Raw genomic sequence first — 288,358 nt, forward strand, 5'->3', positions numbered from 1 at the left:
TTATCTCTGTAGGACTAAAACACTTAGATCTATCATTCACATTACAAATGTATGTTGCATTATTAATCCTAGTATAGATGTTGTTTCTCGAAAACAATGTTTTCAGTTTCTTCATGTTTTACCACTATATCACTATTATAGTAAAATTGTGTATTTATTGAACAGACATTATAATTTATTTAAAATTTGAAATTAAAATACTTTTGAATTTGATCATATGCTACAGATTACATAAAATTATAATATAAATTGGTAGTTCTCTGTTGTTTGTAATTCTAGAACAAAAGCTCCAATTTTCAATATAATTATGGAAAAGACACTTCAGGGTAATGATAATACATCATTTGTTTACCTTGGGAAATAACATATAATGCATTCTGGAATTTGTTAACATAACAAAAATATAAGGAAAAATTCAAAATAGTCTTCTAGGGAATAAAAGAGGTATCTTGTAACAGGTTTTTAGTTTATAACTTTACTAAATAGCTTAAGAATTAAAGAATTGCAATATCTTTCTCTTCTTTGTAGCAAAGCCTTTTAAATTAACTACCAGGTTCCATACTAGCCATTTTTTCTGTGAGTTATTTCATAGTGTGAAAGATTAATTGAACAAATGAAAGAGTAAATCTATAATTTCCTTAAAGATTAGCAGTATAACAAAATAAAAAATAAGAGGCGTGTGATTTTTTTTATTGGTAGAGAACTTTGTTCACACATAGATATATCTGTTTTCCTTCAAGAATTTACTTCTTGAAATTAAACTTATACAGTCATTAAATAGTTCATTAATTTGGGAGTCCATCTTTAGAATTGGTAGCTACAAAGATGAGAAGGCAATCATAGTATTTAACAGTGAAAATTAAATGAAACAACTGAATTTTTAAAAGATTTGTCTTTGATATTCATAATATCAGTTGAAAACTCCTATAAATATTGCTGGCCACTATGGATTGCCAGTTTTAAAAAAAAATGCCAATTTTAAAAGAAAAGCAAAAAAATAAACAATCTATTGGATTAAAATTCTTTTGGAGGCAGTATCAGCACACATTTACTACCACCTATCTCTGATAACCCTATTAAAATGTTCACATTTCAAACATCACAGTAAGTATTATAATGGTTTTATATACAGATTTATTATCTATTAGTAATAGGCTACATTCATAATTTGTCAGTAGATACAAGTTTACCCCAATGAACTAATTGGCTAATTTTTTTAACTGTTAGTTTTTTGTTGTTGAAACATAAAAATTAATTAAAAGAAACTACAGATAGTGATTAAGAGTCTCACTTTAAGTCCCTAAAGATACTAGAAAAAAACTAATTCAAAAAGTATGCAATTTTGTTCAGCAAACAATAAGAACTTATTTACAAAATGAAAGCATCAGTAACATCTCAATTTCTTAGGATATTTTAATAGCTTCAACTGGTATTATATCTTATTTTGCTTTTTTTCTTTGCTTTTTCTTCTTTAAGAAGCCTTATGGACAAATTACTTTTTATTTATTCAACACATTTCATTCAGTTACAGTCATTATTATTTAAATTTCTCTGCTCTAAATTTGGCCAATGAGAGCCTATTTATATAGGCTTCTATGTTCTGTGACATGACTCTATCAGTTCCTATTAGTCATATACATCTATACTTTCACATGTATACTTATTTTTGATTTTCCAAATATTAATGTCATTTGGAAAAAAAAAAAAGGAGAATAGATTGTTTTTCTCATTGCTCTGCCTGGATTTCAGGAGGATAATGGGAAGATATACTTCTAATCACTCATTAGCTCCTGATAGAACCCTGAAATTTATAGTAAAAAGAGATGTCAGACCAGGAAACCATTAAGAAACAAAAAGCCTTGAATGTATAGGGACCATATAGGTCAAAATAATATAATATTTTGAAGTCTACTGAAAGCTTGAAGTACTCACCTATCAAAGAGAAAAGCAAGACAGATAGCTAAGGATAGTGTAGAGAGTAGTAAGAAGGAACTAGGGAGGACCCAAACAAATCAGATACGCAGCCGTGAGGCACCAGTACGAAGATCTGGAATCTGAAGTTACTGCATATAATTAATCTTGGTAAAAATTACACATGAACTTGAGAGTAATGTGGCTTTTGTCATTATTGGATTCGGTTTCTAAATATGTCAATTAGGTCAATTCATAAGTTGTGTTGTTTAGATTTTGCCATTTTGTTCTATCCCCTACTGATAAAGACATGAAATTCTCCCAGTCTGATGTCGGTTTTGTCTATTCCTGGTTTTAATTCTGTCCGTTTTTGCTTTATATATCTAGAACTGTGTTACTAGGTAATATAGATTTAGAATCGTTTTATCTACCTGATGGATTGACTGTTGAATAAAAAAAGAACTCCTTGAATTCATAGTGATGCATAATTTGCTTTGTCTGTCTGACAGCAATATATCTACATGAGTCTACATGAGCCTTCTTGTGGTTAAGGTTTGAACAGCATTTATCCTTTTACTTTCAGCTTTTCTGAATCTTTTTTTCTGGGTATGGGTTTGGTCTGAATTATCTTTTAACATTTTACAAGTGTCCTTTCACTATCATATGGCTTCTATCTTTAGTGTTGAGAAATACTGTTGTTCCTTTGAAAGTCGTTTCCCCCTTTGGCTAATTTTAAAATTCTTTTCTTTGTCTTTAGTTTCCAGCAGGATTATTATGTTGTGCTTTAGCCTCACTGAGCTTCTTGAAACTGTTGGTTATCTTCCTTAAGTTTTATGTAAGTTACTGTTTTCTTTCCTACCCTCTGGGACTCCAGTAATATATACATTAGGGATTCCGAAACACATATAGTTGACTCTGACCCACATCTGTCTTATAATCTCTTTTCTTCCACTCCTTTTATTTTTGCATTTCTACACCAACAAGTATATTTTCTATGGACTTCCCTTGAATTTGCTGATGTATTTTCTGCTGTTTCTAGGCTGCTGTTAATCCCATTTCATGAAATCATAATTTTAGACATTATAATTTTCTTTTTTTTTTTTTAAGATTTTATTTATTTATTTGACAGAGAGAGAGAGATCACAAGCAGGCAGAGAGGCAGGCAGAGAGAGGGGAGGAAGCAGGCTCCCCACAGAGCAGAGAGCCCGATGCGGGGCTCGATCCCAGGACCCTGAGATATGACCTGAGCCGAAGGCAGTGGCTTAACCACTGAGCCACCCAGGTGCCCCTAGACATTATAATTTTCAAGTTTAAGAATGTCTGTTTAGTTTTTTTACAGGTTTCATTTTATTGATGAAATTCTGTGATCTTTCAATTCATTTTGTCCACCTTTTTTCTCTATTGTAACATAGTTGTAAAAAATATTTTAAAGTTCCTGTTCTTTCTACCATCTTAGTCATATGCATCTGTTTGTATTATCTATTTTTTTTTCTATTGGCATGCCTAGTAATTTTGATTGAACGCTAGGAACAGTAATACAAACATTAGTAATTCCATACGATGTTATCTTTGATCGGAATGGGTTCACATTTACTTCTACTTGGCAAATAAATGATGGGTTGTTTGCATTTTAATCTAGAAACAGTTGAGTTTAGGCTACGACTTTGCTAAAACTAGGAGTATTCTAAATTTCCCCTGATCTTAGATGATGTCCTTCATGCTTTCAACTAGTGTTTTCAATAGGTTTCTGGATCCTAGTACATCTTTGTCTCTTGAGCACCATTAGAGTGTAAGTAATGCCACTCTGCTTTTCAGAAGTCTTCAGTTTATCTGATTACCCTACCACCTTGCAGAACTTCAGAATTAGGCAAATGTCTGCCAAGGGAAACCAGCTGTTCATTGATTCTACTTAAAACTCCCTATTTTGTCACTCTAATTCCTTAGAAATGCCAAAAGCTCTGCTGGTTTCTCTGTTCCAGCAGCGTATCTGCCCAAGCCCCAATTCTAATTCTCAGAATTGGCAAATATCCCCAAGGAAAAAGAGTTACAAGTTACAAACTAGTCTTTAAATACAACTCTCAGATATATTTAATCAGATGGGGTTTTTGTGTATTATTAAGCCTTAGTTTCCTCAGTGGAAACTACAAACAGCCTCAACCTACCCAAAAACTACTTACTGATATCAAAAAAGTCACTGAAACTTCACTTCAACAAACATTTTTCAATGGGATGAGATGTTGAAAGGTGTTGTTTTCATTATCATATGCCTACCAATTATCTCCCAAATTCCTACTGTCTTGGCTCAATTTGTATCTTCCGTTGTTTAGCTGTCGATGATCCTGAATGCTGTTTTCTCTGATTGACTTTTGCCCCCAAATATTAAGAAAATTACAAACACAAAAAATAATTTTTTACTACCAAATTTCACCAACAAATGCTATGTAGTGTAGCAGATAATTTACTGATGTTTGGGGTGTAACAAAGTGAAATTATAGCACTTAATTTCTTCCTCATATATATATATATATAATATATACATATAACATGAATATATAATCATTGTATTATATATATGTATATTTAATATTATATCCCATGCTTACTTCAGCTCATTCACCTTCTTTCCATATAATCCTCTTCTATGTTGTCTTTATGACATATTGCTAGGATACTGTTCCCTCTCTAAAGAAAATCATTTTTTTTCATCTTTTTTATCTCTAAATTCATCTCTCTAATCCAATCCCCCAAACCCAACTAATAAAATCCTTCTAAACCATTAGGAAAAAACAAGAATTCCTGTTACTTTTTTATTTAAAATAATACATCAGTCTAATCTGGACCCTATCTTACTTAGTCAAAAAGCTCAACAATATCCTAAAGAAAAGAACAGGCTTTTCTTCTGTTGTTTACATTGAAAAACTGATTCATTGGAAGCCAATATTTAAAATAGGATTTCTTGCAATCCATATATTAGTGCAGAGAGGAGTAATTAATATATAATTGTGAAGCCTCTGCCTGAGATATGGTCAATGTTTGGTGATATTTATAAGGCATAAATCTTTTTTTTTTTTAAATAATAGTTTTTAGTCACCAAATGCAAACAATGGTATTGCTTTCCTTTCAATAGTCAATGTTCTTTGGTTTGGTTTGGTTTTTTGTTTTTTGTTTTTTGGGGTTTTTTTTAGATTTTATTTATTTATTTGACAGACAGAGATCCCAGGTAGGCAGAGAGGCAGGCAGAGAGAGAGGAAGGGAAGCAGGCTCCCTGCTGAGCAGGGAGCCTGGGCTGGATCCCAGGACCCTGGGATCATGACCGGAGCTGAAGGCAGAGGCTTTAACCCACTGAGCCACCCAGGTGCCCCAATAGTCAATGTTCTTTGAATGGCAAAATCTGAGTAATGAGAAATTTATACATATCTATTTTTCTTGGATGCATGTTTGAAGGAATTATTTGGGTGGTAGCATTACATAGAATCAGAAGGTTTGTGTTGAATTCTGATTCTACCACTCATTGGCTATATCCCCTTAGGTAACAAAAAGAGAGTTTTCACTAGTGCTTTTTGAATCTGTTTCCTTAAATTTAAAATAAGAACGAAACTACCTACCCTACAGGGTTGTTATGGGGTAGAAATGCAAAACCATTAAATCATTAATCTTTCATTATTGCCTACTGTGAGCACTATGTTAAATGTTGTGCAAAAAGATGTAAAAGAGGGGCGCCTGGGTGGCTCAGTGGGTTAAGCCGCTGCCTTCGGCTCAGGTCATGATCTCAGGGTCCTGGGATCGAGTCCCACATCGGGCTCTCTGCTCAGCGAGAAGCCTGCTTCCCTCTCTCTCTCTCTCTGCCTGCCTCTCCGTCTACTTGTGATCTCTCTCTCTGTCAAATAAATAAATAAAATCGTTAAAAAAAAAAAGATGTAAAAGATACATTTTCAAGTCTGAAAGCGTTCATTGTCTAGTAAAGAAAAGAGATACAGACACATGATTATAATTCAATGTGATAAATGCCATGGCAGGCTCAAACTTAGCACCTCAGAGAAATCTAGAAAAGGGCTAGATTCATTCTGAAGGAAATAGGAAAGAAGCAAGTTGAGATGTAAAACTAAAAACAAAAGTTGGGAAAAGATATTCAAGGCGGAGGGAGCTATCTGTGTAAGGGACCACTGTGAGGGAGTGTGTGGTATTCTGGAAGTTAGTAGCAAATCAATTAACTAGACTATTTGTACCTAACAACTAGGAAATTTGTTTCTGGAGAAGACGGTTGGGTCCAAACGCTAAAACTTTTGTCTGCCATGCTGAAGAATTTATACTTTTGTCATGGAGTTAATGGGGAGCCATTAAAGAATTTTCAGAAGGATCGGACTTACACTTTGGAAAGGCTGCATTCTTATCAAATGCTCAGTCAGGATTATATAAATAATAGTCTCTTTGCTGAACCTGAATTCAAGGAGTTGCAGAAGATTAAGGCTAATCAGAGAATGGACCCATGGCAGAGCTGCATAAGCCTAAAAATTTACCACATTTCTGTCATGTCTGACTAACTAATAAGGGCCTGGATATTAAGGTCTATGAACCATAAGAAAAAAAATAAAAATTTTTTCATGCCATCCTTCTGGCAAGCTTCAGGATCTACACCAAATTTCAGCAAATTTTACCTTCTTTAAACACTTCCAAAATATCAAGCCGTGAGTTTCCCCACAAAAATCTTTATCAAGACACTACCATAGGTTGGAGAAAGACATAGATGTTGAATGGAACAAAGTGTATAGATAAAAAGTAAGTCATGTGGTGAATCCACAGATTTATTTTTATGCAGTGAGCCTAAACTAGACTGTTTCTAAATTGATCATTTTGTCATCCAAGACCAAATCAAAATCTCTGCTAACACAAAGTTTTGGTTTTTGTTTTTTAACTTCCTTTACCAGGTCCACTATCTTAAGATTTTATTAGTTTTATCAGATTTGTGCTTCACACAATGATGTTGATTATTATTTGGTAACTGGGATCATCAAGGTCTTATGAAAGTTGATTAATGGTCTGTTCAAGTATTCTTTCAGATATCAAATTAAAAATGACAGTTCTGTAACTTCAAAAAATTTTTTCAAAAAAGTTTTTAAAGTTTTTTGGCGAAAAGAAAAAGAAAGTCATACATCACTGATTTCCTTGTTTGAGGGTGGGACTCTATTGTAGTAATATTCAATTAATACTCAAAGTTAAGACCTACAGATTTTAAGGATCTTAAAATGCATGAGATTAAGGTTTCTATAAATGAGAAGATTCAAATTATGTTATTAGACAATTATTTTTCTGTGATTAGACACATCTAATCAAAGACTGGCTCAGACATGGTTCTCTGATTTCAGCTGAACTTTATTTTCTAAAATTACCATTTGTATTAATAGCCCTAGTTTCTGAGTACCTTCTGACATCAACAACCACCATCCCACACCTCAAATTATCTTATTCTTGACTTATTAAAGGACATATTTTTAAAATTTTCACAAAATTATTATTTGCTCTTCTTGTTTCTTTGTGCATTTTTTTTTTGGTTAAAAATCTTGGTTGCAAAAAGTTCCTTATTTAAAAAAAAAATGTCCAGGTATAATAAAATGATATAAGCCTTGGGTTATACTATATAAAACCCAACATAGAAAATAATTTCAAACCAAATGTCAAGGTTATTAGTAAGTGCTTTAATAATGCTAGATAACATTTTTTAAATGCATTTTACTACAAAGCAGAATTTGACTAAAGTACAAAAACTGCCTTTTTTTTCCTTCCACTGTATTTATTTGTCATGAAACTAATGCATTAAATATTGTTCATAGTGACCAAACTTATATTCCCCTTTCCAAGCTCAAACTCATTTAAAAGATCATAAACGCTAAGCACTGAACACAATTTCCAAGTATCACCAAGGTGCCAAGTAGAGTCCATAAAAGGAAAAAGATTCTTTTAACTTCTCTACAGAAATATTTGTCTAACTATTAACAGGATGTATGTTTGCCCTCGTCTGGGGGCCCCAAAAATAAATTTGCAGTACTGAATATGAAAGTCTGTTTGACTTAACTTCAAAAGCTGAGGGCAGCACTTTTTACAAAAAGTAATAAGTAGAAAAAACTACAAATAAAAACTGCAAAATTCCTATAACACTGTCTAACTAACTGACAGGGAAAGAAATGACTTTTTTTTTTTTTTTTGTATATTAGAATGGTCAATATACTCCCTTGAGAAAACATTTTTATTTTTTTTTTTTATTTTTTTTTTTTTTTTTTTTTTTAATTTGACAGACAGATCATGAGTAGGCAGAGAGGCAGGCAGAGAGAGAGAGGAGGAGGAGGCAGGCTTCCTGCTGTGAGCAGAGAGCCCGATGTGGGGCTCGATCCCAGGACCCTGAGATCATGACCTGAGCTGAAGGCAGAGGCCTCAACCACTGAGCCACCCAGGTGCCCCGAGAAAACATTTTTAGATGCTAGTATATACTGGTGTATAAGTAAGCATATACTAACTGATGAGCATTCTTTCATTTGAACATAGCATTCCTGTATATTGACACACCATCATCTAGAAATATATATATATATATATATATATATATATATATATATATCCATATGCAACAAAAAGATGTACTATTTTATCCATTTTTTTGTGTAAAATTCTGTGGCATTAATACATTCACAATACTATTCAACCATCAGCTTGATCCTTTTCTAGAACTTTTTCATCATGCCAAGCACCAACTCTGTACCCATGACACAATCACCCCCACTCCTCTTTCCCCCAGCCTCAGTAACCTCTATTATTATTTCTGTCTCTTGCCTATCTTAACGGACTTCATATATGATATTTGTCCTTTTGTGTCTGGCTTATTTCACTTTAGTATAATGTCTTCAAGTTTCATAGATGTTGTAGCATTTATTAAAATTTCCTTCTTTTTGGGGTACCTGGGTGGCTCAGTGTGTTAAGCCTCTGCCTTCAGCTCAGGTCATGATCTCAGGGTCCTGGGATCGAGCCCCGCATCAAGCTCTCTGCTCAGCAAGGAGCCTGCTTCCTCTCTGCCTGCTGCTCTGCCTACTTGTGATCTCTGTCAAATAAATAAACAAAATCTTTAAAAAAAATTCCTTCTTTTTGAAGACTGAATAATATTTGATTATATGTATGTACCACATTAGATTTATCCATTCATCTGTTGATAGACTTTTGGGTTGTTTTCATCTTTTGACTATCATAAATAATGCTCCTATGAACATTTGTGGATAAGTGTCTGTTTAAGCCCTTGATTTCAATTCTTTGGGGTACATAGCTAGAAGTGGAATTGCTGGGTCACTATGGTAATTCTATGTTTAATTTTCTGAGGAACTGTCCTAGTGTTTTCCACCGTGGAAGCATCGTTTCATATTCCTGTCAGTAATGTACCGGGCTTCCAAATTCTCCACATCCTCACAACATTTGTAATGTTCTTTTTTTCCCCCTTTCTTTATAAGAGCCATCCTAATGTGTGGGAAGTGGTATTCCATACTGGTTGATTTTCATGTCCCGAGTGATTAGTGATGTTGAGCATCTTTTCATGTGTTTATTGACCATTTGGAACCAATCTTTTTAGAGAAACATCTAGATTTCAGGCAGTTTGCCCATTTTTAAATTGTGTTGGTTTTTGTTATTCTTGTTCTTAAATTATAGAAGTTCTTTATATATTCTGGATCTTAATCTCTTACCAGACATGGGATTTGCCAATATTTTCTCCCATTCTGTGGTTCAAATTTTCACTCTCTTGATTACTGTACTTTGAAGGAATTTTAAATCTTGATGAAGTCCAGTTTATCTATATTTTGATGTTGTTCCCTGCGTTTCTAGTGTCATTCCCTGAATAGTTTTCTTGAAGAAAAGCACATAGTAGCCTTGTAAAACCACATACTGTCAGAGGAACAGAGTAAGTTTAGCTTATTGGAATTCCTGTACACTTTAATAAGCCTCCTGAAGTTATTGATTGTTCAATCACTCCTGGGTCCTGGTGTCTTGAGATTCCATGTCCAGTTCATAAAGTAAATAGCTAGAAGTACCCTCTAGGAGTTTTTAGGCCCTGCCTCTCACAGGGCATATCTGGGAGTATTTCAGGATCTAATTTTAAAAGATTAAAAAGTCATTTGTAAATGACAAATTCATTAGTGTTTAGATTAAGCTTAATAAAGCTCAAAAGCAAATTTCCAATTATCTTGTAAAAGAATCATAGGAAAGATTTCTAGTCAACTTTCCAGGTTATCTTTGCTTTTCATTGTTTTGACTACACTACTGTACAACCCTGGAGAGATAGAAATTAATTTGTAGAAAAATTGATAGCTATGCAAATCATTTTTGTCTACAGAAATGCAAAAATCTCTCTGGGGGGAAGTCCAATTGATTACATTTCCCCACTATAGAAAAAGTCAGTTTGCACCTGTTAAGCAAATTCATGTCAGGATTTCTAATGGCCTGTACATGTGTTTTAATCTGTGGATTCTCCTTCAAACCATTTTTCTGGTGCCCTTATTAGTTAATAAGTTAAATAAAATTTTTGACATATTTTTATTTTACATTTCTATGAGAGGCATGATTTTTGCACACTTACAAAAATATCATTTTATAGCCTGCACCCCATTAAAATAGTTATTTTGTCATTTAGGATTGCACTTTGGAGGGCCATGATACATTTTAATATGTAATTTTTTTCTTGCTCCCAAAGCCAACTTTTACCTCCTTGGGACAGTATCACCTCCGTTATGAATACACACTATATATGTTTTTCAGGGTTGCTGTAAGTTCCCATTTCAGAAAGAGGCTTTAACTTTTTTAAGAAGTGGGGTTATATGTGGACAATAAACCTTCATTATATGGTTTAATGACACATAATGTTAACAAAGCTCTTTCTTCTTTATCTTATCAAGATCCTCACTCCAACCTGAGTTGAAAGTGGTAGAGAAAAAGATAAAAAGGGAAAAAAATGTTCTTTAACATTATTATTTTTATTTTCTCAGTATATGTTTTAAACATATATTTAAATATTTCTAAATTATTTATGACTTTTCATTATTAAAGAATATATACAGTCCAAACAAGCCCTGTCTTTGCATAGCTCTATGTGCACAGATTTCAATTACCACAGGTTCATTAAATAACACCAGTCCAACAACATGGTTAAAATTTCATTTACCATGTTGTAATACCTCTAAGTAATTATATAAAATTGATTCGATCCTACTCTTTAGTCCACAAATCACCATGTACATAGGAGATGAACATCATGATTAGTGATCAATCACATCACTTTTTTCAAAGTCTATCAATGGCTGATCACCGTTCATCTACAATTCCCTTCTCAGCAAAAAGTATAGTTGTGTTGCTTCCTTTTTTCCAAGTGATAAACTTACATTTTATAAAATGAATAATCAAAAAAGGGAATTGGCCAGGAACGATGAAAGTACAGCAAATAAATGAAAAGTGATGATGGTAGAAATAATATTCAAATCCCAAGTAAATGAAGGGACATATGAAACATCTGACTGTGGCAATGTTGACACCATCATGGCTCAAAAGCAACCAAGGGAATTAGTAAAAGCGAACCCAGGGACATTAAGGAAGAAAAGTGTTCAGTGCCCTTTGGTGGCTCAGTGGTTAAATGACTAACACTTGATTTTGGCTCTGGTATTGATCTCAGGGTTGTGGGATCAAGCCCCACGTTGGGCTTCATGCTGGGCACAGAGCCTCCTTAAGATTTTCTCTCCATCTCCCTCTTCCCCTCCCTCTCTCCCTCCTTCTTTGATTTTTTTTTAAAGGAAGAAAGTGATTGTGATGAAGAGGGGGAGACTTTCAGATGAAGAAACAATATCAGAAAACTTCACATTAAAGCAACTCTGAGGGATATTTTAGGACATTGAATTTGCAAATAGCCACAGAAATTTTGGAAGCCTTTTCAAACTTAGAGTAAGACAGTCCTCCAAAGTGTCAAAAGATCCCCACTCTGTACTATGTTATACCAGGGGAAAAAGCAGTACTCTCAATAATATTTTTATACCACAAAACAAACTGAGGGAGGTGGGGAGGAGGGGGGGGAGGGAGAGGGGGGTGGGGTTATGGACATTGGGGAGGATAAGTGCTATGGTGAGTGCTGTGAATTGTGTAAACCTAGCAATTCACAGACCTGCTGTACCCCTGGGGCTAATAATACATTATACGTTTATTAAAAAATTTAAAAAAAATTTTAAAAAGGAAAAAAATAATATTTTTATGGACACGAGACCCTTTAATTACCATTTGTTTTAAATTACAGTATACTAAGTATATATTAGTTTTACTATATTTTTATTTCCCTATACATTTACAGTCAATAGGAAGAAAGTTTTAATGTTTGGCAAAAAAAAAAAACTTAGAAGCCACGGGAAATTAGTATATTTCCCCATTGATTATGGGGATTTTTTTTTTTTGCACAGATCTAGTCTGTGTGTCATTTTTACTCTTATACACTACCCAGCAAAGAAAGAACTGCCTATTCTCTGACTCTGCACCATTCATCCCTCAAGCTCCAATTTCTGGTCCCATATACTTATTTATAGGATTTAATTTAAATAAGTTCCATTGATTGAAAATGTTAGTGGACTCCAGATGTTCTTTAAACCGTGGGTTAGGTACCACTATGCTGATGCCTGAAAGACCTGGGGCAGTAACTAGAGGTGTTTCCTAAATTTTTGATCCCATTGCTTCCTTGTTTATGAATGGACACTAAAATGCACACATAGCCACCTATCGCAGTGGAGAAATTTTTCTCCTTCGCTCGACTTTCTACTGATTGATGCTTGTTATGACTTCCCCTCTCAAGACATTTCAGTCCTCTTCTTGTACTAAGGCTAATCTGGGGGACAGAATTTTTTAAAAGAAAAAAATAGCTGCAAGAAAAAAGAGAGTCAAGTACTAGAAATATGTAACAAGAATTGAATTTCAAAGTATCTCCTCTTCCATTAGCTCTTTTCTAAGTAGAGCTTCCAAACTCTCCTCATCCCAGCACTTGTGATAAAATATTTGACATAATCTGTGATTTTGTTTCTAAAATATAAATGAAGGGGACTTTCATATAAGAACTGTAATATAAATGTAAAATGTAAAAAGACAACAGGCTAAAATGTATGTTTAATTTTTTCTTTCCCTGTAGGATCAAAGAGAAAAAAAAATCTACTAGTAGGAGTAGGGTGTATTTTTACTCAGTCTATGTGTCCTCATGGGTAATTTATAGTAATGTGATTTAAAAGATTTCAAAAGAACTCTATGTGTATGTACATGTACACATATGGTTGTAAAAACAAACTAGAATTGGAGCACCTGGGTGGTTCAGTCAGTTAAGCATCCAACTCTTGGTTTTACCTCAGGGTTGTGGGATCAAGCACTGTGCTGGGCTTCATGCTAGGCATGAAGCTTGCTTAAGATTCTCTCTCTCCATCTCTCTTGCCGCCCCCCCCAAAATAAATAAATAAATCCTAAAAAAAAAAAAAAAAATTAAGATTACCTAAAATTGCCAGAACTCAATTTCATGATTGCACCACACTATTTGGTATACTTAATAATAATTATTTCCCCAGGGCACCCAGGGTGGCATAGTTGGTTAAGCGACAGCCTTCGGCTCAGGTCATGATCCTGGAGTCCCGGAATCAAGTCCTGCATAGGGCTCCCTACTCAGCAGGGAGTCTACTTCTCCCTCTGACCCTCCCCATTCTCATTCTCACTCTCTCTCAAATAAAAAAATAATAATAATTATCCCCCAAATATTAATAATGTGAATCTGAATTATAACAGGAACTTCATTAAATATATTGGAATCTTTAGTCAGAATTCACTTAAATGTTTCTCAGTTACTAGTATATACCTTCAACGTGTGGAAAGTTTGTTAAAAACTACAGATTCCAAGTTGGAAGGACTTGGGTGAAACTGGAAAACCTGTTCTTTTAAAAAAATGTCTTAGATAATTGTGATGTTGATTCATTAAGGACTAAACTTTAAGGAATATTGAAAAATGAGACGTGTCACGGTTCTAGTGCAATGTGAATAGTATAAGGCACTCTAATGAAGATAGAAACATAGTTTATGGAATTAGATTGCTTGACTTCAACATTGACTCCTTCGCTTACTAAATGTGTGATCATGGTTAAGGCAAAAATTTTTTCTGTGCCTCAGATCCCTCATATGTAAAATGGAAACTAAAACAGAGCCTCTTTCAATGCGTTTTATGAAGATGATGTAAAATAATCCTTGTAAAGGTTTAGCACAATGCCTGGCATGTAGGAAATGCTTAAAAGCCATTGATTCATAATGTTTCTTTTTTCTTTCTTTCTTTTCTCCACAGGTTCTACAGATCACTTTCATTGTGTTCTCTGAAGTTCTAATTGTATGTGAGAATGCATGTTAGATGTCCCCGTGTCATGATCATTGAGTTAATTTCAAATAATTTTTTATCTCTTCTATATTTATTCTCTTTGATATTTTAAGAGGCAGAGATCTTCAGTACTGCTTTCTTCTAACAACCCCTTCGAAATAGACATCCCTGGTTAACTATTCAACAGGAAAGTTGCCTTTATCTAATTGCCTATCTGTGCATCTCCCTATGGCTCTCACTGTTCCCTCTGTTCTGCCAAAGGTATGGCTTTGGGGTGGGAAGATTACCTTCTCAGTGGAGTCAGGGCTAAAAGTGTTTTCTTCATTAAGCTAAGTCATGTAACACTATTAAACTGTTTGGTTACTGCAAAACCCTATAATTCTATTGGCACACAGTATAGGTAAATGCACAGACTCTATATTGCATCTCAGTTGATCTTTTTGGTGCATAAGTCTTTAAAGCCTCTGAATTTTTAACCAAATAAATAAATAAAAATACAATTTATAATGTGTATATATATATATATATGTGTATATATATGAGACATACATATAATACAAATAATATATATATGATATATATCAGATATCAAAGACAGATATCAAAAACAAAAAGACAAAGACAGAAAAGGGTTTAAATAATTATGACCACTGGCATCTCCCAAATTCAGTTATCAGGTATTTCCTTCTTCCTTCCATAATGGTAAGTGAATAAGGGGAGGCAGAAAGGACAGAAATGTTTCTCTAGTAAAGTCTATCTTCATGGAAATGCAAGGAGATGGGAACGAGCAGGACTAATCAATATTCATCTAAGTAATGTGCCACAAGTACCCTGGTAAGGTCCATCAGTTGTTGAAATATTGACATAAAATGCAAATGTGCATATAGTCAGACTGGCTCTTTGCACATGCTCCCTGCAGTAGGTTTCTATCTGCTATTTTCTAAACTCCAAAATGATGCAAACTTGCATCTTTGCAACTCAAATTTTAGAGTCCTGCTTGTTACAATGTGGCTGGGTTTTACTACACTTCCTTGCCAATTAATCAATAGCTGCCCCACTAGGAATATATAGTGTATAAAGACATTAATAATGGTGTATATAAAGCAATTAGTATTTAATCATATAAATATTACATACACAAAACCATAAGTAATAATAGCTCAACATTATGACAAAAATACCTGGATTTCCCTACAGGCCACTCCACAGATGTTTACCGTCACCTGGACCTCTGCCTTTCTGACCAATTCCCTAAGATATCTGCAGACATCAGTAACTCAATGTTCCACCGGTCTGCACCATACCTTTGCTACATATTTTGAATATTCCTTCTGGAAATCAGTTTTTTCCCCCTAATTAATGCCATTGAAAGGAAACACGTAACTAAGATGCAATAACACATTATAATGCCACATGCCAAATTCCAGAAGCTCAAAAAAAAAAAAAAAAGAAAGTAATGCTGAACAAAATAATTAATTAAAAATTCATATCAACAGAAGGTATTGCTGTCATACTTTCTGGCCCCTTGGCCTACTAGACCTTTTTCTCCTTCTTACCTTTCTAACTAGTTTTTTGCCTGAAGGAATTATTGGTCCTGGACAAAAAAGCCACTTCCTGATACTTAAAACTCAGGGCTGAGATGTAAAAAGAAAGCACCTTCCCTCACACAGCAGCCTGAAAATAGGTCTTTAGAGTACCAAAAAGAATTTAGAACGCACTTTCCCTAAGGTATTTATTTATTTGCATATGGTGGTTTATAATGTTATTAACATAGTACTGCCCTTCAGCAACCTTGGATGACCTGAGATTCTAACACATAAAAAATTAGTTCTAAATGGAAAAATGGTATGTGTGATGTTTGGAAATTCTAATTACCTGAAAGTTATAGGATTGCTATATAGTCCTCCCAGTGGTACTTACAAGATTTCATAAGATTATTGTTTAAGAAGATCATACCCTACGGCTCTTGACGTTGCCCTTATTTAATGCATGCAAATTTAATTCTGCTTTCTCCAAACATTTATTTTGAAAATGTTAAAAAATATACAGAGAAGTTCACACCCAATATTATATGTTGATGGATTTTAGTTGTTTATGGTTTGTAAATACGTGTAATATGCATAAAAGAAATCAAATATTACTAATCATGTTGAAACCATTATTTCCCTCTATTTCCAGGGGCACCTGCAATCAAGACTACAGTTTGTTACTTTCCAAACCACCTTATTAAATCTTTCTTATTTATTAGTGTCTACAGATGATAGTAACATTTTTGCATGTTTGATTTATATAAATTGCATCATCTTGACATATATTTTCAACTTTATTTTTATCCTCTTATTATTTTGATGTATTTAAACCAAGTTAATTTGTTTTAGAAATGGATTTACAATATTTTATTTTTTCTTTTACTACTGAGAAATATTTAGGCAGTTTCTCTAATTTCCCTATTACTATCAATTATGCAAAAGGCATCTAAATGGTCCTTATGCCCATGTGTGATACATTCTCTAAAGTATATACAGAGTATTACAAGTTCTATTTCACAGGCTATGCACATGTTTAACTTTATATTACCTAATTATTTTCCCAGTAATTCTCTAGATTGCATTCTACTAGCAGTATATGAGCACTACATTTTTCCCCCCATCCAAGCTAACACTTAAAATTTTCAGATTATTACTTTTTTTCTAAATTTAGGAATGTGAAATTTTATCTCATTTTTTAATTTCATTTTGGTTACTAGTGAAGTTGAACTTCTTTTCATCTATTTTTATTTTTTAATTACAGAGTATATAATCAAATGAAATGTTTCTGCTGCTCTAGTTAATTTTTTAAAAGAATTCTAACCGGTATTAAGTACTGCAGGAAGAGATTTTATTTTAAATAATGTAAACAAAATTATAATAAGGTGAGATATTTTTGACTGTATAATTTGACTGTTATAAGTGATGGACTATAGAATTTCTCTCTGCATATATGCAACCATATGTTGTTTATTTCCCATACTGAAAGATTACATTTTGAATTAATTGTAATGTAGGTTTTTCTGATCCTATGTTCCTTCATTAACTCAAAGTCAACCTGATTAACAAGCCAACAAATATTTTCCCCACTTTTCCCAAAATTAATATAACAGATGCACTTTATGATTTTTTTTAAATTACTGATAAATCACTTTATGCACAACATTGAGATTTCAATTAACTTACAATTATCCACTTATCAATTAGGCACACAATTTTTTCAGATAATCCTTAAAGTAAGTACTGAAGAAATAGATACTTAAATTCAGAATGAGAACCAAAAAGACCTTTGTCAGGGTTCTATGGTTACTAGTAATCCCAAGCCATCTTAATACACTTGTTAGGGATGGAGATGATTAGAAGACTGTTCTATTTTTGGCTTCACCCTTGCTTGGCGGGGTGGGGGTGGTGTTGAGTACTTCAGTATCTCACTCAAGCTAAAGACAAAAGCTGGGATGGGGGTTTAGGAAGGCATTAGAGGGTACTACCTTAAAGGTAGAATCTGGAATTTCAATTTGTGTTCCCCTAGCCCTGTGAGGGTGGTCACCAGAGCTCTGCTAATTTTCTTAGTCTCAAGGCAGCCTCTTCTGAAGGTGGCAGGTGCTCTTAATGGAAAATTAGCCATAAATGCCAGGTTTGTTTTCTGTTTTTTACTCTCCCAGTTCTTGGTCTCATACTTCATGATTGCCATTTTAGTGTTTCAAGGCCCTCAAATTGTTGCATTAGTATTTTCCTGGCTCTTCTAGTCATTCTCAGTGGTGAGAGCTGGTCATAATTACCTAGATTCCCATCACTAGAAGTCAAAGTCCTTTGTAATACTGGTGTTTATTGATAAGTAGGAGGATCTTCCTTACTTTCTTATCCTCCTTACAAAATTCCTTACGGGATTTTTTTTCTTTATCCCTGTTAAATTGTATCAAAATCAAAATTCATCTTCAAAATCCTAGCTCAAACTTATTAGTGATTAACAAGGACACAATGGAGTTCGTTTTTGTTTTTTTTTAAAGATGTTATTTATTTATTTGACAGAGAGGGAGAGATGGCAAGTAGGCAGAGAGGCAGATGGGGGTGGGGGGTGGAGCAGGCTCTCTGCTGAGCAGAGAGCCCAATGTGGGGCTCGATCCCAGGACCCTGAGATCACGACCTGGGCCAAAGGCAGAGGCTGAAGGAAGAGCCACCCAAGCGCCCCATGGACACAATGGAGATTTTAAATTAAGTGTATAAAATAATTCTTTTTGTTATATATTTTCAAATATGGATACCATCAACTTCTTCCCTCCCTGTTAGCACGTACTACGTCTTACACTGAGAGATGGGGCCTAATTATCTTCCCTTTAAATCTAGGCTGGCTTTAGTTACTTGCTCAAACAAACAAAAATGCAGCAAATATGACTCTTGGGACTTTTAAGTCTATGTCATAAGAATCCTTGAAGTTTCTGCCTAGGTCTTTAAAAATACTAGTTCTTGAAAAGGTCTTTATAATCAAGTGTTTAGAAAAACCTTGAGAAAGAGTACTCGGGGCCCAAGAAATAATTTCTAGATGAGATGACATTTAGAATGAAACTTAAAAGCAGCAAAAAAAAAAAATCGTTCAAGGGAAAGAAAAGCTATTAATGGCAGAGGAGAACACTATTAAGGGAACTACAAGCATCACAATTTTACTGGATTCAAATTATTGGGAGACAATGGTTAGAATAGAGACTGAAGAGAAAAACAAATGGCCATATCATGCAGGGTCATGAATAAACCATTTTAAAGAGTCTGCACTTGGTCATGTAGAAGACAGAGAGACATTGAAGGCCTTTAATCTGAGAAGTAACTTGGCCAAATTAGTCTTTAAATCAACCATCTCAGGTCCTATGTGGACAATAAATTGCAGGTTGAAATACTGGTGATAAGGCAGGGGAAAGAAACCATTGGAATAATTCACATGATAGAAAATGAGGTCCTGACCTAGGTATGCATGGAGAAGTGGGAAGGATGTAGAGATAATATGGAGAAAAAAAATGGAGAAAAAATTAACAGAATTTTGATGGATTGAATGCAAATGAGGGAGGAATCAAGTGTGATTTCCATGCTTATTGCTTTGCAATATAGAGAAAATTGTTTTACAAACTAATATGATTGAGGAAAAATATTGATTTGAAATATTGAGTTTGAGGTGCCTGCAAAAATTAAGTTAGTGACATTTAGCAAACCTTGAGTATATAAATATCATGCATGATGGAATTAGGGTCAGAAAATCACTCATTCATTCATTCATTAAATCATTATTGATTAAGTGACTACCAGGTGCCAAGCACTACTCTATGTGATTGGATTGGAGCAGAATATCAAACAAAGACACTTTATTAAATATATCGTAATAAAAGAGTAAATAATCTACCTAAAAACAAAAATAACATAAATAGAGAATGATTGTGGTGTTATTTTAGATTGGGTAGTTAGGGGAGGTAGGGGTTCTAGATGGAAATGGCTTGAAAGCAAGCAAGGTAGAAAAGTCACCTCAAGAGGGAATAGAAGAGAACAAGGCAAAAAATTGAAGTGTGGCATAGATGTACTTTCATAGACCAAGTATATTAGAAAGTGAATCAGAGATTATTTCATTTATCTAATAAAAGGTGAGAATTTTCTCAAGGGTTTATATAATCTGTTGGATAATTCTTTTTATTATCCTTTGATAACTAAGTCCGTCAATGTTAAATGATAGGTGAAATTCAATATAGGTAAGAAAATTTTTTAACACAATGTAGCATCTCTGTAACGCTGAAGCAATATAACACATTCAGAAGTAATATATCTTACAAAAGAAGACTAATATAAAAAAAAGTCATCTAATAATCTATTATATAACTAAGAATCTACTTTTGTAATATTGGGTATAGATATTTAAAAAGTTACACTTTTGGGGTGCCTGGGTGGCTCAGTTGATTAAGCCTGGGAATTCATGGTTTCAGGTCAGGTCGTGATCTCAGGATCTTGAGATGGAGCCCTGCGTTAGGCTTCACACTCATCGGGAAGTCTGCTGGAGATTTTCTCCTTCTTCCTCCCCCTCCCCCTTTACTACCCCCCCCAACTCTCTCTCTAAAATAAATGAATAAATAAATAAATAAAATAATTTTTTAAAAGTTACATTTTTGCCCTAGATATTACATATGCACACAATTTCATTTAAGCTTATTTTCATGCATGCCTCTGCAGATAGTATTGGTTAAAATGTGTGTAGTGCTTTATAAATCTCAGAAAAATTTTATACCTATTATTGACACGAGGGCTAACTTTAATTAGATATATAAATATCAAATATTTTCTCATTCATGTATTGAAAAATGTAAAATTTCTAAATCTATGCTATGCATCATATTTTATCATTTTGTTCTAAATTTCAGTTACCAATTTAAGTTACAGTAAGCAATATGAAGTGATTATGAAGACAAAAGTAGATACACCATTTCCTTTCCATCACAGAACTCTTTTGGATAGCTAATGGAAGAGCTTCTTGGACTTTCTTGCAAGGAGAAATGATGTATAAATTGCTATGCACAGATAAGATACGATATGGCCTATAATGTCATCAAATTAAATTGATATTTTTCATAAAAATGATTTTATGAAAATGTACTATAAGGGAGCTTGAGTATAAAACAAATGACTAAAAACATTATTCAGAATTCCTTTTAGAAAAACTAATTTCAGTTTGTTCTGTTTTATTTTAAAGAGAGAGTGAAGTAGTAGGGTATTGGTGCATTTTGCTGCTTAGATACAGCTTTCTTTTTCACTGGTATGTTTAATAAAGGTTTTGGTTACTAAACTTGGTTGTTCTCTACAAAAGACTAGCTTTTCTTATGGCAATGTGTTCAAAGTATACTAAGGTCATCTGTTTTCATTTGTAACATAATTACCATACAGTGCATTCTTTAAGTGTTACCATCTTCCATCACATATTTTCTCTCAAAGTGCCACAGATTTTGTATTCTTATTAACTCCTTGTTACAAATGATGATACAGTGCCACAAAATATAGGGAAATAGAGAATTTTTTCAAAAGATTGGGCACATAAGATAGAGAGACACAGAGAGAGAGAGAGAGAGGGCAGAAGCAGGGGAAGAGGGAGAAGCAGACTCTCCACTAAGAAGGGGGTCCAACTCCCAGGACCCTGGGATCATGGTCTGAGCCAAAGACAGACACTTAACTGACTGACCCACTCAGGCAGCCCGGGAAATGGATATTTAAAGGGGAAAAAATGTGCCCATATAGGAGTTTTGGTCCAATAGTTATTAATATTGTGAACTATGGATGAGATCAGAATATTTTTTAATCCCTAGGAAAAAAACAGTATCATTAAAAGAACAGCTATTGATCTTATATTTATGATGATTATGATCTCATATTACTTTCTTGAATGTCTGTTAAGCACAGTTCCTCATCTTCCAATCAGCATGCTGCACTGTGTGATGAGAGGTGGAGGTGGAACGAGATGGTAGAAGGTATTCTGAGAAGAGAAAAGAGCATGCATAAAAATAAACAATTATTTTATATTTAGTATAGATAATACAAATGCACTATTATAACCACCCAGCTACTGCACCTTGTAATTCATTTCCCAATTGTGCAATGATTTGAAATGCTTAGAAATTCCATTTAGAAATGGAATACAATTTTCAACAATTTTTATGTATGAATCATCAAAAAACATAATCTATGCTGATTTATCCTAGATGGATGGATAAAAATAGAGATTAGGTTAAGAAACAAATGTAAAAAGGGGGGGGACACCCCATATAGGCTCTAGAAAGCTATTCCAAAGGGTGTCAGACATAACTCTGTAATTTTATCCATTACCTCAAAAGAAAATTTCTCTTATCTCTTTCTGCATGGAAATAATGGGAATTTCCAACTGTTGTTATGATTGCTAGCGTTACCATTAAACTAACAGACTTCAGATAATTCTACTTTCTTTCTCTTATTCTTTAAACTCTTTTCTATACATGATCTATTTATTTCTTCAAAAGGAACTTTCATATTTACTTTTCTCCTTGTTATTTATGTTTCATAAGGAAAAAAGAACTCAGGTAATGACATACACATGTATACATATTCATAATATCAGGATAAAAATAGATGCAACATGATGCAAATCCTTGGGGATTATAACTTCTAAGACATTTGATTCCTAATTGAGATATATTGAAAAATATGAACACTTTTCAATAAAAGATTGGTGAGATTTTGTACACGGTGTGTGTCTAATATCTCAAACAATTTGTCTTCTCTTTTACAGTAGAAGCAATGGCCATATCATCAGTTCATACATTTTAATCCTTGGGAAATAACATTTCTAGAAACCTCAACAGAAGACATGACTCAAGGAGCATTAAAGGTATAATCATATGAAAAGGAGGTTTCAAGGTGGTTGCAAACTCCTCTCCATGTTTTTATCTTATGGCAAACACTTACTTTTCCCAGCTTCAAAGAAAAGAAGTCGCTTGAGTATAATTAAACAACGTAAGGTGTATGAGAGTGTTAGTTTTTTATTTACCCTTTCTTGCTCCTGTAAAGCAGCTGTTCTGCCTCTTCTCTTGAGTTTGGGAAAACAGAAATATTTGGAAGCTTAGAAATATTCATTTTTCCCATCCCACTTTCCATCCATCACTGAATTCTTCCTCAGGCATAAACATAAGTCAGATAGACAAAGAAATTATATTTCTGGCTATGGCTGTGGCTGTGTGTGAGGAAGAAGGATTTCAGCTGCGTGTGGGGTGGGGGAGGTCACTAATAGAATATCCCATTTATGATAAAAAAGAAAGCTTCTCATTTATTTATGCATAGTAAAGTCCTAGACAGAAAAATATACATTAATACATAACCAAACAAATTATTTCAATACTATTTATAAATGACAGTGCATATATGCATATATAATAGCTACAAATTGGGTGCCTTGAACGGAAAACTCACATTGATAGTCTGCACTGCAAACTTTGTTTAAAGCACTAAATACGATATCAAGTCCTCTGTCAATGACAGCAGAAGGTTCCAGGCACTATTTGTTTCATAATCCTGGATCTAGCTGACTCTTTACTTCTCCTTTGCAGATCAAATTGCCACCAAATGCTGAACTGGTGCGTGAGAGTCAATCCTTGTTTGGTTAACAAATTCCCAGCAACACAGACCCCCAAGCCCCCAGGAGTTGTAGTGATGTCATATCCGTTGCCCAGGTCTCCACACCTCTCTCGGCAGTTACTCCCTGTATCTTCTGCTTGGGTCAAAACTTTTGAGGTGGGCTGGCTAGATAGCAGCGGGAGAGAGGGTAAACTAGGGCTCGGGTTGGAGGAGCTTCAGCACCTCGGTCAGCGCCCACTGCAGCCTAACCCACCCCCTTGAGCTCACGCGGACTCCCTGCTCTGAGTGAGAATGCCTGCGGAATGATCGCCCCCCAGGGCGGCCGCCGCTGCTGCCGCTACTGCTACCGCCGCTACTGCTCCCGCTGCTGCTGCTCTTGCTCCTGCTCCAGCCACCGCCTCTGTCTCTACTCTGCTCTGACTGGCAGGCAGAGAGTGCAACGGACGAGGGAAAGGTCTCTGCAGTGAGAGTGGAGTGGCTACAGAAAAGAGAGTAAAGAGAGGGCAAAAACCCAGATCAGAATGCAGGCGACGTCCAACCTACTCAATCTCCTGCTGCTGTCTTTGCTTGCTGGATTAGACCCTTCCAAGGTATGGGAAATATTTAACTCTTGTTTGAAATAAATGTGCAATATGTAACAAACCGACCAAAAATGCAAATAAATATTGGGGGGGGGGGGAGGCACGAAAGACAGCTCTCCCAGCTATCTTGAGGTGCCTGGCTTATCCCTACTGCTAAGATAACAAGGTGAACTATCGAAGGAATAGCTCCTCAAGGTAGAGTCCAGGCGAGGAGGGGTTGGGGGAGGGACCAAGAGAGAATATAATGTGTATGGGCAGAGGACTATGCGGCTCTCGGGGGAATTTAGCTTATTCCGTAACCAAGTGCTTAATGCTCTCTTTTGAAGTCGGAAGGGTAATGCAAAGGAGTTAGCAGTTCAAACAATGCAGTTTGTAAACACGTATTAGGAGATGGTGCACTGTTTCTTTGTTGAAAGCAGAGAAGCGTTTTCCAGCTGCTTCGGGTCAATAATACTCCCATCGCAGACGTGCTGCGGTTTGTGTCCAAAACATTTAGGATGCTGCTGGTAACACACACGGCCGAGCAGCAGAGCTATACTCTGCCATGGCTGAGAGGCGTTCGTGAAAGGAGCTTGTGTTTATTTGCTTCTTTCTTTTTATTAAGAAAATTAGGAAGCACTGGGGAAGTTCTGATTGCCAGTGTTAAGAAACAGGAAGTGAGAACCCTGTCAAACTATGGAGGGAAAGAGGAAGGATGAGTTGTCTCATAGCTGTTGAACTCCGAAAATTATCCAGTACTGGTAATTAAAGTGAACGCTAAGCTCTTTTGATAAAAAGGTAGAAAAAATATGGAGAAATATTTTCAGTTTTGTGCGAGAAACGTCTTGACAATAAAGTGAGATAATATGAGAGCTTCAGCATTCTAAGAAAATCACAATGACCTGGAAAATAAGAGATAAAGGCATCTGGTAAGAAGAATAAGAGATACAATTTTTGAAATAATTTTGCTTATTTAGCTTATCAAGAGCACTTGGACAAAACAGAAAAAAAATGATACCATGTTACAAAACCATATAAAGCTGCATTTGAAAATATTGTAAAGTTATTTTTAAAGCTTAACATTATCTGTGTGGTGTAGAGAAATGAAGTTTCTTTTCCTAATTGTATAGAACTAATATGTAACCAAGAATAATCTAGTATTATGGTTGACTGAATATTTCTAGGCCAAATATAGTATACATTAAAAACTTAGAGTCATATCATATATATTTGTAGTTATTTCTTTGCAGTTTTCATATTTAGAGAGACCTGATGAGAATAATTTTATTTTAAAGGTATGGTTATGCTGATATTGTCCCTGTGAAATCTCCACACAGTGTGTGAATTCCACCTTAATGATCTTAGTAGAGCATTTTACACACTAAGGGATAGCTTTATATCCAGGTAAAAAGTGTTGACTTTGTTTTTATATTTTTAAATTTTTTTTTCTTTTTGTCTCTGGATTTATAGTGCACATCCTACTGCTACTCTCATTATACTCTATTGGTTACCACTTTTGAACATATTCAATTATATATCTTTTTTGGAATATTCTTGATAAAATAGTTTTTTAAAGCAAAGCCAATTACTGAGTTACTGTAGGAAAAAATTCACTTAAAGTGAGATTCATTCTTTAAAATGAATTCAGAAATGTAGAGCTTTACCAGGAACTGCATGTGTGATGTGATTTGTCTGGTATGTTTAGTGTCTGAACACCTTTTTGAATTCTTGAACCCCACTCCTTCCCAAATTAGATATATATAAACAAAAAAGAGCTATTAAATAAAAGAGCTGTTAAATTCTCCAATGACCCATTTTAGTTAATATGAATCTTTTCTAGTATTAAGAAGTTTAAGTCTGTGTATTCAACTATATATAACTTTTCTTTTGACATAGTGGGGCTGTTTAGTACAAGTAAGCTGAGAAATCCAGGGAAGGAAAACACATACATGAACTTTTCAAATTGTCCTTTTCAGATTCTAGATACTGCAATACAGTGTGTAAACAAGAGATGATATTTTGTTCTACACCATATATGACATTATAGAAAATATTAAAAGGTTCAGAGCAAATGATTTTAATGTCTAAAAACTTTTGGGGCTAGTAGACAAAATATTGCTCTAAAAAAGTTAATAAAAGCTACTGTTTTAGCAAGCTGTTATTGATCACCAAACTATAAGTATCCCTCCTAACCAAATCATAAATGATACCAATGAATTCTCAAAATAATTGTCAATTAGGTTATGAACTAGAAATTTTCACAAATTTTATTTGTTATTGCATGAACTACTTAAGGATTTAGGTAATAAAATTAGCATTCATAATGCAAATTATGTGTGATGAAATTGAAATAAAAATCCAATGATACAGAAATGTTTAAGACCACAGTTCTTGGACAATAAGTAATAATTAACTGATGACAGTTAAATATACAGAAATTTTAAACAGTTGATTTTTTTTTAATATACTAATATGCTAGAACTGATATATTTCATAATCCATGTTTAAATAAATGCATTCAAATATTCTTCTATATTGTTACACTTTCTTTATAGTAAATATATATGTATAATCACACATGGAGACCCACAAATTGGCAAAATAGGAAAGCTCTTAAGAATAGGTTTTCTTCGGGGCGCCTGGGTGGCTCAGTGGGTTAAGCCGCTGCCTTTGGCTCAGGTCATGATCCCAGGGTCCTGGGATCGAGTCCTGCGTCGGGCTCGCTGCTCAGCAGGAAGCCTGCTTCCCTTCCTCTCTCTCTGCCTGCCTCTCTGCCTACTTGTGATCTCTCTCTGTCAAATAAATAAATAAAATCTTTAAAAAAAATAGGTTTTCTTTTTTTTTTTTTCAGGTATAGGATTGCCACATGGATCAAATATTGGAAATTTAAACCCTAGTGATCATTGCATATTAATTAATCTAAAAACAATAAGTGCCAATTCCATTTCATGAAAGACTAGATCATGTTTATGTTCATGATCATTTTTCCTAAGATTGAAACTTCCAGATCTTATAGGACAATTTATAAAGTACTTAAGTATCGCCATCTTATGGTAAGATAAGTTACTTGAAAGAGAATTTTATTTTTAAATTAAAAAAAAATCCCTAAACTTTTATATTTATAGAATGGACTTGCTTTCAGCATGTACTCACTTTCTTTTCTCTCATTTGATGTATCAGAAAATTGGCAAAATTAGTATTTTCTTTCAGCAAAGAAAGGCAATTCACCATTAATTAATTATTTGTAATTTTTTATAGACAGGTTATCAATTTTCCTCTCATAAAATTATGAGAACTATGTTTTCTTAATTAAAATCTTATTAACAAGTTTCTAGTTTCATTTAGAAAAACTTATAGGTATATTACTTTACCTATTTTAAGAGAAATTAATTTTATTTGTAATGGAGTGCCTGAAATACAGGCAATGTGCCAAACCATCAATAATTTAATAAGTAAATTTTTAAAAACCTGAAAGCTTGTAGGAATTCAATTATTGCTTACTTTTATGGAGAAAGGAATATTCCAGTGCTAGAAATTCCTGAGAATGGCTGCTAGATGGCATCTCTGTGCTTTTAAACTAAACACACTGAGTTCAGTAACGACCTTGATTTTAGGAGAGCGAACCTCTTTTTCTTTTACAAGAAGATTTTCAGCAGACCATTATTCGAACATTATAACAAAATAGTAATTCCTGTGAATCAGAACCATGAATTTCTTTGCTCTGGGGTGCTGAAACAGGAAGAAAGGAAGAAATAAATGTGGCTGTGCAGGTTTTAAACAGAACATTTATACCAGAGTCAGATACTTGGGGAATAGTTAAAAAGCGGTGACATAGGCATAGACACACATTGGGGTGACTGTTGAACTTTAAGGTAGTTGTACCTCTGGGATAAATAGATTGAAAAATGCCCTAGCACACTTAGATGAAGAAAACATTCATTATCTCCTTACCTAGAAATATATTAAATAACTTATCACCATACTACTTGCTCACACCACAAACATAATAAAACGTAACAGTGATTCAGCAATTATGTCCAACACCAAACTGTTCTTTCTGTCCAAAATGGCTCAGCTAATTAGAATTCTTGCATTAAATAAGACAGTTGCTTTAAAGCCACATAAAGATTATGGAAAACAAGAGAATTTCAATCATTATATTTTTAGTGCTTCATAATGTAATTCACCAGGTATACATGCCTTTGCATTTTGGTATTGCTAAAGAAAATTATCAAGGACCTAAATTGGCTATGGTGGCTTTTGTACATAAACCTGAAGTTCTTGTTCTTTCAACTTTTAAATGAAATTAATAAAAAGCAAAAGCAGCAAGGCAAAAAAGCTGAGGTAAATTTGTTGTAAAATTCACTTTAAAAATCTATCTTCTCCTGTATCTCCTATATGCCAGACACACCGTCTATACAACAGGACCAACTCAAATTAGCACAGAAAATATGGATCGATGGCATTTGACAAAACCTGTAATCACACACCCATAAACCCTGATATGGTAAAAAGTGAAAAGTTCAACCCAACCCATCCATGTTTTGAAGAAACAAATTACTTTCTTACTCTGATTTTATCCCATTCTCCTTAAACCAATTGAATTCTTATTTTAGAGAAAGTAAATATTCCTTCTCACTCTCTTGGCAATTTGAAAAGGTTAAATTTGTACTATTTTCATTTATTTTTCTTTTAAAATTCTATCCCATGTAATTTTGCAATTACTCTCTTTAAAAATGACTATTGGGATGATTGATAGGTTCCCTGTTGGGACGGAAAGTGGCACAAAAGTGAGAAGCATAGTAGGATGCAGGGTCCTTTATTCTCCACCCCCCTTTTGCCACTATACATATGTGTGTGTGTGTGTATGTGTGTGTATATATATATATATATATATGTGTGTATATATATATATATGTATATATGTATATATGCATTGTGTATGTATGTATAGATGTATGTGTGTGTGTGTGTATGTATGTGTGTATGTGTGTATGAGGACGACACTGAGGAAGCTGTGATCTCACCTATAAAATATGAGGCCTACATGTTCTTAAAAGTTCTTTGTTAAACTCTAGGAGACCCCAAGCTATGCTTTGCATGTTTGTGGGTCCCCAGCCCTCCCAACCCCATTCATATATTGAAACCTAATGCCCAAAGTAAGGGTACTAAGCCCTGAGGCTTTGGGGAGGTAATTAGATCCTGAAGATGGAGCCTTCACAAATGAGATTTGTACCCTGATATGAGGCCACAGAGAAAAAGCTCATTCTTTCCATCATGTGAGGATACAAACAGAAGTCTACAACCTGGAAGAGGATCCCTGCCTGAACATGCTGGCACCCAGAGCTTAAACTTCCAGCCTCCAGAATTGTGAGAAAGAAATATCTGTTTATAAGCCACTCAGTGGAGAACTTCGTTACAGCAGCCCACAGACTATGATATTTTATTTAATCATATTTGATCATTCATAAAAAATTAGCAAATCGTTTTATAGGGTATAGCTTCTAAGATCATGAGATCTAAGATCTAAGATCATGTGACATCAGGGGATCAGCCTACCTAGATAATATCATGAAGTCTTCCTCTTCTGTGTTCGGCATTCAATAAAGCCTTAGGTTTTCTACTTCCTCACGAACCATCCTCTCCTTCCCTCTTATCTCCCCATACATGATTCATGTACCCAGGTTTATTCATTTACCCATCAAACGTTACTCACCCAACAAAGTGTGGAGTGGATCTGAAAACCAACATGTTTCTTGCTTCATCTCTAAGTCTTTTATTAAATAAAAAATTCTCTAGTGAAAAGCAAGAACTTATTTCTCACATGAAGGGAATTGCTAGTGTGATGAGATGTCGGAGGTATTTGGGAGGGCTAATTGTAAAAGGTCCTGCTTATCTTTGCTGACTCTTCCCAAGCAGAAACATCCTTAAGGATTTTGGACTTGCAATCATTACAAAACTTCAATTTTTGTACTAACAAAATATATAAAGAAAAAAAATGAGACTGGATAAAGCTAAGACTTGGCATTTGATTTACTGAAGTGTTAAGCAATCACATTTTACTTTAAATAAATTGGCATCAGTGAAATTAATAGAGGAGATGCAAAACCAGACAGCTGTCTTTGTAGGTTGGATGAGATGACTGTGGGTCTTTGGATCATCTGAGCATTTAGGTAAATATGTATATGTGTATGTATATGAACAGATGATTTCATAGTGGCATTAATATATTAAAGTAACATAAAAAATTATCTAAACATTTACTACCTAGATCCCAGGTTTAAATCTAAAAGATGATCTTGAAATTAGTCATCCATTTACTCAGTCTATGCCACCTACCAATTAAAAACCTTGAAGGAGATTTTCTATGAAACTAGTATTATCATGGTAATTCTCTGATATAATTTTTCAATTGTATACCAAATTAATTCAACATAAAAAGGCAAACTGGACATGAAATCATGGCTTTAAGGCCTAACATGATTTTAAGGCCTAACTGTGCAACATTTCCGTAAGACAGTTATCTCTCTAAAGCTCACTTTTCTTAGCTATGGACTAGATGGAATAGCAATAGTTCATATCATTATTAATTATATATATAATTGTATATATGTCACTTATACCTATAAATCATTTATATATAAATCCATAAGTTTTTATATAAATATTTCATAACATCAGTCAATCTATAACCAGATCTAAAGTCTGTTTTGTACCATATGCTGAGATCGTAGTAGAAAAGAGCCTTTCATTACCTTTTTTTCTTTGCTATTCCTTCTTCTCAGCTTTCAGAAAAGTGAATGTCATATTTCTATGTGATCAGCAGAATTTCTCAGAATCAGCCCATAGTTTTGGTCAAAGCTCCAATTTCAAAATATCACCTTGAAAATTTACATCATACTTATAGCCCAAAAGGCCCCGCTTACAAATTTGTTAGAAAAGAAAAATACAAGACATGCAGAGTGGTTCCATAATATCAAAGCCAAACTACAACTAGAAAAGAGCTTTTAAACTAATCATGGAGAGTGTATCACAGAGAGGATGGATATATTTAAACAAAGATCTATCAACAGATAAAATTGTTTTGACCAGATGAAAAGTGTAGGCTTCTTGTGTCTTTGCAAAGTATACCAATGATAAAGCAGTTTATTTTTTTTAAGATTTTATTTATTTATTTATTTATTTATTTATTTATTGGGACAGAAAGAGAAAGCACAAGCAGGCTGAGCCGTAGGAAGAGGGAGAGGGAGAAGCCGATTCCTTACTGAGTAAGGAGCCCAATGAGGGGCTCGATCCCAGGACCCTGGGATCATGACCTGAGCTAAAGGCAGATGCTTAACCACTTGAGCCACACAGTCACCCCTATTAAGTAGTTAAATCCTCTCTATGATTTTAAAATATTAAAGAAAGAAGATTTAGAAAGGGAGTTTCTCAAGTTATTCCATCTAAATATGTTCAGGGCAGAAGGTCATTGTCTTGGTCCATTCAGGCTGCAATAACAAAATACCACAGACTGGGTTAACAACAGAAATTTATTGCTCACAATTCTGAAGTTTGGGAAGTCCAGGATCAAGGCACCAGCATGATCAAGTTTTGGAAATGGTCCTTTTCCTGGTTCATAGCTTGTTCCCTCTCATTGTGCTCTCACATGTAATAGGGGCTAGGGAGCTCTGAGGAGTCGTTCTAGAAGGGCACTAATCTCATTCAGTGAAGGCTCCCCTTGATGACCTAATCACTTCCCAAAGTCCCCACCTCCTAAAACCATCACATTGGGTATTGGGATATCAACAATTTAGGCAGGTAGGAAGGACATAAATGTCAAGAACATAGCAGTCATGAAGAACTGACAACTTTATGAACATAATTTCTCTGCTCTTATCTCCCGGATTGCTTTCCTAGTCCCTTTGTTAATACTGGGTTTCTTGCTCTTTTTAACAGAGACTTTTACAAAGTGCTTAAAAAGACCTAACCCTTAATTAGCCACTTAATAATACTTCTTCTAATGTTATTCATCCAAAAGCAAGTCCACCTGAGTAACTCATGAATTCATTCTTTCCTTTCTCAGTTCAACTGATGTAAATAATATAAAGGGTAAAAATAGATAACTATATAATTTTTAGGATAGACTCTAATCAAGAAAAATTAATATTTAAGAAATGTATTATTTCAGAAATATTTGCACACCATCATTTAGTGAGATTTAACTTATTTCTGTTACTTGCTATAAGAGGTGGCAAAGCCTTTTGGGAAGGGAGGGGTCCAAAAATATAGGAACAGTATAAGAACATCTCTATCAAGAGTGCCATTAATTTGAATGTTACTAATAAAAATATTCAAAAATATTCTTGGAACTAAAAAGTAGAGTTTTCTAAGAACATTTATTTTTTTATGTTTTAAAAAACAAGTGTTCTAAAGTATATATCATAAGGCTATACCTTCCGTCATTCTTATAACAAGCCTTCAGGAGAATAAAAATAAGTTCAGAAAGAGGATCACATATGCTGTTGTGTTCCTCCTTTCGCCTCTCTTTGGAAAGCTCTTTCCCTCATCTCCATATGTCAAAATTTTACCTATATTTTAAGATGCAACTCAAATGTCACTTCTTCCATACATCCTGCCCTAACACTCCTCATACCCCAGAAGAAGAGGTAATCCTGAAAAACTAAGAACTCCTAAAAGAAAAGAATCATGTTTTATTCATCTTTGCATTTATAGCCACTACACTGTCTCTGAAATAGAATAGGTGTTCAGTGAACACAGACTGAGTTGGATTTTTTCCCCCAAAATTTGCTCTCCTCTATTGCACTCTATTTCTAATCACTTTTAGTACACTTTCCACTTTTTTTTCCCCCAGTTGGTTATTTATTGTATTATGTCTCCCTGAATAAATTGTAAGGTAACTGAGGTCAGACCCTGTCTTAGTCATTATCTTATCTTTTCCCATCTAGTGACTAGTATAGTATCTATTCAGGTAAAATACTTAACAAGTATTTGTTGAATGAACAAATTTACAGACAAAGGAAAAAATAAGTCAAGGAACACTTAAAAAACTCAAAGTCCTGGGTTAAATATAATATGTGTTTAGAGTCCACGCTCCCACTAGAAAAGATATTAGGGGCAGGAAAGTAAATTTTAAGAATCTTTTCAAGGGCTTAGACCACTTATATCTGGTTATTTATCTTAAAGGATTCAGCAAGATTATGTCTTTTTAAATTTTTAATTTCCTGTCCTACCTTACCATCTTTAGTGCTATTTTTGACTTTTCATAGCTCTCTGGGATACAACAACCTTAATACTCTTAAGAATTACCTACTGTGTGGGCGCCTGGGTGGCTCAGTGGGTTAAGCCGCTGCCTTCGGCTCAGGTCATGATCTCAGGGTCCTGGGATCGAGTCCCGCATCTGGCTCTCTGCTTGACAGGGAGCCTGCTTCCCTCTCTCTCTCTCTCTCTCTCTCCGCCTGCCTGCCTCTCTGTCTACTTGTGATCTCTCTCTGTCAAATAAATAATAAATAAAATCTTTAAAAAAAAATAAAAAAAATTAAAAAAAGAATTACCTACTGTGCTTCCTGATACTTGGTAGTAATGTTAGCACGTCCTCTTATTTCTTTGTGTGTGTATAAGCATCCATTTTATTTGCATAGGTTTATAAGTCTGAAGAGTTTATCAATGTGTACCCACGTCTTGACTACTTTATTTTATGTAATGTCTTAGCCTTACCTGATAAATATTTCTCCATCCCTTTGTAGGGACTCCATTATTTTTTTAAGAATATAAAATATTCTCTTAAAATTATTTTCTTACTACACGTTCTTATAATAGTACCATATAAAGAAAAGTAATATTGCCTCTATATTTGTACTACATTATTAAATGAGCACAACGCCATGATACAGAACAATATTAAATGATTAAGAGCAAATATAGGTAGAGTGGAGTTAAAAAAATCATCTGAGGGGCGCCTGGGTGTCTTAGTTGTTAAGCGTCTGTCTTCAGCTCAGGTCATGGTCCCAGGGTCCTGGGGTTGAGCCCCATGTTAGGCTCCCAGATCAGAGGGGAACCTGCTTCTCCCCCTCCCCGCTGCTTGTATGCTCTCTCTCTTGCTATCTCTCTCTCTCTCAAGTAAATAAATAAAATCTTTAAAAATAGAAAAAAAAATCATCTGAATTTTAACTTCTAAATATCATCAGAAAATTCAATATTTTCATGATTAACTTTGTAGGCTCAAATGCTCTGGAAAGAAATGTCAGTAATAAATTGTCCTAACAGCACAAACAAACAGCTACCTAGATAACCCCAAAGGGAGTGCATAAATTGAATAGATGATCTTTTTTATTTTTCCAACTAAGTTGAAGGTGATTAAGAAGCATTATCCCATGACGATTTAAATAGCATTACTAGAGGGACCAATTCCAGATGGCAGGATTTCTTCAAATAGAGAATCAGTATTGGAAATGATGATTCACTGCACCAAAATGTCATGGGTGAAATATTAACTTAAAAAAGACAATAACACTTCTGGGAATGATCTATGGCTATGGATGCTTAGGGAATTGTTTATCTGGAATTAGTACCAATGGTAAGTATATTTACACCTACATACGTTTTGTGGCATGATAACTATATCTTAGTGCGTATCACTGTAGTACTAAATAAACAGAAATATTATCTGGCTCAAGACCCACTGAAGACTTTTGATTATACTTACCATTTATTATTTATATTGTGCTACAGATATATTCTACTCTTTACAGAAAGCTGAATGCTAGACAAAGTCAGAGAATAAAATAATTCTAGTTTGATTGCATATACCTTAAAGCCCTCTAGGGATAAGCAGGAGGAAATGTAAAGAGACTTATGAAGCTCATGCCAAAAAAGTAGCTATTGTAATATAACTCAAAACTGGGCATAAGATATGTGAGAGTAAGGAATCAAGTGGACGGGATCAATCAATAATTTACACATGGTGCCCTTATTTGTTCCAAAGCACCATGACTTTCCTGTCAGTTATAGCAATTAAAAACTCCAACTCTAAATATTTGTAATGGAGTAAGACTGTAAGAAGTGATAAAATTATAAATGAGCTTATATGTGACAAAGAGGTGGATACACTCATAAAGCTGAAAGAAAAGAAGGGTTGAGAGGGGATGAGTATTTGTTTACACACTAGCATAGACTGAGGCTTTTACAGATGGTGTGTTCATCTGCCAACATGCATTCAAATTATTTCAAGTGGTTTACTGCATCCCCGCACAGAATGATTGCATTCATTAATATGAGAACTGGTTACCATTTTCTTACTGTTGGTATTCACTTTTAGAACAAAGTCTCTAATTGAGTTCAATTTATCTTTAATATCTCTTAGTAAAAAAAAAATGGGAGGAAAAGGCAATGAAAACATCCTTATTTCCTTTTTCTTTCTTGCAGCTTACCTTTGCAAAGAGAGAGGCAATAGAAAGGTGATCGTATTTTGTCCATTTGTAATCATTTCTTTTGGAAAAGATATCCCTCAAGGGACTCAACCTAATTAATATTAATTTAACATATAAAATGAAAATAAAGGAAGAGAAGAACCATACCAAATCAAAGCAAGTTACATAATAATTAGGAAATTGGAAATTTCACAGTGTTATAGACAGTGTACCAAATTAGGAATTTAAAAAGCTGGGGCCTAATACCAGTTTTGCAACTGTCTAGTTGTATAGCTTTGGACAACTCATTAAATTTTTTTGGTTTCCATTTCCTCATGTACAAAATGAAGATGCTGAGCAAAATGCTCTTTTTTTATGGGTGGGTCCTCCTAAAATGGGACACAGTCATATCTTATAAATGTAGCTCATCATTCTTTCATCCTTCCTTCTGCTCATAGACTCTCAAATTTTTAAAATTAAGGGTAAAACCTAGGTCTCTTTTACTTTACTTCTGAAAATCAAAGTTAATATCATCTGTCATCAAGAAAATCATGCTAATTTAGTCATATACACAGTGACACCAAAATAAATGTAACATATATAAGCTCATTTCACATCTCAAGCATTACAGAATATTTAATCTTTATTTTGTATCCTTCCTTGTTATTAGCTTTTGAAGATTCAGTGAAAAACAAATGAGTGAAGGACATTGTGTTTCTTTATCTGACAGTAGTTAAAAGAGACTCTAAGGGTTACAAGAAATAGAGAGACCACCTATTTTATTTTTGCATAAAGGAATAACCTCCATGACATAACTGAAGAATGGTTAGCAAGCTTCTATCCATATGTTTTTATTATTGGGGAGTGGGACAGTATTCAGGGACAATAGTCAAGGGACTGGATTATTTTTAATAAAAAAATAATTACAAAGTTTCTTTTTAAATTAAGTTATGAATTCCAGTGATATTTTCTGCTACTGAATTATGATTCATTATTTGGCTAAAAACAGTACAAAAAATGCATATGGATAGTGATAGACAGAATAATGTCCTCCCCAATGATGTTCACATCCTAATCCCCAGAAACTGTGAATATGTTTGTTACCTTACTCAGCCAAATGTGACTAAATTAAAAATTCTGAGATGGGAACATTGTCCTAGATTTTCTGATGGACCCAATGTAATAAAAAGGACCTTATAAGAGGATGGCTGGATGCTTAGAATCAGAAAAAGGAGAGAAGATGACAGAACAGAGACTGGAGGGAGTCACTTTAAAGATGGAAGAAGGGGCCAAAAGCCAAGGAATGTGGGCTGCCTCTAGAAGCTGGACAGCCAAGAAAATGGATCCCTCTCTACAGACTCCAGCAAGGAATACAGCCTTGTTAACACTTCAGTTTTAACCTCAGAGAACTTCATATCTCCTCCCTCTAGAACTGTAGGACACCAAACTTGTGTTGTTTTAAACCACTAAGTTTAGGGTAATGCCTTATAGCAGCGATAGGAAACTAATACATGATTCTAGATGACAGTAATTACTATGTAAGCATGAAACGTAAGTCAGCCAAATAACGCTACAGTCTGTGCTTGTAAATATTAACACTAGAGAAACAATAGATGTAAAATTACAGGGAGTTCTAAAAAGTAAAGTTAGATAATATAGAAATGAAAAATTGGGGGCGCCTGGGTGGCTCAGTGGGTTAAGGCCTCTGCCTTTGGCTCAGGTCATGATCCCAGCAGGGTCGTGGGATCGAGCCCCGAGTCGGGCTCTCTGCCCTGCAGGGAGCCTGCTTCCTCCCCTTCTCTCTCTGCCTGCCTCTCTGCCTACTTGTGATTTCTCTCTCTCTGTGTCAAATAAATAAAATCTTAAAAAAAAATGAAAAATTGTTTAAAAAGAAGACTAATTAGATTATACATAACCTTAATTTAATTACATGATAGATAACCATTTTCCCTAGCTTGACATTTATAAGATACAAGTGAGTCTTTCAGTTGTTGTTAGGTAAAATCTGCCTATAGAATCTCACTCTCAATCTAAGAATTAAGTGGTTGTCATTTCATTTCTTTGCCAACCCAGGATCTTAAAAGCATTTGATGCCACATTCTTTATACTGGATTTGTCATCTACAGTGAAAATGCAAATAAATTGTCTACAAATGATTTAGTAAAATGATGAAGACAACTACTTCTTTTCATCAGTCAAATTCGATCTAACAAAGGCACTTGTATGTCTTCAGATGAAAACAATTTTGTTTAGAGAACCAATGCATGTTACACAATAAAGGCATGGTCAAACATGATGATTGTTTAATGATATTCCACAACGTATAAGCAAGTGTGCAGTTGAAGAAGAAAATTGTGTTGTTGAATTTGCTTATTTAATTTTAAATAATTGGGATTTGGGTTTAGCTTTAGGAAAATATACAAAGTGAAGAAAACAGTCCAGAAATTAATTACGCTCAATGATCTTAATTAATACATGTTATATTTATATTACATTCATATTAGGATAAATTTTTCAACAAATACTCATGCCTGGCAATATTGTAGGAATTGGAGATAAAATACTTTTTAAGAGGTATATAGTTACTACTATCAAAAAGCCCTTAATGTTTTCTACCAGAGAACTCAATCAGATATATTAATAATTATAGTACTACATATGTCCTATAACAGATACTTGCATCTGACACAAGTCAAGGATAGAGAATGAACATCTACAGCAAGCTAGGCATAAGAAAAAATTTCCTGGGGGGAGTGATGCTTAAAGGAAGATCAGCAAGACAATGAAGGAAGAAAGGGGCTTCCATTAAAAGGCAACTCATGGGGCGCCTGAGTGGCTCAGTGGGTTAAGCCGCTGCCTTCGGCTCAGGTCATGATCTCAGGGTCCTGGGATCGAGTCCCGCATCGGGCTCTCTGCTCGGCAGGGAGCCTGCTTCCCTCTCTCTCTCTCTCTGCCTGCCTCTCTGTCTACTTGTGATCTCTCTCTGTCAAATAAATAAATAAAATCTTTAAAAAATAAAAAAAAAAAAAGGCAACTCATATGAAGTCACAGAGATATAAAAAAGCATGTGAAACACTTTAGAGCTTTCAACATGACTTGAGTTCTTTTACTACTAATTTTATGAGAAGTAGGTGAAGTTGATGAAAAAGAGAGCTATTGGTAGCATTAAAATGGTAGAAAAATGATTACCTAAAGTGTCCAAGATTTGACCTATACCAGATTTAAACATATTTCTAGCCTTTAATTACCTTAACCCAAAACAAAGAAATAAAACACAATGTAGTTGTATTATTGTAGTTAGAGTTATACAGAGAAACAAAATCAACAGGATGTGTAGGGGGGTGTGTATGTCTGTGTTGCACTCATGTGTGTGTGTGTGTGTATATATATATATGTATATATATATACACATATGAATATATATCATACATAATATATAAAAATATTGATGATGAAGAATTGGCTCATGCAATGGATATTTCCCCAGACCTGCAGTCAGCCAGCTGAAGACCCAGAAAAGCCCATGGTGTCAATCCAATCCAAAAGCCTATAAGCTCAAGACCTAGAAAGAGCTAGTGTTTCTGTTGGAGTTCAAAGATAGGGGAAAAAAAATCAATGTCCCAACTCAAAGGCAGTTAGGCAGAAATTTTCTTTTACTAAGTCCTTTATTTCTATTCAGGATGCCAACTGTTTGGGTGAGGCCCACCTACATTAAGGAGAGGAATCTGCTTTACTTAGTATACCGATTTTCAACTGTCATCCAGAAACACTGTCACAGAGATATTCAAGGTAATGCTTGACCAAATATCTGGGCATACCATGGTTTAGTCAACTTGACACATAAAATTACCTAACATAATCACATTAAAAATGTATATATATATGGTTATATGTCTAGGTGTCTCTATTTTATCTCTTTATATCCAATCTCATCTCTATCTACTATTTTAATTCTCAAAATGGTAAGTTACTGAGAAGAACCCCAACACATCTTACCCCAAGATCTCTATGACTTCATGGTGATTGTCTGTCCCTGCCTCATCCAATTCATGCTGATTAAGCTCCCCTATGAACTGTGAATGGAGATTCCTTGCACATTGTGGACTACATCACCACCATCATACATGAAAATTATTATTACAAAATAATTAAAACTATTATAAATCTTCTTAGAACAAGTCTGTTGTCAAGATAGTTCCACACACAAATGATCTTCTACTATTTTCTGATCTAGTTATAAGAGGATTCTGGCTTGGTCAAATTGGTTTGCAATTTGACATCGCCTAAAACTGTTAGTCAGGTTGCGTACTGAATTCAAATTCTATTGACCGTGTTTTTTCACCATGCAAAGGTTTTTCATCTTGGAATTTCTTTCATCTTTATTTTTCCTTTTCCTTCCTTCCTTCTTATTTTATTCCTTTTTTTTTTTTTTTGTATTCATGCAAAAAACACAAAACCCCATCATAATGTTAGAAGTTGGAGAAGAAAAGTTCAAAAAATGTAAAACTGGTTGCCACGTTGCAACAAAATACCCAATGACTAGGGTAAGCCTGCTCTTGAAGTTTGGAGCCAGACACCAATGACATGACATTTGCATCATGTTGGAGGCCACGATAAGGCTGGAGACGAAGACCAAACCAGGCCCTGACTTCTGTCTCCCTTTAAGTCCAAATGCTTAATAAAGGATTACGGACAGAAAAGGTTGAGTAGCACTGAGAAAGGGTCTGTGCTATGTGTCGTGCGCTTGCCTACGTGACTTCCCACACGTATTCCCTACAGAAGGGAACAATGTGGTCAGGGTCATAAATTCTTAGTTGGTCCTTGCTGTTCCTGTACTTCCCATAATCCACTCCTTGGTTGATTGTAACTTCTTGTATCAATAGTAGCTAATGGCATTAGCCGTGACTACCTGGCATCACGAGATTTGTTTGTAGTTAATGTAAAACTTGTTATAGGAACTTGTGGTTACTCCTTCTCTTGTGGTCTGCCTTATAAATGCTTGTAAGATGTGGAGTAAAATCGGCACTGTTGGACATCCTCCTTAGTGCTCCTCCTGCCCCCATCTCTTTGTCTCTTAATTTCTTTTGACCATCCTCTTACCCTCACGTTCCTGGTCGATTTGTCGCGCCGGCCGCGACAGCATCACCAGGGACTTATGGTGCAAGATTTTCAATGCATTTTTAGAGTGTCTGCCACATACCTAGCATTAATTGGAATCTAAGGATATAGGAGTGACCAATGAAATAAAAGTCTCTGCCCATATAATGCTTAAAATCTAACTAAAATAACAAACAAGCAAATTGTATGTCACGTGATAATACACTATGTGGAAGGAAAATAAAACAAAGAAGAGTAAGTAAGAGGCAGTGACATGTTGTAAGGTCCCACAATAGTGGGGCAAAATAGGTCCCACAATAAACCTGATACTCGAGCTGACACATGAAGGTGAAGGAGTAAGCCATGTAGATATCTGGCAGAAAAGAGTTCCAAGAACAAAAAAAAATTAAGTACAAATTCAGAAAAGCAAAAGCACACAAGTGGCAGGTTTGAGAAAAGGCAAGGAGGCTAGTGAACAAGGGAAATGAACAAAAAGGAAACTAACAGGAAATGAAATCAGCAGTTTAGCAGGGGAAAGATCATGTGGATTCCTCTAAGTGGTTTGAAGGAGTCTGTGGGAAGGGAAGATACTTGTGTGTTTTGAGCACAGATGTGACATATTATTTTACTTCTGGTGATAAGGGAAGAAGAGAGACCAGGTGGTATAAAAAATTAAATTAGTGGTGGTAGCTAACAGAATTTATTCAATGAGTTGAAAATTGGCAATGGAAGTTTTTTGGCTTGAGCACTTGGAAAGAAATGTCTCTCAAGATAAAAAACCCACTGGGAGAAGAGATCAGAAGTTATATTTTAGAGTTGCTAAGTTTGAAATGCATATTAGATTCTCAGAGTCTATAAACTGAGGGCTTTGGAGGGGAGGGGGGTACGGGGTTGGGTAAGCCTGGTGGTGGGTATTATGGAGGGCATGTATTGCATGGAGCACTGGGAGTGGTGCATAAACAATGAATTTGGAACACTGAAAAAAATAAAATGAAAAAAATGTCAATTAGACATCCAAGTGTTGTTTTTGAGTAGGCAGTTGGTGTTTAGAGCTCAGTGGAGAGGTCTGAACTACATATATCATTTTGAGAATCATTAATACATAGATAGTACTCAAGCCCATAAAACTGGAGGGGATCGGTGAGAGAAGTGGCCTGAACACTAATGCCTCAAATATTGAAAGGCAAAAAGCTGAGGGAAAACTAATAATAGAGACTGAGAATTTATGAAACAGGAGGAAAAGTTGGAGAAGATACTGTCCTGAAAACAATGTGAATGAAATGTCTCAAGGAGAAAAAATGATTAAATTAAATTTTCATATGCTTCAACTGGACCAAGTAATATGAAATTCAAAAATGAATCGTCTTTAGAAATGGAATCACTGGTGAGATTGATAAATGGATTCAGTACACTGATGGTGACAAGTCCTCATCTTAATGGGTTCAATAAAGCATAAAGGAAGAATTATAGATAACAAACAGATATAAATAAGACTTCTGAGGAGTTCTGCCATGAAGAGAAGAAAAATGGGGTAAACCTAGAGGAGGACATGGTATCAGACATGCTTGGTTTTGTTGAGTCTAAAATGGAAGAAATAACACCATGTTGTAATGATAATAATCACAAATAATCATGAATGGTTTTAAATAGGATCACAGAGAATTCTTCTATGGGAACAGGTGGGAAGACAAAGTATGTGTACTAATGCTCTTTGTGGTTTAGATAGGGGAGTGCAGACACATGGAAGCTCTCTTGTAATTGCTTTCATCTTCTCAGTGAAATAGAAAGCATGGTCATCAGCTGAAAGTGATGATGGGTTATTGGTAGAAAGAAGAAAAGAATAATGCCCTGAAAACTGCAATTAGGAGCAAAAAGGACAGCTTTTCCACTGTCAGGCTGTGATAGAGGAGTGTGGCAAAGGGCTTGGGAGTGCCTTAGAGGCAGCTGTCTACTCAGGGGAGAACGAGATTTCAATAAAAGTAAAAAGGTGAAGAAATTTTCAGAGAAGAGAGTAGACATGAGGGAATGTCACTAATGATTGATTGTGAGTTTCTCACATGTTGCTGTCTGCATTAAATCGATAATGAATCTTTCATGTACATTGAAAGACAAGTCTGAGTTTTCCCCAGGAACTAGTTATTTTTTCACTGAGTCTATGAAGAAGTTTAGCTAGCTCAGATCTCTCTTGATGTGGAAAACGTACAAAGCCATAAACTAGTTGAAGGGCATTCAACACAGTTTATTATAGAAAGTGAAAAGATGTATCACTTCTTTTCCCCACACTTTGGGCCAGATTTATCTTAGATGTCATAGCATACCCAAGGGAAGACTCAACCACTGAGTCTTCCAAGTTGATATGGTATAACCAGGAAAGACGGGCACAGCTGACAGCCAGGGGGATTGTATAATTTAACCCTATTGGGCCAAACCTCTGCCCTGAAAATTTCCTTGGAACATTTTTAAAGCAACACAAGAAAGTTGTATTGCTGACTGATATGGAGGCTGTCATCCAATTAGCAATTTTCCCACATCCATGAGAACATATTGTAATAGTCCCACCAAACACATACAAGAAAACTGGGTTCACTTTTGTTTCTTCCACAAATCCTGAAACCAAAATAAAATCTTATTTCAATGTACTACATTAATGCAAAGAAATTTGTAGTTTGTTATATTTAGCAATTTATTTCTGCTCTACCATATGTCTAAAGGAGACATGGCTCACATATGTCTTTTAATCTATTATACAATGTCTTTCTAATTATCCAACAAACATAACAGAAGAAAAATGTTAAGTTTAATTTTATGTGACTAAAGCAAGCAAAAGAAAATAAAAGATCTATGTGACATTCTTCTCGTTTTCTTGCTATGAGGTAATATTGTAATAGAATAAAAGGAATTGTAAGGTAATATAATGATGTTGAAAAATAAATCGGGAAATAGAAAAATTAAAACGTGCTGATGTATTTGTGCATATGTGTACTTGTGTGTAAAGAAGGGGAAGTTTCATCTGCCAACTACTAAAGTAAAACTTCAACCATCAAAACTTATTACATAAATTATATAAATCAACAGCATGAATTATAAAATATTTTTAAATGCAGCTTGATTATTTCCAATTCACATAATCATCTAAGTTAGTCCCACAAATTTTACTTGAACTGTTGCCTAATAGAAAGCTTTAGAACTCATTGAAAAAATAGTTGAGATCACTTTCAAATTATCCTGTCAATTAAATGAGCATGGGTGATTTAAATTCCCCATCAAAATTCTGTTTATAATAAAAAAGCTTATTTCCTTCCTTCCTTGCTTTTCTGCCTTTTCTTTTATGCAAAGAAAACACTATTTTTAACCTCTATCATAGTTACTCTATGATCCGAATGATGGGAAATTGCAGTAAATAACATTTCTTGATTGAAATTATAAGAAATTATGTGCCTTCCTTGAAGCATGTTACTTCTGTGTAAATCATGTATTTCTTGGTATTATAATGGGAAAATAATACCTCCCTCATGGGACTACATGAAGGTTAAATAGCATTTTGAAGCACCCAGTCCACTGCTTAGCATTTAATAAGTGCTAAATGAATGGCAGCTTATTTTTTCAGTAATTAGTGTTCAAAAACATTGTTTGTGCTATATGTCCTACTTCTTAACTAATGCAATCATCTGTAACCTGACATTATTCATTCAGTTCACCTTATCCAATTTTACATGATTTCCAATATATCTTTTGAAAAAATAAAAGATATCTATTCTTTTCAGAAACTCTACCTACTTCTGGCACCATTCTCATAAAGTTTTTGTTTGTTTGTTTGTTTGTTTGTTTGTTTAGATTATCTTTTGGAAGAGTGGTGTGAACATGTTAATATTTAGAACAAAAGAAAAAAAAGAAAGTATTTTACAAAGACCCTTCACAATAGAAAAGGCTATGTCTGTGGGAATAAATCGACTGTAATTATTTTTTAAAAAAGATAATAACCAATGATTTCCCATAGTATTAACAAATGAGGATTGGAAGAAGGCAATTTTATAGGTTCTACCCTTACTCATTTACAGATCATCTCTCATCTCTTGAACAAAGCTTGTTGTATTGAAATGCTTTTGCAGAAAGTAAGACAGAATTGAACAAATGCCTCCTAAGGCCTTTTCCAGGGCTGGGATATATGGTGTCTCATTTCAACAAATCTTTGAGAAGCACATGTTCATTCAGGCCCCCCACATGCTGTGATTTTAGCTTGTTCCAATTTTCTATGCTCTTTTTTGTAAGCATGTCCATTTGGTGTTTGTCTAGAATCATAGTCCGTGTTCATGAAAAAGAGAAATACACACAGATCTAAATTTCAGTTAACTGTGGCCCAGCTCTTTAGCAAAATAAAATATCTCAACTCAGAGATTCATTGAAGATGTGAGAATAGAATAAAATCAGTCATTGGATCATCTGAGAACTTTTCCCAACTGTTAAAGTGAGAATGTTGAGAATGAGGAAAAGGTTGATTAAAACTCCCAAATGAATATTATTTAGTCACCAATCATTTTGGACTCTTCCATTTTAATAAAGGACGTTAATTCTACCACTAACACAGTTGTTAAAACATAGTTTGTACACCTACCATTGAAATTTTTAGAGAGTAAAATTTCTTGTTTACTATTACCCAAATTTTATTGAAAGCATTGTTAAGAGCAAATAATTCAGGGAAGGTTGTTTTAATATACCAATATGTAAGGCCAGACTGTCCATGAAATAGAGATATATACTGCAATAGCTCCCTCTTCTTCATTATATAGTTCTTATCAAAGTGTATTTTACATTAGGCAAAGTAGTATATTTATAAATCTATAAAAGATTTTAAGAACCTCAATAAATAGGGGAAGGATGGAAAAGTTATCCTTCTTGGAGTCCAACATATAATAAAACCTTCAATTTTTTTTTTTTTTTTTTTTAGTTTAAGGAATATAGAATGGTAGCTAAAAATTCATGAGATAGAATTGAATTTGATCAAGAGTTTCTCCTTATTAGTTATGGAACCTTGAGAAATTAACCTCTACAAACTTCATTTTACTGATATATAAATCCAGGGTAAAGTGAAACATATCTCATAAGATTATTGTAGGGAAGTACATGAGATATTTCCTGGAAGTATCTGAAACACAGTAAGATAAGGACAATAAAGATGTTATTACCAATTATAGCCTGATGGCTAATTATATTATTAGTATTAGTACTTTTATGTGTGTAACTCATAAAATATGTGTATATGTGTAACCTCTTTTTAGGTTACCCATTATGTAAGCCCTCTCCATCTGAGCATTTCACAGAGTAGAAAAGGAGTGGGTGCAGCTAACAATCAGCAGTAGTCTGTCCACTCCTGGGCATCCATCCAATGACCAGATGGTCACTACAATCCACCTGGACACATTTAATTCTCCTGCACATAATACCAGGTCAGAGTTCCATAAGTGGGATTTAACCATAAAACAAAGTAATTGGAAATTACCTAATTATATATTAGGTAAATTTATTTTAAAAGACTAAGGAAAAATCTAAACAAACACATATCACTAATTACAAATCGCATTGTGTCCTAGTGTCTGGGGAAGTTCTATCTCTTAATCATAAGTCCTTTCCTGTCTGTCTTATTACTTTTTCAAAGAGTTTAAAATGCCCCATTGAAATAATGTTCAGGGACGCCTGGGTGGCTCAGTTGGTTAAGCAGCTGCCTTCGGCTCAGGTCATGATCCCAGCGTCCTGGGATCGAGTCCCACATCGGGCTCCTTGCTCATCGGGGAGCCTGCTTCTCCCTCTGCCTCTGCCTGCCATTCTGTCTGCCTGTGCTTGCTCTCTCTCCCTCTCTCTCTCTGACAAATAAATAAATAAAATCTTAAAAAAAAAAGAAATAATGTTCACTAAAGTGCAGTTATTCTTTTGTTAACTTATAGCAAATTCTTAAATCTTGCTCCTCATTCCTCCTGTACTTTCCTTCCTACATGGCTTTCTTTTATGCTCTTTCTGTCATTGTTATATATAGTGTTACCCTCCTTTGACAACTCTCTATATGCATATTCCATTGTTTCTTATGTTCTCCTAAATATTTTTTTCCTTAAGAGTGTATCTTCTAGGCAATGAGTCACATTCTGCTGCCTTTCTCTTACTTTTATTATCTCTTTTTGATAATTTCCATCTGTCTGAAAACAGCAATCTATAATGAAATCATTGTGTTATTTGTGTTATAAGCATTAATAATAAGTGGTTTCCATTTTTCTGTGACAATGGGACAATGGTCACTTACAGTTCCAAATGCCATTTTGTTGACTGAAATGGGGCTATTTTTATCCTCAAGAAACATTGATAGTTTTTTGTGGGGAAAAAAGATCGGCTATATATAAATCAGAAAGCCACCCCCTAAAAAACGGTTCTTTTAGGGGGCATCTGGGTGGCTCAGTGGGTTAAGCCTCTGCCTTCGGCTCAGGTCATGATCTCAGGGTCCTGGGATCGAGCCCCGCATCAGGCTCTCTGCTCAGCTGGGAGCCTGCTTCCCCCTCTCTCTCTGCCTGCCTCTCTGCCTACTTGTATATAAAATCTTTTAAAAAAAAGTTTCCTTTAGGGACGCCTGGGTGGCTCAGTTGGTTGGACGACTGCCTTCGGCTCAGGTCATGATCCCGGAATCCCGGGATCGAGTCCCACATCAGGCTCCCAGCTCCATGGGGAGTCTGCTTCTCCCTCTGACCTTCTCCTAGCTCATGCTCTCTCTCACTGTCTCTCTCTCAAATAAATAAATAAAATCTTTAAAAAAAAAAAAAAGAATGCTTTTTTAAAAAAAAAGTTTCCTTTAGGAAACAAAGCAAATTATTTCAGTTATTTTGTGAACTTCTCTACCTATAGGAAAATGACATAATTCAAAAACAAAACAAAATAAAACTTTTAAAAAAGTGTTTCCTTTTGGACATTCTTTAATGTCCAAAGAATGTTTCTTATGGTTCCATACAGAAAAAACCTCAGTGCACAAATAATAAGCTAAAATTCATTTTAAAAATTTAAAGCATACATGTGATTTAGCCTAACAACTACTTTCTGGCCATGGGACTATGTAACTACGTTGCAATGCCAATTTAAATGTTAATCCAAATACTATGGGACAATATCTACATTTGCACCCATAATTGTCTCCAAATAGTAACTGCCTAGAAGAAACACGGATATGGAGTTAATTTAGATCACTGAAATAATCTGCTTCTGTGGAACAGGGAGAATCACATGCTTTTGTCTGTAAAGTACTTTGATCTGTAAAGTACATCCCGATGTGGAACATCTATTGATAACTTCATACTGGCTCCCCATTAGTTAGAGTCGATTCATAATCAATTCAGTAGACAAGTTCCACAGTAGGGGTGACAGAGCAAGAGCTTTTCTGACATCAACAGGGGTATCAGCCACATGAACAACAACAAAGACATGAAGCTCTTTTACTGAATTTCCTCTTCTTGAAAGGACAAATGAGGGACCATGTAGAAAAAATAGAGTTGTTTCTCATTTCTTATTCACCCTCCATCTTGTTTCAGAGAACATGCTTCAAGAGGATGTTAAGAGAGTCCCTGATTCATGGAGCTTAAGGTCTAGTTGTGGAACAGACTGAATTAAGAATAGATAAATAAAGAGCAAAATGACATATATTTGCAAATTGTCCGTCAGAAGACTGAGTCAAAGTACAGGCATAAGGAAGTGTTAGAGTTATGTAGCATGAGTTGACCCTGTCAAGGTTAGATTAAAGCAGGACCTCTGCATCAAAAAATGCACCAGAAGCACAATAATAAAGTCACAGGACATTATAGGTCCTTACCACGTGGGTAAGAGGAAGTTTATAACTTCTCCACAGTGGCATAAAGATAAAATTATGGAGGGAGCAACATTGATGCAATGTCCAAAACTAAAGAAAATAAGGGTACCACTGGGGCAACTGAGGTGTCAGAATCTTTAAGGCATTATCTCTATAACTCCAAAATCATGAGATCTGGGGGATGACACCAAAATATTTCCAGTATCATTACAGCTCTTAAAATTAGTTAACTATGAATAGACTGATTTTAAGCAGTATATTTCATACAGAAATACCCAAAACCCTAGAAGACATTAAATCATGCATTCGTGCACTAATTTATTTCACAACCATGAGTAAAATACTAGTCATCGACAAGGAAGCATAAAACCTAGACACAGCAAGTGAAAATATCTAAGCAATAATTGCTAATTTTGTCAAATAGTTTTTGAGCACCTGTCATGTTTCAGGCACTAAATCCTTTACTAGTGGTATAGAATCTGTGTGAGCTAACAGAAATGAAAAGCACTATCAGAGAGTCAAGAAAATACTGTATACTGTGACATGAACTGGGTCTTGAAGCTGAGCAGAAAGGAATTTGGCAAGTGAACAAAAAACCTTAGAATGAAGGGGCGCCTGGGTGGCTCAGTAGGTTAAAGCCTCTGCCTTCGGCTCAGGTCATGATCCCAGGGTTCTGGGATCGAGTCCTGCATTGGGCTTTCTGCTCAGCGGGGAGCCTGCTTCTCTCTCTGCCTGCCTCTCTGCCTGCTTGTGATCTCTGTCAAATAAATAAATAAAATCTTTAAAAAAAAAACCAAAAAACAAACAAACAAACAAAAAACCTTAGAATGTAGTGATCTTTTGTAAGAGTAGAAAGTTTAGGCTGTGTGATTTCAAAAGCCCTGGGAAAACATTAAGTCAGAGCAAGTTTATTTTCCATCTGTTCCTCTTACCAAAACCTTCAAGAATCCTAAATTTTCTTCAGAAAGAAATGTGGCATTCCACGTAAAATCCTCCACAATGTCCCCTCATCTCTCTTTCTAGTCCCTTGACACTTTCTGCCATAGCTCTACCAAAAATTGTACTATTCGAAACTATCTATGCTTTTAGAGTCTCCATTTCTTTGCTCTGTTATATATATATATATATATATATATATATATATATATATATATATATATACATATATATTTTTTTTTGCTTTGAAGATGAATTATTTCTACTCTTTAACTTTTAAAACCTATTGACCCTTCAGTTTCACTTTGCCTGGAAAGAATTTGCTTTTTCTTCCATGGAACCAACAGAACTTTGTTTTTATTTTTGCTGTAACATTTAAAGGGCCTAATTTTTCAAGTCACTTGTGTATGTGTGAGACTCCCTCATGAACATCATGAGATGAAATCTGACCGTCTTAATTTTTGCAGTCACCCCAGAGGAGGAACAAAGTAGCTTCTCAGTAAGTGGTTGTTGCATGAACTAAGACTGATACATCTAGAAACTCACTTTTTGTGATACAAACAGTCCAAATTCAGAAAAGCAACGCTTGTTCTCTCCAAGTGAGAGGGATCTCAACTTTTCAGCATAGAGATGATTTTAGAAAATAATTAATCTTATAAAACAAAATGTAGACCTTCCTCTTTCTAAGAGTTGCGGATCCTTCATATCAAGGACCAACACAGCAAAAAGTACTGGACAGCAGCCGAGAGCACTGAAGTTCTAGTCCTGGGTCACCAGTGTTGACTCAACAATATACCCTCAATGAGCTCTCTGGAATTCAACGACTTCATAAGAAAGTAAAGAGGTTGGATTCAGTCATGTCTAAAATGTTCCCCAGAATAACATCCAGACCAACATTAGGCTTTAGTCTATCTCAAGAATTACCCAATGAAAGATAATAAACATTTCAACTGGATAAGATAATCCACTGGAAAAAATATTCATTAAATGGAAAAAGAAATACATTTTGTATATCAAGATCATTGCACTAGTTTTCTCTTTCTGCCACTGAAATGCATGAAGAATAGCGAACTTACAACATTATCATAAAGATGTCTGATATTTAAAAAGGCACAATTTCCAATATAAACAAAGGTTTTAAATATCCTCCTGGAAATATTACAAGATGGTCTTCTGTGGGACAGTTAACATCCAGCCTCCCCAAGGAACAATAGGTGTCATATCACCATTACTTTTTCAAAGGACTATGAAAGCAGTAAAATTAAATGTCAGGGACTTGAAACAAACTGAACAATAAACTTAAAAAATATCAGTTATGCCACATTGTTATAGATCTGCAGAGATAAAAATACAATTTAAAAAATATTTCCTGAGGGGTAACTTGGGTGACTGTCAGTTAAGCGACTGGCTCTTGGTTTTGGCTCAGATCATGATCTCAGGGTCATGGGATCTAGTCCTGCATCAGGCTCTGTGCTCAACCCCATACAGAGTCTGCTTGGGGCGCTTTTCCCTCTTTCTCTCCACTCCTCTGCCCACCCCCTCACTTACATGCACCTGTGCATGAGTTTTCTCGTGCTCTCTCTCAAATAAAATATTTTAATAATATTTACTGAACTATGAACTCAGCAGTTGACTTTTTAAAATTTATCTTAAAGTCAAGTTTAGAAACACACACACATCCACAGTGTATGCACACAAAAACACACACCTAAAATACTTAAAGCAAAACTAAATTAGATTTCATCCTACTGGCATATAAATTACATAAAAGAAAGCTATTCCTCTATTTCCATTTGGAATATTTCTCATTCTCCTAACAACTTATCTTAAAATAAATTAAAAAAAAATGATCTGACCAAATTAAGATGTTTCTGTTAGCTCTATTCTTTTTTTTTTTTTAAAGGAAACACAATGGCCTTTTTTTAAAATTATTTATTTGAGAGACAGAGAGAGAGCATGAGAGGGGAGGTCAGAGGGAGAAGCAGACTCCCCATGGAGCTGGGAGCCCGATGTGGGACTCGATCCCAGGACTCCGGGATCATGACCTGAGCCAAAGGCAGTTGCTTAACCAACTGAGCCACCCAGGCGCCCCTGTTAGCTCTATTCTTGAACTATAGCATCATCCTGGACATCTCTTGCTCATGCTAAATAAAATGTTGAAAATAATACTGTATACTTCAATTAAATCATTTATTCAACAAACATCTAAAATGAATATAGAAGTTGTTTTGCTTTACTTCAAGTTTTCAGAACTTTGAAATTTTTTCTTTTTGTAAATTATTAAGAATGCAGTCTGGAGGGGCACCTGGGTAGCTCAGTTGGTTAAGCAACTGCCTTCAGCTCAGGTCATTATACCATGGTCCTGGGATTGAGCCCAGATCAGGCTTCCCGCTCAGTGGGAAGCCTACTTCTCCCTCTCCCTCTCCCCTTGTATTCTCTCTCTTGCTGTCTCTCTCTCTCTCTGTGTGTCAAGATTCAAATAAAATCTTAAAAAAAAAAAAATGCAGTCTGGTCGTCAGAGGTGTGTCAATGAGTGTGGCTATTTTCTAATTAGTAACAAGGAAATGATTTTACCAAAACAGAGTGTGTGGGGGGGTGCTGACTTGAAAATGAGGTTCTGGCATTCTGAAGTCTTCACAACTATTTCAGGATAAATTGCCATTCCACGTTTCACATTTGGCTGAATACAGTTGAAAAGAAAAGCCTAGGGCCCTCCTAAATCCTAATGCATGAATTATCTCAAATCCCCTTCTCCCTAATCTCACATTCAAGTGATCACCAATCCCTTTCATATCTGCACTATTAATCTGACTTAAATCTGCCCTTCCACTCCAATTCTTCTGTGGCTGCCCTAGCTCAGGACCTCATTTCCTCTCACCTGGACCAGAACAATTGATGCCTACTTGTCTCCAACACTATTTTCTCAGTACATCCTCAGCACTGCTCTCAGCATAATCTTTCTGACAATGGCTGAAAATGTTGATTATTTCAGAATCTTAATCAAAAGCCTTGAAAACATTTTCATTATCTCAGAACAAAATCTAAACTACTTCTCTTGCATGCAACTTTTATCATCTGGTTATACATTGTTCATCTCCCATCACTCAGCTACCCCACATATTATGCCTAACAGTAATGTACTTAAAAATTCAAAACAAGATTTTATGCAATGCCACCTTCTACTTAAATGCATAAGTAATTCCTTCTTATGGGAATATCCTCCTCCCCAAGTTATTCTACCTTGCAAATTCCTATCTGTGCTTCAACTTAAACTATTCCTCTGTGTGAATTACTCTAGCAGAAAATTGGGGGAATTCCTTTTCTTCCTTTGTATTTTGGAAAATCATTACAAAAGCTATTTTTATTATAATCTTCCTATGTTTGTGCTTGCTTCCCCATTACAAAGTAGGAATCTTAAAGATGTGAATCAGTGTCCTGTGCTCATTATTTACATCCCCAGAGCCTGGCAAAATGCCTGACAGGAAGCAGGTACACCAGTAAATGTTTGTTAAGAAAGGAAAGAAGAGAGAGAGGAGAGAGGAAAGCAGGAACGACAGATGGAAGAGAGAAAGGAAAGAAGTAATTCTTTAGTAGGGAATAGTGTTTAGATAAAACATTATCTTCTCCCCCTTCTCCCCATCCCCTACCCCAAATATTTGTTATAGTAATACCATAAGAAAATAAATACCAAGAAAAATGTTAAAATGAAAGAAAATATGAAGAGTCTGTTGTGACAAAACAGCAACCTCTAGCCTGAAAGGTACATGAGGGAACCCTGAGAGAACTCAGGTGTCCACGAAAACCCCAGACCTCCCTTGCTAATTTAGGAAGAGGGATAAGAAGCTCCCATTTTTAAAAAGATTTATTTATTTAAGAGAGAGTATGTGTGTGGATGGAGGAGAGGGGAGAGGCAGAGGAAAGTATCCCAAGCAGACTTCCCAAGGAGTGCAGAGCCTGAATGGGGCTCAATCTCAGGACCCTGAGATCATGATCTGAGCTAAAACCAAGACTCTGAAGTTTAATAGACTGAGCTACCCAGGCATCCCAAGAAGCTACCATTTTTATTTAATTCTCCATCTAGAAATACCACTTCCTTTATTCTACCCCCAGTATTTTTTCATGGCTCTGACTCACTTATTTTCACCATGATTCTGAAACTGACACCCTTCTCACAGACTTTCATGCAGCATATTCTATGTAGAAGGAAAAAAAAAAACAGCCCAAAGGGGAATAAAATCAATAAGAAGGCAAATCCAAAAAAGATTTATGCTCATGGATGACATTACTGATTGCTGGACCTAGAAATAGAAAATCCCATCTAAGACGTTAGAATTGGCTGCATATTATTGAAGTCTGAATAAGTCAGAAAGGAAATAGATCCTTTAAATGAAGAAAAAAATCTTAAGTACTTTGACTAAACTATTCCATAACCTTTAATTGGGTACCTCTTTGAATAGGTCAAGGTGCTTGGCCCTTTATGAGAATAATGAGAAATGTAAGACCTGGCTTCTCTAGTTGACAAGCCAGATAGATGAAAGAATAAAAATAGTCCTACCACATGAAGACTGCTCACTCTTGTTCACTAATGCCATTGCCAAAAGAGCAACTGAAAAACTCAGAGAACTGGTAAACCTTGAAGGAGAGACAGGAGAAGCAATAAAAATGCAGGGAAAGTCCCAGTGGAGCTGCCCCCAGGCAGGAGTGTTGCCAGTTTAAATTTCTAGTATCTCTGCTTCCTGATTTCACTTGAGTTCCATGTTATCCTTACTATAATCCTACTAGTCAAGAAATTCATGATGAAGTCATCATCCTTTGAAAACTACAATTATCTCCAAGAATGCTACAAAGCTAGCTATTGCTTTCTGTTAACACATAAGTGGAGTTTATTCCATCATATAGCATTGTCCCTTTCAGACTGAAGTTATTCAGAGATTGGGCCAATTTGAATAGGAGGAGTGGCTAACGTGAAGGCAATGGGAGGACCCAGTAGCGCAGGAGGAGTTAGTTTTATTTCTGTCTTTTCCAAAGAGTAGCCTTATGACTGCAAGGATACACATGCCAATGGGGAAGGAGTTCTAAAGCCATTTTCTTTCCTTAACAGTCAGAGAGAAAGTCTTCTTCCCTCTCATTAAGCTCCTTTTACTCAATGGCCCCCGACCCAGAACTGAAATTAGTGCTATATATTAGCTATGTTGTAGATTTAATAGGATACTGTGTGTTAGTCAGAAACCTAAGCTTCTTTCAGATTATCATTTCTATGAAAGCTATGTTCTCTGCATTCCAATTAAATGACTTGGAAATCTCTTGAAACATAATTATTTATGATGTGCTATTTTCCTATCTATGAGTAAGGTAACTGTGAATAAAAATCATAAGATCACTGAAGCTGCTGCCAAACATATTGTGTAGACAGAGAAGGTAGAAACTCATAGAATTAAGACACTCTTAAAATACAAGGAATCACATAAGGTTATATGTCATCCTTTCCGGTGTGTAAGCTCGTAACACCTGGACAGGATGACAACCTCTGGTTTTGTTGCCTTTTCCCACCTTGTTTCAGTCAGGGCATCATGAAACTACTATTAAATGAACAAAATAAACCAGCTGGCTAGCTGACTTCCTGAAACTTGAAACACACAGGTTAGGGGCCTCCAAACATGCTTCATCTAAGAGTAACAGGCAACTAACTTTAATGAAAAGGTGAAAAGAATAAAAGAAGATCCTGGGAGCTGAAGGAAGGGGACTGTGAACAATGACTGACACACAGCAACCACCCAAACACCTGTAAAGGAAAAAGAGTTAGGCTTACTTAGATCAGCACTATTATTCAGAAGTATTGGGATGGAAAAATATAGTTTGGCATGGGAATGGAATCTGAACTCCCATTAGTGTAACTTTTATAACAGGGTTCCCAAGGAACCTTCTTTTTCTGCTAATAAGTTATGTCACTCCCAGGCCATGTCCTTAAAATGGATGGTATGTACTTCTCTAGTCCTCTTGCCATTTTCCCTTTCCTACGGACTACGGTATAAATGATAAGGCAGGACCTTTAGCAACTACCTCAGATCCAAAGAGGAAAGCTGTGTGTAAGTGATTAGCAGAAACTTCTACCACTACAGCCCTGGACAACTAACATTTGACTGCTGCATAAGGGAGAAGTAAACTTCTACCTTGCTTAAGCTATTTCTTGTCTTTTTGATATACCAGCTTAAACTACACTCTATCAAAGGAAAGTAGAAGGCAAACCAAATACAACCAGAGAGGTCATGGTATTTGGGTGTTAGTTAAAATTAAATGAGAAACTGTTACAGACTTTAAAGAATAAGGAAGACATTAAAATAAAAAACAAAAACAAAAACGGGGCACCTGGATGGCTCAGTTGGTTAAGTGTCTATCTTCGGCTCAGGTCATGATCCCAGAGTCCTGGAATCAAGCCCTGCACCAGGCTCTTTGCTCAGTGGGGAGCCTACTTCTCCCTCTCCTTCTGCCCCTCCCCCACCACTCATGCTTTCTCTCTTGCTTGCTCTCACTCTTAAATAAATGAATAAATAAATAAATTACATATATATACATGGAAGACATTTATAAATAGGTATCAGTAGACAGTTGGATTAGAGCTCAGAGATATAAGCAAAATGCAAATTAGTGAGTAGTTTGAATATAGGTAGTTACTGAAATCCTGAATGTGTATTAGATCCCAAAAGAATTAGTATAGCAGATAAAAAAGGGACAGGTCAATGTAAGCTAGAGGAACTCCAATATGAATAGAAACTGGTAGAAGTTAATTAACAAACAGGACAGAGAAGTAATAGCCAGAGAGGTACAGAAATAAAACATTAATGAGATAACAGTATTTGCCTTAATCTCCACAGCAAACATTCAGAACATTTTCTTTGGGAACTTATATTCATTTTTATATGTGAATTTCATCTAATTGCCATATATAAGAAACATATTCAACTAAAATGAGACTAACAATAAAAAAGGAACAGTAGGGCGCCTGGGTGGCTCAGTGGGTTAAGCCGCTGCCTTCGGCTCAGGTCATGATCTCAGGGTCCTGGGATCGAGCCCCACGTCGGGCTCTCTGCTCAGCGGGGAGCCTGCTTCCTCCTCTCTCTCTGCCTGTCTCTCTGCTTGTGATCTCTGTCTGTCAAATAAATAAATAAAATCTTAAAAAAAAAAAAGGAACAGTATTTGAAATATACATATATCCCTCAAATTTCAGAAGCTCATATATAATTAAGCCCTCATATGAGTGTGTTAAAATGAGTGTATGAAAATAAGAAAATGCCAAGCCAAAATATCATTATTATTATTATTTTTAAAGATTTTATTTATTTATTTGGCAGACAGAGATCACAAGTAGACAGCGAGGCAAACAGAGAGAGAGAGGAGGAAGCAGGCTCCCCACTGAGCAGAGAGCCTGATGCGGGGCTTGATCCCAGGACCCTGGGATCATGACCTGAGCTGAAGGCAGAGGCCTCAACCCACTGAGCCACCCAGGCACCCCACCAAGCCAAAATATCCGTAAAGAACTCCAAACACTTCGTTAAGTATAAAACAGAGTGCCAAAACTTAACTCTCTGTTCTCTTGCTTGGACTAATTGGTCTCTCATCTTTTATGTTTTCCCCACACAGATCAGTGTACCACATGAAAATATTTCCACAGAAACTAAGCCTTTTATCTTTTAGTAAATGGATACCTATCAATCAGAATCCTGGAAAGAAACAGGTGGCAGATTCAAATGAGGAACTTTAATTAAAGATTCATATACCAAAGGATTTGAAAATTAAGGGAACCAACAAGAGATGGTTTAGTGCCTTGGGGCTAACAGCAAAAGTGAGCAAGGACTATTCCAAGCCTAAGAGGGACAGGGAATTAGCAGTTACCTTAACTGGAGAGAAACACACCCATGAGAAAGGTTCACCCAAAATAAACTAGGACTTAGGGAAAAGGCAGAAAGGAATGAATACATCAGCTTCACTTTCCTTCTGCCTTCTGATGTCCTACCAGTATCTCCCATTGGCCAAATCCATCCAGGAGCGAATTATCAGCAGCCTTGCTCCAAAACATGCTGCAGGAGAAGGTTAGAGAGTGGATCTGGAGGTGCAAATTGAAAATAGGTACCTCTTGGGCACCTGGGTGGCTCAGTTGGTTGAGCGACTGCCTTTGGCTCAGGTCATGATCCCGGACTTCTAGGATCGAGTCCTGCATCGGGCTCCCAGCTCCTTGGGAAGTCTGCTTCTCCCACTGCCCTTTTCCTCTCTCATGCTCTCTCTCACTCATTCTCTCTCAAATAAATAAATAAAATCTTAAAAAAAAATTCTTAAAGAAAATAGGTACCTCTCCAGTATATGAAGATTTTGGTTATAGTACAGTGGTTACTATAAATAACATGCCATATTATTCGAACTAATGATAGAATAAATTGAAGCAGTGAAAAAAAAATCTTAGCTTTTCCCCAGAATGAGCTATCTGTGAGTTTTGGTATGATACCTAGTGACTCTAAACTCTGCATAAAGACTTAGGACATCTGGGCTTGTACGCGCCTGCCAGATGGTGTGGGATGCTCCAAGATCTGGGTAGCTAATTTTACACAATAACCGCTTTTAATAGGAATTTTATATTGAAACCTCTGACATGCTTTTACCAGCAATTGTACTGCCAAGTCTGGCTATAATAAACGTGCATGATTTAATAGCTAATTCCCCAGAAATATCACTTTTTTTGTTGTTTTTTTGCCTTCCCTCAACATCTTTGCCCTGTATAGCAGCTCACACTTTAATTCTATAACCTTCATCCTTCTTTTGATCTTTTTCTGTCCCAGAGTGGCAGTTCTTATTAGCCTGGGCATATACACACACTATAGTGCACTCACTCAGGAGATTTGGAGAACTTTTGCTACAAATAACAAAGTTCTGATTCCTGAGCACTAAGGAAATTCCAATTACTACTTCTGTATTTTTTTAACAGCCTTTAATGGCCTTAAGTGTTGCTCTCCCCCTAAAAGAGTTGCTATCTGTGTAATTTTCTTGGCTTTTAAATGGCATCACAATTTAAACAAGTTTTGAATGATCTTCCTTTTTTGGGCCAGACACAGATTTGAGTTGCTTGTACTGTCTCATTTGCTGTTTCAGAAATGACCCTTTATATTTTACTATACTTATACTTTATAGGATACAACCCTCGTATACATGACAGAGGGATATGGATAAACACCAGTCTCCTTGTAGGCTTGCCTTTCATCTTATCTAGTTTTTATTTTCCTCCCTTGGCTTCTACCAACTTGTTTAAAATAAAGATGCATTTCTCCTGAATACTGGCATGTTGATTTCCCTGTATTGAATTTTATTTTCTTTTACTCAGAATTATATCAGTTCTTATGGAAATGATCAGCTTTCAAGGAATGAAGAGCAAAATCCCCAAAGTCCTTCCCTTCATGATTAAGGGGTGAAAATAGCCAATATATTTTTTTCTAAAACTGGAGGTCAAAAAGTTACAATAGCTTGATAATAGAGGAAGTCCATTCAAAGTTTTACATATTTTGCCAACAAAAACACAAGGCTCTAATGATGAATGTTCCAAGACATACTGTACTCTCAATTAATAAATTCTCTACATTGTCTTTCACCTCCAAATTGATGAAAACATATTCTACTCTTAATTAACATGTTTTCCACTTCCAATTCTTCAAAAGCTCCTCATTATCCTAAAGATTAAAATTCAAAGCTCAATTTCACATAGAAAACCCCCATACTGTTGCCTGATCTCACCCCTTGCCTTTCTTATCCTGCCACCCACTCCATCAATATCCAAGGGTCCCAACATGCTCCTCTTCACACCTCCATGTTTTGGCACTTGCTGTTCGGTGGGCCTGAAATATACACCATGCTCCTCCCAAACCTGCTTTCACACACATTTACCATCACCACCACCATCTACAATCTGCTACAAGACCAATTTAGGAATCCCTCCATGAACTAGCTCAATATAGCTAGCTCAATACTAGCTGAACTGAAGGAACAATCAATGATCAAGTTTATGTCATTGAAAGTGAAAGCCATGCAACATGGCCATTAATTTTGTTTTTATGATTGTTTTTGAATATCTATCCATTGCAGGCACTGTACTAGTTCCTGGAAATAGAAACATGAGTAAGAAGAGCCCATTGTGGAATAAGCTCACCTCTAAATCAATATTTATAACACATTTGATAACTGCTGTAGTGACAGTATAAAATGATACTAGAAAAAAAATCTCTTCTTTTCCACAGTGTCCACTGAGAAACCATTCAGATGAGTGATAGACCTCCAACCCCATATGAGGAATTTACAGAAGAACTTAATTAAAATCTCTTCCCATCTCTTAGACCCCTCCCTAAGCTCAAGGACATAGAGTTTCTGAGAGGGAAAATTAAAAAACAACAACAAAACTCCAAACTGGTGGAGAGATTTCTTCTGTGAGTGAAAATGGAATGTGCCTGCACTCCTAGAGTTTGTCAGGAAAAAGGATACATGAAACTTTCCCACACACTGAGTGCAATGGGGAGACATGCTTTAGGAAGCTTTTGAATACTGGCCCAGAAGCCTGAGGAGACTTCAATATAAGGGGTCTGCAGTTATACTACTAGCTGTCTAGGACAGAGAAAAGAACTACACATGGTCTACACATGGCACATCTACTAATTTAGTTGAATTATAAGAGAACCCACCAAGTCACACAATGAGACAGTCAGCTTTCACCAACTGTATCCCCACACAGGGATTTCAAATTTAGCTGGCAGCCCAAGGAGCACCAAAACAGCTAGCTAAGTAAGAATGGTTTTATCTCCTACTGCTGTTCCCTCTCTATGCACTACCCCCAAACTTCAATTTTGGCAGGGAATAAACTATCCCAGAAGGATGGAAACAAACAGGTTGAAAGGATGAGGAACTACTAACCATGCTATAGGCTTTCAGTTTAAAACTAGGTAAAGATGGGCAAGAGAACATTTAACACAGAGAAGCTTCCTTTCTTCAGTCATTGCAGAGAACACGCTAATTTCTGAATTAGGACTGTTACTTGAAGTAATGTTAGAGTTCTCTGTTACTTTGTCAAAATGTAAAGAACCTGGAACCTGCTAGAACATATATTCTGGGACAGAGAAGTTCACCCCATTGGACAAAGTATTGAGGACCAGTTAAAATCAGAAGAAAGTTACATTTTGATCATAATTCATGTATCCTTTACGTTCAGCAAACTAGTTACAGAACAAAGCAAAATTCATTCTACAAAAGTCATTATCAGGGATCAATTTTTTTTTAATTTGGTGTTTCTATATTTGAAAAAAAGGGAAAAAAACCAACATACCTGACTTTACTAATCATGACTTACATTAACTAATCGTTTGTCAAATTCTCCATTAGAAGGAAGTGCTTTGCTAGGTAGTACAGATCAAAAATAGAGGTGGGGGAGGGGAAGTTGTATATCTAGTCGAAATTCCATACGTTTTTATGGGACTGAATTGTGAATCTCTACAAACATTGCATTTCCTGTATTTCTAACCACCACCTCTTCCTCTTCTAATACCAATTCTTAAAAAAAAAAAAAAAAAGCATATGCTCATGACTAATAAGAAGTGACTGAAATAGTAAACTTTTCAACTTCAGAAAAACCTTCTACACCTATTACTTAGAAGGCAGAAATGGTGCTAAAAAATTTTTAAAAAAAGGTGGGTAATTCGAGGATCTTAGAGAATAAATGAAAAAACTTGAGAGGAGTGTGAATAGATGAAATTGATGCTATTAGGAGTGTTAGAAAAGAAGCCAAGAAGATGTGAAAGGAAGCTAAATAGTTCAACCCTGAAGTCATCACAGAACTTCCACTCTTCTGAACATATACATTGTTATGTGGTTGCTTACTTTCTAGTTTGTTTTTTTAAAAATACTAGCTCTAAAGCTGAACTCTCCTGTGTTGTTTCACGTACAGCTTCCTGGATCATTTTATAAATTATATCTTTCAGTCATGAAAATATATTGGTTATTGACCTTCTGTTACTGGTGGAAGAGTCTGCATTGTGGGAATGGAGGTCTGAGTTCTTGGATTCCCCACAAAAGATTTTTGTGAGGATCTGTGCTAGAATAAAGACAGCCAGAAGGAAAGTAGCAAGCACAAAACAGTTTATTAAGGACAGTATACTCACAAGAAGGGAGCGTGGGAGGGCCCAGAGGTGCCAACTGCCCCAAGGGGTTATAAGGGTCTTTTCCTTTTATATGAGTGGTGTTCTGGGTCATGGACAATGTGGTCTCTAGTGCAGGCTGCTCCTAATCATTTGGGAAACTCCTCTCACATTTGGGAAACCAAACTAATCATTTGGTTGGGAAGAGGAGGTTTTAACCCTAAAAGGTTTGTACCAGCACTGTCAATGCACCCTTCCCCAAAAAGCACAAGCTAAAACTGCAATACAAATTCATCATAATGAGTCTAAGTGTTACCCTGAGTCAGAGGTGGAAAGGGAGAGCGTATGTTCTACACCATGGTCCATTAGCCCCGGTGTCTTGGAAGCCACAAAGTCAGGATGTTGTGACCTCAGGCTTCTAATGTGTAACCTATTTCTAACTGTTCTTGCCTCCAGCTCCTGTCTAACTAACTGCTTACTCTATCACTTCCAGTCTATTATGGGAATTTGCTTTTTACTAATGCATGGTCTCCCCTTACTATCTGCAGTAAATCTTTATCTTCTCTTTTGTGAAACACTGCAAGATTACAAATTATAACAGTATTAATGACTTCCTTTTATATAGTCCTTTAGTCTTTCAGTTACCAATGTCTTTAGGGAAAGTATTTCCATACTTGTTTTCTTCTATCTCTAACTTCATTGTATTTACTACAATCAAATATTTTTAAAGGATTTCTTTTTCAGCAAAGACACCTAATGTTAAAAATGATTACTTACAGTTCTGCTCTTTTTGTCTAACTAGGCTTGACACATGGTATATAAGAGGTTTAAGAATCAAGTACTGAAGGCAAAATTTAATAGATTAGTGAATACAGTATCATCTTAAATATGTTATAGTAATTTACAAAAGACTTGGGTCATTTGGTTTAGCCAACTAAAATTTCTTCTATTTACACATTAGATGTAAAACTACATCTAATAAAATTAGCTTCTCTTTTAGATTCTTCATTTAAAAATACCATTAACTGCTTGGGGATTTTATAAGTCATTAACCTTATAAAATACACTTCAGGGACATTTTTGTTATCCTCGTCATCCTCTTTTGCCAGTTCTCTAGATGAGCCTTCCTGTGACAAACTGTCATATCCAGAAAGATGTCTCCTGAAGTCCCTGAGCATTTTATATATATTACCTACATAAATCTCATCAGGGGATCTGAATTATTAGAATCAGATTTTCTTTCTATTCAATTTGTTCTTAAACCAAAGATCCCTTTGAAACATATTATGTCTTCTCCAAACACTCAAAAGTTTAAAAATATCATGAACATATGTGTTTTTTATGAGTAGATAAAAAACTAGAGCTCAGAGTTTGTGAACTCCCCATTTCTGTAAGAGTTCAAGCAAAGACTGGTTAACATGGGCTATGGAAGCTGTGATAGGATTTCCTCAGTTGAAATGGCAGAGGTCTATGGTTCTAGGTAACTCTAATCTTCTTTCATCTGTAGAGGTTGACAATGACATGCTTTGACAGAGCTTAAGAATGTGTCAATCAATATGGAGAACTGACCAATCATAAATATGAAAAAAGAATCACTGAGGCAATTTGACAATGCATCCCCCCACTCTGAGAACTATCAAGGGGGACGGGTTCAAGCACAAGCAGACCATTCTGTTACAACACATTTTCTTTAAGACCAAGTAGCTTTTATATGATTGGCAAATATAGGAGTAATGTTAATATAACACAAAGCTGTTGCTTTATAAATGATGTTTTTTTTTCTAGGCATGTAGAACTGTAATCATGAGAGTGGAATGATAATGAGCCCCTGTATACAGGTCACCTTCCCAGTAAGGTGTACTCCCAGCCTTGTTCTGGGTCGTGGAAAGTTGCATTTACCACGATGCCCAGGTAAAAAGCAGCGACAATGACCCTGAGTTATGCTTCCACATGCATTGCTCCAGGCTCACAAGTCAGCATTTACCCTGAGTGTCTTTGGGCATTTATAGTGTCATGGTACAAGTTCCAACTATTTTAAGCTCTTACCCCTAGTTATCCAAGCAAATTCTCAAGGTACCAATTATTATTTTTTGTTAGTATTCTGGATATACAGTTACACAGGTTTTGGGTGGTTTGGCCCAACTGCATTTTCTCCATAAGCCCTGTGATTTTTGGTACACAGTTTTACAGAATACGGAGTCTTTCAAGAATCCAAGTATCATATTACAACAGAAACACCTGTCAATGATACCATCTGCAGAGAAACTAAAGTGTATCAGACATTGGTGTTATTTGGATTATAGAACTAAGCCTTTTTACCTTGATTTCCTTCGCTTGAAACAACTTCTGATAATTACAGGTCAGTCCAATGCCTACATCCAATCCACCTGTCATATTTCTCATGGGAAATTACAAGTGTACATTTTTATCACATATGTCAATCTTTTGTGAATTTGGTTAACATATATCAACAAACAACAATTTAGTCAACTTTTACACACAAATGAGATTAAGGTTCTAAAGACTCGATTCTGAACTCAGAAAAACTAAAGAGAGGTTAATACCATCCTGTTATATCTTGACCTAACACTCATCTAGTCTCATTCAGGATTGATCCACCTTTCTAACTTGCTGTGCAACCTTTTTAAATGTCTAATTTCTGTACTGAAACACAAGAGAGACTAATCTTGATTCAAATTCCCAATTTGAGATAAATCACTTAACCTACCTAAGCCTAATATTCTGAATTAGATGATATTTACATACCCATTACATAGAGTTACTGTGAATGTTTCATAAGTCTAGCATGGTGCTTGGAATATAGAAGTGCTTGATAAAGTATATGCATTATTATTATAACTCATGGTAAGCAATACATCCCATTTGGGCCAGTCCTTTCCCATTATTATGCCTCTAAATTCAACTTTCACTTTAAAAAATAAAGGGGAAAAGTGGGGGGAGAAGGAAGCAAGAATGCACTGGGATTCAGAAGTGTGGTGAGGTCTGGGACATATTTAGTTCAGATTTATGTTTCCAATTCCTAGCATATTTAACACCAAAAAAAAATTATTTCTATAGTATTGCTTAATAGGAAAGCAGTATATATGTCTACATATATAGTAGCTTCATACAGATGCAGTTCTTAGGGGTTCCAAATCACCTCTTGGGGCCATCCTTTTTGGTAGAAAGCTTTACAACTACCTCACCAAAAATTGCATTTTCAAGTCAGTTAGAGGTCATACATGCTCTATTTCAAGGCGGGGGGGAATCCCTTTTCCTCAAGAATCTACTCTCATGCTCATACATTTTAGCTAGGAAACTCTTCCTATGTCTTCTCCATATCTAATCTTCATTGTCTACTCAGAGAGAACAAATATGACCACATTCTAAAATTATGATAAAAAGCTTACTCATGTTCTGAAGAAAACTTAAGATGCATCTTAAACTTTATGCTCTTCTGACCCACAAATCTACAATGTAGTATTTCAAAAGGACTCTGAATTAGTGGAATAATCTTGACTTTAATGCTAATAAAAAGTCTGAGTTGGAAAAACCATTAGACCTCTCTGAGCCTATTTTTTCTGAGTGAAATGGAACCAGTAATATCAGTCATGCCTACTACTTCATGGTGTAGAAAAGAATCACTAAGAATAATTTAACCAATTATGACGGGTTACATAAATGAAAGAGTGTATCACTTACAAAATTGCAATGATTTTTAAATGTGAAATTCAATAAAAAAAATTCCAAGCTGATAAAAACAGTAGATACAATTAACATGTAATTCAAATTGTCAGTATTAAATGAAGCATAAAGTCTGTTTTCCCATCATACTTCTAAAAGTTTCAATGTCTCGAGAAAATTGGGTTGTCTACTGTGGGCTCAAAATTAGAGGCAGAACAGGTCATCTAAACCATTTACTCACCAATGCCACTTCCTGAATGCAACTGCACCCCTAAAGTTCATTCATTTAGCCATATCAATCATTGCTTAATCCATAGTTGCTGTATCCCTTTTTGCTGTGCACTCATATTTTACTCTGGTTGTCAGCTAAATGCAAGCACTGTATTACCATCTTTCTCTCTACTGGGATATTTCCTCAATTGAACACACTTAAGGAGTAAGTATTGCCTAAAATTTCTCTAATTTTCATTCTCACTTCCTTACTACTCCTGATACATGATGCTCGGAAGTGGTGATTTGTCAGTGTTAATACTTTGCGTCCTTTGAAGAACCTACAGCTTTAGGAATTACCCTTTCACTTCCTACCTTTTCAGTTTCTTCACAGAAAGGCTTCATTTCCATAACATCTACTCTTTATACATATTTTTTTAATCTTGAAAGAGGAAAGAGAAAGTACATGCAAATTAAATACTATTATTTAATTTCTGTAGCTATTCTTTGGTGTAATAGCTAGTCATACATATTATTATTTCAGTCCTATTTGGTGACAAAATAGTAACAATTAGATTGTTAAACTATGCTTTAACAGAAAATTAGATTGGATTTTAAAATTTTTTATTTATTTTATTTTTTTAAAGACTTATTTATTTATTTGACAGACAGATCACAAGTAGGCAGAGGAGGCAGGCAGAGAGAGAGAGGAGGAAGCAGGCTCCCTGCTGAGCAGAGAGCCTGATGTGGGCTTGATCCCAGGACCCTGGGATCATATCCTGAGCCAAAGGCAGAGGCTTAACCCACTGAGCCACCCAGGTGCCCGGATTTTTAAATTTAGTCTCTGAATTCCTCTATGTGGTTTAGTGTGAAGGTAAAGATAATTTTCATTTGTATTCAGAGTTTGCTGCTATGTAGCTTTCATACTGTCCCTTTGGTGCTTCCTAACCTATTTACCTTCTGATCTTCATTCTCTCTGGTACTGTGATAGAGTACATTATATGAGCATTCAGTCTAAGTGTTCTTCAAGCATCTTTCACTGCAGCAATCAAAACATCAACTGAAAGGCTTTACTTAACTACACTTGGAGTAGAAACTCCATCTGTAAAATTATCTTGTACTTATCAGACAGTAATTAGTTCTGGAATTGTCTTATGAATGCATACCTATATGTTTTATATTATCAGGCATACATGGATTCCCTACTGGAAATCATGCACTATGATAATAAGCCTTTCAAAGCACTACATGGGCATTTTGTATCAGATACAATCGGAATGCCTAAAACCACAGAATATTTACAAAGACATAAGTGCATGTACGAAAGGAGATAATTGAGTCCAGAAGTTTATCAACCTAATTTTGTTATGATAAGAAAATTGGTTGAATTGCAAAATGTAAGCTTATCGGAAAGAGAAAAATTGATGAGTGGTGCTTTCAAGGGTTCCTCTTCCCAGCAATTAGAGATGCAGGAAAAGCATCCCTCACCTGACTATATCCTTCCCAAAAGGAACATTTGCTGGTCCTCAAGTATATCATGAGTTTAATGCTTCTGAGAGTGTATTTAATCTGTTCACTCAGTTAAGAATGACAGGGCTCAGTATTCTATCAAGATCCAGTTAAATTTACCTAATTTCTGTTACATTTTCTCATCCTTATACCACAGACTCATCCACTTAACAGAATTATTTGCTTCCATAGGGCCTCATGACACTTGGTTTATTTTACACATGATATGGCTAAATAACTACTTATATATTTTGTATATATATGCCTGTCTTTCTGGATAGAGTATCAACCCTTAGAAAGATGAAATTAGGGATTCCTGGGTGGCTCAGTCGGTTAAGCAGCTGCCCTCGGTTATAGGTCATGATCCCAGCATTCTGGGATCGACTCCCATATGGGGCTCCTTTCTCAGCAGGGAGGTTGCTTCTCCCTCTGCCTCTGCCTGCCACTCTGCCTGCCTGTGCACTCTCTCTGTCTGATAAATAAATAAATAAATCTTTAAAAAAAAAAAGAAAGATGAAATTATTTCAACCATTATGGAATCCCCAATACTGGTAGGGTCTCATAAATTATCAGTTTCATCCATTTATCAGTAAGTAACTAGTAAACTATCAATAGTAACTAGTAAGCTAGTTAATTTAGTTAGCTAGCTAGCTAGCTAGTTAATTAGTTATGTTTACTGACCCAACTCTGAGGTCTAAGCCAACATTTACAACAGCTTCTTGGCATCTCCTTGCAGATGTCTCAGAAGTACCTCAAATTTAATATGTACAAAAACAAATTAATTGACTTCCAGAACCTAACATGGACTTATATTTTCTGCCCCAGTGAATGCTACCGTCCACCCACTTGTGCAAGCCAGAAACACAAGAGTCACTCCTGACACCTCCTCCTTTATTCTCTTTCTCCATTCCATTTTCATTCGTCTTGATTTTGCCTGCTACATCCAGTTTTTGCCATTTTAACCATTCCACTCTAATTCAAAACACCAGCACCAAAAGTGGGCTGAAGAGAGGCAAGCTAGCTAAAGGCAATAATTCAAAAGTAAAATATGACAAGGTTTGTAGGGTATGAGTTTGATGGGTTTGATGAAAAACGTTAAAAATTAAAAAGATAAAATGTCAATCACAAGAGTCTCCGCCTATTAGAATTAATCTATAAAGATGAGAGACCGGCTTCCAAAAGTGTATCCCTTATGATAGCCCCTCCCAAAGAATGTCTTTAGAAGGACATTCATGCAATTGAGTTTATTTGACCTATCAATGAATACTGAACACTAACCATGTACTAGACTGTTGTTTAGAGGGAAAGAGGGATTCTTCCAAGTATCATGACAAAAGAGATTTTGTGGAATCAAAAAAAAACCAAAAAACAAAAAACAAAAAACTGAGCCCAGCGTTCCTGAGTTTTTCTTCTAAGTTTTCTTTGATATTATTAGGATGGGTAATCTCTGTCTTGTAGGAGCTCAGTACCCTATAGGGAAGAGAGAGATACAAAGCATTTGCTAAAACACAGTATGATAGTCTTATGTATGGACAATCGCCTAAAATAGATTAAAACAAAAAGATGAAAAAAATCTTCCCTCTTTCCTCCATTTCCTATAAAGTATATGCAAAACAGACATTTGAAGAATTGCAAAGGTCCATTCAAAATATCAGGGCTTTCCCTTGATATTAGCTAGGCTAGGTAAAATAAATAAGCTATCATCTGCACACTCAAAATTTCCAAAGCCAGATTTTTATTTAATATTGAATGTGTTCACTGGCCCAAAGAAGGTAGAGCTCTGGCAGGAGTTCCATGGAAAAAAACAGAATGTTTGACTATTAGAAGGCAAACAGATAATTCCTAAGGAAAGAAGGCAAGGGTAGAGTATAAACAGCAAGAGAACAATATGGAAAAAGGCATGGGGTTTTAAAACAATTCATGTTTGAGGACCCAGTGGAAGGTGTGGTGTCGCTGGAGCTAAAAGCAAATGGTTTTATGGATTGAAGTGAGTGATGAGAGATGAGATTGGACTAGCTCAGTAGGCCGGGAACAGATTGTAAAGCTTTACACAGTATATAAGAGAATCTTAATTTCATCTTGTAATCAAAGCACTAAAGGAAGACTTTAAGAAGATTTTGTTTTAGTAAGATTACCATGGTAGCACTGCAGAATTCATACTGGAAGGAAAAGGACTAGTAACAGAAAATTCCAAGAAAATTCCTGAAAAGGTGTTTTATAAAACTGAATGCTGTTGGACTGGGTGATGGTAGATGTAAGAAAGAACTGTGAAGTGAAACTGACAGAAGTTGGTGACTAATATGAGAAATAGAAAACCTTAGTAACTCTGTGATTTGTAGCTTAATGGTGGATGGTGATGTCCTTAGCTGGGATAGAGAATACAAGAACAGGAATAGACCTCAGAGGTGGCGGTAATGGAAAATCATGATGCTTCAACTTGGTACCTGTAGTGTTTGAAGAAACTGAAGTATATTCAAGAAGCAATTAGATGGAAAGCATATAAAGAGCTCAAGACTGAAAACACAAATTTGAGAGGCATCAACACATTGAAGGTAGTTGAAAGCACTCAATAAATGAGATGAACTTAACATATATTCACAGTCAGAAATGAAACATAAAAGATCAAAAGCTATAGAACTCCAACAGGTAAGGAGCAGGCTCCCCCTGGGGGAACACAGCAAAAATGGTTAGAGGTCTAAGGACAAAGTTCTAAAGGAGAATTGTCTTAGAAACCAAGAGTGGAAAAAAAAAAAAAAATAGAGGATGGGCAAGTAAAAACTGTACATACAAGTCGAATAGTGCTGAAGTCAAGTTTTCCCAGTTGGTGATCATGAGTTTGTTAGAAACCTTAGTGTTTCCATAAAGCAGCAGAGGCAGGTTAAACAAAAAATGAACGTCAAGTTGGTTTGACAAAGAATGAGATATAGAGTGTCCTAACTTGAATAAGGAATAGCTTGAATAACACAATAGTGTTTTAGATCAGAGAATTTTTTTAATAAACTGGGTTCATCTCTATTTCTCAATTCCAAAATAGCTGAAGTACCATCATGATGATGTTCAACAAATCCAGAAATACGTGAATCCTGCCTTGATACAATCACTTATTTTTCCCTTTGAATCCCCAAAGGAGATTTAGGTACCACAGCAGCAAAACAACTTAACATTTTTCTTATAAGCTAAGATTTCAATCTTAAAATTTTAGAATTTTAGCATACCAAAGGAACCCTATAGTGAACTTACTCTGTATAATATCTGGTCTGCAGAAACAGCCTCATAATGAAGCAAGCCATATGGTCAGCTCAGTCTTCCATTCCTCTCCTCTACTTCCAGCATTCAAACTGAGATTGATACACTGAATAATCACACATCACCACAACACAGTGTATTCTGATTCAAAACATGATGGGAAAGAACAACATCCATTAAAGGAACAACCTAGAAATAGTCATACTTAGCTATAGAGATCATATGAAAATGTGACTTATTAGCAAAGTTATCCAATAACATCCTTTAAGATGGAATTAAAAAAAAAAAAAAAAGTGGGCTTGCTCCCTGAGAAGGAGTCAATTATGACCTATTGACTAAACTTCAGAAACACTGTTTTTTACTTTTCACTTAGTTTATCTCCATGTTAGGTGATCACATCTAGTTTGAAATGTTTAGAATTGCTGCTTCAAAGCAAAAGTCATTACTGGCCCTGCAGAACTCAACTTAGGAAAGCTATAAAATTATTCAGGGATGTTTTAAACTTAAATTAAAACATTTTCTGGTACGTGTTCTTTACAAGCAAGAAAGAGTATTTCATGCCTCTAGAAATTGAATGAAATTCACTTTGATTTCGCGATAGTAATATATACCCATCTATATTAATCAAATTTTGCACATTTACTCATGTTATCTCTAAAATAAAAATTATAAGTAGAAGTTACACATCCCTACATCTAAATTTGAAGTAAACCTTTTTACAGTGAAAGTGGACAAGTTTATTTAATTTTGTAACAAGAGATAGAACAGTAATTTGCATTTGGCTACAACTCTATTCAAATGGGCAGGCACTTTGGTCAGTCCTTAATTATAAAAGAAATGGTGGTAGCATTAAAATAATTTTTAAATGTGTAATCTAGAGGTCATTTTAAATTTATGTTAGAATAAATATTTATACTCAAATATGAATGTATCTTAGGAATAAACCCCATTTTAAATATAATATTAACATTATAATTCATAAACATCAAAGTAGAAGCCAGAAAGCTGAACAATTTCCCCTACTTTCTTATTGTTCAACAATCCTTTTTCTCTTCTCAGAGCCTCCACTTAAAGACTCTCTCCAGGACTAGAATATGAGCTGTTTTTTTTCCGACCATATGGATCTATATATGTCACTCTCTTACGTTTATGATCCACAAGTCAGTAGTTTGTCAGTCCCTGTTCTAGTGTACTGCTGTCCAGAACAAAGGTGATGTAAGCCACACATGCAATGTGACATTTTCTAATAGCCACATTAAAAAGTTAAAATGAAGAAGTGAAATTAGATTTATTAACCTATTTTGTTTAACTTAATATGTCCAAAATGCTAGCATCTCAATGTCATTACTAAAAAAATTTTGAAAAATTTTACATTCTTTTTCAATACTATATCTTAGAAACCCAGTATGCATATTACACTTAAAGGATCTCCCAGTTTAGACTTTTCAACTAGGATGAGAGAAACTTTCAATTTAGACTAGATAGGTTTCAAGGGCTTAAATTGCCACCACTGACTAGTGGCCATCACACTGAGCTATGTGGATCTAGACCATGAAAGAGATTGTGAGAATCTCCAGTCTCCTGTGATGCCCAGAGTCCTTATGATTTTCAATTGCAGCATTTTTCTAAGGACAGCCTGAGAATATCTTCTTATTGGCAACCTAAAGAGCCCAACCTAAAGTGTGAATAAATATATGAATGAATGAACAATGGAACAAATGCTAACTTGCTAAGTGCCTAAATCATCCCCTCCTATACATTTTATTCACGTTGGTATTCTTATTACTAGATTGCAAATTTTTTGAAAAAGGGGATTTACCCTGAATATGTTTGTGATTCAGTAGCTCTCCTACATGCTTTTTCTTCTTTCATTCCACAGGTTATGTTTTATAACTTTTTTTGAGTAAACATTAAATGTGATTGTAATTATATTTAACATTTCCTCACAAAAATGTGCTGCTTTAAAATAAATTATGGAGGCTTCTTAGTGGTTCAGTGGGTTAAGCATCTGCACTTGGCTCAGGTCATGATTCCAGGTCCTGGGCTGAACCATAAGGTAGGCTCCCTGCTCAACAGAGAGTCTATTTCTCCCTCTCACTCTGCCCTTCCCTTCTGCTCCTCCTCTCTCTCTCTCTTTCTCTCTCTCTCAATAAACAAAATCTTTAAAAATAAATTAAATTTAAATTAATTAATTAATTAAAATTTAAAAAATAAATAAAATAAAATAGCCCTAACACAGAACTGTATTAAGTACTAGTAACTAAACAATAGAGGTGAAGTAAATCAGGGATTCTGTAAATTAGCCAAAAAGTACTGATATGTAAAGAAGTTATTCCAGTAAAGGAGGATGGAAAGAATCAGAAAGACAGTTTTCTTGAGCTAAGTCCTGAAAGCTGGAGCATGTGATTCCTAAGCAGCTCAGCTGCAAATAGTATGGCCAACTTACTATTTAAATAATAATTTATATAGTCAAGATGACCAGTGAGAAAGTTGTGTTTTTTTTTTTTTAAGATAGCTATATGTTGGTGCCTGGGTGGCTCAGTCAGTTAAGTGCCTGCCTTTGGCTGAGGTCAGGATCTGGAGTCCTAAGATCGTGTCCCCCGTTGGGCTCCCTTCTCAGCAGGGAGCCTGATTTTCCCTCTTCCACTCCCCCTGTCTATGCACTCTCTCTCACTCTCTCTCTCAAATAAATAAATAAAGTGTTTAAAAAAATTAAAACTAAAATTAAAAAAATAAAATACTTTAAAAAAAAAGATAGCCATATATTGAATATTTAAAATCTTTTTAGGTCATTTAAAGAAATTTAAGCATCTGTATATTTTAGTTTTATTTCAAAAAACAATTATCCCAATCAAAACCTTTCAATTTACAACATGACTTTACCATAGGGATAGAAAAATAGAAAATCATTGTCCCTATAAAACTTGGGAATCTATTGCAGCAAAGACAATCCTTTTACTACTAGACAAAGAAAGCTGAGTTTGAATGGTTTTGCTGACTCAAGCTCAAAACATGATCTAAGTTTAAAGATTGGAAGATCTTATAATTTATAATTCTGAATGAACCCTTTATAAATGCCGAGTATTTCAAAATCTATCAAGAACAGAGAATGTTTGTTAAAGAAATGGCACCTTTGAAGTCTTGAATCTGGCTGACCTTTCCTTCTTTTGGCTTGTTCAAGATAAATGGCTACAGAGAATGACTAGTGTTGGGGGAAAAAAGAAGCGAAGAACCTTCAGAATGCTGGAGCACTCACAAAAGTAGACCATTTCCTTTCATTCCAAGAACCCCTGCCAACGTGTGATCATTCTGATGATTAGTTCAAACTAATCATGAATGATTCATTAGCTCAGTCTCTAGTTTATTATAAGGTCTAAGCTGCATACACCTGGAATATTAATATAGGAAAGAAACCATTGTGCTTCATTTAAAATAATTATTTTGCAAAAAAAAGAAATGAATACCTCTGTCTTTGTGTATTCTTACCGTATAAACTGGGTATTATGGAGGGCATGTATTGCATGGAGCACTAGGTGTGGTGCATAAGCAATGAATTTTGGATCACTGAAAAAAATAAAATTAAATTTAAAAAATAAAAAAATAATAATTCAACAAGAAAAAAATAAGTTATAAATTCTCATAGAGCACTAACAATTACTAACTCAAAATTTATTTACTTGTCTCATTTGATCTTCCAAAATATATGTTGTGGTGGTCGTTATGGATTTTTATCAGGTAAAACTGATAAAACTTAGAATAGGAATATTAAGGTGCTAAAAAGCTATGTTAATCCAAATAGTTGTTGGCCTATCCTGGACTATTAGAGTAATATAAGCCATGAATTAAGATTTACTATATGCTAAAGTATCTTCATAGCGTGTACTGTCATTTAACCTAAAATAGAACCTACAAGTTAGATTGTCTATCCTCTTGTTGGGCAAATAAAGAAACTGGATTTTTTCCAGTCTCTCTGGAATTATTATCCTTTGTGGCCTGGTGTCCAATGTTGCTGAAAATCATTGCTGTACATATTTTATCAAATTTTAAAATTTATCAGAAGGGAGATTAAGTCTGTTCTGTGTGATTCCAATTTTATCAGAATCAGTAGTCCCCTATATGCTCACATGGTCAAATTATGTATCTGTTAGATCCTATAGTACAATCAGAATATCATAATTGTATGTATTCGTGTCTTTTCATTATGAACAATAAATTCAGATAAATGTATAATAACAGGTAATAACAGGTAATCTATTTATGTAATCTTAGTCAAGTAACTTTACTTCTATGAATCACTACTTTATAATTATAAAATTAAGATAATCACATTTAGGATTATATATGGTATATAAAAATATTATGATGACAACAGTTTTATGGTCAGCTTTAAATTTAATAATACATATGTGTTTTGCATAGTGACTAGAACATAGTTAACAATCGTATCATGTATTCTAGTGCACGATGATCAATAGCATCTGCCCCAGGTACTTATTGGAATGTCAGGGTGTGTCAGAATAAGGAATAGAGAAGATGGGCAAATGTACATATGGAATCAAAATAAGGAGAGTTATATTCTTCTACCTCTAGGTTAGAAACAGTTTTCTCAATGGACCTCCTTCTTTAAGCAATGCTTGAGCAGGTACTAAGTTTGTCTCTGACTCTTTTCTTTATCTCTTCTGCCCACTTCCAGCACCTGCTCCTCCTAATTTCTGCATCTTTCTTTAAATCATTAATACAATAAAGTGATGGGCAATTCTTACAGAATTAAGAACCTTTATGTGTAAACTTCTATGCATATGCTTTGATCCATGATAAATTGATACACTGTTTCATTCTTAGAGCTTATTTTTCTACATATTGGCCATAATTAAATATCATTCATCTTATGGGACCCCTGTCTGGCTCAGTCAGTAGAGCTCATGACTCATACTCAGGGCTGTGAGTTCAAGCCCCACACTGGGTGTAGAGATTACTTAAAAATAAAATCTTAAAAGAAATAATTAATATACATATAATCTATGTTCAATAATGAAATATAAAATAGACATAAGGTCGGGGCGCCTGGGTGGCTCAGTGGGTTAAGCCGCTGCCTTCGGCTCAGGTCATGATCTCAGGGTCCTGGGATCGAGTCCCGCGTTGGGCTCTCTGCTCAGCAGGGAGCCTGCTTCCCTCTCTCTCTCTCTCTCTGCCTGCCTTTCTGTCTACTTGTGATCTCTCTCTGTCAAATAAATAAATAAAATCTTTAAAAAAAAATAGACATAAGGACAGATTGCTTTAAGACACTGACATATCAAAAATCTAGCCACTGCTTTATTAATAAAATTAGTAGGGTCATAACTTTCAATGAAATATTGTGTCAGGATTACTTTACCATAAATTAGTAGGCAACACTGTAAACAGCAAAACTTTTATCTTAATCAGAAGATTAGGGTAGTAATATGATACAAATAAATTTTACTTCTAGAGTTTTATAACTTTAACTAGAATGATGTCATTAAAAATATACCAGGATGCAATAGCAATGATTCTTCTTTGGCTATTCCTATGCCAATACATTTTGAGGGATATTAGATATATAGCAAGAGATATACAATAGATGATATATAAATACTGACATAGATATGTACATCTATTTTTTTTGCTTAAGAAAATATTACAACTAAGACTGAAAATATATTTGCAAATTGAGAATAAGAGAAAGCAGTGTATCTACAATAGCAGCTTTCTGATACAAACCTGTTCAGTGCTTTGAAAACTACAAGGAAATCATTTTTCTCTATCTCAGGGTCATTCCTTATGCTGAGTTTATGTATTTCCTGAGGGCTAAGTAGATACCTGAAGTTATTGTTCTATCTCAGCTGGTATTTGTATATATGTTCCAGCGTCAGTCAATGTTTAACCAGAGAAGCAGAACCAATAGGAGGTATATAAGAGAATTATTACAAGTAATTCTCTTATACACAATCATTGCTGGATAGGCAAGTCCAAAATCTGTAGGACCGGTTTTCAGAAAGGGCAGGTTGAAACTCACAGGATGGACTGAAGCTGCTAATCACAGGTGGGATTTCTTCTCTAAGGGAAGCCTCGGCTCAATTTTCAGGTTTTTCAACTGATTGATTCAGGCCCACTAGATTATCTGGAAAAGCATCCCTTTTTATTTATAGTCAATATTAAGAACTATAATCACATCTACAAAATATTTTAACAGAACACCTAGATTCCTGTCTTATTGAAAACGGGACTACAAGGGTGTCTGGGTGGCTCAGTTGGTTGAGCGACTGCCTTCGGCTCAGGTCATGATCCCGGAGTCCTGGGATCGAGTCCCACATCTGGCTCCCAGATCCATGGGGAGACTGCTTCTCCCTCTCACCTCCCCTGTCATGTTCTCTCACTCTGTCTGACTCTCTCACTCTCAAATACATAAATAAAATCTTTAAAAAAAGAAAGAAAGAAAAAGAAAACGAGACTACAGCCTAGCTGAGTTGACCCGTGAAAAGATCATCATAATGGCCCAGTGTCCTGTTAAGGGACATGGGACGAGAAAGCTGAGGGTTTTGTCAGTCCTGTATGTTTCTGAGCTCAGACAGCCATAGATTATTTCCATCTAAGATGATCTAAGATGTCTCTAAGGTGCTCTAAGAGCCAGAGTTGTAAATGGTTGCTTGCAGCAGTCACTGTTATTAGCAGAGGAAATTGTGGTCTAATTGCTGAAAGACTAAAGGCCATTCTTAATTATTTTTCTTCTTTTTTCCAAGAACAAAGCGAGAGTGGAAGAGTACATTCTTTTAGTGCAAGGGTATTATCAAAGATCTTTCTCCAGGAATTTATTCATTGACTGTTGGAAGAAAATAATTTAACAGTTCTCGTATTGTACCACATGCATCAAAGACCGGTTTACCCTATGGCTAGAAATTATGACAGGCAATTGTCTAGGACTAATTGGAAAAATCATAGCAGGTCCATAAAATAACGGACCAGCAAATGACTGCTCCATGTAGTGATCATGTCGATTACTACACCGGGATCAGAGAAAGATGAAAGATGTGACATGAGGATACATAGAAGGGAAACAAGAACTACACAGGAAACTCCTTGCCCCAGTATCATTTAAATTCCAATAGGAGGAAACACTTCGTAAAATCGCCCTAGAACTTAAGATGTGAGGTGTCCATTGTAAAATTAAATCGTTTGACTTTCAACGATTATGGGGTTAGGGGAGGGAGGGAAGAGGTTTTATATCTTTTTGGTTTTTTTGCTTTGCTTTTTCACATAACCTTTCCACTTATTGAAACTAAGTGTTACAGCACTACAATAAACCACTGACTCAGCCTGGGTTTCTTATCCTGGGGTGTTTAGATCTGTAGGGTATTCGTAAATCCATTTCAGAATTGTTTCTGAAAGAATACTCCAATTTTGTATATGTGCATGCCTGTGTAATTTCCTGAGAAGAGGATTTATCGCTTTCTTCAGTTTCCCAAATATTCTATGACCCCAAAATGATTAAGACACACTCTGGGCATAAGCCCATACTCATAACTAGGCAGTTATAATCAGAATCCAAATACTTAAATTAAAAATTCTTGTGACCTTGGGTGATTTCATTTTTTCTTAACTTTGATTTCCTTATCTAGAAAATTGGGGTGAAAATATTTTCTTGAAAAGCCTATTGTGAATTATAAATGAGATGATAAATATGAATGTGGAAAATATGAATGTGCTTTACATACATAAGTTATTTTTATTGGTATCTTTTTAAGGGTAAGAGAGTATTCTTCTGGTCTTCTACTCTGAGAGCTCTAACAGCTTGAAAATGTTACCCAGCTGCTTTGAAGAAGCAGCTTATATAAACGTCCTACTTTGAACCAAAGTTATACTTCAGTTTCAGCAAGTGTTAGTTATGTTCTAACATTGGTATTTCTTTATCACATAATAGATTATAACTTCTGAAATGCCATACAAAGTTTTTTTAATGTCTATGGCAGGGGGCCCCTTGTTGGCTCAGTTTGTTAGGCATCTGCCTTTGACTCAGGTCATGATCCCAGGGTCCTAAGATCAAGCCCCACGTGGGGCTCCCCCTCTCCCTCTGCCCCTCGTCCCCCACCCCCGCTTGTGCTCTCACTCTCAAGCTCTCTCTCTCAAATAAATAAAATCTTTAGAAGTGGATGAATAAATAAATAAACAAATAAAAATAAATGTCTGTTGGATTTTAACTTTTTCATTGTTGCTGTTTTTTCCTTCTTTTTATAACCTTATAGAGGAGAAAAAAATATCCTTTACCTCTACTTTTCTAAGTTCTAGACCGGGACCCCTGTAACAAAGGACAGATTAACAAGAGAAAAGCCTACGCATTTATTTAATACATGCTTTATGTTACATGGAAAGGAAATGAAGAGATTGAAGACTTCAAGAAACAGTAAACCTGAGTGTTTTTCTGGTAGTTTCAATGAATAGTACAGAACTGTGAAAAAAAATGTGAGAGAACAAGAAGTATGAGCTAAGTGTAATAAATGGGGAGAAACTTAGCAAGGCCTGTCCCTCTATCTTCAGGGATAAGGATGTTCCTTTCTTCTGGGCATAGGGAGGGCACCTCTCACATGAGGGTTTAACCACTTGCTTTAGGTGAAGGCCAGAAAGTCCTTCCTGCACTTGCCATGTCTCAAATTTCTTCAGCTGAAAAGATTCAATATCCCGAGATGCCATATTGTGGAGCAGCATGCTCTGAAGGCCATCAATGTCATCATTAGGTCATAGCATAAATAAGTGGGGTAGCAGAGGTAACTTAAGGTCACACTGGCCTCACCAGCTCCATTCGTGGACACGAATAAGGTCACATTCGTGAACTTGTTATTGCCAAACAATTAACTACAGTCTTTCAGCTCTACCTATAAAATTCTCTCCCCACTGGCATATTTCTGGGGGACTTGTTCAGGACTGATCAAGGAGGAGACTCAAATGAGATTCTCAGTCTGTGATTCAGTCTGTGATTCCATCTGGATAACCATCTGCCCCACGACTCCCTGCTAAGCCACACAGCCACACCACCATTTGCTGCAACCGTGTTGCTGCTTCTCACTCTCCTTACTATGACGCAATGGGTGGAGCTCTGCCTCAAACATCCTTAGTCACCATTCCGACAAAACTCTGCCCTTGCTCTGGCTGATCTCCACTGCAAAGGCAGGCTCCTGTCAAACCCATGGGATCTGGGCTTCCGACCTGCTGGGGCTTTCATCTTGCCTTCACAGTTTTCTTTAACATGACATGGGAAAAGACACACTTCCTACTATTAAGAGGGTCTCACAGCAGTGCTGCTTGGGCCCCACAGTGTTGTAGGATTTAGCGAGTCAACTCTTTGCATTTGACCTACAGCCTATTGTTTTCCAGGGTACAAACGTGCCCATGACATAGATTCAGAACAAACACCACACTGTATTATAACCATCATTTTTCTAAAGATTCATTTATTTATTTGGAATGGGGGAGGAGCAGAGGGAGAGGGAGAGAACCCCAAGCAGACTCCCTGGTGAGCACAGAGCCCCCGACATGGGGCTTGATCCCACAGCCCTGAGAGCATGATCTGAGCCTAAACCAAGAGTGGGACACTCAAACGACTGAGACACCCACATGCCCCTGTAACCTCCATTTTGATGGTCAGTTTCCAAAGCTTGGTTAGTCACATAGATGCATTTAGATAGATAAAAAGTAGATGAGATCTAGGTATGGATATGGCTATAGCTATACAGATACAGACATACATATACATAGCTAGTGTTTAATGGTATTGGGGAATGTCAAGGGCTGTGTGCCACCAAAAAATCTGCATTTGCCTCCATCATTACTGAGACTCACTACTGAACAAAAGTAACACATATATGGGTGAAAAAAATTTTAAATCAAGACTCAGATTTTTTCAAAGCTCAAGAGAGGAAATGTGAAAGGGATTTTAACACAGAGCTAAAAAATAATGTTCTTTGAAAGACGTATCAACATGCTTTGGTTCCTGAGGTTAACACAGCTCTATCATAGTTCTGAAAAAATGAGTAAAGGCTAAGAACAAAAGTAAACCCCAAAGTCCCATGTTTTGTTGTTGGTCTTTTATCGGCCCAGGTCTTGCTATTTTATACTGTTGTTTGGAAATGTCTTTGTACATCTTGTTTCTGAACATTAGGGAAAAGACATATACTCACCTATCACAAATACATTCAAAGCACTTCTATACTCCTTTCAACCCATAAAAACTCCCATACCCATGTGTATATGATTATGAGGTTTAAATCAAATTAAGATGAAAATAAAAAGCAGACTGTATACTTTTCATGGATTCAGTCACCTATTTTAATTTTATCATAATTTTTATAGATTAGGGATTAGCATTCTTTTTATGACTGATTTAAGGATTAGGTAAAAACTATATAACATAAAAGATAATCACCACAGGGATAGAGGCTATGATAACACCTGGTTATTATAAAGTCCCATCACCCAAAACGTCCTAAAAGTAATTTAAGTGTAGCCCCTCACCAATAACAAAACCAAACCAAACACAAGAGCAACAACAAAAGACTTCTATTACAACCTTGCCTGAAAACTTTCACCACAGGGAGCTTTCTTCTACTATTTTGGGGTGGCGGGGGAGCTTTCTTCTTAAGGAAGCCCATCTTTTCTTTTTTTCTTTTGCTAAAGACTTTTTTTTAAGATTTTATTTATTTACTTGAGAGAGAGAGACAGAGAGAATGACAGAGATAGCAAGAGTGTTCATGAATAGGAAGGAGAGGGAGAAGCAGGCCTTCTGCTGAGCAGGGAGCCTGATGTGGGGCTCTGTCCCAGGACCCTGGATCATGACCTGGGCCAAAACAGGAGTTGGACCCTTAACCAACGGAGTCACCCAGGTGCCCTGAAGACTTCATTTTTTAAGAAGTTTAGGTTTACAGTAAAGTTGAAAGGAAAGTACAGAGATTTCTTATACTCCCCTGTTCCAAATACATGCATAGCCTCCTCCATTATCAAAATCACTACAATGGTACACTTTCCACCAAGGATGACCCTACATTAACACATCATAATCATTCAAAATCCATAGTTTACCTTAGAGTTCACTCTTGGTGTTGTATATTCTGTGGGACTGAACAAATGTGCAAGGACGGATATCCTCGTCAGTTTAATACTACCAAGTATTTTCACTGCCTTAAAAAAGCCTCTATGTCCTGCCTGTTTATCTCTTTATCTCTCTCCCAGCCCAACACCTGACAACCACTGATTTTTTTTTAAGACTCCATACTTTTCCCCTCTTTTCTTAATAGTCTAGTTAATGTAAATATCTTTGCAATGGTCCAGGTCTGTTTCTCTTTGTCTTCTGAAGCAACACACACAGAGTCCACTCGTTTATCATAACGGCCTTTCAAACACCTAGAGACAGATATCCTACACCTCATGAACTTTATTTTTTCCCTCAGCTGTTCCAAAGAGCCTTACCAGTATCATTGCCTTCATGAAGATACACTCAAATTTGCAGATTAGATTCTTAAAGAGCGTGATTTAGATTTATATCTACAGCTATGAGTCCTGGAGGGCATGGGCTGTGTATGATCCTCTCTGCAGGTCCAAAATGTCTTACTACTAAGGAGCAATGAACATTTTTGTTGGATGAACAAATGAATAAAAGAAGCTACTTTCAAAAAATGCTTCTAATAGAAATTACCTCTAACTATTTACTTCCCTATATGATTTCTTCATCCAATTTTAGCTTTTTGAAAAATGTCTGTAAACTAACAAACAAACCAGCAAGTGAGTTAGTTTCTTGGGAATAAAAATTCTAGGAGACTTAGTAGCTGACCTGCCATCTTTCTTTTTACCTGGCTATAATACCAGATGGTGTTTGTATCAGTTGTGCACTGGCTTATTTTTAAAGACAGTTTTGGGGGACGCCTGGGTGGCTCAGTTGGTTGGGCAGCTGCCTTCGGCTCAGGTCATGATCCCAGTGTCCTGGGATCGAGTCCCACATCGGGCTCCTTGCTCATCAGGGAGCCTGCTTCTCCCTCTGCCTCTGCCTGCCATTCTGTCTGCCTGTGCTTGCTCTCTCTCCCTCTCTCTCTCTGACAAATAAATAAATAAAATCTTTAAAAAAAAAAAAAAAGACAGTTTTGGGGTTTTGTTTTTATAAGCCACTGCAGAGAATTTACAAAATGAAGCCTACCTTGGCACTGTAATGTATAAAAAAATACTAAAATTAGGACTATATAACAAAACAAGGACAAAAAGAACCTGCTCTCTCTAGTATTAGTCTTTCCACAAAGACTCCAGGTGCGTAAGAAATTTACCCTAGATAGAGAGAGAAAAAGCATCTTGGATTTGTCCCAGCAAAGACACTGATTCTTAGAATGGGAGGATGATTTGGATGAATACTTGACAAAGACACTCAGATTCTCTCCAGCCTCAGGGAAATGTGTTACAAATACCTTGAGAGACGCAGCTGTAAGGAACTGAGAGAGTGAGTCTAATAAGAGTTTCCTCTAATATGTTCTAGGGAGCAATATAAGAAACTGAGTGAATGGGAAAACTCAGCAGGGACCCCAATAACCTTTAACACAAGGGGGCCAAAGCCTCTCTTCCTCTTTAGCAAAAGCAGCATGTTCTGTGATGTGTATAACATTAAGGAATGTTTGTGCTGATGGTCTTGTTGGGACTAACAACAGCCAAGTTTCCACTCAGTGGCCAGGTAAAGGCTGAGCCTCAAAGCTGGCCATCAGGAAATAGAACAACGCGGTAACCAAAATGAAAAGAGGTATGTGAAAATGAGTATATGAAACTGAAGATATGAAGTCCAGAATCATGAAGGACTTACTAGCTGAGTAACAACTGGATAACATTTAACCTCTCTGCTCTTCACTTTCTTTATGTGTAAATTGGGATAATAATAGCACCTATACCGTAGTTTTGTTACAAGTACCAAGTAAATTCATTTAAAGTATCCTGACTATAGTGAGCACTCAATAAATGTTACTTATTATTAATATTATTATCATAATGTAAAAACAACCCAAATCTTCTCTTAAAAGGGCAAGACTGAGTAAAAAATGGTAAAGCAATCCATTCTAAAATAAGCAGTCATTATATTATACATATAATAGAAAATGAGGAAATGTCCATTTGTCTATCTGTGAACCCATGTTTTATATTGAATAGCTGATGACATAAATATTTAATGATATAAATCATCAAATAGTGCTTAAAAATTTCTGTCATAATGTTCCTTGAATTAAAGAAACTTGGATTTTTCATTCCAACTCACCCAACTTATTAGACCAGTATGGAATGAAAATAAAACAAAGAGGAAAACCAATTTTCTCTGTATAGAATGGTAGCATATATTTAAGAGCTGTCACCTGAACCCAAGTAGCATGAGAGACAGAGGTTTGAGAAACTATGAGAGGTGATGGTTCTAGAGAGCAAGGTCCAAGAAGATAATAGTAATCTGAAACCAAAGAGCATGTAAAACAAATTCTTTCAGGAGAGGACATGGTTGATGGGAGTTTAGATGGTAATAGCAAATTATTTAATATTCAGTTTTATTTTTGTTCTGTGTTCTGCAGAATGCACACTCCACAAACTTCATTCTTGCCTCTGATCAGCACAGCTTTGTGTTAGTGTTGTTTGGAGTAATTGAAGGAGATGGAACTCTGTTCCATGCCTGGACCAATATGGCACAGAAAGGAGAATGCAATGATGGAGACAAAATATAAAGATATCCAGATCTGAGCATTAACAGAAAACTGTAATGAACATTACATGCTATATAATTTGCAGAACCTCTGAGAAGCCATTGGAATTTCTACTCTGAGTAGTGCAGTCAAGCCATTTTTATTAGATAGGGTTTTCCCACACAGCTGGAAGAATAGAGAAAAAGGGCCAGTTACAAGCCTCCACCAAAGTGAGATTGATGGACATTTTTGTAAGTTCTCATGTGAAGGTGAGGACACAGAGGAAATATTCTTAACTTTGGAGAAGGTAGGGTGAGTCTCGGGTAACATGTCCTCAGACACAATGACATTTGAAATAATTTGGGAGATAGGTGGGAATTACTTTGGGGAAAAATAAGGTATTTATACCATGCAAATAACATGAACAAAGACTCAGAAGTATAAAGGACTGTGAAGGTTATGCTTCATATAAACAGCTTATCCTAACAAATGATTCTAATTTATTTTATAAGACAATTAGAATATAGGTACACTGTTATTATAAATTTATAAATATAGATTACATATAGAAAAATATTTAAAAAACAATGTGCCTGGGAGCATTGGATTGTGTTATTTCTAAATTATTCCCATGCCTATTAAAAGGAAGTTTCTGAGGTGCCTGGGTGGCTCAGTCAGTTGAGCATCTGACTCATGGTTTGGGCTCAGTTATGATCTGAGTCATGGGATGGAGCCCCACACTGGGCTGCATGCTCAGCACAGAGCCTACTTATCCCTCTCCCTCCCCTTCTGTTCCCCGCTCCCTTGTTCTCCCCCTCCCGCCTTGTGCTCTCTCTCAAATAAATGCATAAATCTCAAAAAAAAAGGAAGTTTATCTTATACTATGAGTAAAAGAGCCCTCAGATGATACCATTCCACCTAGATCTTTGTGTCTTCTAGATGAGATCCCAAATATTATGAAACAAAAACAGTCCATTCCCCCAGTAACCTGTCTCAGTGCCTGACCTACAGCAACCATGAAAGATGTATGTGATTGTTGTAAGCCATTAATTTCTAGGGTAAGTTGTTATGTAATCAGAATAACCAGGACAATGTAATTAATTATTTACAATCAGAACTAATCAAGAAATCCAGATACATGTGATCACCAAATCTACAAGCTATCATATGATAATATTTATGTAGCACTTACCTAAGTCACATCTATTTTTTTCATTTAAAGGAATATAATACAGTTCCTACAAGCTCCAAATCAGGATTCTGACTACCTAGGTTTAGAATCTTGCTTGCCATACATTAGTTGTATGACTTTAGAAGAATTAATTAACCACTGTATGTTTATTTTTCATCCATATAATTGGGATTAAAAATATTGCCAACCTCAAAGGTTGGGATGAAAATAGGCACATGTAAAGCCCTTACAACTTGACTGGCATACAGTATGCACTTAACTCATTGAATGTTAGCTGCTCTTATTGTATTCTTTGATTTTCTCAACAATACTGTGAAATTAAGTGTGAATGTATTTTGACTTTATAGGTAAGATATTGAAGCTCAAGAAAAATGAATGTTTTGTCCAGATATGTAGCTAAGAGGTAACAGAGCTGGAAGTCAAATCTCAGTCTTGTGACTCCAGATCCTATTTTAAAACGCATACTCTTGGGCCCTACAATAGTCTTACTGAATCAGAATGCAGGATTGGTCCACTAATCTAATTTTTAAAAAATTTAAATTATTCTAGAATGTTCTTGAGCACTGGAAAGTCTGAACCACCCCCTCCCCTGTATTTAGTCAATATAGAAAATGAAGATTTCCACAAAAAAAAATTAAAAAATCAATTTTTGTTTTTGAAAGCTTTACAGCAAGAAAAAAGTCACTTCCTGCACTTTTCATTAAGTAAAATAATCCATGCCATGAAGATTTTGCCATGAGAGCCCCCAAGAACTTTAATACAACCATACCCTATAAAAAAAAAAAACAACAGTTCACTTACTTGACTATGTGAGAAAAAGATGATAGCTTATCCCCAAGTGATAGGTTGTCCTGCTGGTTTTTGGCAAGGATAAATTGTCATAAGTTTTTAAAATTTTTTTCGATGTGAGTATAGTTGACACCAATGTTACAATAGTTTCACATGTACAACATAGTAACTCAACTTCTCTCTACTATGCTATGCTTACAAGTGCCGTAAGTATTCTGAATCTGTGTATCTAGCTGCCCAACAGAGCTGCAGAAATTTCTCCTGCCTACTTTCCTGAAACAGGCCAAACTCAGGTACCCTCAGTAGACTGACAGTTATTATTATGAGAGGATATTGATGAGCTCCCCACAATCTACACTAGGGGCACAAGTCAAGACACCTGTGGATTTTGGTGAGTGTGAGGAGCTTTCGATCTTTTTCCACTTCTTAAGAACTAGGCATCTGCTCAATATGGCTATGGGCACCTTGATCTCTTTTTCTCTGTGAACTCTAATGTAGACTCTATTGTGTATTCTATTTGTGATTGCTAGCACATTGCACTGACAATGGAAACAAGGGAAGGGATGCAAGGACAGAAGAACTCACCAAGGGATACTTTTCAAAACTGTGTGAGAGCAAAGGGAAAGGGCAGAGAGAGAGGAGGAGCAGGGGAGTAGATTTCTCCCCATTGGAAGGGTTGATTTATATGAAGGTCGTCTTAAACAATAAGGAGGAAAAGAAACCCTCTTTTTTGGCCTTATCCTTCTTTATTGGAGTCCAGTGCTTTAATGTCAGACAGAAATATGTATTGGGTGGAGGTCATGAAGAGCTTATTAAGGAAATACAGAAGACAGTTTATTTCATTTTTGCTGATCTAGTTAGTAGACAAAATTTCCTTGAAAGAAACCTAAAACAAGAAGATCCCTGAAATATTTCCATATATTACTTAAAAGCCTACTTTGCATGACAGTTATTTTAGTTGGTAAGACTTAACATCAATTATAGGAAATTATTACAAAACAAATATCAATGTCTTTGAAATCCTCTGAGATACTGCAAACACACATTCCTATTGACATAAATGATTCCTTTAGGTTCCATTGTTTTGGTAATCCCTTTCAAAGCTAACAAAGAATTGATTGCTTTGTGTAAGAATGCAGAAAACCTGGCTCCTGGCTCAGCCATTTACTAACTATACACTCCTGGGATAATTATTTAAATGTCCTAAGATTTCATTTTCTCATCTATAATGTAAGGATTTTAGTAACAGGCTCCTCTATGAGGAGATTCTGGATCTTACTTTTGTGGAATTGATCACACTTTTCTTTAAAGCCTTGCTGTAACCTAAATGTCCTTTTCATCTGTAGCACCTGTCATACTTTTTTGCTTCTACGCACACTATACACTGTACAGCTGTGCAACCAGGCAAACAGTGGACACCCAGTAAATACTTGTGTGTGAATGAATGAATGAATGAATGGGGAACATCTTGTGCAAAACACTTACGAAGTATATTCCTATTACCACCATTTTACAGAAAATGAACCTAAAGCTCCAAATATTAAATCATCTGCCTAGAATCAGAACTAAAAGGGAGAAAAGCCAGGACTTGAAGCTCAATCTTCTCAGTCTACCTTGCAGAGTTCAGCATGATATAGTTTCCCTACACAAAGTTCACAGACATTTTATGCTTTGCCTGTGGTCACTATCATTTTCTTCCTTGCCCTGTAACGTGACAGTACTTGCCTCATGAATTAACTAAATTCAAGATTCCTTCAGGATAAAACCACACATTACTGATCTTTGTGTTTGAATTCATAATGCCTAGTTTAACAAATATTTGTGAAATTGAGGAATTTAGCATTCAAAAGAAAGTCCAGCAATAATCTCCCTGGGTTGTTTCAACTGTGGCTCTATCTGTAGGAAACAAAACAAACAAACAAAAAATAATTAAATGATTTTCAGCAGTAAGATCATTATGCCTCTTTTATAGCAAACTCAAGGTCCTTTCAATTCTCTTAAATCCATCATAGAATTTTATGTGCTTTCTGCACAAATATGACTTTTTTCTCCTCCAAAGTCCATATATTCTATTTTGCAGAATTATTAGAAACTGTAAAATAATTTCTTATAAGTTTATCCTCCATTGAAAGTCTTTTTTACATGTACCTTGTAATTTGTAAGCCATCTTGAAATAAGATCTTAGAACATTTAGAACAAACCAAGCAAGAAAGCGTTATTGGGATTATTTATTTTACATAAGACATGGGGAAAATCTATTCTCTCCAACTTTCTGATAATTTTTTGATATTTTAGATGAATTTCAAATAAACTTTATTTATTTTTGTATGGCTGAAAGTTCAAACTGTACTATTATGACCTCTGCATGTAGTATTTTAAATTTGATTTTATAGAGCCCTAAATGGTTTCCAAAGTTATTTTTAATTCATGTGAATTACCTAAATTGGAGGTCCATTAACTTTCATTAGGTGGTCTCAGGAGCTGACTGCTGGCAAGGTGCCAAGCTCCCAGAGCTTGAGGAATAGAGATAGATGAAGGACTGCCAGAGTGGAGAGACCAGACATAAAGGTAAACCTCCACTAAAAGCCCAGCCCACTTATTCATCTGCATTCCAAAGAACAAGACTGCAACTCAACTAGTACTTATGGCATTAAAAAATCAGGTCCATCCATAGTTTGGCTATTGTAGACATTGCTGCTATAAACATTCGGGTGCATGTGCCCCTTCGGATTACTATGTTTGTATCTTTAGGGTAAATACCCAGCAGTGCAATTGCAGGGTCATAGGGTAGTTCTATTTTCAACATTTTGAGGAACCTCCATGCTGTTTTCCAGAGTGGTTGCACCAGCTTGCATTCCCACCAACAGTGTAGGAGGGTTCCCCTTTCTCCGCATCCTCGCCAGCATCTGTCATTTCCTGACTTGTTAATTTTAGCCATTCTGACTGGTGTGAGGTGATATCTCATGGTGGTTTTGATTTGTATTTCCCTGATGCCGAGTGATATGGAGCACTTTTTCATGTGTCTGTTGGCCATCTAGATGTCCATCAACAGACGAATGGATAAAGAAGATGTGGTATATATACACAATGGAATACTATGCAGCCATCAAAAGAAATGAAATCTTGCCATTTGCGACGACGTGGATGGAACTAGAGGGTATCATGCTTAGCGAAATAAGTCAATCGGAGAAAGACAACTATCATATGATCTCCCTGATATGAGGGAGAGGAGATGCAACATGGGGGGTTGAGGGGGTAGGAGAAGAGTAAATGAAACAAGATGGGATTGGGAGGGAGACAAACCATAAGTGACTCTTAATCTCACAAAACAAACTGAGGGTTGATGGGGGGAGGGGGTTGGGAGAGGGGGTGGGGTTATGGATATTGGGGAGGGTATGTGCTATGGTGAGTGTTGTGAAGTGTGTAAACCTGGCGATTCGCAGACCTGTACCCCTGGGGATAAAAATATATGTTTATAAAGCTGTAAAAAAAAAAAAAAAAAAAAAAAAAAAAAAGAAGAAAGAAAGGATGAATACCCAAGTTTTGTAGCAACATGGACGGGACTGGAAGAGATTATGCTGAGTGAAATAAGTCAAGCAGAAAGAGTCAATTATCATATGGTTTCACTTATTTGAGGGAAATTGGAAGGGGAGGTGAACCATGAGAGACTATGGACTCTGAAAAACGATCTGAGAATTTTGTTAAGGGGTGGGGGGTGGGAGGTTGGGGGCACCAGGTGGTGGGTATTGTAGAGGGCACGGATTGCATGGAGCACTGGGTGTGGTGCAAAAATAATGAATACTGTTATGCTGAAAAAATAAAAAATTTAAAAAAAAAAAAAAAAACCTAAAAAAAAAAAAAAATCAGGTCCAAGGAAACTTAGTGGAACACCAACAGGTGGGTTTCCCCAGATGCCTCTATGTTTGGGCTATACTTTTGGTAGGGTGTGGTATTCCTCCAATGCTTCCTGATTTTGTTCATCCAAATGTAGCAAAGAAACAAAAAGATGATTACACTGGGAGCACTTATGACATTTTACAATGCCAGGATGATGGAATATCTGCTTAGTTAAGAAGTTTTACCTGCTCAGCGCTGCCACTAGGAATCCATCACTAATGAGTTCAGGCCCATACATCATAGCTAGAAAGCATGTGACAGTTTGAGTACAATCCAAGTCCTGGCATTTCAGGATTGTATACTAATTTCCATCAGAATTTCTCAGGATGTGCATGATCTTTATAGAGAAGGGGCAGCTGGCAAGTGAAGACATAAGAACAATGGATTGTAATTAAAATGCAAAACAAAACAACAACAAACGCACTCAAGCTTACATCCAGAGCTATTAGAATTTTAATCTCAGGTCAGTCATTTCCATGCAGGTATTGTGTGAGTAAATTTAATATCTCTAAGCCTCAATCTTACCATCTAAAAATGGATACAATAATACCCACCTTTAGGGGTTTTTTTTCTTTTTTAGAAAAACTAAATTAGAAAATGACTATAGTGACAAGCATACAATAGGCCTTCAGAACATGGTATTTTGCTGCTGCCTCTGTAATTGCAGATATATCTAAACAAAAAGTTACTCTTTATTCTGCCCTTAGAATCCCTGCGCCGGAAGAAAACATCAGGAATGACTACGAAAATCTCAAACTCAGTGGATTTTCTCCAGTTTTCTGTGTTAAAGAGTGGAAAACTGCTTATTCTAGTCTAACAATGCAAATGTTTCATATGAGCTAAGAGTTTATGTGATCTCTAAAGACAGCCTCAAAATTAGTTGTGGCAGCTTCCTTTAATATTTTCATTCATTCACTCATCATTCATTCATTCCAAAATATTTACTAAATATTTTTTTTTAAAGATTTTATTTATTTATTTGACAGAGAGAAATCACAAGTAGGAAGAGAGGCAGGCAGAGAGAGAGGAGGAAGCAGGCTCCCTGCTGAGCAGAAAGCCCGATGTGGGGCTCGAACCCAGGACCTGGGATCATGACCTGAGCCGAAGGCAGCGGCTTAACCCACTGAACCACCCAGGCGCCCCATATTTACTAAATATTAAGTGCCTTCTGTGAGTCAGGGGCTGCGAAATACAAGAGTGAATAAGGCAGAAACAGCCTACATTTAAGCAGTTTATACTTTCTTACTCTCTTCTTATGTTGGCCTACTATTAATTTTTCAATGATATCTCTAATTACTGAAGATATTCTCATATAAAATTCATATAACATTCATAAAATTCATATATAAATTCATACATAAAATTAATTCATAAACATAAAATTCATATAACACTCATATAAAATTCAAAAGATATGGAAAATGAAAACTTTATCATCTCATTCCCTGCAAAACTGACACTGTCAACAGTGTGGCTTATATTTTTTCAATTTTTCTAATATCTATATATATTTACGTACCACTACTTTTTCAAAAACCTCATTATATTATCAATCTTTAATATTTAGCACATATTTCTTTTATAGTATAAAAAGTATATTTCTTTTTAATAAAGTTTGCAGGCTCTGAATTAACTTGAATTTAAAACAAAGGGGGTTGGGAATAAATCTCTAGGTTTTTAAAACCTAAAAAACAAATAGTCCTTTTAGAATCATGAAAGGAAATTTTCCACAAAGCTGCCAGCTTTAACCTGATTATACTCTTACCAGATGGTCATTATTCCCCAAATCTTCAAAGATGGACTGAATTTATCAGACAGGGCCTCTTAAAGAAAATTTCTAGTGATGTGATAAATCTTCCTCGATTTTCCCAAGAAATGTTTGAATGGATTATTTTTCAAGAAAGGATTTTTTTAAAATGCATTCTTCCTTTCTGTTTCATTCAAAAAAATTTGAATAACAAGTCAAAATCCTTTTAGGAAAAAAATGCTACTTTATATCAGACCATTTCAGGAAGTTTTTGCCTCTTTTCTCATAATTCCTCTCTACGCCTTTAAAGCATAGGGTTATAAAGGGCTGCCATTTTCAGTCCTTCTATCTAGTTTTTAAAAGGCAAAAGTGGTTATATGTAAAAAAAAAAAAAGAAAGCCATCCTTCCTTTGAAATAAGCTAAATAATTTTTATAAGAATTCAAGCTAAGTGTGACTCTCAAAAGCTTTTCAATTCCAGGGAATGCCCTGGTCTTCACTTATCAATAGGCAATGCTAGAATTAAAAGAATTTTTTTAAAAATGCAATAAAAACAGTAAATTTTTTAAATCTAAAATTGGAAAACTTCATTCGGTTCCTATTTTTTATGTTCTACCATTTTTAAGAGACAATTGTCTACCATAGATGAAATTTAAATAGCTTTTGCCCACCTTTACAGATTTATAGGCTCATAAAGACACCAGAAATGGTTGCAACTAATCCACCTATTTGAGTCAGTAAAGAACTCAGGGAGTGGACCAGAGGAAAAAACCAGTACCTCCAATGTGCCAGTTACTCTACTAAGTGCTTTATCTATTTCACCTCATTTAAATCTGATCACCAACTTGAAATGAGTCATTAGGCCCAATTCAAGCCATGATGACTTGTCCAAAGTCACAAGGTGATTTAAATGCAGAACTGAAAGTTTTCCTGAAGACCTCTATTTTTTTTTTTTTTTAATTAGTGGGGAGGTGTGCAGAGGGAAAGGGAGAGAGAGAATCTCAAGCAGAGTCTCCACTGAGCAAGGAGCCAGACATGGGGCTTGATCTCACATCCCTGAGATCGTGATCTGAGCCAAAATCAAGAGTCCGATGTTTAACTGACTGAGCCACCCAGGTGCCCATTGGAGACTTCTATCTTAGTACAGAGCTCTTCATGTTATACTAGGCTGCCTTGTACCATTGATTGATCAAGGCTGACATGAATATCGTGACAGAATGAACGAGAACAGTTTGGAGAACTGAACCATGGCTATCAAAGATAAGAGATTTAAGACTAAATACTGTAGGGGGGCGTCTGGGTGGCTCAGTGGGTTAAGCCTCTGCCTTTGGCTCAGGTCATGATCTCAGGGTCCTGGGATCGAGCCCCGCATCGGGCTCTCTTCTCGGCAGGGAGCCTGCTTCCTCCTCTCTCTCTGCCGCCTCTCTGCCTACTTGTGATCTCATTCTCTCTCTCTCTCTCTCTCTGTCAAATAAATAAAATCTTAAAAAAAAAGACTAAATACTGCAAACATGATTTTGTCTGTGATATAGACTATCCTATTAGATAGAGATTAGATAACATCCCTATTTTAGTACCGTCTCTATTGCCAAAGAGAGGTTTATGACCAAATAGTTCAATGTGCTTGAGTATACAGCTTAATTGGCTTAAGCCTATAGCTAGAAATTTCTAATATTTTTATGATCTAGTTCAATTAAACTAACCTAAGGGTTTAAATATTGAGCTATTTATTAGGAGCAAGAGTACAGCATATTCACTGCTCTCCACTTTAAAATAATGGCTCAGGTCCAGATCCAGACTTGGCCACTTCTTTGACTATCTTGCCTTACTTCTCTTCATCCTTGACACTTGGGTCAGAGTTATTCTCTTAAGAAATGTGATTAAATATATTCATCAAATAATTACTAAGAATCCACCCTGGGCTAAGCCAAGTGCTGGGTACTGGAGGTATAACAGACTAAGATTTGTCAGAGTGCTCTTGGAGCTTGCAGTTTAATACAGACGTATTCAAACAATTATAAATCTCTGTAAGAAGAGGAGGGAGAGAGAAACAGTTGGAGCACAGGGGATTGTGAAAACAGTGAAAATATTCTGTATAATACTGTAATAGTGGATGCATGTCATTACACACTTGTCCAAACCCATAAAATATACGCTAATGTAAACTATGGACTTTGGATGATAATGTCTCAATATAGGCTCATCAATTATAACAAACATACTGTACTGGTGGGGGATGTTGATAATGGGGGAGGCTGTCTATGTGTGCGGAGAGGGCTATATGGGAAGTCCTTGTACCTTACTCTCAATTTTGCTGTGAATCTGAAACTGCTCTAAAATAATAAAGTCTTAAAAAAATAATAATAAACTAAAAGGCAAAAAAAAAAAAAAACCCTTCTGTGATAGGTACTACTATGGTAGAACTAAGTACAACATACTATGGAATATGGAAAAACATGAGAAGCTAGCTAATATAGAGGTGGAGAGTATAGTAGGGCTTCTTACAGAAAGTGACATTTAGTTTTAAACACTCCTACTTAATATAGATTAACACCCACCTGTTTCCTACAAGGTAAATACAAATGTTTAAGAAAAAAATAAAAAAAAATATTCAGGCCCTTCACTACCTTCCATCCTTGTAACATTATCCGCCATCATTTCTTCTCCTGCATCCTTGCACCATATGCCACTATTCACTCTTCCTCCCAAGCAGACCATGTTCTTCAAAAACCCATAACCTGGTCTTACTTCTTATTACCTCCTCCTTATTCAGCAGAAATGCCTCCATTCATCCACCAAAGCAAAAGCTGAATGTTTCACACTTTATTTCACATCTCTTCACTTCTTTCAGTCCTAAGATGTTTGTCCATTCTGCTGTGATCTCCCCATATGCTGTAGTCATCTATACTGCAGTGCATTGCACATGGCAGTACACAAATTCACTTCATGCTTCTTGAGTATCTTACACATCTATGAGTTATCAGCTCCTGAATGCATTACTTGACCTATACCAGGAACTAAATAAATACTCACTGAATTTGGAATAATTAATTCCAATTATTAAAGGGCATTGATCTGATCAGAGATATAACATTCACAGATATGTAGGGGTAGATTAAATAAATACAAGAGTTTTTAAAAACTTCCATAAAAATTAAATTTAATAGCCCAAGTAGTAGCCTTTTGAATGTGACCTGGAGGGTACAAGTAGAACTACTTCACTTGATTTACTGCAAATGACAGTGTTACACAGAATTGTCAGTATGTCAAATAAGGGTTAACCAAAAAAAACAAATATACTTTGCAAAGATATACTGCACCATACAAATGGAATCTGATACAATGCAGTTCATTTTCCAGATCTCAAGCTGCAGTCGTGACGTAGTGAAAATGCCTAACACAGCTGAGATTCCTATTAAGCTCCATGTCACTGTTACTTCATTACTTTGTTACTACAAACTGGACATAGAAACCAAAGTAATATACACTTGATTTCTTATTTGTAGAAAGAGAATCTATTAGAGTTGTGAATTCCTCTTTGGTTTTGAGAGTAGGCGTTTGTTTGCTTCCCTTTGTGTCTACTGAAAAATCCAAGTTGATTTATAGTCACTATTGTGCAAAGATTTTACTATAAACATTTTGATAATCAATGCAAATTTGATTTATTCATGTCCTTTTCTATTTAACAAAGCTGGTTGACTTCCTAAGTTAAATATGTACAATAAAAACATTCTCATTAAAGGTTGTATTTTGCCTCTGGTTTTCTTTCTTAGGTAATGAAAATAATTTTCAGTTCCAAACACTAGCTTACTGCACTTGAGACCATGCTCAGACCTCATAGGTGGTGTAAACATTAAAGACATCAAGTGGAACATTTTGATTCCCAATATTAAACTCAACAATTATTTTTTTTAAATTCCTATTATGACATTTTTATTTTTAAAGAAAAGTAAAAACAAACTAGTAGGTTTTTAAAATAGGCACAAAAAATATCACAGGGTACAACCACCAGAAAACACATCCCCAGTATCGCATTGAAGGAGAACCACTGTAATCATAGCTGATTAAGTGCTGTATTTATGTACATAAACTGAATTAGAAAATCTAATTCAGAAAACTGAATGAGAAAAAGAAATTATCAAGAGAATTATGAGTAGAGAAGATCCAAATAAGGAAAGAACTTTTAAAGTATAGGTCTTTCTGATTATTGACTCAATTTCTCTTTTTATTTTTGTGCATAACTAAAAATATATACATTTCATTTGTTAGACTTAAAGAGAACTTTTCCCCCAAGCTTTGCTAATTACATAAACTTTAAACAGATTTTACCCATGCTTTAATTACTCCACTCTTAGATGAAGCTAAGAATATATTTCAGACATCCTTATTTCCAGGTTGTTCAGAATTCAGAATCGCTGAAGTGTTTTGAAATTCCTCTATAGAATTTAATGCAAAAATAAAGTTAAAAATAAGTAATTTGATTGAGATTACATATACACAGATTTAAAAGGACACAGCCACATGAGAATTATAAAATATTTATAAATTCTGCCAAACTCCTAATGCCATATTCAGGAGCAAATATTGAAAAAGCAAAGGAAAAGTCACATAGGAAGGACCATATCCTTGTGTAAATTTTAAAATTAGCATTCACTGGGTCAATCAGGTTAAAGTCAGTGATTCTAGAGAAACATGCCTAAGAAATAAAGGGCATTGGAGGCCACACAAGACTACCTGACATCCAGAAAATATGTGGACAGATGCTTCTGAGTTTCATGGTTAAACCATGGGGCCCTATAGGCAGACTGCCTGGATAATATTCGGGTTTTAGAACTTTACTAGTTTGGGCCAGTTACTTTTTACTTAATCATGTGTACATTGGGAGAAATGACAGCAAATAATCTGTAGGGTTTCCATGAGGACTAACTGAGTTATTGAATGCCAGTTGCTTGGAAAAGTAACTCTCAATTCATAAACTCTATATATGTTAGCTCTTTTTTTTTTAATTTCATCTCACAAATTCCTCTTCACATTTTCGCAGGTCCTGATTCAAATGAACAGCTTACAAATCCATAGGCACTTTTGCTGTCTCTGAGAGGAAAAATGTCCCAGGAAACAATCCATTTTTAGAGACAGGTGGGGCTTTCCCTGTAAGAATTTTTTAATACTTCTTACTCTACAGAAGACAAATACAAGAGATGCCTGACAGATATTCACAGGGAAAATTGGTTCTAAATGGCTCCAGGACTACCCATAGAAAGGATGAAGAAATGGGGAGATGAAGTCAAGCAGAAATATATCCTTATAAAAGAAAAGCCTAACTAGTCAGCTTGGACCTCAAACAGCCCTACTTAGCCAGAATCAGGGAGCTGCTGTTCTTGAAAGTCAACTCATGGGGTGCCTGGGTGGCTCAGTGGGTTAAGTCTCTGTCTTTGGCTCAGGTCATGATCTCAGGGTCCTGGGATCAAGCCCTGCATCGGGCTCTCTGCTCAGTGGGGAGCTTGCTTCCCCCTCTCTCTCTGCCTGCCTCTCTGCCTACTTGTAATCTCTCTCTGTCAAATAAATAAATAAAATCTTTTAAAAAAGAAATAAGAAAGTCAACTCATCCCATTCCTCTTCAATCCTTAAAATAAGAAGGTAATCTTGGAACCATACATGTGTTATTCAAAGTATGGGTTAGACTACCTATTAAAACTGAAGCACTTTACATATATTAACTCATTTAATCTTAATAAGAACTATGTAAGACAGATATAATAATTAGCATTAAAATAATGAAGCATGGAAGCAATAAGTAACTTTCCCCAGGAACAACCTGCTAGGAAGTAGAGCCTGAATTCACACCCACAGAGCTTGACTGTGTAGATCACACCCTCTTGTACAGTACAAGTTCAAGCAAGTTATTTAAACTCTCAGAGTATCAATTTCTTTCATCAGCTCATACACACTTGTTGCAAAGATAAAATTAGATAAAGTCTTCACTGCATTTGTCATGCTCAGCAAATTTTATTATTATTCCTTATGAAGGAGAACTCTAAGGCTTATGGAGTCATTGGTCCCAGATGGAAATGAGCCCAACTGCCCTGTGCTCCAAGATTCTCTGAGGTTCTAACATCTCTCTACCCCACAAAGGGCCAACTGTGAGCCTCTTTGCAATGACATCAGTTGTAACCACACTTCCCTACTGTGGTTCCTCTCTCTCCCTCCCAATGAAGCTCTACACTGGAAGGAGACAAAGACCCCTGCAGTGCCTCTGTTCTTCCAAATGTTTCTTTTGCACCTGAGGTTTAGAGTCTGTATCTCAGAGTCAAGCATCTGATCCCTGTAGCCTCATTGTCCTATAGGAAAATTGCTCTAAAGGAGATCACCAGGCCCACCAGGCTTAACAGAAGCTTATTAGTTTCAAAAGCTTGTTTCAAGATTTTATCCTACTAAAAATATATTATCAATTACTTGATAGTTTAATTATCATATCTCCAATTTGAGTTTATCAAACATTTTATTATTATGCTTTATTACCAACATTTATCTTGTATTTTTCACTCAACACTAAACATCTCCAAATGCTAAGTGTCATATTGAGAACAAGAAAAGCAGTAAAGGCATTCCTATCTGGGCATGTGAAGAATTCTCAATGAGGGCAAAGGAAAGTGAATATCCTGAACAAATTGATTAATAGAATATTTTACAGATAATAAAAGTAGTGAAAACACAAAGAAGGAACAATTTTTTCAGAAAAACAAAGAAATTGTAATAGTTTGGGATGTTTAAATATACATATAAAACATACAGACAAAAATCAGAATCCACCTGGTGGCTGTCAGCAACGGCCAGATGATAGTGAGGAAGAAAGTGGTTATGGGTCTCTCTTACATACATGACAGCACCACAGGTAACGTTAAGGTTGGCTGATTAAGGAGCCCTGATGGGAGCACACATGAACTTACCCCCATACCTACATCACCTGGCAAGTGGACCCTGACTGGAAAAATACAAGCAAATCCCTAACGACTTCCCAACGCCCAGACTGTATATTCCTTTGGAATCAGATCCTACCTAACACAGCAGGGGGAAAAAAAAAAATCTGTGTGCTTGTTTTTATTAGATTTTCTAAGTGAGAGAGTAAGAAGTAAACATATTTTACTTCACATTAGGCTTTGGACTACATATATTAATTCACTTAACAAACATTCACTGAATGCCTTCACCGTGACCATCTAGTCTTGATACTGGAAACATAAAACAGATGGGGCACCTGGGGGGGCTCAGTTGGCTGAGTCATAGGAGTTGAGCTCAAGGAGGTAAGAGAGTCAGAGCAATGCAGGGGCTTACAGGTCATTGTAATGACTTTGGCTTTTACTCAGAATGAGTTGGGAAAATTTTGTAAGGTTGTGTGCAGGTTACATTTTAAAGGATTGCTCTGTTGGTTGAAAATATACTGTTGGGGGGCACTTGGGTGGCTCAGTGGGTTAAGCCTCTGCCTTTGGCTCAGGTCATGATCTCAGGGTCCTGGGATCGAGTCCCGCATCAGACTCTCTGCTCAGCAGGGGGCCTGCTTCCCCCTCTCTCTCTGCCTGCCACTCTGCCTACTTGTGATCTCTCTCTGTGTCAAGTAAAGAAATAAAATCTAAAAAAAAGAAAGAAAGAAGAAAGAAAGAAAGAAAGAAAGAAAGAAAGAAAGAAAGAAAGAAAGAAAGAAAGGAAATATATTGTTGGGAAGTAAGTGTACAAACAGGGAGACCAGTTAGGAAACCATGGAAATAATCTCAAGTGAGATTAAAAAGCAGATGTAGTGAGTAGTGTTCATATTCTGGAGCCATGGTTAAGGTAAAGTCATCAGGACTGGTCAACCAGTTGCATGCATGGTGTAACTCAAGGCTGACTACAAGGCTTCTGGCTCAAGTATTTATAAGCCTAGAGTTGCAAGGTCACCTGGCTGGCTTAGAAGCTAAAGCATGGGACTCTTGATCTCAGCGTTGTAAATTAGAGCCCCACGTTGGGTGTAGAGATTACTTAAAAATAAAATCTTAAAGAAAAAAAAAAAGAATAGAGCTGCCATTTACTGAGATGGGAAGGACTACTTGAGCAGTTTTGTTCTCTTTTTGTGAGAGGATGGGACAGAAATAAGAAATGCAATTTAGAATATATTGATTATATGATTGATGTCTATGGAGAACCAATAGAATATATTAAATAGAGAGTTTAGGTTAATGAATTTGGAGCTCAGGAGAGAGATCCAGTCTGGAAGTAAGATTTTAAGGGCAGGATTCAGACAGTATTTAACAGTATCTGCCTACTAGATAATATCACTAACAAATGAGCGGACAAGCTACAAAGAGAGTAAAAATCCAAAGACTGATTTTTTGGAGAGTCGACCATCCAAGTTCAGGGGACTGAAGAGGAGAAACAAAGGAAGCTGAGAAGGACAGGATAGTGAGAGGACAGGAGAAGGAAGGAAGAATTCTAGTTGTCAAATGAAGAAACTATTTCAAGGAAAGAAGGATGAACATCTGTGTCAAATATCCCTGAGAGAGCAAAGAAAATGAGAACTGAGATGAACCCTGCTTTAGCAGCACAGTGCTCACTGGTACCAGACCTCGAAAGTTTCCGTGGAATCGAGGGAAGAGAACATGGCTGGAACAGGTTAAAAGTAGAATGGGAAGGAAAGAATAGAAATAGTTCAGAAAACTCTTTCCAGGCATTTTACCTCTAAAAGGAACAGAGAGACAATCTGGTAGGGTTATATGTGGAAATAAAGATATTTAAAGATTTATGATTAGATAATTTCACATATTAAAATTTCTTTCAAATCTAGTATTTCATTGTTTTACAATACATCACAAGGAATCAAAGACCAGATTAAGTTCCGTTATCTGGTTCTGTTTGTTTTCTGAAAATAAGACTTTGTAAATAAAATAAAGGTCAGTTCAATAGCTAGCATGTGACAGTGAATTGAAAATACATATTTAAGTCCATTAACTAAATCTATACATTATCAATAAATTTCCTTACTCCCTTTGCCTATTTAATTGAATAAGTTAAACTATGGGTCTTCTAATCTTCTCTATTAATATTTAAATATTTTCTGTATGAATAGATTAAGACAACCTTAACACTGAATTTGTGTGTGTGTCCATGTCTACATCGAAATTTTAAGATATAGGTATTAATCTATTTAGCATATCACCATTTCTAGTAGGCAGATGTGATTAGATTCTAATCCCCAGAACCTGTGATTATGTTCCCTAACATAGAAAAAAGGCTTTTGCTGATGTGATTAAGTTAAAAATTTTGAGATGCAAAGATTTTCCTGAATTATCCAGGTGGGCTGAAGTTTAGTCCAAAGGTCTCTATAAAGGAAAGGAACAAAGAAGAAGTCAGGAAACTCAGAGAAAATATAATGATGGAAGTAGAGACTGGAATCATGTGATCTGAAGATGAAAGGGAGCCACCATGAGTGTGGGAATGCAGGGAGACTTCAGAAGGTAGAAAAGGCAGGGAAGCAGTTTCTTTTCTGGAGCCTTGAGGAGGAACACAGCCCTGTTAACACCTTCATTTTACCTCTAGGAAATTCATCTCAGACCACTGACCCAGATAACTGTAGGATAATAAATTTTTGTTCTCGTAAGTCACTGAGTTTGTAGTGATTTATTATAGTAGCAACAGATAACTGAAGTACCATTAGGGATCTGTATTTGTCTATAGACCTTAGGAAACTGTGAACTCCTTGAAGACATGTTCTGGTCTCGATTATCTCTTTATTTCTTATAGATCTCCATAATACCTTGCCTATAGCAGGTGCTCAATAAATGCTGAATTTCCTTGGAAAATTAATATTTCAGTATTGTATCAAAACTAGATCAGTTATTATAAAAATCTCTGTGAAGAAGGAGTTCCCAAAGGAGAAGATAATAAAATGTGGTATTTATCTTTAATGTTCTTTCAAGAAAAAATGAATTTTTCAACATAAATAAAAGACACCTTGAATGAATATAAATTATGTGACCCTTTCCTACTCAGGAGGATACTACTGTGATTTCTAAACATTAGAAGAAATACACTGTTTCATTTCCACAAATTTTTAGTATAATTGCCTACTAGGATTTGTATGTTTTTTGTATATTTTTAATCACAGAAGTAATAATTCAATGTTTCTTTAAAATGTCAGCAATATTATTGTGATGTGTAAACTATGTTGATTGCTTTTATTTTTATTTTTTGCATTGTGTCCAAAAAATACATGCAATAATAATTTATCTTTTTTAAAAGAAGTATTTTCTGAAAACTTTCCTATTATACAAAACAGTCTGTGACTATCTTTATAAGAAATTGCTGTATTCCATTTTAACCCTCCATTGCAATACTGTCACTACCACAGATGATACTGTGGTAATTTAGGATTAGCATAAAAATCACTGAGATCTTAACTTTTTTTTTTATTTGTTTGAAATAAATAAATTGTTTGTTTGTTTATTTATTTGTTTGACAGAGAGAGATTACAAGTAGGCAGAGAGGCAGGCAGAGAGAGAGGGGGAAGCAAGCTCCCCACTGAGCAGAGAGCCCGATGCAGGGCTTGATCCCAGGACCCTGAGATCATGACCTGAGCCAAAGGCAGAGGCTTTAACCCACTGAGCCACCCAGGCACCCCTGAGATCTTAACTTTTGATTTAACTCTGAAATATACTAACCTCTCAACACATATAACAGAATATTGTACTATCAAACCATACATAAATAAAATTGAAAATAAAATTTAAAAATAAAAATAAATTATCTGAAAATAAAATTGGACAATTATATTATATTTAACAAGTAATGTAAGTCTATTCAACTGCTTTCCTGCTCGTGATTCCTTTAGACATATTACTCAATATTATATTGTTCTAAGCTTAGTGGAGCATTTTCTTCATACTAAACTTAAAATATATTAAAGATTGCATTTGATCGTTTTCAGAACTCAGTAATGTCCCTGGCACTGTAAAATCTAGTTTATGTGTTTAGTTTGTTCATGTGTCTCCTTTGTGACAGATGCAGTCAGTACACACTCAGTATACAGGTATACTTAGTACATGCTCAGTAAATAGGGATAGCTATACTCCATATATAGCTTAAAATCTGGCTCATAGTAGGTGAGCTAATAAACAAATTACCCAGATCTCTCAGTGATAAAAACCCCTCAACATTAATGATTTTTTTTTAGATTTTATTTATTTATTTGACAGACAGAGGTCACAAGTAGGCAGAGGCAGACAGAGAGAGAGCGGGGGAAGCAGGCTCTCCGCGGAGCAGAGAGCCCGATGTGGGGCTCAATCCCAGGACTCTGGGATCATGACCTGAGCCGAAGGCAGAGGCTTTAACCCACTGAGCCACCCAGGTGTCCCTAATGATTTATTTTTAAAAACATTCAGTCATATATATCAGTACAGATTAGAACCAACTTGTTACCTTCGATGACTATACAAACATAATGCAAAATATAAATAAAAATAATTGTCCATAGGAATTAAAAGGTAACCATCAGCAACAAAAACTTTAATTACTCTTACTATGTTTAGGAAGGCAGGGATTTTAACTATATATTTCAAAAGTATTGTTAACAATCCTGAAAACTGAAAATTCAGCCAGCCGGAATGTCAATTCCCTACACACACACATACACACACACACACACACACACACAAATATATACATATGCATACACATATCCACATAATATTTATATATATACATATATATTTATATATATATATATATATTTCCTATATTAACTCTCTTGAACGTGCCTCCAGAATTATAAAAAGAGAGGACCACTATAACTTATCTCAGAAGGACAGAGTGAGAATTAAATGAAGTAATATCTCAGGATGAAGTGCTTGAATTTGGAAGTTAAACAGACCTAAATTTAAAACCTAGTATGTCACCTTTCTCTGCATTCTTACATGGGAAAAGAGGATAGCAATATGTGTCTTTGAAAGTTAGTTCTCACTCTTAAAGATAAGATCTATCAAAGTATTAGACACAAAGTAAACATATAATACACAATAACTATTTTAGGAAGTCAGAGTGACTGCCCAGAATGAATGTTTAATAAATATTTCTACTACTTTTAAAATTAGAAATATTCTTTTTTTTACGATTTTATTTATGTATTTATTTATTTATTTGACAGACAGAGATCACAAGTAGGCAGAAAGGCAGGCAGAGGGGCGAGGGGGAAGCAGGCTCCCTGATGAGCAGAGAGCCCGATGTAGGCTGGATCCCAGGACCCTGAGATCATGACCTGAGCCGAAGGCAGAGGCTTAACCCACTGAGCCACCCAGGCCCCCGTAAAATGAGAAATATTCTTAATCAATGAATCACAGTTCTACTTGTGTGACCACCTACGTCAATTCAATCTTTATGACTCAGTTTCCCACATATACAATGAGGATAATAATAACCAGTACTTTGTACCTCTCAGAGTTGCTAAAGAATCAAATGAGGCAATACAAATGAAAAGCTCTTTGAAAACCACAAAGTGGTGTTATTAATAGCTGTGCTAATACTCATAATAATTTTAATAGCACAGATAAATCTGGCATTAATTCACAACAATGGGTTGTCTTACTGAGAACATTACAATGATCTATTTTCAGGATAGAAAGTTCCCAATGAATTGGCAAGTGTATAGAATATACTTTTGAAAGGATGCCAAAGCTGGAATATCCTCAACTCTGTGCAGTCTCCAGCAATAGGAAATGAAACCATTCTACCTTGCAAAGATGATTATTACTTTATTTTAACATTCATCAATTTTTCCATGTTTTGAATATTTGCCAACTTATTTTCTAGGAGGGGTTTGGAGCCATTTCTAAGGCAGGAGAGTTCTTACAGTTTTAACTCTATCCAATGATTGTGATCATTATCTTTAAGTTCTTTAAGAGTAGAGACATAAGCAGGAATTTTAAGATAAAGTGCTTCACTGTTTCAATGGCATACTTTCATCATTTACCCAAAATAACAGAACTCCCCTTATCAGTCCCTTTTACTTATTTTAAAGATGCTTTCGTGGTTTTTTTGTTTTGAACAGTTCAAATCCTAAAGAATCACAATATAAAATTCATTCAAAGCAAATTCTCAAAAAACTAAACTAGACATTATTTAAAAGATAATAATTCCAGCTGGTTAAATAAGGACACCAAATAAAGTTTTAAAGTATTTTCTGTACCTTGATAGTATATTGGCCCAACTATACATATAATATTGACATTCACTTATATTTCTTGCCACCTAAAAATCAAATTGATTTTCTTTCATGCAACTTTGTACTTGGTATTCTAATACATTCTATTAATTCATCAATAACATGTATCAAATACATAAAATACACACAATATGGAGCTCTTAAAATTATTAATGTTTGCTGATTTTACTTGAAATATGTATATATACTTTAGTAGACCAAGTGCATAATAAAACCATGACAGAAAACAAGTGTCCACATTGAGTACATAGTGATGAATAATGCAAACATTACTCAAACTGTCAAACATTTAAATTACTATTCCACAAGGAAATTTCCCAATCTCTTCTTTCTGTCAAATATGTTTTCACATCTGAATTCCATGAGTATATGTGTTTATAACTTCCGTGCTTCTGTTCAGAGCATGTGGAAACGCTCTTTTATTGTTTTGACCACTACCGTATATAAAAACCTGGAAGGAGCCCCAGGCAGGCTTTCACTACTCCAGCTACATCTACAAAAACATCAGTAGATGTAGCTGTGTTAAATGTGTTAAACGTAACAGTGTTAAATCCTGTTGTTCGAGCCCTGCTTTAGCATATTCTCACCCCTGAGTGATTTCTGGCATCACAGCATTATTAAAAGGGATATCTGTGGTGGTACAGGTCACTGGAACTTTACTGCAAAATAATGAGATTACCCAATCCCATTGAAACAGTATTCTAAAAACTAGGATGTCAGGGATGAAGAATTGGATGGGTAAGATCCCAAATTTGTGACCCAGTCCATTTTAACAATTATTGTTGGATACCAGACATTGTCATCCACCAAGCAGTACTGAGGTAACAGTGTATTACCAAGTTTATGGTCACTAACCTCAATTATGCACCTAGCATACTGGAGGAGACTGACATTTAAATTCAAAAATAATGTGGTATACGCAGCATGCTATGAAAGAACAGATGCAAAACCCAATTCAGACAAAAGCATCAGGAATGGCTTCATGCTGATACATTAGTGAGGCAGACTTGCAGGACAAGAAAGAGCTATTAGATGTCAATTCACCATAATGTTTAATAAGCAATTGATTTAATTATTTATGTATGTCTCAATTTTTTAATGAAAGGGAGAGGATATAGGTAATGTACAGCCTACTTGGAAAATACTGACTAAAAAGTTAACTGAAATTCTTTATAAGGGTCTCAGTGTACATATTTGGTTCTCTATATTTAATTTTCAATTTTGTGCCTCAAGTATACTGTTAATTAACTCAATATACAGGGAATATATTTGGAGTTTCACAATGAGACCTAGGAGCAATGTCCAGATTTCGTAATGCTTTGATCTTTCCTAGTCCCTTTTATATTTATTCATTCAATTCATCTTTTTTCCTGAAGCATTTTAATCATTTTACTATGGTGCTAAATTTTCAGATCATCTCCACTCCTAATGGTGATGGAAGTTATTGCTTTCTATTGCTACTTCCTGGTCTTGGGTATCAGTATTTTTGGCTGGTGACTAGTGGGTATTGACTTTTTTTTCCTGTAGGATTTTTTTTTTTTAAAGATTTTATTTATTTATTTGACAGAGAGAGATCACAAGTAGACAGAGAGGCAGGCAGAGAGAGAGAGAGAGAGGGAAGCAGACTCCCTGCTGAGCAGAGAGCCCGACGCGGGACTCGATCCCAGGACTCTGAGATCACGACCTGAGCCGAAGGCAGCGGCCTAACCCACTGAGCCACCCAGGCGCCCCTCCTGTAGGATTTTTAAGATTAAGCATTGAACCTGGATGCCAATAGCTACTACATGATCGTTCCGACATCATCTTCTTCACCCGAGTGCACTAAACGTCAATGTCACTGAAACACAATGTCAGCTGTAAAGTGGCAGTAGGGTCTTTTGCGGTCCATATCACGATCAGTAAAAAGCCAAATAATGCCAGAATATTCTATTTGGAAGCTCAGATTACATAGAGTTCATGTCTTTTATTTCAGTCCAGGCTTTAAATATCTTCCATTGATTGGTAATACTAATACTCCTTTCCCAAGAAGTGAAATTGTTCTTATAAATTTCTTGGCCTCTGGTCTGTTAAGGGAGTTTAAGTCCCAAATTATTTAATGCAGAATTAGTAACCTCAAACTTTGCTGATCCAGCTTCCTCTTAACCTTTCAATTAAAGTGTCTGATGTGGAAAATCAATAGCTGCAGTTACATAATCTGTAGCCTTTCATAAGAGGGAAGATGGTACAATTATAACTAAGCCAGATATATAATTATTTCTTTATATCCTAACTAAAGTTAGAAAGCTAAACTTGGAGCCCTGCTTTAGAAATTTCTTTGCTCCTTAAACACTTTCAGGACTGTTCAAATCAGAAGGCCTTCCTACTAATGAATCTTCAGGTTGGCATTAAACTGTGTTAGGAGGGAGAAAGTAGTGCTTTTAAAGTAATCTCTGCTTTGAAATCTCATACTCCTTATAGTTACTTGTAGAACCAACCTTAAAGAAAATAAATGAAAGTGAAATCTTACCTTGTGGCTCCTTTACCTCTTTTAGCGTCAGTAACCTCCCTGTGTTTTTGGTATCCTGGTAATGGACTCCACTCCCTCAAAGCTATTACTCTAAGCTGACTGACAACTAGCCTCTCAGAGCTGGATTTATAACTTTCCAAAAAGCACTTGCATTTTAACAGATCTTGAAGATCTGAAAAATATTTAATGGAGAAAATCTGGATTGTCAAGGAAGGTAGCAGATGTAAAATGATGGGTAGAATCGAGCATGTAGGTTTTATTCAAATCATACCATATGGAAGATACAAGATTTGGGGAGCCTGGGAGGCTCAGTCAGTTAAGCATCCAGCCCTTGGTTTCAGCTCATGTCATGACCTCGGGGTCATGAGATCAAGTCCCACGTGGGGCTCTGAGCTCTGGGTGGAGTCTGCTGAAGATTCTCTCCCTCTCCCTCCCGCTCTGTCCTTCCCCTTTTACCTGCACTCTCTCCACTTCTCCATGCCCCTCCAAATAAATAAATAAAATCTTAAAAAACAGATACAAGGTTTGATGTACCTTAATTGAATGTTTTTCTCTCACACACTGTAGGCATCCCAAGACTTTCCCAACCTCTGCCCTAAGTCCCTATAGCCAACAGATGCAGCCTTAGTGCATTGCTTCAGTGAATGAGTGTAGTCTGTGAAATCACATAGATATAGGTTCAAAACCCCAGGACCTCCATTAAGAAACTCTGACTTTGAGCATTTTGGCTTACATCTCTAAACTTTGGTTTCCTCATTTTTAAAGTCAGGATAATACTAAAACTTCTTTCATAAGGTTGTTGTAAAGATTAAATGGATGGCAGCCAAGGCTCAAACTTGCTGAAGACCCTCTGCGAAACCATGCTGAATGCACCTGAAACTGCTTACACAAAGGGCTGAGGAAAAAGTCTTTATCCTTTGGCTGACTGAGGTCTCCTATTGGTGAAGGTTTGCAGTGTTAAACTCAATGCACTTTCAAATTTGCAAATATATGAGTTCAAATGTCTGAGTAGGTTCCCACAGACATTCCAAAGAATAGCAGTAGAGAAGCTCCAAAGCAGAGAAATCTGGAAAAACTCATTGATGTAGCCAAGAAATAGATGCTTTCAGTTCACTGCCAGACCAATAACTAGAATAAATATGCGGATCAAGATAATGTTAGGCAGAACAAAGAGATGTTTGATAAACCCTCTTTCCCTCCTGGCTGAGCATCTGGCATGGCTCATCGCCAAAATTTCACTACTTGTGATTTTTTAATATTAATAATGTTTATACTCAATATGAAATTAACAATATAACTTGAATTTTTAAATAAAATCTTTTGAAATTATCCAGTTAAGGTTAGATATTCACAATACAGGAGAGAGTTCAAAGAAGTCATTTGAAATCTTACAATTTTGAGTGTAAGATTCAAATAAATCTTTAAACACAAGTTAAAATCCTCCCGCACTAATTCACAGAGGGTGGTTTTGGGCTGGCTCTTTAATCTGACTTAGACAGGATTTCCTCTTCCCTAAGAATTGGGCAGTTACTTTTTTTTTTTTTTTTGCATTAATTCCATAAACCATTGTGTGTCTGTATAGCTCATTACTTTCTCTTTACAGTAAGCGCTCCATTAGTAATTTGGTGCCCACTTGACAACCTCGGAGGGCTGTTGTTAAGGTTCAAACTGGGCAACAAGCACAAAAATAAAAACGTATAACCTATCAATTTTGCTTCTTTTCCTTCCACTGTATTAGTTAAGTAGGCAGACATGTCATCAGAGTTCTTAAAGAAAATCTTTTTTTTTCTCTCTCTCTCTGCCCAGAGTAAGCAAGACATCCACACAATTCTAGATATTTATCTGTTTTATCCTAGAAGACTCTGAATTCACCATGAGGCCTCAACTCACAGTTCTGGACTTGAATGTTGGTCTTCTACCCTGTTTTCAATATAGATTTTCTTTGGTTAAATTAAAAAGTCCCATTCTAATGCACTACCACCCTTTCCCCCTTACCTTCTTCGCCACTCACCAAATATCACATGATTTAAGTTGCAGATTTTGCTTTTGCCCTTGGCAGATATTTGCTTCTATTTTGTTCAAAGGACACCCAGTGAGTCCCTAGTAAATCATTAACTGTGTTTATAATTCCTTTATTACAGGACAGCTATGCATGAAATCATAACGAGATTCATAAAATATTACCATTAGGACTTGCTAGGCCGTTGTGCTGTTTTCCTTTCAAGTATTTTGACATTACAATGCCAATAACTCTAGAGAGTGAACAACTTTTCTGGAATGTGACTGAAAAAAAACTGCTCTCTAGAACTCCAAGTTCCCCAAAGGCATCACTGAATCTTAGTTTTTTACTAATTACTCCATTTCAGAAGCTTTAAATATAGCAGTTATATAATTTGGAAATAGTGGTGATTTCTATCAGGGATTTAGGCATAATTTCATTCCTTCATCAAAAAGAATTTTAAAGTACTAATTCTGCATTGTGCTATTTCAGGGTTCCTACAAAGAGAATTATTTAAATATGGTCCAAACCCCCAGGACTTCACAATCTAAGAAAATACTGACACACACACACACACACACACACACAAATTAAAAGGACACACAAATAGTAACCAGAGAACAAAGCTAGGAAAATGACACAGTTAACCATGATTTTAAGTCTAGTTCATGTGTATATGTTTTTCAGTTCACGCTGTTGACAAATTTTTCAGGACAGAAGTCTGAATTTATACTTTTTATAGTCCATTCAGAATGTATTTTTACTTGGTAGGCACACTTGGTAAACATCTAGTGATGATGAAAAGGATTATTTAACTGTTGAGAGGAAGCTTCTTTAGAATAACAGATAAGGAAAAAAATCCTTAATGTTATACATGAAAATCACAAGACATGGTTTGGTCTTCCTCAAAAAGTATTATGTTCTATGTTGCACAGAACATTACTGGATGACTCTATGTTTTACTTGGAATTAAATCTGCCTTTAAAGACATCTCTCTAGGGGTGCCTGCGTGGCTCAGCGGGTTGAAGCCTCTGCCTTCGGCTCAGGTCAAGATCTCAGGGTCCCGGGATTGAGCCCTGCATTGGGATCTCTGCTCAGCGGGGAGCCTGCTTCTCCTCTCTCTGCCTGCCTCTCTGCCTACTTGTGATCTCTGTCTGTCAAATAAATAAATAAAACCTTATAAAAAATATTTAAAGACATCTATCTCACTCAGGGGACATTAACATCTCCTCAACCAATACAAACACTTCAATCAGAAATATTTTTAATGCCCTGAAACAATTATTTGAAGAAAAAGAACCTACACAGAAGACAACATAAACTACTGGCTCTCAAATTTAAAAACTTAACATAATGACCTAATTACAATACAATGGAGATATATGGCAAGTAATAATAATGGAACACTATGCCTTTGAGTGTTCAAAGACATAATTAGGTAAACAAATGCTTACACCTGTATGTATAGGAAGTGTGAGGGTCACAAATGAAGACTGATCAAATGTGTGGTATAGACAACTCACATACTGTTTCCAATGAAACACATCTATTAGTTAGCAGGAAATTTAAAAAGTGGTAAAATGGTCTTGGTAAAATTCTGGACTAAACAAAATACATTCTTCCTTCAATTTACATGGCAACTATATTCCTGGAAAACTCAGCTTATATTAAAAGCATGTCAAAATATTTTCCATTTATACAAAAAAAATTGTATTATCTCCAGGATCAAATAATTACAAACAGGATTTTTGCCTATGTTAGTGTCTATTCAAATATTAAAATGCCTGGAAGGGTCCAGGATTTTTTTTTTTTTTTTTAATTTGGGACTGTCTTTCAATCTGCAAGACATGTGGCCTATCTGCTGGTTAGCCACTTAAAGCTGTCAGAGTTATGATGGGGTTTGCACAGACGTCCCACAAATGGCAACAGAGAAGCCCAAGGACAAAGAGTTAGAGATAGATTGTGTGCTGAATGGAAGCAGCAAATCTACAGGAAGTGCTGAGAAAAGAAGGTACAGGCAAAGTGGAAATGGGACACAAAAAAATGTCTAACATACTTCTATATTAGTTTTCAGGGGATGCTGTGACAAATTACCATAAACTTGGCACCTTAAAATAACAGAAATGCATTCCCTAATAGTTCTGGAAGCCAACAGTCTGAAATCAAGGTATCAGCGGGGCCATAGGACCTTTCAAGCCTCTCGGGGAGACTCCATTCCTGAACTCTTCCAGCTTCTGGTACCATCACTCCAGTTTCTGCTTCTGTGGTCACATTACCTCCTCCTCTTCTCTGTGTGTCTGTGTCCCTCTGTGTGTCTCTTATAAGGACACTTGTCATTGGACTTTGGGTTCACCTGGATAATCTGAGATGACCTCAACTAAGATCCTTACCTCAATTACACCTGCAAAGATCCTTTTTCCAAATAAGGTAGCACTGACATATTCTAGGGTTTAGAGCATGGACACACCTTTCTGGGAGCCACCACTCAACTCACCAAAACCTCCTTCCATTCCAGGCTGCAGTTCTGTCATGCCTCAGTGTGTCAACCAAAACCGCCTCTAAGGATATCCAAAAGAGATTCATGTGAGCAGTACCGCTTCCCTGAGAAACAGCTGGGCTAACTAGTTTATCTGTCTATATCTTCTTCTTCTTCCAACAAAAGGTATAAAGCTATTCAAGAACTCTGAGCACATATCACTTACCCTCTCCCACTATTAGCTGTTTAGTCTGGACTGTTAATCACAATATCTCCCTCCACTGATTTAGTTCCAGATGTTTTTCCTGGTGCCAACAGATAGCACAGTCAAGAACAACAATGTCACTGAGAAAAGCTTTAGTTCTGCCCGGTGAGGTGTTTTATCACTTTTCTTAATCAAATCACTTAAACTAAGACTCATTTTTTGCACCTATAATTTGAGGTTAAAATATTTTCCCTCAAAGGCATGATTAAATGAAGTTATATAGATAAATCAAATTTTAATATCTAGAAAACAAATGGAAAAATAAATGGTATTTGAGTGTTAAATTTTGAATATCTCCATATTTAATGAGGAAAATAAGTTCTAAGTAGATTAATTTTTCAAATAATAAATATCTCCATCTAACATATCTTCACAGTTAATATATGTGGGTGCTGCGTATAGGTAATGTAACAATATGTGAGTGGAGGTTGATGGGCATGTAGAATATTTCATTTGACATTGATCAAAATTTAAGTAACTTAGTATTACTTTCAAGGGTCTCTCTGAAGAGAAATGAAACTTCCTAATGATCCCAATGACCAACTGCCTTTTGTAAAAAGAACCTTGTGAGCTTAAAATAGAGAACCAGAGATGTCCCAGATTGATGAGAGACTTTTGCCCCTCATCTTAGCCTTAGAGCAAAAAAAGCTTTGACATTGCATTAATGCCAATAACACAGGTTTAAAAAAAAAACAAACCTGAAACAAACAAACAAAAAAAACTTTAAAATAAACATTTATAAACATGTTATTTGGAACCCACCTGGAGACCTCCCTTTGCTAGTCTTGCTGCTGGGTGGGCTGGCTCCCTTCTGCAATTCCGCTAATTAAAACCACAGAAACAAGTATCAAATGCAGGGTAAACTGGATTATTTTCCTTTATAGTCTGCACAGATAAGATCAAGTAAAGTCAAGCAGTCAGCAGGAGTAAGGCAAATTTTGAAACCAGCATTCCATTGTCTGCATTTAATTCCACCTGGGCAGAGAATGGTATTTCACTATGATGATTCTGCTTTTAACATATATAGAAATAGTTCTAATAATTGAATCTAATAATTGACATGTGATGGTGTGTGTACATAGGCAGGTGTACTTTAACATTCCTTGCAGAGACGAAAAACTTAAAATTCCATTGACATTTCCCCTTTTACCATGTTTAGGTGATTGTTTAAATATTTCAATCAGCTTATGATTTTATCTGGATCCCATGGCAAAATTTTTGGAAAGCACAAAAAACTCCAATTGCTATTATAGTGGGAACCTAGTTCAAGCTTACATGTCAAATCATCATTTATCTTTTAGCTTAATTGCAATCTTTTTTTTTTTTTTGTCACAGAGGATGGTTGGAAAACTGAATGTCTTTATTTCCAAAATGAAGAGCTTAAAGCATGAAAAAAATTAAATGTGAATAAGAAAAATAATCAATGAGCACCCAAAAGACCTCTCTACTGGTTTACTTTAAGAACATACAGACATATATGTATGCATGTAAATTTGCATATGTGTCTGCATATTTGCATTCATACATATCATATTCTAAATGCATGCGTATATTTGGTCATATATATATATATGAGTATATATATGTATATCATATACAAATCTGGTCACTGATAATAGTGAAGATGACTGAAAGTCAGGCGAGTGAATCTAGCAGTCAGATTTCCAAATGATTAAAGTCTATTTCCATTTCTTCTGTCAAAAGTTTAGCTTTTGCCAAGAACTCTGTATAATCTGCATCTACAAGCTGCCATTGTTAAGGATAAGAGATTCATTCTTGTTCTAGTTTTGTAGGACATGGAAAGTATGAGGTTTTTCCATGGTTTTATCATCTTGCTTTAAAATATGGCAGTCACATAATTATGGAAAGAGTAGGCCAGAATCCAAGGATCCTACATCTTGGACCCAGATTCCCACTTACTATCTCATTACAGAAAACTATTTAACTTCACTGGACCCCAGTTTTCTCACATGTATAATGAGAGCATTAAAATAAATTTTCTCTATGATGATCTCCCTGGTAATATAAAACACATGAGATTAAATATGAGAATATTTCTCGGCAACGCACAGTTGGAAATACTGAAACCTATGACTTGTATTCAGATATTTAAATTATTCCACTATTTCTAGGCTTTGGATTAAACTTAGGCCCATGTCATTTATAAATATATGTATGTTTTAATTCAATAATTTAGCAATGGTATAAGAAATCAGGTGCATTTTATCAGTGTATTTAACACCAAATCATTAAGAGGACCTATTGCTATACGTCATTACTTCAAGACAGTCTAGACCCTAGTTTCTCTGGAATTGATTTACCAGTCAAAAAAACATCTCTAGTTTTACAGGGGACAGGGGGAAGGGATAGCTATTCCTCCCCTTGGCTCCCTAAGGAGCAGGCATTCTGAATTCAGCTCTATTCCCACTCATTTTAGAAAATGGAAGAGATGTGGAGGGATGAGTTTTTCCCTGATCCTCACTGGTTACTACTGATTTAACCAGATAGGAAAGGGGGCAGGGGAAAGCCCTTATAAAGCTAATATGAAAACATCATTTCCTGGGTACCCTGCTGAGAACTGTTGTCCTCTGCACCACATCAGAGGCAGATTATTTCTGGTTCTGAATTATTCATTAGACCTTAAAGGCAATTTTTAGTCAGTTGTTGAGTGTTCTCATAGATCTAGCTGCTGCTGGTAACTCTGTCTTAAAAATACTGACTGCAGCTGTGATTTTAGGCATTAAAGGCCAATCTCAATTCTGAAACCTGGTCATCACAATTTTTAGAGCCCCACCTCCTTGTGATGCTGTCAATCGTAAGATTCAGGGCCTTTATTTACTCCCTGGAAACCAACTGTTAGCTTGATGATCACACCCCACTGAGAAATTTACTTTACAACTTTCTTAAATCAGCAGGGGAACCCTTCCAGAGCAAACTGTAGGCTTCCCTCAAGAAGTAAACAGATCAAAAGTAAAATAACTCTTTTAGCCACCTAATACCTGTGTGAGCTAACAGTTTCCCATATCCAGCCTGGGTACTGAGTATTAAATTACAATTGGCCTGAGTCCCATCAATTGAGTGTATCCTAAGTGATATTCTTATTCAATGACTGGTTTTAATGAGATTTTGATGTTCCAGGAAGTTCAGTTGGAGTCCGTTGCAATCCAATGAATATTTGGTTGTCTTGAGATTACTTTCACTGTTTTAAAAACTGGGGGAGGCGTTTTCCTCTGTGGTTGCACTGAAATATTGCAATAAGGAAAGAGGAGGCAGGGAGAGTGGAAGAATGTATGCTAGGATTAAGAGTAGCTGATTGAAGGCTTATTAGTGAAAAATAAAAACCCTGAAATTTGCAAAATATTTGTGACACCTGCGCACCCATCAAAACCCTTTTGCCATAACATCCCTACCAAAACCTTGTCTCGGAAATTTTTGGAAAGGTTCCTTTTATCTAAACCATAATGAAAGAATTTTTAACCAATACTTCCTCAGGCCTCCTCATTTTTTTTTAAACATTCTTCTGTGTCCAAAGACCACAAGTTTTGTCTGTGTTCACCACGTGCTGACAGTAAGCTATTTAAAATATTAACTGGGTGCTGGTGGTGGTTCTTATTGGGGAGTTTTGGGGAGTAAAGGTAAATAGATGGGAAGAAAATTGATGTAGCAGTTTCACTTTTTCTGGGTGCTGATTTCCATAATCCTAAATTATTTTCAATGATAGAAAGTTATTTGCCTTGGTTTGTTTACTATCCATTTTCACCTTCCAAGAAGAAAATCTCTTTGGAAAAGAGTCATTTATCATTAGTGAATTGTATTGTTGGTCACCAGCTTTTGGCAATTCTGTTCGTACACAGTTTTCATACATGTATCAGTCATTTATTGAAGGGTTAAAACAGATTTAGCTTTCATCCACATATTAAAGAATAAACAACATATCCCAAGTTACTTAAAAATTAGAAATTGACAAATTCATTCTCGTTCACTCTTTTTATAGAACTGGAGACCATGTTTCAGTCTAGGACTTGCAGTCAGCAGCTGCATCTTCAGAAATGAAGAATGGAACATCCCTTCATTTCCCCATCCTGCTAAATGTTACAAATAACTTCTGACTGGCTCCTAAAATAAAGTCAAGATTTTTTTCCCTCCTACTTGGCATGATTAGTTTTAAAGCTCTGTTCCAACTACCCTGACCATATCCTTTGCCATCTTCAATCACTCAAGAATATTACTTCTTAAACTTCTTCCATTTATTTTTTGATGATACTGAATAGTTTCTCCAAGGAAACTATGATGGTGGACCATATAATATAAAGAACTATAACCTGGCAAACTATAACAATAACTGAATCAAAAGAAAAAATATTCCACAATTGTCCATATTATTTAGTAAATAATAGTTGCTATAGTTGTTTTATATAACTATATATATATATGCATATATACACATATATAATATATAGTGATATAGTAATATATAGTTATAGTGAATAACAATAAGGTTCACAAAAGCTTGGTTTTGTGGAAATTGAAAGGATACCTTATTTTTGTATACAAGGCTGTCTGAACAACAACATAGGACTTTAAATCCAGAAAAGGAGAATGGAGTGTAGATATTTCCAGCAGCATATTAATAAATAAAACACAATCATGTTACTTTGCTACAATCAGAGAAACGTTTCAAAATAAACTAGAAATAATTTGTGATACTTAATGATTATTATGGTAAGAAAACTTTTTATCTTTTTAAAAATAAAAATACAAGAATTTGTTTTTAAAAGAACAAAATCAATTTGTTTCAAAGAGATTTTCATATTTCAAATTCCCTTAAGAAGGGCATATATCCAAATACATAAAACTGTTTTCACTGTATCATTTCAAGAATTGTTTTTCTTCGATAGGAAACGAGAGAATACATAGATTTTAATAGTTCTTAAGCATCATTAATCATAAAGTATAAAATAACAAAATTTAGAAACTATATTGTGTCTAACTTATCTAAAGCCAGTATCACCAATCTCACCAACTCAGTAATTAACATCAGACCTTGACTACAATCTTTGCCTATCCTTGGTCTCACGTTCCTTAACTCTATAACTGTAACAACCCCAGTTCCACCCTACTTCAGACACATTAAACCTTTTTCCTCTTGGAGAAAACTATGTCTAATTAACTTTCATATACACAGGACTTATCACAATGGCAGTTATTTGGCATGAAATATTTTGAAAGAATGAAACTTCTCTCAATACACTTTTTCATTCTCTCTTACCTATTCATTCTATCCTTGTCCATCTTGTTGAAGCTCAGAACCCTGTTATTCCCAGTGCTTCCAACTACCTATTCTCTTTTGGCCTCTCTTCTTTTCCTCCTCAGATTGGATTCTAATGCCAATCATTTCAAGTAAGTGTCAACTCTCACGTCAGACTTTTCTTCTCCTTTGTCCTTTTGCAAAATTTATCCTGCAATTCCTGAAATTCTCTACTATCTTCTCTGTCCTAGGGCTGCCAGATTCTGCTGGAAGAAACCATAAAACCAGACTAAATACATTTTGAGCCATGCTGTCTGAGTTAAATCACCACAGCTTCTGAGAAATCCCTTGTATCCTCAAGTTCTCAATCTACCCGCTGAGCATGACGATCAAGGGTAAAGGATTTGGAGCCAGAGAGTCTTCAGTTCAATCCAGTCTGATCTCTCACTAGAGCTTAAAACAAATTACATTCACTCAAGATTCAGTTTCCTACATTTATTTTTTTTTAAGATTTTATTTATTTATTTGACAGAGAGAGGGAGATCAGAAGTAGTCAGAGAGGCAGGCAGAGAGAAAGGGGGAAGCAGGCTTCCCGCCGAGCAGAGAACCCAATGTGGGGCTTAATCCCAAGACCCTGAGATCGCGACCTGATCCGAAGGCAGAGGCTTAACCCACTGAGCCCCCCAGGCGCCCCTCAGTTTCCTACATTTAAATGAGAGTATTTACAGCATATACTGCACAGAACCTTTAGAAATACCAAATGAGTTAGTGCGTGTAAACTACCGAATAAACATACTGAGTATGGCTCCTGGCAAACAGTAACCCTTAAACAAATAGTAAATATTATTTTTTTACAGATTACTATAATTAGGACCAAACAACTGGCATTTCCTTAACATAAGTTATTTCTGGCATTTCCACTTCACTTTTTGTATAATCCGATGACGGTGATTTTCCTTCTTGCACAAACTTCTCTTTTAATCTGGTCTCCTCAATTCCGTCTTTTCTAAACTTCTTAATTCCTTTTAGTTGCACTTCCATCTTCAATCTTTTCCTCTTCATAGTTCTTTCCTCTTTGGGTGACAAACATGATCAATTTTTCCATTTCCTCTTTGTGATGCAACTATTTCAAGTTTCCACACCATCTGTCCCCTTATTTTGCTGCCAAAACTATGGAAAAAGAGCACATCTTGAAGCCTCCACTTACTCAAAATTCATTTACTCCTCTAATTTATCCCTTGTAATCAGGATTTGATGTGAACCTGTTCTATTGAATGGGTATACTGACCATTATATTGAAATTATTCTCTCTAAACCACTACTGACCTTCTAATCACCAATCATGCCCTCCTTCTTAAAATCTCTCCTCATTTGTCTTCCAGGTTATGTAGTACCATCATCATTCACCTCTTCTTTCCAAACATTCCTTGGTTGTCTTAGGTACTCTCTCTTATCAGTAATCTCTCTTATCAAATATGTGTTCTGTTTTTAGCCCTTTCTGGTCTCTACCAATTGACTTCATTCATTCTGAAGTTTTTTGACTCTTCTCTCTGTTGAGATAGTTCATGAATCTGAGACTCAATTCCCAGTTGTGCACTGTGCTTTCCCACTTTGATTTACCTGTAACATTTTAAATTAAATCAGATAAAATCAAACTCATTCTATTACTTTTCTATTGGTTTTCCTATTTCTGTTAAAGTACCACCATTATCTCCATCCAAATCAAGGCATTATCTTTAATGTCCTACTCTCCAATTGCCCTCACAACTCAATATTTATCAGGTCTATAGATCACCAAATATTTCTCATTTATATACCTTCCTCCACTCATAATTCCATAATGCTAGTTCAGGATTTTATTTTTCCTTTGTGGTTACAATAATCCTTTTGTTGGTTTTCCTGCTTCTAATCTGCTTCCTTACCCATTTTACATTTTGCTGATCATACCACTAGCCATCTTGAAAATCTTCAGACACTCCATTAAGTCTAAATTCATTCCTGTAGCTTCAAAGCTCTATCTTACCTTTCCAGTTCTATGTCTCTATACTCCATATACAAAGGCATCACATCACCATACAGACTACTCACTTTTTTCCACATGCCTGCCATACTTGATTATCTTCACTGCCTTCTCTCAGGTATGTGTCTCCTTCTGAAATTCTACTTCATCCTACATGATTGATGAAATTCTATGCATTCTTCAAACACTGCTCAAATATTATTTTCCTAAAGTCTTCCTTGATTCTCCCAAATGGTATGACACCTGTTTATTTTGCATGTCCAAAATAATGTAAACCTTTTACAATATTGTTTGCCTGTCTTAACTAGTATTACTCTTAACCAGTTTATTAAAAGTAGAGATATCATTGTACTTATTATCTTCGTATCTCTCATACCATATAAAAGGCTCTGAAGATGTGGTCCATATACACTATGAAGTATTATGCCTCTATCAGAAAGGATGAACACCCAACTTTTGTAGCAACATGGACAGGACTGGAAGAGATTATGCTGAGTGAAATAAGTCAAGCAGAGAGAGTCAATTATCATATGGTTTCACTTATTTGTGGAGCATAACAAATAGCATGGAAGACAAGGGGAGTTAGAGAGGAGAAGGGAGTTGAGGGAAATTGGAAGGGGAGGTGAATCATGAGTGACTATGGACTCTGAAAAACAACCTGAGGGTCTTGAAGGGGCGGGGGGTGGGAGGTTGGGGGAACAAGGTGGTGGGTATTAGGGAGGGCACGTATTGCATGGAGCACTCACTGGGTGTGGTGCAAAAACAATGAATACTGTTACGCTGAAAAGAAATTAAAAAAAAAAAGGCTCTGAAGAATAGTAATAAACTGACCTGTTGACAGGGACTTATGTATAGCAATATGGTTAAATATAAATAGAAGTAAAAGGACATAGAGAATCCAAAAGTGTCATGAATACCCATTGCATTTCACCTTATTTAGAAAATATATGTAGCACATCCACTTCTGAAAGAAACTTCTAAATTTTCATTAAATCTATAAAGTGAATATTTTAGAACAAACTCAAAATAGATCCCATTAACTTTCGAATCCAACCTACTGTAGCTATTCACATCCATGACCCATTCTGCCTTTTTCACCACAAATATGCTTCATGTTTCAACCAGAACCTCCAAAATGCAACTCTCTTACCTGTTTTTTGACCTCACTAAACTTCTCAATCCACTGACTCTACAATTTCCTTCTACATGATGAGCCCCTTCTTGGCTTTGCTGCCTTCACTAACTAACTTTGACGGCATGATTTCCCCACTCCAAATACTTTCTTGCCTTAACAACCAATTTGCTTGCTTTCCCCTCTTGATTTCCCGCAGCCAAACTGCAACCCCCGGAATGCCTTCTTCATGTCACCCAGATCATGAACTTCTAGGCAAGTTCAAATGCATGTACCGACTGGCATGACTATGGGTTCAGGACCTTCCCTTCCTTTAACTCCAGTTTGTTTTAGCTCAACTGTCATTTCCTATGGGAAAAGTTTCCTTTTCAAACATGACATGGACTTGCAAGCTGATGAAGTATTTTCTCTTATGTTCCAATCTGTGCCTGCATTTCATTTGTTTCTTGAGTAAGTATTGAAGTCTATGTCCATGGACTTATCTAGATGTTTTGTACACGGGAATGAACAAAACAGGCAAACTTCCTGCCATCCTGAAACTTACATTCTAGTAAGGGAAATATTAAACACAGAAGTAAGTTCGTGGGTAATATAGTATCAGACTATGATAAGCAAAAGGAAAAAAATAAAGTGTAGTAAGGTAATGTCCTATTAGAAATAAGGATTTTAAATTTCTTGTGACAATTCAACTTCTATGATCCAACCTAAGATACTAGGGCCCTAATATGTAGAGAAGTTCTTTCTCAGGAGCTAACATGAGAACAAAAACAGGAAGTTTAATAAATAAAACTGTACATATTAAATGTTAAATAAAACATATATAAATTTCTACATTTAAATTATTTATTTACATATTGAACACATACACATGTACTGTTTAATCCGTTTTGTATTTATTCAATCTATTTTTATTGAAAATTCCTTTTCTGCAATTAAAAATTATTCTTGGATGAGAATCATTTCCTTTGGGGAGACTCCTATAGATTAAACTCATGAGATGAAAGGTATGCTAATTTGTCAAACTCTTAATTCAATTGCCAAACATTAACCAGCCACTAACAAATATTGTTTGCTTTGGTAGGAAGTTTCTATATTTTCCCCAAAGATCCCTGCTTGTTATTCATGCCCTTATGTAACCCTATGGGCCCCATCTAGTGACTCCCTCCTAATGAACAGAATATGCAAAAGTGATAAAATTACAATTTCATTATGAGGTTACAAAGAGACTTTGCTTGCAGTCTTGCTGCCCAGCCTCTCGTTTCACCTGTTCTTGTTTGATCAGTTCGTGAGCTGCCATAAAGCTAGGTCTGCATAGCAAGGAACTAAGGGCAGTCTCAGGCTAATCGCCATGAGGAAATGCACCATCTGTTCAACAACCTGTGAGACTGTCCTGCCAACAACAAGTAACTCATAAGCAGATCTTCCCCCATTTGAACCTGCAGATATGATCACAACTCCAGCCTTAATTAGGGCCTTGGGAGAGACCTTGACACAGAGCAACCAGCTGAACTATACCCAGATTCCTGACATAGAGAAACTGTGAGATAATAAATGTTTGTTGTTCAAAGCAACTAGGTTTTGCGGTGCTTTGTTACACAGCAATAGATACCTAATATAACTGCCTTTTTCCTTTGTACACTCTAGGGTATCCATATGAATGTTTGTGGAATGAATTAAATAAATGTTCAGGATTTTCTACTCTTACCATCCAATTCTGTTTTTTTTTTTAATTAGAAATTCATACTTGTGGATATAAAATAATTTCCCAAATCACTCAGTATTAAATATAATCACTTAAACTTCAAAAAGTCAGATCGAAACATCATCTAGAATTACATTTACTCTCCTACTACAATTTCAAAACTTCTCATCACTTCACAAGTAGAAGCGCTGTTATAGTACATGTTTGAAATCAGCCAAAAACCAAGCCCTAGATCTGCTACCTACAAGTTATATGACCTATGGTAAGTAGTTTAAACTTATTTAGCTCTTTCAGTTTCCTAATCTGTCAAAAAAGATTATATTACCCACCTTAGAAAGTTTTTTATAAAGGCTAAATTCAGTAACATGTTTGATTGATACTAAGCAAAAATGTAGCTGTCATAATTAGGACCCAAACAAAACATCCTGGAAAAAAAAAATCCTTTTTGCAAAACTCTGAAACCTAGACTGAATGTTACAAGTGACGGTACACTCTGAAGTGTATGTGAGCCAGGTCATATGAATCTGTTAATCCATTATATGACCTAGGAATCTCTAACTTAGGTTAGAATGTAGAGCTGGAATTGTAATGAAATATTTTAAAGTCATTTGTTTGTTTATGGTCTTTGAAGCTTTGCAAAATGGAAAAAAAAAAAACAGATTTCTTTTTGTCTAGCATGCATAAATACCAAAAGACAGAGAATTGCCATTAATTTTCCCAACTGGAATTGTCCTTCCGTCAAGTTCTTTAAGTTCTTTCCTGAAAGATCATTTTGAAATTGTGATGCAATTTGAAAATACCAAGCAACTATACGTAACATTTCTGTTATTTTTCTCTATGCCCTGGCACCGTCGAAAAACATATTACATAGTTAAAAAATATTTTCCCCTTGGAATAGGGTTATTTATTTTGAAATGATAAACCTAAGGGGAAAATCCTACTTTTCCAAGTAAAGTCACATCAAGGAAGCAATGCAATGTGATTTAATATTAAAATCTCTGATGATAAGGAAATGAGATATTCTACCCAATCTTATCTCCTACATCATACTTGCTCAAAATATTAATATTTTAAAATCATCCTCTATAAAACAATAAATGGAATGACCTCTCTAAAATATTTTTTAGTAAGCTATGGATATTTCCAATATGGATAAACATTAGGGGAGGATGACTTGTTTCCTTTGAAAATCCCTTCTATCCCAAAACTAACAAATAAGTGCCTATAAGGTGAGTGCTGTGAAGTGTGTAAGCCTGATGATTTGCAGACCTGTACCCTGGGGCTAACAATACATAATATGCTAATAAAAATTTTAAAAATTAAATTAAAAAATTAAAATTAAAAAAATAAGTAAGTGCCTAAAAGAGATATAAAAGAAAGCCTTATATAAATATAATATACATATTGCTTTCAAACACAGCTTTTCAAGCTGAGTAGATACTTAATAGAAATGTACTAACTGTTGATATTATTTATCTCAAAAGATATTTCAGAAAGTCACCTTAGAGAGTTTTTTTTCCTTTTATGATCTTACAAACTATATTCCTAATTGTAATCTTAAAAGTTGTACTTACTTTAAAAATAATGATTTTCCTGTTTCTATCAGATAAGTTACTTAGATTAGGCTAATCTATTGTTGGCTGTACTAATTACAGAACTGATTAATTACATATAGGTCAATTTTATGTTTACTGTAGAATAATTTACTTTCCTAAAGGTTGATAAATTTATAACTCCTTCTAATTTTATATTAAACTCTTAGTGCAGCATTTCCTAGTGTGTAATTCACTGTCCACAAAGATTCCTGCAAATACAAGTGGATTTTTTTAGAATACAAACTTTAGTTTCATACCTTTTCCACTGGTTTTCATTTTCATATTCACTTGAGGACTACTGTAGTTACTTGTTAAAAGAAAACAATTTAGGAATCACAAATTAAAACTGGGGACTTGACTTAGTATTGTAATTTAGTGTTCTGCCATATAACACTTAAACATTTTATAAAGTTTAACATGTACATATGCAAATGCAAATTATTGGAATTCTACTAAGTCATAGAACTTTTTCCTATTAAAAGGTCATAACTGCTATCTTGTGTTGGTCATGGTATCTGTTTTTTAAATATTTTGTAGTGAATAATGTATTTTTAGGATAACTGACAGTACCAGTTATGAACTTATAAATTCCTACATTGTTACCATTTTGATTTTTTCAATATTCTTGCTATCAGATTATTTTTCTATGGGTAATTGAGACACATCTCACACACACATACATACACACACACACACACACACACACACACACACCCCTGCAATGAAAAAAGTTGGAGGGATTCTCTAGGACAAGTTTTCCATATTGAGGTCTATGAACTTCTTGAGTCCATGAATATATTCTGAAAGATTCTAAAGACAGGTTTCAAATTTTGGGTTCTTTCTTTCAAATATAAGCTAAAAAGGAGCTAAATCCAATCATGTTCTGAATTATTTGTGGGCATCTTTTATCCTGGTTTTGCAGTAGGATTTTATTTTTTGCATTTACCTTTCTTTTTGCCTTTTACTGCATCTGCTCTTAGGGAGGGTCAAATGAGGTCAAGTAATGATATAAAACAAACATTTTTCAGTTCAAATAGAAAAAAGTGACCAGAAAATGGAGATTAATACGTACAAAGGGGATAAGCATGCAAAATGCAAAAAAAAAAAAAAAAAAAAAAGAGAGAGAGAGAGAGAGACTTGGAGAACCCCAATTAGTATCATGTGCACATTGTGAGGGAACAAACTGCTTCCACTCTTTCTAGAACTTACCAATGTAATTATAGCAGTTTTTTAGTAGTAAGAGTCCCCGTAAGTGGGCATGAGAACTACAATGACCAGGACACTGATTCCAGGATGACACAAAAGTCTTAAAATTAAAAGATAAAATTAATACCAAATGAAAATTTTTAAATGCTAATATATATTTATATTATTAAACCCAGCCTGGTCATATTAAATTCAAGAAAGCAGTTGTGTATGCCACATTGATGTTATTAATTTAAACTTTATTATTGTAGTTTTAAAGTCTTACTTGCAATTGTTTCGCTTTTTAGTTATTTAAGAATAAAATGAATAATAAATTTATCCCTAATCTTTATACACACAGATTGCATATGTGCTTGTAAATACATTATATTACAAAAGCCAATCTAAGCAAACAATGTTACCCACCATTTTACTGTTATTATTATTATTACCATCATCATCATCATCATCATCTACCTTTTAGATGGATCCATTTGAAGATTCTAAACTGAGAAACCTTGTTCTGTGCTTTAAAGCTTCACAAACACAAAGCAGAATAAATAATATACATTTACCACAAACAAGCACACAACATACTGGAAATTTCTCAGTTTATACATCTATTCCACAAATGTAAAAATTATTAAATTAATCTGATATTCTTTTCCATTTCAATTTCAAAAGGTAATCATGGCCAAGTAAATTAATTTAATGATATAATAGTGAAACCACACAATTTGTAAAGCACCATTCCTGGGACCATGCCAGACCATTCAACATCCTCTCAGGAGGTATCAGTGTGGACTGAAGGTCCAGAATTAGGCCCAAGAGGAGGGGACAGAGTTTTCAATGGAAGAAAAAAAAATCATTAAAAGTTCTCATTATTCTATAACATTAGTATAAGACTCCTGGAAAATGAACAAAGCATGGAATTTAGACCTACTTTAATTTAAGCACATACACACTTAAATCTCCTTGAGGCTTACCAAGACAGAATAACACATGAGTCTAAGGTCAAAATCATGACTTAATAAAAAGCAATTTGGTCAGCATGTACTGATATGCATAATTTATCTCTAGCGACTGAACTGGAGGCTTAGGGTTGTGGGGAATCCATCGGAAACAAGACAACAGAATGCAAACGAATAAGCCAATAGAGGAATTTAGTCCGGGACCATGGTAAAATTGATGAAGAAGAAATCAATCCCATTAATTGAGGCTGGAAAAAAGTTTAGTAGCATGTACAAGGACATAAAGATTCCTACGAAAGGGTTCACAGAGAAACATGTTAAAACCCTGAATCCATTCATCTTACTTAGTCACTCCACCCCTAGCTGACCTGAAAGTAAGCAGAGTGTCTATTGGTATTTGTATTTATTCTTTTTGTGAAAGGTAAACAGCTCAATACTGGGGTCATGACTTCTATATCCTGAGAGTTCTGAATAAAATAAATCTCTCAGGTGCTTATTGTAAGTGTATTTCCAGCTCCACTTGGTGAAAACATTTCCAAGTAGACTAATGGAAAGCTCAAATAAGGTAACTAACTGTCCTTTTAATGCATGTGATTTGTGTTAAAGATGCTTAAAGAACAAATAGTTTAAGTTGTTGAAATACAGTTACAATTTGTATTATTGTTATAGTCACTGAGCTGAGAAACTTATTTAAAATGAATTGTAAAAGGAGAATTTAAATGTGACACAGAGGCAAATATTAAAATAGTCATGCTTATGCTATAAACCCTATTTCTTTTTTAAAATAGAAAATATTAAGTGACACATTCTGAGAAAGTATAATTCTCTTCTGAGTTTACACAGCATAAAATGAATAGAAGTCAATCCACCTAAAAAAATTATTCTAAGGGTTTAAATCATCTAGACCAAATCTCAACACTGATTTAATAAACCAAATAATTTATATACATTCCATTTTTTAAGTCTCAGTGTATATATATTGTTAATATCTCAAAAGAGATTGTTCTACAAAATATCATATTACAATAATCACATCCCTTCTGACATCTCACTAGTCTGCCGCTTAATTTATATTTCTGGGTCTCTGGAATATCTTCTATTAACTGACTCTGGAAACCAAATTTAAACCAATTGAGGCACAAGAGAAGTTAGCTTTGTTGACTGTGTTCACCCTTGTCAGTTTGACAGCTTTCTTACCCACCACAAATTGGCTCCTACAGATCTCTAAAGATCTTTTTACCTACAAGAGAGATCAAGCATTTAGGGATTAAGGCTCATTAGTAGAACAAATGAATGAAAGGATGAACAAATGAGCCTCCTCTTTCCTGGCTGGAACTATGGAGGGTGCAGAAGAGAAGAAAAAGAAGGTTCCTGCTATGCCAGAAACCCCTAAAAAGAAGCAAAGGAATTTCACAGCGTTAAAGGTCAAGCGTCTGAGGAAGGAGTTTGCTCAAAAGATGCTTCGAAAGGCAAGGAGGAAGCTTATGCATGAAAAAGCTAAGCGTTACCACAAGGAATATAGGCAGATGTACAGAACTAAGATTGAAATGGCGGAGATGGCAAGAAAAGCTGGCAACTTCTGTGTTCCTGCAGAACCCAAGTTGGCGTTTGTCATCAGGATCAGAAGTATCAGTGCTATGAGCCCAAAAGTTCGAATGGTTTTGCAGCTTCTTTACCTTCCCCAGATCCTCAATGGCACCTTTGTTAAGCTCAACAAGGCTTCAGCTAACATGCTAAGGATTGTGCAACCATACATAGCATGGGGGTACCCAAACCTGAAGCCAGTGAATGAACTGATCTACAAGAGTGGTTATAGCAAAATCAACAAGAAGCGAATTGCCCTGAGAGATAATGTATTGATTGCCTGATCTCTTGGTAAATATGGCATTATCTTCATGGAAGATCTGATTCATAAGATCTATACTGTTAGAAAATGTTTCAGGGGCGCCTGGGTGGCTCAGTGGGTTAAGCCTCTGCCTTTGGCTCAGGTCATGATCTCAGGTCCTGAGATGGAGTCCTGCATTGGGCTCTCTGCTCAGCGGGGAGCCTACTTACCCCTCTCTCTCTGCCTGCCTCTCTGCCTACTTGTGAACTCTGTCAAATAAATAAATAAAATCTTTAAAAAAAAAAAAAGAAAATGGTTTAAAGAAGCAAACAACTTTTTATGGCCCTTTAAGTTATCTTCCACATGAGAGGGAATGAAGAAAAAGACCACTCATTTTGTAGAAGGTGGAGATGCCAGCAACAGGGAAGACAAGATCAACAGGCTTATTAGAAGGATGAACTAAGGTATCTACCATGATTATTGTTGTAATCTGGCCAGTTAATAAATGACTACTCTCAAATGGGGGGAAAAATAAAAAGAATGAAGGAATGAACAAGCTACCATACAATCTACTTGGAAATACTCAAATCCTGTTTCTCTATTATTTTTCATCAAATATATTAAGGATAAAAATAATAGCAAATTATGAATACAATTGCCTTTGTTAAGCAATTAGAAGGGGAATAAGAAGGGCAAATATTTGCTATAAACAGACTCTCTTCTGAAGGGTTCTACCAGACTCTGGTTTCTTTACTGAGGCCAGGATAATGAAGAGCAATGCATGGGTGTTAAGCAAGTAGGTTTGTACATCGTGGGGCGTCTGGGTGGCTCAGTGGGTTAAAGCCTTTGCCTTTGGCTCAGGTCACAATCCCAGGGTTCTGGGATTGAGCCCCGCATCGGGCTCTCTGCTCCGCGGGGAGCCTGCTTCCTCCTCTTTCTCTGCCTGCCTCTCTGGACATCGATGAAACAGTTACTACAATTTGCAAGTAATGTAAATTTCACCATTTCTTTTTTTTTAAGATTTTATTTATTTATTTGAAATAGAGAGATGGAGAGAGGGCGTGAACAGGGGGACAGAAGGAAAGGGAGAAGCAGGCTCCCCCACTGAGAAGGGAGCCTGGCACGGGGCTCGATCCTACTACCCTGGGATCATGACCTGAGCTGAAGGCAGAAGTTTAACTGTCTGAGCCACCCAGGTGCTCCAATTTTTCATCATTTTAAAAACACAAGTAGGCAAGATTATTTGGTCCACTTCAATAGTCTTAGACATTAAAATGAAGAGATACAGAAAAAAAGGCACAGAAAGAGACAGAAGAGGGTAGAAAATAGGAAGGGAAGAGGAAAGATATGTAAACATACTGTAAACTCAGTATTTCCAAGTAAAACTATTCAATTTTCTAGATTAAAAAGTGGCCACTTTTTTTCTACAAATGTCATATTTTGAAAAAGAAAATTCTGGAAAGGGTAATTGTTAGATAACTATGCAACTTTTAATTTTATTATTCAATAAATTATTGAATCTATTACTCAATTGCTGCTATTCACAAGCTTCTGTGGATGAAATCTTTGAATAGAACAATAAATTTGACCAATTATCTCCTGCAGGTCTCTTATATTAACCAGCATGTTATTAGAAGAGTTGGGGAGTCAGGGAATATAAAAACTTTTATCATGTCCCCGGGCTTCTCCAGGCATTCTGGTACATAACTGAGGCCAGACTTAATGTCTCTCTTGCTTTTGCACACCATTTTTAGGTGTAAATTGCAGAGTCACTTGTTACCAAAATAGAGTTTCATTCAAGATAGACTCTTATTCTTATCCAGCAGAGACACAGAAAATATAAAGCTTGAGCTAATAAGGCCTGTGAGCTTTGTATATGATTAAATTAGTCACTCATTAGAAAAAATAAAAAGTGTTGTCCTAAAAGTGTACCTCATTTTACTATCCAGGGTGTATTAAAGGCAAATTTGAGAATTTGTGAGAAATAAAGATTATGTTAAACCATATAAAGTTGACTGTATTCAACATTTTTATCTTTAAAAGATGGCAATTTCATATGATTCTATTACATAGTGAAATATCACTACATCTCATGATTGTCACAGTAAATAATATTCATGCCAAATACAAAATGTTAAATACTAGATATGAATATTAAGAGTAGATAGTTTCACATATACTCATCAGAAATTTTGCCACTAACATCTATTTTCTTTAATAACTAAGGACCATACTTAGCTTTACAAAAATGAAACTGAGTTTAATGTAGATGATCTAATGCATGTACGTACTGATCACTATTAATTTTATCACATCATGGAAGTATTAAAAGCACTTCTGAATGTAAAGTAAAAAAAGACAAATCCATTTAAAATGGGAATATTAAGGGAGAAACTGATCGAAATATAAAAAATTGAGTAATGGCAGTCAGTGGATCATCAATATTTTTGTTCATTTCTTCTACAGCTTATATTTTATTTTCATTGCTTTTATTTTAATGCATTCATCTAGCAACAATTAGCATGTTATTTATACTGTGTCTATCTTCCTTGTATGGAATACTTGACAAAGTATGTTATTATTTCTTTCAGAATTAATGACCATTTTTAAGTTTCCTTTTTGAATCTCTGAAAAAGATTTAGATTGCCCTGCCTAACCCAAACAAGAAGGCACTACACATTTTACATACTAAGTTACTGATTCATGGGGTGGATTATGTACAAATTTAAAATCTCTAGCTAAATCCTTCTTAACTCTAAGAGCTGGGTAGAAGTAATATGCAGTCCCATCAAAAACCTATCGGCAGGGTTCTGACATTAGTTCAACCAGAATCATTAGGAAGACAAATTTGCTTCACCATGGTGAAAACTGATGTTTTACTAATACTTATTGGACGAGAGGCTGTTTTATTAAATCAAATTCTCAGATTATCCAAATGTTTGGTTAGATTACAAATATGCCATATTAAATAAGGTCTGAAATATTCACACTATCAGGTATAAAATGGAAATATTGGCTGCTTGGATATTAATTTATTTCAATGGTAATAACCTATTCTGTTGTCTCAGATTTGCTGAGCCATGACCTCTTTTCCGAACTTCTATCTTTCCAAATTATTTCATGCATTATATTTTTATAATGATTTAAGCATGAATCAAGTGGTTCTTTCCTTAGAAAGAGTTTTAGAATTCAGGATTTTTCTCTATATTCAGCACACTGAAAACAAACCTTTTTGGGTTCTGTTTGTGTGTTTAATTTTGTTTTCTGTATAATGACCATAGAGCACAAACCTGTGAAATAATAACTCTTTTATACAGATATCAGAAACTTTACATTGATTGGAAGAATAATCAACTCCCACTTAAACAATTCACAAAATTTCTGATCATTCTGGTGTTTTCATGTTGGCTATATTTTCTTTTGAGAAATTAAAAAACCACTAGATGCTTTTATAAAAATTTTAGAAGCTATAGAAAAGTTTAAAAAGTGAAGTGAAAATAATATCACTCCAATTCCTAGCAAAATATTTCATCACAGTTGCTATGTCCAGATTGTCTTCTGTTTTTTGTATGCATATACAGATGCGACTATGTATGAGCGTGTGCATAGGATGTGTGTCTTAACCATTACGATGATTACCTGTGTGCAGGGGCTGTCCTTTTTTTTCTACTTAATATATTGTAACTGCAGCACGAAGTTATACAGTTGAGTGTCTGACTCTTGGTTTTGGCCTCAGGTCATGATCTCAGGGTCCTGGGAGCCCAGCTTTGGGCTTCACACTCAGCCGGGAGTCTGCTTGAGGTTCTCTCCCTCCCTCTTCCTCTGCCTCTCCCCCTGCTCATGAGTACACACACTCTCTTACTCTCTCTCTCAAACAAATAAATAAATCTTCAAAATATATCTATCATAATCATTTTCCAAGATCATTAAAAGCTTTTTTAAAGGCACAATTTTAATGCCCATGAATATCATAGTTAGGACTGCCATGTGATTTAATCAGTCCTCTTTGGAATTGGGGAATGTTCCTAATTTAATAGTTATTTGTAATATAGATGAAGATATTTACTCTGTATTTTTTTCCATGAATTTTCAATTATTTTTTTAGAATGACTTCTGAGAAGTGGAATTATTGGATCAAATAATATTAAAAGATATTTAAAGTCATGAAAATAATATATTTAAGTATTACAAATATACAGAGAAAAAAGTAAGCATCTTTCTATTCCCTCAAATGTTACCCTTAATCAATACTAACAATGTTATGTATATTTTTACATAAGTTTCCTGTGCTTGATCGGTATACCCAAGTATTTATACAAATTTATTACATATATATTTCCTCTTTATTTATTCTTTTAATAAGAATGAACAATGCCATAATTACCCTTTATTTTTTAATTTCCCATTAAAAAATAAAACAGAAGAGTACTTCCAAGTCAATAACTGTATATAAAACACATTCATGTTACTAGCTACATACTACCATGCAACACAAATATATGATAATTTATGTAATTAACTACCTTATTAATTAGTATTCATATTTCTTGACAGTAGTAAGCATGGTACATACATACTTAAGTACTGATGATTTTTCCTCTGTAATAGTTTGAACTGTGAGATTAGCAGAATTTTAATAGACACTGCAGAATTTACAGAAGACTTTAGCAGTTTTATAGGCCTTCCTGTCTCTGTTCTTGCAAACTAACCTGGGTAAGAGATAGTTAAACTAACTTAAGAGATGTTTTAATCTTATCATTTTAGTAAGGTTAGAAAGATTTTTTCAAATTTCCTTTTCTCTATTAGTGAAGTTAAACATATTATATACATTAAATGAATTAAATACACTGTCATATATTTGTTCCCTATTTTTATTTCTTATTCCATGAATTGCATTTCCATATCTGATGAGCACTGAGTAATATATGGAAATTATTGAATCATTATATTATACACCTGAAACTAATATAACCCTGTATGTTAACTGCACTGGTATTAAAATAAAATATATTTAAAAATACAATAGAAAGAGATAAGAATGGGTGTGTTGACTCTCCCACTGGCAGCTCCAAATTCAGATTCTGACAGATGAGGTCAATGGGACATGCAAAGGGAGATGCATGATAGTGATGGTGCAGTACATAGGAAGAAATTTCTTTGTGCTAGTCATTTTTCTGATCGCTTAACTTCTGACTTTGTCCTGAGAAGCTGTAGTTTCCATGGCTGTACACAAAGACTCTTAGTCCCCATGAAATGCATAGGTTTGGTATAATACAAGCTCTTGTCAAATTCACAGAGAAGGGGCACTAGGGTGGTTCAGTGAGTTAAGTAAGCCTCTGCCTTCGGCTCAGGTCATGATAACACGGTCCTGGGATTGAGCCCCGCATTGGCCTCTCTGCTCAGTGAGAAGCCTGCTTTCCCCTCTCTCTCTGCCTGCTTCTCTGCCTACTTATGATTTCTCTCTCTTTCAGATAAATAAATAAAATCTTAAAAAAAATAATTCACAGACAACTAGAATACCAATGGGTATTCTACAACTCCAGGATATTTTCCACAAAGAGAAACTACAGGTATTTGACAATTTCCTGAAGACTTTTGTCATAGTCTACAATTAGTACCAACTTCACCTTCTTGATTTGAAAACTATTTATTCATTCTAAAATGGTAATGCCAGGCATTAGTATTATTTAGACTGTCACTGGAGGGTATCTGGTCTTCAGTGTGATCTATACAGGAATCATTCTCACTGGTGTTGCTCTAGAGGGAGTGATTGGGCTCTACAGGATGGTGGACTTTATAAGATCTCCAGATAAGTTCCTGAACTTTACCATCCCTGGCAACCATCCCTTCTTTGTTGAGACTGATTAGACCTTCATAAACTGCTCACTACTGGCAACTGTAATTGAGCAGTGACATTTAACCCTAAATAGAGGGGCTAGATTATTGGGGGTTTTTTGTACAAAGATGCAACAGATGTCAAACTCAGAGCCAGAATCTCATCCTTTACCTCTTCACGCCCTGCCAGGCTTCCATCAGCATTGTCCCTGCAGCTAAAGTAGTTCTCCAGGTTCCTAAAGCTCTGATGACACAAGATCAGTCCTATCTTGTATGGAGCCACAGCTGCAGGAATGGGAGGTTGCACTGACTAGGGATGGCACAAACACAAAAGGGGCTTTGGTTTAAAGCTTGCCTGAGTGGCACCTGGGTGGCTTGGTCATTAAGCATTTGCCTTCAGCTCAGGTCATGATCCCAGGTCCTGGATTCTCCCTCTCCCACTCCCCCTGCTGTTTCCTCTCTCACTGTGTCTCTCTCTGTCAAGTAAATAAGTAAAATCTTAAAAATCAACCAATCAATAAATCACTCTTGATATTTTTTAGGATTACCCTAATCCAATATATACATGGATACTGAGTATATGATAACATAACAATATCAGAACTAGCAGGAAATACGTATGTGCACTAATACTTAGTAGAAATAACACAAGGTTATTTTTGCTGAGTCTATTTTTCTTGATATAACATTTCTGAAAATTTGATTATTTCACAATCAATATTTATTTAATACAGTTTTCTTCAAAAACACTATTAATCTTTCTTTATGCTGCATCTTATACTCAATGGTATCTTAAAATCAATTTTTATATATATATATATATATTTTTTTTGTAGAACTTTCCATGGACTGTATGAAAGATAAAACTAATGAAACTATTAATAAGTGAAGAAATTGTTAATATCTCAACATGTTTTCCTAAGAAGGCTAAAGGCAATATTGAAATATTCAGGCAAGAGTAAAGAAAAACATGGGTTTCAGACAGAAAAGAACTGAATGTTTCTTATATCAGCTGCTCTTTTTATAATCCCAGATTTTAAGGGATGAAGGACATTCCCTAAATGGAGTTTTTTTTATCTACTACAAACAACTTTTCCTTACAATAAAAATGTAAGTTAGGGAAAACGTGGTATTGAAGTTTTAGCTCTTACAAACTCATCCTAGTGCTGACTCTCAATAGTTAAGAAATTCAACCCATAGTTAAATCTAGTCTTCAAGATTTAAGAAATTCAACCCACATAGTTAAGTCTAGTCTTCAATATTTAAGAAATTCAACCCATAGTTAAATCTAGTCTTCCATATAAATCCACTTTTTTTATGTGAATTAGTAACATCCCGGCCATGATAAAAGATAGGAGAAAAGGATTTTGGAGCCAGACCCAGTGTATTGCATCAAAAAGTAAATCAGCTCATTAAATCCAAGACAGACATTCAAAATTTCTAACAAATACCAAACAAATTTTTTAGAAAAAGAAGATGAAGTGACATAGATCATAGCATCAAATACTTTAAGATGAAGCAAAATAGCTAAAATATTGAATGGGAAAAAAGATTATTACTTTAAGGAATAGTCTCTCATTTGTGTAAGGTAGAGATGCCATCAAGAACAGGAAGAAATATGAGTAAAATCAGAAGGTTACCATTCAACTGTGCTGTAGAGTCACCAGCACACATAAATAGTACCATGAAAAAACTGATATTGAAAGGAAAATATAATGATTAATAGACAAACCCTAAACCATGCTTTCTGTTTCAGACAAAAATGGATTCTCATTATTCTTTGACAAAAGAATGCTACCGCAGTCTACCAAGACCCATCAAATCCTCTGCATAAGTTTTACAGCTCTCCTTTTGCTTTGTTAGAACTTCATGGCTGAGGGGATAATTCAGCTAATTCCAAATTACCCCTTTACGTTTCCCTTCCTTAACAACACTCCTCAGAACTTTCACAATTATTGCTGGTCACTATGCCAACAAATATGATTAAACTATATATATATATTTGCAGTTGATATTACTTCTCTGAGACAAAATGATTATTGGTTAAAAATCCATAATAAGGTCTATTTAAATGCTATTTGCATAACTGCTTTCTGCTAATTGAACTACACCTGATCCTGAAAGCACAAACAAATATGTAGTGAAGCTAATTCAGAATCAGTTTTCAGGGATTCTGATTGCCTTTGTTTTGGGAAGTTCTGTGTAAGTTTTCTGCGACCATCATGAGCTTGTGTCCTAGAACTCAGCTGCCGTTGCTCAGAAGATCGATTGAGAAGACGTGTTACTACTGAGGACACTGGTAGCTCACAGGTAGTGGCTTCTGGCATAAGCCCTGTTTGATACTGAAATCTTGCCTCTATTATTTCCACCCCTGCTGTTACCAACAGTCATTAATCTCAAGCCAGACAAGGGCCTCAATACTGCAGATGGCACCATTATTCACCATTACAGATGATGCTGGATACAAATTTATCAACTTTTGGCAGTTTATTTCCCTCTGTTATGATAATTTAATGGGTTGACCAACATATATGAATGCCTATGTGAGTTGTGGGTTCTACATGGTAACTGTCTACCTGCTTCCTCTGGCAATGATGAGTTCCATAGCAGAGAACCATCTGGGCAGAGGTTGGCTCAGGAATGGTGCACTATCATTCCATACCAGCCTACACCCTCAAGTGAAGCATTTAACACTGACCCGATGACTTGGAATTAACAACCCTCTATATCATCTGCTTAATTAAACACATTATGTAGGGTTCTCCTTTTAGATAATATTATATTATCTCTCTTTTAAAGCATAAAATCCAGCTTTGAGTCTCTCCAAAGTCTTGTCAAAAAAATTAGTCTTTAAACCTTGGTGTTCAGTTGCGGCTTCTCTGGGATATTGACTGAGAAAGGCATTTAAATTCCCATTGTGCTTCCTAGCATGCTTATGAGGTCTTCTCAATTCCTTAGCTTCATCTAAAGTGATGTCACCTGCCATACACATTGTTTCATAATTATCAAATAGAGAAAACTCCAAAGAAATCTGAACAACAGTCCTAAGACTTTGTAACAATATTAAAATCACAACTAAGCTTTAATGAAAAATATGTCATATAAACAAAATATGAAAGAAATGTGTTTCATTAAAGTCTAAACATTTAAATACCATGTAACCAACTAATTTACCTTAAAATACTTACATTAAGATCATGTTTTAGTAAGATTGTTCCTATAACATTTTATCTTTGGCTTAATTTAAAAAAATAAACTGATATTGAAAGTAGTACTGAAAATTTCAAGTCTGGATTAGGTTTTACCTATTTGTCATCCTCTCCTTCTCATACCCCAAAATAATTATATAATACTTTCTCACAAACATTAAAATATAAAAAGGTAACTTATGATGATTTTTAAATTTTATTTATTGATGTTATTTTAGAAATACAGCTCTTTGAAAAGCTAGTTTTTAAGATATAATAATGGCATCAATAAAATATGAACATCTTTAACCAGAACAAAACACATGGTTCTACATCCTGATCTACTGCTCTCCAGCCTATAAAATAGAGGTCAAGGCACCCTATTCAATGTCAGGAAGTCTGTCAGTACTGAGGAGGAAAGTGGGTGAAAACAGAGGGATCTAGTTTTTCCCTAAAGAGTTCTGATCATGCCATTCTTGTGGGTGTATCTTAAATGAACAGAAGGGTTAATATTTTCAAGGTTTTGGCTTGACTGTAGACTGCTTTAAATTATCAATGAATTAAAAATAACCATGACTCATATAGTTGATAACTAAATATTGCAATTAACTACATATATAATAATCTTTGCATACTACATTATTCTTCACAAAGAATTTTATCATGAAAAGCTCATTTGTTCTTTAAAATGGCTCAGTAATGGGATGCCTGGGTGGCTCAGTCAGTTGAGCATCTGCTTTTGGCTCAGGTCATGATCCCAGGCTACTGGGATCAGTCTCTTGCTCAGAGGGGGAGCCTGCTTCTTCCTCTGCCTGCTGTTCCCCCTGTATGTGCACACACACTCTCCCCCCACCCTGATAAATGATAAAATCTTAAAAAATAAATAAAATAAAATAAAATGGCTCAATGAAGGATCTAACACCAACAAATATGTATCTGATATCCTGTAATTAGGTTTGTTAACAAACTGAAATTTTAACCCAAGTCACATACCTGAGAGACTGAAAGATCTAGTTAGATATGGGATGTTCATATGGTGATTCTATCCTGTGTCCGTCCCACTATATGATACTATGACCCGCAAGACAATATAAAAACAATTATGTAATGCACTTATTTGTTACAGACTACACTGAACACTTAGACAAAACTGTTCAGTCTCCTAAAAGGTTTTGACATATAGAATTAAGATAGAATTGTTATTATAAGAAAAAAAAAAGAAGAAAATTGAAACATAAAAAGCTTAACAAACTAGATAGGTGGCAATATTTGATTAGGAATTTTAACATTAAATTACTTGTTATCTTGGCCAGACTTAAACTCGCTTTTATCCTAAAACAAGTACAAACAAAACAACAGAGTTCAAGCTATGTGATTGACTGCCCTGTTCTGAAGGTCTCATTTATCTTTTAGCCACTCCTCATCCCAGAGGATATAGACTTGCTTTAGTAAACATAAGTTTGCAAAAGCATTTTGGAGGGTATCCCATTATATAGTGGCCCAGCAGCCACCATATCTGTGTTCATTGCCCAGGTGCCTTGGGAGTTGCTATATGGAGGAAGGAGAAGCCATCCAACACTTGGCACCACTGCCTTCTGGCATCTGCCAATTCCCTCTATACACTTTGCACATGAAGGCTGCTCGGAGCAGGTGGTTTCCGCTGTAGGAAGAGGGTTGTGGAAAGATATTCATGAAATGAATATTTATGAACAATCCCAATCTTCATTTTAAGTATAAGGGAAAAATAAATTTTAAACAGGGAGAAGCTTAGGAATTGCTGATTTAAGGCATCATCCTTTAAATATTTACAACCTCCTTGTGTTACTTCTGAAATCCTTTAATCTGAAGTACAGTAAATAAATTAGGAGAGTAACATTGAATCCGCCAGAAGATTCTGATAGATTTTCTTTAGCATGAGCAAACCAGTCATTTACGTAGTTGACTCATTTTTGTGACAATTATTTTTCAAACAAAGTTAAATCATTTTGCTAGTCATCTAAAATCTAGTTTGTGACACTCACTTAAATGATGGTGTTAAAGTCTTTGCTCATAGTTATTTCAAAATGGCAAGGCCATTTTTGCTAGATTAATAGAAGTCACATAAAAGAATTGATGATATTTTTCCAACTTCCTTCCATGTGAACATTTTGAGGGCTCATCATTGCTTCAAAATGGGAACAAGTGCTCAAAGGATAGGGAAAAAAAGGCAGCATGTTTGAAATAATACTGTTTTATAAAATTTATTTACAGGGATTATAAACTGCTACATCTTATATGCATTTTACATTTCTTCCTTTAGTTCTTCTTGTGTCCTAGAATATGTATTTAAATTTTTTAATTAATAGATTTATTTTTTAGAGAAGTTTTAGGCTTGCAGAAAAATTGAGCAGATAATACAGAGAGATCCCATATACATCACATGCACAGCTGCCCTTATTATTGACATCTTGCATTAATATATGCTACGGACTTAAGTGCATCCCCCTCAAATTTAATATGTTGAAGCCCCAACCCTCAATAGGATCATATTTGAAGATGGGACCTTTGGGAGATAATTAGGTTTAGAAAGATGAGATGGGGGGGATGGTGCCATAGTGATGAGATTAGCACCCTTATTAGAAAAGGAAGAGATACTAAAACTCTTTCTCTGTCAGAAAGGATACAGAGAGAAGGCAGCCATCTGCAAACTGGAGCAACGGCTCTCATCAGAACCTGACTATGCTGGCACCCTGATTTCTGACTTTCAGTTTCTAGAACTGGGAAAAAATAAATCTTTGTTATTTAAGACACACAGTCTCTGGTACGTTGTTACAACAACCCAAACTAAGGAATATTAGGAATACAACATAGTATGTATCTTACAACTGATGAACCAATATTTATACATTATTATTAACAGTCAGTAATTTACAGTACACTTCACTATCTCTGTGGTACATTGTATGGGTTTTGACAAAAGTCTAAAACATGTACCCACCATTAAGATGTTGTTCAGAACAATTTCACCTCCATAATATTGTATGTTTTTAATTGCATTTTCAGGTTGCTCACCAACTTACATCCCAGTAATTTTCCTCCCTGTACGGAGGATTTTTTTTTTTTAAGTAGGCTTCCCACTTAGAGTTCAACATGGGGCTTGAATTCATGGCCCTGAAATCAAGACCTGAAGTGAGATCAAGAGGTGGATGCTTAATCAACTGAGTCACCCAGGTGCCCACCCCCTAAGGAAGATTATTTTAAAACTCTGGTATAGGATGAGCACTGGGTGTTATATCCAACTAATGAATCATTGGGCACTGCAACAAAAATATGATGTACTATATGCTGGCTAACTGAACACAATAAAAAAAAAGAGATTAAAAAAATTCTGGTATATACAGAATCCTTCCATTTTTCTTCATTAATACTGAATTTAATTACTTTGTTTCATAAACCAATTTCTTTAAATAGTTTTTACCCAGAACTATGAGTTCAGAAATTATTGTACTTAATGAAATTGTTAGTCATGAGGGGATTCACAGTCACTGTGACTCAGAAAGTCTAATCCACAAATAAGAAAAGTTGGGATTTAGACCTCTGCGATGACTTCAGTATAATGTCTATTAACTAAATCAGGCTGAAAAAATTTACAGGCTGACCAGCCAATCAGAAAGTTGGGTAGGTGAGACCAGATCCCTAGTAATACTTCTTAAAGTGAGACTTATGGAAAATCTGCCTTCTCCTTCCAATCTTATACAGTATCACAAGGCAGTTAAAACAGCAGTTCCAACACCGGATATGGAATAGTACCAGTTTTACAGTATGACTCTGGGTAAGGTACTTGGTACTGAAGAGCCTCAAATTTCTTATTTGTAAAAATAACATAACACTGACTTCACTTAATTTCTGTAACAATCAAATTACGTAGTATATTAAAATTCCTAATATAGTACCTGATATTTAACTAACACTCAATATTTGTCACTGTTATCATCATTATGTTATTAGAATTTTTACTATACAGTGGAGATCCAAAGAAGAAAGTATAGCAATAGTTGCCTACAGCACTGGCAAAAATGATCAAAAGAAGTATTAGAACTTCCATCCCAGATATGAATAGTGTTAGCTGTACTATCAATATAGTAGAGAATGTGAGTGATAGGGATAGCATTAAATTCAAGAAATATTTATTAGAATTTCTTCTGGCTTTCTTCTGGGTTAATTAGACATGTGTCTATTTATTATCTAATAGTTATTCTACCACAATTAGTTACAATTAGTTTTTAAAAACCACATGGTAAACAGGCAGAAAAGAAGACATTTTCAAAAATAGCCATTGAGGGGCGCCTGGGTGGCTCAGTGGGTTAAGCCGCTGCCTTCGGCTCAGGTCATGATCCCAGGTCCTGGGTTCGAGCCCCACATCGGGCTTTCTGCTCAGCAGGGAGCCTGCTTCCTCCTCTCTGTCTGCCTCTCTGTTTACTTGTGATTTCTCTCTGTCAAATAAATAAATAAAATCTTTAAAAAAAAATAGCCATTGATAGTAGAACTATATTTTTGAAGTTCCAAGTCTTTAAGAATTAAAGAATTACAAAGGTATGGTGATTATCCATCCCTCTTTTTAGGACACCTACATATACTAATCAAGGTAGGTGAGAGGAAGAAATGAAAAACTAGAGTGGAGAAGACATACTACGTTTCAAAAGTCAGGATGTTTTCTTTTCCAGCTTGTGAACTTGGAGACAACTTATTTTAATAATTAAAATTTAAATTACTTGGGAATAATAATAGTATTTAAGTTAATTTGTCTAGCCAAATTAAAATGCTAATCAAGTGTTACATCATTTAACCCAAACAGTAACTTTCTGAGTACCATTATTTTCTCCATTCTATTATCAGAGAAAAGAGAAAAAGATCTACTAATAACCTACTATGCCAGTTGAAGGTAAAAACAGAATTTGAATCCAGGACATCTGGTTACAAAGATCCTACACTCACTTATCCTTCATTCCAAGGTAGAAAAATACATTAGGAATCAGAAGAAATAAATGTAATATTAAGAGCTAGCATCTGTATCTTTGGGGTAAATACATAGTAGTGCAATTGCAGGGTCATAGGGAAGATATAGTGAAAAGAAGGGCCATCTGTACCCCAATGTTCATAGCAGCAATGGCCACGGTCGCCAAACTGTGGAAAGAATCAAGATGCCCTTCAACGGACGAACGGATAAGGAAGATGTGGTCCATATACACTATGGAGTATTATGCCTCCATCAGAAACGATACCCAACTTTTGTAGCAACATAGAGGGGCCTGGAAGAGATTATGCTGAGTGAAATAAGTCAAGCAGAGAGAGTCAAGTATCATATGGTTTCACTTATTTGTGGAGCATAACAAATAACATGGAGGACATGGGGAGATGGAGAGGAGAAGGGAGTTGAGGGAAATTGGAAGGGGAGATGAACCATGAGAGACTATGGACTCTGAAAAACAATCTGAGGGTTCTGAAGGGGCGGGGGGTGAAGAGGTTGGGGGAGCCAGGTGGTGGATATTACAGAGGGCACGCATTGCATGGAGTACTGGGTGTGGTGCATAAACAATGAATTCTGTTACACTGAAAAGAAATTAAAAAAAAAAAAAAAGCTAGCATACACTATTCATTACCATGGAAAAATGGCACCCCTCCTGAAACACATTTTTTGTTTTTTTTGTTTTTTAAGTGGGGTCCTATAGATCTCACAGAATTGTTTTGAGGATCAAATGAGAAGACTTTGAAAGCTGCAAGAGGAAATATAAATTATTAGCATTTTTTTAATATATACCAGGAACCACATGTGTTGTTGTAGAACTTTTCCTGGTTTCCTTCTAGGCTAGTCTGACATGTGTGTAGAAAAAGCCACAAAAGTTTCTAACTTGACATTTATCATTAAAATAGCTTGCTGTGTAAAAACTTGCACAAATGAGTTATATGATATTTATATTTTTATTTTATCTTTAATACAAAAGTTTGTGATTAGCCTATCATTATGCAAGCCTGAACTTGAAATATCAAAGACAATTTGCCCCATACAAAATAAATTGTGATGTATAAAACAACAGGAACACAATGTTAAGTTACTTCGGAGATTTTCTTGAGGCTGATGTTTCCCCTTCACATTGCCTGAATGAGTACAGGTTCTCAGAAGGAAAAGCATCTGGAGGTGAGCCGGCAGGAGATGTGAGGAGACACTGGACGCTCTTCTCTTGCTAATACTTCTATTATCACACCTGTACTAGTTGGTCCTACTTCCAAGTTTACTCATACTGAAAGAAATCTTTTTTATAGAGATATTTTGACAGACTTAATCTTATTTTAGTAATTCTCTTTCTGAAAAATCTAAAAAATTAACAGTATTCACTGAAGCATGACTTTTTAGCTGTCAGCTTTTAAGTGTCCTATGACCATGCAATCCATGTACTCATTCAGCTGTCAAACCTATGGCTCTGTGGTCATTAAAATTAGCTTTACTGGAAATTAAAAGATTCTGAGAATCACCAAGTTTTTCAAACTTTCTGTAATTTCTTTATTTCTCACAATGTACTCATTAGGATATAGAGTGAGACAATCTTCAACAGAATTGATACAAAAGCAAAAATGATAGAACAAGGCTTTTGAATTCTAAAAAGTAGCAAAGTGCTAACCTTAATTACTAAAATACAGTAATCAGATACAACAATTTTATTTATATCCTATGCTGCTTAACTTATTGAGCTACCATGATGTTTCATTAAGAATAATTATCATTCATCATCATTTAACTTGGAAACTAACTTCTGAGGAAAATGAGAGTAAACTAGAACAAGTGAGATCTTTCCAGGGAAGAGAGATAAATAGCTTTTGTAGACACTTACTATTTTTAAAAGGTGAAAACTAAGCTAAAATTTTCATTTTTAAAATCAAATCCTCTCTAAGAAAAAGTATAGCACTAACTTCTAACAGATAGATATTTATTACAGCTGAATGAACTGCAGGCAGGATAAGAAACTATTGAAAAACCTCAAATTTCAGAATCACTCAAAACTCTGTATATAGCAAAAAAAAATTTCCTACATATAAATTTAACTTCATCTGACTTTCCCTTTGAGCCCCTTCATACTCAGACTTCTGCAAAAAGGACTTGATAGGGGCTCCTGGATTCAGTGAATTAAGTATGATCCTGAGGTCCTGGGATGGAACCCTGAGCTGGGCTCTCTGCTCAGTGGGGAGTCTGTTTCTCCCTCTCCCTCTGTTCTTCCCTTTCCCTCCTCCCCCGCTCCCACTCTCTCTCTCAAATAAATAAATAAAATGTTTTGAAAAAATAAAAAATAAATAATTGTGTTAAATGATTTGATATTGTTGTTTACATCTAAGGCTCCCACCTGCCCCTCCATCTGCACCACTTAAAGGGCTGGCTCTTCTAATCTGCTGAAGGCTATCTATCTAATGAGTGGCTTCTGCACTCATGGAATAACCATTCCCTACACCATTTTTTTGCAACATGTAACACTTTCTACTTAGTGCACAGGATAAAACTCTCTCCTATTCCTCTTCCAACATTTTGCAACATTGCTTCTTTTGGCATTGGCTCACCCTATTTTCTCTGCTTATATCATCTTTTTTGTTTTCATTCTATATGTTCTTTCTCAATGGTACTCATCCGCTTCTGTGAAAGTGATGAAATCTGTATCTTCTGCTCCACCAAATTCACAGATCTCTAGCTCATATTTATATTTATGAAAGATTTTCACTGGGGTATCCCACTGGCATTTCATCCATGTTTAGCACTGTCAAAACCTCCAGTATTTCTCTCTGCCAAAACCTCATTTGGTATATCTCATCTGGATTTTCTTATCTCCATTAGGGGTCATCTTCAGTAGTTCCAACCAGCTCTTGGTTTTTCCCACTTCAATCAATCCTAAGTAATTTTTTAGTATATCAATTCTCTTTTAGGTCTTCTCAAGCCTTAAAAACAAACTAAATAAACAACAACAACAACAACAACAACAACAACAAAACCAAAAAACTCTTCCTGAACTCTTACATGACCACTTAGCCAGCCAGCTTGCCAAAGCCTACCAAAGCCCCTCTCCATTCATTCACTGGAGTTCCCTGAATAAAACAAACTGTCAAAATCCAGAAACTATCAAAAAGAAAACCAGAACAACAAAATCATAATTAGTAAGTGTTTACTGTTCATAGAATAAGAGTTCATGAATGGGAGTCTTCAAATGGTAGAATGAAGCTCTGCGTCATGTCACTATAGGAGAGGTTATATAATGAAAATACAGAGCTATTTATTCAATTCCATAATGCATGGTTATAGCATTGGAGTTTCTACAAATGACGGGATTGGTTAAAATTGGTTATCTTACACTGTTTCTGGAAAACAATTTAGATTTTGCTTAAGATTATCAGAGTGTTTTTCAAGAAATGGCATTAAGTTTTGCTTGTGTTACAGGATAAGGTAAATTAGGTTTTGTTCATGTGGCTTAACTGGTTTTGTCTGTTCAGGAAATTTTCAAATCCGGTCTCCATTTTGTATTTAATTTTAACAAAACACAAAGAAATATATCTAATCACATCGTCACCTTGCTAAAAGGTGACCATTAGTGCTGATTCAGACTTTCTTAGAATGGTCTAGGAGTCTCTATCTCTTTTTAACTTCTCCCAGCTCATCTCTAATACTTATCTAAGATTCAATACACTGAACTTCCCCACATACTCTAGGCTCTCCTTTTGAGCTTCTGATGTTACTCCAATGAAATACCATCCAGAAAGCCACCCATTCTTTTTTTTTAACTTTTTATGTAAATTCTAATTAGTTAACACATAGTGTAACATTGGTTTCAAGAGTAGACTTTGGTGATTTATCACTTACATATAACACCCAGTGCTTATCACAAGTGTCCTCCTTGATACCCATAATCAATTTAGTCCATCCTCCAACCACCTCCCCTCCATCCACCCTTAATTTGTTCTATATAGTTAAGAGTCTCTTCAAACCATAAGATTCTTAATCTCACAAAACAAATTGAGGGTGCTGGGGCAGGGGGATAGAGAGGGTGGTTGTATTATGGACTTTGGGGAAGGTATGTGCTATGGTGAATGATGTGAAGGGTGTAAACCTGGCAATTCACAGACCTGTACCCCAGGGACTAATAATACATTACAAAAAAAAAATAATTTAATTTAAAAAAAAGAGTTTCTTACAGTTTCCTTCCCTCTCTATTTTTTCCCTTCCCCTATTGTCTTCTGTTTTGTTTCTTAAATTCCACGTATGAGTGAAATCATACATTTGTCTTTCTCTGACTTATTTTGCTTAGCATAATACACTCTATTCCATCCATGTTGTTGAAAATGGCAAGGTTTCATTGTTTTGATGGCTGAGTAATATTACTTCTTTATCCATTCATTAGTTGATGGATATGAGTTCGTCCCATTATTTGACTAATATTGATAATGCTGTTATAAACATCAGGGTTCATGTGTCCCTTCAAATCAGTATTTTTGCATCCTTTGGATAAATTACCCTGTAGTAAATTGCTGGGTCCTAGAGTAGTTCTATTTTTACCTTTTGAGAAGCTTCCATACTGCTTTCCACAGCTGCTGCATGACTCTGCATTCCCACCAACAGTCTAAGAGGGTTCCCTTTCCCCACATCCTTGTGACTTCTGTTCCTTCCTGTGTTGCTAATGTTAGCCATTCTGACAGGTGAGAGGTGATGTCTCATTATAGTTTTGATTTATATTTCCCTGATGATGCATGATGTTGAGTATTTTTTCATGTGTCTGTTAGCCATTTGGATGTCTTCTTTGGAAAAACATCTATTCATCTCTTCTGCCTATTTCATAACTGGATTATTTGCTTTTTGTGTGTTGAGTTTGATAAGTTCTCTACAGATTTTGGAAACTAACCCTTTATCAGATATGTCATTTACAAATATCTTCTCCCATTCCAAAGCTTATCTTTTAGTTTTCTTTATTATTTCCTTCACTGTACAGAAGCTTTATATCTTGATCAAGTTCCCATAGTACACTTTTGCTTTTGTTTCCTTTGCCTCTGGAGATGTGTTTAGTAAGAAATTGCTATAGCTGTTGTCAAAGAGGTTGCTGCCTGTGTTCCCCTTTAGGATTTTGATGGTTTCATGTCTTATATTTAGGTCTTTCATCCATTTTGAAGTTACTTTTGTATATGATGTAAGAAAGTGGTCCAGTTTCATTCTTCTGCATGTGGCTGTCCAACTTTCCAAACACCATTTAAAGAGACGGTCCTTTTCCCATTGGATATTCTTTCCTGCTTTGTTGAAGATTACTTGACCATATACTTGTATTCTGTATATTCTCTATTCTGTACCAAGATCTGTGTGTCTGTTTTTGTGCCAGTATCATACTGTCTGCATGACTACAGCTTTGTGATATAGCGTGAAGTCTGGAATTATGATTCTTCAGCTTTGCTTTTCTTTTTCAATGTTACTTTGGTTATTCAGGATCTTTTGTGGTTCCATACAAATTTTAGGATTGTTTGTTCTAGCTCTGTGAAAAATGCTGGTGGTATTTTAATAGGGACTGCTTTAAATGGGTAAATTGCTTTGAGTAATATAGACATTTTAACAATATTTGCTCTTCCAATCCATGAGCATGGACTGTTTTCCATTTCTTTGTATCATCTTCATTTTCTTTCATCAGTGTTCTATAGTTTTCATATTACAGATCTTTCACTTCTTTGGTTAGGTTGATTCCTAGGTATCATAAGGTTTTTGGTATAATTGTAAATGGGACTGATTCCTTGATTTCTTTTTTGGCCACTTCATTATTGGTGTATAGAAATGCAATAGATTTCTAAACATTGATTTTGTATCCTGTGACTTTACTAAATTTTTGTATCAGTTCTAGCAATTTTTAGGTGGAGTTGTTCAGGTTTTCTACATGGAACATCACGTCATCTGCAGATAGTGAATGTTTGACTTCTTCCCTGCTGATCTGGGTGCCTTTCATTTTTTTTTTTTTTTTTTTTTTTTGGTTATCTGATTCCTGAGGCTCTGACTTCTAATACCATGTTAAATAATAATGAAAACCACCCATTCTTAAAGATGCAGTTTAATTATCGTCTTTCCAATGCATCTGGTAACTCTTCAACTCAAAGTGAGCAGCTCTTCTTGGGATCCCATGGGAACAGATCATTCTTCCATGGCAACATTCATTACATTATGTGATGCATACATATCTACCTCACTTCTCTGTGTGCTACTCAGGTTCTAAGCCAGAGAGCTAAGATATGTACTTTTTTGTCATTTAATGTAAATTCTATTTTCAGTGTATTATATGTATATTCAATGTATATCAATGAATATCCATGTCTGTTTTATTTTCAATGGATTATAAACTATTTCATATTTTAATACAACTGAGAGCCATTATATATAGGCATTTGTTTTATTTTTGTTATTCCTGAAGGACATATCTATAGAGATACTTGTTGTTTAAATAGAACACAATTTTCAGCCATCTCAATGGGTCAATGTAGCTTCTCTTTTTTTTTTTAATTTTATTAACATATAATGTATTATTTGCCCCAGGGGTACAGGTCTGTGAATCATCAGGCTTACACATTTCACAGCACTCACTATAGCACATACCCTCCCCAATGTCCATAACCCAGCCACCCTATCCCAACACCCAGCAACCCTCAGTTTGTCTCACAAGATTAAGTATCTCTTATGGTTTGTCTTCTGAAAGCCTATTACACTATCATTTCTTGCTTTAATTTAATTATGTACTATATGGTGGCTAACTGAACATAATTTTTTAAAATGCTATTTTATATCTAATCAATTCACTTAAAAATTTATTTTACTTAAAACTAAAGTTGGAACACATCTACATTTGTTAAGATTGTCATAATACAAAAAAATAATAAAAACTGTTAGTTCTTATTTAATCTTAAAAAAATAGTGCATCTTTCTGCAAAAAAATTCCAACCAAATCCATTCAAAAAATTTTTACTCAATTTACTGTGAGCTAGAACACTAGCAAACTAAACTTATTATAATTCTGTATATAATAAAAGTCGATGATGGGATGGGGGCTTTTTATAAAACAAAATGTTTGCCCTTTAATGCTTAGATTGTTTTTTCCTGATTGGATTTAAAAAAATATATAAGAATTTCTTTATTGTTTTTGAGATACTGACTTAAGTGACAATGAAACATGTAATACGGTCCTAAAATATATTCATTCATATATCAGGAAAAAAAATCTACTGATTAATTTCCATCAAGTGCATAGTACTATACTTTCTTGGAATAAAAAAGGTGGGGTGCCTGGGTGGTTCAGTGGGTTAAGCCTCTGCCTTCAGCTCAGGTCATGATCTCAGGGTCCTTGAATCGAGTCCCGCATCGGGCTCTCTGCTCAGTAGGGAGCCTGCTTCCTTCTCTCTCTTGCCTGCCTTTCTGCCTACTTGTGATCTCCCTCCCTCTCTCTGTCAAATAAATAAGTAAAATATTTTAAAAAAAAAAAGGTCACTTATGGTTTGTCTCATTTACTCTTCTCCTACCTCCTTAACTCCCCATGTTACATCTCCTATCCCTCATATCAGGGAGATCATATGATAGTTGTCTTTCTCCGATTGACTTATTTCACTAAGCATGATACCCTCTAGTTCCATCCACGTCGTCGCAAATGGCAAGATTTCATTTCTTTTGATGGCTGCATAGTATTCCATTGTGTATATATACCACATCTTCTTTATCCATTCGTCTGTTGATGGACATCTAGGTTCTTTCCATAGTTTGGCTATTGTAGACATTGCTGCTATAAACATTCATAAGTGACTCTTAATCTCACAAAACAAACTGAGGGTTGATGGGGGGAGGGGGTTGGGAGGGGGGTGGGATTATGGACACTGGGGAGGGTATGTACTATGGTGAGTGCTGTGAAGTGTGTAAACCTGGTGATTCACAGACCTGTACCCCTGGGGATAAAAATATATTATACGTTTATAAAAAATAAAATTAATTAAAAAATTTAAAAAAAAAAAAAGGTGAAAAGCCTTCAAAAAGTTTGGTGAGGTGACAAATAACATGACTACACCCTAGCCAGGTAGATAAGAGGTATAAACTCAAAATCAGTGTTTCTCTATGGGGCAACAAGATGAAATAGTGGATGCTTTATTAGAAGTACCTGGGGAAATTTTTATATTATATATTCTTGTATTCATAATTGTGGCATTCAGGGGAAGAGAAACCTCAGTCTATAATACAAACAAACAAAACAAAATCTCGCTAGTCCCTTGGTAATTCTGACTTTTTCTCCACTGGGAACCACTGTGAGAAAGAAAAGATTTTTTAAGTGCAAGACGTCCACTAATAACTTTATCAAAAACTGGAAATGTCAAGGCAACTCAAACTGTTTGTAGCTAATTCAAGTATAGATAATTTCTATTTCCTTATTTTCAATGATATCAATGGGGTAAAACAAATGAGGTCACTGTTGTGCACTGTAACTGAAACCAGGTGTCACTGAAGGCTGGGAAAGGCAAAGGTGGGCACAATGTTCTTGATAAATTATGGAAGATTTCTAAGGCCATGAGCAACATCCCTGGAGCAACTGACATGTCAGAGATTATTTAAATGTCCACGTCCAAAAATATAGTATCTACACAATGTGGGAAATATGAAGCAATTGTTTTGTAACTGACCAAGTAAATTTTCACAAGTATTCACTGACTAAATGCTATTTATTGAAACTATTTGTCCAAAAATTGTAACAGGAATATTAATATTAGTAACAACTAATATTTTAATTTTCATTTTAATTCCAGTCAGTTAATATACAGTGTTATATTAGATTCATGTGTAAAATAGAGTGATTCAGCATTTCCATACATCACCCTGGGCTCATCAGGAGAAGTGTACTATTAACCTCCATCACCTTTTTACCTCATCCCTCCACAATCCTCCCCTCTGGTAACTATTAGTTTCTTCTCTATAATTAAGAGTCTATTTCCTGATTTGTATCTCTTTCTCTTGTTTTTTTCTCTTTGTTTGTTTTGTTTCTTAAATTACACATATAAGTGAAATCATATGGTATCTGTCTTTCCCTGATTGACTTATTTTGCTTAGCATAATACTCTCTAGTGCCATCCACGTTGTTAAAATGGCAAGAGTTTATTCTTTTTCATGGCTGAGTGGTATCCCATTGTGCATATACCTATATATGCATGTATATGGATGGATGGATGTCTATATACCTGAGTGTGTGTGTGTGTGTATAATTTCTTATCTGTTCATCCATCAATAGACACTTGGGCTGCTTCCAGATTTTGGTTATTGTAAATAATGTTGCTATAAACATTGGGATTTATCCCTTTGAATTTGCATTCTTGTATTCTCTGGGTAAATACCCAGTAGCACAATTGCCATATTATAAGATAGTTCTATTTTTAACTTTTTGAGGAACCTCCATACTGCTTTCCAGAGTGGCTACACCAGTTTGCATTCCCACCAACAGTGCACAAGTGTTCCCACATCCTCACCAATACCTGTTATTGATTGTAACCACTCTGACAGATGTTAAGGTCATACCTTATTGTGGTTTTGATTTCCATTTCCCTGATGGTAAGTGATATTGAGCAATTTTCATGTGTCTCTTGGACATCTTCATGTGGTCTTTGGAGAAATATCTATTCATGTCTTCTGCCCGTTGTTAAATTGCATTATTTGTTTTTTGAGTACTGAGTTTTATAAATTCTTTACATATTTCTGATACCAACACTTTATCAGGTATGTCATTTGCAAATATCTTCTCCCATTTCAAAAGCTGCTTTTTACTTGTGTTAATTGTTTCCTTCCCTGTGCAAAAGCTTTTTATTTTTATGTTGTCTCAATAGTTTTTTCTTGCTTTTGTTTCCCTTGCCTCAGGAGACATATCAAGAAAAATGTTACAGTTGATGTCAAAGAGGTTACTGCCTCTGTTTTCTTCAAGGATTTTTACGTGGTTTCAGGTCTCACATTTAGGTCTTTAATCCATTTTGATTTTATTTTGTGCATAGTATACAAGAAAGCGGTCCCATTTTCCAAACACCTTTTGTTGAAGAGACTGTCCTCTTCCCATTGGATATTCTTTCCTGCTTTGCCAAAGATTAATTGGCCATATACTTATGGGTTCATTTCTGGGTTTTCGATTCTGTTCCATTGATCTATCTGTCTATTTTTTGTGCTGTTTACATGCAGTTCATAGCTTTGTAACATAACTTGAGATCTGGAATTGTGATGCCTCCAGCTTTACCTTTTTTTTTTTTTTTTTTTAATTTCTTTGGCTATTTGGGGTCTTTTGTAGCTCCATACAAATTTTAAGATTGTTTGTTCTAATTCTGTGTCAAACACTGGTGGTATCTTAATAAGGACTGAATTAAATGTGCAGATTTCTTTGGGTAGTATAGACATTTTAACATCATTTATTCTTTCAATCCATGGAATATTTTTCCATTTCTTTGCATCATCTTCAATTTCTGTAATCAGTGTTTTATAGTTTTCAGAATACAGGTCTTTCACCTCTTTGGTTAGATTTATTCCTAGGTATCTTACTGTTTATGGTACAATTATAAATGCAATTTTTACCCTAATTTCTCTTTCTGTTGTTTCATTATTGATGCATAAAAATACAACAGATTTCTGTACATTGATTTTTGTATCCTGTGACTTCACTGAATTCCTCTATCAGTTCTAACAGTTTTCTGGTGAAGTCTTTGGGTGTTCTATAGAGAGTATTACATCATCTGCAGAGTGAAAGCTTTACCTCTTCTTTGCTGATTTGGATGCCTTTTATTTCTTTTTGTTTTCTGATTACTATGGCTAGGACTTCCAGAATGATGTTAATTAGAAGTGGTGAGAGTGGACATCTGTGTTTTGTTCCTGACTATAGGGGAAAAGTTCTCAAGGATTTTTCCCATTGGGGATGATGTTAGCTATGGGTTTTTCATATATGGCCTTTATTATATTGAGGAATATTCCCTCTATCCCTACCTTGTAGAGGATTTTTATCATAAATGGATGTTGTACTTTGTCAAATGCTTTTTCTGTGTCTATTGAAATGACCAGATGGTTCTTATCCTTTCTCTTATTGATGTGATGTATCACCTTGATTGATTTGCAAATATTGAACTATCCTTGGAACCCAGGAATAAATTCCACTTGATCATAGTGAATTTTTTTTAATGTACTGTTGGATTCTGTTTGCTAGTATTTTATTGAGAATTTTTTGCACCTATGTTCATCAGGGATATTCGCCTGTAGTTCTTTTTTTCAGTGGAATCTTTATCTGGTTTTGGATAATGGCCTGATAGAATGAATTTGGAAGTATTCCTTCCTCTTCTTTACTTTGGAATAGTTTGAGAAGAATAGATACTTAAATACCTCTTCTTTAAATGTTTGGTAGAATTTGCCTGTGAAGCCATCTGGTTCTAGACTCTTGTTTCTTGGGAGTTTTTTGAGTATTGATTCAATTTCTTTGCTGGTTATTGATCTGTTCCAATTTTCTATTTCTTCCTGTTTCAGTTTTGAATGTTTGTATGTTTCTAGGAATTTATTCATTTGTTCTAGGTTGTGAATTTATTGGCTTATATTTTCCAATATTCTCTTACAGTTATTTATATTTCTATGGTGTTAAATATTATTTCTCCTCTCTCATTTGTGATTTTTTTCATTTGAGTCCTTTCTCTATTTTTCTTGATAAGTCTGTCTAAAGGTTTATCAATTTTTTAAAAAAGATTTTGTTTATTTATTTGACAAAGAGAGAGAGCATGAGCAGGGATGGGGAGAGAGGGAGAAGCAGGCTCTCCACTGAGCAGGGAGCTCAATGCAGGACTTGATTCCAGGAGCCTGGGATCACGACCTGAGTCAAAGGCATAGGTGAAACCAACTAAGCCACCTAGAGTTTTATCAATTTTATTGATTTTTTTTTTCAAAGAACCAGCTCCTGGTTTCAATGATCTGTTCTTGTTTTGTTTTTTTAATTTTGTTTCTATATCATTTATTTCTGTTCTAATCTTTATTATTTCCTTCATATTGCTGGTTTGAAGTTTTGTTTGTTGTTCTTTATCTAGCTCATGTAGGTATAAGACTAGGTTGTTTGAGATTGTTCTTGCTTCTTGAGATAGGCCTATATTGCTATAAATTTCCCTCTTAAAGTATCTTTTGCTACATCCCAAAGGTTTTAGACCAGTGTGTTTACACTTTCATTTGTTTCCATGTACTTTTTAAATTTCTTCTTTACGTTCCTGGTTGACCCATTCATTGTTTATTAACATGATACTTAGCCTCCATATATTACTGGTCTTTCTAGATTTTTTCATGTGGTTGACTTCTAGCTTCATAGTGTTGTGGTCAGAAAAGTTGCATGGTATGACTTTGATCTTCTTCAGTTTGTTGAGGCTGGTTTTGTCTGCTAATATGTGATCTATTCTGGAGAATGTTCCATGTATGCTTCAAAAGAATGTGCAACCTGTTTTAGGATGGAATATTCCGAATAAATCTGTTAAATCCATATGTTCCAGTGTGTTATTCAAAGCCACTGTTTCCTTATTGACTTTCTGCTTAGGTGAATTTTCCATTGATGTAAATGGGGCATTAATGCTCCTTACTATTATTGTATTATTATTGATTAGTTCCTTTATGTTTGTTATTAACTGCTTTTTGTATTTGGGTGTTAGGCTGGGTGTATAAATATTTACAATTATTGAATCTTCTTGTTGAATTGTCCCCTTTATTATTATATAGTATCCTTCCTTTTCCTTTGTTACAGTCTTAAAATCTATTTTGTCCAACATGAGTATATCTACTCCAGCTTTCTTTTGACATCCATTTGCATAATAGATGTTTCTCTATCTTGTCATTTTCAATCTGCAGGTGTGTTTAGCTTTAAAATGAGTGTTGTAGGCAGCATATCAATGGGTCTGGTTTTTCTGTCCATTGTGTCACCCTATGTCTTTTGATATAGTACATTGTACAACTTACATTGTACATTGACATAGTACAATGTACAAAAGTACATTTAGTCCATTTACATTCAAATTAACCATTGATAGCTTTGAATTTATTTCCATTTTATCACTTGTTTTGTGTTTGTTTCTGAAGATTTCTCTGATCCCTTCTTGTCTTTCTCTCTTCCATTTTGGTAACAGCTAATATTTTTAATAGTAATATATTTCAGACTCTACAGTAAGCATTTTAGCTGGTCATTATTCTACAGTAATTCTCACAGTAACTTTATCAGCTAAGCACCAGTATTTATTTCTATTATAAAGGTAAGGCAACTGAGGTACTTGTAAGTACACAGTTGTTGGGGCACCTGGGTAGCTCAGTGGGTTAAAGCTTCTGCCCTCAGCTCAGGTCATGATCTCAGGGTCCTGGGATCAAGCTCTCTGCTCAGCGGCGAGCCTACTTCCTCCTCTCTCCCTTTCTGCCTGCCTCTCTGCCTACTTGTGATCTCTGTCTGTCAAATAAATAAATAAATAAATAAATCTTTAAAAAATAAATAAATAACACAGTTGCTAGGTAACAGAGCCAGAATTCACACCCCAGGTCTAGCTGACACTAGACAACAAAGCTCTTTATCATTGAGTTATACTGACATGATAGGATAAATCATTATGAACATCACTCTTCTTCAAAGAACAGAATACTGCCTAACATGAAAACAAATGGTTCCAGAACAATATTTTAGTGTAGATTCCCTTTATAAGGACTCCATGGCTGCCAGAGTACCACAATCCTTCAGTGGCACTCTCCATGGAAATTAAGAGCACACCACCATCTTGGTAAGATTAAAATGGCAGTCTGTCATTTTTTAGGTTTGTGATGATGCTCTGATAGCCAAAACAGAAACAACAGCAAAAACAAACAAAAGAAAAAACCCACCACTTTAGTCATAGAAGATCACAAAGAATAAAATTACCAATACCTATAATCTCCAAATTAAAGAATCAAAGGTTTGATTTTTCTTTCTGCTACTTAGTTCTGTGACAGTTTTTTTTGTAACTTCAATGGGCCTCCAACTGTTCATTATTAAATTGGGTTTAACAACACAAATCTACCACAGAAGGGTGTTGTAATGGATGAGCAATGCAAATGCTAGTAGGGTGCTTGAAAACGGAAGTGCTACTTTCAATGTGTTGTCATAGTGTTGTCCCCATGACCACAGGAAAGGCAGACCTGTCATTACTGTCCATGTCAGCAAAGAATTAAGTGCTTCAAGTTGAAAGAATGGTTTCAACCTCCTCCAGCATTACCGAAATGTAATGTTCTTGCTTGCTTTCTCTCTGACACAAGACACAGTAAAGCCAAATAAATATTTTAAATCACACACGAACACAAAACTTAAAATTAGTGAAGCTGTATTCCAGTACTGAGCCATGCTTACTATTTATAAAAAGAAAAAACACACATTTCAAATATTTGAATAAATGATAAGTGATCATTACATGTTGCATTTCAATGATTACCTAACTTGCAAAATTTTTATGCAGAATGCATATATAAAAACATTAATATGAAGAGATGAATGTTTATTTGCATAATTTACTGAATTTACATTAAGTACTACTAAATGTTCTTTAATTCTCCTCGTTTTTTTAGCTATTTTTTAAATTAACATTAACCTGATTTCGAAGTGCAGACTGCATTCCTAATACACTATGACATTTAACTACTAATGATTTTATGAAGCCAAGCATTTAAATTAATGTGCTAATCACTATAAGCTAAAAAGATATGGCAATATATGTTTTAAAATTTTATTATCTATTGATTCAACAAGCAAATTACAGTATTTGAACAATGATACTACAAGTATTTAATTTTGATAAAATATAAATGGAATAGATATAGTTACAGTTTTATTCAATTTGACACCAGCACAAAAATTTCTAATCCAAATGGATGATTCTGTTGACTAAAACAAAAAAGTACTGAGCTTCTACTTCCAAAAGAGCAATTATGTTTTCAAAGTAGAGATAATTGTATCATATTCATTTATATTTACCAAACATAAATAATGTTTCCTTAAATATATTTGGCTGATGAAACAATTTTCTGGGAATCAGAGACATTTTATTTCATCTGGCTATATTTTAAATACACAAATGAATGGTCATTAATGATCTACATATTGATACATTCCTTCAGCTGATGGAATATGATTGATTGCTATTTTCTCTTTTGTGAGCATTTGGAAATGCAAACAGCTTTGTTACATATAATGGCACGTCACTGGACTTTCTCTTTAACAAAGATTCTGACCAAACAAATGAACATTCAAGCAGCTAGAAATGTTGGTGTGAATTCTTTAAGACTTTAATAAAAACTCTTTATTTGCTTTTTAAGAGTAAATCTAGTAGAGATAAATGTTTCAGAGTTTCATGTTTTCACCTAGTGGTTGGTCCTTGAACTTTCCAACTCCAGAGTTAATGTGAACCTTACCAGCCCTGGACTGATGGCACCACAGTCAGTGTCTCCCAGGATCTGTCTAGGCTGTGACTTTATAGAGCTGTTAGATATGCTAGGTTAAATACTAACAATTTTAGATTAAGAAGTTGTTATATGGCCACAAATCCTCTTGAATGACCTGCCACTGATATAAAGGAATTAATGATTCTTCTATTCAAATCTCCTCCCATATGTAGAATAATATGACATACCCAGGTCTACCAGAATATAAAATACCTTTAAAAAAACATTTTTAAAGAAAAAACAAAGGCCTAGGGGCCTGCAGTGTAGACTGAATTCTACTTTGGGTTTGCGCTAATAAATAGATTACTTTTGCAGATACAAAGAGTGAAAAGACATAGCCTTGCTGGAAACTAACAGTGACTGTGAAAGTAAGCTTGCAGGATCAAAAATGTCATTATGTGCTCCTGAGGCAGAATCTTTCTAAATCAACTTCATCTTAAGACTTGGTCAGGTCTGTTCCAAGCAGAGACACTGCTGAAAACTCAGCCCGGTTGAGCAGGGTCCAAAGGGCTTAGAACTGGAGCAAGAAAGATAAAATAAACAAGAAACCATACAGAAAGTCCATGGTGTAAACACCTGAAGAGAGGCAAAGTGAATCCACATATGGAGGGGACAGAGATACTGATGAACTAAGGTGGTCTGAGACAAGAGACTGTAGCCAAGCAGTAAAGATAAAGCACAGTCATACGGAGTAAGACTGAGCAGAATGAGCTAGAGTTCCTTGAGATGGAAGAGAAATGTGGGAATCCTAAGAAACTGTTTTCATGAGCCAGCCTCTGTGTATAATGGTATCAGGTGGCTTACAATTCCTGAGAGAGAGAAAAGTGTCTTTTTTTTTTTTTAAGATTTTACTTATTTATTTGACAGACAGAGATCACAAGTAGGCAGAGAGGCAGGCAGAGAGAGAGAGGAGGAACCAGGCCCCCTGCTGAGCAGAGAGCCCGATGTGGGGCTCGATCCCAGGACCCTGGGACCATGACCTGAGCCGAAGGCAGAGGCTTTAACCCACTGAGCCATACAGGTGCCCTGAAAAGTGTCATCTTTTGAGCCATTAATTTTTCACATTTAGTAATGCATATGTATTAGCACTGATATTGAGGGTGATCCCAAAAGTTTGAGTTAGAGGAAGGACAGGCATTAAGCTATGTAAAGTTCCAAGGACCCCTGCCCCATAAAACCCTTCAAACCCCAGTTTCAACCAGTTCTTGTTGGGAGACTCCTGATCAATCTGCAAATAAAATGCAAAATATACATTCCTGAAGAAAACATCATGTTTTCTGAAGTCACGCATCAAAAACAAAAAGGGTTATGGGGTTATGGGATCATAGGTTATATCAGACCTGTCAAACCTCACTTGTTTTACTATACTTTGTTTCTGTTATTTCTGGTGTAAAATCTTAACGAGTTGGAAAAAAATGTGTATGAACAAATGTAAATGCACATTATATTGACATCATTCCTGAATTAACCAATCAGGTATCAGCTAATCCAATATGCTGAGTTTGTTAGGAAAGTTAGGTAATGGGGTGGGGGGGAGTGTTGCATTTGAATCTAAAGTTCAAAGGCATGTAGAAGAAAAGAAGCCCTGGTGGCCTTTGAGCTGGTGGGAGCCTCAGTCCAATTCTAAAACCACATGATGCCTGGAGATCCAAAATCTAAGACTCTGAACTTCTCTCTAGGTATAAACAGCTAGTTTGGAAACCCTAACCTACTGACTCCTTACTAGGATTTAAAAATACAATGTATCTTATGGGGCGCCTGGGTGGCTCAGTGGGTTAAGGCCTCTGCCTTCAGCTCCGGTCATGATCCCAGGTCCTGGGATCGAGCCCCACATCGGGCTCTCTGCTCAGCAGGGAGCCTGCTTCCTCCCCTCTCTCTCTCTGCCTGCCTCTCTGCCTACTTGTGATCTCTCTCTCTCTCTGTCAAATAAATAAAAAAAAAATCTTTAAAAAAAATACAATGTATCTTAAATCATCCTGTGAACTGGTGAGAACATTTTAACCTGATTTATCAGTAAGATATATATTAGCACAAGTGCAAAATTACCACGCTCTCGGAAACAGACAGCAGTCATTGCATTAGAGTGAAAAACGTTTTCTTTATAATTCTTAGAATCATAATCACAATTCTTTAAAGAAAGGATAATATACTTTAATTGTGAATCCTACAAAGGAAAAATATATCATCATTTCTGTGAATAAGCCTTTTTACTTTTTTTGAATCTAGGTTGAGCTGACCAACCTAGAGTATTTCAAAGAATTTTATTCTGTTCTTAGCCTAGCAATATTGACCAACAAGAGTGTGTCCAGATGAGAACAGCTGGGAACATAGAAGCCCTTAAAGTATGCCATAAGAGGAATAGTCGAAAAGGTGGAGTATATTCTTCTTGAAAAAAGACAAGTTTAGAAATCTTGATATTTTAGAGGGCCATTCTGTAACAGTGCGAAGACCTTCCAGTTGGTACTGAGAAGGCAGAACTAAGACAGTGAATGAAATGAGTGATAACAATGACTTACTCTTGATTAGAAACATCTGATACCAAAGCATCCAGTAGTACAGAATTGATTTTACCACTGCTGAAGCTATCCAAATTGAAAAGTCAATGTATCAGGGATGCTACAAAATGTATTTCAAGATTGAGTGAAATCTGGACTAGATGATCTTTATTTTTTTTAAGATTTTATTTATTTATTTGACAGACAGAGATCACAAGCAGGCAGAGAGGCAGGCAGAGGGCGGGGGGAAGCAGTCTCCTGGCTGAGCAGAGAGCCTGACACGGGGCTCAATCCCAGAACCCTGGGATCATGACCTGAGCCAAAGTCAGAAGTTTAACCCACTGAGCCACCCAGGCGCTCCTGGACTAGATGATCTTTAAACCACACTCTTTGATGTCCTAAACTTTTTCTACTAACCAATGGGGAGTGACATATATACTGTGATGATCCTTTCCCCCGGCTCTTTCGGTTATATGAATATTTCTGAAATTTGGCTGTACATCAAAATCAAAAGCTTTTGAAAAGTGCAAATACATGTTCCATTTCAAGCCCTTTGAATAGCATCTCTGGTGAACCAGGGCCAGAAATCTGTATTTTCAAAAGCAACAGGCAATTGTGCTGCATCCCGATTGCTGTTCAAAGCCCAGGGCTCCTCTGGGCTAGACAATGGAATCCATCCTTTAATTGGCTGGGTAGCTTTTCAAAATTGTGCTTTTTAGTGACTAACGTGCCACTTTAACTCAACAGCCAATTCTCTTATGGAGAGGTATATTTGTGAAAGGACAGCCAAACAGTAGTACTACTACTGCTAATAATAGTAATAATTGCTTGTAGAACAGGCACTGTGCTCAGCACTTCATATGCCTGGTCTAATTTTATTAGTATGAGCCTATAAGGTCAACTTCTAAATACTGTTTTTGTTACTTTGCTGAGAGATGTAGTGCTGAGACACTTTGTTCCCTAAAATCACAGGCTCAGAAACTTAGCTATTTGAAATCAGATCAGTTAAAATGGGACAGTCCACTCTTGCCTGGAGGATTCAAGTCACATTGACACTGAGAGGCAGCCTCAATTTTCAACCCAGGTGCAAAACTTCAGATAAGGGTTTTTCGGACATAATGTTCAGCATTTATCTTAACTTTGTAGTTTCCAAGGAAACAGAATCCAGAGTCCCCTTCTCAATGCAAGTCTGATATTAACTCTTTTATATTACAGCCTTGCTCTTTTTTGGCATTATCAAAATTCTGCTCTATATAAATAGTGTCTAAACTCTAGTCTCTCCTCAGACTTATTTTTAACCCTGTATTTTCCCCTGCTTGGTGAGATGTCCCTTGTCTCCTCTGATGTACAATCTTTATTGTTGCAACAGGTTGATAAGCCTAACTTTATTGGTGTGTAGGTATATCCTTAGGATCCTTTATGTGATGGGCTTTATCAGTAGCTATAATAATCTTTAATTTAAAGATGAGTAGAATAATGTTCAGAAAAGAACTTACACAGCATCACATAGTAAGTGACACAACTAGAATTCCAGCCCAGGTCTATCTAGTTTCAAACTCTTCATGCTCTTTCGCAATGCACATAAAATCAGAGAATGTTGAACTGAAGGAAACTAAGGCATGCCATCCTGCTAACTTTAAACAAAGAATTAGGACTGGAATCCAGGTATCTTGACCTTCCAACCCTCATCACATGGGTAGTTTTGTTTTTATTTATGTCAACTGGGAATTTTTCAGGCTTTCCTGTTTGTTTGCACCTTGTGTGGACCCAGTATTTTCGTGGGGCTTTTGGGACACTTTGAACCTTCACTAAGACTCTAACACTTGTAACTTCAGGCAATACCCAGAACTCCAGATATTTCCTCTTTATGACAGATGAGAGTTTAACCAAAGCAAACTAATGCTTTTCAAGTTCCCATAGGTACTAAAATGCAATGCATCAACCTCCTAGATACCTCTAATATACTAATTTCCTACCATAAGTGAATTATGTGAAATTGTCATCTGTTTCTTCCTTTTCCACCCTAGCCCAAAATCAGAGTACAAGGCTGACCGCCTACCCTGCTTGAATCTCGAATCAACCTTGAGTCACAGTTATCTAAGGATAATTACCCAAATCTTGGCATTTTGAAGTTGTGTAAGGCACAATATTCATAGTCACGGGGGCATCTGGGTGGGTCAGTCGGTTAAGCACCTGACTTTGACCTGAGTCAAACCCTGATCTCAAGGTTCTGGGGTCAAGCCCTGTGTCAGGCACTATGCTTAGCAGAGAGTCTACTTCCCCCTCTCCTTCTGCACACACACTCTCTCTCTCATTAAAAAAGCAGAACCTCAGGCCTAGCTCCCCAATTCTGAAGCAAAATCCCCATTTCCACAAGACCCCCAAGTGATTCATACACACCTCAATGTTTAAGTACCACTGTCTTAGAAGATTCCCAAGCACAATTAATGCAATTTTGTGAAATCTAGAGGTCAGTCTTGTCTCTGCATCTAATAATTCACCAAGTTCTATATCAAAGGTCCCCATTCTCTTTCTCCTAATTCTTAGCAGGGCACCAATATTCTGCTTTCCCAGCTGTCATTTTCCCTCTCACCCTTCTTCCCAATATTTACTGTATCTTCTCTGAGTGATCTTCCTCTATCAAAGGAGTCTGGTATCATTCCCTTTCTGCAATTCTTGAAAAAGTAGTAAATAATGTGATCTAATCTTCTAGGAGAACCACAAGCATCTGCTGGTTCCTGCTCTAAAAGTTTATCTCCACCCTCCTCCACCCCATCACTCACTCTACACTGCCCTCACTCCAAGCTATTTAGAGTTCCCTAAATAATATGTGACCTTGGTGGTACATTTTCACATTTTCCCTTCCAGGCCAGGATGGTCTTTCCTTCCTTATCTACTTAAGAAATTCTACTGAATCCACCTAAACCCACATTCCCCTGAAGCCTGTTCTATCCCACCCAAGCAGAATTAATTTCTAACCGGTGTAAGTTCCATTGCATTTTGTACATACTACATATCAAATCATATTGAAATAATTTGTATAGATGTATTTCTTCTTTGTTCTTATTAGAACCCAACCAGAACAGGTGATCTTGAATGACAGTGCATTTTATATATTCTTGGTCTCCAGCATTCAGTGGCTACCATATAGAGGATGATCAATCAATGCCTATTGAATGCATAAATGATTCACAATGAAATAAACCTTGTTCCTCAAATAACTTTAAATGTAATTTTGTAGAAAAATATTGAGTAACTTATGTGTATTTTGATAGCTATTAAAAATATATCACTAAAAGCAAAAATATGTGAGAAGAAACTTATTTTTTATTACTGACAAATTTAGTAATTACTCTTGGAAGAAAGAGTTATTAATGACGTTCATGTAAACGATGTACCACCATTACTGGGCAGTAGTTCTAGTTATGAGCTGTCTCCCAAATTCGATGACGTCTTGAAAACCTTATGAACTGCAGTAAGAGGCAGATTAAGCCTAAGCATGCACACTTGAATGTTAAGAGAACTTTCATTTTTGTTTGTTTGTTTCAAATACTGTTGAAGGAGCAGAGAGGGAAAACATAAAATTTTCAATCCGAAGTACAAAATATTAGAATTATCCAAGCTTAAATGGAAGACATACAACCTAGGCAATCCTTCAAAAATAAGGAACACATCAACATCACCAGGAGAGCCCTTGCAAACCAAACTCAGTCCTCCTTAAGTGTAGGACACCCAAAATCTCAATCAAGTTCACTGAAAGTGACAGAGAAAAATAGCAAAAAGAAAGAGAGAAAGGGAAAGGGGATGAGAATGAAGAAAGGAAGATGAAAGTCCCATGAAAATACTGGGTCCACACAAGGTGCAAGAAAAGAAGAAGGAGTGAGAAAGAAAGAGAGAGGGAGAATGCAACACAAGAACAATCCTCTTCCAATAATGGCCACTATCTCAACACTCACCATGTGGATCACATGCCCGCATATCTTTCTGCGGAGACCTGACAAGAAGCCTCTTTGCTAGAATTAAATTTGGGGCTGTGTACTTTACCACTCCGATTACATGTAAATATGAGATTTCAAACTACTCCTCGCTGACATGTGCATAAAATTTTGAAAATCATTTTCTTAATAATGCAAGGTCCTTCAGGAGCTCCAGTATTTCTATGTGTCTCCCTTCTCAAGAAAAAATGCTCTTTTCATAAAAATGTCCATTTTCATTTCATAGTCCCTTTACACTCAGTAGTCCGATATTACGATGTGGGTAAACACCATAATTTTATTTATTAATCAAAAGAATGGTCAAGATGTAAAATACTATGACAAAAGATGCATACTGACAATGGAAGTGTCGAAGTACAAATATCTCTAAGATTTGAAGCCCACAACCGAATTTCTTATGTCTTAAATTTTATCTTGTTAAAGGACCCATAAAAAAAATGACAGTCCATTTCCCTGAGGGCATTAAAAATTAAGAAATTAAGAAATGTTTTAAAACAAGCTCAAGCACTATTTTTTTTTTATTTTTATTTATTTATTTGACAGAGAGAGAGAGATCACAAGTAGGCAGAGAGGCAGGCAGAGAGAGGAGGAAGCAGGCTCACTGCTGAGCAGAGAGCCCGATTCGGGGCTTGATCCCAGGACCCTGAGATCATGACCTGAGCCAAAGGCAGAGGCTTAACCCACTGAGCCACCCAGGTGCCCCTCAAGCACTATTTTTTTCCAGTGGAGGTTTTCCTGACCATTTCATCACGTGGTACTGACCCTCCCTTCCCTTTTACTCCACTGTATTTCTACTTACAAGATTACTATTCAACTCAAATGTGCAGATTGATAAATTACTCCAAAGATGAGGTTATATCATACTAATCTTGCATTTGTCAGTTTCGTCCAGTTCTTGGCCCAAAGAATGCACTTAATAAATGTCTCATACATCAGTGCCTTTAAAAGCCAATGAGAGTAATAACATACTTCTCCTTATGTTTTTCTAACGGCAGAAAATAATATATAATTAAGCTAGAAAATGTGTAGAGAAGAACATCACAAAGCAGAAAAATAGCATCTTTTTAATTTCAGTAACAAGAGACAACCTTTGTCAACACTATTTTCCTTTACTTACCTATTGTCAAGTTCCTACCTTATGTATGTCAATTAGCCCCTTTTAGATGAGTGTTCACAAAGGGAGCTGTTTTGAATTCATTACTTACATCCTACTGTTTTTAAGGTTAATAGTTCTTAATTGTATTGAGACAAAAAAGGAAAAGGAAGGAGGTAATGAGTTTGTACAGCTTCATCTATGTGGTGGTTGTTTTAATGACCTTCCCCTTCTCTGTTTTTCGGACCCCCTTGTCTAAAACCGCAAAACTCACAACACTTTCAGTGACAATGTTTATGTTTGTCTGCCCAGAGCTTTCAAATCAGAAAACAACCTTGGCTACACATACTGATGAGGGGGCAATGCTGACAAATAATTTAGCTAATGCTGTTACCTAAGAATAGCTCTGCAGAACACCTGTTCTCGCGTGAATTTGTTAGAGAGCAGGTGACAAACTCAATCTTCTTTCATACGCTGATGTTTGGGGTTATTGACCACCACCCGATTTTTGATTCCTGCTAAACATACACATCAAATTTCATGACGGATATAAGCTCTATGAGACAACTTATAACAACTTTTCAGAAAATTGCACATTTGAGGATCCAATTTCATTCTTTCATGCTACCACTGAAATCAGCCTTCTTTCTGATCACCAGGCAATTTTTCAACCTCTGAGATTTCTCATCCTAAACAATTTCTTCCAGAAAAGCTTTTGGCAATAATTTAATGCTTTAGTCAGCCCTGATGATTTAGGTGAGTTTTAAAAATCTGAAAATAGATCCCAGTGAAAAGCAGCAGGGGCTGAACTTACCTGAGAGTCAGTGCCTCCCTGATGAGAGCCATGTTCTTACTTAAATGGAAACTCAGTAAGTAAAGACATGTTATTTTCCTTTTTTGTGCTTAGCTATAAGAATTCATTTACCAAGGACATGCCAGTGACAAAACTTCACTGCTTTCCCTAAGTAGTATCAATTAGTTTTTTAAAAGACAAAATTTGACATCAGCATTTGCTATATAATATTGTGTGTGTGTGTGTGCGCACGCGCGTGTGTGTGCGCATGTGTGTGTGCGCATGCGTGCGTGCATAATAGTCAAGAACATACTTAGTATGTGACCGTTGGGGTTCAAATGTTGGCCTTGCCATTTATTAGCTGTGTGACCTCAGCTAGCTTATTTAACATCTTGGTGGCTCAGTTCCTCATCTATAAACTAGTCTTAGTAACAACACCAACCTCGTAAGATTTTTGTGAGAATTAAACAAGTTTGTACAAGTGAAGTTCTTAGAACATTGCCAGGCAGGCAGACTTCCACAGACATCTCCTCAAGGCTGCCTGTAGGATGGGCATGTTGTAGAATATTTCTAGAATACTGTTAGCAGTGAGTCCCTATAAACCAACCATATTATAATCAAAAACTATTTTGCCTTTTTAAAACTCTTCAAGCCTCTATATTGGTAATTCACTAAGTTTGATGATCTTTACTACTTATCACTAAAAATTTTTGTATCTATTTGTTTCTTCCAACAAAGATGGAGAAAAGATACATAAATATCTTTTGCACTAGAATAAAGCTCCTTGTTTACCAGGTCCTATAGTAAGTGCTTCATATGTAGAATTTTAATTTATTCTCACAAATTCCTAAGGAGTCAGATTCTCTTATTACCACCAATTTACACACAGGGAAATCAAGGCTCTGGGAGACCACAGAGATCACTAGAAGTGTCAGAGCAGAGAATGAGGAGATGTCTGTGTGACTACAGGGATAGACGCTGAGTTCTTAAAAATGGCACTTAGTGGGGCGCCTGGGTGGCTCAGTGGGTTAAGCCGCTGCCTTCGGCTCAGGTCATGATCTCAGGGTCCTGGGATCGAGCCCCGCATCGGGCTCTCTGCTCAGCGGGGAGCCTGCTTCCTCCTCTCTCTCTACCTGCCTCTCTGCCTGCTTGTGATCTCTCTCTGTCAAATAAATAAATAAAATCTTAAAAAAAAAAAATGGCACTTAGTTACGGAAGGGGCTACATAGGAAATTCAGTTTAATATCCTCATTTCCCAGTTGAAGAACCTAGAGCAAGACAGTGAGTAAGCTCGTGTAAAATCTAGGTCTCTTGCTTTAGTCTGAGGGTCTCTCTGTCACACCACACTGCATTCTCCTTTCCTTTAGTCTAATCCTGGATTTATATTTTCCTACTTAGTGTTGAGCAGAAAGTCAAGGGAAAAAACATGTTTGCCCTGATGTATTCCTCCCCCACACATCCATTTTTTTCCCCTTTGAAGTAGCAACAAGAGCTGCCAACCAAGGATCCCCCGGGCTTAGAGAGCATCAGTCAGCTTCACAGATGAAGGCAAAGATGAAAAGACGGAAATCCCTCCTTTAAAGAACTTTGCTAATGTTTTTCACTCTAAATTCACTCTTTCATTAGTGAACACTTTTAAGACAACCCTGAAAACTCAAGGCAAGAGTAGCAAAGCACTGAATTCTGGGAGCTGCAAGTGGTCCCTAACTGATTGCCAAGAGCCAAATGAAGGGGAGTTGAGTGAATGGACACTCAGGTCCCCAGCTTCTCTAAATCATTTTGTTTACACTCATCCTTTCCATGGCCTACAGTCTCTTCCACCTTCCCTACATTATTAGAGACAAACTTCATTAACCAAAGGCAATATTTATTTAGTGTTCCAGTGGTTTGAGCCCTTTATCAAGAGAAGACATCACAAGAGTTAGAAACAATATTTCCTGGCTTAGACCAAAAGTATTTGCATTCTAAATCTGAAATCTGGACAGAAAAAGCCTTCTTACACACATAAAAAGCCTTCTTATATACATAAAAAGACACGTGCAAAATGCTATATATTATACTGATTCATTTTACAAAAAGTAAGCTCTATTGTAATTCCACACTGAAAATTATCTCCTTTTAAAACAAAGGGCAGGGCGCCTGGGTGGCTCAGTGGGTTAAGCCGCTGCCTTCAGCTCAGGTCATGATCTTGGAGTCCTGGGATCGAGTCCCGCATCGGGCTCTCTGCTCAGCAGGGAGCCTGCTTCCTCCTGTCTCTCTGCCTGCCTCTCTGCCTGCTTGTGACCTCTCTCTGTCAAATAAATAAATAAAATCTTTAAAAAAAATAAAAATAAAAAAATAAAACAAAAGGCAAGTCATGAAGAAAACAGTAACATATTCATTTAGTCATCTGTTTAATAAACATTTATTGAGAATTTACTATATTCTAGTTCTTACTATATTCTATATTTAGGCACTCACCTAAACATTGATCTCCACGAACAAAACGGGCAACAATCCTGCCTTCGTGAAGCTTCATTTCTAGTGGGAGAAAATAATAATAATAAACAGGATGAATAAATAAAATATATTGGGATGCTAACTTGTGATAAATTCTAAGGGGAAAAAAAGTATCAAAAGACATTAGAAGTAAGCAGTCGAAAGGAGAAGAAATCTGAGATGGTATGGTCAGCAAAGACCTGATGAGAAGGTAATTTTTGAAATAAAACAAAAAGGATTTGAGAGATTAAAATTCCACCAGAGAAGAACAAGTCCAAAGTTCCTGAGTTGGAAGATTATCTTGTATCTCTGAGAAAAATATCCAGGAGATTATAGTAGCTCCAGTGCAGTGAAAAAAAGGGAAGAGTTCTAAGAAATGAGATCAGAAGAATAAAAGGAAATGAGATTATGTAGAACCTTACAGCTCATACTAAACATTTTGACTTTTGAGCTGACTTTTGAACTAAACATTTTGAGCAAGATAGGAATCTATCCAAGAGTTTTAAGCACAGAGATAACATCTGACATAGTTTACTAGAATCTGGTTCGGGGAGTTAAAAATGGACTGAAGTAGTACAGGGTCAACAACTGGTGGGTTTTAGAACAAACTAAATGAGAGATGATGGTGACTTGGAGCAGCATGGTAGCAGTGTGGTATGGTGTAAAACGCTGGATATATTTTTCAAAGTAGAGACTAGAAGACATGTTCATGGAATTGAAAAGGGATGTAGAAAAAAAAAATATTAAGTTTGAAACCTAACTTTCTGACCTGTCCAACTAAATCATGGATTTGAAATGGGAAGACTAGAACAATGTCTGCATATATGTTTGTTTTTTTTCTTTTCTTCCTTTCTTTTCTTTTCCTTTTTTTTTTTAAGTTTTGTTTTGTCTGCTAGAGATGGGAAAGGAGCTCATTTTTTAACATGTTTAATTTAAGATGTCTATTAAACATCCCAGTGGAGATGTCAAGTAGATAATTGGATATACAGGTCTGAATTGATAGGAGAGGTCTGCTAGGAAGAAATGAATTTGGGAGTCATTAGCATATAGATGAGGAAGATTCAACAAAGAGACTTAGACAGAGAGGTCAGAAAGTAGAAGGAAAACTAGGTGAATGAGTGTGATATCCTTGAAGCCAAGCAGAAGAAATTACTCCAAGGAGGAGAAAGTAAAAGTCTAATGAATGCTACTCGTAGGTCAAGAAAGTTGAGGTCTGAGACTTGACTGCAAGATGCGGGATCATTTAGCAATGTGGGATCATTGGTAGCTTTGCTAAAAGTAGTACCAGCGGAGTAGAGAAGTGTGGACAAAAACCTGATTAGAAAGAAATAAACTAAAGATGATGAGTATAGACAACTCTTTCAAGAAAGTATGCTCTAAAGACATGAGAAATAGGGGAATAAATGGGTAGAAAGTAGGATCAAGAAAACACTGTTTGTATGTAAAATAAGAGATATAAGGGAGTGATCCATTAAAGAGGGAAGATTTCTTGATGTCAGAAAGAATTAAGACAGTGGTCTTTGAGTGGGTCAGATGAATGTGATCTAGGGCAGGCTACTCAAAGGGTGGTCCAAAAATGGCTGGGAGACTGCCAGAAGTGCAAATTATTTGCCCTTATGCTAGAGCCAATAAATAAGACTCTTAAGGGTGGGACCTAAAGATCTGGGTCTTAACAAGCTTTTTAGGTAATTCCTAAGCATAATAGTGTGAAAGGTATTACCTAGTACACAGGGGAGGGATCCACCTTACCTAGGAACACAGACAATTCATCTATAACAACAGGAGAAAAGGTGGTATATGTGGGCTTAGGTGAGGTAACTAGATAGGGTAGTGACCTAACAGAAATTTTCTAGTTATTACTTTGACTTCTCAATGAAGGAGGAAGCAAGAATACTAGTCCCTTCTTCTGCTTTGAGTTGGACTATTAATTCTAGAGACCCAGAGTGCCATTGTGTTGCATAGCAGAGTTGTATTAATGTCCTTGTATACTCCAAGCCCAACTCCGTCACCCTTTGCAAAGACAAACTTCCCACCTTTTCAGTGCCTAATGTTCCTTAAACTGATCTACACTTTCTGACCCTGCCTCAATCATGCCAAAAACAAGGTTACCAGTTATGGAGCATCTGCCATGCTACAGGCACTTCTAAATATATTCTCTCATTCAGTCCTTTCAAATTGATTCATGTATCCATTATTTTACAGATGGGAAAACGGGGGACTTATAAGTGGAACTGTTTATTTACCTAATCATTCACATGCCACACTCTCCAGGGAATAGAGCATCACCAAAGTGATTTCAACACAAGCACTCTCTTTTCCTCAATTTTATGCCACTCCTCCCTCTTTTCTTACTTAAGGGGCTAAAAGGAGTCCACTCTGTTTTTTCCAGAGGTTACTTTGGTTTAACTGTTCTTTTAGCCAATTAGTACAAGTCATATTTCAGTATTCTACCCAATTACTACTCTCTCCTCCTCCCCGGTTCTCCTCCCCCTCTCTTATACCCCCTCCCTCTTTCTCCCTCCCCCTTCTTCCTCCCCCTTCTTCATCAATAATTACTTTATTCCCTACAGCTGTATCCTTACAATCACATTTAATATGCTACTTTCCTCTATTTCCTAAACCATCCACAAAGTTTAAATTTTTTCAATTATAAAAATAAAGTATGAGTAGCCTATTCCTTCTTAAATTTTCTATTATTGAACAAATAATATCAGTCTCTTTCTCATTTTGCCTAAAGTTAAACTTTTTGGTTTTCTGTCATATTATATGTGGCCATCAGTTCTTTTCACACATTTACTTTTCATGTATTTCCTTACTGCCAAAGCTGGGTTCCCCAAACCCCCACATATACCTACCACACAAATAGCCCCAAACTAGGAAGTGTTTTGAGCATTAAAGCACTGTTAAATGTTTGTGATCTAAATCAAGGGGAAAAAATTCAGTGACAGAATATGCTGGTATTACATAAGATCATCTGTAAGTCTTTCTTGGTCAATATTTGCTTATTAATTATTTATCATATAGGTTTACCATGAAATATTTTCTAGGTAATAAAAAATAGGCTACCATAAAAAAATCTAATGAATATATACATTAATCAATATCTTTCAGCAGGTCATAAGCAATAATGCACTGTTACTGGTTCTACAGTTATTGACCTCCATTAAGATTCTAAATAAATAAATAAATAAGTGTGTAGTCAGGTCACGTTTTCTGTTAGATTACTAACAGAAATCTGTTAGATATAGTAATATTTTCACTATTTATTAGCGATGGAACTTTTAAAATTATTTTTCAAGAAAAGTGTATAGGTAATCATGTAGAGGTAATTAAATCTAGATATTATCTTAAAGTCTAAATAAAATCATTGGTAGTTTAAGACACTGTGTGCCTAAATTAACCATTTTTGTCTTCTATGTAGGACATATTTTTACTAGGCCCTTGTGGTCTAGTGAAATTAACTCTTTTCTGAACTCTGTATGTTTGGTACATTACTATTCAGGGATTTTCTCTACCATAGAAGACTCGTATCTGGTATGTGACAACGAACTTTATCTTCTTCCTACATCATACTTCCACTTGTATTTCTCATCCTGATGAATATTCACCACCCAAACCCCAAATCTGAAATTCCCCCAAGTAACTTCCTCTCCCTCACTTCTTACATGTATTCAATCAATGAGTGCTATCAATTCTACCTCAAATCTTCATGGAATCCATCCTTTTGAAGTTCATGAAGTTTCTTATTTCTGGACCTCATCCACTCTTGCCTGCACTAGGAGACCATGCCCTTAAGTGATCTGCCTGTCTTGGATTTGCTTTGCTGTTCCTGCAATACCCATCTGTCTACCTTGTATCATAAAAATGCCAAATTAATAATAATTTGAGATGTAAATCTCAATAACTAATGACTTCACTGCTTTGCTCTAAATTCTTGAATTATAGACAAGGTAATTTCCAGACATCTTTGGGTGATCCTGAAGTTCTGGGAACTGGTCACTGCTAGCATTTTCAACTTCATCTCCTGATACTTCCTCCATCACCACCATTCACACTCTTCTTCTGGAACTTCTGTAACCATGGGGTTTCTTGTCCTGAAAACAGGTTGTTACTTCTACATAAAATAATCACCTCCCTCATCTGCAAACTAGAACTCAACTTCTAAAATGGAAATTATAATGATAATCACTTCACTAGAGCACAGCAAATTATTTAGCTCTTTACAAATAGTAGCTGTTTTTATTTCCCACAGCTAATAATCATTATAATTTAAGCTTTTTTATTTCAATGTGTGCCATTTAAACCTATTCTAAAAACAACACATTATAGATTTGATGTTGTTGATAAACTCCACTGAATTCTACACTTTGACTACTGTTCTCTTTCCATTCTTTAGTTATTTGCATCTCTAGAATCACTAGAATTATTTCTAGAGTTACTAAAAGCATTACATTTGTGTTGTTTTTCTTCTTTTTTTTAAGTATGCATTTTTCTTTTTTCTTAAGATTTATTTCTTTATTCTTTTGAGAGAGAGAGAGAGAGAGAGGAGAAGAAGGAGGATAGGGAGAGGGACAAGCAGACTCTGTGCCCAATGAAGGGCTCGATTCCACAACTCTGAGATCATGACCTGAGCCAAAATCAAGAGTCAGACACTTAACCAACTAAGCCACCCAGGAGCTCCTCCTTTTTTTTTTTTTTTTTTTTTTTTAAATTTTTAAATAAGAGCATTGGCTCCCCTGACATTCAATCCTATATTTTTCTAAAGATGCTATTATTTTGTTGACTGATAGTTCATTAGTAACTATAATTACCATCTCCATGTTGCATCTTAAATTATCTAGCCATTGCATGTATATTAGTTTTCAATCTGGAAATTACGCTCTTGAAAAGATACTTCCCCTCCTAAATCAGTAAAATTCCAGGTATAGTTTTCAAATATTTAGATTTATAAATCCACTTTGCTTTTTGTTACTGCCACATTGTAATACTGTGTAAAACTGCACAGTCCTTTCTCTGAATACTCTTATGCAAGGCTAACTTTAATATATGAACTATTGTGTTTTTATCCTTATCGATTTCTCATATTATATAATAATATACATATAATATATAATAACCACAGGCTTTCTAGGCCTGTGGTTAAAAAAAAAATGAGTCAACTAAAATCATTTGGATGTATTTTGAAGGGGAAAATAAAAAGCCTAAATTCTTAGGTAATAGAAGGAAGATTTAAGGAGTCTTTCAGTATTCAACTTAAAATTCTTTTTGAGAATAAAGGGCATACACACCTCTATAAATATGTATCTCTTTCATTTTATTAAAGCCATTTCCTTTATTTCTGCTGCCAAAACTGTTTATGAAAAATATATATCTTTGGCTGAGAATTCGAGCTACAAACAATTCCAGAATTCTCCTAAGGAATCAAAATAGTATGTTTCCTTCTTATAACAGGTTCCTTTTCATTTAATTTTCATTCAGCCATATTTCCCTTCATGTCTTCTCTCTACTTTTTTTTTTTTAATTTTAGAACACATATATTGTACAAGACAACCACCTCGGATTTATTCCATTCAGGACCTGAGATTTGGATATGAGCAATTCATAGTATTTGTAAAAAGAATATAATAATTCTATCCATAAGCCCCAAATTCAAAATACACATTTGCCAATCCAACTCTAATAAACAGATCATTGAGTCTTAAAGCTGAAAGGGGCTTTGGAGAGCGTGGAGTCCAAACCTGAAAAAAATGAAAGCCAAAAAATGTTAAGTCACTGGCCAGTCACTCAACTAACCAGAGGAGAATAGGACTGGACCCTCAGGCTCCCTAAATCCAAGTTCTGGGCTCTCTTTTAATAAGTCACATGTTCTCTTGTGACTCCTGGTTATCAGTCTGTCATTCTGCACAAGGTGAAAATACAGTTAACAGAGTTTGTCTTTTGTCTGAGCAACTTAAGAAGCCCTCATTCTTAAAAGTAAAATTGGAAACATGAAATTTCCATAACAGAAGCTTTCCTCTAAGGCTGCCTTTTCTGTCAGCTCACAAGTAAGTTGCCTAAGGTAATGTTTTCCACAGGCAGTAGCTATTCATCTTTGACTTTTTTTTGTTTTGTTTTTAGAGGCAACAATGCTAATTTTAGGTTACTGTTTAAAAAAATAAAATAAAAATCTCTTACTCTCAATATCTGATCATCTTGGAAATTCTTTGCAGACTTGTTTTCATGCTCTGCCTGAAATTACTCAGTCTATGCCTGGCAAAATGTGTAGATATTAAATTTGATGTTTGAAATGTGCACTTTGGCAGACCTCCATCTAAAGGTGTATTTTTTATGAAGGATAAAGAGCAGCTGATTAGACTCACAAAAACCCCAGAGGAAATAGACTCTGTTGATGGTAACTCACAACAGTGGAGCAGAAAGAGCTCAAGTTTCCCTCTCCCTCCAACCTATGCTCTCTGAATTACCAACCAAGCCCTATCAAGAATATTTCCTTTGATGAGGCAGCAAAGTGTCCGGAAGGGAGGGAAAAGGAAGAGCAAGGCACTTCCCACGAGGGTGGGGTAAAGAGGTTCTGTGAGCTTTCCCCAGCGATTAGAGCTGGAAAAGTTGATTTCTCTACATGCTGTAAATGTGGCGAGCTGCAGTTACGCCTCCCGCTGCCAGCTCAGCTCCGGGATCTTAATCAGTCACTATGAAAACTCATTAGCTTCACGGCAATGAGTCCTCCACTGCTGAAGCTTGGCGCTGTGCTTAGTACCATGGCAATGATCTCAAACTGGATGTCCCAAACTCTCCCATCCTTGGTAGGACTGAACACCACGAGGCTGTCGACGCCAGATACCTTAGTAAGTCACTCTGGTGGGTTTGGCCATGTTGGGAAGTAAGTGTTTAAACCAGTGGGCTTGATTGTCTAAACTGCGAAGGCTGAGATTTTGCTTCTGTATTTACAGGGCTGCTTCACGGATTCGATATTTACGTGCTAACTTTAGTCATGGGTATTTCTTTGTGAACACTTTAAAGCTACACCAAAAAAATAAGTGGACGGTCTGAGAAATTAGCTGTGAAAGGAAATACTTGACTCCTTCAATTCTTAAGACTGATAAATTCTAACTTAACTATATTAACCTGAGGTTTGGAAGGATTCTTTAGGAAATGTGTTTTGTTGTTTGTTTGTTTGTTTGTTTATCATTTTGCTTCTTCTTTTATGTCTGTAAAATTCCCATAATTTTACCTGCAGAGTATGCTATAGAGTATATTCCATCTAATCTAATTTTCCTATAGCAGGCTCTTCCCTGGAACTCAGTTCTTAGGACTGTTTGCAATGCCTTCAGTCTGAGAAACCAACCTCTTTTAACATAAATTAAAAAAAAACCTCAGCAATTTAAAGCCTGCCAAAAAGACTTTAAGACAGCTAAGAGACACAAGCAATATAAAACTTACTTGATGATTTATTTCTCTTTGTTTAATTTTTTATTTATTTATTTATTTGACAGACAGAGATCACAAGAAGGCAGAGAGGCAGGCAGAGAAAGAGGGGGAAGCAGGCTCCCCGCTAAGCAGAGAGCCTGATGTGGGGCTCGATCCCAGGACCCTGGGATCACGACCTGAGCCGAAGGTGGAGGCTTTAACCCACTGAGCCATCCAGGTGCCCCTGTTTAATTTTTTATAAAGACTCGCCTATCACAAGCCTAGCTCCTGTAGTCTTCATTCACCTAAAATTAATGTCTTTTTAACCCTTCCCACATTATAAAAAAGTCTTTTCTGGTAGTTTGAACCACAGTTTAGTTCGTAATACTCTAAAACCTTTCAAATAAAAATGAAAACTGCTGGTTTTTCAGACAGAAGTTACAAATTCAAACAGAAGGAATATCCTCAAAAAATCATTTCCCTGCTGTCAAATAAAGGATACAGAAACAATTAGCATTTGGAGCTCTTTACCTTATCTTTATCTATTTTTACCACTGGATTACTCCAGTGGATCAAAAAGTCTGATACTAAAGAAAAGTAACCTTCCATTTTCAAGACTTATTTGCAGGTACTACAAATAATTAATTAATCTATCGATGTGTAACTGAGTAGAGCCAAATCAAATCGATTATATAATTTGCTAGATTGAGCTGGTTCTTAGGGCATGGACAGAGCACATGTGAGGCATACTTCGACTCACTTTTATGTTTACCTCCCTTAGGTCATTTAAGTCACCTCACTGCCTCTACTGTTGAAATTCCCCTCCCTACCTGCATGATGTATGTATGGCAGAAGGGATATAAAAAAGATTTCTAGTTATAAAGAAAACATGATATGTCATCAACAAACAATTATAAAATCAATTTACATTAGTTACTATGCACTGAGCCAAAATTTCTCAATGTTCAAAGAACCTGATAATTCTTGACAATTTAGTTGTTGAATTAACTCTTTCAGCAAATAAATCTAAACTAAGATATTCATGAATGATTTATATCACAAACTGTGTATCTTGGTTCTGATATGTCTATTTTTTGTGTATGTAGACATTGGTTTTCTTATTTCTTATTGTTGTTGATGGAGAAGAATCAAATTTCCAAAATTATGCATGATTCTTTTAGGACTTCTAGTTATCTTGTAAGGTTAAAGTAAATTCATTTTCTTTACTTCCTGATTAGTAATCTGTTGGCTGAAAAACATAAAGCATTGCCATGGTCTCTGAAGGTTCTGATATGGCCAAATCCACCTTTGGGTGACCAAAAAAAAAAAAAAATAGGGACGTTTACACTATGTTATTCCTCACTAGAAAGGAGAAACCAGCTTGCAAAAGCTAATTTTTTTAATGTTTTACAGAAGTGGCATACTTTACAGGAAATCAATGGCTATTGCACTTCCCTACCTTAGTTATTCAAGATGATTGCTTATACCTTATGATTTCCATGATGAAAAATGAATGAATCTGTATTTCCTAGATTAAGATCATAAAATGTTAATGCTGGAAAGTATTTCTGAAACCATCCAGGCCAGTTATCTTCACACTATTTTTTGCAGTGGTACCTTGCCCCCACCCCGCAAACTAAATCTTATGTAATACACGCTTTGTTGAGTGAAACTTGAAGTGGAAATCCAGTTTGTAAAACAGGTCATGGATGGAATAATAAATTAAGGGGGGGGGCATTTATTGGCCCCCCACCATCTGCTCCCTCCCCAATCAACCCCTTGTCCTAGACAAGATTCCTCCAGAGAAAACTTACAGCCTCAAGGGCTCAGTTGGAAATATGAACGATCTAATCCAACCTCCTCATGCCGCAACTGGGAGGAATCACCCAAAATATATAAGTGACTAAACATATTCCCCCTAGCTAGTGAATGAGAGACCCACAGGTAGAAGAAAGTCCCCTGACTGCAGTCCTGATCAGAGGAGTGGTCTCATCCTTTACTAGTCCTTACCCCTCCTGGCCCTGGCACCACAGTAGGTTCGTTCTGCCCTAATCAGATGGTTTCCCATAACCCTAAACTCTACTTCCCTTCTATGAAAGGGTTAACATTGCCCTTCTTAGTAGATTCAGCTAGGATATCCTGCCCTTTTTAACTTTCTTGCTGAATGTCCTCACTTTAGACAGTATGAATGGGATGGGCCTGCATTTCGTAAACATCAAAACAAAACCAAAGAAAAAGAGAGTAGGTCTTAAAATTTGTTTTATGATTGTTTATGGGATGTGCAGATGGCAAAAAGTGCAGATTTACACAAATATGAAGTCTTTCTTTAGAAGGGTAGTTTCAAGTGACCTGAAAAAAAATAAAAATAAGGAAAAAAAAAAGGATTTCAGTGATTAAATGCAATTAAATCTGTTTATAGCAAGTGTCTCTGAAATAGGCAGTGTACATTTGATTGTCTCAAAAGCTGAAAGAGGTTTTTATATCTCCAAGATATTTTTGTTAAATACAGCTCCTTAATAGGGGAATATACTCCCTCTTGTTTTTGTTAGAATCTTGAAACATTTCTTTATTGTCCTCTTTGGCCCTGTTTTTCTCTCCTTTTCCTTCTAATTTATCACTGGGCCCACCAGCCTCTGGAGCGGCTAGCGTCTGCAGAGGTGAAGCCTTGGCTCTAAGAAAGCTCGGGCCCCCTCTGGCACTTCTCTTTGAATCAGAGTAACTGCCCCTTGAGGCTGAGCTTCTGAAAAATGCCCCATGCTGTGGCCTCCACACCAGGAAGAACCTGGAAAAGAGCAATTAAATAAGCAGAGGACATTCAGCAGCCTCCAGCTGTTCCCAGGCAGCCCGACTGCTGAGGTGGGAAAAGGCCTCAAAGGGAACCCATGGGCCTAAGTGATTTGTTTTGCTACAATTTCAAACATCTAGTTGACTTCTCCTCATAAATAACTACTTCACTGAGTTAGTCTGCTTTAAGTCCTGTGAAATGAGAATACCCTGACACAAAGTCTCCACACTTTCTACGTTTCTTTTTCTCAACTCACCGACTTTTTTCAGTCTGCATGAAGACACCAAAGTTCTGTTTCACGGTTTTTCTTCCTCAGATCCTTAGGCAGTATCCCTCTTGTGAAAGGGCAGCTAAACAAATTAAGGAGTGGGAGAATGGATGAGAAAACAGAACTGCAAATCTTGAGAGCCACAGAGAAAGCGATAATTGCCTTTTTAGAGAAGAAGAGTGACATCGATACAAGAGTAGATGTATTTCTGTGTGAGTACTTAAAGCAGAAGTGGGGCCAAAAGGGGAAAATTACAAAGACAGAAGTTCAGATGGAGCCCCTCAGCTTGCCGCCAGTGGAAGGGGCTGCCTATGAAGCAGCGAAATTCTTATCGTGCAGAGTTCGAGTGGAAGCACAAGAAAAGACAGAAGCGTGACTGAGTGGAGAGACACAGGGCTAGATATGACCTCTGACTGAGTCTTTCCCAACTCGAAGTCTTTGTGATTTCCAGAATATGAACAGAGGTGTTCAACCGACCTAAATTTTATATCTTTAGGTTTTTTGTTTGTCATTTGTTTTTGTTGTTGTTGTTTTAATAGTTGTTTTTCTTGGAGCCTTGAGGCTTTCTTGAGTGAAAATATACATTTCTTATTTCAGTTCCAACTAGTCTCATAAGAAATAAGGAGAAAACTGCTATGCAGTGACATCTTTACTAACACATCCTCTAGAACACAGCTTCATTCAGTGTGGTCTGTCAATATCTCTCCCATTCCTTTCCTCACACTTCTCTCTTCACAACTAAAGTCATTAGCATGCTAAACCACATTTCACTCTCTGAGATCAAACATATCCTCAGACGAAAAAATCTGTAAGGGGTTTCATCATCACTTCAGTATCCCCACTCTAAATCAAATAGGATCTAACAAATGAATTTTTCCCTGCTTTATTTTCCCCTACCTTGTACACCACTTCTAATAGATTCCTTATTCTCTTTTTTTTTTTTCCTCAGTCTGTACTTTTATGAAATGCCTAGAAACTCAAGATAAAACATAAGACCTAGAAATGTTCAACTAGCTGATTCGGTTCCCTTGAAAGGATCAAAATTCTGTCTTTTGTCTACCTCTTCACCTGGGTCCTGATAAATGATTGCAGAGCCCACCACAGGGACATCCAGTTGTCTTGCTGAGCCTTTACTGCTAACAGCTTCTCTGGGGTGCCAACTGCTACTTATTTCCATACTTTTTAGATGATGCCCTCCATCCACCTGCATGCCTCTCCTCCACAGCAAATTTTTTGACTTTTGGTAAATGGACATAGAATATCTGTCCACATTTATCTGCAGAGGATGGGAGAAAAGACCATGCTGACAGTTGAAGAAAACTGGGTCTAAAGTCCTATACGCGATATTGACTAAATGGATGACTTGAAAAAAAAAAATTGCTTATGTTGAGTTTCAATTTCCTCACAAGTAAAATAGTATCAATGTCTAAGGAAGGGTCATTCTTTCAAAGAAAGCTAAGATTAAATCAAAAGGTGGGATTTTATAAACAGAAAAACAAATGGAAATGCATGATATTTTTCTTTATTTTTACTTTTACCTCAGTCTTCAGGATCTCTCTTTTCTGGTACAAAGCCCTTGGAGTTTTAGGAGAACTCTCACAGTAGCTTTGTATTTATAAAGCATAGCTTGGTAATTAAATTATAAGGAAAGAATCCAGACTTGAAATCTAATTGTTAAAATTATCATTTTAATTCTCTTATTTAGAGCATTCTTAAATATTTCATGAGTTCTGCAATATTAAAAACTGCTAGATAGTTCATTTAGTTCTTCTAATTAACACAAAGGGTTCAAAGAGGACTACATCAGTAACCACTATGATTAGAGATGCTTTGGATAGTAATAAACGACATCCACCCTCCAGGTCCAAGTATTGGCCTTCACAGCAGTTCCAGAAATGCTTTCAGGGTTATCTTCAGCGTTTATAGAAGGAAATTTCAGATAACTGGTGACGCAGTGTGGTGGCTAAACTTTCAGACCGGACAACAAACTGACATCAGACTACAAATCCCAGCTCTGCTGATTACCCCCTGCATGACCTTGAGCAAGTTCCTGACGGTCTTTAAGTCTCAGTTCCCTCATGTATAAAATGGGGGGAATAACATAACCTCGTCCATATGGTTAGTGTGATATTCAAAGACAGCGGTACATGTGAACTGCCAAGTAATGGCTAGAGCTCCATAAATGGTTGCTATTACTGTGAGTTTTACAGATACCTGAATAGTTGTTCTTGTGAGTTAAAATGGCAAGTCTTTTTTCATTGGTATCAAAAATTTTCTAAATATTTCCTTCCCCCCTGAGGTCTAACTGGTTTTATCTTGATCCTCTTTTCAATGACAGTTGTAGATACCCTAAAAGAGAGCACCAGAGATGCGCATAAAGCTTTCTTTATTTATCACGGACCCTGACAAAGAGGCCTCTATCAAAACCCAGGGGACTGTCAGGCACTCATCTTTTACATTAGCTCTTTTCTCTTTTGAGTTACCTTTTTCTTGCCAAAGAGGTAACTTGTTATAGTTGAGATCATTCAGACTAACTCTACAGTAGATAAGGTCATGGTTCTTTTCAGTGATTCTTACAAGAAGACAATTGGAAGTACAAACAAGGCTGGAGTCTGCTTTTATTAAGCTGACACTTGAGGGAGAATGCTAAATGAACATCAAACCCTATTCACCTTTCCTGTTTCCCTCATTCCAGAGAGCAACTGACACCTTGCCCTGTCATGATAAGCTCCTCACTAGTTAGCCAAACACTTGGCAAGTGAACACCAATATGAATGCTGCTAGGTTTAATAATCAGTGTTTGCACTGCTGTTAAAGACATTTTAATATTATAATTGGGTGACCCATGCTCCTTTATCCAAAAGCTAAATTTATCCTAGTGACAAGACTTAATTTTCTGACGTACCTGAAATTTGTGTCCAATGCGAGGTGAATTCTAACGGAAACGATAGGACCTATGTCTAGATATTTAAACCCCACACTGTTACTTAGTTTAAACCTCTAATGGTACCACTGAAACTACTCTGGTAAACCATTCCTAACTCCATTCTATAATCTCTGAATTTTTTCTTCTTTAATAAAAAAAGTGTAACACAATAATCTTTAAGATGCTATCTGATTCTAACAGTAGACAATTTTAAGTACATCTTTGTATCCTACCTCGATATTCAAGCATAAATGCTAGAAGGGATAAGAGAATGAAAAAGAAAGGAATAATAATGAATCCAGTGCTTCAGAAATAAAAGGCTGCATAGGAAGCTTCCATGAATTATCTGAAAAGGGAGATTAAAAGGAGCACCGGCACCAGCTGCTTCTCATTATAGATGAACTACAAGGACTATGACACTTTCCAGAGTTTCCTGAGTTTACAACTTACAGCTTCTCTGATATTTGTTCTTGATTGTTGTTGGAATGCCCATCAGCACCCTCTAGTGATTATTGCTGAAGCCCCTGAAAGGAAAAGTGAGATTGATACAAAGGGTGGGATCTTATAAACAAAAAAACAAACTGCCATGCAAGATACTTTGAAAAGAAAAAGAACTGTGTGTTGGTTGATGGTATGCAATGATCTGGAACCTGGGCGAGGATAAGTAGGAAACAGTATCTGTTCTGCTATGAATTCTAGAGACAGACGATCTCACAGAGGATAGCAGATCTGTAAAGAGGGAAGTCAGCCTGCATTAGTTCTTTAAAGAGTCTGCTTTCAATCTGGCAAAACACTCCAGGTCTATAGGCAAACAGCTGAGTCCAGGAACACTGAGCATTGTGCAAGACAGTCCTCTGCTGGCCTCCCTTCACCTCCTGGTTCCTAATCGCATCTCAGTTCCCAACCCCTAGCCCTTCTCTCACTCTTCTTCAGCCTTGGTCCTCCAATTTGATTCATTAAATACCTTATTTTCTAAATTAAATTCATTTCCCTCTTCTCCTGATCATACAAGAAATACCTATCTGCTGAATCCCTGAAACCCCAAAATGACAGATAGAGAAAGGCTGATAAATTTCAGATCCTAGCTGTACAAGTAAGCCAGAGCTTACTTATGCAGGAAATTTATTACTTATTACTGATTTATCTGATATTTCCACAGGAAAAACAAATTCAGATCAAATTAGATGGTTTGTCTGTGTAACATCTGTTAGGTGGTTTTTCAATATACATGATCGACCTTTAAAGATTTTTTTTTTTTATTTATTTATTTGTCAGAGAGAGAGAGGGAGAGAGAGCAAGCATAGGCAGACAGAATGGAAGGCAGAGGCAGAGGGAGAAGCAGGCTCCCTGATGAGCAAGGAGCCCGATGTGGGACTCGATCCCAGGACGCTGAGATCATGACCTGAACCAAAGGCAGCTGCCTAACCAACTGAGCCACCCAGGCGTCCCCATGATTGACCTTTAAAAACAATTATCTGGCTGTTCAACATCATACTGATAGGACATTGTAATTAAAAGCAGGATCTAGACCTGCACTCTCCAGCAAGGGGCCACATGTAGGTACTGAGCCTTTGAGATGTGGCTAATCCAAATTGGCTAAGTCATAAGCACAAAATGCACAGTTTCAAAGACAGTACCAAAAAAAGGAGAAAAAATAACGTGAAGTATCTCACGAATAATTTTTGTATTGATCACATGTTGAAATATTTTAGATATATGGATTAAATAAAATATATTAAGGTTAGGGGCGCCTGGGTGGCTCAGTGGGTTAAAGCCCCTGCCTTCGGCTCAGGTCATGGTCCCAGGGTCCTGGGATCGAGCCCCGCATTGGGCTCTCTGCTCCGCGGGGAGCCTGCTTTCTCCTCTCTCTCTCTGTCTGCCTCTCTGCCTACTTGTGATCTCTGCCTGTCAGATAAATAAATAAAATCTTTAAAAAAATATATATATATATGTATATATATATTAAGGTTAATATTATTTCTTCTTCCTTTTTCAAGCCTGTTAGAAAAGCTAAAATTATTACATTTCCAGTTGACAGTACTGCCCCGGAGCATACTGCCTGGTTTCACAGAAGCTCTACTACATCCAAGCTGAGTGTCCCCAAGTAATTTCCTCTTCTGTGAAATGGAAATAATAATTCCTGCTTCTCAGGGTGCTTCTTTGTACTGCTGTATCATCAAAGTCATGCATGTGAGCTGTCCTTTGGAACAGGACCTAACCTTGAACAGGCTGCACTCTTCAGTCCAGGCAATCCCCAAAGAGAAACTCAACTGAGAGTCAAGCTACCGATAATCTCAGCGGCTGGGAGAATGAGTGCCTCTTTGGGCATCCACAACGACTTCTGCTTGTATAACGGAGAGCACACGTTTAAGCACAGTTCTTTCTGAAAAGTAACTTGATGAAAAATGGGGATACTTACCTTTGTATCTGATAGAATGTACTCGCTATGACAGGAAATATCTAGTAGCTGGATATAAACTAAGTGTGGAAATAAGACAGATGAAAGGCAACTAGCAATACTAGACAATATGCATTAAATGCCTAATGAATGATACAGACAATCTTTCGGAATAGGTAAAAACCATAAGGGCTTAGTAAACCAAAGGTTTATAAAACAGGTATTCCAAGCAGGAGAAACAAAATGAGTGACATACAAAGATGTGAATCAAGGTGGCATACTTTCAGGACACAAATAGACCAATTTGGTTGGAAAGAAGTTTCTTATAGGAAGATACAGGAGGAAAAACTAGAAACATAAATAAGAGGCTGACTTTAAGCTGCCTCCTTTACTGATAGGAAAGCCACTTTAGGCCAGGGTTCTAGAGAGGTAGTGTGATAAGTGCACAGAAGTAATTTAAGAGGATGAACTTGGCAGACTATGTCAAAATACTCTCTTGAACTTCTCTGGGACTCTGCTTCCTTTGCAAAACCATGCTGATCTAATTCTTTTTACCATAAATTCTCATATGCTACTTTTCTAGCTTTACTCATTGGCCCTTCAATACACAGGAAGGTCCTTAAGATAGGGCTTGCTTCAGAATATCACATATGAATAATAATCAGAAAAAATATATATATATACTACGAACTACCATTCACCGTTGAGAAAGACAAAGTAACAGATCTTATATAGAAAGACTGGTGATACATGATTCAGTGGTTATCAGATGCTTCTAAAGTTGCACTAAAATGTCCAAATACAACAAAAAAAATGAGGGAGGGCTGTCGGGTCAATAAGTAGTTAATAATATGAGCATATAGGGGCGCATGGGTGGCTCAGTAGGTTAAAGCCTCTGCCTTCGGCTCAGATCATGATCTCAGGGTCCTGGGATGGAGCCCCGCATCATCAGGCTCTCTGCTCAGCAGGGAGCCTGCTTCCCCTTCTCTCTCTGCCTGCCTCTCTGCCTACTTGTGATCTCTCTCTGTCAAATAAATAAATAAAATCTTTAAAAAATAATAGGAGCGTATAAAAAGAAAAATTCTCCTTCTGGGGCACTGATAAAGAAGGTGTAACCGAGTGAAGCTATGCTGCCTATCGAAGTTGTTTATCTCTTTCTAACATGAAAGAATAAAAAACAGAAACTTGAATTATCAAAAAAGATGCTTTGCTTAAAATGCTGCAAACCCGCATTCTCTTTATCCCGTAACGGAAGTCTGTGTTGTGTGTTTGCCATTGGTTTCCTCAGACTCAGATTAGTCCCAAAGAAGGGTGGCAAGTGTACAGCTCAGCCCAGGATCCTGATGGACGGTGCATATGCACAGTGGTTGCTCCAGAACAAAACTTGTGTTCCCGGGATGCCAAAAGCAGGCAGCTCCGCCAGCTTCTGGAAAAGGTAGGTATCCCGTCCTCCATGCACTTTTTTTTTTTTTTAAACTAACATTCCTTTGAAAGGAAATGTGGGGAAGCAGGTACTGATGAAGAATGTCCTCCCAATTTTTGTCTCCCTTCTCAAACTTTTTATCCCTCTTCCTTAAAAAGAGTACCTCAAGCTTCCTGCTCTGTTCTATTTATATTACTTTATATTTTTCTCAATCATACCTTCTTAAGACTGGCTATCATATGTTTTAATATCCAGTTGGTCTCTCCTTAAGGAAAAAAAAACAAAAAAGATAAGCGGTCTTATTCCCATGCCAGAAATTTATCCTCAACTCCCAGGATCACACTAGGCTCTTTGAGCTCATGCATTTGAATCCCATTAACAACCTTGCAAGGAAGTTAAAATAATGGAATGCAATATGCAAGCTATCTGAACAGATAATGAATAATTTCAAGTATTTATCATCATTCTCTAAGCCATTCCTTTGAACATTAAGCTCTTCAATTTCATTCAATAGCATTTTCTCCATATAATTTACTTAAGCCAGATCCATAACAATCAAATGCAGAATGCCCTTGATTTATTCTTTTTTACAGATAACAGTCAACTCATGAAGGGTTATTTATGTTTAGTTTGAGGAGGAAGAAAAAAAACAAAACAATGAATGGTTCTTTCAATTATTCTCATTCAGAATTTCACTGTGTTGGGCTCTGAATATAGTAGGACAGCTGGGTAGCCAGACTGATGGAAAGATGGCAACACGTTGGAATTTTAAATACCTTCAGGGATAACAGGATAAATTAGGTAGTATGTGCTTTCAAGGACACGGTACTCAACGATTCACTCTGTGCAATATCATTCTCATGATCATTCACACAATGATGGCAGTGAGTAGGAACTTTTTATGGAAAGTTAAAAGAAGCTAGAAAAATGAAAGCATCAAATCTGTTAATACAGACATGACGGCTTTATGCAATTCCAAGCCTAGGAACAATAACCTTCTTCTACTGCCATATAATGAAAATAAATTTGCTCCGTGTACATTACTTGGAAATCTATTGATGCGCTAAGATTTTAAGAAAGCTTTTTTTCTTGTTTTTATACAATGATTAGTCCTGTTTTTCCTCCCCTTCTCCTCAGAGATATCATCAATCTATTGGCTCTCTCTTCTTAAGTCTCTTTTTATAAGATCCCATCTTCCCTTGCTCTTTCAATATCTGTCTCCCAGACAAGAGCAAATGTCATTTTCATTCAAGTTAACGACCCTGGCTAATGTGCTTCTCAGCTATTAGAAATCATGACATATGAACTATGATTTGTCTTGGGCATTGCTTACCAATCCTGATTTTCTTTATTTCTATGAAAAAAATCCGAATACATAGTTTCATATTTTTTGGTTACTAGGGAAATTAATTACATTGATAAAAAGATTTAATTTTTTAAATCCAATTTTCTCTTTTTTATTAAACTATATTTCTTTTCAAATTACAGACTTTCTGCTTCTATATTCTTTTCTGTGCAAAAGCACCTTTTCTCTTTACCAACTACATTGGTGTAAGAAACACATTCTTAAACACTGTAACCTTATTTCTATCACTGTTTTTCAGTAAAGCATTACATAATACACATCCCTATACAGACTTAGACATTTCTTCAAAAGTCAGTCAAAAAAATTCAAATAAAGTGTCAGGAAGTGGATAATACCCTCTACAGCTCCAAAGTGAAGTGTATTCCAGAAATACGATAAAATCAGGAATTAGTGTAGGATGAATAAGGCAATATTGGATTATATATATGTGTATGTGTGTGTGTTTATACACACACACACACACACACACATATATATATATAGAATATCCAGGAGGTTGGCTGAAAGCAATCACTGAAATGAACATGACCACTCCATATAATATGCACATGTTTAATGTTTTAAAAGAAATTCTAGAAAATCACACCTTTAAAAAATCATCGTATTTAAGTGACCCAAAAATCCACAAAATTTATTTTAAAATGTAGCTTTCTACAAGTTACGTTTATTAAATTCCTCACTGGAGAGTATCATAGGTCAAGAGAAACAGTCACGTGTACATAGAGTGGCTTGAAGGAAGGAAGTAGCCCTGGTTTGCTGCACTGACCCAAAGAAGAGCCACATGAAACAAGCACTCCTTACTCAGACTGAGCAAGTTCCTCCCTGACTTCTCTATAGTTTCCCATCTATCTAAGGTGCCAGATGTAAAAACAGGAGCACGAGTTTAAGCAGCCCACTCGCTATTATTTAAAGAATTGATTTTGTCATATAATAAGGAAATGTATTTTTTAAAGATTTTATTTATTTATTGGACAGACAGAGATCACAAGTAGGCAGAGCTACAGCTGCCATTTTCCAGTTCTCTTAAACACTACGCTCTCCAAGTCTGCGGGTGTGCCAGCATTGCCACCATGCATCTTGGCCAATTCAATCTCACCCCTGGAAGAACTCAAGATGTTGAAGTGATTGTACCGGAATGAATGCATTCTAACTCTATTGGACATGTCACTACTATCCACAATTGCTAAACATCCCGATCTTAAAGAAATCAGAGTTAGCACTTACAGAAACAACTCATTTTAACATTTAACAGCTTGGGGCATCATGAGCTTACAAAGCCCTGGAATGAAATTTCTGTTTTTAAAATTTACTTTTCTGATTTATTAAATTCAATTTATTTATCTCTAATGGTAAATGTCAGTTTTCTTATTTCCCGCCTAGGTTTAATTTTCCCTTGCTGAATTTTTTGAATGTTTATCATTGCTCTTCTGAAAACATATTGTGTGGGCATGCAAATCAGGATATGGCCTTTGGCAGTTCTTTATGTTAATGTCGTTTTTGCTAGTTCAGTAGTGATCACGTATTTCTGTACACAGACAATAACGTATAGCCAATGTTCTTTTTTAACAGGTTCAGAACATGTCCCAGTCTATTGAAGTCTTAAACTTGCGAACTCAGAGAGATTTCCAATATGTTCTAAAAATGGAAACCCAAATGAAAGGGCTGAAGGCCAAGTTTCGGCAGATTGAAGATGATCGGAAGACACTAATGACGAAGCATTTTCAAGTAGGTTTGACTTCGGCAATCTCATCAATCCAAATCAGACACTGAGTGTGATGGACAGTCGGAATGGCAATCAGCTAGAAATAACTATGCATTGGCCCATACGAGCAAGGTTAAAGTCTCTCTGGGAACATCAATCATCTCTCCAATGAAACTGACCGTTAGCTGGTAGGAATGCATAGCAGACTTGATATAAAGAGAGCCTAATCCTCCTAGAGCTTGGTGGAGTTTCTAGATGTATTTGCAGGCAATTCAATATCCAAGACAAGGGGAAAATCAAGGAAAATTAAGTAAATTTATCAAAGCTTCTTCTGATGACTTTATGCCCTACTAATATGAGAAGACATATAGAGAATATTTGTTATTAAAAGAGGCAATAATACCATTAATCATAGCATACAAAAATAAAAAGAAGGATGTTTCATTTTTTTTTTAATTTTTATTTTTTCAGCATAACAATATTCATTATTTTTGCACCACACCCAGTGCTCTATGCAATCCGTGCCCTCTACAATACCCACCACCTGGTGCCCCCAACCTCCCAACCCCCACCCCTTCAAAATTCTCAGATCGTTTTTCAGAGTCCATAGTATCTCATGGTTCACCTCCCCTTCCAATTTCCCTCAACTCCCTTCTCCTCTCCATCTCCCCTTGTCCTCCATGCTATTTGTTATGCTCCACAAATAAGTGAAACCATATGATAATTGACTCTCTCTGCTTGACTTATTTCACTCAGCCTAATCTCTACCAGTCCCGTCCATGTTGCTACAAAACTTGGGTATTCATCCTTTCTTTTTTCTTTTTTTTTTTTTTTACAGCTTTATAACCATATATTTTTATCCCCAGGGGTACAGGTATGCGAATCGCCAGGTTTACACACTTCACAACACTCACCATAGCACATACCCTCCACAATATCCATAACCCCACCCCCTCTCCCAACCCCCTCCCCCCATCAACCCTCAGTTTGTTTTGTGAGATTAAGAGTCACTTATGGTTTGTCTCCCTCCCAATCCCATCTTGTTTCATTTACTCTTCTCCTACCCCCTCAACCCCCCATGTTGCATCTCCTCTCCCTCATATCAGGGAGATCATATGATAGTTGTCTTTCTCCGATTGACTTATTTCGCTAAGCATGATACCCTCTAGTTCCATCCACGTCGTCGCAAATGGCAAGATTTCATTTCTTTTGATGGCTGCATAGTATTCCATTGTGTATATATACCACATCTTCTTTATCCATTCGTCTGTAGATGGACATCTAGGTTCTTTCCATAGTTTGGCTATTGTAGACATTGCTGCTATAAACATTCGGGTGCACGTGCCCCTTCGGATCACTACGTTTGTATCTTTAGGGTAAATACCCAGCAGTGCAATTGCAGGGTCATAGGGTAGTTCTATTTTCAACATTTTGAGGAACCTCCATGCTGTTTCCCAGAATGGTTGCACCAGCTTGCATTCCCACCAACAGTGTAGGAGGGTTCCCCTTTCTCCGCATCCTCGCCAGCATCTGTCATTTCCTGACTTGTTAATTTTAGCCATTCTGACTGGTGTGAGGTGATATCTCATGGTGGTTTTGATTTGTATTTCCCTGATGCCGAGTGATATGGAGCACTTTTTCATGTGTCTGTTGGCCATCTGGATGTCTTCTTTGCAGAAATGTCTGTTCATGTCCTCTGCCCATTTCTTGATTGGATTATTTGTTCTTTGGGTGTTGAGTTTGCTAAGTTCTTTATAGATTTTGGACACTAGCCCTTTATCTGATATGTCATTTGCAAATATCTTCTCCCATTCTGTCAGTTGTCTTTTGGTTTTGTTAACTGTTTCCTTTGCTGTGCAAAAGCTTTTGATCTTGATAAAAGCCCAAAAGTTCATTTTTGCCCTTGCTTCCCTTGCCCTTGGTGATGTTCCTAGGAAGATGTTGCTGCGGCTGAGGTCGAAGAGGTTGCTGCCTGTGTTCTCCTCGAGGATTTTGATGGATTCCTTTCTCACATTGAGATCCTTCATCCATTTTGAGTCTATTTTCGTGTGTGGTGTAAGGAAATGATCCAATTTCATTTTTCTGCATGTGGCTGTCCAATTTTCCCAACACCATTTATTGCAGAGGCTGTCTTTTTTCCATTGGACATTCTTTCCTGCTTTGTCGAAGATGAGTTGACCATAGAGTTGAGGGTCCATTTCTGGGCTCTCTATTCTGTTCCATTGATCTATGTGTCTGTTTTTGTGCCAGTACCATGCTGTCTTGATGATGACAGCTTTGTAATAGAGCTTGAAGTCCACAATTGTGATGCCACCAACTTTGGCTTTCCTTTTCAATATTCCTTTGGCTATTTGAGGTCTTTTCTGGTTCCATATGAATTTTAGGATTATTTGTTCCATTTCTTTGAAAAAAATGGATGGTACTTTGATAGGAATTGCATTAAATGTGTAGATTGCTTTAGGTAGCATAGACATTTTCACAATATTTATTCTTCCAATCCAGGAGCATGGAACATTTTTCCATTTCTTTGTGTCTTCCTCAATTTCTTTCATGAGTACTTTATAGTTTTCTGAGTATAGATGCTTAGTCTCTTTGGTTAGGTTTATTCCTAGGTATCTTATAGTTTTGGGTGCAATTGTAAATGGAATGGACTCTTTAATTTCTCTTTCTTCTGTCTTGTTGTTGGTGTAGAGAAATGCAACTGATTTCTGTGCATTGATTTTATATCCTGACACTTTACTGAATTCCTGTACAAGTTCTAGCAGTTTTGGAGTGGAGTCTTTTGGGTTTTCCACATATAGTATCATATCATCTGCAAAGAGTGATAGTTTGACTTCTTCTTTGCCGATTTGGATGCCTTTAATTTCCTTTTGTTGTCTGATTGCTGAGGCTAGGACTTCTAGTACTATGTTGAATAGCAGTGGTGATAACGGACATCCCTGTCGTGTTCCTGACATAGCGGAAAAGCTTTCAGTTTTTCTCCATTGAGAATGATATTTGCGTGGGTTTTTCATAGATGGCTTTGATAATATTGAGGTATGTGCCGTCTATCCCTACACTTTGAAGAGTTTTGATCAGGAAGGGATGCTGTACTTTGTCAAATGCTTTTTCAGCATCTATGGAGAGTATCATATGGTTCTTGTTCTTTCTTTTATTAATGTGTTGTATCACGTTGATTGATTTGCGGATGTTGAACCAACCTTGCAGCCCTGGAATAAATCCCACTTGGTCGTGGTGAATAATCCTTTTAATGTACTGTTGAATCCTATTGGCTAGTATTTTGGCGAGAATTTTTGCATCTGTGTTCATCAAGGATATTGGTCTGTAGTTCTCTTTTTTGTTGGGATCCTTGTCTGGTTTTGGGATCAAGGTGATGCTGGCCTCATAAAATGAGTTTGGAAGTTTTCCTTCTATTTCTATTTTTTGGAACAGTTTCAGGAGAATAGGAATTAGTTCTTCTTTAAATGTTTGGTAGAATTCCCCCGGGAAGCCGTCTGGCCCTGGGCTTTTGTTTGTTTGGAGATTTTTGATGACTGTTTCAATCTCCTTACTGGTTATGGGTCTGTTCAGGCTTTCTATTTCTTCCTGGTTCAGTTGTGGTAGTTTATATGTCTCTAGGAATGCATCCATTTCTTCCAGATTGTCCAATTTGTTGGCGTAGAGTTGCTCATAGTATGTTCTTATAATTGTCTGTATTTCTTTGGTGTTCGTTGTGATCTCTCCTCTTTCATTCATGATTTTATTTATTTGGGTCCTTTCTCTTTTCTTTTTGATAAGTCTGGCCAGGGGTTTATCAATCTTATTAATTCTTTCAAAGAACCAGCTCCTAGTTTCGTTGATTTGTTCTATTGTTTTTTTGGTTTCTATTTCATTGATTTCTGCTCTGATCTTTATGATTTCTCTTCTCCTGCTGGGTTTAGGGTTTCTTTCTTGTTCTTTCTCCAGCTCCTTTAGGTGTAGGGTTAGGTTGTGTACCTGAGACCTTTCTTGTTTCTTGAGAAAGGCTTGTACCGCTATATATTTTCCTCTCAGGACTGCCTTTGTTGTGTCCCACAGATTCTGAACCGTTGTGTTTTCATTATCATTTGTTTCCATGAATTTTTTCAATTCTTCTTTAATTTCCTGGTTGACCCATTCATTCTTTAGAAGGATGCTGTTTAGTCTCCATGTATTTGGGTTCTTTCCAAATTTCCTCTTGTTATTGAGTTCTAGCTTTAGAGCATTGTGGTCTGAAAATATACAGGGAATGATCCCAATCTTTTGATACCGGTTGAGACTTGATTTAGGACCAAGAATGTGATCTATTCTGGAGAATGTTCCATGTGCACTAGAGAAGAATGTGTATTCTGTTGCTTTGGGATGAAATGTTCTGAATATATCTGTGATGTCCATCTGGTCCAGTGTGTCATTTAAGGCCTTGATTTCCTTGTTGATCTTTTGCTTGGATGATCTGTCCATTTCAGTGAGGGGAGTGTTAAAATCCCCTACTATTATTGTATTCTTGTCGATGTGTTTCTTTGATTTTGTTATTAATTGGTTTATATAGTTGGCTGCTCCCACGTTAGGGGCATAGATATTTAAAATTGTTAGATCTTCTTGTTGGACAGTTCCTTTGAGTATGATATAGTGTCCTTCCTCATCTCTTATTATAGTCTTTGGCTTAAAATCTAATTGATCTGATATAAGGATTGCCACTCCTGCTTTCTTCTGATGTCCATTAGCATGGTAAATTCTTTTCCACCCCCTCACTTTAAACCTGGAGGTGTCTTCGGGTTTAAGATGAGTTTCTTGTAGGCAACATATAGATGGGGTTTGTTTTTTTATCCATTCTGATACCCTGTGTCTTTTGATTGGGGCATTTAGCCCATTCACATTCAGGGTAAGTATTGAGAGATATGAATTTAGTGCCATCGTATTGCCTGTAAGGTGACTGTTATTGTATATTGTCTCTGTTTCTTTCTGATCTACTACTTTGAGGGTCTCTCTTTGCTTAGAGGACCCCTTTCAATATTTCCTGTAGAGCTGGTTTGGTATTTGCAAATTCTTTCAGTTTTTGTTTGTCCTGGAAGCTTTTGATCTCTCCTTCTATTTTCAATGATAGCCTAGCTGGATATAGTATTCTTGGCTGCATGTTTTTCTCATTTAGTACTCTGAATATATCATGCCAGCTCTTTCTGGCCTGCCAGGTCTCTGTGGATAAGTCTGCTGCCAATCTAATATTTTTACCATTGTATGTTACAGACTTCTTTTCCCGGGCTGCCTTCAGGATCTTTTCTTTGTCACTAAGACTTGTCAATTTTACTATTAGGTGACGGGGTGTGGACCTATTCTTATTGATTTTGAGGGGGGTTCTCTGAACCTCCTGAATTTTGATGCTTGTTCCCTTTGCCATATTGGGGAAATTCTCTCCAATAATTCTCTCCAATATACCCTCTGCTCCCCTCTCTGTTTCCTCTTCTTCTGGAATCCCAATTATTCTAATGTTGTTTCATCTTATGGTGTCACTTATCTCTCGAATTCTCCCCTCGTGGTCCAGTAGCTGTTTGTCCCTCTTTTGCTCAGCTTCTTTATTCTCTGTCATTTGGTCTTCTATATCACTAATTCTTTCTTCTGCCTCATTTATCCTAGCAGTGAGAGCCTCCATTTTTGATTGCACCTCATTAATAGCTTTTTTGATTTCAACTTGGTTAGATTTTAGTTCTTTTATTTCTCCAGAAAGGGCTTTTATATCTCCCGAGAGGGTTGCTTTAATATCTTCCATGCCTTTTTCAAGCCCGGCTAGAACCTTGAGAATCGTCATTCTGAACTCTAGATCTGACATGTTACCAATGTCTGTATTGATTAGGTCCCTAGCCTTTGGTATTGCCTCTTGTTCTTTTTTTTGTTGTGAATTTTTCCGCCTTGTCATTTTGTCCAGATAAGAGTTTATGAAGGAGCAAGTAAAATACTAAAAGGGTGGCAACAACCCCAGGAAAATATGCTTTAGCCAAATCAGAAGAGATCCCGAATTGTGAGGGGGGAGAAAGGGGATAAAAAGGGTTTCAGAAAGAAAGAAGAAAAAAAAAGAAAAAAAAAGAAACTATTAAAAAAAAGAAAGCCGACAAAGAAAAAATATAAAAAGAGGAAAAAATATATATATATTAGATAAACTATTTTAAAAACGTTAAAAAAAGAAAACTGTAAAAGTTAAAAAAAATTTAGCAGAAGAAGAGAAAAAGAAAAAAAATTGAAAAAGAGAAAAAAAATTAAATTAACTGCAAGGCTAAAAAATCATGGGGAGAAAGCCATGAGTTCCGTGCTTTGCTTTCTTCTCCTCTGGAATTCCGCCGCTCTCCTTGGTAGGTGAACTTGGTCCTGGCTGGGTTTCCCGTTGATCTTCTGGGGGAGGGGCCTGTTGTAGTGATTCTCAAGCGTCTTTGCCCCAGGCGGAGTTGCACCGCCCTTACCCGGGGCCGGGCTGAGTAATCCGCTCGGGTTTGCTGGGTTTGCTTTCGGGAGCTTTTGTTCCCTGAGCGCTTTCCGTAGAGTCTGGAGGACGGGAATGAAGATGGCGGCCTCCCGGTCTCCGGCCCGGAGGAGCCAAGAGCCCGGGGCCCCACTCCTCAGTGCACCCTCAGAGAACATGCCCAATGACTCCCGCCACCCTGGCCTCCGGCCGCGCTCCGAGCTGACCGAGCCTGCGACCTGTTCAAGGCGACCCGGAGCTGAGAGTCACTCCTCGGCTCTGTCTCTGTAGCCGGCTTCCCCGTTCTAATACCGGTAAACTCTGCGACACTCAGACACCCCCGATCCTTCTGCGACCCTGCGGGACCTGAGGCCGCGCTTACCCCGCCTGGGCTTCACCCCAGTTAAGCCTCTGGAGCGATGTCCCTCAGCGGAACAGACTTTTAAAAGTCCTGATTTTGCTCCGTTGCTCCGCCGGGAGCCGGGAGCCGGCCCCTCCCCCCGCAGTCTATCTTCCCGTCGCTTTGGATTCACTTTTCCGCCAGTCCTACCTTGCAGAAAGTGGTTGATTTTCTGTTTCTGTAATTGCTGTTCTTCTTCTCTTCAATCTCCCGTTGGATTTGTAGGTGTTTGCAATCTTTAGATAAGCTATTTAGCTGACCTCCCGCTACCCGAAGTAGTCTCAGCCTGCTACTTCTCCGCCATCTTGACTCCTCCCCTGTTTCATAATTTGATACAAAGTCTTTTCTTAGACTTCAGGTTGTTTTTGACAATTATCCAAAAACACTGAAAATGTAGAAATAGTGCTTTTAAGCATGCTGTGTGGATGTTTAGTACCTATGTATGACAGTGCCATATTTTTAAAAATCTGACTATGATAACACCATTTGAGCCTCTATTAAGAAGAAATCATCTGTCTCCAAAGGGATAGCATGTAGTTTATAAAACACACTGTGGTTTGATAAGCATAATAGTTTCTTTTTTCCTTCCCTTCTTTAGTGAAATTCACTGCTGACAGTAAGAGAAAGGGCCTGAATTTAAGCATCAGAAGTGCTTTTCACACATAATGGTGATGGGCACAGAGCTGGTCAGGGACATGTGACAGGATCTCCACATAGCACATTTTGATCTGGCAAAATTTTCATGGTTTTGTCATTTTCTTCAGTGGTACTCAGGTGTCTGAGTAGTTTTTGCACTGAACCAGTTTTTTTTTTTTTTTTTTTTACCAGAAAAGTATAGCAGAAGGAAGACAGGGTGAGACAGTTGAGGGTATTGATAGGAGATGAGGCTGAAGGGATGAATCATGAAGTTTGAGTTGAAGAGAAAATTAAACAAAGCCAGGAAGTTAAGAAATCAGAACAAATTAAAGCAAGGCTTAGAAGATACAAAAAAATATAAATATTACAGGAAATGAGAGAATGAGTGAACTGGATGAATAGAGAATTTATAGGGGAATGTTAACCTACAAAAAATATAAGGCTGAGGAGGAAATGAGTTAATGTTAACCAACATTTATCGAGCATGTACTGTGTGCAAGCTGGGCCCACTGCTGGATATGTAATGACCTCTCTTCTATGAAAGACGACTAAAACACGTAGGTAAAATTGATGGTAAATAGAAGCACAAACATTACTGAACAGCACAAAGGGAAGAGTAAGGTTGTTTAATTTTATTCAGAGAAGATCAGGGAAAGAGTTACAAGATTTGGCAATTTTTAGGAAAGCAGATTTGGACTAGTCCCCGCAACACACACACACGCACATACACACACACACACACAACCAAAATCCCAGAGGACTTCGAGAAGATGAGAACATTTGCAAGGTTCAGGGTTAGGGTGCAGGCCACAGAGGAGTAACATAAGCCATATGCTGAGGTCATCAACAAGGTAGGAGATGGAAGCTGGCACCGACAGCACAGGGGGAGCATTCCCAGAAAGGAAGGAGGACAGAAGGAGAGGTGCTCAGGGTGTCTGGCACACAGTGAAAATTATTCAAGCTCAGGTGGGCAGTCCAGTCCAGAACTCTGTGATGCCAACGGATAGTTAGAGGGTGCCAGGCCTGGCAGGGCTGGGGACACGAGGAAGCATGTCCATCTGTGGGAACTCTTGGGAGATGATCAGAAACAGAGATCCAATGCTGAGAGAAACGCAAGGAAATAATTTTCCTTTTCTAGAAGTTTGTCTAGCAGCAGCCAGGCTACCAATAAGAAGAGTTAATTTTCAGGCAGCACCATAGGGCATCATGATTTTGATTGATTACTAGTTCACGTAATCCAAGTGGATACTTCAGTTGTATGTAAAAATCCAAACAGCAATGATAATTTTCTGAAGAATTATACATACTCAGCACATAGTTCTGACAACTTTAAATATATATTAGCTAATTTAATCCTCTCAACAATACTATAAAATAGGCACCATATTTATTTCTGTCATTGAGATGAAGAAACTGATACAATTTGTTCAGTATGAAATATCTAATATGCCTCAGAACAGCAACATCCAGCTGTAGAGGTCAACCAGCTAATACCAGTTCTACACTGCCTCTCCCAATAGATAATAGCTTTCTGAAACTTAAGAATAATAATTACATGCTAAATATGTTTGTTGAATTTATGTATTCACTGAGTCTGAGCATGAGTCAGATGGTGACTCAGCACCTAGGTGCTGAGGTGCTATATTTAAGACAAAGAACTGGAACATTCTAAAAGTAAGTTTACATCAGAGAATACTTTTAAATTGGAAGAAAATCCAACTGAGATGAAAATCTTATTCCAGTTAACATACTTGAGACTATCATTCTTATAGGAAAAATCATAGTTGGGCAAGGTAGTGTAGCTACAACCTTGGCTGTAAGAGTGACATAGTAGACAGTGAAATTCTAGAAGAAATTAGTAAGTACAGATCTGTGCTATTCTACTTTAACCTTTTAAGTATTTCATATGTATATTGGCTGAAATTTCCATTGCTCTCTGACTAGTGTTACGAGTTTCAAAAGTGATTAACAATAATCAAATTATGAATTTTTGAAAATATCCTAAAATACAATTAGCTTTTTTTTTTTTTAGTTCAGGGGGAAAAAAGTCCCCAAAATTGTGACACTGAATTGCTCTCTTTTCAGTATTCCCATAATGTAACATAAAACTCTTCATTGTAACTGTATAATATGCAGCAAATGCTACCAACAGAACTCTTCTTATTAAAATCATAATGAAGCAATTGTGTCTTCCTTTTGGGATGCCATAAGATGCTCAAACTAATAAGTTTATTTCCAAATGAGCCACCAAAATGAGTAAAGTTATGCAATTCTACCTTTTCACTGTGATACTTATGAATCTTTCTCATTATGAAGACAGTCCCCTCACACTCAACATGGACATACAGACCAAATCGAAAAATTCTGAGCTTACAGAGCAAGTGAAAATTTCCCCACAAGAAACGTAAGCCCATAAATCAGGGCAGCAATGGGAGCTCCTGCTATTTTAATGCATTTATAGTAATAACATCTTCCAAATGTAATTTTAAAATGCAATTTTCAGCTCCTTAAATTAGTGTACAGCATTGTTTCTGACAGTACCTATGGATTATTCTCAAATGATCATAACAGTGACAGCTCTTTCCACAAATGAGATCATCTGTTAAAAAAAACTCACAACTGACTCATACCCTTGAAATTTCCACTGACCACTACCACCAAATTAAAGGAAAAGAAAACAGATGACACACCTAGAAATTGAAAGTGAAACTGCAGGTGAGGCTCAGTCCCATGATGCTAGAAATCAGAGACACTGGGTTGGCAAAATATGGTTCTTGTTCTCCAGATGAAAATCAGCTTTAAGTTTCAAATGACCTGGGGCGCCTGGGTGGCTCAGTGGGTTAAGCCTCTGCTTAGGCAGGTCATGATCCCAGGGTTCCAGGAATGAGCCCCACATTAGGCTTTCTGCTCCGCAGGGAGCCTGCTTCCTCCTCTCTCTCTGCCTGCCTCTCTGCCTACTTGTGAGCTCTGTCTGTCAAATAAATAAATAAAATCTTTAAAAATAAATAAATAAAATTTTTAAAAAATTAAAAAAAAATTTCAAATGACCCTGTACAACTAGTTCCTTTGTTATGTGCACTGTGAGCACCTTGGTCCTTGAAAGAGTTGAAAGAGTTAATTCACTACATGGGTGAGCAATTTTGCCTCACTTAAAGAGCTCTGGATTATCTATGCTAAGGCAAATGAAGTCAGAGTGTGGGTAATAATTCAAAATGGTAAACAGCAACATGCATTTCTTCAAGCTTTGAGGAGCTTTGCATGATTTATGATACTTGCTGAACTTACCTTCCTAATGACATTATGCTAAGATGGATGTTAAAAAGAATGAAGGAATATCTGAGTGCAGTGGAACAGGGACAGAGTGGTAGAAAGCCATACTTGTAACAATTCGGAGTGTTACAGAAAGGCTATTCCAGGATCCAAAATTTTTCTGGTAAGTAGTCCCATAACATAGATAATTAGTAAATAACTAGAGTTCACAGATAGAGGATATTTGACCTATTTCTAGTAATTCATAGTTAGAAGATAGACCCTGATTATATTTCTTAAAAAATGTATTATTCACTTTATAAAATGCTACCAGAAGGTAAAATAATACATTAACCATTAATTGCTATCATAAGAAGTTTTTATAATGATGATAAGGATCAATTTGTTTTATAGAAAAAGCACAGGGGTACCTGGGTGGCTCAGTCAGTGAAGTGACTGCCTTCTGCTCAGGTCTTGATCCCAGGATTCTGGGATCGAGCCCCACATGGGGCTCCCTGTAGAGCAGGGAGCCTGCTTCTCCCTCTGTCTCTGCCTCCATGAATAAATAAGTAAAGTTTTAAAGGAAAAAAAAAGCACATAATCATTTAAAGAGAGGTTCTTGTATTGCAATAAATGGATTTACTACTAATGATCACGTAGCCATTTACATTCTCACAAAGCACCTAATTTCAACCAAAAATCAATAAGAATTTTGATATACAAATGTTAAATCAATAAGCTGTAAATCTGAAACTAATATAATGTTATACCCTGATTATACATTAATAAAATTTTTCTTTCAATTTAAAAAAAAAGGAATTTTGAATCTGTTTTAATAATCTGCTTTAAGTATCATATTGATACTGCTTGATCTATTTAAATGACTCTCCGGAACAACTGGCTGCTTTTTCGCAGGAGTTGAAAGAGAAGATGGATGAACTCCTGCCCTTGATCCCGGTGCTGGAACAGTACAAAACAGATGCCAAGTTAATCACCCAGTTCAAAGAGGAGATCCGGAATCTGTCTGCCGTCCTCACTGGGATTCAGGAGGAAATCGGTGCCTATGACTATGAGGAACTGCATCAAAGGGTTCTCAGCCTGGAAACCAGGCTTCGCGACTGCATGAAAAAGCTGAGTAAGTAGAACAATTTCATTTATTTAAGTTGTGTTTCTAGCAGTTTCAGTGAAAACTGCATTCTTACATTTTGCAGGCAGTCATGAATATCTAATTATAGAGAAACCAATGTCTGCTTTCTCAGTGTAAGTATTCCTTAACGCCTTAAGCACACCTGTGTAATCAGTGCTATTTGATTAATGACTGCCTAATTTTCACAGCACCCTGTTACCATTTGGTGGCTTGAAATAATATGGACAATTCTATTGGCTACAATAATGGCAATATGTTACTACAGACAGATAATATGTGATGGTCAATCATTACTTGGCTAAAAGGGAGACGAGGCATTTTTATTAGTGGAGAAAGTTAGAGGCTGGGGAAAATGTAGTTACCTTGGGACCAAATATGAAATAGCAGTAATTAAATCGGACAAAAACAATTCCTCTACTATAGAGAATTACCATCAGCTAGCACTTCTGATCCACACAAGAAATTAAAAGGAGGCACCTATTCAAATATAGATTCGCTACTCTTCAAGGGGTCAAGAGTATGATATGGGATATGGACTCCAGTTCCTGAGTCCCAAAATGTGTGGTTTAACCTGGTCTAAGTTTCCAAACTCCTTCACTTCATCCATGAGTTAATTACTCAACTGAAATCATCATGGCACTAGGCTGTAATTTAATGCAAAGTAAATACATGGTCACAGATTGAATGAGGAGGCACTGTTAGATCATTTAGGAACAGTATTTTAGTTGTTGACATGAAGGGACATGTCAGGGAGGTCAGGGAAATACTATAGAAAAGTGTTCCCTTAATGGAAAGAAACACTTATCTGGAATAGAAAATAAACTAAAAAGAGAGATAAAGAAGTTGGAAAAGATAATTTCTAGTAAAGACAACTTCAGGGAATAGATATAAACACTTGAAATTTAGATGGCTGATGCGTACTTTAAGGATAATTCTACAAATGCAATCCAAATGAAAAAGAGAGTGAATATACAAAACATTATATTTAGTACCATTCAAAATAATTTGGGGAATCACCAGATTAGAGACTCCACTGAGGTTAATCCAGGATTTCCTAGAGATTCTGACATAATTACTCAGAAGGCAATTAACATAAACCCTAAAGCCAAATGCTTATACAGGCATCCCCAGTTCCTTTTTCCTCATCAGTTAAGGCCCACAGTTCTTCACCTATAACTCTTCTTCTAACAATCATGACACCAGTAGATTCCACGACTCCTATTCTTGTACTTTTCACCCATTGCGCACATTATGGCCAAAGGCATTTATCTGAAGCATAAATCTGAAGTTAATCTGTGCTGCTGAAAATCCTAGCATATAGCCCACAACTTATGAGGCCCTCCATATGTGGCCCTACTTCTCCCCTCAGGTCCTGCCACTCCTCCCCTCACATGCTACACCCCAGTCATGTGTGTTCTACACTTTCTCATCACAGGGCAGTGTTGAGATGCATGTCCCTTATCCGGAAATGCTCTTTCCCATCTATCCTTTCTGTGTCAACACATGTTCACTGGTCTCATGAGACAAATTCCCATTTATCCTTCAGTTCTCAGTTTAAATATCATGTCTTGGCCAGAATCCTTCATTAAGCTCCCTATGTATACTATGTATCCCAGCTGGCTGCTCCCGAACCCTGATATTTCACCAATGACGGGACTTTTCTTTTTTTCCTTTTTTTTTTTTTTAAGATTTTATTTATTTATTTGACAGAGAGAGACCACAAGAAGTAGGCAGAGAGGCAGGCAGAGAGAGAGGAGGAAGCAGGCTCCCTGCTGAGCAGAGAGCCCAATGTAGGACTTGATCCCAGGACCCTGAGATCATGACCTGAGCCTGAAGGCAGAGACTTAACCCACTGGACAAAAGTCCAGTCCCATGACTGGACTTTTCATGCTTCATTACCACTACATGTGTAACTGGATAGCTGCCTTCTAGATTTTTTTCCATCAGAACAAGAACAATATCTGTGACACTCCCTTTAAACCTTGTATTCCCTCAATGCCTGGAAAACTGCCTGACAAAGAAAAGTTAATAAAAATTTGCCAAATAAATTAATTCTATAAGGAGCCATATGGTAACAACTTCTTACTTTCAACAAAGTAAACAATAGCTATTTCAAGTCTTATTTGGAAAAAACAAAAAAAGCTCTCTTAGCCACATATTTGATTCAGATGGTACGGGATTGACTAAGCAAAGGAGGAATTATTTATCTGATATAACACTTAAATACCTCCTTATATGCTATTCTTTTGTAATTAATGTTATGAAGTTTATTGCTAATATCCAATAGGTAAAATATTACTGACATAAGTGAATTCTGTTATATTTTATTTTTAAATCAAAAAATCGCTTTAGTGTAATGCACATACTAATTACATAGCTTGCCAGATGATGTCTCCACCAAACCAGATAAGAAAATCTCAGTCCAAGAATTGAGTGCCTTCACTATCTAAATTATTTAGGGGGTTACAAAAAAAAATCCAGATGCATTTTTAGTAGCTCATAAAATATTTGATTACAGATTTTCTGTAAATGACCGTGCATAGGATTGGTCTGTGTAGGACTCTGACTTACTTTAGAAGAGGTCTCTTTGTTACAGATGAATCACTCCAGATTCTGAGAATCAATATATTCAGTCATTCCTAGCAACTCACAATAAACCCAAGCCTAAACTTTGTACACTGAGACCAGATAAATTTGCTAAGTACACCAACACTCTACAAAAGGATGGACAGGCAAAAGAGTAGTTCTAGCTAGTAAATACCTTGAAAGTGTGCCAGCCAGGTTTTTGAGGGCCTAGCATGAAAAAGTCTTGGAATTTGCTTAACTTTAGAAATGAATTTCACTTCTAACACATATTATCTCTGAGTTGACTCAGCTAGAAATAATGTTGCAGTTTGGAAATGAAATCTACAAATCTTTCAGCTCTTTCACAATCCCTTTTGGTTTTTTGTTCAGTCCGCATATAACTCTCCCACACACAGCCTCCTTCAGTATTGAAAATGATATCTAGGACAAAGGGGATTAATTTAAGTGGACACAAATTCATCCTATTCCTTCTTACTGAACCATGGATAATGTTTCCATGATGCCCTGAGGCCTTAGGACAGTGATCCACATTATATATATTTTTCAACATCAAAGCCTCTTTTTACTAATTTGCCCTCAGGAACAACAAAGTTTGAAAGAATATAACTTTCAAATTAACTACATTAACTAGTTAATATTTAATTTTATCTTAACTAATCAAAAACAAAACCTTGCCACTAATGCAAAAATCTAACAGCAATAAAATAGTATTCAACTTTCTTATTTAATGAGATGGTTGCTATTTGAGTTAATTGATATGACCTTACAAGAGATTAGAAATAACTCAGACATGTTCTAAACTCTTTCCTAGATTATTAGTAGCTCTAAGGTCTCTACTTACGTAGTAGAGAGGCTAGTGCCACAATGACTATAACTCATTTATGCTGTTTGTCCCAAGAACCGGGTACTTTTCTCTATCACAACAGATCTACAGAACAATGAGAACGACTTACTGAGAAAGCAGAGAAAGTATTTATCAGCAGGATCACAACCATTAATTACAGTGTAAAGCACATGTCCAGGTAGAGACAGACAGCCCTAATACCATGAAGTATGAAGTTCCATGGTCCCTGGAAAAAAATAAATAAAGGAATCTTCATATTGTCCTTTTTAAAAAATTACTCCAGCTTGAAAGGAAGTATCTGAAACATGTATTTGCAGAAGAAAACACAAACACATGATTGGGAGCTGTGCCTTAAGTTAATAGTCTAATACTACTTTGTACTTATATTTCCTGGGACTTCAAATAAAGATTGGATGACATTATCTCTGAGAACCTTTAAACTCCATGCTTCCTATTAACTGCCCAGTTATCAAAATATCAGAACACATGGACTCAAAAAACAAATGTTAATCAACATCAGGACCATTAATAGGAGATAGATAGAAAAAAAAAATGAGGGGCTCAATGTTCCAAAGCATCTAAAATCCAGCTGTTCTGCTCTTTGGATCTATACCGGGACATTGGATAATCATGGTATCCTTAATATAGTAGCAGGAGCAGGAAGGCTCATCCATCAGTGGCATCTTCAATCTTCACAAAAGCCTCTCAACACACACAACCAATTAGCAGAGGGGAGAAATGGATTGGGGCAAGAGAATCAAATTGCAACAATGATGAATGCATTTCTGCTCACCTTTTCAGTGAATTTGCTTTTAGGGAAAATGCATATCACATAAATTTTAAGAGACTAAAAAACAAACTAGCCTCATTGCCTGCAAGGTCTAAGTTACTCCCAAAAAGTAAGTAAGGCGTTAAAGGAATCACAAGTCACTGAGAGCACTAGGGCACCATTCAGCGTATTTCTACCAGAGAATTATTGTTTTGGAGAAAACAGAAATTAGGGAAAGAAAAAAAAGGTTTTATCAAGGATGCACCCTAGTGGGCCTGAATGAGGTACAGTAATGCTCTTTCCTAACTGCTTAATTTTCTCCTGGAGAGACAGGATAAAGTCCCATGTTTCATTAAATATCCCATTCCTAGACATGCGAAGTATAATTAAATGCATGTGAGAATTTGCTGAAAGAAGCACAGTTAAAGCTCTCACGCACACCCAGAGAGCATCAACAGATGTTTAATGTAGATTATAACCAGACTTTCCAGTGGCCTTCCCTCCACTCCCTCAAGTTAGTTCTATTTTAGGGCAATTGTGTGGTGCCATCTAGTGAAGCTCAGGATCTGTCTTTCTATTAACAGTTTTGAGGCTTCATGTTCAACGGAATGGCTGTAGCACTCGTAGCACTCAAATCTCAAATCTAAAATCTGCATGATTTTAAAATCTAAAATCTAAATCTTAAATTTAGATTTTAAAATCTAAAATCTAAATATGTGCCTGCATGGCTCAGTCAGTTAAGCGTCTGCCTTTGACTCAAGCGGTAATCCCGGGGTCCCGGGGTGGAATGAGCCCTGTATATATCTATATATAGTACATCGGGCTCCCTGCTCAGCCGGGAGCCTGCTTCTCCCTCTCCCTCTGCTGCCCCCCCCCCCCCCGCTTGTGCTCTTGCGAGCTCGCTCACTCTCTCGCTCTCGCTCTCTCTCTCTATCAAATATACAAATAAAATCTTTAAAAAAATTTTTTTTTAATTTTTGAAGGTCACAACTTTTGGTCACAAGTACGAAATTTGGATTACCAGCATGTTTATGCCAAATGAGATTTTAAAAGGGAAAGCCAACTGTCTATGTGTAATAGTCTTATTTGCTCATTCAACAAATACTAATTGACTCTCCAGTATGTGCCGGCACTCTGGTAGGTATTGGGTGATACAAAGATGAGTAGCACACTGTCTCCCTCTACTGTTAAGAAGTTTGCATTTTAGTACCAAAACTGAGCACAAAAGTAGATCATTAGAGCAATACGGATGGCCTACTGTTTGACAAGCAGTATGCCAGCTGTTTTACATGTATCTCTTCTAATCACCGGAAGAACTCTGGATTGGGCACGATTATGGGCAATCTCTGCTCAGAGAGTTTAATTTACCAAAGGTACACGTTGGAGGCGGCATCTGTAAACCCAAGTTCCTTCTGAATTCAAAGGCAGATTTCATCCCCCGATTTCCTTCTTTTTTGCTATAGAAAGAAAGGAGCTAGAGAGTCTTTTTTATCCTTCCCTAAACCCCAACTTCCATAAACCCCACGTGCACTCACATCATTTCTCTCTCCAATCTCTTAAAACCACCTCTTTCCTGCTCCCTCACTTCCACCACCCTAACCCAGATCATCATTTGTCATCTCTCATTTGGGTGACTGCAGTGGGCCTCTTACCCACTGCCCTTTACCTGAAGTCATTCCCTCGCCACTACATGAGGTGTTTAAAATATAGTCTTTTCCAAATGCAAATCGAATCATATTACACCTATGTTTAAATGATTTTCTTTTAAAATTAAATCCAAATAGCTTTTCGTGGTCTGTCTTGATGACATGGAATCTGCCTAATTCTCCAGCCCTTTTCTCACAAGTTCTCATCATGTACTCACCATAAGCTTTAGCCATTCTAATCTTTCAGTTCCTTGGTCATGCATGCTTTCTCGGCTGGACACTGACCTTCTACCCCATAATGGAACATTCTTCCACCTTACCTATCCAAATTCTAATGATTTTGCATTTTACACACCAGACATCAACTTTCCTATAGAGGCTTCTCTGATTGCTCCTGTGTGTGGTTGGCTACCCCGATACTGTCTCCCAGAGTCACCCACCCCACTCTCCATGAAACTTGGCACACTTTTCAGGAAATTCCCATTTGCTTCTTTTAAATTTTTTAAATCTTCACCCCCTTAAAGATAAGAAGTCCCTTCTCTGAGAGGTCAGGGACCATCTATGTCTTATTCCATTTGAATTCTTGAAGACTATCATAAAACACCGAAACGTAGTAGGTAAAACTTAGTGTCAAATAGTGAGAGCAAATATTTTTTTTTTAATTTTATTTATTTGACAGAGAGAGATCACAAGTAGGCGAGAGGCAGGCAGAGAAAGAGGGGGAAGCAGGCTCCCTGCTGAGCAAAGATCCCAATGCAGGGCTTGATCCCAGGACCCTGAGATCATGACCTGAGCTGAAGGCAGAGGCTTAACCCACTGAGCCACCCAGGCACCCAGGGAGAGAGAGTCTTAAGCAAACTCTGCACTGAGCACAGAGACTGACATAGGGCACTATCTCATGACCCTGAGATCATGACGGTCAAATATGGAATGTCTTATCTTTTATGAAGTCGAAACTCGTTGGAGAAAAAAAAAGACAATAAAAGCACAGCCTTCCTTAACCTTTGTTATTGTTGCTATCTGTCCTCTCTTCAATGGCAATGCAACACTTCATTACAAAACACATGATATTTGGTTCTACCTAGCACTTAAAACAAGAGACACTGAAAATCTCAGTGAAAGAAATTAATAGAAAAATCAAACTGTGTGCCCGCAGTGGAGTGGAGTGAAATTTAAATTGGAAATTTAATAGGGGAAATTTACAAGAATAACCCCACGAATTAAATTGAGAAGAACCTCAGATGAGTTATTTAGCAAAGACAGTCCTACTTTCCCTAAAATTCTAGACTGTAATACAGAATGCAATTGCTCCAGTATCCAAGTACTTGGTGATGACTCATTCTTCCAGAATCCTCAAACCCTCATTACTTTAGCACATTTTTAGGTAATTGGTATATTTTACCATAAATTGATTTATTATTTATCTTTCTTTTTATGCCCTACATTTTCCTAGATTACAATTAAATGTTAAGACTTTTAAGAATAGGGGTGCCGGGGTGCCTGGGTGGCTCAGTGGGTTAAAGCCTCTGCCTTTGGCCCAGGTCATGATCCCAGGGTCCTGGAATCGAGCCCTGCATCGGGCTCTCTGCTCACCAGGGAGCTGCTTCTTCTTCCTACTTGTGATCTCTGTCTATCAAATAAATAAATAAAATATTTTTTAAAATACATATATATATATATATATATATATATATATATATATAAATTGTGCTTTCAAAGGCAACCATGAATTGCCAAAATATTTGAGATTTCATAATACGATTCTGCTCCTCCATTCAATCTGGATGTTAAATAGGCTTCTCCTAAACATATACTCATAATATAAGCTCTATCCCAAAAAAGTTAAGATAATTTTAAAATTTTCAAATCAAGAGAAATAAAAAGGTCACTTTTCTCAACTACCTAATCATTGTATTTTTGAATATACAGAACTATACACATGCCATATATCATAAAATGCTAATTATAACAAATTAGTAAATTTAAAACTTAATTTTGGAAAAACACAGGTATTTAGAAACACATCATTCTTGGCCTTATTTACGAGACACCCAGCGAAAACCCAATCTAGTGCCCTATCCAATAATCAATTGTATCCACCATTACCATCACCTTTCTCTTGGTAATGTAAATGTCAAGACTAAAGATACAAATAAAATTTTAAGTAATATACATAGATTTTACTATACTTTACTAGAATTCACTATGTATGGTAAAGACAAACTTATTTTCAGTAGTTTTAATAGACTCTAAAGAACAAATCGCATCTACTTCTTGCTACATGAGTTCTCCAATGGCCTTAAGTAAAAAGAAATAACATTCTGTCATAAAGATAGTCACTACTCCATTTAATTTACTTATATGGGCATGGCCTTAGGATTTAAATCCAGAAGCTGTTAGTCCAGGATATTACAAGATACAATTATATATTGAAGAAATAAACAAAAGACAGATGGTTTTCATGCTTCATTGATCCAAACAACAAATCTGCTGAATCCCAAATGATATATTTTCCTGAGCTACTGATTGATAAATATGAATTGTAACTGATTGTAAAAAAAAAGTTTATTGTCTAAAAGTCATCAGGAAATAAAACAGTCACTTTCTTAAACTATCCATTCAGTATATTTTCTGAATATACACAATCAATGTATTATAAAATACTAATATTCTCCTGTGCCTCACTGTAGACAGAGGCGCATAGCAGGAGAAAATCAATGAAGCAAGTATCTTAACTTCCTTCTTTGCCATCCACTTTTGCAAGAACATTTGTCTTCCAGGCATTTGGGAAAATTATCCTTTCTGTCTGCCTTTGTCCTCACAAAAAGTGAGAGTGAAGTAAGAAAGATAATGATTTATTTGAACAAAAACTAGTTTTCGGGAGCCAAGCAATAGAAATGACTTCTATTCTTTATTTTACTTTATTTTTATGACTTTTGTATTCCATCAGAATCTGAAAATATCTGTGGTTCACTTAACACTAATATCTGTAAAATTATAATTTAAAAAGCAACCAGTTGCTTACAAATTCTTGCACCTTTAATTTTACCAATTTCACTTATCAAGATGCATTTTAGCTTGGAATCAAATAAATACTTAGCAGATAAATTTCAGATGGGAAGAATGCAACATGGACAGCCCTGCTTTTAGCTTCCCAAGAATAAGAGCAGATGATGATGATGACCGTGACCACCCCATGTTTTACCACGACCACAAATACCACTTTCCTCCCAGCAACACATGAAAGTTTGTGTGTGCCCTATCCACTCAGTGTTGCCTTAATTAGACTAAGAAAATGACAAGCTTCAGAACTTCCATCTTTGAGATGAGAAAATTCCATCCCAGAGAGTAAGTGCATTATCCAATTTTACATGATGATTTAATGCTGTAGCTTAGATTAGGAACCAGATCTCCTAACACCCACCTCAGCATTCTAACCTGGATGGAATATACCACAGAAACATTTCCTAGGAAAGCGCCTGAGAATTTGTGGGAATAAAAACAAAGACACCTCTCCACCCCCACAAAAAAAAATGTATAAAAAGATAGATAGAGCCATGGTTACTCGGTTCCTAAATAGATTACCATCTACTCATGGGGTTCATTTATTTAATTATTCTCTTTACCATCTCCCCTCTCTACTAGATTATTCCCAAAGGCAAACAAGCTTTTCTTAATGACATCCGCACAATAGTAGAAATTTCCCACGACCCTTTATTTCTCTACCCTCATCTCCTTGCTTTTTCTCCTTTGAAAGAATCTCCTATAGCTGCTGCTTTAATTTACAGTCTTCAAAACCAACGGTGATCCAGCTTCCGTTCCTAACACTGTCTTCATTTGATTCTGTGATCACCAGGGACTTCTTGCTGCTAACTTCCATGATCATTTCTGTGAGCTTATTAGAGATCTCAGTGGCATTCCTCACAATTCAGTACTTCATCCTCTTAAAAGGCTGTGTGTGTGTGTGTGTGTGTGTGTGTGTGTGTGTGTGTGTGTGTTTCCTTAACACTACACTATTTTTAGGTGCTTTCTGTCGCTTCTTTTGAGCTCTTCTGCTGGGTCGCCATGCCCCACAGTTCTGTTCTAAATGCTTTTCTCTTTTCTCTATATGTCCTCCCTCTAAGGCAATTTTAGCCTCTGGCTTTCCCTAGACTGTTAAAACTCATCTCAAAAGTGTGTCTATGCTCCCTAGATTTTTATACTATCTTCTTTACACCTCCACTGGCATGCAAACCAGTCATGAACAACTTAAAATAATCTATACTGAATTCTTGATCTTTTCTCCCAAATCCATTCCTTCCTCAGTCACTTCCTGTGAGTAAATGGCAATACAATCTTCTTAGCTGAACAAGCCAAAATTTGGATATTATCTTTGGCTATTTTTTTTAACTTACGGTTTTCTTCAATTCCTCTTTTTATTTTCCATTCTTTTTACTTTCCTATTTTTACTTTCCATTCTAACATCTATTCTGAAGCCAGTTCTATGAACTTTATCCCAAAAAATATAACCCAAACCATCTACTATTTTCCATCCCCATCACCACTTCCATCATCCCTCACCTGGCTCAATGTGATAATCTCTTAACTGGTCTTTCTGCCTTTACTGTATTCCCTCTAATTAATTTCCATATGCTACCTCGAGTGATCTTTTTAAAATGTATCGCTCACATTCTGTCACTCCCCTGTCTTCTTAAAATTCTCGGATAGCTTTCTATCATACCTAGAATGAAATCCAAATACTCTGACTTTACATAGCTTCATCTTTTGGACCACCTCTCTAACCTCATCTACTTTTCCACGTGTGCTCTAGACACACTGGCTTTTTTTTTTTTTTTAATGTGTGTGTTAACTCACCAAGCATATCCAGATATAGGACCTTGCAAGAACAGTGATAACAGCTAACATTTATTAAGTTATAGGTATTTCTTAATTTTCCCAATAACCCTGTGAAATAGGTATTATTACTGTTGTTACCCATGAGACACTGGGAGGTTTAAAAACTGTTCAAGATCCCCAGAGAGTAAGTGATAGAATTAGGATCCATATCCAGAGAGTCAGGAATGACCACCCTGCCCCCACCACCAACCCACCCCCCACCCCCACCACCTCCCTGCTCCCCCTACCCCCTCCCCCCGCTCCAGATCTAAGACACTGCCATCTAACTGATCCACTGCCTGAATGTCCTTCCCTTCAACTTAGATTCCATGGTTGACTTCTTGGCAATTAGCTCTCAGATTAAATATTACCCTTTCTGAGAGGTCCTCCCTACTCACCCAATCTAAAGCAGTGCCTCCCCCCAGGTCACTATCAAATTATTCTACTTAAATAATCTGCATTAAAATTTTTCCTACCTGATATATTGCCTTGTTTGCTTATTTCTTTCTTTTATCCCCTTTCTTCAAAATGGAAGCGTCACCAGAAAAAAAGGTGTCATGTTTTGCTTACCATAGTAATTCTAGTACATAGAACAATACTTGATGCTCATTAAATCTTAGCTTGATGAATTAATGAATAATGAAGTGAATAAATGAGTCAATGAATAAATGACTCATTTAAGATGTTATTATTTAAAATTGTTGATACTTTGAGCCATTATAATTTTTTCACTTCAAGTTATTAATGCTATAAATTTTGGTTTACTCGAAGAATTTCACTGCGGGGTAGAAAGTTATGGGGTCAAGATCAAATCCAGGGTGGTGCCAGGAAGACAAAGGCTGGCATTGCACATTGTGAGTCACTGGGCAGATGGGAGATAGCTAATGAGTGACAGACAGGGAAGAAAATGATAGCGGAATCACATAGAAGAATCAAAGAATGCAAAACACAAAGTTCATAAATATTCACAGGAATCTCTCTGGTCAGAGACTACATATAAAATATTTTTATTTGGAACCAGAGCTCACACAATTTCACATGCAACATTTTAAAATATTTTTAGAGAGTGAGATTGAATGAGTATGAGCCATTGGGGGGAGGGGCAGGGGGTGAGAAAGAATCTCAAGCAGGCTCCATGTCCAGTGCAAAACCTGATGCAGGGCTCCATCTGACAACCCTGAGATCATTACCTGAGCTTGAATCAAGAGTTGGACGCTCAACTAATTGAGCCACCCAGGTGCCCCATATGCATATTTTTAAAAAATGGTTTACATTTAATGGGTTACATTAAAAAATCATTCACAGAAAAAAACAAAAACAAAAACATTCACTGAAATCTCAGAGTTAAAGTTTGCAAAATTATACTGATTTACCAGATTATAGAGATAAGTTTCCTTCACACACTCAGGACAACTACCAACAAGACACATATACAAGACCAAATCAGTGAGATCTAATAAGAAATACATTTGCTAAATATGTCCTTCCTCGACAGTCACGTTCATTTTCTCTTTTAATATTTTATTTATTTATTTCAGAGAGCAGGAGTAGGGGAGAGGGGAGGCAAAGGCAGAGGGAGAAGGAGAAGCAGACTCCCTGTGGAGAAGGGAGCCTGAAGCAGAGCTTTATACCAGGACCCCGGGGATATGACCTGAGCTGAACGCAGATGTTTAACTGACTGAGCCACCTTGGTGCCTCCTCACATTCATTTTTTATAGAAAATTAAACATGAGAAATGAGTTGAATTTGCTTGTTTCTTTCTAGGTTTGACAATTTAAGCATGTTTTGCAGAATAAATGCAAATGTGGTTTAAAATGAGATTAAATTTCAGGTTAGCTAAGTAGGCTGTTTTAATGGGAGAGGTGCTTATATATTTTAGTACTCAGGGCTGAATTTCTATAATTTTTATTTAATATTAAGAGATACTCTGTGCACTCAATGCTCCATCCTTCTTCTCCCAATATAATTTTGGTCTGAAATCACTGCTTCACTTAACTTTCTTTGTCAGTTGATTCAAAAATAAAAAAGAAGAAAAAAAGAAGAAATGGAAAGGATAAGCAATAGTACTTTGAGAAGGTACAACACATGGGCCTATTTTATCTCCCTGTTCCCCTTGTATTCCCAGCACCTAGCACAATATTGGTACATACGTACTCAGTAAATGGTTGTTAAGTGAATAAATGAATTATTTTACATTTAAATATTAAGAATTGGTTTTACAAAAAAAAGGCAGGGGGCACGCCTGGGTGGCTCAGTGGGTTAAGCCTCTGCCTTCGGCTCAGGTCATGATCTCAGGGTCCTGGGATCGAGCCCGTCATTAGGCTCTCTGCTCAGCAGGGAGCCTCCTTCCCCCTCTCTCTCTCTGCCTGCCTCTCTGCCTACTTGTGATCTTTCTCTGTCAAAAAAAAAAAAAAAAAAAAAGAATTGGTTTTACCCTCTAGTGTTTTTCAGAGAAAATGTCCATTGCTACAAGAAGAAAACAAAGTCATTTTTAGTTTAGATGTCACAAGCTTTTAAGTCCTGTTGTAAATTCTGTCTTAATTCCTGGTCTAAGTGATCTAGGCTCAGCAGTATCCCTCTGCCATATGGATACAATGTTGGGTTATATCCAAACACCACAGAAGCCAAGACACCTCAAGCGACTGATGTGCTGTCAGTTTTTGGAAATGTTGATTATATGAGATTCATGGCACAATTCCTAGTCCCAAATATAGTTCTTGTACAGGTTTTAACCAATCCATCCAACTCAATTCATATTAATGTTATGTTACATAAACCGAGTCCAGACACTCACTCACACCCATAAAATGAATCAACACTTGAAATATGCACTTATTGGAGGCAAATATGGGCTTTGCGTGTTCTTGCTGTGTCCAAACTGTGCTTCGGCCTTGGGGCAATGGAAACTATATTAGAGGAGCTGGCTTGGCTCATAAAGAAGGTTAAAAATCTCATTTTGAGTTTGAATTGTAGAGTCTGGCCGTCGAAAGCATTAAAGCCCAACTCCATGACTACAAAATCTCCATTCACTTTCAGTACCAGTAAACAACCTGAGGTCACTATAATTTCTTCCTTTGTTTCCATTTGGTCATTTCCTCTGGATATAAAGTGTTATGGAAATGAACATTCCATTATGTTTATGTTTCATATTGAGACCTTATATTGATCTAAATCCAGATTTAGTTTTAACTGACTTGTGAGATGCCAGGTGTCTTTTTTTCAAAATTTCATTCATCGTTAAAAGATATGTTCACTCTTTCCTTTTGTGGTCATTGCTGAAATTGGCCAGTGGCCAAAATGAAATTCAGTCCGTCTGTGACTTCTGACTCGAGCAAGAACTGTAAAAGGCACTTTCACGCACCTTCTCAAATCTACAGGAAGAGTATGTCTTACTTTCTTTCCAAAATCTCAGACAGAAGTACAACGTTCAATGTATGCCCATACGAAAAGATGATAAAGTGTAGGTTGGGTGAGGACACTACAAAAGTCAGCAAATTTGCAAAGTAGACCAGGTTTACAGGACAAAAGATGTCGACATCGACACTCATTGAGTACAGTGGGAGAAGGCAAATGGCCCAGCTCCCCGTGTGGACATCTACCCTAGCAAAATGGTTATCACCAAATTAAAATTCGATAAAAACCACAAAAAATCCTTGAATAAAAAGCCAAATTGCACCAAGTAAAAAAGGGCAAATATAAGGAAGAAACAATTGAGAAGATGCAAGAATAATGTTATATACAACTTTTAATAAAACTGTTAAAAAATAAAGATAAGGTATTTTTCAAGAAATTTTAGGCTAATTTTTCTTCCTATGCAAAGTGAGGCATATTTTTCTTAGGTCATAGTCACAATTTTGAAAATTTTAAAATGTACAGCATTTCTACTTGAATCATATGCATAATATCTCTTAGTATTGCTCCTACACATGTACCAACAAATGTAATCATGTATTAGCTTTTCTTAACATCTCTATGTAATAACTGGTAAACGTAATTCATAGTAAGGATTATAATTTTTTAAGGTTGAAACAATTAAAAGGAAAGAGATTGTCATGACAACTGTAAAACAGAGGTGGAAGTTTAAAGAAGATAATTTCAATCTAGTCCTTACAAGACTGAAGCCAAATTAAAATTCAGAATACTCACAGCTTTCATTTCTGGAGATTATTTCAATCTTTAATTTCCACTTACTTCCTAGACCTGCAAGGAAGCATGGCATTTAAAAACCTTTCCATAAGCAATACGCAAATGCAATTTTTGCTTTTTTAATTAAGTTTTTATAACTATTTTGGCTTTTAAAATAATAATTTAGGGACACCTGGGTGGTTCAGTGGGTTAAGCATCTGCCTTTGGCTTGGGTCATGATCCCAGGGTCCTGGGACTAAGTCCCACATCAGGCTCCTTGCTCAGTTGGGAGCCTGCTTCTCCTTCTGCCTGCACTCCCCCTGCTCGTACACTCTCTTGTTCTCTCACTCTCTCTCTCTCTGACAAATAAATAATCTTTAAAAAAATAAAATTATAATTTAAATATTATGTGCACAAAACTAGAAAATTATATACTTGGAATAAAAAGGACTTAGAATAAAAAGGAAGTCTCCTTTCCTGAGGCAACCACATTTAAGTTTAATTTTAGGGCTTCAGATGGTTAATTCTGTATCTCTAATAATATACTTTTTTTTCTACTTTTTTCAGGGGGGTAATCAGTTTTGGACATTGTTGTTGTTTTTTTTTTTTAAAGATTTTATTTATTTATTTGACAGACAGAGATCACAAGCAGGCAGAGAGGCAGGCAGAGAGACAGGAGGAAGCAGGTTCCCTGCTGAGCAGAGAGCCCGATCCGGGACTTGATCCCAGGACTCCGAGATCATGACCTGAGCCAAAGGCAGCGGCTTAACCCACTGAGCCACCCAGGCGCCCCAAGTTTTGGACATTGTTTACTGACTTTCTGCTAAAACAAAATGCAGACCTAAGTCACTTAGCCAAAGGCACTTCTTTGTCTCCTCATAGTACAGTTTTATGACTATTCACAGTTCAACGCACACCAATGTTGTAACTTTACACCTCAGATTTAAGTCTTTATTATTTTTTCATCAGCTATAGGAAAGCTCTTTTCACACCCTATTTTTAAGTATGATGTCAGTTACACCTCCATCTTTCTTTCATCTCCTCTCTTAATTTTTAATTCTTTCATAGTGTGGACTTTACCTAGTCTTCCATGTTATCATGGTTTAAAACATTTTGTTGTTTCTATAATCACAGAGTAGATGAAATATCTGTCAAATATTCTACAACTAGTTTATGGGCTGATTCTATAAGTCAAACATGACGGTTTTCATGTGAGGAGCTAAGCGGGGACTCTGCTGTAGGACTCTGCTGTATTCCTTTCCTCTGAGTCCAACTTCCTATCATCTGTGCCATTCAAAAGGCAAAATTTCTAGAAATAAGTTCAAATGAATTTTCCTTTAATGCTTGTACTTCAATAATTGACTTCACCATATCCAGTGTTTCTTAGAGGATCTCATACAGTATTTCCATATTTCAATTCCTCTTATTCCTGAGACCTCCCTCTGGCCCAGGTCTATCCATTCTGGACTAACTGCTCTCAAGGTCTATAGCACAGCTGTCATTCTGGGACAAGAAGTTACTGTTTTCCTGATTTCATGTCTTCTCCTGTCTTGGTTTACTGTTTATTTTGCTCAACATATGCTCAAGTAACTTAAGAAAAAGTAAATTGTAGGTAAACTTTGGAAAGTTTGCATGAGAGACAATATCCCTAGTACAGCTTCCTCTGATTTTTCTCCCTAAATATGAAATCACTGATTATTGTCTTCCAGAATCCAGTATTGATAAGCCAATGCCAGTCTAATTCTTACCTGTTTGCCTGTGACCATCTCACATTCTTTCTCTGAAAAGTTCCGTTTTCTTTATTAGTCATCTTCTAAAACTTCATCATAATTTTCTAAGACTAAATCTTTTTTCATTCATTATGTCATGCCCTTTTAGTCTGAACACAGTTTTCCCTCATGATAAGATAGTAGAGCATTCTTTTTTTTTAAGATTTTATTTATTTAAAAAAAAAAGATTTTATTTATTTATTTGACAGACAGAGATCACAAGTAGGCAGAGAGGCAGGCAGAGAGAGAGGGGGAAGCAGGCTCCCCGCTGAGCAGAGAGCCCAATGCGGGGCTCGATCCCAGGACCCTGAGATCATGACCTAAGCTGAAGGCAGAGGCCTGAGCCACCCAGGTGCCCCAATAGTAGAGCATTCTTTTTTTTTTTTAAGATTTTATTTATTTATTTGACAGACAGAGATCACAAGTAGGCAGAGAGGCAGGCAGAGAGAGAGAGAGGAGGAAACAGGCTCCCCGCTAAGCAGAGAGCCCGATGTGGGACTCGATCCCAGGAACCTGGGATCATGACCTGAGCCGAAGGCAGAGGCTTTAACCCACTGAGCCACCCAGGTGCCCCTAGTAGAGCATTCTTAACGAAAACTTTCAGAAGCCGAAACGGCGCAAATTAAAGCAGAAGCATTACTTTGTATGGAAAATTTCTTGAGCATTTGCAGACCCAGAAGATAACCTCTTTCAGGCGTTCCTGATACCTTAGGACACATCTTGAAGACAGATGCACAAAATAACTCCACATAGGGGCGCCTGGGTGGCTCAGTGGGTTAAAGCCTCTGCCTTCGGCTCAGGTCATGGTCCCAGGGTCCTGGGATCAAGCCCGGAATCGGGCTCTCTGCTCAGCGGGGAGCCTGCTTCCTCCTCTCTCTCTGCCTGCCTCTCTGCCTACTTGTGATCTCCGTCTGTCAAATAAATAAATAAAAATCCAAAAATAATAATAATAATAATAACTCCACATAAAGCACCGGTGCTCATAATCACAGTTCAAAGCTACGGCAGTTCAGTGCTGAGATTCTGAGTATTGTTTCCAGGAAAGGAGCTTGGTGGGGCAACTCTCACCACTCAGGGTAACACAGACTTTTGAAGGGTACACAATACCTGTATTTAGGTTTTGTAACTGGGAAATACCCTATAGAATTTCTTTGTAACTGGGAAATACCTTATAGAATTTCTTTGAAAATTTACTCTTTTCCCCTCCTTTCATCGTAGAAACTCACTCTTCAGATGAAAGAGCTTCTAAGTTGATCCTACATGCATCTATATTTTCCCTATATTTATGTCTTTTTGTTTTAGTTTTTGGGATAGCTCCTATTTTTTAAAACGTAACCATATTTTTAACTTCTTGTAGCTCTTTTGTGTTTTCCTTTTGCAGTGAATGGTCTATAATATACAAAACTCTCTACAGATCTTAGTATCTTCATTTCTCTCCTGCTCTGTATTCTCTCTCTTCTTATGGGATCTGTTTTCTCTGCACTTTTACTTTAGTCATTCTCATTGTAAGCTTTTTGAAAGCACATGCTAATCCTTGGCTACTCCTTCACTCTTAAAGATCTGAACAATGTATCTGCTTGGAAACTGTGTATTTAGGTAGGGTTTGCCGCTTTATTCCATAGTGAGAAAGACAGGAGACCACCAATGTAATGCTGGAGCCTTTGTTCTTGGGCTCTGATGCCTACATTAATTGCCCTAATCCTTTTCAAGTATTTAACACAGATTTGTAGATTTTTTTTTTTTTAAAGTTGCCTCCTGGGGTCCTGGATCTAGAGATGAAGACAGGATTGACTGCTTTTCAGGCATGCTTTCAATGCCCTGTATCTCACCCAATACCCTTACAGTAACTATGTTTCTGAGTCCCTTCTCTTCTTCAAAGTAGGGCAGCTTCCTCCTCAGCAACTGCCTTTCCTGCTTAGACACACTGATGCATCTTATCTTATCCTACATCTTTAATTACCACTCTACCACCTTCTGCCTTCTAGAAATTATTTAAACTTTCTTCTCTACTAAAGATTCTCATACCATTCTCTTTGCTTTAGGCTTTTCCACCCATGTTTTACTCCTTTACTATCATTTTAATTAGATCTTAGGAAAAAAGAAGATAAACACATGTTATTAGTCCATCATATTAAGCCAGAGTTATATTTCATATTTTACCTCATTTTGTTATTTGTATTTTAACAAAAGAATTTATTATTCATGCCTAAGGGGGGAAAACATGTTCTGTGGTATTTTTCAGGGGATGAGATATCTTCCTATTTATTTTAATTTTCTGGAAATTTTCTTGCACTTATCATCTATGAACTTAGAAATATTTATGCAGGACATCATTAAGGATCATATTGCTTTCACTTATTGCGAAGAATATGCTCAATGAGATTCATTCAGAATGTATTTGCTTTTGCCTAGTTCAAACTGATACTACTTACCCACGTATTGTTCATATGTTTATACCAAGTTGAGTTGATATATTCTAAACAGGTTTAGGCCAATGTTTTGCTATTCAATACAGATAATGCCATAAAGTCTCTTTAATTATTTGCTTAGTTTATTAGGTATGAGGAACTTATAAAGTAATTCATTTATATAATGTATATAAAAAAGCCATCTTATCCAATTTCTTTCACAAAAGGAGAAAAAAATGTATTCCATTCAGGTTTCATGAAGTGCTAGAGATTACTAAATTTGTAGTTATCACAGAAATAATAGTAGAAAATATGACATTATCATCCATCATCTTCCTAACTGAACAGCTTAGTATTTTACAAGTTACAAATTATTCTTATGAGAAACTCACACAGAGAAAAAGGAGTCAAAAAAAGCTCTAAACTACAGTTAGTAATGTCCTTGATCTGCTTTGGGGATCTGTTCTTTATCTTCCAAATACATGGGAATAGGAACTAATTGGAAAATTATAAGTTCTAAGGATAGGCAGAAAATGGAAGAAACGTTGAACAAACAGAACCAAAAAAATATTAAGCAAAAAAGAAAAGCAAGGGAGAAAATGGGGCATAAATGGATGAAGAAGGTATTCCTTTTTATAGACTAAAGGTCAACATTTATAGGCACTCATATTGCCTTTCACAGAGTGTATAAGTCACTTTTAATTTTTGGTGTTGAAAATCTTAGAAAATGACTGAGTTTCTGTTTGGCTTAGGTTTGGGCATTTATAAAGTCTGAGGTTTTCCCAAGATTCTACAGCTATGGTGATAAGAATATTACAATTTTTCAAGAAAGTCATTAATTTTTCTACAGGTACTGCATTGACTGATATTCTACATCTTTCGTTACATGTGTCTACAAGGTCTTGAGGGCTTACGTTTTTTGGAATTTTTTTGTTTGCACCTTCAAGGCTGCTGTACCGGGCCCTGCTACCTGCACAAGGCTTTTGCCCTTCAAAATTCTACCTCTTTCAGGTAGATCATGGTTGAATTTTTATATATATAAAGATATCTTTCTAGAAAGATATCTTTCACAGGAGCTGCTCATTCACCAATACTTAAAATCAGCTTATAGAGTTCTTTCTGGCTTGTATACGTTGTCCAAAGTCTCAAGCCATAAGGGAGAGGGAAAGGTAGGAGAGCTGATGATCAGGTAAACAGGTCCGTGGTCAATTTGTGTAATTTTTCTGACCTCTTTCCTTAAGTGAAGCAGCTGCTAACTCAGTATAATGATAATGACTTCCCTCACTATTTCTTTCCAGACTGTACAAACCATTTCCCATTTCAGAACTCCTCTACTCTTTGGATTTACAGCATTGAAAAAGCAGCTACTCATGGTTCAAGTTACAGTTAAAGGCACAGAACCCAATATGAATGGTCATTCATTCAGAATATGTGATATTAATCTCATGGATTTGCTTTATTTCAGGATCCCTTTCTTTGCTCTTGAGTATGGTAGGAGTTTGACTTTGGTATAAATATGTGTGTTGCAATCATTGGTCATGTTCACCCAACATGTTTATGTTTCTTTGATTCCAGCATGTGGCAAATTGATGAAAATCACAGGCCCAATTACAGTCAAGACATCTGGAACCCGATTTGGCGCTTGGATGACAGACCCTTTAGCATCTGAAAAAAATAATAGAGTATGTTGCTTCCACAAACACCTTTGCTTAGAATCATACTTTATTTGCACTTTATGTCTATCGAATGATTTATTTTCTTTAGGAATATTAGTTTCAAAAAAAAAATAGTTTCAACTTGAAAAGTGTTAACGTTGTTTGCCAAGTATTCTCCGTTTGATAATATGAACATATCTACAGCAACCTTATTTTAGTAAAATATTCCATCTTCTAATTCAACAGTAAAGCTAGTTCAGTTTTTATTCGTTTTAGTCTTGTTTTATGCTAATAAAGAGCTAATTACAAGTACAAAAAGTCTCTACACACTCCTTCTAAAACCTGCTCATTAGTGTGAGGAAAAAAAAAAATAACACTAAGTAAGTGAAAAACTCAAGAGCAACTGATTCACTAACAAGCTAAAATATCCCTGGAATCTAGAGGTAATTTTAAAGTAAATAGTACTGAAACTTTTGGAGTATATTTTCCTAAGTTGGCAATGTCTGCATTATGTAAATCAATATACTGGAAACTTACCATAGCGCTATTTATGGTCTATCACAAAATTCAGTTCACATTAAGATTCTCAAGGGTTACATGCAAATGAGATTAGTAGCTAAATTAATAAAATGGTTACACTAAAAAACAGCTGTACCTATAAGGTGATCCAATTAACAAGCGTTACTGTAAGTTTCTATGGTATCCATAAAGGAGAAATAAATGAGTAAAATTAGACCATATATTTTTCAGAGCAAAAGAATATAGTTGCTAAAGGTAGTATTTTTTTGCTGTTATCACTGATTTTACTGATCCTTCAAATGAACAAAGTAACGTGAATTGCATTGATACACGTTTCGTTCACTTGATATGCACTGAATGGTCAGAGAAACAAATAAATAATAAAAAGAACAGAAAGCAAATCAACTTTAAGGCAGTGAATTCAGTTGTTTGCTTTCCACGTAGACAATCCCACAATTTTCTCCTGCAGTGCTATCACATTGCAGGAGGTCAGCAGTAAAATAATAAGTGGCTTCCAGATCCTGAGAATGGAGGTATTAAAATGTGCTGACTCTCACTGTCTTTATTTTGGAAATCTCAGACAAGTACAGAATTTAGTCACTCCTCTATTTTTTTTTCCCCTTTTCCTCAGGTCTGGTACATGGACAGTTATACCAACAATAAAATTGTTCGTGAGTACAAATCAATGGCAGACTTCGTCAGTGGGGCTGAATCACGGACATACAACCTCCCTTTCAAATGGGCAGGAACCAACCATGTTGTCTACAATGGCTCACTCTATTTTAACAAGTATCAGAGTAACATCATCATCAAATACAGCTTTGATATGGGGCGAGTGCTTGCCCAACGAAGCCTTGAGTATGCTGGATTTCACAACGTTTACCCCTACACATGGGGTGGCTTCTCAGACATCGACCTAATGGCTGATGAAATAGGGCTGTGGGCTGTGTATGCAACGAACCAAAATGCCGGCAATATAGTCATCAGCCAACTTAACCAAGACACCTTGGAGGTGATGAAGAGCTGGAGCACTGGCTACCCCAAGAGAAGTGCAGGGGAATCTTTCATGATTTGTGGGACACTGTATGTCACCAATTCCCACTTAACAGGAGCCAAGGTATATTACTCATATTCCACCAAAACCTCCACATATGAGTACACGGACATTCCCTTTCATAACCAATACTTTCACATATCCATGCTTGACTACAACGCAAGAGATAGAGCTCTTTATGCCTGGAACAATGGTCACCAGGTCCTATTCAATGTCACCCTTTTCCACATCATTAAGACTGAGGATGACACATAAGCAAATGTAATTTGTTTTCATTGATTGAAACCGTGTCATTTGTGATAAACTCTATAGAACCCCCTTCTGTTTTCCCTTTATTGTAACTTCTCATCATTTCTCCAAAGCATTTTTTTTTATTATAAAGTTGGTTTGTCAAAAATCAGCCGAGCCTGTCTAAATTGACCTGTTGGAAACACATCTTAACTCCTAAATTTACGGGGCCTATCATGTCCTTGTCGTGAAAAGCACTAAAAAGAGCTTAAGCATCTAAAGTTATAGTTTTGCAAAAGGTTAATGATCTGCCTTATATTAGAGTCAGAGACTAATGATGGCTTAAATGCATGAATGTCTTCTTTTTTAATTCTGTCATTTTTTACTGTCTTTTGCTCTACATCAGGAAATATTTTGGTAGGAATTAGGGGAAAAAAAAGCACTTTCCTCCCATTTATTTCTAAAAAAGATTTAAGGATTTTATTTATAGGGAAAATATATTACTCATTTTGCTGTTATAGAATTCTCTGATGCGGTGCTGTACAGTCATTTTTAAATCTCTTGCTAACATTTTATTGGCAATATGTATTTCTACCATTGTAACCACCATTGTGCAATTGTATCTCTTCACTTCTGTGAAAGTAAGTAATATTTTTTATAAAATACACTGAAGTTTAATCTCAGTAATTATTATGGGCCAATTTTCAAGTGTGGTCAGGAGAAAATATCTTCTTGGCTTACCCCTTTATTTAAATTTATAATCAGGAAGAAAAATCAAACTAAATTCCTTACATAGAATATTTCTTTTACCCCAAATTTATTGGATCACTAACACTGAATGCTAAAACTAACTACAGATGAGTTACTCCATTCACTTCACTGAAAGCAACCCACATTGTTGCTTGCAAAGATGCAACTGAGTCAGAAAATTTTGGATTTGAGTTGACTTTACTCATTTATTATACAACCAACCAAATTTTGTTCTTCATAAATAAGTCTATTAGTGTTTTAACTTAAATTTTACACACAACTTGCAATAATGTAATTACTTGTGTCAGGACTCTGAAAGTACATGAAGCACATATAGAAACTCTTAAAAAGAAAATTTCTGTGAGGTCATCTAGATTTACATTATGACCCTGGAGAGTTACTGGCAATGTGAGTGCAAAAGAAAATGATGGGTAGACTTGGGAGCTGTCTGTGTGGTTTAAATGTGCAAAAAACCAATTCAGGAAACAAGATGGGAGGGCAACCCCTTGTTACCCTGATTCATAATGTGTGCAGAAATAATGTAACCAAAAAAGAAAGTTTTAATAACATTTTATGTTAATAATCTCAAAAACATATAATCGATATTTATCAAACATGTCATTGAGTTTGGATGTCCTTTCCATATGTTAAAAATACTTACCTAAGACAGTTTTACAGAAACTAGAGTGTGGGTTGGTTTTACAATTTAAAAAGTATATTCTATAACAAATAATGTGTAACTTAAATTGTGGTAAATGTTTAGTTTCACACATACATAATAATAATTTCCTTTGTAAAGTAAGGATATAGTAATTCAGATAGAGCATTGTGTAAAGAAATGCTAACACTTAAGTAATTCATTTCAAATGTCACAAGTAAAACGTAATTCTCAAGTATCTCACTGTCAAAGTCATAGAATTAAATAACTCAATCTTGAGATTGTTCAAGTTTAACAATGGTTTCTTTACTTTTTGCCTAAAAAAAGTTAGCATGACTTAGCAACCACTCTGGGTCCTTTTGCAATGTTGTCTTCTCTTTTAAAATGTTTATATAAGTTCTCCTCTGCTTTTGAGAGTTAGAAAATTTAGGGGATTCACTTGTCATTGTACACACACCACAAAAATAATCAGCCAATACTTTGTATATCAAGAGTTTGTATGAAGAAAGAAAGTTAATTTAAAAAATGAATGAATTTTTAAGTAGATGGTCTCTGATGGATATCTGGGTCTTCATTACTTGTTTTTTAAAAAAATGATGTAATATAGTATCACATACATTCAAAACCTGGATGATCACAGCTTTTTTGTGAGATGTGCAGCTTGTAAAGCACTTTATTGTTTTCTATGTAAGGTATCATCACCACATCCAATTTCTAGTGTATGTGCTGCTAGGGCACGCACAGATTTTATTATTGTCATAGAAGTGGGGGTAACATGAATTTAAAAATGTGATTTGCATTAAACATTTACAGTTTAAAAGCATTCTTCTTAATAAATTATTATCAGTTTTGTGCCTGAAACAAGAACTTACTCTAATCACTGTTTTTTTTTAACTCTCAAACAAATTTTATGAGGGAAATAACTTACTACTTTAAAATCATTTACATAATCCTATCAGTAAAGAAATCCAAGCTTAATCCTAAATGAACTGTGCAACTGGTATTTTCTGAATTAACCAGATCGTTAACAAACTTCTATGTCATTCAAATAATAACATGATCATGGTCTGATTGTGTTTGTGTGACCTTTTTATTTGTGGCCCTTGAATCACAATACTTACTATCTACACATATATCTATTAGTTCATAAAATTATAGTGTTTCAGTGCATTACCAGTATGTAGGATAAAAGAGAAAATAATGATATACCTAAATATAACATTACAAGTAATTAGATAAAATTTACCATAAATTCAAAATCTCTGGTTTTTATCACTGTACTCAGAGTCATTTCATCTTTATAATCCATATTACTCCTTCTAATGAAATCTTTTCTTCAGAAACAATTTAATCCTAATGAGAAAATGGTCTTTCAAATCACTACCAAACTTACAAGTATAAATTTTTCACCCAGAAGAATTATTTTTTAAATATAACTATACAAAACTGTTCTTCTGTTTTCCTAAAAGTAAAAGTTATTTTCCTACTAAGGTAAGTTTTACATATAATAGTCCTTTAGCTTTATTCTCCTTAAAGAGTATATTTCCAAAAAGAAAAAAGAAAAAAAGAAAACCCTACTGGTCTCCTTAGCACTCAAGATTACCAAATCATTTCTCCAAATGCTAAATTTGAATGCAACTGATAGCAAAATTAAAACTATTCCTTCGAGTTAGAGTGAATATGAAAAAATAGATAGTGAAGAGTTTCTAAAAGCTAAGCCTTCTAGAAATATATCAGACACTTTTGAAAAAAGAATTGAAAAATGGCAACTTGCTGGTTTGACCAAGAAGGTACAATTATATCCTTTACGAACACCTTGAGTTCCTATGACATTATAAAAGAAAGGGCATTTACAGACAAATTTTACTTCGCCTTCTCTACCACCACATGATAAATGGACCATAAGAACTACTATAAAGTGGTCTACCTTGCACTATATGCAGGGAGAATTAAATTAAAATTAGCCATTATAGGATGACACAAAGCCTTAATCTCTGACTGCTTATAGGTAGAGACACTGATTTCTAGAGAGTCCCAGAGGAACTAAATATCACTCAGTTCAGTAGACTATATCCATACTGAAATCAAGATCATGGAATGGTTTCTGGTTCTAAAATTAACTAAGCTTAGCATAAATAAATCTCTTAGGTAATAATTTTTAATAATCGGTGACTCCTCAGAGAAGGTCTGGGCTTTGTAAAATATATTGTTTTGAATTTAACTTATATTAGAAAAAATACAATGAAAACATTAGTTGATGGAAGGAACACCAACTTCAAAATATTCTAGCTATTTTTCTATGAAATAATGAATCCAACTGATGACAATCTCTTTAATAGAAAACTGTTCTACTCTTTTAACCAATCCATATGAAAACCTCCCAACTGACTTTACCAAGCTGATTTATCAGATTCACATCTTAAAATTATTTTATACAGCTTTTGCCTTTTGGTTGAACTATTCCATTAGACTTAGAATAATTTTAATCCTGTTTGGATTCTGCTTTGATTCCAAAATGTCAAACTGGTTACCCTTTAAAGCTCATTTCATGGTTGCCAAGTAAGTTTTACAAGCATAATTATCCCTAAACATGTCCTGAAAATGATATAAGGACCTAACACTGTACCTTGCCAAGAATATTTAGTATCTTTCATAACTATAACCATCTTAAAACATTATTCCTAATTAGAGATGTGAAGCAATGTGGTAAATAAGGAGAAGTTCTCAGGAATACCTTAGTGCTACAAGACATTTGCTGATATCATACACACAAATACGGTTGTATTTGGGTTGCATCCCTACCAATGGTATAGTCTGTCTAGAAGAGCTCACACCCATATTCTAAATAAATAAATAAATAAATAAATAACCAAAATTTCACCATAATGTATCATTCCCTACTACAATCAGACCTGGAAATACCGTATTTTCAGCAGACATTTCCAGAAGATAAATATTATATGACAAAGGTCTTGAAAAGACCTCAAAAAATGAGCTGACTAAAAGAAGCATTAGCCATTTCAAATTTAAGCATGTTATAGAATTATCATATTGAACTTGGTAATACATATCCAGCTAAGCTTTTTGTCTATGTCACTCTTAACTTCATGAACTCATATATGTTACCAATACGTAGTTTATGGGCTTTCCAACTAGGTAATATTGCATTATTTATTCATTTATTTGAAAAATAAGCCCTGAGCAAAACTATGTATCTAGACAATTTCTAGATGATAAGGATAGAACTGTCAACAGATAAGGTCTTCTTCATGTGCTTACATTTTAGTAAGAACAGGCTGCAAAAAAAAAAAAAATAAATATATATATATATATATATATAAAGGAAAAAAGTTATGATTGTACTAATTGTTGTGAAGGAAATAAATACTTTAAGTCATTAAAAGTGAGTGAATATTTGTTAGGGGCAGGGTTGGGGTAGGAAGTAATGTATAAGAGGGAACAGTAAAGAGTGATTTCTCTTAGAAGCAGCCTGCCAGGCAAATTCAGTCAAAGAATGGAATGTCACAAATCTAATCCACGTACAAAATTTAACATCTTCCTTTATGTTCCTAGAAATCCATGGACCAAGCATTTCTTGATATGTCTCTATTACAGAAGTTATTTTTTTAACTTGGAGTTTAAGGATATACGTCTGGGCATGGCTGAACCCTGAAAATATGTGCTAAACTTAGTGTATATATGTGGTTGTACATTCTTTCATGTAGAGACTTCAGAGCTTTCATCACATTCCCAAAGAACCATGACCCAAAAGATCACTACCATGTCAACGCAACCTAATTTAATCACAAATTTACTAAACGTCTTTATGATAAGCACTGAATGTCTGTCCTCTGTCTTGCAATCCAAAAATTTCAGCTTGCTTCAGAAAGGAAAAAAATCGACACCCTAATATTATGGGTAATTTTTTTTTTCCTCAGAAGAACTCAAGATTAAGTCGTTCTCTATAAAACATTTAAAGGGACTTAATACTTTGTTCAAATCTAATTATTTTTCTGTGATCCAGTCTGTAGGGCATCTTCTTACCAGATTCAGTGACCCAGACTCTCTATTTTAAGACTCTTTTAACTACCTGAAACTGGAGAACATTTTTTATAATTCTAGCACAGCCTTTTGGCAGCCCCATTAGAATCTGACTGATACTGAGCAGACCCGTGTGCTTCCTCAAATTGAACGGCAAACTCCTCTTCTGAAATTAGCAAGAGTGGCAACACAGAAACAGCGAAAACGAAAGGTTATACCACTTGTCTTGCTTGAGAAATTATTATAATTGATATGTATGCAATCTACAGCTACAGAAAATACAAAGATTTTTATTAAAAAAAAAAATCCTCCAGTCAAGTTTATAAAGTGATGCTGAGTAAAGCATTGAAGCAGCTTCTGTCAGTGATGTTTTCTTCCCCCCTCCCAACCAAAGACTTTGAGAAGACATTCATTAGCTTCTACTTTAATGTGAACCAAAAGGAATAAAAAGAAGTATTTTTATTCTCTCTCCTCCAGTGTCCTTATTAAACTCCATTAGAAACTACTCTTGGAATATGCAGTATGCATTGAAAAAGAAATGGAATATGTCTTTATATGAGTAATGAGTTTCTATATAAATGATATTCTTGCCCTTCAGGTAAAGCTTGGCCCAGCAAAGTGGCTAAAATGCATAATTAATTTGTGATTAGCTTTTCTTGCCATTCTTCCTTAGAATATGTGCACTGAACATAACCAAAAGAACTCTTTCCATTGTACATTGCTTTCTATTTTTCAAGGCTGTGTCATTTCTATTCTTCCATGTATGGCTTTACAACAGTTCTGTGGAATAAGGAGGGCAAACATTTTTATCCTTAATAAGAAAACAGAACATTTATGTTTCAATGTTTATATTTCTCCATATATATTCCATAGCACTTAATATGTTCCAGACCAAAGTACGTCTCTTTCCCCCAACCCTCACCGCTTTTCCTTCTCACCTCAGTTAACAGAAACATCATCCCATCCTCAGCCTTCCTTCCCACCACATCTTTGGCTCTTTAAATGCACCTTCCCTTACATTATGAGATTCTCACGACAAATAAAATATGACAAAATTTAAACATATCTAAAATCTGAATTAGTGCCTATTTCAGATGTTTGTTCTCAACAATTACCTCCAGTTCGTTTGGTTCACTCAGTGTTTTCTAGCTCTCTTCAATCAACTCTCTAATCTCCATTTCTATACTCAGAATTGGGTGGCCTGTTTGGAAAAGCTTCTTTTGAATACTGACCTCTGATTTCTCCTATGTAATCAGTTTTACCTTTTGCTTTGGCCAAGGGACACTTCCACCAACCATGGCTTTATGAAATGCTCCCTGACCCAAGCAATCCCTCATTTTGCAAGTCAGACTAAAGGGTAAATTTTATACCTTCCTTCATAATCCACATTCAAGTCTGACATCTTACTCTCTTTCATTAAATTCCTATTCATCATTCAGAATTCACTTAAAACATCTTATTTCAGAAGTCTATACAAAAGTCATTCTTTTGTGTTCTTAAAGTATTAATCTTGTATTACTGAAATTATTACCTCACATTATTTGTTTCCTCCAAGTTAGTATGGACTTCCCCAGAGTAGGAGCAATTAATTATTTTCCTTATTTATCCTGGCAGTTTCTAACACAGAATAATCCCATAGTAAATGGTATTAACCAAAGAAGTATAAGATGGAGTATCTTCTCATATCTAAAAATACGAAAAACTTTGTTCCATTCTTAGAACATCATAAGAAATTAACTTTTCCAAATTTATTTTACTGGAAATAAATTCCTATCTCTTACTAAAGTAAGATTTTAAATACAGGAAGTGTCAAGAAGGTAAAAATGGCTTAACTTGCTCTCAGGTGACTTTTCTCTCCATGATACAGAATTCTATTATAGGACAAAATACCTTAAAAGGGTCACCATAGTTATTTGCCTTATTTCTCCTCTTCACACTAATTTCTAAAAAGGAAAAAACATTTTAATTTTCACCCACTCAGTTTCTTATTTCTTTTTTTTTTAAGATTTTTTTTATTTATTTGACAGAGGGAGAAAGAGCACAAGTAGGCAATGGGAGGAGGGGAAGCAGGCTCCCCATTGAGCAGGGAGCCTAATGCGGGACTCGATCCCAGGACCCTGGGATCATGACCTGAGCTGAAGGCAGTCGCTTAACCAACTGAGCCACCCAGGCACCCCTCAGTTTCTTATTTCTTATTTTGCCTTCATTTCTCCTGTAAGTAAAGACTTCTCTTAGGAATATACTTCATCTTTGGCACAATAGGGTTTTCTCAAAATGGCGTGTGCTACCAGGCCAGGAGAAAGTCAAGGAGCCATTCCTCCCCTCTTCACCTGTTACCCTCTCCTTCCTTATCCTGTGTTTTCAAAGGACACACCAACAAGAAATCTGATGGTCATTCATTTGCCCGTGAGTCTAAGTAAATGCAACTTGTAATGCCTTCTAAGTAGCAAGAGTGAAGATGGGTTATTCATCTACTGCAAGCAAGTCTTGCAAAGGCAGAATATTAGTTCTGAAGTTACGTTTAACTATATGTCTTGGTTTCTATAAACGAAAGCAGGAGGCTCTATCAGCGGTTTTCAAAAGCTGCCCTTTAGAGCTTGAGGTTTCCATAGGGATCCTTTTGAGTCTGCCATGAAAAAACAGACACGCTTAATTGAGGTGGGAAAATGAGCCACAACCTTCACTTGCTACTTCCAATAAAAGCAACTTCACTTTTATCTACCTTTTAAAATGTTCCTGTGTTTAGGTTTTATTGTCAGGAAACATTTTTTGTTGTTGCAAAAAAGAAGTTGAAAACCACTTAACTCGATGGTCCCCAAGGTTTCTTTCAGCTCTTTCTCCTATCTGTTATTCTAAATGATCAATAAAGGCTATGCATGAACTGGGACTCAGATCCTTGTATAGCTCAGATTGAAAGGTAAAATACAAGAAGGAAAGGAGAGACAAAAATGAAAGTTTAATTCAGTTTCCAAAAGTTTTCAAGTAGTTTCTAGAGAATTACCTATATTATATAAAAGCTAAGACAAACATTTCATACTGCTCATTTAGCCAATTAAAACTAAAACCTGCTACCTATCTCAGGCTATTCCCCCACTTACACAACTCAGCTTGAAATCTATGGTTCTTTCCTCTTCACACTTCTTTAAAGAACTAACCCTCTCACATGGTTTCAGCTTTACTGAATGAATTCTAAATCCATTTTATATCTCCAAGTTGAGAATTTCTAACTATCTAAGTGATACCTATACAAAAATGTCCCCTTAATTTAAAGATAGCATAATGATCAGTGAGCAAATCTTCCCTCCACCCATTTCCCTAGACAATAAAGTCTACTCTCCTTAACACAATACAACCATCCATCATTTAGCTCAACAAATAAACACTGAGGTTTTACTCCTCAACATTCCTCTCCTGCGATTCCTTCTACCCATAGCACTATATGCAGTGTCTTTCTTATGTGATTAATTCCTACCTGTGTTTCAAAGATGAGCTTAACAATTTGCTTCTTCTAGAAAGTTTTTCTAATTGCTCCTCAGCTATGCTCCCTGATCTCTTTTTATGCTGTCATATTACCTTATACTTGCCTCAATTATAGTACTTTTAATTAAGTGTTTAATAAAGTACTTAATTAATTAAATTAATTAATTAAGTACTTTAATTAAGTGTTTATTCCCTTGTCTGCCTTCCACCCTGGACTATGAGCTTTTGAGGTCATAAATGGCATCCAGATTAGCATAGTATTCCCTGATAAACTGTAGGTTCTCTACAGTTGCTGTAGAGAACTGTTGCTGGCTTGACCAGTCAAACCATTACATTTCACCAATATCACTGTTTTAGACATCGTTAATTCTTCCATTACCTTTATTTCCTATATTCAAACTCTTATTAAAATACAAATATCTGTTGTTTATTATTTCAAACGATTTTTTCCTCCATCTTCCTGACTCACACCAGAGCCACAAGTGATACAAGATCTCACCATCTTCTACCTACAAAGGGTACTACAAAAGTCTGCTGTGAGATATCTCTGTCTCTAACCTGTCCTCACAAAAATCTAATCTGCATTCTTCTGTCAGGGTCACCTTGATAAAGCATTACAACACTCCTTGTTCTTTAGCAAACCATAGTTTTTTTCTTCCCATTACATCAATTTCAGGCTGTTCTGACTGACTGCACCTGATGTTTATAAATTTATTTTCTATTAATACCCAACATACTTCCTCTAATCCAGTCATAAAGCCCTCCTCCTTATCCACATACTTAATATTACTTTTCTTTCCTCTAAGTTTACATCCACATTTTGAATGTCCTCTTTCCTGTCTTACCTTCAGAATCTTTTTTTTTTTAAAGATTTTTATTTATTTGACAGACAGATCACAAGTAGGCAGAGAGGCAGGCAGAGAGAGAGAGAGAAGGAGGAAGCAGGCTCCCTGCCGAACAGAGAGCCCGATGTGGGGCTCGATTCCAGAACCCTGGGATCATGACCGGAGCTGAGAGCAGAGGCTTTAACCCACTGAGCCACCCAGGTGCCCCTTACCTTCAGAATCTTTGCTTGCATATCTAGGCCCAATGAAAAGCCCACTCAGTCCAAATAATTCCATAAGGAGAATCATCAATATTAAGAAAGAAGGGAGAACACAGATTTCAAGCTATACTAAAAAACCATAGTAATCACAACAATATGGCAATAGATAAAAAACAGACACATGGATGAGCAGAACAGGACAGAGAGATCAGAAATAAATGTACACTTATATGATCAATTAATCTACAACAAAGGAGGCAAGAATACACAATGAAAAAAGTCTCTTCAATAAATGGTGCTGAGAAAACTATACAGCCACATGCAGTAGAATGAAACTGGACCACTTCTGTATACCATATTCAAAAATAAACCCAAGGGGCACCTGGGTAGCTCAGTCAGTTAAGCATCTAACTCTTAATTTTGGCTCAGGATATGATCTCAGGATCATGAGACTGGGCCCCGTGTACGGCTCCACACTCAGTGCAGTCTGCTTGAGACTCTCCCCTACTCCCTCTCCCTTTGCCCCTCTGGATGCACCAGCTCTCTCTAAAAAATAAATGAATAAATCTTTTTTTTTTTTAAAGATTTCATTTACTTATTTGACAGAGAGAGAGATCAGAAGTAGGCAGAGAGGCAGGCAGAGAGAGAGGGGGAAGCAGGCTCCCCATTGAGCAGAGAGCCCGACTTGGGGCTCGATCTCAGGACCCTGAGATCATGACCCGAGCTGAAGGCATAGGCTTAACCCACTGAGCCAACCAGGTGCCCCTAAATGAATAAATCTTAAAAAAATTAATTCTAAATAGGTTAAAGACCTAAATGTGAGACATGAAACCATAAAACTCCCAGAAGAAAACAAAGGCAATAATTTCCTTGAAATAGGCCATAGAAATGTTTTACTTGATATGTCTCTTGCAGCAAGGGAAACAAAAGCAAAAATAAAATATTGGAACTACAGCAAAATTAAAAGCTTCTGCACAGCAAAATGAATAGGCAACAAAATGAAAAAGCAACCTACTGACTGAGAGAATATATTTGCCAAGGATATATCCCATAAGGGGCTAATAGCAAAAATATATAAAAAAACTTAATACAACTCAACACCAAAAAAAAAAGAAAAGAAAAGAAAAGAAAATCCAAATAATATGATGAATAAAGGGGTAAAGGACCTGAAAAGGCCTTTCACCAAAGAAGACATACAGATGGCCAAAAGACAGGTGAAAAACTGCTCAACATCACTAATCATCAGCAAAAGGCAAATCAAAACCATGATGAGATGTCATCTTACATCTGTCATAATGGCAAGAATCAAAAAGATAAGAAATAATAAGTGTTCCAGTGTTGATGAGGATGTGGAGAGAAAGGAACCCTCATGCACTGTTGGTAGAATATTAATTATTGCAGCTACTATAAAAAACCAGTATAGAGGTTCCTCAAACATTAAAAACATGAATACCATATGACCCAGTAATTCCACTACTGGGATATAACCAAAGAAAATGAAAACACTGGGGCACGTGGGTGGCTCAGTCAGTTAAGCGTCTGCCTTTGGCTTGGGTCATGATCCCAGCGTCCTGGCATTAAGCCCCGCATCAGGCTCCTTGCTCAGCAGGAAACCTGTTTCTCCCTCTCCCTCTGCCTGCTGTTCCCCTCTTCTCTGCTCTCTCTCTCTCTGTCAAATAAATAAATAAAATCTTTAAAAAAAAAGAAAATGAAAACACTGATTCAAAAAGATATATGCACCCCTATATATATGGCATTATTTACAATAGCCAATATGTAACAATATATGCACCCCTGTATATATTGGAAGCAATCCAACTGTCCATCCATAAACAAAAAGATGTGTGCATGTGTGCATAGATATACAATGAAACACTACTCAGCCATAAAAAAGAATAAGATATTGTCATTTGCAACAACATGGGTGGACCTAGAGGGTATAATGCTAAGAGAAATGAGTACGACAGAGAAAGACAAACACCACAGGATTTCATTTATATGTGAAACCTAAAAAACAAAACAAAGAAACAAAAAGCAGAAACAGACCCATAAATAAAGAAAACTAGTAGTTGCCAGAGGCGGGAGAGGGGAACTGGCAAAATATGTGAAGCAGAGTAGGAGATACAGGCTTCCTCTTACAGACTAAGATGCAGTGATAAAAGGTACAGCATAGAGAACACAGTTGCTGGTATTATAATAGTGTTGTATGGTGACAGATGGGAGCCACACTTGTGATGAGTATGGCATAACATATAGACTTGTCAAATCACTATGTTGTACACCAGAAACTAATGTAAAATTGTATGTTAATCTCAACTAAAAAAGGGGGGAAAGTAATAGAGAATAGGAGTTAGAGAAATTTGCAAGGAAACGTAGTTTTTGTCTCTGCAGAAGTATACAGTGGTATTGGTGAAATGATTTTCAGAGAAGTACCAGCTCACATGTTTATAAAACAGACTTAAAATCTTACCCTTGACCCTATAGTCCAATTAATCACTTTCCCAAATATGTGTGAGATTTTTTGTTAGACCAACCTCTGTAGAAGCTGACTAATGATGTTATAAAATCTCTTCAAATAAGCCCCATATATGCACCAGTATTTCAGTGCATGAAATCCTACTGGGTATGTTCCTCTGGAGGAATGATATAACTTCTAATCATCCTCAGAAACAGAAGGAAAGGAAATTAGCGTATTTATTATAGTATAAACAGATGTGGACTACACTGAAATTCCTACTTAAGGACCTTAACCTCCCTAGGCTGTCCTTTAGACTGATTTCAAAGCGCCCAGTAAGAGCTTCCTGGAACCCTATATTTTAGCTCCCCCAAAACAGAGGAAGTCAGTTCAAATCAGAAGGTGTAATGAAGACAGGAAGAGGAAAAAAATGGGCAAAAGAAAAAGATAAAGCTTATAATAAGAAAACAAGTTTAGGTTATACACAAGTTGATTCTCAGCTGCAATAATGCATTCCTTTGTTTAGTAAGTATTTACAGTATATCTATTTAATAAACTATGGATGCAGATATTACTTACAGGCCGACTTACGCCCTATTATGAACTTTGCAGTGCATAGTACTTGACTAGGTGTTCTCTGAATTTCATAAAAACAGGAATTAGACATTCGGTACTTTGTTAAATGCTGCTTCTGACTCAGCTGCTAGATTCAATTTCATGTCCTTGAATCTGCTTATTTTATCTAATTTTCATACACTGCCAAACAGCAAGTAAACTCTATCATGGCTGGGACCATGGTTGTCTTACTTCTCATTTTTTTCTTTTAAAGATTTTATTTATTTATTTGACAGACAAAGATCACAAGTAGGCAGAGAGGCAGGCAGAGAGAGAGGGGGAAGCAGGCTCCCTGCTGAGCAGAGAGCCCGATGTGGGGCTCGATCCCAGGATCCTGGGATCATGACCTGAGCCAAAGGCAGAGGCTTTAACCCACTGAGCCACCCAGGCGCCCCTTACTTCTCTTTTTATTGGCAGTGCTTAAATAAGTGCCTGGAATAAAGTGGTTTCCTAATGAATAACTGTTAAGTGATTGAATGAAGCTATCAGTTGTTTAAAAAATCAACATTTGGGATGCCTGGGTGGCTCAGTCAGTTAAGCACTGAACTCTTGTTTTCGGTTCCAGCACAATCCTGGGCCTGCATTCAGTGTGGAGTCTGCTAGTCCCTCTCTCTCTGCTCCTCCCTGCCCCACCCCACCCCGCTGTCACATGCAAATGCTTTGTCTCTCTCTCTCTAAAATAAGTAAAAACAAATCTTTAATAAGTAAATAATCAATATTTATCACACTCAAAACTTAAGATTATATATCTCAACATCTGATGCTAGTTACTTATTTCCTCAATAACTTTTGAATCACTTTCAATTTTTTTATATTTATATTTATAATAGGATCAAATATTTGTTTAAACACAGTGATTGACCAAGTTAAGAGAAATTCCAAATCTTAAGTTTGCAACAACACAAACCCAAATATCTCAGGTTTTTACCTATAAGAGGTAACAGTGGAACACTATGCTTATTAGACTTTCTATAACAACTCCCACAAAAATTCCTACTACTAATAACAATGCTAGACTAAGAATAGTACGGAAGACTGTGTTTATTCCCACTTTTGTGATCAGCCTTTTTTTTTAAGATTTTATTTATTTATTTGACAGAGAGAGAGATCACAAGTTGGCAGAGAGGCAGGAAGAGAGAGCAGGGGAAGCAGCCTCCCCGCTGAGCAGAGAGCCAGATGCGGGACTTGATCCCAGGACCCTAAGACCATGACCTGAGCCAAAGGAAGAGGCTTAACCCACTGAGCCACCGAGGCACCCCTGTGGTCAGCCTTTTTGTTTTGTTTTAAACAAGTATTTTCAGTTAAGATTTAAAGTTCTACCTCTTCTTTAATCATGTCTGCAGAGCCATAACCAAATAATGAACAACTGAGAGAGAAATTTGCTTCCTAATAAGAAAAAGGATGTCATTTTTTTTAACTTGTCAGAATTTTAGTGTTCCATTTTTATAGCTAGGCTGTTGAGGCCTTCTGTTCTTATAGCTAGCAGGCATTTGGAAATTCCTTATTTTTCCCTAAGAGATAGAGATTCACAACATAAAGTCAGCATTTCCCTAAAACTCAGCAACATCTGTTACAGTCTTAAGTAACTTGCCATTAGAGTCTCCCCAGAATATCCTGCAGAGCTTTGCCTACACGCAATGCGTCAATCAATATAAATAAATAAATGAATAAATAAATAAATAAATAAGATAAATGTCTTATAAGAGTGATGTGATGGTCTGAAGGAACAGAATACAGTCAGATAAAGAAGTTATAAAATTCGCAATGGTGTATATGACATAGGCATTTATTCTGATTAAATTGGATGTACTGGGCCATTTGCTGAACTATATAACTATATGGTTATATAGTTAGATACATAAAACCATATATATAGATATATATATAGAACTATATAAGTTCTGTTTTCCCTATATAACTATTGTTATAGAACTATATATAGAACTATATATATATATATCTATATATAGAGAACTATATAAGTTCTGTTTTCCCTAAATGCCACAAAAGTACTAGGGTATAAAAAGAGGATAAGAAAAGTTAAATTCCCAAAAGTTACCCTCTACCTATAAATGCTATGTTCACTTTACTGACTTTCCAAATTCTTAAATCAAAGCATATAGTGTCTTCAGTTAATACTGATGTAGATTTTCCTTTCTATAACTTACTCTTTCAGAGACACAGAAGTTGTAAAGTCTCATATTACCAGCAACTTAACAATATTCAAGTGGCCAGACTGCAGAATTAAATCCTCAGAAGAATCTAGCTGAATTTTAATCCCCTGCAGAGAGACCTGCTTCTCCCTTTCTATCATTAACAGGCAGGCTGTGCCAAGATGATTTCACTTTTTTTTTTAAAGATTTTATTTATTTGACAGAGATTACAAGTAGGCAGAGAGTCAGGCAGAGAGAGAGAGAGGAGGAAGCAGGCTCCCCACTGAGCAGAGAGCCAGATGCGGGGCTCGATCCCAGGACCCTGGGATCACGACCCGAGCTGAAGGCAGAGGCTTTAACCCACTGAGCCACCCAGGCGCCCCTGATTTCACTTTTATTGAATGCCATCCCTAAACTGTCTACTACTGAATCTCCATTCATCAAAGCCTAAGGAGTTCACCTGCATGAGACGCAGGTTTTCTAAGCCTCAAAAATGACCATGAAACAAGAATTCACAATGTTTATAAGGCATATTAATCAATGCTAATTTAAAGAAAACAGAGATAGACAACAAGGCCGATATTTGGATATAAATCCAAAAAAAAAAAAAATAGAAATAAAGCCAAGTAAATAAAAAGATAGTCTGGACTGTGTTTATACTCATCACTAGTCCCACTGGCAGTAGTCAAAAAAGGGCTTTGCTTGCTAAGAATAAACTTCTCTCCCCTATTATCCTTGTGCCTACTGGTGAAGAGTCAAAGGGAAGCCAGACTACTCGGCATATACTCGGCAAGGACTTCCTGCCTGCCCACCCCACTGCCCAATGGTCATAGCCTGTGGTCATTCATATGGTTCAAGAATCCTAGGACTTTCAGAGTTCTCACTCCCACTGAGTGTCCTCTAGAAGTCAAAGTCCATCTAAGCAGAATCCACTTCCTTTCTAACCTCTCCTTTCCATGTGCCATTCCCCTTCTTAATCTAACTGAAACCTGCCTCCAGTCCTAGTGTGTAAACCCAGCTCAATACTTGAGAGAAGTATTTGGGGTTTTGTTTGATTTTTCATTCTGTTCTCTGGGATCTATCCCCATAGATTTTGATGTAATTGATCTGGAAATGGGGCCCAGCCGTCGTATTGATTTTAAAGTTCCAAAGAAGATTCTAGTATATGATCAGTGCTCTCAGCTGAGAACCTCTGCTGAGTCTAATGGAAACTTAGCTCTCCCTGAAGGACACAACTGCTCCTTTCAAAAGAGGGATATTTCCTCTCCCAGAGACCCTCAAATGCCCGAGTGTGGAGGTGAGTATGGATACTCTCCGCTCTTCATTACTACTCCTTTGCCATTGATCCTATGGCCCCTAATGGGGCCATAACTCAGTTTTTAATCTCTTGTCATCAGACCGCACCACTCATTACCCTTCTATATAGAATCATCTGTAGACGCTCAGATCCCACTCCTTGTTTTCAGAATTTTGCACCCTGGCTCATCATCACTCTCTCTAATATTACCACTCTAGAATTTTCCAATACCAGAGGCTCTCAATTCCTTGACCTCTTTTCTACTAGTGAGCCACTTGCTCACATGGACATACCCCAGACACATATCAAATTGTTTTTCTGGTGGAAATTTCCATTCTTCAAATAGTTGACACCCTCCTTTCTTAAACAGCACTGATTTTCTGTTTGTTTAAGCCAGAAAGCAAAAACTAATCAATTCACCAGAAAAATTGCTAGCAAATTCAATCAACCCTATAAATAGTGGTGTGGGAGACCCCACATTCCTACACCAGACCGCAAGTCAGATTTCACTGCTATTACTGCAAAACAGAATTTTTAGATGTTGAAAGATTTCTGAAATAACTGGTTTTTAACACAGATTAGATTTTTTTTGTCAAATTAAGAATTAAATTATGATCCAATTTATTATAAAGAGGTTTGACCTATTGTCACATGTATTGCATGCCATGAGGAAAGGTTTCTTTAGGCAATTAGTCAAGTTTCCAATTAAAATAAATGTGTTTCAATCATCATGTTCCCTACAAGAAAAGGAAAAAAAATGACTTCAATAATTGCGCTTTGCACTTCTATAGCAACTTTCATTTAAGAAGCTGAAAGCACTAATTTAATTAAACTTCCAAACACTCCCATGAAGTAGGTGTTATTATTTCCATTTGACAAAGGCACAAATGAAGCCACAGAAAGATTAACTCACTTAGCCTGTGGTTACACAGTGAGTTAGCAGTGAGGTCAGAATAAACCCAGAAATCTCAGGCAAAATGTTCTCTATAGTCTGAAACAAGAGTCTCTCACCCTCGGAGCACCTGGGTGAATCAGTGGGTTAAGGCCTTTGCCTTCGGCTCAGGTCATGATCCCGGGGTACTGGGATCAAGCCCCGTATCGGGCTCTCTGCTCAGCAGGGAGCCTGCTTCCTCCTCTCTCTCTGCCTGCCTCTCTGCCTCCTTGTGATCTCTGTCTGTCAAATAAATAAATAAATATTTTTTAAAAAAGAGAATCTCTCACCCTCTGCACTTTTCCCTAGGTCAACTTATCAGCTCAACTCCTGCCCATTGGCTGGACCATCAGTGATTTTTATTCTTCAGGGATTAGAAGAATCTGAACCACAGATTTCCCCACCATCAGGTTTTTTTTTTTAGTTGTGTTATATTAGTCACTGTAAAATACATCATTAGCTTTTTTTTTAAGATTTTATTTATTTATTTGACAGAGAGAGAGAGATCACAAGTAGGCAGAGAGGCAGGCAGAGAGAGAGAGGGAAGCAGGCTCCCCGCCAAGCAGAGAGCCCAATGCGGGGCCCGATCCTAGGACCCTGAGACCATGACCTAAGCTGAAGGCAGAGGCTTAACCCACTGAGCCACCCAGGAGCCCCACATCACTAGTTTTTGATGCAATGTCCTAAGATTCATAGTTTCAGTGCTCCATGCAATATGTGCGCTCCTTAATACCCACCACCAGGCTCGTCCATCCCCCCCAACCCCCTCCCCCCTAAAATCCTCAGTTTGTTTCTCAGAGTCCACAGTCCCTCATGATTCATCTCCCCTTTCTACTAGGAGAAGGAAAGGAAAAGTGGATTGGGGCAAATCAGAGGGGGAGTTGAACCACAGATTATTAAAAAATATTCTTGATTTTCATTCTTGCCTCACATGTTTTGGAATGACATTCATTTGGGGCAAAGTTTGGTTGTTTTTCTTTTGTTTTTACTAAAGCACTCTTTATCAACATATTCTCTTTCTTTTTTCTTTATATAATTAGGTCTAATCCCAGAAAGCAACACTGTTTGCTTTTAATTAAGGAATGAATGGTGCATCAAAGTTTCATGGGAAATTTTCAGAATCTCCACCTAATCTTCTCTTAATGAAATGGATCTGATGGCTGCTCTGTTTGCATTAGTCACAGTACATGCCATACATGAATTTAAGAAGTGTACTGAGCAAACAAAGTCAAAATATACCAGGAAGTAGTCATTATCCAACGGATGAATATTTAGACATCTTCAAGGGCAAAAAGCCCATCATCATATTAAATTACTATATAGAATCATCCCATTCCGGCCACCAGGCAGTTTTTCTTACCATTGCTTTCTAACCTTTCAAACAATGAGCCTTTAAGTCCTTTCAAAAATAACTTTGTTTTGTTTTTGTTTTTGTTTTTTTTAAAGATTTTATTTATTTATTTGACAGAGAGATCACAAGTAGACAGAGAGGCAGGCAGAGAGAGAGAGAGAGGGAAGCAGGCTCCCCGCCAAGCAGAGAGCCCAATGCGGGGCTCGATCCCAGGACCCTGAGATCATGACCTGAGCCGAAGGCAGCGGCTTAACCCACTGAGCCACCCAGGCGCCCCCAAAAATAACATTTTTAGAGCAATCTATTTGGAAAAAAGTACCTTCCAGTCTCATCTAGTCACATAATGTATAGATTTTGAGATCAATAAGGTCAAAGGGATAGAATCAAGGTACTTTTCTTTTTTTTAAGAGAGAGGGAGAAGGAAAGAGGAAGGGAGAGAGAGAAGAGGAGAAAGAGAGAGAGAAAGAACACACATATGGGGTAGGCAGATAGGGAGAGAAAGAATCTTAAGCAGGCTCTACACCCAGTGCAAAGACTGATGTGGGGCTCAATCTCACAACCCCAAGATCATGACCAGAGACAAAATCAAGAGTTAGACACTTAACCAACTGAGCCAGCAGGCACCCCAAGTTATGCTATTTCTCATTGTTAAGTAAGGTTTGAGCCCCAGCTGCCATAATGGAATAGCACAGATTGGGTGGCTTAAACAACAGAAATTGATTTTCCCACTGCTCTGGAGGCTAGGAGTCCAAGAACAAGGTGTGAACAGGGTTCTGTTTTAGTGATGCCTCTCTCCTTTGCTTGCAAATGGCTGCTGTCTTACTGTGTTCCCACATAGACTCTTCTCTACCTGCAAACAGAGATATCTGATGTCTCTTCCTCTTCTTATAAGAACATCAGTCTTTTCAGACTAGGGCCCAACACTTAGGACCTCATTTAACCTTCAAGACCCCACCCCCATATACATTGGAGGTGAAGGCTTTAACTATGAATTTTGAGAGGTACAATTCAATCAATAACAAGTAATTTCCACTTTTGTTAATAAAATAGAAGGAAAGACCTATTGCTATGTCCAGGAAGCCACACACACAGGGATGACCCTGATCAGGAAGGACATGACATATATACTCATGTAAAAATTTTTTTAAATCTTTGTTTCCTTAGGTCACCTGAGTGGCTCATTCAGTTTAGCATCTGCCATCAGCTCAAGTCATGATCCCAGGGTCCAGGGATGGAGCCCCAAATCAGGCTACCTGCTCAGTGGGGAGCCTGCTTCTCCCTCTGCTGTTCCCCCTGCTTATGCTTTCACTCTCTCTCACTCTCACTCTCAAATAAATAAAATATTTTTAAAAATCTTTACTTTCTTGGGGCGCCTGGTGGCTCAGTGGGTTAAAGCCTCTGCCTTCAGCTCAGGTCATGATCCCATAGTCTTGGGATCAAGCCCCGCATTGGGCTCTCTGCTCAGCAGGGAGCCTGCTTCCCTTCCCCTCTCTCTGCTTGCCTCTCTGCCTACTTTTGATCTCTGTCATATAAATAAATAAAATACTTTTTAAAAAATCTTTACTTTCTTAAAATGAGGTTAATTCTGTGGTTCACTATTCAACTTTAAGTTCCACTTTTCAGTGTACGCTTACCCAGACTCACCCAGTACAACTGCCCCTCCAAGCCTAAAAACTCCTCATCTGAGGTCTATTCTTCCTTTAGTAGGTTCAAAATACACTCATTTTCAACTTCGAAAAGGAAACAATATTATATAGCAGAAATTTCATTCATATTATAAATCAAGAGATCTGAAACTGGGTCCTAGATCTGACATTTGGTGACACTATATATCCTCTGCAATTTTTTATTATTTTTATTTTATTTTTTATTTTTAATATTTAATATTTTTATATTTTTATTTATATATCTATATATTTATATTTTTAATATTTTATTATACAGTATTATATTTTATTATTTATTAATTATTTTTTATTATTAAATCCAGATTCAAGAATATCTGTGATTAAAAGATTACAAGCACGTCAATATATGTGTTTGAGGAATAACAGTAAAACATAATGGTAAATTATAGTATCAGGATAGACTTCTTTTACTCATCAGTAAATGGTCATTATTTCAAATGCAATGAACCATTTAGAACCATTCTGAAGTATGTAAGGATGTATAGAAAGATATGGCAATAAAGTCTGAATATATTATTTGGAACTTCAGAGTTTGCAAAGCAAGAATCTCGTAGAAATTCCTGGCAGTTTCTTATATGTGCTGCTTAGCCCCATCAACGATAATAGTCTTTATGTTTATAAACAACCTAAGTAGTTTTGGAGGCTTATTTGGTAATTGATGAGGTATTTTTTTCTAATAACTATTTCCCATTTACACTGTATTTTTAACTCTCTTTTATCTGTTCCCATACTATTTTGTACATATTCCCATTGCAGCAGCTTTCACTTATTACTTGCTATACATAATTAGTGATTTCTAAGTTGTCTTCCTCATATATTGTAAGCTTCTTAAAAATTAGGATCAATTATTCATTTAAAAATGTTTCCCCAGCAATTGGCATAGTGCCTAGAATATAGCATAACTCAATATGTTTGTTTAAACATGTAGAAGATCTCTCCAAATTTGTGAATAATAATTTGACTTCCCAGATGTCTGAAGTGTCTCTTCTTGTTTATGTAACTACATAAAGGATTGAGAAATAGGTTGTAAAATACTCAAATCATCATTCCTTTTAAATTAATAACATTTTTTAGCTTTTAGAAATCTATATAATTCAGGTGTGCCACTCTCTAAATTAAGGGTCTTCATGGGTCATTTATAAAGTGGGCTTATAAGTTAGTATGGGAATATAAAAGATAACACTACATAGAGGGATAGTACTTATTGGTGATCTAGAATTTTGAGAAGTTGGAAAATGGATTATCAATAATGTGAAAGGGTTATTTCTGTGATTTGTCTGTTACAAAAGTGTCTCCCTGGGCGCCTGGGTGGCTCAGTGGGTTACACCGCTGCCTTCGGCTCAGGTCATGATCTCAGGGTCCTGGGATCGAGTCCCGCATTGGGCTCTCTGCTCAGCAAGAAGCCTGCTTCCCTCTCTCTCTCTCTCTCTCTGCCTGCCTCTCCGTCTACTTGTGATCTCTCTCTGTCAAATAAATAAATAAAATCTTAAAAAAAAAACTAAAAAAAAAAAAAGATTTCTAAAAAAAAAAAAAAGTGTCTCCCATTTTCTGTCAAAAGCAGTCAGAAAGCAAATGGAAAGCGTAGCCAGAGATAAGCCATCTTAAAAGGTCTGAGAGCCAATATTCTGCCCCTCAAAAATAAGTAAAATTTATGTCCGTTTTTTGATAATAAAAGATAATCAAGAAGGCACAGGAATTTAGCAATGATTGTCTTGGTATGCTAGAATAATCTGGTTATGTTCCCAATAAAATAAGCCAAATCAATGGAACAATCCTAGATTGCAGCTAAAAGGATTTTACTTTTAATTTATACTTTTAAAAGACTTCTCACACATAAATACTGTGGTGGTACACAGTCCTCAGTCACATTAAATGCCCAACGAAAACAAGGTCCAACGATGATCTAAGCCCTTGGTTCACAAAGTACGGACTCTTGTCATCTACTTCACAGGAGAGCTTCTCATAAAGGCAAATCCTACACCCTCACACGAGACCTACGGAATCAGAAATTCCAGGTGGAGGCTTCTAAACAGACAAGATTCAAGCCCTCTATATGATTCAGGTTAAGCTAAAAACCAAGAACTGTTGGTCTAAGTTCATAGAGTTAAATTTATGTTAAAGCCTTGGCTTCAATGCTTTGAGTGACATCCTTGCTTTAAGTACCTTGATTTTGGAGTCAAGATGGCAGAGAAGTAGCAGGCTGAGACTACTTCAGGTAGCGGGAGATCAGCTAGATAGCTTATCTAAAGATTGCAAACACCTACAAATCCAACGGGAGATCAAACAGAAAAAGAACAGCAACTCTAGAAACAGAAAATTGACCACTTTCTGAAAGGTAGGACTGGCGGAGAAGTGAATCCAAAGCGAAGGGAAGATAGACCGCGGGGGAAGGGGCAGGCTCCCGGCAAGCGGCGGAGCAACGAGCACAAAATCAGGACTTTTAAAAGTCTGTTCCACTGAGGGACATTGCTCCAGAGGCTTAACCGGGGTGAAGCCCACGCAGGGTCAGCATGGCCTCAGGTCCCGCAGGGTCACAGAAGGATCTGGGGTGTCTGAGTGTCGCAGAGCTTACAGGTATTAGAATGGGGAAGCCGGCTACAGAGACAGAGCCGAGGAGTGAGCACTAAGCTTGGGGTTACCTTGAACCGATCACAGGCTCAGTCAGCTCGGAGCGTGGCCAGAGGCCACGGTGACAGGAGTAATTGGGCGCTGTTCTCTGAGGGTACACTGAGGAGTGGGGGCCCCAGGCTCTTGGCTCCTCCAGGCCGGAGGCCGGGAGGCCGCCATCTTCATTCCCGCCCTACGGAACTCTACGGAAAGCGCTCAGGGAACAAAAGCTCCCGAAAGCAAACCCGATCGGATAACTCAGCCAGCCCGGGTAAGGGCTGTGCAACTCCGCCTGGGGCGAAGACACTTCAGAATCACTACAACAGGCCTCTCCCCCAGAAGATCAACAAGAAACTCAGCTAGGACCAAGTTCACCTACCAAGGAGTGCAGTTTCAATACCAAGGAGAGCAGCGGAATTCCAGAGGAGGAGAAAGGAAAGCACGGAACTCATGGCTTTCTCCCCATGATTCTTTAGCCTTGCAGTTAATTTAATTTTTTTTTCTTTTTCAATTTTTTTTCTCTTCTTCTGCTAAATTTTTTTAAATTTTACCCTTTTCTTTTTTAACATTTTTTAACTAGTTTATCTAATATATATATATTTTTTTCCTTTTTATATTTTTTCTTTATTGGTTTTCTTTTTTAAATTGTTTTTTTTTCTTTCTTTCTGAAACTCTTTTTATCCCCTTTCTCCCCCCTCACGATTTGGGATCTCTTCTGATTTGGCTAAAGCATATTTTCCTGGGGTTGTTGCCACCCTTTTAGTATTTTACTTGCTCCTTCATATACTCTTATCTGGACAAAATGACAAGGCGGAAAAATTGACCACAAAAAAAAGAACAAGAGGCAGTAGGAAAGGCTAGGGACCTACTCAATACAGACATTGGTAGTATGTCAGATCTAGAGTTCAGAATGACGATTCTCAAGGTTCTAGCCGGGCTCGAAAAAGGCATGGAAGATATTAGAGAAACCCTCTCGGGAGATATAAAAGCCCTTTCTGGAGAAATAAAGGGACTAAAATCTAACCAAGTTGAAATAAAAAAAGGTATTAATGAGGCGCAATCAAAAATGGAGGCTCTCACCGTTTGGATAAATGAGGCAGAAGAAAGAATTAGCAATATAGAAGACCAAATGACAGAGAATAAAGAAGCTGAGCAAAAGAGGGACAAACAGCTACTGGACCACGAGGGGAGAATTTGAGAGATAAGTGACACCATAAGATGAAACAACATTAGAATAATTGGGATTCCAGAAGAAGAGGAAAAAGAGAGGGGAGCAGAAGGTATATTGGAGAGAATTATTGGAGAGAATTTCCCCAATATGGCAAAGGGAACAAGCATCAAAATCCAGGAGGTTCAGAGAACCCCCCTCAAAATCAATAAGAATAGGTCCACACCCCGTCACCTAATAGTAAAATTTATAAGTCTTAGTGCCAAAGAGAAGATCCTGAAAGCAGCCCGGGAAAAGAAGTCTGTAACATACAATGGTAAAAATATTAGATTGGCAGCAGACTTATCCACAGAGACCTGGCAGGCCAGAAAGAACTGGCATGATATATTCAGAGTACTAAATGAGAAAAACATGCAGCCAAGAATACTATATCCAGCTAGGCTATCATTGAAAATAGAAGGAGAGATCAAAAGCTTCCAGGACAAACAAAAACTAAAAGAATTTGCAATACCGAACCAGCTCTACAGGAAATATTGAAAAGGGACCTCTAAGCAAAGAGAGACCCTAGAAGTAGCAGATCAGAAAGAAACAGAGACAATATACAATAATAGTCACCTTACAGGCAATACAATGGCACTAAATTCATATCTCTCAATGGTTACCCTGAATGTTAATGGGCTAAATGCCCCAATCAAAAGACACAGGGTATCAGAATGGATAAAAAAACAAAACCCATCTACATGTTCCTACAAGAAACTCATCTTAAACCCAAAGACACCACCAGATTTAAAGTGAGGGGGTGGAAAAGAATTTACCATGCTAATGGACATCAGAAGAAAGCAGGAGTGGCAATCCTTATATCAGATCAATTAGATTTTAAGCCAAAGATTATAATAAGAGATGAGGAAGGACACTATATCATACTCAAAGGAACTGTCCAACAAGAAGATCTAACAATTTTAAATATCTATGCCCCTAACGTGGGAGCAGCCAATTATATAAACCAATTAATAACAAAATCAAAGAAACACATCAACAATAATACAATAATAATAGGGGACTTTAACACTCCCCTCACTGCAATGGACAGATCATCCAAGCAAAAGATCAACAAGGAAATAAAGGCCTTAAATGACACACTGGACCAGATGGACATCACAGATATATTCAGAACATTTCATCCCAAAGCAACAGAATACACATTCTTCTCTAGTGCACATGGAACATTCTCCAGAATAGATCACATTCTAGGTCCTAAATCAGGTCTCAACCGTTATCAAAAGATTGGAATCATTCCCTACATATTTTCAGACCACAATGCTCTGAAGCTAGAACTCAATCACAAGAGGAAATTTGGAAAGAACCCAAATACATGGAGACTAAACAGCATCCTTCTAAAGAATGAATGGGTCAACCAGGAAATTAAAGAAGAATTGAAAAAATTCATGGAAACAAATGATAATGAAAACACAATGGTTCAGAATCTGTGGGACACAACAAAGGCAGTCCTGAGAGGTAAATATATAGCAGTACAAGCCGTTCTCAAGAAATAAGAAAGGTCTCAGGTACACAACCTAACCCTATATCTAAAGGAGCTGGAGAAAGAACAAGAAAGAAACCCTAAACCCAGCAGGAGAAGAGAAATTATAACGATCAGAGCAGAAATCAATGAAATAGAAACCAAAAAAACAATAGAACAAATCAATGAAACTAGGAGCTAGTTCTTTGAAAGAATTAATAAGATTGATAAACCCCTGGCCAGACTTATCAAAAAGAAAAGAGAAAGGACCCAAATAAATAAAATCATGAATGAAAGGGGAGAGATCACAACTAACACCAAAGAAATACAGACAATTATAAGAACATACTATGAGCAACTCTACGCCAACAAATTTGACAATCTGGAAGAAATGGATGCATTCCTAGAGACATATAAACTACCACAACTGAACCAGGAAGAAATAAAAAGCCTGAACAGACCCATAACCAGTAAGGAGATTGAAACAATCATCAAAAATCTCCAAACAAACAAAAGCCCAGGGCCACACGGCTTCCCGGGGGAATTCTACCAAACATTTAAAGAAGAACTAATTCCTATTCTCCTGAAACTGTTCCAAAAAATAGAAATGGAAGGAAAACTTCCAAACTCATTTTATGACGCCAGATCACCTTGATCCCATAACCAGACAAGGATCCCATCAAAAAAGAGAACTACAGACCAATATCCTTGATGAACACAGATGCAAAAATTCTCGCCAAAATACTAGCCAATAGGATTCAACAGTACATTAAAAGGATTATTCACCACGACCAAGTGGGATTTATTCCAGGGCTGCAAGGTTGGTTCAACATCCGCAAATCAATCAATGTGATACAACACATTAATAAAAGAAAGAACAAGAACCATATGATACTCTCCATAGATGCTGAAAAGGCATTTGACAAAGTACAGCATCCCTTCCTGATCAAAACTCTTCAAAGTGTAGGGATAGACGGCACATACCTCAATATTATCAAAGCTATCTATGAAAAAGCCACCGCAAATATCATTCTTTTTTTTTTTTTAAGATTTTATTTATTTGACAGAGAGAGGTCACAAGTGAACAGAGAGGCAAGCAGAGAGAGAGAGAGGAGGAAGCAGGCTCCCTTCGGAGCAGAGAGCCCGATGTGGGACTCAATCCCAGGACCATGAGATCATGACCTGAGCTGAAGGCAGAGGCTTTAACCCACTGAGCCACCCAGGTGCCCCTGCAAATATCTTTCTCAATGGAGAAAAACGGAAAGCTTTTCCGCTAAGGTCAGGAACACGACAGGGATGTCCGTTATCACCACTGCTATTCAACATAGTACTAGAAGTCCTAGCCTCAGCAATCAGACAACAAAAGGAAATTAAAGGCATCCAAATTGGCAAAGAAGAAGTCAAACTATCACTCTTTGCAGATGATATGATACTATATGTGGAAAACCCAAAAGACTCCACTCCAAAACTGCTAGAACTTGTACAGGAATTCAGTAAGGTGTCAGGATATAAAATCAATGCACAGAAATCAGTTGCATTTCTCTACACCAACAACAAGACAGAAGAAAGAGAAATTAAGGAGTCCATCCCATTTACAATTGCACCCAAAACTATAAGATACCTAGGAATAAACCTAACCAAGGAGACTAAGAATCTATACACAGAAAACTATAAAGTACTCATGAAAGAAATTGAGGAAGACACAAAGAAATGGAAAAATGTTCCATGCTCCTGGATTGGAAGAATAAATATTGTGAAAATGTCTATGCTACCTAAAGCAATCTACACATTTAATGCAATTCCTATCAAAGTACCATCCATTTTTTTCAAAGAAATGGAACAAATAATCCTAAAATTTATATGGAACCAGAAAAGACCTCAAATAGCAAAAGGAATATTGAAAAAGAAAGCCAAAGTTGGTGGCATCACAATTCCGGACTTCAAGCTCTATTACAAAGCTGTCATCATCAAGACAGCATGGTACTGGCACAAAAACAGACACATAGATCAATGGAACAGAATAGAGAGCCCAGAAATGGACCCTCAACTCTATGGTCAACTCATCTTCGACAAAGCAGGAAAGAATGTCCAATGGAAAAAAGACAGCCTCTGCAATAAATGGTGTTGGGAAAATTGGACAGCTACATGCAGAAAAATGAAATTGGATCATTTCCTTACACCACACACGAAAATAGACTCAAAATGGATGAAGGATCTTAATGTGAGAAAGTAATCCATCAAAATCCTCGAGGAGAACACAGGCAGCAACCTCTTCGACCTCAGCCGCAGCAACATCTTCCTAGGAACATCGTCAAAGGCAAGGGAAGCAAGGGCAAAAATGAACTTTTGGGATTTCATCAAGATCAAAAGCTTTTGCACACCAAAGGAAACAGTTAACAAAACCAAAAGACAACTGACAGAATGGGAGAAGATATTTGCAAATGACATATCAGATAAAGGGCTAGTGTCCAAAATCTATAAAGAACTTAGCAAACTCAACACCCAAAGAACAAATAATCCAATCAAGAAATGGGCAGAGGACATGAACAGACATTTCTGCAAAGAAGACATCCAGATGGCCAACAGACACATGAAAATGTGCTCCATATCACTCGGCATCAGGGAAATACAAATCAAAACCACAATGAGATATCACCTCACACCAGTCAGAATGGCTAAAATTAACAAGTCAGGAAATGACAGATGCTGGCGAGGATGCGGAGAAAGGGGAACCCTCCTACACTGTTGGTGGGAATGCAAGCTGGTGCAACCACTCTGGAAAACAGCATGGAGGTTCCTCAAAATGTTGAAAATAGAACTACCCTATGACCCAGCAATTGCACTGCTGGGTATTAACCCTAAAGATACAAACGTAGTGATCCGAAGGGGCACTTGCACCCGAATGTTTATAGCAGCAATGTCTACAATAGCCAAACTATGGAAAGAACCTAGATGTCCATCAACAGACAAATGGATAAAGAAGATGTGGTATATATACACAATGGAATACTATGCAGCCATCAAAAGAAATGAAATCTTGCCATTTGCGACGACGTGGATGGAACTAGAGGGTATCATGCTTAGCGAAATAAGTCAATCGGAGAAAGACAATTATCATATGATCTCCCTGATATGAGGGAGAGGAGATGCAACATGGGGGGTTGAGGGGGTAGGAGAAGAGTAAATGAAACAAGATGGGATTGGGAGGGAGACAAACCATAAGTGACTCTCAATCTCACAAAACAAACTGAGGGTTGATGGGGGAGGGGGGGTTGGGAAAAGGTGGGGTGGGGTTATGGACATTGGGGAGGGTATGTGCTATGGTGAGTGCTGTGAAATGTGTAAACCTGGCGATTCGCAGTCCTGTACCCCTGGGGATAAAAATATATTATATGTTTATAAAAAATAAAATTAAAATTAAAAAAATTAATTACAAAAAAAAGTACCTTGATTTTGGTGTTGATGTCATGAATGAATGTTTTATTGATGCTGCTGTTAATAACTTTGGAAATAATGATAAACATCTGTTGAATTATCTTGTGTCAGAGTCTACTGTCTTAGCTAAAATCTGTCTTGAGTGCCTTTAAGTTCACTGGGATGCATATAAAGAGATCAGATTTTAAAAACTGAGAGTTCTCATCTTTCTCTCTTTTCTAAACAAATTCTTCATATAAATCATTCTTATGCATTCATTTTCATGGTGTCCTCTATCTCTTCAGCTTCATCATTCCGTGTCTGTTGTTTCTACTTTATCTCTTTCTCTCTGGCCTCTTTATATGAATCGTGATCATTGCTTACACCTGCCCTAGCCCAGCTTATCTGAGTGAATGAATTTTTTTTAAAGATTTTATTTATTTATTTTGACAGAGATCACAAGTAGGCAGAGAGGCAGAGAGAGAGAGAGAGAAGCAGGCTCCCCACCGAGCAGAGAGCCCAATGCGGGGCTTGATCCCAGGACCCTGGGATCATGACCTGAGCTGAAGGCAGAGGCTTTAATCCACTGAGCCACCCAGGCGCCCCTGAGTGAATGAATTTTAATGCCAAGTTGTTTAGATAGAATTTGAAGCTGCCGAGGAGATTTATCGTTCAGGGAGCATCATCTAGAGAAGCCCTAATTTATTTTCATAGTTCTGTAAAATTTAGATCTCTTGTGTCTGTAAAACCTCTTGGAAGCCACAGCAATTGTATTTCACAAGCTGGTATGCACAAGTGATTTAGACCAGACTCTAGGGAGCAGGCATTCTTTTCCTTACCTCCCCCACTCCACCAGGAAAGATTTGAATATTTTGTTCCCTAAGAGAAAATTAGACTATCACAAATATAAATAAAACCAGAATGTACTTCCATACCAACAAGTTGTGTCTATCACCAAGAAGAAACTTAAGGACACTAGTAGACAGATGTAGAAAAGGAGACAGAATGTTCCCTTTGCGACTACCCCAGAAATGATACAGTGGCCATTCATTATTCTTTCCAAAGATGACCCTGAGAACGGAAACACAGCTGAAGATTTGCTGTGTGGTCACGACTCCAGAAAGCCCAGCTGAATCAGCCAAGCGACCTTTGCGAGCTACTGAGTCATGGAAACTCTGCTTGCTTCAATTGAATTTACCTTTATGCTATGTGTGATCATTTAAGCCAGAAGGGCATAAGATTCAGTCAAAAGCCCTGCCAAGTTCAAGTACTAGCTCTACAGGACACAGCCAAAGGACACTGCATAAATCATTTAAACACCAAAATTTCATTTTTTCAGCTGTAAACTAGAAACCTGATATGGCCATCACTCTCACAAGAAAGTCTGAGGATAAAATGAGAATCAGTGGTTCTCAAATGAAGTTAATTTTGCCCACCAGAGGATGTTTTACGAGGCATGGAGATATTTTTGGTTATCACAACTAAGGGGGCGGGTGGATCGAGTAGACAGAGACCAGGGATTCTACTAAACATGCTATATGCCCAGGACCATCCTCCACAACAAAGAATTATCTGGTCCAGAAGAGTCAATAGTGCCAAGCTGGAGAAATTCCGGATGAGATGGTGTATGAGAAATTGCTTTGTAAATTTATAGTAGGTATTCAACAAATGTTTACCTTGTGTCAGGCATTGTCTTCAGATGTCCTTATGTTAAGCCTAATGCACAGAGATGAGAACCTAAGATTCAAGGGGTTTCAATCAACCCAAAAGGACTGAACTTGTGTCTATGACCTTCCAATGCCTTGCTCAGTGCCTTTAATAAAGCATCAAGTGGTAAAAATGTTTTGCTTGCTTAACTGATACAGTCAAAACAAACTGCAAAGGTCTCTTGAAAACTGCCAATGTTTACTCTGTGTCACACATATCCCTGAGTCAAACATCACCACAGAAATTCAAGAACTAATAATCTGATTTACTATCTTCAATAGCACATATCAAAATGATAAGGACTTTACATATTTATGTAGTATATGTAGCCAATAAATATTCCAGAATTTGCACCATTGTGATTTTTTCTGGATCAGCCAAAAAAAAAAAAAAAGGATTGAGTAAAGTATCAAAGTTTAATCATAATTTAAAATAATAATAATTACATTGATAGAGGGCTTACAACATGCTAGGCATTTACACAGCTGTCAATTTATTTAATCCTCACAACCAAACTTTGCCCCCATTTTACATGTCAGAAAACTGAGGCACAGGGAGATTAGGTTAGATTCCCAAAGTCATACAACTAACTAGTGACAGAACCAGGACTTGAACCTCAAGACAGTCTGGCTTCAGAGTCTGTGTGCTTTATCTACCACATTATTTATCACAGAAGCTAAAAAAGCAGCTAAATCCATGTTATCTAGCAAAGTCATAGAGACAAAAGACATTCAGTAGAGGCAGAATTAATGGATCAGCCCAATTCAGAAAAATATCAAAATAGTGCCCACCAGATCGCCATTCTAAAAAAGGTGCGACATATTTGGGCCAAGTCATAATACCTCCAGTAAAGTTGTAGCCCTTCCAAAAATCTGGGCCTCTTTTGTTTTGATCAAACTGTTTAAATGGCCGAGTACATGACCTTGTTGTTGCCAAACATATGTTCACTGCAGGTGACATTTCAGTAGCTTTCTGAAGGAAAAATGCTGCTTTCACTTCACTCCTATAAACTGCGCAAAATGGCCCATTACCTCTGGTCCCTGCAAAACGAAACTTCAAAGGCAAACTGAGAGGAGAAGGAGAAACCATCATCTGAACCGCAAGCTGCCAGAAAGAGACAGTGTAACTGACTCCCAGTGCTGTTCCTGGGAGGAGGAGTTTTGGGGGCCTCCAGAGCAGTTTCAGCGATTGCTTTCTGTGTTTTCCTATTTTTCCTCTTTCTTCTGCCAAATGTGATTGGACGTGATGCAATCCTCCACTCTGAAGCAGTATGTTTCTTTCACAGAAACATACTGCATCTCTCTTCACTGGCCCCAAATTCACGGAAACTGTTTATTGTCCAGAACCTCAAAAATAACAAAACCAAAGAAAATAGTCACCTGGTAAAGAAGCACTGGACTTCACTGACTCAGACTTTGCATCTGTTGTAATTATTTAAAGTCATTTGTTTCATTCTGGTTACAAAATGCACTTAAAAACAAGTTGTTTTAGAGGTGCCTGGGTGGCTCAGTCAGTTAAGCATCTGCCTTCATCTCAGGTTATGATCCCAGGGTCCTGGGGTCAAGACCCTCATTGGGCTGTCTGCACAGCAGGGAGTCTGCTTCTCCCTCTTCCTCTGCCTGCCACTCCCCAGCTTGTGCTCTCTCTCTGTGTCAAATAAATAGATAAGAATATTAAAAAATAAAAACAAGTCTTTTTAAAAGATCTGCTGAGAATATAGAACAGAATTTGATTTATTCACGCACCAAAACCCCATTTTAACAGTGTTTATGATATGGCTCGTTGACCAATCCTTCAAAATATAGCTATGAACAACAAAAAGCCTTCTACATCACATAATTAGCCTATAAAACAGATGTTCATTTCTTCACACAATGTGAGCATTCTTGGAAAATATCATTTTATTTCATTTAACTCTAACATTCTCAATGGATGTACATTTTATAACATCAAAATAAAATTGTACCCAAAACATTAGCAAAAAATTGAAACCATATATTGTAGTGACTGCTATGCATGTTTTAATATTTGAAAAATTCTGCATGAATGCAGAGGCACAGCTTGATTTGCCAAAGTCACTAGAGATTAAATTATGACTTCTCCAGTTCACAAGTCATAATAATAGGTAAATAAAAACTGTGCACTATGGTGATTTGAAACTTTGGAACATACTTATACAAATTAGCCTTCTTTTCTCTTCATAAATAGCATATGGGGTAGCTATACAGAAATCATTCATTTCAGTTTAAGAATGTGGGGTCAATTATCAAAAAGAAAAGAGAAAGGACCCAAATAAATAAAATCATGAATGAAAGAGGAAAGATACAACGAACACCAAAGAAATACAGACAATAATAAGAACATACTATGAGCAACTCTACGCCAACAAATTTGACAATCTGGAAGAAATGGATGCATTCCTAGAGACATATAAACTACCACAACTGAACCAGGAAGAAATAAAAAGCCTGAACAGACCCATAACCAGTAAGGAGATTGAAACAATCATCAAAAATCTCCAAACAAACAAAAGCCCAGGGCCACACGGCTTCCCGGGGGAATTCTACCAAACATTTAAAGAAGAACTAATTCCTATTCTCCTGAAACTGTTCCAAAAAATAGAAATGGAAGGAAAACTTCCAAACTCATTTTATGACGCCAGATCACCTTGATCCCAAAACCAGACAAGGATCCCAACAAAAAAGAGAACTACAGACCAATATCCTTGATGAACACATATGCAAAAATTCTCGCCAAAATACTAGCCAATAGGATTCACCAGTACATTAAAAGGATTATTCACCACGACCAAGTGGGATTTATTCCAGGGCTGCAAGGTTGGTTCAACATCCGCAAATCAATCAATGTGATACAACACATTAATAAAAGAAAGAACAAGAACCATATGATACTCTCCATAGATGCTGAAAAAGCATTTGACAAAGTACAGCATCCCTTCCTGATCAAAACTCTTCAAAGTGTAGGGATAGACGGCACATACCTCAATATTATCAAAGCCATCTATGAAAAACACACCGCAAATATCATTCTCAATGGAGAGAAACTGAAAGCTTTTCCGCTAAGGTCAGGAACACGACAGGGATGTCTGTTATCACCACTGCTATTCAACATAGTACTAGAAGTCCTAGCCTCAGCAATCAGACAACAAAAGGAAATTAAAGGCATCCAAATTGGCAAAGAAGAAGTCAAACTATCACTCTTTGCAGATGATATGATACTATATGTGGAAAACCCAAAAGACTCCACTCCAAAACTGCTAGAACTTGTACAGGAATTCAGTAAGGTGTCAGGATATAAAATCAATGCACAGAAATCAGTTGCATTTCTCTACACCAACAACAAGACAGAAGAAAGAGAAATTAAGGAGTCCATCCCATTTACAATTGCACCCAAAACTATAAGATACCTAGGAATAAACCTAACCAAGGAGACTAAGAATCTATACACAGAAAACTATAAAGTACTCATGAAAGAAATTGAGGAAGACACAAAGAAATGGAAAAATGTTCCATGCTCCTGGATTGGAAGAATAAATATTGTGAAAATGTCTATGCTACCTAAAGCAATCTACACATTTAATGCAATTCCTATCAAAGTACCATCCATTTTTTTCAAAGAAATGGAACAAATAATCCTAAAATTTATATGGAACCAGAAAAGACCTCGAATAGCCAAAGGAATATTGAAAAAGAAAGCCAAAGTTGGTGGCATCACAATTCCGGACTTCAAGCTCTATTACAAAGCTGTCATCATCAAGACAGCATGGTACTGGCACAAAAACAGACACATAGATCAATGGAACAGAATAGAGAGCCCAGAAATGGACCCTCAACTCTATGGTCAACTCATCTTTGACAAAGCAGGAAAGAATGTCCAATGGAAAAAAGACAGCCTCTGCAATAAATGGTGTTGGGAAAATTGGACAGCTACATGCAGAAAAATGAAATTGGATCATTTCCTTACACCACACACGAAAATGAACTCAAAATGGATGAAGGATCTCAATGTGAGAAAGGAATCCATCAAAATCCTCGAGGAGAACACAGGCAGCAACCTCTTCGACCTCAGCTGCAGCAACATCTTCCTAGGAACATCACCAAAGGCAAGGGAAGCAAGGGCAAAAATGAACTTTTGGGATTTCATCAAGATCAAAAGCTTTTGCACACCAAAGGAAACAGTTAACAAAACCAAAAGACAACTGACAGAATGGGAGAAGATATTTGCAAATGACATATCAGATAAAGGGCTAGTGTCCAAAATCTATAAAGAACTTAGCAAACTCAACACCCAAAGAACAAATAATCCAATCAAGAAATGGGCAGAGGACATGAACAGACATTTCTGCAAAGAAGACATCCAGATGGCCAACAGACACATGAAAAAGTGCTCCATATCACTCGGCATCAGGGAAATACAAATCAAAACCACCATGAGATATCACCTCACACCAGTCAGAATGGCTAAAATTAACAAGTCAGGAAATGACAGATACTGGCGAGGATGCGGAGAAAGGGGAACCCTCCTACACTGTTGGTGGGAATGCAAGCTGGTGCAACCATTCTAGGAAACAGCATGGAGGTTCCTCAAAATGTTGAAAATAGAACTACCCTATGACCCTGCAATTGCACTGCTGGGTATTTACCCTAAAGATACAAACGTAGTGATCCGAAGGGGCACGTGCACCCGAATGTTTATAGCAGCAATGTCTACAATAGCCAAACTATGGAAAGAACCTAGATGTCCATCAACAGACAAATGGATAAAGAAGATGTGGTATATATACACAATGGAATACTATGCAGCCATCAAAAGAAATGAAATCTTGCCATTTACGACGACGTGGATGGAACTAGAGGGTATCATGCTTAGCGAAATAAGTCAATCAGAGAAAGACAATTATCATATGATCTCCCTGATATGAGGGAGAGGAGATGCAACATGGGGGGTTGAGGGGGTAGGAGAAGAGTAAATGAAACAAGATGGGATTGGGAGGGAGACAAACCATAAGTGACTCTTAATCTCACAAAACAAACTGAGGGTTGATGGGGGGAGGGGGTTGGGAGAGGGGGGTGGGGTTATGGATATTGGGGAGGGTATGTGCTATGGTGAGTGCTGTGAAGTATGTAAACCTGGCGATTCGCAGACCTGTACCCCTGGGGATAAAAATATATGTTTATAAAGCTGTAAAAAAAAAAAAAAAAAAGAAAGAAAGGATGAATACCCAAGTTTTGTAGCAACATGGACGGGACTGGAAGAGATTATGCTGAGTGAAATAAGTCAAGCAGAGAGAGTCAATTATCATATGGTTTCACTTATTTGTGGAGCATAACAAATAGCATGGAGGACAAGGGGAGATGGAGAGGAGAAGGGAGTTGAGGGAAATTGGAAGGGGAGGTGAACCATGAGAGACTATGGACTCTGAAAAACGATCTGAGAATTTTGAAGGGGTGGGGGGTGGGAGGTTGGGGGCACCAGGTGGAGGGGATTGTAGAGGGCACAGATTGCATGGAGCACTGGGTGTGGTGCAAAAATAATGAATACTGTTATGCTGAAAAAATAAAAAATAAAAAATAAATGTTAAAAAAAAAAAAAGAATGTGGGGTCAAGATGTAGATAATTTAAATAACTCCCTGATAAAATACAATACTTACTTAAAAAACTGAAACCTAAACCTTCTCTATTGAATTTCAGATCTGTTACTCTCCTACTGGATCAGCCATTCCTAGTGCCCTGTGGTAAGATTTTCACTTGTCTGCTGAGAAATAAAAATATTAAGGGGCAATAATCTTATGAAAGTAAATAATTATTATTTTAAAGGATTGTCTTTTATCCGTCCTATCTTTGTGTGAAAAAGTTTTTAAAAATTAAATGATGGGGATAAAAATGGTTCTAAATGGTCTTTCTTCCTATTTGAACTCCCTCTGTTGCACACATCTAAAATCCAACTTAAACTAGTTTAAGCTAAACAGAGAATTTACTGGCACATGGAGCAAAAATAGATAGATATATATATACACAAAAAAATCCATGATCATAGGTTCAGATGTAGCTGGATCCAGGATTCAACTGATGTTATCAGGACTTATTTCCCTTTCCATCTTTGGGTTCTGCTTTGTTTTTTAAAGACTATATCCTCAGATTTCACAGGGCAGCCTCAGAGGATTCACGCTCTGGAGGGCCCAGGTGGCTCAGTCAGTTAAGCACCCAACTTGATTTCAGCTCAGGTCATTTTCTTAGGATCCTGGTATGGAACACCCCCCAAAGGGGGTCTGCACTCAGTGGGAGTCTACTTAAGGATTTCCTCCCTCCCTCTCTGCCCCTCCTCCTGCTTGTGTGCACTCATGCTATCTGTCTCTCTTGCTAAAATAAATAAATAAATAAATAAATAAATAAATAAATAAATAAATCTTAGAAGAAGAAGATGATGATGATGATGATGATTCATGCTTACATAATCCTTATTGTTAACCCTACTAGTAGGAAGAAAACTTATGACCTTCCTACTAGTTCCAGAAAAGTCCTACTAGGCGTGCTTAAGTCACATGACTAACCCTGAACCAATCATTTTAACCAGAGGACACAATGGTCTAATTGTTCATTCATAAGCCCAGAGGTAGAATCAGACCCTCAGAAAAAAATAGAGTAGGGCACCTGGTTGGCTCAGTCAATTAAGCATCTGTCTTCAGCTCAGGTCATGATCCCAGGGACCTGGGATCAAGTCCCAAATTGGGCTCCCTGCTCAGGAGGGAGTCTGCTTCTCCCTCTGACCCTCTCCCCTCTAGTGTTTTCTCTCTCTCTGGAATAACAAATAAATAAATAAATCTTAAAAAAAAAAAAAAAAAGAAACAAACAAACAAACAAAATGGAGTAATCAAAGAAAGAGATGACCCCCTAAGAAAATCAGAGTACAGGTTACCAGAGGGAAGGTAGATAATTCTGAGTTAAATAGAAATATCAGCAATCTACTTGTTTTGCCAAAATAATGCCTTGATAATGCTATATCAGTTTCCTAACTTTGAAAAAAAGTTATAACTCCCTCATATCCCCAAAGCTAGAAGTTGTTGTTAGACTACATGCCCTAATAATGCAAAAAATTTCATGAATCCTACTAAGTAGTAATACAAAAATCTTTGGAAGCCTAAGCAAAGTGTAATAATTGTCTAAATATTGTGTGACATTGCCTGCTTTTTTTTCTCAGTTATTTACAAATCTCGAAACTGAACTTTTCTTCACTAATATCCAAACATGCCCATTAAAACTCCCCTCCCAAATTTTAAAATACAAAGCTAAACCAGATACTAAAAACATTGTATGAATTAAATTTTAATTTATTCCTATCAAAATTGAAAGAATAAAGGAAAAAGAAATATGCAGCCATTATGCTAACTCTGCCATAAATCAAACAATGCTTAAATAGAGCAAAGAAGCCCCAGTTAGAGACCTGGTATTGTTCTATGTTTAGTAGAACTTGAATGTTTAGTAAGTAAAAATGTGTTAGTGTTATGATATTCTTTAAGCCTGGGTGGTTCAGTCAATTGAGTGCCCAACTCTTGATTTCAGCTCGGGTCATGGTCTCAGCATGGAGTCCTCTCTGCACCTCCCCCCATTCTCTCTCATTCTCTCTCTCTCTCAAATAAATAAAATCTTTAAAAAAAAAAAAGAATTGAGTGGGAACACTTTCTTATTAAAAATGGTATTTGTAACTGAAAATCAGTGTATTAACCCATGACAAAGGAGCCAAAATTGTCCTTCAAAATAATCCCACCATTTCGTCTCTGTTTTCTATAGCCTGCTTCAAGCTCTTGTATAGCCCCAAAGGCTTTGAATTATCAAAATGATTTGAAACATCCAGTAGGGTTCATTTCCTTAAAAATGTACTCTATCCTTTGACCGGTGTCTTCACAATATTAAAATTTCTTAATTTTAAAAATGCAAGTGTTTCATGTAGAAACACTAATATAAATAGAGCTTTTTGATCCTCCTATGGATAACACAGGTAACTGATGGTGACTCTGAAGTCTGGACATCACAACCCTCTACTGCTCCTAAAGCTGCAAATGGCCAATTCCGTTCAGTGAAACTATTTAAATGACTACATCCTAGAACCTGCTTTTTCATTTCCTAGGTAGTTATTAGACATATGTCTTCTATTACTACTAATCTACTAAAAATGCTTTCTTGATGATCTCTTTATTAATCAAAGGGTCTTTTCTCAGTCTCCATTCATCGAGACCTTTTCCAATATCCCTTTTTTTAAAAAAACTGTATTTTTATTCTGGTAGTTCTCCTTTCTTTTATGCAAATATTCAATCCTGGTTTCCATCTACTTTTGGAAGAGCTTCTCCATATGATGCTTATTCCTGTTTCCTTATATATAAATAAGCATTAAAAAACTAATATTTTTAATGTGTATTCTTCTATTTAATAGTACCTTGGAGAGCATTCAAGTAATAAGTAGAAGCTATGATTTTAATGGAAAGATCAAAACATACAATAGAGTTGCTCTGATTCACTAGTTAACTATTTGAGCTTACCACATAGGTCTTATCAACCTCCATTCCTTCCAGTTGAGTTTATAGGGTCTAGAAGTAGCAGGGAGTTATTTCCCCAACTAGACAGTAATCTCCTCAAAAATAAAAAGTAGTTTCTGATTTTTTATTTTGAAATACCTAAGCAATGTCTGCCCCAATGGAGATAATAAACAGCTTTTTAAAAATAGCAACTTGCCCAAATATCTGGGCATATGGTATATGCAAGAGAATAATAAAAATACTAAAAATGTATGCAAAGGAATATTGATCTACATGCTAAGGATTTGGGATTTATTCTGTTCATAATGAAGAGCATTGTGTGGTTTTATACAAAATAAAACATTATTTAATATATATGCAAGCATTTAGAACTTTATCTGCCATATAATAAGCAGTATTTATTATAGTAAGTAGAGGCATTGTAAGTAATATTTATTGTCATCATCTTTATCAGACCCATATTTATTGTTCCTTTTATAAGAATTTCTCCTTCAGTTTGTTCTGATTTACTCATGTTCATATCCAATTGTCTAAACTACTGAGTTTGCCTTTAGTATTTTTAAGGCATTTTCTCTGCAGAAAAAGATTGCAAGGAAATTGCTGCCACTTTTGGTCTCCTACTCTAAGACAAGTCTAGTTTCCAAAGTCAACCACCTCCTTTAATCCACAGAACTCACTTCAAGTTAAAAAATCACTCAACTCCAAACATGAAAAGTTTCAGCTTGAAAGGAGCTACAGCATCTGCCTCCACACCAGGGACCACAAAGACTGAGCGAGCCATTGTGGCTGTGTGCTTGAATGAAAGGGATGAGTCTGAGCATGTTTGCTGTATGATCTTTGCAAAAATGAAGAAAGGACCACAGAGGAGACCCAGCTTAGGGAATTGGATAAATGAGCAGGCAGCTCTATGCAGACCACAAAAAAATTAATCAGACTTTGGAAAAAATTTTATTCTAGTTTGTATTCTTGGGGGATAACCTCCTTAGTAGCATCTAAATGGGGTTCCCTAAGTTCTGCCAAATATCCCATTTAAATAAGCATATATTTGCATATATTGACGTGCAGGGAAAATGCACTACCAGACTACCAAAAGTGTCCTTCCACACATTCAGGTAGGTTGTCTTCCTCTGTGGCTGCCTGGGCAACCAAGGCAGAATCATGAAGGAGCATTTTCCTCCTTTCTTTTTGTGACTGAGTACCTGTGCTGTGGTAGGCAACTCGGTCCTTTTCCGCAGGCCTTAGTTTTCTCATTTAAAAATGAATAAGGAATGCCAGAAAACTTCTAAAATTTCTTGTTTCTGATGTTCTGATTCCTATTAGCCTTGTCTATCCAGGAGATTAGCTGTTGATCTAATTTAAGGACTGGCAAATTACAGTCAGAGGCCAAATGCTCCTGCCACTTGTTTTTGCAAATAAAGTTTTATTGAAATACGACAAAACCATTTGTTTATGTCCTGTCTGTGGCTGCCTCTCCCCAGTGAGAGTCCAGTGACTATGACAAAGACAAACCATAGGAAAGTGGAAAGCATTTACTCTGGCTTCTAACAAGAAAAGTTGACTGTTTTATGAGCTAAGTGAAAGTAAATGCATTTGTTTGTTTTCTCATCTATTTCTCATGCTAGTAGGGTCTCCAAATATGAGTAAATTGAGAGGCCATGCATGAAAGTTATGGCTGAGGCAGTGTTCACAATTACTTGTTCTACTCTTAAAAAATAAGTATCAGAGAAAACACAAGGACATATTTGTGGTAAATCATTCTGATGTTCAAACCACCAGAAAAGCACCATGTGAATTGCTATTGTCACACCCAAACCAATTTTCAGCATATATATGGACACAGACTGACTTGAAATACTAAACTGTCTTTGTAGTCCAAATAATTTTATTATGCAACTTGAAATAATTCACTATTTGCTTTCTGGGTTATTCGGATGATATTCACAAAATGAGAAATGACTCAGCATCAAAATTTCACCGCTCTGACTTGCGTGACTTCTTAATTAATAGCTGAAGGTGGTAGCTGTATGACCTCCACAGTGAATCCTATTTTAATTATGTAAAAAGGAACAATGCTAAATCATATGAGTATGAAATAACTTAAAGAATGTTAAGTAGGCAATATATGTAAAACAATTATAGAGCCGATTTCTATCTGACTTGATACCTGACTTTAAGTGTGTTTCTTCCTAGAACAAAGTAGAAAATGAAAGCACCTATTCAAATTTTCTGCACTTTTAAATGAAGCATAGCAAATAATATAAAATGTGTGTCTTTTTTTCTTTACAAAATAGCCCACACTCTGAGCCTCAAAGTATCTCAGGTGTTAAAGCCTTCCTGTTTCACCTTACCCTTGTGAAAGTTGTTCCTTTTTGTCTTCACTTTCATCCCCAAGCTTTCTTTCATCAAGTGACAATTTCCACTCTTTTCACTGATTAAAATCTATTGCCTTCACTTCTAACGAATGTTGCAGTGAATGTCAGTTTGGAGCCATATGGACCTGTGTTAGATTTCTAGCACTATGACTTCAGGGAAGTTATTTAACCTCACCAAGCAAGCCAATGATTACATCTGTCAATCAATCAATCAATCAATCAATCAAAAGTGCTACTTCATAAGGTGAAAATTCTATTTGCTAAATGTATATCCCTGGTATACAGCATATCCTTACAAACATCATTAGTTAATTTGCTTTCCATAGAAGAGCAATGAGATTCTTTTTTTTTTATTTAAATTCAAATTAGTTGACATACAGTGTAGTAATAGTTTCAAGAGTAGGATTTAGTGATTCATTACTTACATATAACACTAGTGCTCGCCTCAACCAGTATCCTCCTTCATACCTATGACCCATTTAGCTTATTCCCCTACAAGCCAACCCCTTCAGGCAACTCTCAGTTTCTTCTCCATAGTTAGAAGTCTCTTATGATTAACTTCTCTCTCTGTTTTAATCTTATTTTATTTTTCCTTCCCTTCCCCTATGTTTTGTTTCTTAAATTCCACATATGAGGAATATCATGTATTTGTCTTTCTTATTTTGCTTAGCATAATACACTCTAGTTCCATCCACACTGTTACAAATGGCAAGATTTCATTCTTTTGATGGCTAAGTAATATTCCATTGTGTGTATGTATGTGAACACATATATATTTATGTATATGTGTACATATATATATGCATACACACACACATACACACACATTTACGCACTATATCATCTTTATCCATTCATCAGTAGATGAACATTTGGGCTCTTTCCTTAATTTGGCTATTGTTGATAGTGCTGCCATAAACATTGGGGTGCATGTGCCCCTTTGAATCAACATTTTTGTATCCTTTGGATAAATAGCTAGTACCGTAATTGCCGAGTCATACAGTAATTCTATTTATAACTTTTTGTGTAACCTCCATACTATTTTCCAGTGTGGCTGCATCACTTTGCATTCCCACAAACAGGGCAAAAGTGTTCCCCTTTCTCTGCATCCTCACCAATGTCTTGTTTCTTGTGTTGCTAATTTTAGCCATTCTGACAGATGGACATGGTATCTCATTGTGGTTTTGACTTGTATTCCCTGATAAGTGATGTTGAGCATCTTTGCATGTGTCTCTTAGCCATATAGATGCCTTTCTTAGAAAAGTGTTTATTCATGTGTTATTAGGTTTTTGGACATTGAGTCTGGTAAATTCTCTATAGATTTTTTTGGGTACTAACTCTTTATCAAATATGTTATTTGCAAATATCTTCTCCCATTCTATAGGTTGCCTTTTAGTTTTTTGGTTTTTTTTAAGATTTTATTTATTTATTTGACAGACAGAGATCAGAAGTAGGCAGAGAGGCAGGCAGAGAGAGAGGAAGGGAAGCAGGCTCCCTGCTGAGCAGAGAGCCCGATGCGGGGCTCGATCCCAGGACCCTGAAATCATGACCTGAGCCGAAGGCAGAGGCTTTAACCCACTGAGCCACCAAGGTGCCCCAGCCTTTTAGTTTTGTTGATTGTTTCTCTTCACTGTGCAGAAGCTTTATATCTTGAGAGGTTCCAATAGTTCATATTTGCTTTTGTTCGCCTTGCCTCTGGAGACATGTCTAGTGAGAAGTTGCACTGGCTGAGGTCAAAGAGGTTGCTGCCTGTTTTCTCTAGGATTTTGATGGTTCCCTGTCTTCCATTTAGGTCTTTCATCCATTTTGAATTTATTTTTGTGTATGGTATAAGAAAGTGGTCCAGTTTTATTCCATATGTTGCAGTCTAGTTCCCAACAGTATTTGTAGAAGAGACTGCCTTTTCTCCATTAGATATTCTTTCCTGCTTTGTCAAAGATTAGTTAGCCATAGAGTTGTGAGTCCATTTCTGGGTTCTCTATTCTATTCCACTAATCTTTGTGTCTGTTTTGTGCCAGTACCACAGTATCTTGATGATAATGGCTTTGTAATACAGCTTGAAGACTGGGATTGTGAGGCCTCCTGCTTTTCTTTTCCTTTTTTTTTTTTTTTTTTGTGAAGATTTTGTTTATTTGACAGATAGAGATCACAAGTAGGTAGAGAGGCAGGCAGAGAGAGAGGAGGAAGCAGGCTCCCTGCTGAGCAGAGAGCCCAATGCAGGGCTCAATCCCAGGACCCGGTGATCACAACCCAAGCCGAAGGCAGAGGCTTTAACCCACTGAGCCACCCAGGCACCCCTGCTTTTCTTTTTCAACATTAATTCAGCTATTTGGGATCTTTTTTGTTCCATACAAATTTTAGAATTGTTTCCTCTAGCTCTGTGAAAAATGCTGGTGGTATTTTTATAGGAATTGCAATTAATGTGTAGATTGCCTAGGTAGTATAGATATTTTAGCAGTATTTGTTTTTCCAATACATGAGCATGGAATGTTTTTCCATTTCTTTGTGTTATCTTCATTGCCATTTATCTGTGTTCTATAGTTTTCAGAGTACAGATCTTTTACTTCTTTGGCTACATTGACTTCTAGGTATCTTAAAGTTATTGATGCAATTTTAAGTGGGACTGATTCCTTGATTTCTCTTTGTGCTGCTTCATTATTTGTGTATAGAAATGCAACAGATTGCTGTACATTGATTTTATATCCTGTGACTTTGCTAAATCCATGTATCAGTTCTAGCAGTTTTTTGGTGGAGTCTTTTGGGTTTTCGACATAGAGTTTCATGCCATCAACAAATAGTGAAAGTTTGACTTCTTTCTTGATGATTTGGATGCATTTTATTTCTTTTTGTTGTCTGATTCCTGAGGCCAGGATTTCCAGTACTATTTTGAACAACAGTGTGAGGTTGGACATCCTTGTGATGTTCCTGACCTTAGGGAAAAAGCTGGCAGTTTTTCCCCACTGAGGATGATATCAGCTGTGGGTCTTTTGTATATGGCCTTTATGATGTTGCAGTATGTTCCTTCTATCCCTACTTTCTTTAAGGTTTTTATCAAAAAAAGATGCTGTAGGGGCACCTGGGTGGCTCCATCGGTTAAGCGTCTGCCTTGGGCTCATGCCATGATCCCACAGTACTAGGATCGAGCCCTGTGTTAAGGCTCTCTCCCTCACCCTCTGTTGTTTCCCCTGCTTGTGCTCTCTCTCTCTCTCTCTCCGTGTCAAATAAATAAATAAAATCTTTAAAAAACAAAAAAAGATACTGTATTTTGTCAAATGCTTTTATCTATATCTATTGAGAGGACCATATGGTTTTTACCCTTTCTTTTATTAATGTGGTATACCACATTGATTGATTTGAGAATATTGAATCATGCCTGCAGCCCAGGAATAAATTCCACCTGATCATAGTGAATAGTCCTTTTAATATACTGTTGGATTTGATTAGCTAATATCTTGTTGAGAATTTCTGCATCTATGTTCATCAGGGATCTTGGTCTGTAATTCTCCTTTTTAGTGGAGTGTTTGTTTGGTTTTGGAATCAAGGTAATGCTGGCCTAATAGAATTAGTTCGAAATCTTCCTTCCATTTCTATTTTATGGAACAGCTTCAGAAGAATAGGTATTAATTCTTCCTTAAACATTTAGTAGAATTCCCCTGGGAAGCCATCTGGCTGACAATAGTTTGTGGGAGATTTTTTTTTTAAGATTTTATTTATTTATTTGAAAGACAGAGAGACAGATCATAAATAGGCAGAGAGGCAGGCAGAGAGAGAGGGGGAAGCAGGCTCCCTGCTGAGCAGAGAGCCTGATTCGAGGCTCAATCCCAGGACCCTGGGATCATGACCTGAGCCGAAGGCAGAGGCTTTAACCCACTGAGCCACCCAGGCGCCCCTGTGGGAGATTTTTTATTACTGATTCAATTTATTTGCTGGTATTGGTCTGTTCAAATTTTCTATTTCTCCCTGGTTCAGTTTTGGTAGTTTATGTTTCTAGGAATTTATCCATTTCTTCCAGATTCACCAATTCTTGGCATGTGATCGTTCATAATACTCCCTGAAAACTGATTGTATTTCTGCAGTGTTGGTTGTGATTTCTATTTCATTCATGATTTTATTTATTTGAGTCCTTTCTCTTTTCTTTTTTTTAATTTTTAATTTTTAATTTTTTTATAAACATATAATGTATTTTTAACCCCAGGGGTACAGGTCCATGAATCGCCAGGTTTACATACTTCACAGCACTCACCATAGCACATATGCTCCCCAATGTCCATAACCCCACCCCCCTCTCATGGCCCCCCTCCCCCCAGCAACACTCAGTTTGTTTTGGGAGATTAAGAGTCACTTATGGTTTTTCTCCCTCCCAATCCCATCTTGTTTCATTTATTCTTCTCCTATCCTCCTAACCCTCTACGTTGCATCTCCACTTCCTCATATCAGGGAGATCATATGATAGTTGCCTTTCTCCAGTTGACTTGTTTCACTAAGCATGATACCCTCTAGTTCCATCCACATCATCGCAAATGGCAAGATTTCATTTCTTTTGATGGCTGCATAGTATTCCATTGTGTATATATACCACATCTTCTTTATCCATTCATCTGTTGATGGACATCTAGGTTCTTTCCATAGGTTTCCATAGGTTCTTTGGCTATTGTGGACATTGCTGCTATAAACATTCGGGTGCATGTGCCCCTTCGGATCACTACGTTGGTATATTTAGGGTAAATACCCAGTAGTGCAATTGCTGGGTCATAGGGTAGTTTTATTTTCAACTTTTTGAGGAACCTCCATGCTGTTTTCCATGTGGTTGCACCAGCTTGCATTCCCATCAACAGTGTAGGAGGGTTCCCCTTTCTCCACATCCTTGCCACCATCTGTCATTTCCTGACTTGTTAATTTTAGCCATTCTGACTGGTGTGAGGTGATACCTCATTGTGGTTTTGATTTGTATTTCCCTGATGCTGAGTGATATGGAGCACTTTTTTCATGTGTCTGTTGGCCATCTGGATGTCTTCCTTGCAGAAATGTCTGTTCATGTCCTCTGCCCATTTCTTGATTGGATTCTTTGTTCTTTGGGTGTTGAGTTTGCTAAGTTCTTTATAGATTTTGGACACTAGCCCTTTATCTGATATGTCATTTGCAAATATCTTCTCCCATTCTGTCAGTTGTCTTTTGGTTTTGTTAACTGTTTCCTTTGCTGTGCAAAAGCTTTTGATCTTGATGAAATCCCAAAAGTTCATTTTTGCCCTTGCTTCCCTTGCCTTTGGTGATGTTCCTAGGAAGATGTTGCTGCAGCTGAGGTCGAAGAGGTTGCTGCCTGTGTTCTCCTCGAGGATTTTGATGGATTCCTTTCTCACATTGAGATCCTTCATCCATTTTGAGTTCATTTTCATGTGTGGTGTAAGGAAATGATCCAATTTCATTTTTCTGCATGTGGTCATCCAATTTTCCCAACACCATTTATTGAAGAGGCTGTCTTTTTTCCATTGGACATTCTTTCCTGCTTTGTCGAAGATGAGTTGACCATAGAGTTGAGGGTCTATGTCTGGGCTCTCTATTCTGTTCCATTGATCTATGTGTCTGTTTTTGTGCCAGTACCATGCTGTCTTGATGATGACAGCTTTGTAATAGAGCTTGAAGTCCGGAATTGTGATGCCACCAACTTTGGCTTTCTTTTTCAATATTGCTTTGGCTATTTGAGGTCTTTTCTGGTTCCATATAAATTTTAGGATTATTTGTTCCATTTCTTTGAAAAAAATGGATGGTACTTTGATAGGAATTGCATTAAATGTGTAGATTGCTTTAGGTAGCATAGACATTTTCACAATATTTATTCTTCCAATCCAGGAGCATGGAACATTTTTCCATTTCTTTGTGTCTTCCTCAATTTCTTTCATGAGTACTTTATAGTTTTCTGTGTATAGATTCTTAGTCTCCTTGGTTAGGTTTATTCCTAGGTATCTTATAGTTTTGGGTGCAATTGTAAATGGGATGGACTCCTTAATTTCTCTTTCTTCTGTCTTGTTGTTGGTGTAGAGAAATGCAACTGATTTCTGTGCATTGATTTTATATCCTGACACCTTACTGAATTCCTGTACAAGTTCTAGCAGTTTTGGAGTGGAGTCTTTTGGGTTTTCCACATATAGTATCATATCATCTGTGAAGAGTGATAGTTTTACTTCTTCTTTGCCAATTTGGATGCCTTTAATTTCCTTTTGTTGTCTGATTGCTGAGGCTAGGACTTCTAGTACTATGTTGAATAGCAGTGGTGATAACGGACATCCCTGTCATGTTCCTGACCTTAGCGGAAAAGCTTTCAGTTTCTCTCCATTGAGAATGATATTTGCGGTGTGTTTTTCATAGATGGCTTTGATAATATTGAGGTATGTGCCGTCTATCCCTACACTTTGAAGAGTTTTGATCAGGAAGGGATGCTGTACTCTGTCAAATGCTTTTTCAGCATCTATGGAGAGTATCATAAGGTTCTTGTTCTTTCTTTTATTAATGTGTTGTATCACATTGATTGATTTGCGGATGTTGAACCAACCTTGCAGCCCTGGAATAAATCCCACTTGGTCGTGGTGAATAATCCTTTTAATGTACTGTTAATCCTATTGGTGTATTTTGGCGAGAATTTTTGCATCTGTATTCATTAAGGATACTGGTCTGTAGTTCTCTTTTTTGATGGGATCCTTGTCTGGTTCTGGGATCAAGGTGATACTGGCGTCATAAAATGAGTTTGGAAGTTTTCCTTCCATTTCTATTTTTTGGAACAGTTTCAGGAGAATAGGAATTAGTTCTTCTTTAAATGTTTGGTAGAATTCCCCCGGGAAGCCGTCTGGCCCTGGGCTTTTGTTTGTTTGGAGATTTTTGATGACTGTTTCAATCTCCTTACTGGTTATGGGTCTGTTCAGGCTTTCCATTTCTTCCTGATTCAGTTGTGGTAGTTTATATGTCTCTAGGAATGCATCCATTTCTTCCAGATTGTCAAATTTGTTGGCGTAGGGTTGCTCATAGTATGTTCTTATAATTGTCTGTATTTCTTTGGTGTTAGTTGTGATCTCTCCTCTTTCATTCATGATTTTATTTATTTGGGTCCTTTTTCTTTTCTTTTTGATAAGTCTGGCCAGGGGTTTATCAATCTTATTAATTCTTTCAAAGAACCAGCTCCTAGTCTCATTGATTTGTTCTATTGGTTTTTTTGTTTGTTTGTTTCTATTTCATTGATTTCTGCTCTGATCGTTATGATTTCTCTTCTCCTGCTGGGTTTAGGGTTTCTTTCTTGTTCTTTCTCCAGCTCCTTTAGGTGTAGGGTTAGGTTGTGTACCTGAGACCTTTCTTGTTTCTTGAGAAAGGCTTGTACCTCTATATATTGTTCTCTCAGGACTGCCTTTGTTGTGTCCCACAGATTCTGAACCGTTGTGTTTTCATTATCATTTGTTTCCATGAATTTTTTCAATTCTTCTGTAATTTCCTGGTTGACCCATTCATTCTTTTTTTTTTTTAAAGATTTTATTTATTTGACAGAGAGAGAGAGAGATCACAAGTAGGCAGAGAGGCAGGCAGGGAAGGGGGTAGAGAGCAGGCTCCCTCCTGAGCAGAGAGCCCAACGTGGGGCCTGATCCCAGGACCCTGAGATCATGACCCGAGGCGAAGGCAGTGGCTTAACCTGTTGAGCCACCCAGGTGCCCCAACCCATTCATTCTTTAGAAGGATGCTGTTTAGTCTCCACATATTTGGGTTCTTTCCAAATTTCCTCTTGTGATTGAGTTCTAGCTTCAGAGCATTGTGGTCTGAAAATATGCAGGGAATGATTCCAATCTTTTGATACCGGTGGAGAACTGATTTATAACCCAGGATGTGATCTATTCTGGAGAATGTTCCATGTGCACTAGAGAAGAATGTGTATTCTGTTGGGATACACATTCATCTTTGGGATGAAATGTTCTGAATATATCTGTGATGTCCATCTGGTCCAGTGTGTCATTTAAGGCCTTTATTTCCTTGTTGATCTTTTGCTTGGATGATCTGTCCATTTCAGTGAGGGGAGTGTTAAAGTCCCCTATATTATTGTATTATTGTCAATGTGTTTCTTTGCTTTTGTTATTAATTGGTTTATATAGTTGGCTGCTCCCATGTTAGGGGCATAGATATTTAAAATTGTTAGATCTTCTTGTTGGACAGACCCTTTGAGTGTGATATAGTGTCCTTCCTCATCTCTTATTATAGTCTTTGGCTTAAAATCTAATTGATCTGATATAAGGATTGCCACTCCTGCTTTCTTCTGATGTCCATTAGCATGGTAAATTCTTTTCCACCCCCTCACTTTAAATCTGGAGGTGTCTTCGGGTCTAAAATGAGTTTCTTGTAGGAACATATAGATGGGTTTTGTGTTTTTAATCCATTCTGATACCCTGTGTCTTTTGATTGGGGCATTTAGCCCATTAACATTCAGGGTAACCATTGAGAGATATGAATTTAGTGCCATTGTATTGCCTGTAAGGTGACTGTTATTGTATATTGTCTCTGTTCTTTTCTGATCTCTTACTTTTAGGCTCTCTCTTTGCTTAGAGGACCCCTTTCATTATTTCCTGTAGAGCTGGTTTGGTGTTTGCAAATTCTTTCAGTTTTTGTTTGTCCTGGAAGCTTTTTAATCTCTCCTTCTATTTTCAATGATAGCCTAGCTGGATATAGTATTCTTGGCTGCATGTTTTTCTCGTTTAGTACTCTGAATATATCATGCCAGTTCTTTCTGGCCTGCCAGGTCTCTGTGGATAAGTCTGCTGCCAATCTAATATTTTTACCATTGTATGTTACAGACTTCTTTTCCCGGGCTGCTTTCAGGATTTTCTCTTTGTTGCTAAGACTTGTAAATTTTACTATTAGGTGACGGGGTGTGGACCTATTCTTGTTGATTTTGAGGGGGGTTATCTGGATTTTGATGCTTGTTCCCTTTGCCATATTGGGGAAATTCTCTCCAATAATTCTCTCCAATATACCTTCTGCTCCCCTCTCTTTTTCCTCTTCTTCTGGAATCCCAATTATTCTAATGTTGTTTCGTCTTATGGTGTCACTTATCTCTCGAATTCTCCCCTCATGGTCCAGTAGCTGTTTGTCCCTCTTTTGCTCAGCTTCTTTATTCTCTGTCATTTGGTCTTCTAGATCATTAATTCTTTCTTCTGCCTCATTTATCCTAGTAGTAAGAGCCTCCATTTTTTATTGTGCCTCATTAATAGCTTTTTTGATTTCAACTTGGTTAGATTTTAGTTCTTTTATTTCTCCAGAAAGGGCTTTTATCTCTCCAGAGAGGGTTTCTCTAATATCTTCCATGCCTTTTTTGAGCCGAGCTAGAACCTTGAGAATCATCATTCTGAACTCTATATCTGACATATTACCAATGTCTGTATTGATTAGGTCCCTAGCCTTCATTACTGCCTCTTGTTCTCTTTTTTGTGGTGAGTTTTTCCCGCCTTGTCATTTTGTCCAGATAACAGTATATGAGGGAGCAAATAAAATATTGAAAGGGTGGCAAAGACCCCAGGAAAATGCACTTTAATCAAATCATAAGAGACCCCAAATCGTGGGATGGAGAAAGGGGATAAAAATAAGTTCAGAAAAAAAAAAATTAGGGGCACCTGGGTGGCTCAGTGGGTTATGGCCCCTGCCTTCAGCTCAGGTCATGATCACGGGGTCCTGGAATTGAGCCCCGCATTGGGCTCTCTGCTCAGTGGGGAGCCTGCTTCCTTCTCTCTCTGCCTGTCTTTCTGCCTACTTGTGATCTCTGTCAAATAAATAAAAATCTTTAAAAAAAATTAAAAAAAGAAAACAAATAAAGAAAAAATATAAAAAAGAAAAAAATTATATATATTAGATAAACTAGTTAAAAATGTTAAAAAAGAAAAGGGTAAAAGTTAATAATTTATCAGAAGAAAAAAAATTTAAAAAAAATTAAATTAACTGCAAGACTAAAGAATCATGAGGAGAAAGCCATGATTTCCGTGCTTTGCTTTCTCCTCCACTGGAATTCAGCTGCTCTCCTTGGTAGGTGAGCTTTGTCTTGGCTGGATATCTTGTTGATCTTCTGGGGGGGAGCTGTTGTAGTGATTCTCAAGTGTCTTTGCCCGAGGCGGAATTGCACCGCCCTTAACAGGGACCGGGCTAAGTAATCTGCTCAGGTTCGCTTTCGGGAGCTTTTGTCCCCTGAACGCTTTCCGTAGAGTTCCGGAGGACGGGAATGAACATGGCGGCCTCCCAGTCTCCAGCCCAGAGGAGCCAAGAGATCGGGGCCCCATTCCTCAGTGCGCCCTCAGAGAAAACAGCCCAATCACACCCGTCTCCATGGCCTCTGACCGCGTCTGAGCTGACTGAGCCTGCAACCAGTTCAAAACCCCAAGCTGAGAGCTCACTCCTCAGCTCCATCTCTGTAGCCAGCTTCCCTGGTCTAATACCTGTGATCTCTGCGACACTCAGACACCCCCAATCCTTCTGTGACCCTGCGGGACCTGCAGCCACGCTGACCCCACATGGGCTTCACCCCGGTTTAGCCTCTGGAGCAATGTCCCTCAGTGGAGCAGACTTTTAAAAGTCCTGATTTTGTGCTCCATTGCTCCGCCATTTGCCGGGAGCCGGCCCCTCCCCCCACGGTCTATCTTCCCGTCGCTTTGGATTCACTTCTCCGCCGGTCCTACCTTTCAGAAAGTGGTCGATTTTCTGTTTCTAGAATTGCTGTTCTTCTTCTCTTCAATCTCCCATTGCATTTGTAAGTGTTTGCAATGGTTTGATAAGCTATCTAGATGATCTCCTGCTACCTGATGTAGTCTCAGCCTGCTACTTCTCCACCATCTTGACTCCTCCCCCTCTCTTTTCTTTTGATAAGTCTGGCTAGAGGTTTATCAGTTTTGCTAATTAAGAGCTATTAAAAATCAGCTCCTAGTTTTGTTGATGTGTTCTACTGTTGTTGCTGTTTTGTTTTGTTTTGTTTTTAATTTCTGTATCACTGATTTCTGCTCTAATCTTTATTATTTCCCCTATTCTTCTGGTTTTAGGCTTTATTTGCTATTCTTTTTCCACTCCTTTAGGTGTAAGGTTAGGTTGTATATTTGAGACTTTTACTTCTTGAGGAAGGCCTGTATTGTTCTGTACTTCCTTCTTAGAATCACTTTTGCTGTGTTACAAAGATTTTGAACTGTCACGTTTTCATTATCATTTGCTTCTCTGGATTTTTTTTTAAATTTCTTCTTTAGGTTCCTGGCTAATCCATTCATTCTTTAGTAGCATTTTTTTAACCTCCATGGATTTGTGGTCTTTCCAAAATTTTCTTGTGCTTGACTTCAAGTTTCATAGTATTGTGGTCTGAAAATACACATGGTATTATCTCAACCTTTTTGTACTGGTTGAGGCCTAATTTGTGACCCTGTACATGATCTATTCTGGAGAATATTCCATATGCACTTGAAAAGAATGTGCATTCTGCTGCTTTAGGATGAAATGCTCTGCACTTGTTAAGTCCATCTATTCCAGCATGTCATTCAAAGCCTTTGTTTTCCTTGTGATCTTCTGCTTAGATAATCTGTCCCTTGCTGTGAGTGGGCTGTTAAAATCCTCTACTATTTTTGTATAATTATCAATGAGTTTCTTTGTTTGTTATTATTTCGTATATTTGGCTACTCCCAAATTGGGGACATAAATATTCACAGTTGTTAGATCTTCTTGTTAAATAGACCCCTTTATTATTATATAGTTCCCTTATTCATCTCTTATTACACTCTTTGGTTTAAAATCTAGTTTATCTGATATAAAGACAGCTACTCAGCTTTCTTTTGATGTCCATTAGCATGATAGATGATTCTCTACCTCCTCCCTTTCAATCTGGAGGTATTTTTGGGTCTAAAATAAGTCTCTTGTAAGCAGCATATTGATGGGTCTTATTCTTTAATCCATTCTAATACACTATGTCTTTTGATTGAAACACTGAGCCCATGTACATTCAGAGTAAATATTAATAGATATGAATGTAATGCCATTGTATTACCTATAAGTTCACTGTTCCTATAGATTGTCTCTGTTCCTTTCTAGTCTTTGTTGCTTTTGTTCTCTCTTTCCTGCTCAAAGTGTCCCCTTTAATATTTCTTGCAGAGCTGGTTTAGTGTTCACAAACTCCTTTAGTTTTTGCTTGTCCTGAAAACTCTCTCCTTCCATTCTGAATGACAGCTTTGTTGGATAAAGTAATCTTGGCTGGATATTTCTCCCATTTAGCAGTTTAAATTATCATGCCACTCTCTTTTGGCCTGCCAGATTTCTGTGGACAAATCTGCTGCTAACCTCGTGTGTCTACCCTTGTAGGTTAAGGACCTTCTGTCCCTAGCTGCTTTCAGAATTCTCTCTTTATCTTTGTATTTTGCAAATGTCACTATGATATGTCTTGGTGCTGACCTATTTTCATGAATTTTGAGGGGAGTTCTCTGTGCCTCTTGGACTTGAATGCCTTTTTCCTTCCCCATATTAGATAAATTCTCAGCTATAATTGTTCAAAAAAACCTTCTGCCCCCTTTCCCATTTTGCTCCTTCTTGGACTCCTATGATACAGATATTATTGTGCTTTGTGGAATCATTGAGTTCTCTAAGTCTTTATGCATGTTCTAATAGTTTTCTTTCCTTATTTTCAGATTCATTATTTTCCATAATTATATCTTCTATATCACCTATTTGATCCTCTGCTTCTTCCATCCTCATTGTGATTACATCCAGTTGGTTTAGCTTCTTAGTTATGGAATTTTTTATTTCATTCTGACCAGATTTTACATATCTCCTCTTTCTAGTCAGGTTTCTCTAGTGTCTTTTTGCTTCTTTCAAGCCCAGCTAGTATTTTTATAACTGCTGTTTTAAATTCTTGTTCAGATATATTGCTTAGATCTATTTTGAGCAAACTCCTACCTATGATTTCTTCCTAATCTTTATTTTGGAAAAAAATCTCTATCTTGTCATTACATCTAGATTCCTGTCTTTTGCATATTATGAAAGCTTGTTATGTTTCCTGCTCCTGAGAGTAACAATATATTAAGAATGGGCCATACATTGTCCAGGGCCTGATGCTCTAAGAAAGCTTTCTGGTGTATGCTGTGTGCACTCTCTTCTGTGTTTTGGCTTTATTTTCACACAAGTCAGTCCTCTACAAAGTTCCTCCTTGTTCGCAGTGGGGAGTGTCTGGACCTTTAACTAGAGGTTCTTTGATTTGTTTGTTAAGATAAGCCTGGTTTAAAAAAAAAAATTAAAAACTTGATCCCAGAAAAAAGGAAAAGGAACAAAAAAGCAAGCAAACAAAAAAACTATAAGCCTAACTCCAAAGAATAAGAAAGAAGGAGAAAAGAAAATGGAAAAGGGAAAAAAAAATCTTGATCCAAAATATAAGAAAAGGAAACAAATAAACCAACAAATGAACAAAAAATTGTAAGTGTGATACTAAAGGGAGAAAAAAAATCAAATTAAATTAAAACATAAAAAATAAAAATAAATTAAAAACTTAAAAATTAAAAAATTTAAAAAAAGAAAAAAGAAAAAAAAGTCTGATCCTATATCTACCAGAACTGAAGCTGAGGCTTTGGAGCACTCTATGATCCATAGACTTGGTATATGAGGGGGCCCATGTTGATCTTCCAAGGGAGAGGTCTGCTGCACTGACTCATAATCAGACATGCCCTTGTCAGATGTCCCTACCAGGCACAGGGGGCAGGGTTTCGTGTAAACAACTCCAGCTTCTACTCCACTGGAGCCACTGTGTTTCTCTCTGAAGTCCAACTGTGCTGGTGGGCAGGCGCAATGGCAATGGCACCATTCTGCCTTCTCGTCCCCAGGGAAGGGAACTCATAGTCACCACTGTACATGAGGCCCTCACAGAAAGGCAAACAATCTCCTCTACTGTGTCCCAGGCTTTCATCAGATCCCTGCCCTCAACCTGTCTGTGCCTGGCCATCAGTACACCCAGTACAGCCATTCTCCTGTGGTTTTTTTCTGGCAGGTGACTGGGATTCAAAACTCTAAACCTTGAAGGACACAACAAAGCATGGACCTGCTCTCCTCCCCCTGGAGGACAGACTCACAGTATACCTGTAACATTCTGTCTCAGAAAAGCAGGTGTATGGTGTGCACAGGGTGGCTAGAGTCTATTATCACATCCTGGGAAAAAGCTGCAACCAGGTTATCTGCCTTCTGCAATGGGTCTCTGTCCCCTGTTATTGAGCTCAGTGGCTCCTGGTGGGCTTTTGTCATTGGAGAGGCAAAAACTCTCTTCCAAATGTACTCCAGGAAGGGGAGCAATCTCTCCCACTGTCACCCAGGGGATCCCCTCAATGCAGTGTATTGTGCAAACCCCACAAACTGCTCTCTCTCTTGCTCTCTCCCTGATTTTGTCCTATGAAAAGGCTTCCCTCCTGTTCAAGGCACCAGTTTTTCTCTCCCCCATTTCATGACTCTGAATCTCCCATATGCCATGTTCTTTCCCTCCTATTGTGCAGACCGTTTTCTTAATCCTCAGATTGATTTCCTAGTTGTTCAAAAAGATTTCATGCAGATCTAGCTGTATTCAAGGGACAAGGCAAGCTCAGGATCCCCTTACCACTCTGCTATCTTAACTCCTCCCTCTGAGAGTCTCTTTCTCCCCTCCTACACTTATTGGTTTTCCAAAATTCTAGTATCCTAGCAGTCATTCACTTTTTAGAGTTCGATCACTTGTATCTCTCAAGTACCTGCCAATCAAATCCTACGTTTGTTGACATTTGTTCCTATTAGGTTAAATTTACAAGACATCATGTGTGCCTTTCATAAAGCAGAAGGAAGACACATCTTGAAGATGCTGTACTGGAGGTAACACTGACGAGATCCCGCAGATCTAAAAGATGGTCCACAACCAGTGGTCCACAAAAGCCTTATGATCTCTGTTATTTCATCATTCTTGACAGTAACCTATGTAGTGGTTAATTATTTTCTACTTTCCTGAATACATCAAGTAAAAATCCAGAGAATATATTAACCGAAGTCAATAAGTAAAGAACAAAACACTTAAAAGCCTTATGTCTAGACAGGAAAGCCACTCTGACGATACACACTTAACCACGTATGTTACTTTAACGGTCAGTGTTACAGTTCAATTAGTAATTTTACTTATTAGATGCATTTTTCCTAGGAGAATTATTCATCTCAGCTTTTAAAACATGTTCCAATCCCAATTAAACACATCTCTTGGAAGAAATTCCCATCAGAGCTCTTGGTCTGTCCTCAGGCTCCTCATTGAAATTGTCACTTAAATACCATTAAATTCTGTATTCTCTCAATCATCTCTAACTCTCTGCCTACACATATATGACAGACAGAATCTTTACATGAACAGATAGGTAAGACCAAAGAAACTGTATTTAATACTAGGTAAGTAATCCATGCCCTTTGGTTTGTTTTGTTACAAAAAAACAACTTACTGATTCTCAAAAAATTAGTCCCCAATGAGTCAAAGATAGTACAGAAGACCTCACTTTAAAACTGCTTCAGGTGCCTGGGTGGTTCAGTCCATTAAGCATCTGCCCTCAACTCAAGTCATGAACCCAGGGTTCTGAGATAGTCTCACATCATGCTCCCTGCTCAGTGGGGAGTCTGCTTGTCCTTCTACCCTTCCCCCTTGCTCATGATCTTTCTTTCTCACGTTCCCTCACTCTCTCCCTCTCAAATAAATGTATAAAATCTTAAAAAATAAAATAATAAAATAATAAAATAAAACAAAGCATAACACCTTTTTCTAGGGGAACCTGGCTGTCTCAGTCAGTAGGGCATGTGACTCTTGATCTCAGGGTTTTGAGTTCAAGCTCCACACTGAGTGTAGAGACTACCTAAAAATAAAAATACTTTTAAAAATTTCTTTCAAAACAAACATTTCTTTCTAGAGAAAATAATTTTAACACTATATAGGCATGTAAGATTTAGTTTACAAGTATTATATAACCACAAGAGAAGAATATGTAATGAATGAAGATTACATAAGAAACATCTTAAATAGTAATAGTGGAGGGGCACCTGGCTGGCTCAGTCAGGAGAGCATGTGCTTCTTGATCTCAGGGTCATGAGTCCACACCCCATATTGGGTATAGAATCTACTTTAAAAAAAAGAAAAAAAGTAGTAATGGAACAGTAAGATTTAAGGCAAAAATAAAGTTGAAAAAGGATGATGATATGGGGTGGATGATAAAGTCTGTCATCATTTTTACCTTACATATATGAACAAAGCATAGGGTTTCGAGTAGGAAAACTTGTTTCTCTCCAATTCCATGTGCAAAAGAATCAACATCTAAAATTCCAGTAAAATTAAAAACTAATGCCAAAGTAAATTGTTTTTACTATTCAATGGTCTCTTGCTGTACATATAAATGCTGAAGCAATGTAAGGTATTGATTTTCATAGCAAGAGAAATTGGTTGACTAACATAGCCTGTTATGAGAACTGTACTTCTGTTGGAATGATTAATCATTGGTTTTACTGAGGTTAAGATGATGAAATAAGAGTTATTCCTTGAGTCATTATCTTTAGATGGTCCTACAAGCTGATTTCAACTTGATGCCTCAAAGGTCATGTCTGTATTTTTGTCTAAGTTTACTTTAAGTGGGACCTTTAAAGATATTTATTGATTCACAGTTGATACGCTTTTCTGCAAAAGATTATGAGGAAATTAGCAATTATACCGGAGATAGTTGATATCAAACTCTTGCTTTTATTTTTTAATGGAATAAAATTTCATTTTAATTTTAAATATTATGTCAACTAAAGAAAATTAATGTGTTTAAAATTTGGTTTGCCTGGACTAATTCTCTCTTGGTGATACAGACAACACTATAAAACGAAAGCGTATTGTGAGTATGTGACTTGAATGTGTGTAGGGAGGTAACAATCTATGGTTAAGAATGCCTATGTAATCAGAGAAAAGATGCAGGAGTTCAAAGAGTAAGATGATTCATTATACCTCTGAAAATATTTTATTTTGTGAGTTTTCCAAAATAAATGAATGCAACATTCAGATCTATTTTTTTAAAGATTTTATTTATTTATTTGACAGAGAGATCACAAGTAGATGGAGAGGCAGGCAGAGAGAGAGAGAGAGAGAGGGAAGCAGGCTCCCTGCTGAGCAGAGAGCCCGAAGCGGGACTCGATCCCAGGACCCTGAGATCATGACCTGAGCCGAAGGCAGCGGCTTAACCCACTGAGCCACCCAGGCGCCCCATTCAGATCTATTTTTAAAACTACTGATGTCTAGACTTGTCCCTTGAATTGTTATTTCTTCTAAAGTCTTTTGAACAAACTATTATGGTTTAACCAATCATTTCTGAGTAACCATTCTCATTAGTCCAGTTTTATGATTGGTTGGCAGTGATTCTCTTTGGTTAATTGGAAAGATTAGCTGTGCCATATTGAAAGAATTAGTAATAATGAAACCAAACTACCTGCCTAATGACACAATTTAGATCTCATTAGTAGCCTGTAGAGCTTCAGTGTATAAGGGTCGTTACAAGAAGATGAAGGGCTAGAATCTCATCAGATGCCCCCTCTTTTAAGCTTAAATCTGCTCTAGTCCTAATAGAGATGTCAGAAGTGCTCTGACCTTACTGAGTTGTAAGGCAGAAAATAAATTAAGCAGGATATTGGCTAATTAATCATCAGCTAATATTATTAGAAACCTGACAGGCACTTCCTTCTTGTAGCATTTAAACCTGTATTCACATTTCTACTGTATGAACTATTTTACTATTTTTTTTAAACTGTGTTCTCATTATTTAACAATCTTTACCTCTCCTCCTGGCCACCGACAGGGTATGAATTCCTGGAGAACAGGGACTCTATTTAACTGGTCTTTATTTCTATTCCAGAAGGGCATTCATTAAAAGTAAATTGAAGAAACTGAATGAATAATTGAAACATGCTAACACTTAAAAAGTACATTGGAGGGGGGGAAAATCACATAAAAGCTACAACAGATGACCAGGGTTAAACAGGCACACAAACTAGAGAGATTTCCAAATTACATCCACAGTGGAGAGGTCCTTCCCTGGAAGAGAGGGATGGTCTTTGAGCCAAGCAGTCTTGAGGTTGGTTGCCACCTGCTGGCCTCAGGGAGTAACAAGCCTCTGAGTCTACTTGAGTTCCATACTGCTGCAAAACTGAACCCCAAACCGCAATAGCTCCAGTATACCTCTTGTTTATTTCCTGTTTACAGGGTTGCAGAAAGCACAGCCATTCTCTGAAGAGTTCCAGGCTGTAGTGGCACACGGTGCTTCTCTTACAAGACATTGGAGAGAACTGGCCAGACCTCAATGCAAGAGAGTCAAAGAAATGTAGTCTAGCCATGTGCCCACCAGAATTCTATTTTTATGGAAGGAGAGAAAGGCTATGGAGAATAGGTGGAAGTCTCTGCCATACTTGGTTTTTTTCATTTGTAAAAACAACATCCAACTCAGACTGTATCTCCAGAATTAAATGATTAAAAACCCACAAATTCATTAATTATCCAAGTAAGAGAAAATTACAAGTACAAGAAATTAGGTATCATATCTGGAAAAGCCCTTGATTCTTAGAAGGAATTAATAAGGGATAGTTTCCATTTATGTGAGTAGGAATACCTGCATGATACTTTATTCTATCCTTGGGAGAACTCAAGAGTTCTAGATTATTTGTAGAGAAAAGTTCATGTATTCACATTTACTAAATGGTCACTGTGCACCCACTCTGCGTCCGGCACTTTGCTACAGTCATACAACACAGTGATAAATAAAATCCTGCCTAATACATATTACATAGGAATGACAGAAGAAACTTTAGAGCATAGTTATTTATAATCTTATCTTCTGAGGGGAATCAGTTCTATTTTCACACTGCTCTGTTGTAAGTATAAGGATATAAGGAAAACAAAATGTTTGTGTTTTACTTCAGTAACACAGATAATTTCTCCATAATTAAAAGCTATTGTGATATAGGCTATTAAAAAAGAAAAACACAGCATGTTGTGAGAGCAAGTAATGGAGGGCTCTAAGCTAACCTAGGGTGATCAAACAGTGCTTCCCTTCTGAACTGACATGTAAAGTGCAGCCTGAAGAACAAGTGAGTATTTGCCGGATGACAGGACGGCGGTGACAAAGCATTCCAAGCAGAGGAATTTACATGCATATGTTTCTAGTGCTGGAAGAAGCACGGGCATTGGCTAACCTGAAATTAGGCAAATATGACCAAAAGGCATACAGTGAGAGAAGAATAGTATGATACAAGATTCAGTAAACTACATCATACTGAGACTCAAAGCTTATGTCAAGGCATTTAAACTTTATTCAAAGAATAACTGCAAATTACAAACTTTGAAGCAAAGGTATAGCACGATCTAATCTGCAATGTCAAAACTTCAATCTGGCTGTTAGAGAATGAATTAAAAGGAATAAAAAGTAATTCAATGGAACAAATTCAAAGACATTTGCTATGTTGTAAGCCAAGTGCCGTTTTGGCTTGGATTAACGTAGTGAAAAGGAGATGAAGAGAAGAAAGCTGAATCAAGCAGCATGTTCAAGGTAGATTAGTCCATGGTAACGGACTGAATGGAATAAAGACTGAAAGGAGGAATGAGGGAGAGAAAAATTAAATAATAATCCCAATGGTTCTCATTTGAGGAAGAGGGAAGATAATGGACAGAACATTCTGATTTAAGAAATAGAAAGAAATGCCTCTAGGGAAATTTTTAAGGGAAAAGTTTATCATCCCTTATAGATTCCTTCTACATTTTTTTTCCTCTCCCCTAATGTAATACTATATCCTATTCTTAGATAACTGGAATCCTTTTTTTTTTCTTTTAATCGGAGATGTGCACATATGCTCAGAGTAATCTTAGTTACTATTCACCTTAGAATAATGCTTGCTAAAATACGCAAAAAGTAAATAACTCACAGACTAGCAAGAACATACTCTTGCATTTTAGAGCTTCCCCCCACCCTTTACAATGACCACTCTAAAACTCAGAGTAAAATTAGTTTGAATGTGTTAAAAAGCAAAATCCAACTGAGTAAATTTGAAGATGTGATTGGCTTTATTAAACAATTCATGAATTGGGCAGCATTCTGTCTAGCAGGTAGAGGGAAACTCCGAGGAGCTGTATGAAATGGAAGGTTTCTATAGAATGAGAATGGGGCAAGAAAGTTATTAGCAAGAGAAAATGACTGTTCCAGGCAAGGGGGAGGAGGAGCAGGAGGTCTTATCCAGCAAATGACCTCATCTTTCATCTTCCTTTGGAAGATGGAGAGAGGCCATGTGGTAGACACCATTAGTGTTGATTGAAAAATTCCTGAAACTCATTGGTTAAGACTACATTTCTGGGGGAGGATGAAACTGCAATTAAATTAGGTATTATGTTAAATGATGCTATCTTGGGCCTGTGGTTTTCTTTTTAACAGATGCTATAGTTTGGCAATAGTGCGGAGTAACCTTATCGTTGAGTAGACTATAATACTCAGTTTCCTTATGGGATGGTTATGGGATAGTTATTGTAGAGGCTGCTTTAGCCAAACAGACTTGAGCAATGGAATGCAGAAGGGGCCACAGTGACCATCTGGCTGCATACAGACAGGTCCATCAGGCGACCCACCTCGAAATATCCATAGGCCCTAACAGACCAATAGGCTACTTACGAACAGGCACAGTTACCAAAAAATGGAGAATTCTTATACATTGTCATACCTCCTTTACCTGCCCTCTTTAAAAATGGCCCCTACCCACTGCCTCCTGGCAGACAGCCTCTCCTCTGCCGTCCTGCCTGCTGCTCCCTTGCAGTATAATCAGGAAACTTCTATCTCTTTTGTTCTGCCTCAGTGAATTCTTGTCACAGCCCCTACCACCAGCTTCCACCCATCAGTCACCCCACATTGGGGGCCCTCATCTCATCAGGAGAGACACCCCCTTTAAGCACCACAGTTATCATTCCTTCATTTGTGATTAGAACTAAATGAGGTAATTCACATGAGTTCTAGCACATTGTCAACAGGCAGTAAAACAACTGTATTATGGTAATATAAGTACTGATAAGTATTGATAAGAATTTTTACCAAATAAATTCAGAAATATTATCTATTTTTATGCTAAGATATTTACTTTCTTCTCTTTGATCATTATAACAAAACTAGTACATTGTGCCTAATCAAAATTCTTTGTCCTTTCTCAGCAACTTACATATTTCAAAATACTTTTATGTGCATTAATTAGTTCATTTGGGCTTCACCAAGATAATCATGCCAAATACTATTATTCACATTTGTGATTAAGAAAAGTGAACCTCAAAAGCAAATTTCATTTTCCATATAACTAACATGTAGAGAAGACAGAACTATAAACTAGGTCTTCTAATCCTTTGACCAACAGCAAAATACAACTCGATATAGAGTCTGTAAGGAAAGAAGGCTGCCTTGTGTGGAGAAGAAATAATCTATATAAAAATTCACTTTTAAGGACTCATCTGTAGTTTAATGCTATAACTTTGCATTTGAAAAACAGTCTGTGGTGGAATCTGTGAAATATATTATGCTAATTTTGGAAAGCACCTGGGATTCTGTTTCAGAATTTACAATCTTATGTAAATATGAATCTTTTGTCAGTGAGCTGCTGACTAGACCTTGTCTGAGAATGAAAGAAATATTACTAATACTTGTATAAGTATTTTTATAATTGTAGGTCATGGAAATTACAGTAATTCAGTAAACACTTACTGTATATCTATTCAGCAAAAATCATATGACATTTATTAATATGTGAAACTCCAAACATACAAAAATAAATTAGACACAGCACATGAGCTCAAAAAGTTTAAAATTCAAAGAGGAGGGGCGCCTGGGTGGCTCAGTGGGTTAAGCCGCTGCCTTCGGCTCAGGTCATGATCTCAGAGTCCTGGGATCGAGCCCCGCATCGGGCTCTCTGCTCAGCAGGGAGCCTGCTTCCTCCTCTCTCTCTGCCTGCCTCTCTGCCTGCTTGTGATCTCTCTGTCAAATAAATAAATAAAATCTTTAAAAAAAAAAGTCAAAGAGGAAAAGATTATATAAGCAAATCACTGTAACAGAGTTCCTACATTTTTCTATATTAAAATATTCTTTTATCTGCCTGTCTCTCTTTCTGGACTAAGAGCATCTTAAATTATCATTTCCTTAAAAAGTCAGGAATCCAAAAGGATGAGTAGGAGACACAAAGGGGCCCAGAAGGAGACTTTAATTCCAGGCAAAGGAAGTAGTATAAAAAGGTAGTGAGGTATGAAGCCATGGGTCCAGTAGCAGGAACGGCAGGTAGATCAGCATGGAGAGAAGATTAAGATCTATGTTGGAGGTAGAAAGCAGAAAGGATTTAGAAGATGTGGCAGGTGGAAGTGTGTCCAATTTGAAATATTCATTCAGTATGAGAAGAGCAGAGTTTGGTGAAAGACAAAGAATTCAAATTTAGACATGACACATCCATGTGACATTCAAATGAAAACCTCTGTATACACAGGTCTGTGCTTCCAAAATTAAAAGATTTTTAAATCATTCATGAATAAATGGTAATCAATGGGATTTCTCAAAAAGAAAAAAAAAAAAAGGTTCCTACTATAGATGTACTCCTTGCAGGAAAGGGCGGAAAAAAAGTCTTTTTTTAACACCACTGAAAGTGTTGCTAATCCTTGAAAAATCACAATAGTATACCAGAAAATGGAACTTTTGAAGTGCTGATGTGAAAACTTAGATTCTTCCCATGTGCTGGAATTGTCAGAAAAGTGGCAGCCTTCATCTCTGCTGTGATGGTTAAGGAGAGAGCTTACATTTTAAAAGAGCCAGGCTTCATCTGAGAATGCCTGTTTCACTCACAATAAGTGAAAATGAGACATATATTTTCCATTCAAATTTTTGAAGGAGGAAAAGGAAGTTGTTGTATGAGTGCTTTTCTATTTCTTTAGGGCTTCTAGAATTCTGGTATGTCCTCTTGTCTTCCTTTATACTAATTCTCATCAGAAATATATCTTACAATGAATTAACAACATTCTTGAAACTTCACTTAGAGGCATTCAGCTTGAATAGCTTTTTTCATAATTGTTCATGGAGACAATTTCCCTGATTATTTTATGAGAGTTTTAAAACTATGCCGGAAGCAGAGAAATAAAATAGAATCTATTCTCCTCATTCTCATATTTTTAAGCAAAGCAGTGAAAATGCCATGGTAAGGGTAACCCAACAAGAAACAAAAATATTAGATGTTCTAACTGGCCTAAACTCAATCAGGCTTAAAATTACAGCTGTTTTACTATGTTAGCCTGGGAAGCATTAAGTCAATAAAACAGGGCATATCTATGAGCATAACCCCAAAGGATATTTAATCCTGGCCTCTATAGCATTAAATCAAGAAAGAATCTTAAATGAATCAACAGAAACACTCTCGAGCGTACTTTTTTCTTATTTGACCTTTTATAACACATGAGCAGCAGGAATATAGTCTCACTGGGTCTAGAATCCATTCTGAGCTGCTGCCTGAAAAAGCCCACAGATAAATGAGAGAAACAACATGCTTCTTTATTTCTTCACTGAGCTCTCTTCTCTCTTTTCCTAGGGAATGATGTGTTATGGTCCAATGGCTATTAGAAATCACATTCTTTTTCTTAACTTATGGCTCATTATACTATTGTATGTATCACTTCTATAAGCCAGACACAGAACGATAGGTGAAAGTAGATTATAGGAGATAACTACAAACAAAATCTATTCCTTTAGTTCCACATCCAGGGATGTGTTAAGACAGACTGGATGGTAATCTGTCTGACATTACTATAAAGGGTTGAAATTTGGAATAGATGACATTTTCAAACTGAAAAAAACAAGGATAAGTTAGCAGCATGGATTGAAGCACTCATGAAAAGTGTGGCATAGGAAAGCTATCAATAATTATTATCAACAT

General features: G+C 36.5%; 1 protein-coding gene and 2 pseudogenes across 2 annotated transcripts; all 3 read left to right on the top strand.

The window, feature by feature from the left end:
- The first annotated feature begins 23,557 nt into the window (after window positions 1–23,557).
- On the top strand, window positions 23,558–227,230 carry OLFM3 (olfactomedin 3). Of its 2 annotated transcripts, none has more exons than XM_047728403.1 (6): window positions 23,558–24,047; window positions 185,031–185,177; window positions 188,101–188,256; window positions 199,879–200,098; window positions 220,708–220,814; window positions 221,938–227,230. In XM_047728403.1, the coding sequence occupies exons 1-6, from the start codon at window positions 23,979–23,981 to the stop codon at window positions 222,613–222,615; spliced, it is 1,377 nt and encodes a 458-aa protein (XP_047584359.1). In that variant the 5' UTR covers window positions 23,558–23,978; the 3' UTR covers window positions 222,616–227,230. The 2 variants fall into 2 exon arrangements, with proteins under 2 accessions (XP_047584359.1, XP_047584358.1); XM_047728402.1 differs by lacking the exon at window positions 23,558–24,047 and adding an exon at window positions 174,659–174,803.
- LOC125099050 (60S ribosomal protein L7-like) lies at window positions 127,097–128,110 on the top strand (annotated as a pseudogene).
- Window positions 214,128–214,560, top strand: LOC125099049 (60S ribosomal protein L26-like; annotated as a pseudogene).
- Window positions 227,231–288,358: the final 61,128 nt, after the last annotated feature.

This window comes from Lutra lutra, chromosome 4 (assembly GCF_902655055.1).
Source record: "Lutra lutra chromosome 4, mLutLut1.2, whole genome shotgun sequence".
In the NCBI taxonomy this organism is placed as follows: domain Eukaryota; kingdom Metazoa; phylum Chordata; class Mammalia; order Carnivora; family Mustelidae; genus Lutra; species Lutra lutra.

Bases quoted from the DNA above. Each gene is read 5' to 3' on its own strand.
- OLFM3 (XM_047728402.1), top strand. From the start codon at position 174,675: ATGAGTCCTCCACTGCTGAAGCTTGGCGCTGTGCTTAGTACCATGGCA. The intron at 188,257-199,878 runs GTAGGTTTGACT...GCTTTTTCGCAG, and splicing joins TAATGACGAAGCATTTTCAA to GAGTTGAAAGAGAAGATGGA. The intron at 220,815-221,937 runs GTATGTTGCTTC...CCTTTTCCTCAG, and splicing joins CATCTGAAAAAAATAATAGA to GTCTGGTACATGGACAGTTA.